The 264,285-nt window shown below is 54.8% G+C and overlaps 67 protein-coding genes across 67 annotated transcripts in view; 29 read left to right on the top strand and 38 right to left on the bottom strand.

The window, feature by feature from the left end:
- Nucleotides 1–536: 536 nt before the first annotated feature.
- BBK36DRAFT_1121813 (hypothetical protein) lies at nt 537–1,214 on the bottom strand (the record flags this gene model as incomplete). Its single annotated transcript, XM_024890870.1, has 1 exon — nt 537–1,214. One exon carries the CDS (start codon nt 1,212–1,214, stop codon nt 537–539), a length of 678 nt encoding a protein of 225 aa, XP_024748637.1.
- A 377-nt stretch (nt 1,215–1,591) lies between these two features.
- BBK36DRAFT_1121963 (prenylated rab acceptor PRA1) lies at nt 1,592–2,186 on the bottom strand (the record flags this gene model as incomplete). Its single annotated transcript, XM_024890889.1, has 2 exons — nt 1,592–1,651; nt 1,716–2,186. 2 exons carry the CDS (start codon nt 2,184–2,186, stop codon nt 1,592–1,594), a joined length of 531 nt encoding a protein of 176 aa, XP_024748638.1.
- A 660-nt stretch (nt 2,187–2,846) lies between these two features.
- On the bottom strand, nt 2,847–3,737 carry BBK36DRAFT_1204876 (hypothetical protein; the record flags this gene model as incomplete). The annotated part of the gene is made up of 7 exons (XM_024897337.1): nt 2,847–2,919; nt 3,016–3,101; nt 3,137–3,186; nt 3,409–3,431; nt 3,490–3,517; nt 3,550–3,640; nt 3,725–3,737. 7 exons carry the CDS (start codon nt 3,735–3,737, stop codon nt 2,890–2,892), a joined length of 321 nt encoding a protein of 106 aa, XP_024748639.1. The 3' UTR covers nt 2,847–2,889.
- Nucleotides 3,738–4,325: 588 nt separating this feature from the next.
- BBK36DRAFT_1135737 (hypothetical protein) lies at nt 4,326–7,036 on the bottom strand. The gene is made up of 4 exons (XM_024892743.1): nt 6,843–7,036; nt 6,729–6,801; nt 4,493–6,706; nt 4,326–4,420 (listed from the first exon to the last, which is right to left on the bottom strand). The coding sequence occupies exon 3, from the start codon at nt 6,631–6,633 to the stop codon at nt 4,504–4,506; it is 2,130 nt and encodes a 709-aa protein (XP_024748640.1). The 5' UTR covers nt 6,634–6,706; nt 6,729–6,801; nt 6,843–7,036; the 3' UTR covers nt 4,326–4,420; nt 4,493–4,503.
- Nucleotides 7,037–7,551: 515 nt separating this feature from the next.
- BBK36DRAFT_1142310 (RNA-binding domain-containing protein) lies at nt 7,552–8,262 on the top strand (the record flags this gene model as incomplete). The annotated part of the gene is made up of 2 exons (XM_024893517.1): nt 7,552–7,852; nt 7,934–8,262. 2 exons carry the CDS (start codon nt 7,552–7,554, stop codon nt 8,260–8,262), a joined length of 630 nt encoding a protein of 209 aa, XP_024748641.1.
- A 593-nt stretch (nt 8,263–8,855) lies between these two features.
- BBK36DRAFT_1121725 (Oxysterol-binding protein) lies at nt 8,856–11,321 on the bottom strand (the record flags this gene model as incomplete). Its single annotated transcript, XM_024890860.1, has 9 exons — nt 8,856–9,041; nt 9,087–9,243; nt 9,301–9,614; nt 9,675–9,924; nt 9,980–10,258; nt 10,311–10,421; nt 10,488–10,593; nt 10,793–10,870; nt 11,264–11,321. The coding sequence occupies 9 exons, from the start codon at nt 11,319–11,321 to the stop codon at nt 8,856–8,858; spliced, it is 1,539 nt and encodes a 512-aa protein (XP_024748642.1).
- A 3,322-nt stretch (nt 11,322–14,643) lies between these two features.
- BBK36DRAFT_1170063 (hypothetical protein) lies at nt 14,644–18,085 on the bottom strand (the record flags this gene model as incomplete). The annotated part of the gene is made up of 3 exons (XM_024895403.1): nt 14,644–14,714; nt 14,818–17,465; nt 17,514–18,085. The coding sequence occupies 3 exons, from the start codon at nt 18,083–18,085 to the stop codon at nt 14,644–14,646; spliced, it is 3,291 nt and encodes a 1,096-aa protein (XP_024748643.1).
- A 3,435-nt stretch (nt 18,086–21,520) lies between these two features.
- On the top strand, nt 21,521–22,834 carry BBK36DRAFT_1170064 (FMN-linked oxidoreductase; the record flags this gene model as incomplete). The annotated part of the gene is made up of 2 exons (XM_024895404.1): nt 21,521–21,662; nt 21,732–22,834. The coding sequence occupies 2 exons, from the start codon at nt 21,521–21,523 to the stop codon at nt 22,832–22,834; spliced, it is 1,245 nt and encodes a 414-aa protein (XP_024748644.1).
- A 473-nt stretch (nt 22,835–23,307) lies between these two features.
- BBK36DRAFT_1204896 (hypothetical protein) lies at nt 23,308–24,222 on the bottom strand (the record flags this gene model as incomplete). Its single annotated transcript, XM_024897338.1, has 3 exons — nt 23,308–23,950; nt 24,026–24,081; nt 24,168–24,222. 3 exons carry the CDS (start codon nt 24,220–24,222, stop codon nt 23,309–23,311), a joined length of 753 nt encoding a protein of 250 aa, XP_024748645.1.
- An 808-nt stretch (nt 24,223–25,030) lies between these two features.
- Nucleotides 25,031–27,415, top strand: BBK36DRAFT_1121933 (zincin; the record flags this gene model as incomplete). The annotated part of the gene is made up of 1 exon (XM_024890885.1): nt 25,031–27,415. One exon carries the CDS (start codon nt 25,031–25,033, stop codon nt 27,413–27,415), a length of 2,385 nt encoding a protein of 794 aa, XP_024748646.1.
- Nucleotides 27,416–28,060: 645 nt separating this feature from the next.
- On the bottom strand, nt 28,061–29,960 carry BBK36DRAFT_1142316 (hypothetical protein; the record flags this gene model as incomplete). The annotated part of the gene is made up of 2 exons (XM_024893518.1): nt 28,061–29,503; nt 29,580–29,960. 2 exons carry the CDS (start codon nt 29,958–29,960, stop codon nt 28,061–28,063), a joined length of 1,824 nt encoding a protein of 607 aa, XP_024748647.1.
- A 4,602-nt stretch (nt 29,961–34,562) lies between these two features.
- Nucleotides 34,563–37,284, bottom strand: BBK36DRAFT_1121741 (DNA helicase; the record flags this gene model as incomplete). Its single annotated transcript, XM_024890862.1, has 6 exons — nt 34,563–34,653; nt 34,745–34,805; nt 35,002–35,161; nt 35,320–36,399; nt 36,457–36,688; nt 36,812–37,284. The coding sequence occupies 6 exons, from the start codon at nt 37,282–37,284 to the stop codon at nt 34,563–34,565; spliced, it is 2,097 nt and encodes a 698-aa protein (XP_024748648.1).
- A 503-nt stretch (nt 37,285–37,787) lies between these two features.
- BBK36DRAFT_1122509 (hypothetical protein) lies at nt 37,788–39,010 on the bottom strand (the record flags this gene model as incomplete). The annotated part of the gene is made up of 3 exons (XM_024890955.1): nt 37,788–38,119; nt 38,235–38,613; nt 38,867–39,010. 3 exons carry the CDS (start codon nt 39,008–39,010, stop codon nt 37,788–37,790), a joined length of 855 nt encoding a protein of 284 aa, XP_024748649.1.
- An 831-nt stretch (nt 39,011–39,841) lies between these two features.
- On the bottom strand, nt 39,842–42,296 carry BBK36DRAFT_1204926 (adenine nucleotide alpha hydrolases-like protein; the record flags this gene model as incomplete). The annotated part of the gene is made up of 2 exons (XM_024897339.1): nt 42,137–42,296; nt 39,842–42,061 (listed from the first exon to the last, which is right to left on the bottom strand). Exons 1-2 carry the CDS (start codon nt 42,287–42,289, stop codon nt 39,842–39,844), a joined length of 2,373 nt encoding a protein of 790 aa, XP_024748650.1. The 5' UTR covers nt 42,290–42,296.
- Nucleotides 42,297–46,284: 3,988 nt separating this feature from the next.
- Nucleotides 46,285–48,036, bottom strand: BBK36DRAFT_1121826 (hypothetical protein; the record flags this gene model as incomplete). The annotated part of the gene is made up of 2 exons (XM_024890871.1): nt 46,285–47,417; nt 47,562–48,036. 2 exons carry the CDS (start codon nt 48,034–48,036, stop codon nt 46,285–46,287), a joined length of 1,608 nt encoding a protein of 535 aa, XP_024748651.1.
- Nucleotides 48,037–64,798: 16,762 nt separating this feature from the next.
- Nucleotides 64,799–65,968, top strand: BBK36DRAFT_1121761 (glycoside hydrolase family 16 protein; the record flags this gene model as incomplete). The annotated part of the gene is made up of 2 exons (XM_024890863.1): nt 64,799–64,868; nt 64,926–65,968. The coding sequence occupies 2 exons, from the start codon at nt 64,799–64,801 to the stop codon at nt 65,966–65,968; spliced, it is 1,113 nt and encodes a 370-aa protein (XP_024748652.1).
- Nucleotides 65,969–67,126: 1,158 nt separating this feature from the next.
- BBK36DRAFT_55743 (hypothetical protein) lies at nt 67,127–70,308 on the bottom strand (the record flags this gene model as incomplete). Its single annotated transcript, XM_024898262.1, has 6 exons — nt 67,127–67,267; nt 67,333–67,782; nt 67,846–68,097; nt 68,164–69,774; nt 69,851–70,068; nt 70,239–70,308. 6 exons carry the CDS (start codon nt 70,306–70,308, stop codon nt 67,127–67,129), a joined length of 2,742 nt encoding a protein of 913 aa, XP_024748653.1.
- A 620-nt stretch (nt 70,309–70,928) lies between these two features.
- Nucleotides 70,929–72,279, top strand: BBK36DRAFT_1135747 (ATP synthase F1 gamma). The gene is made up of 4 exons (XM_024892744.1): nt 70,929–71,040; nt 71,293–71,885; nt 71,941–72,074; nt 72,147–72,279. Exons 1-4 carry the CDS (start codon nt 70,985–70,987, stop codon nt 72,273–72,275), a joined length of 912 nt encoding a protein of 303 aa, XP_024748654.1. The 5' UTR covers nt 70,929–70,984; the 3' UTR covers nt 72,276–72,279.
- A 544-nt stretch (nt 72,280–72,823) lies between these two features.
- Nucleotides 72,824–79,460, bottom strand: BBK36DRAFT_1204958 (Sec1-like protein; the record flags this gene model as incomplete). Its single annotated transcript, XM_024897340.1, has 8 exons — nt 79,339–79,460; nt 79,061–79,256; nt 77,298–78,887; nt 77,129–77,228; nt 76,595–76,633; nt 76,421–76,513; nt 75,962–76,249; nt 72,824–75,788 (listed from the first exon to the last, which is right to left on the bottom strand). Exons 1-8 carry the CDS (start codon nt 79,414–79,416, stop codon nt 72,824–72,826), a joined length of 5,349 nt encoding a protein of 1,782 aa, XP_024748655.1. The 5' UTR covers nt 79,417–79,460.
- Nucleotides 79,461–79,981: 521 nt separating this feature from the next.
- BBK36DRAFT_1135750 (UBC-like protein) lies at nt 79,982–81,257 on the bottom strand. The gene is made up of 5 exons (XM_024892745.1): nt 81,176–81,257; nt 80,966–81,137; nt 80,715–80,868; nt 80,170–80,645; nt 79,982–80,042 (listed from the first exon to the last, which is right to left on the bottom strand). The coding sequence occupies exons 2-4, from the start codon at nt 81,011–81,013 to the stop codon at nt 80,377–80,379; spliced, it is 471 nt and encodes a 156-aa protein (XP_024748656.1). The 5' UTR covers nt 81,014–81,137; nt 81,176–81,257; the 3' UTR covers nt 79,982–80,042; nt 80,170–80,376.
- A 1,589-nt stretch (nt 81,258–82,846) lies between these two features.
- On the bottom strand, nt 82,847–86,688 carry BBK36DRAFT_1204982 (hypothetical protein; the record flags this gene model as incomplete). Its single annotated transcript, XM_024897341.1, has 4 exons — nt 82,847–83,603; nt 83,722–85,009; nt 85,095–85,760; nt 85,878–86,688. Coding segments are annotated over 4 exons (3,522 nt in total), but the record flags the coding sequence as incomplete, so codon positions are not given.
- Nucleotides 86,689–89,857: 3,169 nt separating this feature from the next.
- On the top strand, nt 89,858–91,508 carry BBK36DRAFT_165943 (Calcium/calmodulin dependent protein kinase; the record flags this gene model as incomplete). The annotated part of the gene is made up of 6 exons (XM_024897777.1): nt 89,858–89,864; nt 90,011–90,062; nt 90,133–90,340; nt 90,423–90,579; nt 90,648–91,033; nt 91,116–91,508. The coding sequence occupies 6 exons, from the start codon at nt 89,858–89,860 to the stop codon at nt 91,506–91,508; spliced, it is 1,203 nt and encodes a 400-aa protein (XP_024748658.1).
- A 682-nt stretch (nt 91,509–92,190) lies between these two features.
- BBK36DRAFT_1204990 (hypothetical protein) lies at nt 92,191–93,465 on the bottom strand (the record flags this gene model as incomplete). The annotated part of the gene is made up of 3 exons (XM_024897342.1): nt 93,136–93,465; nt 92,898–93,075; nt 92,191–92,846 (listed from the first exon to the last, which is right to left on the bottom strand). The coding sequence occupies exons 1-3, from the start codon at nt 93,457–93,459 to the stop codon at nt 92,191–92,193; spliced, it is 1,158 nt and encodes a 385-aa protein (XP_024748659.1). The 5' UTR covers nt 93,460–93,465.
- Nucleotides 93,466–96,965: 3,500 nt separating this feature from the next.
- On the bottom strand, nt 96,966–98,963 carry BBK36DRAFT_1135752 (histidyl-tRNA synthetase, class IIa). Its single transcript, XM_024892746.1, has 3 exons — nt 98,735–98,963; nt 97,454–98,654; nt 96,966–97,396 (listed from the first exon to the last, which is right to left on the bottom strand). The coding sequence occupies exons 1-3, from the start codon at nt 98,788–98,790 to the stop codon at nt 97,022–97,024; spliced, it is 1,632 nt and encodes a 543-aa protein (XP_024748660.1). The 5' UTR covers nt 98,791–98,963; the 3' UTR covers nt 96,966–97,021.
- A 1,679-nt stretch (nt 98,964–100,642) lies between these two features.
- Nucleotides 100,643–103,160, top strand: BBK36DRAFT_1122246 (hypothetical protein; the record flags this gene model as incomplete). Its single annotated transcript, XM_024890927.1, has 3 exons — nt 100,643–101,061; nt 101,141–102,836; nt 102,888–103,160. 3 exons carry the CDS (start codon nt 100,643–100,645, stop codon nt 103,158–103,160), a joined length of 2,388 nt encoding a protein of 795 aa, XP_024748661.1.
- A 2,331-nt stretch (nt 103,161–105,491) lies between these two features.
- BBK36DRAFT_1135755 (DnaJ-domain-containing protein) lies at nt 105,492–107,499 on the top strand. The gene is made up of 6 exons (XM_024892747.1): nt 105,492–105,732; nt 105,772–105,829; nt 105,899–105,968; nt 106,036–106,860; nt 106,927–107,423; nt 107,475–107,499. The coding sequence occupies exons 2-5, from the start codon at nt 105,794–105,796 to the stop codon at nt 107,247–107,249; spliced, it is 1,254 nt and encodes a 417-aa protein (XP_024748662.1). The 5' UTR covers nt 105,492–105,732; nt 105,772–105,793; the 3' UTR covers nt 107,250–107,423; nt 107,475–107,499.
- Nucleotides 107,500–107,894: 395 nt separating this feature from the next.
- Nucleotides 107,895–109,760, bottom strand: BBK36DRAFT_55602 (hypothetical protein; the record flags this gene model as incomplete). The annotated part of the gene is made up of 4 exons (XM_024898258.1): nt 107,895–108,315; nt 108,383–109,084; nt 109,174–109,343; nt 109,461–109,760. The coding sequence occupies 4 exons, from the start codon at nt 109,758–109,760 to the stop codon at nt 107,895–107,897; spliced, it is 1,593 nt and encodes a 530-aa protein (XP_024748663.1).
- A 336-nt stretch (nt 109,761–110,096) lies between these two features.
- On the top strand, nt 110,097–111,554 carry BBK36DRAFT_1135757 (hypothetical protein). The gene is made up of 4 exons (XM_024892748.1): nt 110,097–110,157; nt 110,201–110,436; nt 110,512–111,275; nt 111,332–111,554. The coding sequence occupies exons 2-4, from the start codon at nt 110,263–110,265 to the stop codon at nt 111,336–111,338; spliced, it is 945 nt and encodes a 314-aa protein (XP_024748664.1). The 5' UTR covers nt 110,097–110,157; nt 110,201–110,262; the 3' UTR covers nt 111,339–111,554.
- A 284-nt stretch (nt 111,555–111,838) lies between these two features.
- BBK36DRAFT_1160545 (hypothetical protein) lies at nt 111,839–114,908 on the bottom strand (the record flags this gene model as incomplete). Its single annotated transcript, XM_024894301.1, has 2 exons — nt 111,839–114,400; nt 114,489–114,908. 2 exons carry the CDS (start codon nt 114,906–114,908, stop codon nt 111,839–111,841), a joined length of 2,982 nt encoding a protein of 993 aa, XP_024748665.1.
- Nucleotides 114,909–116,557: 1,649 nt separating this feature from the next.
- On the top strand, nt 116,558–119,913 carry BBK36DRAFT_1142336 (glycoside hydrolase family 38 protein; the record flags this gene model as incomplete). The annotated part of the gene is made up of 3 exons (XM_024893519.1): nt 116,558–116,703; nt 116,766–118,506; nt 118,567–119,913. 3 exons carry the CDS (start codon nt 116,558–116,560, stop codon nt 119,911–119,913), a joined length of 3,234 nt encoding a protein of 1,077 aa, XP_024748666.1.
- A 502-nt stretch (nt 119,914–120,415) lies between these two features.
- BBK36DRAFT_1133460 (Pkinase-domain-containing protein) lies at nt 120,416–121,965 on the bottom strand (the record flags this gene model as incomplete). Its single annotated transcript, XM_024892094.1, has 3 exons — nt 120,416–121,000; nt 121,074–121,692; nt 121,846–121,965. 3 exons carry the CDS (start codon nt 121,963–121,965, stop codon nt 120,423–120,425), a joined length of 1,317 nt encoding a protein of 438 aa, XP_024748667.1. The 3' UTR covers nt 120,416–120,422.
- Nucleotides 121,966–122,561: 596 nt separating this feature from the next.
- Nucleotides 122,562–129,518, bottom strand: BBK36DRAFT_1135760 (hypothetical protein). The gene is given in 9 exon segments (XM_024892749.1): nt 122,562–122,616; nt 122,627–122,712; nt 122,787–124,334; nt 124,430–124,829; nt 124,936–124,995; nt 125,032–126,757; nt 127,818–128,301; nt 128,396–129,080; nt 129,230–129,518. The coding sequence occupies 7 exon segments, from the start codon at nt 129,242–129,244 to the stop codon at nt 122,797–122,799; spliced, it is 4,908 nt and encodes a 1,635-aa protein (XP_024748668.1). The 5' UTR covers nt 129,245–129,518; the 3' UTR covers nt 122,562–122,616; nt 122,627–122,712; nt 122,787–122,796.
- Nucleotides 129,519–132,323: 2,805 nt separating this feature from the next.
- On the top strand, nt 132,324–135,986 carry BBK36DRAFT_1205038 (hypothetical protein; the record flags this gene model as incomplete). Its single annotated transcript, XM_024897343.1, has 12 exons — nt 132,324–132,897; nt 132,951–133,228; nt 133,345–133,479; nt 133,536–134,011; nt 134,131–134,157; nt 134,284–134,511; nt 134,570–135,013; nt 135,077–135,304; nt 135,374–135,478; nt 135,580–135,664; nt 135,746–135,851; nt 135,952–135,986. Exons 1-12 carry the CDS (start codon nt 132,363–132,365, stop codon nt 135,984–135,986), a joined length of 2,682 nt encoding a protein of 893 aa, XP_024748669.1. The 5' UTR covers nt 132,324–132,362.
- Nucleotides 135,987–136,470: 484 nt separating this feature from the next.
- BBK36DRAFT_1121557 (hypothetical protein) lies at nt 136,471–139,627 on the bottom strand (the record flags this gene model as incomplete). The annotated part of the gene is made up of 5 exons (XM_024890835.1): nt 136,471–137,950; nt 138,006–138,240; nt 138,522–139,116; nt 139,183–139,412; nt 139,507–139,627. 5 exons carry the CDS (start codon nt 139,625–139,627, stop codon nt 136,471–136,473), a joined length of 2,661 nt encoding a protein of 886 aa, XP_024748670.1.
- Nucleotides 139,628–141,818: 2,191 nt separating this feature from the next.
- BBK36DRAFT_1135763 (hypothetical protein) lies at nt 141,819–143,332 on the bottom strand (the record flags this gene model as incomplete). The annotated part of the gene is made up of 3 exons (XM_024892750.1): nt 141,819–142,002; nt 142,073–142,730; nt 142,811–143,332. Coding segments are annotated over 2 exons (1,162 nt in total), but the record flags the coding sequence as incomplete, so codon positions are not given.
- Nucleotides 143,333–144,175: 843 nt separating this feature from the next.
- On the bottom strand, nt 144,176–144,672 carry BBK36DRAFT_1205059 (hypothetical protein; the record flags this gene model as incomplete). Its single annotated transcript, XM_024897344.1, has 3 exons — nt 144,176–144,317; nt 144,391–144,536; nt 144,609–144,672. The coding sequence occupies 3 exons, from the start codon at nt 144,670–144,672 to the stop codon at nt 144,177–144,179; spliced, it is 351 nt and encodes a 116-aa protein (XP_024748672.1).
- A 4,583-nt stretch (nt 144,673–149,255) lies between these two features.
- Nucleotides 149,256–152,160, top strand: BBK36DRAFT_1205061 (hypothetical protein; the record flags this gene model as incomplete). Its single annotated transcript, XM_024897345.1, has 1 exon — nt 149,256–152,160. The coding sequence occupies exon 1, from the start codon at nt 149,269–149,271 to the stop codon at nt 152,158–152,160; it is 2,892 nt and encodes a 963-aa protein (XP_024748673.1). The 5' UTR covers nt 149,256–149,268.
- A 1,138-nt stretch (nt 152,161–153,298) lies between these two features.
- BBK36DRAFT_1122216 (hypothetical protein) lies at nt 153,299–154,232 on the bottom strand (the record flags this gene model as incomplete). The annotated part of the gene is made up of 2 exons (XM_024890924.1): nt 153,299–153,828; nt 153,920–154,232. The coding sequence occupies 2 exons, from the start codon at nt 154,230–154,232 to the stop codon at nt 153,299–153,301; spliced, it is 843 nt and encodes a 280-aa protein (XP_024748674.1).
- Nucleotides 154,233–155,821: 1,589 nt separating this feature from the next.
- Nucleotides 155,822–156,826, top strand: BBK36DRAFT_1122063 (hypothetical protein; the record flags this gene model as incomplete). Its single annotated transcript, XM_024890901.1, has 1 exon — nt 155,822–156,826. The coding sequence occupies one exon, from the start codon at nt 155,822–155,824 to the stop codon at nt 156,824–156,826; it is 1,005 nt and encodes a 334-aa protein (XP_024748675.1).
- A 151-nt stretch (nt 156,827–156,977) lies between these two features.
- Nucleotides 156,978–158,857, bottom strand: BBK36DRAFT_1170112 (hypothetical protein; the record flags this gene model as incomplete). Its single annotated transcript, XM_024895407.1, has 4 exons — nt 156,978–157,133; nt 157,305–157,750; nt 157,823–158,761; nt 158,818–158,857. The coding sequence occupies 4 exons, from the start codon at nt 158,855–158,857 to the stop codon at nt 156,978–156,980; spliced, it is 1,581 nt and encodes a 526-aa protein (XP_024748676.1).
- A 431-nt stretch (nt 158,858–159,288) lies between these two features.
- BBK36DRAFT_1205073 (hypothetical protein) lies at nt 159,289–161,765 on the top strand (the record flags this gene model as incomplete). Its single annotated transcript, XM_024897346.1, has 9 exons — nt 159,289–159,389; nt 159,448–160,024; nt 160,084–160,128; nt 160,184–160,250; nt 160,306–160,549; nt 160,604–160,706; nt 160,765–160,871; nt 160,939–161,158; nt 161,211–161,765. 9 exons carry the CDS (start codon nt 159,289–159,291, stop codon nt 161,763–161,765), a joined length of 2,019 nt encoding a protein of 672 aa, XP_024748677.1.
- A 751-nt stretch (nt 161,766–162,516) lies between these two features.
- On the bottom strand, nt 162,517–167,172 carry BBK36DRAFT_1135764 (C2 calcium/lipid-binding domain-containing protein; the record flags this gene model as incomplete). Its single annotated transcript, XM_024892751.1, has 3 exons — nt 164,198–167,172; nt 163,558–164,139; nt 162,517–163,487 (listed from the first exon to the last, which is right to left on the bottom strand). Exons 1-3 carry the CDS (start codon nt 166,796–166,798, stop codon nt 162,519–162,521), a joined length of 4,152 nt encoding a protein of 1,383 aa, XP_024748678.1. The 5' UTR covers nt 166,799–167,172.
- A 1,634-nt stretch (nt 167,173–168,806) lies between these two features.
- On the top strand, nt 168,807–172,451 carry BBK36DRAFT_1122064 (ArfGap-domain-containing protein; the record flags this gene model as incomplete). Its single annotated transcript, XM_024890902.1, has 5 exons — nt 168,807–168,870; nt 168,939–169,021; nt 169,139–169,531; nt 169,585–171,068; nt 171,134–172,451. 5 exons carry the CDS (start codon nt 168,807–168,809, stop codon nt 172,449–172,451), a joined length of 3,342 nt encoding a protein of 1,113 aa, XP_024748679.1.
- Nucleotides 172,452–174,613: 2,162 nt separating this feature from the next.
- BBK36DRAFT_1121883 (SMAD/FHA protein kinase) lies at nt 174,614–177,008 on the top strand (the record flags this gene model as incomplete). Its single annotated transcript, XM_024890876.1, has 5 exons — nt 174,614–174,655; nt 174,799–175,363; nt 175,448–176,040; nt 176,121–176,490; nt 176,566–177,008. The coding sequence occupies 5 exons, from the start codon at nt 174,614–174,616 to the stop codon at nt 177,006–177,008; spliced, it is 2,013 nt and encodes a 670-aa protein (XP_024748680.1).
- Nucleotides 177,009–178,058: 1,050 nt separating this feature from the next.
- BBK36DRAFT_1170101 (PCI-domain-containing protein) lies at nt 178,059–179,451 on the top strand (the record flags this gene model as incomplete). Its single annotated transcript, XM_024895405.1, has 2 exons — nt 178,059–178,627; nt 178,722–179,451. The coding sequence occupies 2 exons, from the start codon at nt 178,059–178,061 to the stop codon at nt 179,449–179,451; spliced, it is 1,299 nt and encodes a 432-aa protein (XP_024748681.1).
- A 995-nt stretch (nt 179,452–180,446) lies between these two features.
- Nucleotides 180,447–181,479, top strand: BBK36DRAFT_1170102 (UMP-CMP kinase; the record flags this gene model as incomplete). The annotated part of the gene is made up of 2 exons (XM_024895406.1): nt 180,447–180,681; nt 180,809–181,479. 2 exons carry the CDS (start codon nt 180,447–180,449, stop codon nt 181,477–181,479), a joined length of 906 nt encoding a protein of 301 aa, XP_024748682.1.
- A 1,356-nt stretch (nt 181,480–182,835) lies between these two features.
- Nucleotides 182,836–184,356, top strand: BBK36DRAFT_1142353 (hypothetical protein; the record flags this gene model as incomplete). Its single annotated transcript, XM_024893520.1, has 2 exons — nt 182,836–182,947; nt 183,116–184,356. 2 exons carry the CDS (start codon nt 182,836–182,838, stop codon nt 184,354–184,356), a joined length of 1,353 nt encoding a protein of 450 aa, XP_024748683.1.
- A 7,914-nt stretch (nt 184,357–192,270) lies between these two features.
- On the top strand, nt 192,271–196,740 carry BBK36DRAFT_1133466 (histidine kinase NIK-1; the record flags this gene model as incomplete). Its single annotated transcript, XM_024892095.1, has 5 exons — nt 192,271–193,123; nt 193,424–194,250; nt 194,309–194,575; nt 194,633–196,132; nt 196,195–196,740. 5 exons carry the CDS (start codon nt 192,271–192,273, stop codon nt 196,738–196,740), a joined length of 3,993 nt encoding a protein of 1,330 aa, XP_024748684.1.
- A 1,512-nt stretch (nt 196,741–198,252) lies between these two features.
- On the bottom strand, nt 198,253–199,152 carry BBK36DRAFT_21163 (hypothetical protein; the record flags this gene model as incomplete). The annotated part of the gene is made up of 3 exons (XM_024897911.1): nt 198,253–198,406; nt 198,675–198,733; nt 199,051–199,152. The coding sequence occupies 3 exons, from the start codon at nt 199,150–199,152 to the stop codon at nt 198,253–198,255; spliced, it is 315 nt and encodes a 104-aa protein (XP_024748685.1).
- Nucleotides 199,153–205,810: 6,658 nt separating this feature from the next.
- Nucleotides 205,811–207,702, top strand: BBK36DRAFT_1122166 (hypothetical protein; the record flags this gene model as incomplete). The annotated part of the gene is made up of 7 exons (XM_024890917.1): nt 205,811–205,944; nt 206,005–206,038; nt 206,094–206,273; nt 206,340–206,394; nt 206,469–206,705; nt 206,775–207,458; nt 207,521–207,702. 7 exons carry the CDS (start codon nt 205,811–205,813, stop codon nt 207,700–207,702), a joined length of 1,506 nt encoding a protein of 501 aa, XP_024748686.1.
- Nucleotides 207,703–208,448: 746 nt separating this feature from the next.
- BBK36DRAFT_1205117 (barren) lies at nt 208,449–211,113 on the bottom strand (the record flags this gene model as incomplete). Its single annotated transcript, XM_024897347.1, has 3 exons — nt 208,449–208,769; nt 208,846–210,090; nt 210,157–211,113. 3 exons carry the CDS (start codon nt 211,111–211,113, stop codon nt 208,509–208,511), a joined length of 2,463 nt encoding a protein of 820 aa, XP_024748687.1. The 3' UTR covers nt 208,449–208,508.
- Nucleotides 211,114–212,039: 926 nt separating this feature from the next.
- BBK36DRAFT_1121892 (Ca2+ transporter) lies at nt 212,040–215,122 on the top strand (the record flags this gene model as incomplete). Its single annotated transcript, XM_024890878.1, has 2 exons — nt 212,040–214,720; nt 214,792–215,122. The coding sequence occupies 2 exons, from the start codon at nt 212,040–212,042 to the stop codon at nt 215,120–215,122; spliced, it is 3,012 nt and encodes a 1,003-aa protein (XP_024748688.1).
- Nucleotides 215,123–216,093: 971 nt separating this feature from the next.
- BBK36DRAFT_1122176 (phosphomannomutase) lies at nt 216,094–217,096 on the top strand (the record flags this gene model as incomplete). The annotated part of the gene is made up of 3 exons (XM_024890919.1): nt 216,094–216,189; nt 216,316–216,773; nt 216,844–217,096. The coding sequence occupies 3 exons, from the start codon at nt 216,094–216,096 to the stop codon at nt 217,094–217,096; spliced, it is 807 nt and encodes a 268-aa protein (XP_024748689.1).
- Nucleotides 217,097–217,600: 504 nt separating this feature from the next.
- Nucleotides 217,601–221,381, bottom strand: BBK36DRAFT_55643 (hypothetical protein; the record flags this gene model as incomplete). Its single annotated transcript, XM_024898259.1, has 4 exons — nt 217,601–218,085; nt 218,150–218,838; nt 218,890–220,720; nt 220,853–221,381. The coding sequence occupies 4 exons, from the start codon at nt 221,379–221,381 to the stop codon at nt 217,601–217,603; spliced, it is 3,534 nt and encodes a 1,177-aa protein (XP_024748690.1).
- Nucleotides 221,382–223,882: 2,501 nt separating this feature from the next.
- On the top strand, nt 223,883–226,921 carry BBK36DRAFT_1135770 (DNA mismatch repair protein; the record flags this gene model as incomplete). The annotated part of the gene is made up of 3 exons (XM_024892752.1): nt 223,883–224,003; nt 224,061–226,606; nt 226,719–226,921. 2 exons carry the CDS (start codon nt 223,883–223,885, stop codon nt 226,604–226,606), a joined length of 2,667 nt encoding a protein of 888 aa, XP_024748691.1. The 3' UTR covers nt 226,719–226,921.
- A 526-nt stretch (nt 226,922–227,447) lies between these two features.
- BBK36DRAFT_1121568 (hypothetical protein) lies at nt 227,448–229,428 on the bottom strand (the record flags this gene model as incomplete). Its single annotated transcript, XM_024890836.1, has 6 exons — nt 227,448–227,980; nt 228,072–228,217; nt 228,272–228,320; nt 228,368–228,602; nt 228,659–229,028; nt 229,223–229,428. The coding sequence occupies 6 exons, from the start codon at nt 229,426–229,428 to the stop codon at nt 227,448–227,450; spliced, it is 1,539 nt and encodes a 512-aa protein (XP_024748692.1).
- Nucleotides 229,429–231,299: 1,871 nt separating this feature from the next.
- Nucleotides 231,300–232,345, bottom strand: BBK36DRAFT_1205151 (terpenoid cyclases/Protein prenyltransferase; the record flags this gene model as incomplete). The annotated part of the gene is made up of 2 exons (XM_024897348.1): nt 231,300–231,919; nt 231,982–232,345. 2 exons carry the CDS (start codon nt 232,343–232,345, stop codon nt 231,300–231,302), a joined length of 984 nt encoding a protein of 327 aa, XP_024748693.1.
- A 3,550-nt stretch (nt 232,346–235,895) lies between these two features.
- Nucleotides 235,896–238,433, top strand: BBK36DRAFT_1122644 (hypothetical protein; the record flags this gene model as incomplete). The annotated part of the gene is made up of 3 exons (XM_024890966.1): nt 235,896–236,460; nt 236,777–237,619; nt 237,682–238,433. 3 exons carry the CDS (start codon nt 235,896–235,898, stop codon nt 238,431–238,433), a joined length of 2,160 nt encoding a protein of 719 aa, XP_024748694.1.
- Nucleotides 238,434–239,661: 1,228 nt separating this feature from the next.
- BBK36DRAFT_1207644 (ribosomal biogenesis regulatory protein) lies at nt 239,662–240,268 on the bottom strand (the record flags this gene model as incomplete). Its single annotated transcript, XM_024897425.1, has 1 exon — nt 239,662–240,268. Exon 1 carries the CDS (start codon nt 240,259–240,261, stop codon nt 239,662–239,664), a length of 600 nt encoding a protein of 199 aa, XP_024748695.1. The 5' UTR covers nt 240,262–240,268.
- A 360-nt stretch (nt 240,269–240,628) lies between these two features.
- On the top strand, nt 240,629–242,354 carry BBK36DRAFT_1135773 (mitochondrial ribosomal protein; the record flags this gene model as incomplete). Its single annotated transcript, XM_024892753.1, has 4 exons — nt 240,629–240,720; nt 240,767–240,832; nt 240,885–241,483; nt 241,568–242,354. The coding sequence occupies exons 3-4, from the start codon at nt 240,886–240,888 to the stop codon at nt 242,350–242,352; spliced, it is 1,383 nt and encodes a 460-aa protein (XP_024748696.1). The 5' UTR covers nt 240,629–240,720; nt 240,767–240,832; nt 240,885.
- A 411-nt stretch (nt 242,355–242,765) lies between these two features.
- On the bottom strand, nt 242,766–245,683 carry BBK36DRAFT_1135774 (MCM-domain-containing protein; the record flags this gene model as incomplete). The annotated part of the gene is made up of 6 exons (XM_024892754.1): nt 245,575–245,683; nt 245,442–245,490; nt 245,107–245,366; nt 244,917–245,041; nt 242,924–244,844; nt 242,766–242,846 (listed from the first exon to the last, which is right to left on the bottom strand). Exons 2-6 carry the CDS (start codon nt 245,488–245,490, stop codon nt 242,766–242,768), a joined length of 2,436 nt encoding a protein of 811 aa, XP_024748697.1. The 5' UTR covers nt 245,575–245,683.
- Nucleotides 245,684–246,291: 608 nt separating this feature from the next.
- BBK36DRAFT_1135775 (AAA-domain-containing protein) lies at nt 246,292–250,075 on the top strand (the record flags this gene model as incomplete). Its single annotated transcript, XM_024892755.1, has 2 exons — nt 246,292–246,412; nt 246,499–250,075. Exons 1-2 carry the CDS (start codon nt 246,296–246,298, stop codon nt 250,072–250,074), a joined length of 3,693 nt encoding a protein of 1,230 aa, XP_024748698.1. The 5' UTR covers nt 246,292–246,295.
- A 316-nt stretch (nt 250,076–250,391) lies between these two features.
- BBK36DRAFT_1122015 (carbohydrate phosphatase) lies at nt 250,392–251,468 on the bottom strand (the record flags this gene model as incomplete). The annotated part of the gene is made up of 1 exon (XM_024890894.1): nt 250,392–251,468. One exon carries the CDS (start codon nt 251,466–251,468, stop codon nt 250,392–250,394), a length of 1,077 nt encoding a protein of 358 aa, XP_024748699.1.
- A 1,541-nt stretch (nt 251,469–253,009) lies between these two features.
- BBK36DRAFT_1122459 (hypothetical protein) lies at nt 253,010–258,337 on the bottom strand (the record flags this gene model as incomplete). Its single annotated transcript, XM_024890945.1, has 6 exons — nt 253,010–253,166; nt 253,227–253,617; nt 253,687–257,577; nt 257,635–257,716; nt 257,778–257,807; nt 257,891–258,337. The coding sequence occupies 6 exons, from the start codon at nt 258,335–258,337 to the stop codon at nt 253,010–253,012; spliced, it is 4,998 nt and encodes a 1,665-aa protein (XP_024748700.1).
- Nucleotides 258,338–258,391: 54 nt separating this feature from the next.
- BBK36DRAFT_1160580 (hypothetical protein) lies at nt 258,392–258,812 on the top strand (the record flags this gene model as incomplete). The annotated part of the gene is made up of 2 exons (XM_024894302.1): nt 258,392–258,491; nt 258,562–258,812. The coding sequence occupies 2 exons, from the start codon at nt 258,392–258,394 to the stop codon at nt 258,810–258,812; spliced, it is 351 nt and encodes a 116-aa protein (XP_024748701.1).
- A 2,396-nt stretch (nt 258,813–261,208) lies between these two features.
- BBK36DRAFT_5827 (P-loop containing nucleoside triphosphate hydrolase protein) lies at nt 261,209–262,873 on the top strand (the record flags this gene model as incomplete). The annotated part of the gene is made up of 3 exons (XM_024898302.1): nt 261,209–261,374; nt 261,446–262,776; nt 262,838–262,873. The coding sequence occupies 3 exons, from the start codon at nt 261,209–261,211 to the stop codon at nt 262,871–262,873; spliced, it is 1,533 nt and encodes a 510-aa protein (XP_024748702.1).
- A 606-nt stretch (nt 262,874–263,479) lies between these two features.
- BBK36DRAFT_1135777 (hypothetical protein) overlaps nt 263,480–264,285 on the bottom strand; it is a gene marked incomplete at its 3' end in the record, with an annotated part of 3,205 nt that continues 2,399 nt past the window's right edge. The window contains 4 exon segments of the mRNA XM_024892756.1: nt 263,480–263,557; nt 263,577–263,678; nt 263,700–263,916; nt 263,978–264,285. The exon segment at nt 263,978–264,285 is cut by the window's right edge and continues 448 nt beyond it. Of these exon segments, the coding sequence (XP_024748703.1) occupies nt 263,795–263,916; nt 263,978–264,285 (430 nt within the window).

A 264,285-nucleotide genomic window follows, 5' to 3' on the forward strand; every position in this document is an offset into this window, starting at 1 on the left:
GTAGGACGACGATCGATCGATTATAACAAGTGTAGTTGGGTACCTGGGGGAAAATAGGAAAGAGAAAAAAAAGGGTATATAAATGATATCGCTTCCGCTGGTTAGATGTAGGGAAAACAAGAACAAGACGAAGAAAGAAACGCGAGATCCTGCCGGACGGATGTTTGAAGGTAACGGCAATATTACGGGCTATGGAAATTGGGAGGGAGCAAATAGGTAATGGTAATAAACAACGAGCGAGGCTGGAGATGGGAAGGGAGCTGAGGGCAGGGATTAGATGTCAGTGCATGTCACCCACAGCCGCGGCACGCTGCTTAGTCAGCAGCCTCGGCAGAAGCAGCGGAGATAAGTACATACGTGTACTACCTAGTACTACCTAGTACTCTGTAATATCGAGACTCACGATCCCAGCTTTGGGGAACAGATAAACAGCCTGGTGATATGCTTGCAATGTCAAAAGTCTAGAAACAGATATATTGATTCATCATAAGAATACGAAGAGGCTACATCAAACTTTTGCCATGAAACAGACCGAATCAACGCGCATCGTCCCTCTTCTTCCTCCGCACCCCCGACGACACCCCTGAACTCGTCGTCGTCCTGCTCGACACCGTCTTCCTTGACGACGCAGACTCAGGCTTCTTTCTCGATGCTGACCGCGTGCGAGACGACGCCGGCTCGGGCCCAGTAGGAGACTCGGGCTCCAGCTCGACGACAATCTCCTCCCTGCCCTTGCCGGCACGACTCGATTTCTCTTCTACCAACGCCAGTTCCTCGCTGGTCTCGTCGGAGCTTTGCCTTCTGGAGGATCCCTGTTGGCTCCAGCCGGACGACTCGGGCCTGCCACGGCGCGACATGGAACTCAGGTCAGATTGACCAGAGTTGTGCCGCTTGGGCGCAGAAGAAGTAGAACCACGAGGCCCAGTCGTGAGGTATTGAAAGGGATCTTTCGACGAGTCTTCGTGGATGCTCGATGGCCGAGACGTAGAGCTGCCAGACTTTGGCCGGCGCGAGCTGGAGTGAGGGGGGAAATAGCCCATCTGCGGCGACGCTTCATCGTCTTCCACCGCGTCGCTTCCGGAAGGCTGTCTTGACAAAGAGCCGGAGCCCGAGGCCAGGCGTGAAGAAGAGCTTCCTAATCGACCCAGCTGAGCAAGCGGTATGGCCACGCGTTCCTGGCGCCGCCTGCGGTTCCTGCGCTCCTCCACCTCCATGCGCTTCTGCCTCCGTTCCAGGGCCGCAATTTCCTCCTTGCTGAGCCGCACGTCAGCCCGGCCCTTTGCCTGAGCTTTTTCAATCCGGTAGAGCGCCTTTTGCACCAAGGCCTCCTCGCGTTCATCGACATAACCCTCGCCGTCGTCTGAGTAGTCCTCGTCGTAGCTGTCCCCAGATGAACTGTCATCCTCGTCCTCCGTATCGTAGCGGCGGCGGTCGCGGCGCACAAGGCCGCCTTCCCCAGTCTCCCCATCCTCATCCGATGCCAGTTCCTCCACCCTACCTCCATATTGCGCAGCATCCCCACTTGTCCTCCGCCCGCGCCGCGATGGTCTTCCCCATTGGGGCGCAAATTTGGGAGCTCGCGGCCGACCATTTAGACCGCCTCCCCGGAAAAAGCCTCATCGATAGGCTTGTCCATGAAACTTGCGTGACCCTGGAGGAGCGCGGTTAGCATGGGCAAGGCGGCGGAATGTTGGTCTCGGGATTGGCAAACTTACAAGAATACTCGCGCCGCTCGCCCCAATGAGCCAGAGCAGGGTCGAGAACGGAGAGGAAATAAGACCAATGGGAATGCTGATAACCAACAGACCAGTCCAAAGCTGGGAGGTGGTGGCCTTGAAGGTTCCGATTTCGAGGTCGCGTCCGTCCAGCTTGCTAATGCAGAACATGCCCGACACCACAAAGATGATATCAAAGAGCAGCAGCCAGTTGGTCAGCAGAGCGTAGACGCTGAGCATGAGGAAGACGACGGCATAGTTGCTGGAGAAGTGGCTCAGGTTGTAGTTGACGCGGGACTGGACCTCGCCAAAGTTGGCCGGCTTGGACAGGCGCTTGAAGTCGAAGAACTCGGAGATGGGGCGCAGGTTGGAGAAACGGCCGCTCAGAGGACCCGCGCGCAGGCCCTGGAAGCGTTCTCCCAGGTTGAGGCGGGACGTGATGAGGTCGAGGGGGATCTGGATGCGAGACATTTTGAATGCTGTTCTTTGTCTTGGGGTGTCTGCAACGACGCCGAGTCGATTGTATATATAGAGTATTGTTGTCTAGACGCGTGGGTTCAAGGAGGAATCAGGCAACAGCGACGAGAGATGCCACGGTAAGCCGATAGCGATGGCCTTCCTTGTGCGAAGCACCTGATGGGTAAGATGCAAGGAGAGCTCGAACACGCAGCTAGAAGAATGAAAAGAGGGCCCAATCAGCAAATGGTGCTCCTAGGCAGTACGCGATGCGCATGGGAGGCTCTGGAGTGAAAGCGAGGGCTTGCGCGGCCGGGTACGCAGTCCAGCAGCCGACGAATGCGTCCAGAAGAAGCCAATGCCGCAATCAATCAATCCGATTTGGCGTACAAAATGGCCCTGCTGAAAAGGAGCGAAAGGAGAACATCAAATAATACTATACGTACCGGAGCCAGAAGAAAGCGACACGGATGGACTCGAGCTGTGCAGAAGCGCGAGATTTGGGCAAAAGGAGGAAAAGTTGGTCGATCGCCTTTTCCCGAAATTTTTTGACTGGTGTTTGGTTTATAGTTCGGAAGTTCCTGGATGCGATTATTGCCAGGGGGGTGCGAATTGAGGTACGTGGCAGCTGGAGAAGACGCCCGAGATGATACGAAGCCACTGAGGAGACTGAGGATTTTTGGTGCCTCAGCCACCACCCAGGCCCTTTGTTTCAGGCCTATTTTTGGGCTGGCTTTCCACCTAGTACCTAGAGCATCACATGTCAAGTCAGTCATTGAAGCGTTGATGCTGGAAACACAAGAGAACATCCAGAAGGCTTCCCGTCTTTCGAATTGTCGCTCACGAGCACATCTTCCTCGTCTTCCGCTTCGTCTTCTTGCTTCTTCTTCTTCTTCTTCTTCTTCTTCTTCTTCTTCTCACGCTGTTTCACTGCACAGCTCGCATGTCGCAGTACTTGTACGTACCTGAATGGCCGGGCCCCCGCAACCCCTCCTCAGGAAGCGCAGACCGCCACCTGATGGGACTTGGTCGTCGTTGTCTTCTCTCTCTCTCTCTCCTCCTCAGGTCGGAACCTCTAGGAAAGGAGGGGGAAAAGAAGAAGAAAAAAAAGACTAAAGTTGAGGAGTGAAGAAAAGAAAGGGCAGGAAAAGAGAGAGGAGAGAGAAAAGAAATAAATCGGAAGAAAAGGGAAAAAAAAGAGAAAGAGGAGGGAGCAGGGACACGGACAGTGACTGACCTCAGCCGTGGACAATCGGGCACCTACAGGCGCGCAAGTACCAGACATTATCTTACACAACCTGAACTTCGTTTCGCTTACCTGTAAATCGGCTGCTGCTGCTGCTGCGCTGCGACACTTCATTGACCTCTCCAATATTACCCACTCTGCTGCAGCTCCGGGTCACCGCTCTCTGGCTCGAGCCCGGCGAATGAAATCTCGGACCAGCGGTCCTGCAGCAAATCGACTACTACTACATGTACATAACAAGTGCACTTTGCTAAGACGAGTTACTTTCTGCTGATTGGCAACCTGTGATGGTTGAGAACCTGCTCACGGCTGGTGCTCATCCGGGTTGATGTCTATCTGCATCGGCTACCTAGACTTGTTAGGCCTTGCCCAGTCCTCGGTCCCCGGATCATGTACACCCACGAAGCGATGAGCGCTTCTACAGGGACGGACGCTCTTTGACTTGACTAGCAATACTATGTAATGCTATCGCCATTCATCCGGGCCAGTGGCCCCCCATCACGCACCTCCTGCTCATTAGTATGTACATGCGAACGTGTCGCCAATGCAATGGTGGGAAGCATGAATCCCAGCCAAAGTTCGGGCACCCATCATCAAAAAGCATGAATACCTAATGGAAGAGACGCATCTCATTTGCCTGGCTCATCAATCTCGTTTAATCACCGACTCATGGATGCAGAAATATCTCGTCCAAGCAAACTGCGATAATATAATTTACAGAGACAAATGGTAAATTTTGATTATGTATCGTACATAGGTCGGTCCCCATGTACGCTCCTTTCCCTCCATCCAATCCACGTCATTCTTTATTCGAGGCCATCATCAGCCCGTTCCGAGCCGCACTCGAGTGCTCCAGGAGTTATTATACAACACGTATATTATGCATACAAAAAGTAGAAGAGAGGAAAAAAGGGTAACCCAACGCACACAACCAGTTGATGCTCTCACTATGCCAGACCTGCCGTTCAAAGATGGGGTATATATCGCAAACAAAAGGAAACAGAAAACAAGTGACTGATTTGTAAAACAGACAACTAAAAGAGATAAGAAAAAAAAGGCGTCGTAAACAGGAAAGATCCGGACAGCTCAGACTTCGTAGAAATAGTCCTCGTCCAGTCCTTCTCGGCTGGGCACGATCCCCCCTCCGGGAGGCGCCTCGTCCATCCTCACGTTGAGCAGCCGAATCTTCAGCCCGTATCCGCACACCAGGTTGACCAGCTTGCTCGTCTCCGCCGTGATGGGGGCCTGGTTCAAGATCATCAGCATGCCGTCGAGCCACTCCGAGGCCACGCTATGGCTCGTGGGCCAGAGGGACAGGATGGGCTGTTCCTTTGCGTCTCCGCCAGCGGCCGCATCGGCTGGGTTCACGAAGCTGTATATCGTAATCTTGGTCGTCGACTTGTCTGCACCGCCGGCGAGGTTCTGAATCGTCGCCCCGCTGGCCGTCGTCTTGGAGTCGTCGTTGGACGCAGAGACGTTGGACACCACGGAGCTGATGGTGGTCAGATCAATCTTCTCCGCCAAGCTGTTGAGGCCCGGGTCTTGCGCCATCTGCTTCTCAAAGTCGGTGTAGTGCAAGAAGCGGCGGTTGTGTGATAGCCTGGCGAATCTCCACGGCTTGTTCTCTCCCGTCTCATCCCTCTGTGACGCTGGCCGGTGGAACCAGGCGCCTTGGAGAAGACACCGAACTCTCTGCTCCTTGACAAACTGCAGGGCTTCCTGCTTCAAGACGTCTCGCACCTGGTGAAGATGCTTGCCCCAGGCTTCCTCAAACGACATCTCAAGCAGATCCATCTGCAGCTCCCGAAGCCTGGCTATATCGTATTCGAGTAGGTCGTCCTCCACCTCTGCAATATCGCACGTTCGAGGGCATTGGCCGGCAACCCGCTCGATCAAGATGCGCACCAGCTCCGCCACCTTGTCAAAGTCGTCGGACACGGCACCGGTGGCTTTCCAGATGCGAAAGAAGCTGTGAAGCCCGGCCGAGTGCAGCCGAGGCCACTGCAGAAGCAGGGGCCGAAACACCCTGTCGTAGTCCTTGGTCTCGACTCCCTGGTATCCCTTGGTGTCCTCCATGTCTGCCTTGTCCACATCGAAATGCTCGTAGAGCATCATCGTCACGGCCAAGCTCGCTCGGGCAACGGGGCAGCGCTCATGCATCGGCCTCGAGGCCTGCTCCAGCAGCAGCTTCTGGAACTTGTCCTCGTGTTTGCGCACGTAGTCTGTCAGATCCATCAAGCCGAGATATCCAGCCACGTCAAAGTCCTGCGCGGGGCTCTCCGTCTCGAAGCCAAGTCTCCTCCATTTCTCAGGGCTGTGCTTCCTATCCTGCCTGGTCGCCGTAGTGTCGCCCGATCCTTCTCGTACATGGCCGTTTGTCGTGGATCGATCTGGCGCGCTCGAGAGGTGCAGGCTCTTGAGCGAGCGTCTGTGTTCGGGCCGCTCCAGGTCCACCCGCACGTCTCTCCACTTCCTGATGATGACCTTGGTCAAGTTCTGAAACTCCATGGCAGGGTGCGCCAGGTCCTGCAGCCCGGTGCCCTGCATCAGCTTGTAAACCGCCCTGATCAAGCCGAGGTCCTGCAGCCGCTTCATGAGCTTGGGCCACTCCTCGCCAGCGGCCTTGCCCGTCCCGCCGCTCGCCATGACGCTCTTGGCCGAGAGCGAGTCCCGGATCAGCGCGTTGACCAGCATGAGCGCATTCGCGCAGAGGGCGTGGTCGGCGCTGTTGAGCTGCTGCACGACGACGTCGAAGAACTGCGGGTACACGGCGACGGCAGGCTTCAGCGCCCGGAATCCAAACGCTGCTGCCGCTCCCTGATCGCGGCTCGGAGGCTCGGGGCCGCTCGACTGCGAATGCCCGACCAGGGCGACGAGAATCGACATTGCGCCCCGAAGGATGTTAACCAGGGGGTTCGTGACGATGAGTTCCACCACGCGCTCGACCAATTCGCTGGCCGTCGGGCCCTCGAAGATGTCCCATCCCATGTCGACCTCGAGCAGCCTCGTCAGGCTCTGCAGCGCATACGCCAGCGTGTTGCCGCCGGAGCTCATGATGAGGCGGCGCAGGATGACGAGGCCGCCGGAGGAGATGAAGACGTCGGCGAAGGAGGGATCGTTGATGGACGACTGCAGCTTGAAGACGGCCATCTTACGGGCCGCATCTTCGGGGCTCGCCAAGCGAGAGAGCAGCGCGGGGATGTCTGCCTGGTCCATGGTGCGGATTTCGTGGAGGATATCTGGGGGAGAAGAAGAAGAAGAGGAGGAGGAGGAGGAGGAGGAGGAGGAGGAGGAGGAGGAAGAGAGGCGCCGAGAAGAAGGATCAGAATCACCAAACGCACGAGACTTGGTGATGGTGCGGTGATGATGGATTCATTGCTCTGCTGTTGATAAACGAGTGTATGTCTGAGCTGGGGGAGGATCAGATCAGCGACTCAGGACGGCTGGCTGGTCGAGGACGGTGAAAGGCTCTGGCGAAGCGTCGAGTCGAGTCTCTCCAGCGTCAGGGGATATGATTAAAGGCATGGCCCAATCGAGCCTAGCCCTGTGACGGCTTTCTGCAGGTCCCCCAGCCTAGTGCCACTTGCAGCAAGGCGCGCGTCGGGCGCGTTTCTGCAGCCCTCCGAAAGCGAGAGACGCTGTATTAAGTCGGTGCATGTGTGGATGGTGAGGGATGGGATGCTTGGGTTGGCTGCAGTTGAAGAAACGATTGACATATACTATATAACAGCCTGCATGTGATTGATATTTGTAAGGTAGCTAATACTGTTGGTGATTACAAATATGTATCAGTTGCACGGATCCAGCATTCGATATCCAGGAACAACAGCTCGCATGGAAACTTACTCGTACAGGTATCAATTCTGCGGCTGATTCCAGGTGGGTCGAACAACTTCCACACGCTTCAGCCACGCACGTGACTCAGCCTCGCCTCCATGCTTGTGGCGTAACTCAAGCTGCTTAGTTTAGCCCATGATTCTTTCCAATCCATCCATCCATCGAACCAACAGAAAATCCCCTACTAACCTACTACAAGTTTATATCATCACCAAACAACCGAACATTCATCCATATCAAACAACAAACACAACACACAACTTCACACACACACATACACACGACACACGCACAATCATGGCCAATTTCCTCGCCTCCATCTTCGGCACCGAGCTCGACAAAGTCAACTGCTCCTTCTACTTCAAGATCGGCGCCTGCCGCCACGGCGACCGCTGCTCGCGCAAGCACGTCAAGCCCTCGTACAGCCAGACCATCCTCATGCCCAACCTGTACCAGAACCCGGCCTACGACCCCAAGAACAGGATGAACGCCTCGCAGCTGCAGAACCACTTTGACGCCTTTTACGAGGACATTTGGTGCGAGCTGTGCAAGTACGGCGAGCTCGAGGAGCTCGTCGTCTGCGACAACAACAATGACCGTACGTTTTTTTAACCCTTCTCCCAAGTCCTTTTTCTTTCATGAAAAACAAGCTAAAGCTAACGTGTGAGGAAATAAACAGACCTCATCGGCAACGTCTACGCCCGCTTCAAGTACGAAGACTCCGCCTCCGCCGCCTGCGAGGCCCTCAACAGCCGCTGGTACGCCGCCCGCCCCATCTACTGCGAGCTCTCCCCCGTCACCGACTTCCGCGAGGCCTGCTGCCGGCTCAACTCGGGCGAGGGCTGCGTCCGCGGCGGCTTCTGCAACTTCATCCACCGCAAGAACCCCTCCGAGGAGCTCGACCGCGAGCTCACCCTCAGCACCAAGAAGTGGCTCAAGATGCGCGGCCGCGACGAGCGCAGCGCCAGCAGGTCGCCCACCCCCGAGCCCACCAGGAGGAGGTTCTGATTTTTTTTATTTGAAATGACAAGGTCGAGAGAAGGAGAGAAAGAAAAAGAAAAAAGGAAAAGAAAGGGATCGGGAAGAAAGATTTTACGACGCGTTTTGAATGTTGTTATACTGCATTTATTTGGGATCTAGGGATAATCAGGGACATGTGTGTACTCTTTGCGCTCGAGGTTTGGCGTTCCGGTGGGCGTCCTGTCATATTGTGTGGACTAGAGCAAGGTTAATCTGGAAGTCGTCACAGTCAAAAGAGAAGTTCTACGATTCTTGGCATTGTATCGAGCATTTTACAAAGACAACCAAAAAGATTTGATATGATATAATTGATATAATTGATATGCCAGCCCTCCCGACGTCGCAGTCCCGTCGCATAATGTATGCCCGTGTTGAAACCCAAGAAACCTGCTCCCGCCAATGGAAAATCAAGCACAAATGCGTGATGAAGCGCGCCCATTTATATCGTAGTAGCCTGGCCAGATGTTTTGCGCCGTGATTCTGTCAGGGTATTTCCCTACCCGCCTAGCCAATGATGAACTCCTCAAGACTTTCCTTCGCGCCTCACACAGCCTCCTTTTTCATTTGAGTCACAACCGGTTCTACAGTAGGTCATTACCATCAGCTGGCAAGTCCTTCTTCATATCCTGGGCAAAGTCAATCAAGGGGCCTTCCGCCGGCTTGCCCGTCGCGTGGAGCATGCGCTCGATCTCGTCTGGGGACTTTGCGGCCGGTGTGGGGGTTTCATCGTTTCCACCAAAGTCAATCAGGTTGTCCTGTTCTTTGGGCTTCTCGGCAGCAGGCTCGATGGGCTTTGCGGCCACAGGCTCCACAGGCTTTGCGGCCACAGGCTCGACGGGCTCCTTGGCCGCCTTCGACGAGGATGCTGGTGGCGGAATGGAAGTCTCTTTGTTCAATGTCTGGCCGGCCACGATGGGGTAAATAGCAAGAATCTGCTCCGTCTGCTTCTCGGGAGGTGCTTGAGGATCGCTGTGGGATGTTAGTCGCTTGAAAGAGGTAAGTTAAAGAAGACAGCACCAGACATACATGTTCGCATTGATGATCCACTCCAAGCTCTCTTCGCCTTCCTCCGGCTCTCCAGGCCCGCTCCGGACGGCCCGGAACAGCCGCGGAACCCATTCGATATTCTCCTGGGCCCGGAGGGCAGCCTCCTCGCGCTGCCGGTCTTCGATCTTTGTCTTTTCGTCCGTGGCCAGCTCGTGGTTGCGCTCCTTGACGGCCTTGGCCGTCTTTTCCCACAGTCGCTGGGATTCCCGCTCTTCCTGCTCCGAGATTGGCCGTGAGAGCGGCGGGCTGGGCTTTGCCTTGTGAGCATCGAAGAACATTTCTCGGTGACCCGTCTGCGATTCGCCAACGTCAGCAAAAGTGCGCTCATCTTATGGGGTGAGCAAGCAACTTACTCTCATATCCTTGATGAACATCTCTTCGCTCCACAGACCGGACAGTTCGTACAGTACTTCGCCAGTGCTTTCCCTCTTGATGACACCGCCAATGGCGTTGTAGGTGCCTCCAACCCAGCCTTTTGTCTTGAAGTCGATGTCGGCGGTCAGATCGAGTTCGGGGCACCGGACAAAGCTGTGGTCGCCAAGCTCATACTTCATCTTGCCGAATAGGATTCCTCGCGCATACATGTTGGGCTGTGTCAAGATACTGTGCCAACGTTAGCAGCTAGAACCGCGGCACCAGATCGAACGGGGGTACGGACTATTGCTCTCCCTTGGCCTTGTTGCTGCCCCGGTTCAATATGGAAAGGAAAGCAATGCCTTCCATCAAACTGGCAGCCGAGTTGCCAAGGAATCTACTCCGGGGCTTGAGCGTCCCGTCGATTCGGATGTGGTGATAGGGCGCCATGTAGAAGTAGCTCGACTTGGGAGGGTGATGTGAGGTCTGCTCGGAGATGTAGTAGGCGCGCTTGTTGTCTTCAAGGTCCCAGTAGCAGGAGAAGATTTCGCCCAGGATCGGATTCAGCGGCTTTTTGACTCCCCTAATGCTCGATTAGCCGGATGCATCTCTTTTTGTCGAGAAGAAGCACGTACGGTGGCCGAATGTGCCAGCCGCTCAAGTAAAACTTGACAACAGATACGAATCGCTCGGTGGGATCGTCGATGGTAGGAATGTGCAGCAGCATCTCGGGATGGCACATGAAGCTGCAAGCCGGTCAGCACGGGTGCCAAGGGAGACGGTAGAGGCAAGACGCATTGTCGAATGCATACTTTGTTATCCTCTCGAGCATGCTTCGGGGCTCGAGGATAAAGGTGGGAAGGACGACGCGACTGAGGTCCGCGCCGGGGCGCAGCTGGGAGATGATGTGCGAGAGAACTGCAGCGCTGGTGAGCCTGACAAATTCTGTACTTGTTCCATTTCCTCCATGGTCCTGCCTCTGCTTTCTCTGGTTTGTCTGCGGGCGACGTCGGCGAAGCAGAGCAACCGCAGAGCACGCCGAGCCCAGCCCCCGATGGCAATGGCCATGCCAAGCGTCATCTCCCCTCCCCCGCCATTCTGGTGTTGCGCAGCTTACCATTGCCCTGATCCGGCTCCATCACCGTGGTATCGTCATCGTTGTCGATCTTGCCTTCGTCGACCGAGGATCGGTTGCCTGCGGGTTGTGCAAACCAGTTGGTTAACATGTTGAACGAGCCAGAGCGGTTTTCCGCCAAAGCCAAGGTAGTTGAAAGGTGTAGGTTGCGAGATGCCGAGTCAACGTCTTGAGCTCAGCCAATGTAAGGTAGGCAATAGGGTGTCGGGAAGGGGAGGATGAAGAAGAGTTGGCGTGTTGGGAAGATAGGGCTAGTCTCCCGGATAGGGAAAGGTAAAAAGCTGGAGAAGATGGAAAGGGAAAAAAAAGGGTCTCTTGTCTTTCTCTGCTCTTGTTTTACTCGTCGTCTCGACAGGGACCGGGGATAAGGATAAGAGTAGGTGGAAGAGGAACAAGAAGCCATCCAAGTGTGAAATGACCGCGGCGGAGGGGGGGCGAATGGGCGAAACTCACTGCCAGCCGTCGAGGCTCTGCTCCTCCGGGGGAGAGCTAGCACGGACGAGAGCCCCATGGCCCGAAATTAGAGCAGTAATGAAGGGTAGCTGTTGAGCTCGGGAAAACAACTGCAGGAAAAAATTCCAGAGGCCGGCAGCGCCCCAGTTCAGGTAATAAGAACGAGAAGGGGAATTTTAAGATTGAGCTGAGCAGAGGCCAAGGCTCGGGAGCAGAAGGTATGCTATGGTATGGTATGAGACGCTGTCGCAGGGAGCCGCGGTCTTCAGATTCCAGAAAGGCTATTTGCAGGTCAGGATTAGGCCGAATCGTCACAGTCCGAGAAAGTTATGTCCAGCTTGTATCGTCTGCCGGTTGGTGGTGGGCGCAAAGCAGCAGCTTTTAAGAGGGTGGCGGAGCGGTTAACTATGGAATTCGGGGGGAGACTGACGTAGGTTATGCTGGGGGGGAGCGGGCGTGGACTTTAGAGGTCCGTCGGCGCTGTAGAAACGGCAAGGCGAGTTGAGGCTTTGCAGGTGGGAATGGCGAAGGGGGTGGAATGACTGGGTACATGTATGTATGGCTCCGAATCCGCGGGCCCGGGAGGAGAGCGAGCCTGTGCTGTGCTGTGCTTAGCAAAAGCGAGAAGAGGAGGGAAGCGAGGAGAAATGAGGGTCGAAAAGAGGCGAAGGAAGAGAAAAGAGAGAGAAGAGAAAAGCTACGCCAAGCTACCTAATGTAGGTACTATCTATCTAGGTATTCTATAGCAGAAAACCACGGCAGGGTGCGGTCTGGTCTCAAGGCTCTAGCCATGGAAAGTAATAGCAGCAGCAAGTGCTACAACTACAGATGAGCTGATCAACTGGAGCAACTGCTGGAATTGAATGACGACCCATCCAAGTAGCATTTCTATGGACTGTGCTGTAGGTTGGCCTGCAGCGGGTGTTGGCCAGATCGGAGATTCATTCGTAAGGGTATTCGCAAGTCATTGCACACGCTACCACAAACCACCACCAAGACCACCTGGATTACCATAAAACCGGGTTGAGGCCTCTCTGATGATGCCACAAGGCCAAACAATGGGCGGCAAAAACTTGAAGTTCACAGAGAAGCAAGCAAACTGGGACAAAGGGCCAAGCCACATGTCAATGTCCCACGCCTTGCGGTAAAGGTATCCAGTACCCATCACAAAAACCGCGTCGTCACATGCAAATTACGTACTTTCTACCTGCAGTAACCAACCCCCCGATGACGTTGCCGCTAGAGCTTCGTCACAAGCGCTAGAAGAAAAAAACAAATCAGCTTGCTGGATCTGGGCCGGAGCGAATCGACTCCTTTGTTTCCGGGACACCGATGAGATTTCTTGATTATCTCAGCGCAACGACAATCTAACAGAAGTTGTTTGAAAAGCATTTGTCACGAGCAGTCTATCAAGAGATTGGATGCAATATTACCAGGCAGTACTCCGTATTGCATCTGTTTTCTGGTTGAGTAATTGTTCCTAAGCTGGTGTAATACTAACAGCAACAGCAACTAATGCAGCGCCATACAAGCACAGCTCCCATCCCAGGCCAGATCCAGCATCGTGCCAATATACCGCCCTATCGCTGCATCACCCGCGTCTTCTCAACAAAGACGCAAAACGCAAGGATACTGTACCCTCCTATGCATCAGTAGGACAGCTTATTAGGTAGACAAGAAGAAAACATTACGGAGGGCTACTGCTCTCCATGTTGCTTTCATTTCCCTCTCCCATCGCAACATCAGCAGTACGAAACGATAACAAGCCCATCAGCAGCCAACAGAGCAACATCTTACTGTACGAGCCGCCGTAACAAGAAATGCAATGACCGGAGAGAGCACAATACTATAATCAAATATCCCCTCCCCCAACAAAAAAAAAATCCCGACCCCCATATCCCGACACTCTCCCTCACTCCAAGTCTCTCATCCCATGCTACTGTACAGCACGGTAAACCCTGGTACGTAAGGCTATACAGTAGTCTATAGGAACTAAGGTAGAAGACCTCGGCCACGGAGCCTTCGCCGAGCCGCCGTCCCCAGAAATCCAAAGGCACCACATTCTCGGAGTCGCTATAAACTCCGCCGACTTTCTTCCCATGCAAAAGCTCAAAATTCCAGCCCAAACAAGAAAACACCCCCATCTCCAAAGACTTCCCAACCAAGTAAACCCCCCTTAGATAAAGAGGCCACGCGACCCCAAAGAAGCCCGCGGCTCCCGAAGGCGACATCAACCTCCTACCTATTGGACATTACAAAGATACAGTTTGCCGCCACGGAGCCCTCCATCCAGCTAGACTAGTAGTAGATAGTAGCTCTATCTTTTCAGAATTGGGGAAAGACACCTCGGAAACAAAGGGTACATATGATATGTCTCTGATTTTCTCTTCCCGTTGTTCAAGACGAGGAGGAACGTCAAGGAAATTGCCACCTACGGTTTGTTCCGAGCTGACTATTACTACATCGTGCCTTAGCATCATACGTTTCCGGATGACGGGGATTCCCCCCCTTCAACTGCCGTGCCAGGGAATCTCTTGGACAAGGGCAGATGGAAGTGGCGCTCTCACAAGGAACCGGGACGTTGCTAGATTGCTCATGCAAGTTTGTGGTATTTTAACTGTCACACATGGAAATCCTGATATGGCATCTCATCTGTTCCCATTATTCTAGTTTTGCCCGTATCCTCTTCGTGAAAAGGCATCCAGATCTCAACAAGAAAAGAGACAAAACTCGACAAAGAAAACCCATCTCTAGATATACACAACATCCTGAAAACATCATGGCTAGATCTATGCCGCATTTCAACACAACGTGCCATAGGAGAAACGGCCAGGAGGGGTGTAAAAAGGGGTGGGTTCGGGGTTGCGGGGGTTTGTGATTTGTTCTCGAGGCGCTCTCCGCCAATGCTTTGCAAGACAAGAAAAAGAGTTACATCCATCGCTAAATCCGACTTTGCTTTTTTATATCAGATCATGCTCTCGCCCTTCCCTTTCCTTCATCTTGGGTATTTTCATATATGCTTGCCCTTCCTCCCCGGAGCGACGGGCCGCTTTGCTTTGCCGGTAGATAACCTGTCCCTGGCCAACGGCTTCTTTTTTTCCTTGTACTTTTCTTTCTGCGTCTCACCCTCGTGGCTCCTTGTGTGTGGCTTACTCGGCCCCCTGCTCCGCCCTTTCGGCCTCCTTACAGGCTTTGATCACGATGTCGACAATCCACTCCAAACTCCTGTACGCCAGCGAGCATGGTTAATCACATGCCGCTCTGCTGGACTGCAGTCCCCAGACCGCATCTTTGGCAGCTGCGGCACGGCCACTGCTCATGCACATCATTATCGACAAATGGGAGTTTCCATGTACGTATCCGCATCAACGGCTGTCCCTTCATTTCATTCGTGAGATTCTCGAGGAACCTTTGATGGGGGCTGGAAGGACTTGAGCAAGACGGTCTCGGTCTGTCACATTGTCAGCAACTACTCAAGCGCACATTCTACAAAAAGATACAGAGAAAGGAGAAGAAGAGAAAAAAAGGAGAGAGATTCTGCGCAGAGAGCGTACCTTCTTCGTTCTCAAACATGATGGAGATATCGTCGTGCTCGCCCGGTAGGTCCGGAAGATCCAGGCAGACAAAGGCCATGTCGTCGTAGTCGCCGTCCTTGTCGGCTGGCAGCCGCGGTAGCGGAAATTTAGCATCGACGAAGCGAATACCCGACTTGCTGCCTCTGTGGAAGGCCTCGTAGAGATCGGTGCCCTTGAGCACGAAATTCATGCAGTGCCCGTGGCTAAAGTCTTCAAAGAATGCCAGGAGCTGCAGCTGTTTGTCCTCCTGCTTAATGACCTGGATTCTGGTGTATCCCGCCTCCCACTTCTTGTGAATGGGCACAACCATGCGGCGCCGCGCAATGGCGAACGTGACCGCCAGCGCGTCGAAGATGACCTCGAAGCCAAAGACTGCGTATTGGAAGGCGTGGAGGTCCTTGAGGTTGTTGAACTCGATGGACCGGATCGTCTGATTCAGCCGGATGAGCTGCAGCGAGTCGTACATGTTCCGCGGCACGTCCTTGCCCACTTGCGACTCGGCAATGGCAATCGTCACGTCCTGCTGCGGCTGGCGCAAGAGCTTGAGCACCTTGGCATTGCTGACCTCCAGGCGCATCCGCAGCTCACCGGGCTCGACGTTGATCCTGTCGGTGATGGTGCCGTACTGATGCTCCAGGATGATCCTCAGCCTGTCTGCGAGCACGGTGGGGGCCGCATCCCCCTCGGCGCCGTACTCGTCATTGACAACCCTGCCTGCCTTCCACTGCAGCCGGCTGAAAGGCGCCATGCCAAGCGGCTCGCGAAGGCTTTGGGCGATGGTGACGGAGGAGACCGGCACGTCCGTAAAGACCTTCTCGCCAGGCTCAATGGACGTCCCGGTAAGCAGCGAGTGGAAGCGAGCGCGTTCCTTTTCGTCGCCAAACACCATGACCATGCGGCCCTTTTGCCGGCCATTCTCAAACTTGACTGAAAAGGCGGGCAGGTCTCCTTCGGCCCTGAAGAAGCCAAACTGCACCGGCAGCGGTGGGGGGTAGGTGTGAGACACTCCGCACGCCGTCCTCGTCTTTGGTCCTGTGACGACTGCAATGCGGAAGCCGGTATGCCAGCATCGCTGTCCCTGCGGTCCGTTGTCCTTGCGGAGCTTTTCAAAGAGGGCTACGTCGCAAGAACTGATGGGTTCCTTGGGAAACGCCCGGGAGTTGGGGTCCGCATCCAGGTACTGGAATGATCGGAGCGTGTTTCGAAACACGACCTGCTCGTCGGGTCGCGGTTGGAGCGTCTGCTGGAGCTTCGCGGCGTAGTCGTACATGTTGTAAAGCATTCTGTAGTCGCTCTGCGTCAGCTGCACGGCCAGTTTGAAGCCGCGGGGCAGGCGCAGGTCAAAGGAAGAGGTCTCGGGCCTCCAGCGGATGTCCTCCCAGCTGGGCCCGCCTTTGCTCGTCCGATCTTGGATCGGCAGCTGGATGTTGCCGTCCTGGCTCGAAAGCACAAAGATGAGTCCGTTCTGCTTGGTGGGCCGGACCAGAGACAGCATGCAAGGGAAGCGCAGCGACTTGTTCTCTCTGCCTTGCTCCATGAGGAACACCTCGGCCGGCAATCTGCCGTAGCAAAACGTCTCGGCCGTGTCGCCGACCGGGAAGGCATCCAGCAGCTCGAGGTAGGTCATGGGGTGCTGCATTGCCGTCAGACCACCGCCCCAGTTGCCCGTCAGCAGAGCGATCATGTCCTGGCTCAGGGGAGGATATTCCACCCAGATGGACTTGTCAATGGTCTGCGGCAGCACGGCGTCTTCGGGTGGCAGGATTTGATTTCGCTTCATCGAGACCGCCAGCTTCGTCAGGGCCGTCACCACGCTTTTGGCTACGTCAGCGACCTCGGGGTCGGGATCCAGTCCTTGAGATTCAATCAGGTCGGGTAGGACTTCCTGGCAGAGCCAGTACGACTTGGCCAGATTGGAGTGCGCCTGTTGCCGGTCCAGCTCGAGCTGCATCTGCGACTGGGGAGAAGTAGGTCGGTCGCGAATAGCGGCCTCGAGGCCCATCCTACCCTTGAGAAACCACCAGAGGCTTCCTCGCGCAAGCTGCGACTGGGAGCAAGATGAGAGGGTTCGTACTTGCTCAGCATGCAGCCGAAACAGCGCAAACAGGTGCCTGCTCCTGGCGACAAAGGTCTTGAGAGCCTCAGAGCCGGCCACAGCGTCGGTGACTCGCACCGAGAGCGCTCTCGAGGCCATGGACGGGATAGCGCGAGGCGGGGGGTCGCTCTGGGAGCTGCCGCTTGGGCGCCGGGAATTGTTGTCACGCAGCGACGTTTGCGCAGTCTGATTGCTCGGCGACGGGTAGTTGCCAGAGCTCGTAGATATGGAGGTAACCGGGCTGTAGTCGGCAGTCGGCCTGGCCTGGGCTTCGGGAGACGTAGGCTCTGGAGAATCGTTTAGCTCGCGGGATGGGGGCAGCTTCCTCTCGCCCCAGTCGTGCTCGGAAGCAGCGCTGGCGGTGCGGGCAGCCTTGGCAAAGGCCCTTCCCTCGGCCAGCGCCATCTGCGCCTGGTGAATCTCGATGAAGGACTTTCTGTTCTCATCAGTGTTGTTGTTGCTCGACACTCCCAAGAAGCCAGAAGACTGGTTCCTGCCAGGGTTCTGTGGCTCCAGCTGGGATGAATTGGCCCTCGTCTTTGGCAGGGGCCTGGGCTCGGGGTCAGGGCTGTAGAGGGACGAGTAGCCGGTCTGCGTTCGGGAGATGGGCTTGGGTACGAAGTCGTCCTGCGAGGAGGACAGGTCGCTGTTGGAGTAGGAGGGCAAGCTCGGGGACGGCCTGGGCCGGGCCTGAGGCGGTGTCGGCGGGGGAGGCTGCTTGCGCTCCTTCTTCCTTTTCGATATCTCCATGGTAGGCATCTCGGACTCGTCACCGCCCTCGCCAATGACTTCGATGCATGTTTCGTCGAACCTGACTGTGAGTCCGCGTCTGCTCGGCCGTGGGCTTCGCCGTGGGGATCGGACATCGTTGCCGCCGCCTGCAGCTTGGGAGCGATTCTGCTGCGCCTGGGGGAAGCGAGGGATGCTGGTGTCGAGCTTGGGCAGCGACAGCGAGACCTGGGGCGACTGCGACGGCGGCGGATGCGAGATGCTGAGGGTGTCGATCGAGCTGTGCAGAAAGGCGTCGACGGATGCGGCGTTGGCGCCGTCGTCGACCTTGCGGTCCTTGCCAAACAGCTTGCCCATCAAGCGGCCGCGCTTCTTCCTGGAGTCGCCCTCCTCGGCGGTGACGAACGACTGCGTGCTCTCCATTGCTGGCTGCGTGTGCCGGCTGGCGATGCCCTGAGAGAAGCTGTGTTTCTTTCAGCCACCGGTTCCTGTTGTCTCTTTGCTTTTGTCTGTCTGCCTGTCTGCCTGTCTGCCTGTCTCTCTCTCTTTCTCTCTCTGTCTCCTGGAAATCCTGGGCGCACTTGGTGAGGCGGCTGGCCTACCCCCCCGTCACCGGCTCGGAAAATACACTGGCGGCGACGAGTCTGACTCCCCGTGCGCGACCAGGTGCCTGCGGCTAGCGGTGCTCAATGCTTGATTAAGGTATCCTGCTTAAGCGGACGACGAAGCTGCAGAGCGACGGTGGTTGTTGTTGTTTTTTCCCTGGCTGGCTGCCAGCATATGCAGAAGAGGTGCAGGCCTGCCCGCTTGGCATGGGGCGGGAATGTGGTGTAGATTTGGTGTGATTGCTGTGCCAGCTCGCCTTTTGGGACAAGCAAGGACGGCACAGGCGAGTGATGGACGACGGTAAGGCAAGGTATGTACATGTACTGCCCACCAGCCCTTTTTGTTTGTCCACAGGGAATGAAAAGGACAGCACGGCTCCAGTAATGCTGTGGGAGAGGACCGAACAGGCAATGCACAGCAGCTGGCAGCAGCAGATTATTGGGATTTACTGCCGCAGCCGCAGGCGATGTCGTCACGAGGGAAGCCAATTGGACTTGATCGGCGTCTCCAGGGAATGACAAGGAAGTTTCAGAGCGTTCAAGACGGCTAGACCACGGCGCTGCAGCCCACAGCCCTTGGGAGATGGAGACCCTTATCACGGCATGGGCCCAGGGGTGCAGCAGCTCCATGTGCAGCTTCATCAGGCCGTCTTGGGGACTGCCGTAAATACAAGCGGCTCTCGCAGCTCCAGCTATACGGCTCTGATACTGTCCATCGTACTACTGCCTAGTAATAGAGCTTAAACAAAGGGTGCTCGTATCCAGCTCTGAAGCTCCATCTCCACCAATCTCCATCATCTCTCCAGTACGAGTCCAGCATCTCAGCACTCAGCAGAGCCTCGAGCTGGGCTGTGCCTCCATCTTGCAACTTCTGCTCTTCCCCCCCCTCATCCCCTCCCTCCTCGCAAGCGCCACGCCATCGAACCCACCACCAGATCATCGTCGTCTGTGCTACCAGACCTCTGCAATCTCTCGTACCGCTACAACGCACCGCTAGACGACATTGATACGTACGCTATGAAGAGCCCTTTCTCCTGCTCCCAAGTGCCTGTGACCCCGGCGACCAGACCAGTGACCTCTTCCCCCACCCTCCAGCCCCTGAAGTCTCGGGGGCTAGAGTGGATCGAGCCCAGGCCCAGCCCACAGGCGGCGCGCCTAATTCGCTCCTAGTGGGAGCCCGTTGTGCCTGGGGGGGCTGCTTTTTGTACCTGGAACCTCTGCGAAATGACTGGAGTTGGCTTGACCACCAACAGAGGGCATCGTTTCTGTTGCAGTCGATCTGTCGCGTTTTGCTGCTGAGGCAATGAATCCGATCCTATCACGTCGCACACACACCGACACCTACCCGCGTAGCACAATCTTTATGTGTGCGCGTTCCCTCTCTCTCTCTCTCCCCCTCTTTCTCTCCAAGTGCTATTACTGACGTTGGACCTCCCCTAAAGTCCCCTGCGCGCCAGACGCCGCAAAGGTTCAATGCTGGGGAGCCGGGATGCCTCAATAGGGAACGGATCCCTGAAACTTAACGCCTTGACCCTCCTACTTTGCAACCTCAAACCGCGTGTTGGAAGGATGGCGTTCTGCATGGGATAACAAAGTACCTGCTACTCCATCGCTTGAAGGCTTGATATCACCACAATGTTACCTTGAGACTTCTCTCGACGCTGTTATTCCCTGGCTTTCCTCTCTCCCCTTGAAATGAACCAGGCACTTTCATTTTAGACTAGTACAACCTTTTGCATGAGGCTTCTGTTCGCATAGATACTACTAGTCACCCACAAAGGGCAGCTAGGAATGAGCCGAGATATTCGCTCTGATTGCACAGCTCCAATGTTTCGAAGGCCTGAATCAAACCATGGCAACCATCGAATACTAGCGGGTTTGTCGATAGTAGTACATGTAGTTTAGTAGTTGCGCTCCAGGGCGCTCGCTCCCCACGGGAGAGAGTGAGACAAGACCAAACCAACAAGACAAATTCATTGGATGTAGTAGTAACAGATATTAGTACTTCGTAATACAGCCCTCTTCATCCACAGCGGGCGGCAACTGGGAGCGAATCAAGCAACATCATCTTCATCTACGAGCAAACACGAGAAAATCGCACCACCCCCCTCCTCCACCAACCAAGTACCCGGTGACAAGGACAAGAGAAAGGCCTTGGAATTCTTTGTGCGCTGCATCATCCGCCTTCGTAAAACGCGGCTTGAACGTCTGGGACTAGAGCAACGCCTCGTCGGCAGCCACAGGTCCCCTTTGGTCCCCTAAATGTGACAAAAATAGACGCAGCCTCGCATGCCATCACGAACAAAAGTCAAAAGTGCGAGGCACGTAACGCCTCGTATACTACCTAGTACTCCCGTATGCACCCCGTAATCGACTCCGAATAAACATCGTATTCTCGTCGGGAATATGCTTGAAATAGAATTTCTGCAGCCTCGTTTCTTGTTTGTCCGATCCCAGCCTTGAGCCCACTCCACCCAATTGCCCTCCGTGCCTGATTGTAGTATTATTGCTTCTTGCTCCTTTCCTCCTCGACTCTTCACATGCGTTTGAAACAAAAGAGTCAACGTCGCTGCCTTGTCTCCCTCCCTACACCATCTCACTCAGCCTGCAGCAAATCTACCTGCAAGCCCCGCCCCAATCAACGAGTCTGCGTCTGCTACCTCAGGTACTACTAGTTAGATTGACTGTCACGCGACCTCAATTTCTCCTAATATTGCAGGCCTTATCAAGGGCAATTTAGCCAAATATTCTTCAGCCCATGGCCTGCCCTTTTCTGCGAGCCAACTCCCGTAGCCCTGTCTATCTGCTGCGGCTCAAGATTAAGTGCATTCCCTTCGTTGCTGCGTGGTGATTTACGCATTCCAGGGCATCTCAATGCTTGCAAGAAAAAACCTAGCATTCTCGGTCTCTGGCGCTTCTTCCCCCATCCCCACACAATATTGTCTCGTACAGGCACATCAGGCCCAGGTGGCTGAAAGGCGATACACGCGATGCGCAGAGTGAAAGAGTCGAGGCGGAACAAGAGTTTCAGGACTTTCGGCCCCGAATTTCGGATCCACCTCGGAGAAGCGCCCCAGTTTTCAATTACTGGGGTACGCCGCTATCGATAAGAGATACCGCCGATAAGCGCTAGTTTCAATTTCATTCGCGACGGCATCCCACCTTTCTGCTCGCACTCTCGTCATTCAACCAGCTAAAAGAGGCATGTAGCGTCTTGCGCCAGAGGGGCATGTTCAGGCTGCTGCAGAGAATCATGGCTTCCGAGGTCAAGATGGTCCCGATTCCTCGCCGAGGCGTCGACTACCGCGGCAAGGTGGTGCTTGCGCCAATGGTTCGCTCGGGAGAACTTCCCTCTCGGCTGGTGGCGCTCAAGTATGGCGCTGACCTCGTGTGGGGTGAGTAGACAGAGAAAAACCTTCAGGAGAATATTGGACGGTGTTTCTAACAATATCGAAACTTTCCAGGCCCCGAAACGGTTGATCGAGCCATCATCGGAACCACGAGGCGGTACAACGAAGCCACACAGACGGTCGAGTGGTTCCGAGTAGCCTCTCACGGCCAGAAAGAGCCGCCGCCGGACGCAAAGGAGAACATCATCTACGCAACGCACCCAGAGAAGGAGAAGAACAAGCTCATTTTCCAGATTGGAACGTCGGACCCGGATCGTGCGCTCGAGGCCGCAAGGCTGGTCGCGGCAGATGTTGCCGGCATAGACGTCAACGCCGGCTGCCCGAAGCCCTTTAGCACAAGCGGCGGCATGGGCGCTGCGCTGCTGCGGACTCCGGACAAGCTGTGCGCCATCCTGGAAAATCTGGTCAAAAACATCACTCCGGAGTTCGAAATCGGCATCAGCGTCAAGATCCGCATCCTCGAAACGCCGGCCGAGACCGAGGCCCTCGTTAGAAGACTCGTCGCCACGGGTATTACGGGACTCACGGTCCATTGCCGAACGACACCGATGCGGCCCCGTGAGCGTGCCATCCGTGGCCAGCTTCGCATGATTGCAGACATTTGCCGCGAAGCTGGCGTGGCCTGCCTGATGAATGGCGATGTGGAATCCAAGGACGAAGGGTTGAAGCTGGCAAAGGAGTTTGGCGCGGACGGTGCCATGATCGCCACGGCTGCTGAGAAGAATCCCAGCTGCTTCAGGACCGAGGCGGAGGGCGGCCTTGCCCCCTGGGAGGAAGTCGTCAAGGAGTACGTCAAGGCGGCCATGGACGTCGAGAACCGGTTCGGCAACACGAAGTATCTCCTTGCGCAGATGGTCCCTGGGAAGGCTGGGCTCCACCAGCCCTTGACCCAGAGCAAGAGCTACACGGATGTCTGCCGGATGCTGGGCTACGAAGAGTTCCTGGAGCAGGCCCGAGAAGCAGACGTCAGGCGGGGACTCGATAAGCCGCCGGTGAAACAGTCAAAAAAGGGTAAATCCAATGCTGCCGCACTGGCTGCCGGTGGACAGATGGGACAGGCGAGGGCTAAATCACAGCAGAAAAGGGCGCTGTCTGAGCGAGCACCAGCTCCAGCACAGGCCGAATCCGAACCAGTGCCTATCACTTCTGTCGGGTGAAGCGAGGGAAATAGTTGAACAGGAAAAAAAAAGGGTGGAATAAAAGATATATCACTAACGGAGTTTGAGAGGTCTCGAAAAGGGAGGCAGCTTTTGAGATTTCAACGCAGCATGAGGGATGTCCTGCGCTTGGCGTCCCACCACACATATTAGACAATTGGTATAGTATTAGCAGCTATTTAGAGCGTGGACGAGATATTTGTTTATATAAATGAGAGCTGAAGAACATGAATTATATGATAAGGTACCTGTATATTGCACATATCTCATGCAGGCCTCGGCCTCTCTTTTCTCTGTCTTTTTTCAGTATTTGCCTCGACCATTTTTATAGCTCTCGTAAGAACACAATGGAATAAGTAGAACATGTTATAAAGGAAAAATCTCTATGTATGGTACAGTCGCTTTTTTGTTTAAGAACAACGCATATGTCTTTTTCAACCTTTCCCACAACTCCTCTCCCCCCCTTGAATTCTTTTATTTCCCCTGCGCAACCCAGTTCTCGACCGCCTCCCGCACATTCGTCACCTTGTCGTCAACATACTGCACGCCCACGTCCTTGTGGACTTTGGCGAAGTGGATGCCCCTCTGGATGCCCTCGCGCAGCTTGATGTGGGACTCGGCCACGGCGGGGAACTTTTGCTCGTACTTCCACGCCAGGTCGGACACGTTGCGCATGGTGATGGGCAGGACGGTCCAGCCGGCGCCGACGCCGAGGGCGAAGGGCACGGTGGCGCGCAGGACGACGTTGCGGTTGCGGGTCACGATGCTGCCGGCCATGGCGGCGACGAGGACGTAGATGGCGCCGGGCATGAGCTTCTCGCCGCTCTCACGGGGGGGCGCCAGGGAGGCGATTGTGCGGGTGAAGGACTGCTCGAGGTCAAAGGCCGAGTCCATGGTCTGGTTGACCTTGTCCTCGGCGGCGACGGCGACGTCGTACAGGAACAGGCGCGCGCGGCCAATCTGCACCGCCAGGCGGTCCGTCGGGGTCGGGGTGTGCTCGTGGTCGGCGTGGTCGGCGTGGTCGTCGGTGGTGGGCTTGCTGGGGAGGATGGCCGGTAGTGAGGGCGCGGCGGGCTGGGGAGAGAAGGGCTCGGCTTCATCGTAGATGGGCTTTCTCTGCTCCGTTTGTTTCCCGGTAAGAAAGCTGTAGAGCTACAAGGAGAGGTGAAGACGAGGGGAACCGTGACGAACCTTGGGACCCTCGGCAAAGACGACGGCCGGCGAAAAAGCAATTCCACCCAGGGCGGCTGCGGCCAGCGGCGCAAAGGAGCGCTGTTGCAAGATTCGAAAGACTCAATTAGCTGAAGCTCGCCGTATTACCGAGCAGGAGGACGGTGTATGGATCTGGGAACTCTGCCTACCCGCTGCAGGAGCACTCTCGCGGCCATGATGCAGGCGAATTGGGTGAGAGCAAAGCCGGCTCAAGGAAGCAATGGGAGATTCGATGATGTTATTTTTTTGAAAAGGCTCATGTTCATTGCTTTGCTGGGATCCCGCACTATTCCGACCGAGGCGGCGCGGGAGAAAATCCGGCCCCGGCGGGCTTTAGCTGCTGTGCTGGATTGCCGGATTGGGGAGGTTTCCTGCTGGTCAGTCTGATAAACATTCACATGTCCGGTAGAGGCCTTCAACTCGACCTCATTCAGGGGCCACCTTTTTGATGAAGATTGTGTAAAGTCCAATGAAGACTACCTTATCTATAACCATGCTGAAGTGCGGTGGTAAGAACGGAAATTGCTGAGACGGACAATGGACTTCAAGGAGCGCGAGGCTTTTCGTGCCTGTAAGTGAAAGAGCCTCTCTTGTAGAAACCTAACAATGAGGGGCTTCGATGGTGCAAAAAGAGGACAAAGAATATCCCATGTCAATATCAACAAGTACATTAAATAATTCCATCCATACAGCTAGAACTACACAGGTCTCTCTTCACTGTAGAGCTCGTCCACGCACTCAGGCCTGATGCTGTCTGTGTTACTTGCTGCTCATCGGCTTTCGGCATCTCGCGGGTAATTGTTCGAGGTACCATCTCACAGCTCCGAACTTCGGTTCACACTTGATTTTTTTCTGCCTCGTTATCACTCCTCCGAATGCAGCTGCCTGTACGCCGCACATGATACCCATGAGCCACCTGGAGAGGACGTCCAGTTCTCCGCATGCCGCCAGTCTCTTCCTCTTCCTCTGCAGCCAACACCAGCAATGCTCAACTCCGGGGGTTCCCGCCTCCGGGTCTGCACCCGATGCTGCCGCCGCGTGAGCAAGGCCAGGCCGGGCCACGTTCGATGGGAGTCAACCGCTGCCGCCGCCGTCAATGATGCCGCTGCTGCTCCAGTATCAGACTCTGCCAAGCTCCCGACCGACCACTTCACAAGCTCTCGACACGACGATGCCCTTCTCCGCGAGCTGTTCGACGCCCCGTCCAGCCGGCCGTTTGCCAGCTTCAGCCTCAAGAAGAGCCAAGGCCTGTTCAAGAACCGCTACCTGACCAGCCCGGATGGGTTCCTCGTCTTCGCGCAGAAGAGCCTGCAGAGGGCGACGCGCATCGTCCACCGGATGCTCGCCGCTTCGACGACTCGCGAGTACCAGCGCCTGATCCGGGACCTCGACCGGCTGAGCGATTTGCTGTGCCGCGTCCTCGACATGTCCGACTTTGTGCGTATGACGCACCCAGACGTGCGCTTCCAGCAGGCCGCGGCCGATGCCTGGTCCATGGTGTACCAGTACATGAACCAGCTCAATACCATGACGGGGCTGAGCGACCAGCTGGGCGAGGCCATGTCCCGGCCCGAGGTCACCTCGACCTGGTCCGAGGAGGAGAGGACCGTGGCCGAGCTGCTCAAGCTCGACTTCATGAAGTCCGCCGTCAACCTGCCCAAGACGGCCCGCGACAGGTTCGTCGAGCTGTCGTCACGCATCAGTGATGTCGGCTCGGCGTTTGTCCAGGGCATGGAGCCGGAGCGCAAGGAGGTGACGCTGCCGGCTCATCGCTTCTATGGCTTGTATCCCGGGCTCGCCGCGCAGCTCAAGATCCGGTCCAACATCACCATCCCCACCACCGGCTCCGAGGCTGCCGCCGCCCTGCAGAGCGTCTATGACGAGGAGACCCGGAAGGAAATCTATCTCGCCCAGCGGACAGCATCCAGCCGGACCATTAGGCTCCTGGAGACAATGCTCAAGCTCCGAGCGGAGCTGGCCAACCTCGCCGGCTTCGAGAGCCACGGGCACATGGCGCTCAAGGACCGCATGATGGCCAAGTCGCCAGCTTCAGTCATGCAGTTCCTGCTTGCCTTGAGACACCACAACGCCCCCATTATCCAGCAGGAGCTGAACGAGCTGACGCAGAAAAAGCGCGAGAGGCTGGCCATGCAGGACGCCACTCTGCAGGCCTGGGACAGGGACTTTTACATGGAGAAGATCCGGGCCGAGATGCGGTCGCGGGTTCGGTTTGACGACCACTTGACGGCCTACTTCTCCGTCGGCACCGTCATCCAGGGCCTGTCACGTCTCTTCGATCGTCTCTACGGCATCCGTCTGGTCCCGCGCGAGACGCTGCCGGGCGAGACCTGGCATCCCGACGTCAAGCGGCTCGACGTCGTGTCTGACAACGGCGGCCAAGTAGCCGTTCTGTACTGCGATCTCTTTTATCGGCCACAAAAATCTCCCAACCCGGCGCACTTCACCGTCCGGTGCTCCCGCGAGATTCTGCCGGAGGAGGTCGAGGAGGTTGGCGCCGACCTCAACGGCCCCGACATGCCGGCGTTTGAATCCGCCGAGCAGGCCGCCAACGACGGCATGGAGACGTCCTCGCAAGACGGCAGCCTGAAGCAGCTGCCCACCATCGCTCTCGTATGCGATTTCCCCAAGAACGACAACGCCCGGGAACCCGCGCTGCTGTCGCTGTACTCGGTCGAGACGCTCTTCCACGAGATGGGCCACGCCATCCACTCCATCCTCGCCCGCACCTCGTTCCAGAACGTCTCGGGCACGCGCTGCGCCACCGACTTCGCCGAGCTGCCGTCGACGCTGATGGAGCACTTCGCCGTCGACCGCACCGTGCTGTCCCTCTTCGCGCGCCACTGGAAGACGGACAAGCCGCTGCCGTACGACCTCGTCGCCGAGCGCATGCGCGTGTCCAAGCGCTTCGAGGGCATCGACACGGAGCACCAGATCCTCCTCGCCATGGTCGACCAGGCCTACCACGCGCCCGACGTCGCCGACCCCTCCTTCGACTCGACCGCCACCTTCCACGACATCCAGCGCCGCTACGCCCACGGGCCGCACGACCCGCCCCAGACCCGCTGGCAGGGCTTCTTCGGCCACCTGCACAGCTACGGGAGCACCTACTACAGCTACCTCTTCGACCGCGTCCTCGCCGAGCGCGTCTGGCGCGTCGTCTTCCGCGCCGGCCAGGACGGCGCCGCCGTCGGGCGCGAGAACGGGGAGCGCCTCAAGGAGAGGCTGCTCAAGTGGGGGGGCGGCCGCGATCCATGGACCTGTCTTGCCGATACGCTCGAGGACGAGCGCCTTGCCCCTGGAAACGAAAAGTCGATGGCCTTGGTTGGTAGCTGGGGGATTAGGGGGTGAGGGGCTTTGCAGTCGTGCCTGGACGCCGAACTGTTTGAGATTCAGTCGAGGGCTTCGCATGGGAGAGGTAAAAAGAAGGTAGAAGCTCAAGACTTGAGATGAGCTCATAGGCAGGCATTCTTGATAGTATTCTCTTTCTGGCGTTCAAAGGCAAGATAGAATCTCAACCCGACATGACATGGTATACCGTACCATTAACATCGACATGTCAACTAGGTACAGTGGGCTGTAGTTGTACACCCCCCTTTATCATAGAAACTTCAGCGTGTAAAGTCAACACATGCCTTCAGAGTTTGATTTTTCTTCTATTTTTTCGAGGCATCCTCTCTAGCATATCGTCTGGATATGTTCTATAGCTAGCCCTCTCTTGTCTTTTGTCAAGCCTTGGTACCGGAAACCCAAGTCCTCTTGCCCAGAAGTCACCATTGTCCACTCCACCAGCGCCTCACAACCGACAGATGGTATGAACAAAAAGAAAAGCTTCAGACGATGTTACAACATCGTATGAATGGGGTATAATACACAAGCAATACAACGCTAGTAATTGCCGAAAGTCATCAAATGCCGCTCCTCCTTCTTTCTTCCTTCTTCTTTTATGGTGGTCTTTGTGTTTGCTTCCGTCACGAGCCAGATGCACTGCTTCATCTAGACTGTCTGCGGTAAGGCTTGCTGGGACGCCGGACATCCCATGTCACCAAGCATGGTCAGCTTGGAGAGCGACATTGTCGTATTGGGCCGGCTCAAAGATGCATCTGCTTCCTCTCTGTAGTGGGCCGTGTTGTGGCTCTCATCGTTTAACGTAGCAAACGATTCTGGGTACTCTCTGTCGCCGGGTTCAGTGCCAATGCCAGAATCTTCGTTACGAATCCTCTTATCGCTCATGCCGAGATTCTTGGCATCCGCAAAGTCGAGAACCGATGTTTGCCCAGCTTCAGCTTGCGTTGAGGCGGCGGGCAAGTTCCTGGAGAGACGGCTAACTTGTCGGCTGAGCTCCCTCACCTGCGCTTCCAATGCTATTCGAGCAGCTCGATCGCTCTCCATTGTTGTCAAGATTGTATTGTAGGTCTCATGATCCATGATAAATGATCCGGAAGGCACCGATTTCGCATGGGTAGGGAGACTAGACGCAAGGGCCGTTCGCTCCGGGGAAGCAAAGGCCGAGTGCTTCGTGGTTTGCTGGCTTGCTGATCGCGCATAGATGGGTACCTCGCCAAAAGACAGCCTGGATGTGCCAGAAAACTGAGCGGAGGAATGAGAAGAGGGCCGACCTGCTGTTGGAAAGGTGGACGACCATGCAGGCATGGGAGGTGCCAGTCGTTCGGAGCCATCGTCTCCCAAGCCAGTAAGGGGAGTTCCTTGGCGAGCATGCGTCAGAATGCCTTCTACCAGGCTGAGACGGTTCTCGACCTGGTTAATCCGGGTCTCGAGGCCAACAGCGTCCGTGATCTTCATGCTCGCTCCGCCGGCAAACTCCGTCATGTAAGGCATGTTGCTAAATTCGAACGGTTTTGCGGGGGAATCGATTTCATCCTGCAGTCCGTCATCAGACTTGGCCTCCTCGTCTGATCTGTCGCTGATAAAGGTGGCACCATCCTCGCCACCTGGTCCCGTCGAGGATATAGGGGACGTGGGATCCTCGTAGCTTTCCCGCCATCCGCGAGGAAACTCGTCGCTGCGGCGGCGTGTGATGCTTGGGGTTGGAGTAGTTTCGATCAAAGGGATAAAAGACAAGCTCCTGGACCGACGCTTCAGGCCTGTGGTGAGGGCGCGGCCAATTTCCTCCGGGTCATGGCTCTCGTCAACCAGCCTGCTGCCCCAATCCTGGGTGCTAGCAGGGCGTGGAGTCAATCCCGTCGTCGGCTTCACCCAGCGTGAACTGGCCGGATGGGCATCACTGCCAGTTCCCGCTCGCCTCCTCTGGTGGCCGCTGTAATCTGCGTTGACGGAGCTGCGCGCACTCTGGATGGCCATTACATCTTCGGGACCAACAGAATGAGATCGCAACGCTCGGTCATATTCAGAAATAGGCAGGGATTCGGACACATTGGGAGGCGGGCTCTGGACAGGAGCAGGGCTGCTCGAATGAGCCTGTTTTACTAGCATCAGTATACGGCCCGCGGCGGATTGCTTATAATTTAATTCGGCGGACTCTGGATGCACTTACATTGTAATGCTGATCCGACAAATCCTCCTCCGAGCCAACAGAGGCCAGTCCAGTCATAGGCCGAGCAGCCTTCTTTCGTCCAAATATCTTGCTGAATGCAGTTCGCAGAACTGATTTGGATCGCATGGGCGTTAAAGAAATGCGACGGCGGGCAAACTCCCCTGACGGCCGAGAGATCTCCATCGAGGCTTTCGTGGTGTTGGCGTGCTGCGGCATATGTCCGGGGAATCCAGTTTCCTGTTGTCGAATGGACAGCTCCTTATCCAGCGCTTCTGTAATAGGAATTGGGCTTGAGATCTGGGCTCGAGCTATCCTAGGAGCGGTCGGAGAGCGAACTTTGGGCATGTTGTTGACGGCGGCGGCGCTTGATGACCGGGGCATGTCTTGTGGAGAGAGTGGTGATGTAGATGATCGGTGCATCCTTTATTTTCGAAGATGCTAAGAAGAATGACATTCAAGGAAAAGAAGAAGAAAAAGGAAAGAAAGACAAAGGAGAGAAGGAATGGCGTGAGTTGATCTTTTTTTGGAATGGAAGAATAAAAGAAAGTTGAATGAGTGTCGACAGTCCTTTGGGTGAGGAAGCACGGATGATGGTGACAGGGTTCAACGGCTGCAGGCAACCATGGACCCCCAGAGTTTGTTTTTTCTGGCTTTCTCTGAATCCGTTCGCCTAGAACGGAACCCTCGGACCAGGTGGTTAAAAAAGCTTCGAGTTCCTGATCTTCTGTTCATGTACTTGACAGGTTTGGCGACGGTGAGGCTGGCTGATCACATCGGGGCAAGCAGAGGCCGTTGTCAGTCCTCGGTTGTCAGATCGTCTAATCTCGAATAACAGGCGATGGCGCTGTGATCAGAGAGAACTTGGCCCAGGCGTTTGTCGAAGCGTTCCTGGGGGGGCGTGCCAACCGCGGGGCGGGAAGAAGCAGCAGCAGGCAGCGAATCATAAAGAGGAAATATCACAGTCGAAACGAGAGACACGAAATACCGTCAATGCGATGTGGCCAAACGGCGCCGGACCACTCGCTATAAGAAAGTTGCAAAGTTGAGGTAACACGAGGCGGTTTCTCTGGAGCAGCAGAAGCAGCAGCGATGAGATCGATTGCTCGCGGCCACGGCCGGGGCGAGTGAGTTCCTTTGTGTAATAGGCCTTGGGAAGACGGAGGATGAAACACGATGGCGCCCTGGCCGTATTTTAACGGAACCCCCCCAGATGGCCCCGAGCTGCAGCCAAGCTAGCGAGGGATTGGGATCGAGGCAGCCGAGGTGCATAGCTTGAAACGCCCAGGAAGGGCAGGTCAGAAACGCCGCTATTCGTCGTGGAAGAGCCACTCGAGATATGAAAGCGTATGGAGTACGGAGTACCGGTGTCAGGATGGCCGCTCTGGTTCCTTGACGGAGGACTGGGGTGACAATTCCGCTCCAGGGCCCGTACAGATTGCTGGCAGTATCTTGTGTACCCAGCCCCGAAGGACAACGCAATACGGAAGTTGCTGGGAACGCTGGCGCTGTTTGTAATACATGGCTCCAACGTACGTACTTTACGGAGTACGGAGCACACGCACAAACGAGAGTCGCGTGCGTGGAAATACGGCTCTCACCGGAGTTCAAGGATGATAAAGCAGCGATCCCCAAGCACCCCTCCCCCTCTGCCGTACAGTAGACTGTGCATTTGTGCTTCGACGGAACAGCCGAGCGGCACAGAACCTTCTCGTACACGTACGAGTGCAGGCGCAGCAGGCGAATCAATGGCCGGCAAGCGTTGCCTTTCCACGGCCGAGACCATACGACTGCATATCGATGACGACGGGTGAGTTCTCGTCGACTGGCCGACTTGTCATGGCCGCAGCAGCTCCAGGTCGCAGCGACTCGCGATGCTCTGTACGTGCATTTCGCCCAGCAGGGCTCTCCGCCAAGAGATGCCGGCCACGTTCTCTCGCAGGGGAGGGTCTATGGGGCTCGGGATTGGACCGCACTCCGACCACGAAGAAAGGGGGCTTTCGGCGGGTGCAGATTCGGTGCGGAGCCTGGAGCGGCGATACTTCGTATGGTGGTGACCTGTACTCGTAATACCAAATATTTCATACAAGCGCCGGTCGGTCAAATGCCAGGAATCCTTGCTCTAGCCCAACAACAAACTGTACGAGCAGTATCAGTGCTTGTAAAAGCATGTAGGAAGTACTACTCGTAATCGTAAGCGACGAGATATGATGCCCGGTTTCCAATAGACAGCGCTGGCGGTCCGTCAGTACTCTGTACGAAGCAGCAACAAGGTCTGGTGTCAACTGGGGCGAAACAGCTGTTCCAGCATGTTGTAGCTATTAGTTCGCTCAGTAGTTACAGGGACTAGTCATGCGGCTGAAGCCGACGGGACCGCATTTATTTGAGAGCCTATTGATTTCTCGAGGCTAATGACGACGCTGCCAGTGGTGTTGCCTGCGTTGTGGCTTGTCAAAGATTAAGAGACCGGGAATCGGGAGAATCGAGACGACCGCCATCATGCCCGTTCTGTAGAGTACTGACAGGCGAGAGATGAGGTCAATGAGGGGAAATGAAGATGAGAGGCGAGGATCAGCGAGGCTCGTGTCGGCGGTTCGACAACGGCGTCGAGGTGAGTATTTTGGGCAGAATGAGGCATTCTGTGCTGTAACCTTCAAGTTCCGTGCAGCTGCCTTATTACAAGTATCTCCATCGATTTCTGCCTGAGGTCTGAATCAGATATCTGCCATCGCCACGGAAGGCGCGTGCCATCACAGAGTCTGCACCTGCTGAAACCTCTCACGGCAACCGCGACCTTGGCCTGAGGGGATTACAAATCGGCGCACAGGATTTTCGTATGAAGCAGAAGCCGGTCCCTGAATGCCTTCACATCTTCCAAACTCTGCCATCAACTTCACCTCCGTCTTTCCTTATTACCACCAGGCTGCTAATCCAAGTTGAGCATCCTGCTACACGTATCACAAACGGAGAGTTACCTGCGCATGCTCTGTAACTCCACTGCTGTACGAAGTACATTGTGTGATGACCTGCTTGTACTGTATGCAATCAGCCATACTCGGCCCTACAGCCTACAGGTATGATGACTACCGCCAACTGCAGGTGACTTCGGGCCTACAGGTTGGTTACTGGGCAGTCTGCAGTCTCGAATCTACAATCTGCAGTCTGCCTGCTAACTCCGCGCTGCCAACAGGTCCTACTGCTACCTCCGGACAGCGGACAGCGAGACACAGCAGACGTCGGGTGTTAATCAAAGCAAGCCAACTCGCAAATTTGCCGCCAGGGTTATGTGACAACTGACAAAATGAACCGCGCTACCGTGCCAGATGCATGCCCTAGCTGCCAGACGGGCGTCTATCCATCCTTTGATGCTCTGGCCCAAGCGGCACCAGAAACATTGGCCCTCTTTGAGCTTGGTATGCAGCCATTGGAGCAACTTTGCGTTCGAGACTCCTGTTCAGAAGGGATCTTTCCGAGAGACCAGAGAAACCAACAACAGGATCAAAGGGACCAAAGGGACCAAAGGGACCGGAGACTACCCAGGGAAGACGAAGACCCCTGGTCTGACCCCATGCATGGCGCAAATCTAAAGAGAGTGGTGGGATTGGATTGGACTCTTCCTAGTTTGGCGGTTCCAGACAGACAACTCAGCAAATGCTTGGCATCGCATCATGCCCCCGGCGCCGTTTTCTCTCAGCCACTCTTCATTTCGTTTCCTCATTGCTTTTCATCGTTTTTTTCTTCACCAGGAATTCCTTTTTTCTTCCCCTCGTCTTGTCTACTCGCCGTTTCCTCCGGTCATGCGACCATCCGAGCCGGGTGCCCTTAATCGACTTAGCACTATGCAAAGCATAAAGGCGCGAGTACTGGCGCCCAGCCCTGTTGCACTGGTTGCGTTGTCCAATCGTTTCAGACCGTCTTGGAGATCCGGGCCAGGGGCCGGTTGATGCGTGGTGGTTCATGCGCAGATCCGCGTCCCTTGGAGCTTCTTTTCTAGAAGGAATGCAAGGGAGAGGGCCGTGCCCTTCCCACCGACCACGCGGCGGCCATGTTCTGATTAGTGGCTAGTAGTACTAGTATGTAGTAGTTTGAGATGGCGACGTGAAGCTTTGTTGACATGTCCGTCACAGTTGCTGGCAAACGCCACCAACCCTCTCGTCATTGCCGCTCTTATTACCGTCGTCGCTCCGTTTGACATCGACGGGCCGGCAGGGCTGTTTCTGCCCGTGCTTCGAGGATACCGCTGCCAGCCCACACACCGTGTTACACCAGCGTTCGGAGTAGTTTGCGCGCGATTCTTGAGAAATTGATTGCCAGCAGACGCTATAAGTCATCACTAAAGCACCAACTCGCTCATGTGTGACTGCCGAGAGGCCCTGACCGGCTCCCCTGGTATGGCATCTCGGTACCATAAACACATCTGCTGGCCGGCACCACCTCCAGAGGCATCCGAACCTTGCTCGACATGAGCTTCGGAGGACGGGGGATGGCCGCCCAAACCGTCATTCGCGCCGCTGGCTGCCGTCGTAGCAACGGTCGCGCACGGTTACACAGAGGCCCGGATGTTCGGATGAAAATTACCTACCCAGGTGCTCTGAAGCAGTCCCAAGTTTTGACAAGCAAACAGCACAAGCCCCCAGAAACCCGTCGGAAACACTGCCCCGTCGTATCGCAAGCAAAATGAGCCACGTGGAAATAACTCTCATTTAAACCCATATACACACGTAACCGCCGCGCCGGTCGTCTAATGTGACTCAGTCCAATACCTAGTAATTGCCATTTCGATATATTGGCAGAGCTTTTCCTCTGTACTTGAGAGGAGTATTGAGACTGCTCAGCTGAATACAGGCCGAACCACGGACTTAGTACGCGGAACGGAGTAGTACTCATAAAGAGTTGTGGTTCCGCGGACTGTCGAGAGCTTCATTTCCTGTCCCTATTTGCGTATCTTTTCGCAAACGGGTATAAGAAATAGTATAGCTCTTCGCTTCACTCTCGGTTAACCTCTGCAACATCAGGATACCGAAGATCAGCGTGTTCTTCCAGAAACTCCATCCACTTTTTCAAGAATTTGCTTCCCCTGAAAAAAAAAAGAAAGAAAAGGTCGTCAGCATATCTCTTCTTCTTCTTTTCATCTCGTAAAGCGGCAGGCCCTAACGGCAAGGACTCACTTCTTGACCGTCTCGGAGTCTCCAATGACGATTAACGATCGTTTAGGACGAGTCATGGCGACTGCAAGCATGATTAGCATCGAGATCCTTGGCCCTTTCACTGCCTCCCTCCTCCCCCCGTGCCTCGTCTATTGCTCGGGGTATCCCAATAACCCGGAATACGGACGTGAAAGGGTTTGGGAGGGGAAGAAGGTAAATGGAATGATAGGCGAAGAAGAACGGTAGACCGCCTTCTTTACGCGAGGCCTTTGACCTACCGTTAAGTCGCCTTTTCTCGCCCAGGAAGCCCACTTCGCCATCGGGGTTGCTGCGCACGAGGCTCACAATCACAGCCTCCTTCTCGCGCCCCTGAAAGCCATCTACACTGCCGAGTTCAATGCCGGGGAACTTTTCCTTGAGCGAGGCGAGCGCAGCAAGCTATAGTTGTGTTCCTCTCTCGCCAGTCAGCAACAGCTCTTTTCCGATCAGTCGTATTCTCCTGATACTCCTCCATCTATCGAACTTCGTAAAGAGAGAGGAAAAAGGGGAGATTTGGAATTTCAAAGTAAGCCTCCAAGGGTAAACGTAAAACGAACCTGTGCATTATAGGGGGTGACGACGGCGATGTCCTCGGGTCGAACGCCGGCTTCGACGAGCTGCTTCACGTGCAAGCGCACCAGCGCCGCCTCCATCTCGTTGCTCTTGCTCTCCCCGTGCAGGCTGCCCCTTTTCGGATTCTCCTTGTCGTCGTCCTCGTTGCGCTCCGGGAAGTCGCCTCCCTGGGTATCGATGAAGACGACGGGCTCCGTCGTGTCCTCGTTGCTCTCGACGTCGTAGTCCAGGTCCTTGAGCAGTCGCGCTTTTACCGCGTCGGCCGCTACGAGCTGCGAGTCGTAGAGTTCGTCCGACGGGAACCGCATGATCTTTTCGTGCATCCTGTATTGCGTCGTGAGCATGCGCTTGATGGACGGCCCGTGGAGTGCCAGGAGCCGGTCAAAGAGCGTCGTCTCGAGGGTCATGCCCTTGATGACCGGCGCTGCTGCTGCTGCTGCCGCATCACCACCACCTGCGCCTCCTTTGCTCTTCGCTGCTTTGGCCTTTGAGTTGAGAGACTTGATTGTCGGCGGCAGCTGCAGGTGGTCTCCGGCACAGACGGCCTTCTTCGCCGACAGCAGGGGAACCCAGCACTGCGCCTCCAGCGCTTGGCTCGCCTCGTCGATGATGACCACGTCGAACTCTTCGTTTCGCAGCTGAAAGCCCCCCGCCCCGTGAAGCGTTGCGAGAACGACCTTGCTGCCGCCGACGAGATTGCTGACGCAGCGCCTCTCCCTTTCGCGGTACTCCTTGCGTAGCTCTTTCAAGTCGTTGTAGATGGCTTTCCGCTCCTTGCCGCTCTTGGTCTTCTTGATCGACGCCTGCTTCGCGTCCATCTCGGCGCGGACGTCTTTGACTATCGCCCCCGCCTCGGATGTCTGTGTGAGAACGTCGAGGGAGTGGTTGAGAACGGACGGCAGAAGCCGAGCAGGATGACCCAAGCGAAGGATGGGCACTTTGTGAGGAGCGAGCCGTTCCACAATGTTGTCGACGGAAATGTTGGACGGGCCGCAGACGAGTATTCTCTGATTCCGCTTGATCATTTGCAGAATCAGCTCTATCAGCGTATGGGTCTTGCCTGTCTGATCTCACTCAGCCCAATGATCGAGGTGGTTTGTTGTAAGATGACGAGCCCTTACCCCAGGAGGTCCATGAATGAGAGCCACCTCTCGAGAAGCCAGTGCAAACCGAATGGCATCCTTTTGCGAGTCATTCAGCGTAGGATCGATCCACTCAATGTTTCCCGCCTCGTCACTCGCAGCCAAGTCCTTTGGCACCGGCGAAGGACTCGACAGCCCAAACAGCACCCTGATGAAGCTCGAGTACTCTGCCTCTCCCATCTTCTGCAGCTTCTCCATCGTCTGGTTCATGCTACCAACTTCGAGTCAGCTTGTTCATCCCTTTCATCCCCCTTTTTTCCCCCACCAGATTTGCCTCGGCCTCCTCATCTCATGGATGACGACCTGTGTGTTTGTGCGTTGTATGTTTCCCTACCGTCGATATGTAACCTCATCCGCCAACTTGACCATCCAGACCCTCCCCGAAAACGAAACCTCATCCTTGCCCTCATCCAGCGCAACGCTCACCGCCGCCCTCTGCACCCTCGTCACCACCCCTCGCGCGCCCTTCCTCTCGAGCTCCTTCACCTCCCTCTTCTTGGCGCTGCCCGCCGGCTGCTCCGCCACCAGCACAATGTCGCCCGTCCGGATCCCGTGCTCCGGCAGCTCCCCCGTGCTCGACGTCGCGCCGTCCGGGCCCAGCTCCAGCACCGTCTTGCCGCCCAGCCCCGTCCTCTGCGACGAGACGGTCAGGTTGGTCATGGCCAGGCCGGCGCGCTGGAGGCCCGTGGGGCTGTGGTTGGAGATGAGGCTGCTCGTTTCCTGGATCTCGCTTTGCAGCTCCTGGTCCAGCAGGGCGAGCTGGGTTGCCGCGAAGGAGGGGACGTCTATTGGTTCCCTGGGCGACATCGTTGAGATCGCCGTTGGAGGGAGTGTGTGTGTGTGGCTCAGAATGAGATGTGGTGGTTTGTTGATGACGAAAAGCAAACAAACAACCCCACCATATGAGAGCTACATATGTCATACGCCAACTATTAATATGCCGATTCTGATCGATAAGCCAAACATCGCATCGTGGCAATTCTGCCATACGAGAACGCACAGGCTTTGATATCACTCAATTGATGAGACGCAGCCTATAAGATCTCTGATCGTCTCGGTTTCTCTATCTAAAGTCGTCCCTAAGTATTGCCGAATTTCCGCTGTCCATGCGAACGAGGACCAGACCCCAATATCTGCCTACCCTGAAAAGGTCCAATATCCTCAAAGTCCGTCCAAGGATCGTTGAAACGCCCAAACCATTTTCAATCATACAATGGCCCAGCTCCGATGCATTCCCATCCAACAATTAATAGCCCACAGGGCTAAAAGACCAAACGCCGGTGACCCTCCGTCCATCGCTCAACTCAATGCTACCGTATAACAATAACCACCACCAAGGACAAGATCATGAGCGCCAACGCCACCAATGACATGATGATGATGGTCCCTCGGCTGGCCGGAAACTTGCCCTGAAGAATCCATTCCTGGGCGTGAAAATATCTCCTGCAGCCGAGGAGCAAAGTCACGATGCTGATGCCGAGGAATGTCGCACCCAATGGCCGCCCCATCTTCTGTAGCTTCGTGTGGTCGAATTCGGTGGTGGAGGCCGAGCCGCTGGTTTGGAGGCGGAACAGCTGCGTCACGGCGACGCCAATGGACGCAAAGGCGAGAGATGTTCGTAGCCATGCGAGAAATGTGCGCTCTAGGAGAGAATTGAGCAAGTCAGCCAATTGATGCCTCCCCGAGACACGCAACCCGGCTCCCCACACACGCCAAAAGGCACGGGGTGCTGTGACACGGTGAGGCATGGGACATACCGAGGGCCAGGTGATCTCTGGCCACGCTCCCCTTGTTCTCCAGCTCGAGACTGTGAAACTTGCGAAAGGTCTGTTTCGCCCATGACGCTTTTGACTTTGGCTTTGAGGGCGCCTCTGTATCCCCCGAGCCCGAGGCTCCGTTTCGCCGCCGCAGGGACTGGTTCTCGCTCCGTGGATGGCTCTCAACTCTCCTTGCCGTTGCCGTATCGTTGTACGAGACTCTCCTGGGCCGGGGCGCATCGCCGGTGTCGCCGTTGTGTATCGTCTGGTAGCCCTGCGTTCCGGAGGCTCCATCGTCGGCGGAGCGGTTGTGGGAGGAGCTCTTCTGGAGGAGGCTCAAGGACGCGGGATCCATGGTTTCTGCCCGTTGTAAACCCGTCTGCGTCATCGTCATGATTGCTGTTAGCGACGATTTTTTTTTTCTTCTTCTTCCCTTTTCCTCTTCCACGGTGGTTGGAGTGATTGGCGAGCAGTGCAGTCTTTATTGTGCCTGATCCCAAGACACCTCCAGAACCTTTAAACACCAAGAAAATAGGTGGTGACTGGAGCCGACAAGACAGGGAAGCACGCACAGCAATATACCGGCCTTCAAGCACAAGCTGTCAACCGCGCGGAGAGTGGCCGCGTCTCACCTCAAGAATGTCATTAATCCGAGTGTCTGTCGACCGACGGCGCTGCAGTTCAGCCTTCGACAGCGTCCGCTTTGGCAATGCCACCGAGGAAGCGGAAGCAGAAGCATCGGCCTCGTTGGTCTGAGAGGGAGGTCGAGAGCCCATGGTCACGACTCGACCAGGGGTGCACGTCTCACTTGACTACCTGCACGTCAGTACTGCAACCCAGCGCCGGCACAAGCACAAAGCTCCCAGCACAAGACCAGCACTTGTGGGGGCGCAGAGCGGCGCGGTCAAGACTAAGGCTTGGTTGCGTGATTGTAGGTCAGAGTGGCGGCAACGAGCCAAAAGGTGGCGGAAGAGGGAAGCATTGCGTCGATGCCGCAGGAGAGGGACAGGAAAGGAAGGGTTCATATTCAATCGAGCAACTCGGCCTCCGCGTTTGATTTAATAGCAGCTAGTCCAGTTCGTCCAACAAGCCAGAGCCGTTCGTGAGTGGCCACTTTTCATCTCCGGCAGCTACAAGAGCGAGATCCGCAGCGCCGCGATCCAGCCGCTGTTGCGTCATTGAACAGCTTCTTGAACGACGACAGCGAGCTGGCTTTGAAACTGATACTCATATCATCACTGGTAACCTGCGATCTCAGCTGTTGGCTCCAGCCTTGCCTTCCATGCGTCCGCCGTCATCGTGATGCTGCATTGTGTATCACTGCTTCTCCGTGGCTCAAACCGGACAAATACCAACATCATTGGACGAAAGAGAGAAGCCAGAGTCTCAGTAAAGAGGTCACAAGGAGCCATTAGTGTTGCCCAGATATCCAGATAAAGATTGATCTATATCTTGGCCGGCAGATCGTCTGACAGTTCGTGGGGCCACGGTATGGTCACGGTCATCGGCTCGTCGGGGATCTCGGCGCCATGCCTCACTGGAGACTCGAGCAAGCATCAAGAGCCATTGGCGGCGCAATCATTGAGTATCTCTCCTTTTTCTTTCGTCTAATCTTCCAGCTGCAGCCCAAGAGTTGTCTTGTACATTGCAACGCATTTTATCCTCTCTCCCCTGGCGGACCAGATCGAATGGCACGGAACCGTCGCAAAAGGCACCGACGGCCCAGCATCGCCGACTTCCGGCCACAGGGCTGTCACACTGTTGACCTCTACATAGGCCAGGTGAGGGGTTGCATTCGACGTTGGAGGGGCCAGCCCGAGGGCCCGAACTGAGCCTGTGTATGCGGCGGCCAGTTCTTGTTGCAAAGCGTCCCAACCGACGATGTTGTGGTCAACTGATGAGACTCGAGCGAGAGTTGTGTACACCAGCGTAGCTTTAGATGTGCGGACAAACACGTGCCAAGCCCTCCAGCAAGACGACGTGGTCTCTGAGTGATAGACAATCTCTACACTGCTCTCTTCGATTTGCGACAGGCCAACATGGGCATGCCACTCTACCGTAGCCTGTCGAGGAAGCTCTTCCACTTCAGCGGCGAAGAAAGGGGGAATGCACGACTGCGGTTCGTTTTGCTGTTTCAGAGTGAAAATTGACCAGTCGGGCAGTCGTGCGCGGACTTTCTGTTGATCGCTCGCCAGAGTCATGTGTTGATAGTTGTATTTGAGGTCCCAGATATCCACGTCGTTCGCGTCGTCGTCGTCATCTTCCGGCGATCCATGGGCCAGTTTCCACGCAAGGCCTGATGCCGTAGCGTTGCGCTTCATCTCAGCAGGCGATGACGACTTGGAAAAGTAGGCCACGCCGCTGGTCCAAAGTTGAACTTTCATCTCTAGCCCAATTCGCCAGAGATGCTGCAAGGAAAGCACAATCTGCATTCCGAGATTGGTGTCTGATGGAGGCGGCAAAGTCATTGAGAAAGGTATTAGAGGAATTTGGCCGGCAATATATACGGCTCGCAGACCGGTTTTCTCTGTTCGTGCTGATATGGCAACATCAATAGCTTGACTGTACGGGCCAATATTTGCCGGCGCCCAGTATGAACGGGACTGAACATGAAGCCCATTCCTGGAAGCGTTGACCACTGATTTCGGGATCGTCAAGAACACTATGACATTGTACCCCGGTGGAAGTAAATCGCCGCATGAAATGGTGACTCGCGATGGTGGATTTGGCCTTGTGAAGAGCTTGCCATACTCTTTGTTGATCTTTGGAAAGTCTGCCATGTCGCGAAGGATGATGGTGGTGTTGGTGATTTGAGCCGCATCGAGAGATGAGGAGAAAAGGAGCCCCTCGATCTGGCTAACGACAGACTGCATTTCCGCTTCAATCGAAGTGCGATCTGTAGAAGGACCGGCCAGAACAGACCATCGCAGGAACTCATCATCCCCTTCCAGTGTCGAAGAAAGTGTACTTCCCAAAATCCTTGGTTTTGAAGCTCCTGAGGTTTCCTTCTCGTTATGCTCAGTCGGCCTTGTGCTTAGCACCGTATCCAAGATGGTCTGAAACCTGGGATCCAGCAAATCAGGAACCCTGATGGATGATTCCGGGGTCGCGGTATCATCGGCGTCTGTGTCTTTGTCTCGAAGCTGGGCTCCCCGGAGCATCAACCAGGTCGAGCCTCCGCCTTCGTTGACAACTCGTCGCCCTTCTTCAGGGACCGATATCTTCTTCCTGAACAACCAAGATGGCCCATCCACGACGAGCGTCTCGAACTCGCCTCCCTCACCCAGTGCGGCACCCTCAGCAGCACCGAACTTTCTCAGAGCGCTCTTGACTCGATTCACTCCCTCGATGCTTGACACTCGCTCCCACAGATGGCCTTCGTTAAGTCCTGCACTTGCCACTTTTATAATCCGAGCATCAAGTCCAGCTGCAGCCATATCACGCAGCAACTGAGCATCATCTATAGCCTCATTTGCTGGGGAGGGTAGCACAGGATACTTCCAGAGATATGCCAGAGGGGTGAGGCTGAGTCTCAGCGCAACCGATTCAACTCTTGTCCGCTGATAAGTCGACAAGATGGCCCCAGAGCAGAGAGCGTTGGCCTCTGGGTGACGAGCCTTGACGGCCTTGAGCAGCAGCAGCATGGATTCCGTCTCTTCGGCCTTTTCTGAAGCGTCTTTCTGCTCCTGGGAGGTATAATCATAATCCCGTTCGTGATGCAGCGCCCCGCCACGGATAGGCTGTCGATAGAGGGGCAGGCCAGTTGCTGCCGCATACAGCGGAATCACCTCGTGTCCAACGGTCTGATACATGAAGCTGTTGAGATCCTCCTCGATGGCGTTTCCAATTTCAGCAGCCGCAGACGCTGGCACTGGCTGCTCCGCCGGGTCGATGAACTGAACATCTTCTGCATGGCTGTTCGCGCCGTCAGCTGCTGGGAACAGGTTCGCTAGGGCCACGATGCGATGCCCGTGGCGGATGCAGTGCAGCAGGTTGAAGAAGCTGTCTTTGCCTCCCGAGATGAGGGCAATGACATTTAGTGATTCAGACGACATCTTTTTGACAAGACCTCGCCTGTATTATTCCCGGGCATGAAGCGATGTTGGAGTTGCTGGAGAACGAAGAGCATCTTGCTTCTCACGTGCATTTTCTGCGCTTTCCCAATTGATTTTTTTCTCCAAACCCACAGCCTCCCAAATTTACAACTCTACACTAACACGGCCTTTTCTACTTTACCCAGCAACAGCTTCCTCTTTCGTGAGCATCTCAGCAATCCTCATCAGTCATCGTCACGATAAGTCTGTCACCAGTACGACGAAATCTCTGTTGTTTTCGCCCTCAGTTTCCAACCCGGTGCGGAGTGCTGTATCATACCTTACCTTATCATGTAAACCAACTACATACTATCGCACGATAATGTCCCGCTAATAACCGCAACGCCCAAACCACCACGAAACCCCAAGATAAGGCCATATGCGCTATTTCTCCTTAGCAAGAAGCCATCAAGGTCGACTCTCTTCAGCTCTGCTCAGCTCGGGCAGATAATTTTTAGCAGATACACCAAAGAATCGAATCCTACCACGTTGGGCAAACTAACGACACATCTTCCGTCATGAAGTGGGATTTCCCTCCGCACGAAGCTACGATAGTGATGGCGATCTCCCTCACTTGACGACGACCCTGAGCCGCCGTCGGCGTTAGTCAACGCTGGCCAGGAAGACGGCAGATTGCTATCGGAGCACGTGCGCTGCTAGCAGGAGCCTTCCATCAAGCTGTATTACTCGCGTTGCTGTTGCTACGAGGCACCGAGTCAGGCACGGCCATAAGAAACCGCCCTGTGCTACGGCCTTAGCCTTCTGTGGGGGGACCGACTATCTATGTATTCATCGATTGCTTCAGAACCCCCAGGCGATGCTAGCATTACTGCTTCATGCTAGTGAATAGCTCGGAGAGCTAGCACTTGTTCGAGAAGTGCTCCGTACAGCACGAATGATGCCAGTATGGAGCCTTGGACAATTGGTGCTTATGGTCCTCGCCGGGAGAGAAGAGGCTGGGCAATCTCACGATTGATATCTTCTGTACCGGCCGAATCTGCTAACGATGGAAACGCCCGCAGAGAACAATCGTCGAAGGATTTGTTCCATAGCAGGGCTCCGCCGAGGAGGGTCGACTCCAGGCACCTCCAGTTTCTTCAGCAAGATCCGAGCACACTCCGAACTCCGTGTCCCTCTGCTGGCTATGGAGCCAATACGGAGCACGTGCTCCAAGTCTCCTGCTGGTCAAGACGCAGACATCGTTACCTTTTTTCGCTTGGCAGGCCCGGTACCACGGTCCAGGACCCCGAAACTCCCCTTCCCTCACCATGTTACGAGCACCACCACCACCACCACCACCACCACCACCACCACCACCGCACCCCATTGAGCCAGCTCGCCGTCAAGTTAATTAACTACAACTACTGAAAATAAGTTGCTTCGCCTCTCATTAATTTGCCGCCACCGTGGAACGCCACCGGGGAATTGGGATTTCGTCACGGCCATCATGGCCAAGCTTTCGCCTGTCTAATTTTGGCGTAGGCCATCTTGGGCTCTCTCTTCATTTCCACCCTTCCGGAGAACCACCCCACGACCAAGTTCGAAGGGGCTCCCTCCCAGCTTGGGCTAGTCCAGAGACCGTTCGGTACTCGTACGAGGTACACGTCCGGAATGGCCTGTATCTCGTACTTCTCTCGTTCGACCAGGGGGGTGCCGGTCAAGGATCCCCTCCCAGGCTACGGAGCAGGGCGTTCCGGGTTTCCTAGAGAGTGACCCTGGGCCAGGCACGTTCCCTCTTCAACGGACCAGACGGGCCATACCCGGGCCCCGGATAGATTGCGCGAGAGATTAGCTCCATCGCAAGATAATGGAGTCGTTGTTCGCGCCAAAAACTTGTTGCCTGCGCTGCTTGATGCTACGCCGAGGTGAGTGAAAGGGCCTTTGCTAGCGTTATGCTACCTCGACGAGCAAGCCCATCCTGGAAGGGAAAGAGAACACTACTCGTACGGTTATGTGACAACTCACTTTCTGCCAGAAACGCAGGTAGCGTCCCCGCGCAATGAATCAAGCCCCAAAGGAGACTTCTTGACTTTATCCCTCCCCCCAATGCCTGTTACCTACCTTGCCTACTTGCTTGTTTGCCTGTCAGGGCCCCCCGGAAGCGAGGTCCCAAAACCGAACTGCAGGAAAATAACCCCTTGACCGGCATGTTCGTTCTCCCCTTCCCCTACCCTTCAAGGAACAGCGAACAAATGGGAACCAGAGGAACATCCCCACATGTATAGAAACCGCCATGGAAGGCAGAGAAATGTGAGCTGAAGTCTACGCCTCACCTAGAGCAAACCTGGTTCTCATATTTCTTGACCACCACCACACCCCCGGGCCCCCTCCCCTCCAGGTACCTTGCAAGGGTTGCGATTGTGTCCTACTCGTACTACCAGCTTCCCATCCCCCAAATCCCCACTCACCACCGGTGAACCCTTCCATGAGGCCCTTCCATGAGTGTTCTTCCGCCCATTCCATTGCCGCTGTCTTTTTTTTTTTATTCCCACCGTCGCGGCGGAACAAGGGAACAATGTCAGAAAGTTGTCAAGCCTGTCAAACCGAATTCTAAACGCCCCCTTGGTGGGTGTAAACCCTCCCCCCCCCCCCCCCTTATTGCCTACCTACCTACCTAATGCCTCATTCACCTTGCGGATTTGGAGACTTTCAGTCTTCGGGTGGTCGGGTAAAAGGCTCGAGAGCGTAACTCTTGACCGAGTATCACTATGCGTTTCTAGTCGTTAGTTGTTACTTAGTTGTTAGTGATTGTATGCTGCAAGGCATCTTAGTATCTGTCTGTCTCTGAGGAGGGAAGGGGCCAAGAAACACTCCTGTAAGAACGTTATCTGCGTTTTACCCCAGCAAAAGGCACACATGTCTTCCCGTCTTGTCACATCAATCACATTGAGGCAAAAACAGGCCGTATATGCATCAAACATCACAATCACAACCGTAGTCACATTTTGTGTCACAGATCAATCACAGTCACATCTTCAGCGGAGAGATACCATTGGAATTGTTAGTTCGAAAGTTGATTTCGATTGCATGTTTGTTCTATCGTTGTCTATGTATTGTAGTTCCTGTATCTATATACCCAAGTCTAATGCCCATCTTCTCACATTCAAAACATGAAAACACTTCACTGGCCAGAAGGCAAACAATTGTCACCATCTCCAAGACACAAGTTCAGTAGTAGAATATTTGGCAACAGTGTTTTTTCTTATTGAGTTGGCATAGCGTCAAGTTAAACTTCTAACAAAATGTGACCCGCACACTGCCGAAACCCATTTGCTCCCCCGCGAGAGTGAGCAGCAACAAAGCCAGATTTGCTTCGTGCTAAAAGAAAAAAAGCGAAAAAAGGAAACCAACCCTCCCACGGTGAGATGGGCGGTGGCGATCCTCCCACTGGCCTTGGATGCTTCCCATGTGTTTCCTCTCTATGATTCAGTTATTCCTGCCATGGCAAAACGACCTTTCCAGCCATCGCTCGCGATGGATTGTTAGACACAAGCGTGTGTAACAATGAAGGGGCAAGCCAAACTGATTGAGCATGCCGTCGTTGTAATATGCCAGATATAAAACAAAAAGAAATCTAAATTGTCCGCCATGCGCGCCCGGAAAAACAAAAAAACAAACAAATCATGTCCGAAAAATCCTCTTCCGAGTTCGAGCCATTGTCGAACTTTTTGTCGTGATGCAAAAGTAAGAGAAGACATCAGGAGCAGTCGTCCTGATATGATATAAAAAGAATATCATCAGTATGATGTTGCAAAGTCGATACAAGAACTGAAAGGTTTGAAAATGCAATCATAACCGCTTGAGCTTTTTCCCTGTATAGTGTGTGGTGGTGGTCCCCCTCTAGCAAAGTGTATTTGTGTGGAAATAGGGCTTGCGCCGAAGCGAAGCGAGAAGTGTCAAAATTGTAAAATCGTGTCAGGCGTATAGAGAGAGAGAGAGAGAGAGATGGGAGTCATTTAATCGGAGCGCTTGCGCTTCTTCTTGCCCTGGTCGCCCTCTTCTGAGGAGAGCTCGCTGGCGCTTCCGGGGATCTCGGAGGCAATCTGGAAGAGGACCTTGCCATAGGTACTGTAGTCGTCACCCACGGGCCCAGCCATCATGCTGGCATCGTAGGCAGGCACCTCGGAAGACTCCTCAATGAGGTTCATGACAATGGCGCCGCCAGAGTGGGTGCGGGCGTGCTGAGCCAGGTTGTCGCTGCGAGAGAACTTCTTGCCGCACTCGTTGCACTCAAAGGGCTTCTCCTGGGTGTGCAGGGAGCGGTAGTGACGCTTGAGGTGCTCCTGGCGACGGAAGCGGCGGTTGCAGAGGTCGCAGACAAAGGTCTTGGAGGGATCCTCGGTCAGCGACTGCTTGCGACCGCGGCGGTTGGTGGGGGCGGGCATGGAGGAAGAGGGCTCGTCAGAGGCGGAGGAGGCATTGGAGTCGGAGGCAGCAGAGGCGGCCTCGGTGGCACCAGCCTGGTCGTTGCCAGACTGGGAGCCGCCGGCAGCAGAGTTCATGACGGGCTTGGCCTCCTTGCGGTCCTTCTTCTGTCTCTTGTCCTGGTGGACGTCGGAGAAGTCGACGGACGAGGTCGGGCTGGGCAGGGAGGGGAAGTGGAAGGCCTCGTCGTCGAAGCTCAGGTCCTCGTCGCCAATGAAGCTGCCGTGGCCCAGGGAGACGACCGAGGAGCCGGTGCAGGCGCGGGGGCGGGAAATGTCCACGGGGTTGATCTCGCCGAGGTTGACGAGGCTGCTGAAGTCGGCTTCCGACTCGAGATCGGAAAAGTCCTCAAAGGTCGGCAGGCCGCTGGGCAGCGCAGGGTTGAAGTCAAAGGAGGGCTGGGCAGCGGTGGCGGGCAGCGGCTCGCCCTTGATGTCGTCGGCCAGCAGGGTAAACTCCGGGGCCAGGGTGGGGTTGGAGCCAACAGAGACGGTCAGGTTGCGGGGATCGCAGAAGTCAACATCGTGCTCCGACGTGACGGAGCGCGCGTAGGGAGTTGGCGAGGGAGACAGAGACGGGCACGAAGCTGTGGTGGAGAGCATGTCGCTCGGGCTCGAGGTAAGCGAAGGCACCTTGCCGGAGCTGGCCTGGGACTGGAGATACACTGCCCAAAGCGGATTAGCCTGCGTCCCGCCCCAGTATTCATCTAAGCGGACTGTCCACCGTGTATCACTTGTGACAATCTACGGATAGAAGGGTCCAAGGAACATTCGACTGCGGAAATTAAAACGCAAAGGGACACACTTACCAGGCGACAGGGGTGGAGAGGCGATGCTGGCCCAGTCCAGGACGAGGCTCTCGGTGGCGTCGATGCTGTCCTTGATGGCCATGCCCTCGAGGCCGGAGAACATGGGGTTCATGGGCGTCTGCAGCATGTCGCAGGCCTTGGGGCTGCCGACGGTGCTGCCCGAGGCCGACAGAGGCGGCGTGGAGGGGAAGTAGGGGTTGTCGCCAAACTCCGTGTCCAGCAGCATGGGCTTGCGCGAGGACAGAGGGGGTGTGCTTGTGGGAGTCATGACTGAAGGGCCGTTGCTGTACAGGGTCGGGGGCTGTGAGCAGGACGAGTTGGGGCGCGAGTACATGGGCGTGGGCGGCAGCGAGGGCATCATCTGGTAGGCGGCCATCTGTTGTGCGAAGATGACTTGTCGAGGGGACATCTTGTGCTCGTGGTTGTAGAAGTAGAACGCCTGCTGTCCCATGGGTTGAGACATCATGCCGTCCATTGCTTGCTTCTGTCCAGCCAATGCATAAGTCAGCTCTTGAACTCTTTTCCTCTTGTTTGTTCTGGCTGTCTAACCTGTTGTGTTTGCGATGGCTTCCGAAGGGGTAAATTTAGATATTAAGCGTTATTGGTTTGTATAGTAGTAATCCGTATTATACAGTGTTGTAAGAAGAGGCAACGTAAAGAGCGGTTCTTCGTGAGAGGTCGTCTTCGGCTCCGGTGAAAGAATGGATGGCGGTCTTTGGTAGGTTGGTAGGAGAGACCGAGGAGGAAGAGGCTGTTTGCGATGGGTGGTATTGCGCAGACAGAGATGGACAGAGATGAGGAGGGTTGTTGCGAGTAAAAGAAGGGAAGGATTCTCGAAGAAATATATCGAGTTTCCGATAGAGACGAGGTCGCAAAAAGAAGGGAGAATCGAGGGCGTTAAGAACAAAGATATACAAGCTCAAGGATGCCGATCATATGGATGAGCCTCTGGTCAACGGCGGGGGGCCGTGGCAGGATAAGTAGGCAACGGCCAGGACGGGTTGAAGCCAGCGGCCAGCCCAAGCAGCGCACCGAGATCATCGACGAGCCAAATCGACCGATAGGCAGAGCCCACAGCGGTGGGAACGCTACCAAGGTGCGCTCCAACGCTCCGTCGCCTCCACGCAGGCCCTGGTCCCTCTCGAGCCCTGCCCAAAGCCCACTGTCCACTTGTCTCACTCGACGCTGGACCCGGCCAGTGAGCCAGGATGCGTTGCGCGGACATGACGGGACAGGCTCCCCCCCTGGCCCCTGTCGTCCGTGAGGTGTCTGGGGCGAGTCGGGTGGTGTGCGAGCCGGGGTTGTCGCGCCGGGGGGGTGCGAACCTTGAGAGGACCCAACTTGGAGGAAGCTTGCAAGGGTTGCCTTGCTAGTGAGGACCAGCACCAGCTGCCCATCCTGGTCGAGCCCATCTGTCGAGGCCGTGGAGGCGGTACGTACCTAGTGCCGGGCTAAGGTAGCGGCCAGCCTACAGTACGAGTACAGCAACAAAGAAGAGGTGAAGGCCTGGGAAAGATATGGACAAGGGTGCGGTTGACGGGGGATTGGGATTCATTGACTGACTGACTGACCACCCGGGGAGGCAAGTTGACTGACTTCAGTCGAGTCGAGTTGTTCGCTGGCTGGCGGGTGGATACAAATCATACAATTGTACAATGCCGGTGGGCCGGGAACCAAGTAGCACGACAGCGACGACGACGACGACGACGGGCCTGGGATCATAACACAGGTTCTACTAATGCGCTCTCGTATGTGCAGAGTGCAGACAGATGGACATTGATGATACAGCTTTGTGCTTGGGTGCTCTAATCAAGTACGAGTGAGAAGTCTGTAGCTGGCGTTGGTTGGCGCGATCAAAAGCCAGAGCTATATGCCAATCTCATGCCTCGTACAGATTCCTCGTGGGCATCCGGCAAGTCTAACGCCGTCACATCGTAAAATGAATGGATGTACGAAGCCCTCGAGCAGCACCAACATAACGGTACTAAATGGTAGATCGAGTCGAGTCCCCCCAACTCCTTCGTACCCGTGCCATCCTCCAGCCGTCATTCGCCTGTGGCCATTGGGCGTTTGTGCCGCGATGGCTTTGACTGGTCCCGGGTTTGAGTCAAAACCCGCGGGCGAGGTGCGAGCATGGCGCAGCCACCCATTCTAATTCTGGGCTGTGGGCGTATGATTGCACACATCTCCATTACGAGCCGTAATATACGAAGTGCATCCGGGCCATTAGACCGGATTTGCAGCCCTGACAGCCGTACGTACGTAGTTGCAAGTAGTATGTATTACAGCTCGACTGCCGTTGTAGGCGTCACAGAGAAACAGCTTGAAGCAAATCTGGCATGGCATCCCAAGCAAGCAGACGTAGATAACTACCTTACATACATACACATACATGCTCCGTACCTACACACACGACGCCTCCAGCCTCTCGGATGCACCGCGACTGGCACAGCGCAGCGCCTTGCTCCCTCCACCGGGCTTGGCTTGGGGGGAAAACGAGAAGCCACTGGCTGGGAGCCGAGCCAATTGCTGGAGCTGGTTTTTTGATGCGGTTTTAGCTTGTCTATCCGTTTGTTTTGGACATGATTCACTCGTAATGGCTTGTTGTCGCGCGCATAGTAGATTGAATCTGCTATCACACCGGAGAGGGAGGGGAGTGAGGGGAGTCTATGTATGTACTAGGAAAGAGAGCGTAAGAGATAGAGACAGAGAGGCACGCACAGTCACGCAGGCAGGCAGAGAGCCTTCTCCCCCCAATGCTCAAAGCCGCCATCGAATCCCAAAAGCAGTGGCCAAACGAAGACCCATGATGGATGCCTCGCGAATGACATCTGCACGGCGCCTCAGCCGCTGATTGGGCCACCAACGGCGCCCAAGAGAGACGCTGCAGCTGCCATCCCATCAACTTGTTGCCAGTGTGCTCTCTTCAACATCGAAAGGCTATATGCCAATTCCTGGCCCCCATGGCGTTCGTCCAAGTTTGCTCTCGTCCCATTCGGGGGGGCCCTCTTGATGCTACTGTATGTACGCACACCTTCGGAGGAGGGGGAGGGAAGGGCCACCTATGAGAAGCGCAACATCAGCACTTCGTCAACTGACGGCGGTGCACCCCAACCTCCAAGCGTGCGTCTGTGGTGATGATTGCGCCGGCGCCATCCCGCTGCTAGAGCCACCCACTAACTGGTACTATCACCACCACCACCATCCACTAACAACGCTGGGCCGCTGTTTAGGTACGTTCCACCAGAGCAACTTCAAGAGAGAGAGAAAAAACCCTCGCTGTTTGGGTATTCTATGTACTCGACGATGACACTTCTCTCTTTCGAGCTTCCAAAGCTCGGTGCGCGCCATTTTCTCCATTGTGCCGGCCACTCACGGGCGGGCACGGGCACACCAAAGAGGCGCGTCACAAGCCCTGCAGAATGCCGTGTGGTGATGGGACACTTTTGTTTCTTTTCGTTCGATTCGATGTGCTACATGTACTGCACTCAACACTACCTATATAGTACCTACCACTCGGTTTAATCTACTCGCCGCAGCATCACAGAGAGAGAAAAAGTTTTTCTTGGAGGGGGGATGCAGCTTGCACAAGAAAAGCCGCCCGTCTCAGCTCTGCACACTGACGCACTCTTTTGGCTGTGCACAGCCCATTGGACCTCGAAGTCGTCACACCCACAGCCAGCTTGATAGAAAGCTGAGGAAAATAAACAGTGAGAATGAAAAAGCATGATGGTGATCAAACCCCACCGACTGCAAGGCACATGATGGTATCCTGCTGCCCAGGCGATGCGCTCAGCCATACATCAAATGATCACCAAAAAATCATCACTCGCTGCCCGGCCCGTCCAACCAGTCCATCTAGTATTTAGCACCAGTGGTTGTAAGTCATTCGATCAGCCCAAAAGTTGAAACCAGCCGTCGTCACTAGAGCCAGCAAGGTGGGAAAATCTCCCGCCTTGAGGAGGCAAAAAAGACAACGTCAAAACCCGGGTGCCAGATTGGCCCCGGGCCTGGGGTGGGCGGAGACGAAGAGCCGGAGGGAGCTGATGTGCTCTCTGGTTTGTTTGGCCAAGTTGCCGCCCAGGGCTGTTTGATGGTGTGTTTGTCAGGTCAGAAGCATCAAATCAGCGCCTCGGCGGGCGTGTGTGCGTGTTTGTGTGCTCTTCTGGGCCACTAACACGCACTTGCCTTTGTGTAGTCGTCACACAGGGCAGGGCGTATGAGACTTGCGATATCCAATCTCGTAGCCGTATCGTATCACGGCGCAAGGCATCTTGGTTGGAGTTGATCTTACTGGTACGGAGCAGTGGTGATAGTGGTGATGGTACCTACCTTTCCTAGTCCCAAGGTAGCCAGCGGTACCGCTCTTCTTTCTGACTTCGAACTTCGTACATAGTCTACAGGCTCAACCCATCTGCGGTCTGACAGACAGACGGTGGTCATCATCATCGACAACTGCCCGGGCACAGCTCAGGCTCTGGTTCCAACTGGATCTGACATATGAGCCGGTTGCCAGAACCAGGCCTAGCGCGTCGATCACAATCCAAGAGGAGCCGGCTGCATGAAGTGGATTATTTTTATGCTCCCAGTGTCACCTCGTACAAGAATAGCCCGTCCCCACCCGTGCTGGTGAGGAATGGGCTCTTTTTTCGTCATCAGTTTCATAGTCGGCTCGTATGTGCTCCGTAACGGCTTATGCATGGAGACGCTTTTTTGCTTGTGTCAACCCCAAGTCCTCAGCGGTGCTGCGCGCTAGTACTAGCCGGGACGGTAGTAGCCCACGACCAGAACTGGTCTCGGGAGAGGCGCACACACAAGAGCAAATACGAAACACAAGGACGAGACAGAGACGAAGAGAGAGAATTTGACAGTCCAGTATGTAGATAATACTAGAGAGTAATGCATTACGTATCTACGATGTCTTGCTCTCTCGAGCACAAAAATACGAGAGGCGAAAAGAAAAGCAAAATAAGAGTGAGAAAAAGAAAGGACTTGAAGCGGCAGAAGCCACGGCGGCAGTGGCAAACCACCATCCCGCGGGCGAAATGAGACGCATCCCCCGCCAGCAAAATCCAATAAGCCCGTATTTGCTTTTTTCTGTCCTCTCTTTTCTCTTCTCGCGTTCGATACTTTTTCTCTTTTCTTTTTTTTTTCTCGTCTGTTGTCTTGTCTCCTCATTGCATGGAATAGACAATCCCCATGTCCTACCAGCCCCCGGTCCGCAAGCCGTGCTGTGATGTGCTGTCATATTCCTTGCCTTGCCAGCCCAGCTTCCTGAGTTCTGTCGTGTGTATGCATACCGCCTCGACCAAACAAAGTCCGGTGAAGCCTCTTTTGCTTCCAAGTTGCCTCTTCCAGGACGCCCAACGTAGAAGCGCGCTCGCTATCGCCTTGGTGGCCCCGCGCGTTCCCGCATAATGCCCCAATGAGGCTTCAGGGCCACCCATCGCCTGGGCTGAGAATCGAGCCACGGCCGTCGACGGTGGCTTCTCCGGCCCGCCAGGCTACTGGAGAGCGCTACTGCTTCTTCTCCGTACGGAGCAGCCCAGCTTTCCCACTTTCTCTCCCCACGCCCGGTTCGGTGCCTTTTCCCGCGGTCCCTCGAGTCGAGTCGGGAGGGAAAACCGCCAGTTTCACCATGGCCATCAGGGTAGTCGAGGGCGAGTCAGTGTCGTAGGCGCCCAAGTCAGTCAGTGCCTTAGCAGCTGCATGTGGTCGGTCGACGCTTCGCTTCTCGCTTCCCACCTGATGTGCTGTACAAAGGACCAGCACCTAGGCACCTACTAGACCTGTACTGTATGTGGTACTCTGTATGCGACAAGCAGGTGCGGCAAAGAGTGGAATTCCACATCATAAGGCGGGTGTCATCTTGGGCGATATGGGGCCCCTCTCAAACGGTAGGCGGTAGCATCGTCCATGTCATGTAATACTGTACCGTGTGTTGTCCACCATCTACACGAGCAATGCCTCGCCTTGCCTTGCCGTGATGACTGGCCGAAAGAGACCATCTTACGCCGGCCGCATGGGATGCGGTTGTATTACAACTAGTACCTGTGATAGAGAATTAGGTAGCTGGAGGTCATACCCTTGCACGTGCTTGCGTGGAAAAACGCAGCCCCCAGGGCTTCGAAGGAAGGAACTTTGATAGAAACAGCTGTCACCGCAATTACAGCAAAGTGTGCGCTGCTGGGATGGACGCCTCTCCGCTTTTTCTTTTTTTCTTTTTCTACGGTGTGCCTTAAGCGAGGCCTGGTAAGCGTCCGATAGGCTGCTGGGCGCAGGCCACCTTATTCCCCCGTATTATTGCCAGAACAACAGACATGGATGCATGCCGCCACCAAAATGTGTCGACGTCTTTTAACGGTGTGTTGCAGGGACGGCTGAGAAGGCCGTTCAACGGCGACGACTTGAACCCTTCTCTCTCGTCTCTGGTCCATTCGGGCCATGTTGCGCTAGTTCAGGCGCCGTACCGGCCATTGGGGCTGTCCGTCTGCATTATCACCACGGTGCCATTGGATAGCTCGCGTGTTAATAGTGTCTCTTGTTGGAAGGACGACGTGCGCTCGTTGAAGTAGATACAAGACCAGTGCGTTGCATGTACTACCTTACCTTACTGCTGCTGTTATCGAGCAGCCAAGATCGTGCTAGACTCTTGATGCTAACCGATAGACCATAGTGGTGCCGACGGCGCATTTGCTTTGCCTTGGAAGGGACCACTGGACTGTACGAATGGGGCAAGAAGAAGAATGTCTCGAGAGGCGATGGTACCCCAGGAAAGCCCAGCAATTTGGATCGGACATTTACCGACTACTTTCGTAGTATGTATACAGCCTCGGAATCGGATATGGAATCTTTGTTATCGGCGAAACGCAACATTGCAAAGAACGTGCGCCTCGTTGACAGTAGCAATACCTGTAGCATCCAATTCCATATCATTTGCCCAAGCCTGTGACATATACCGGGTAAGCAACATAGCAACGGCCCAGCATGTGATGCCCTATCAGGCGTGAGTCGTCAGCATCCTGCGTGCGGTGTGTGATGTGACGGCCAGGCTCGTCCGCATGTGGAGGGTTTCATCCAGCTCTTGGGTGGCCCGAATGGGGACAGAGCAATCTTGTGCCTGCACCGTCCGTCGATGATCACACACGCGATGCAAGCATTGGCTGCCACCGTCGCTAATGTAAACGGACTTATGCCAGATGCTGGGCCGGTGGCAGCGGTCCTATTGGCTGCCGTCCAATCTGAAACCCTAGCGCTGCATAACGAGTCGGGAATGGCATTGCATGAACAAAGTGCACGGACCCTTGAACCATGGAAACGCGGCGTTTGTACTTGTACGAGTACTTGTACTACAGGGTCAGAGATGGCGACAGGGATGATGCTCTTTGGTCTCTTTGGTTTACATACCTTACTCTTCGGCTTCGTCTGGTCTCTATTCCTCACGACGTCGGTCGTGTCTTATCGATTGGTACAGAGTACATACATACCTACCTACCTATTCGATGTTCCCATCTTCGATTGCACAGCACCTGCAACTTTCGGACGCCGTCTACGTACGCACACGTAACCTTGAGCCCTTGGAAAACGGCGGGCCCGGCCATAAGGTGGCTGTACTAATACGAAGTCCCATTGATTCATATTGAGTGCCATGTTCTGATTTTTCATTCTCTCTCGTTCACCGATAAACCGGATTTGAGCGACTGCCCCGGCAGAACCCTCTGATTGTTGCAGGAGCTTGCAATATGGGATGATCGTCCATGTACCATCAGACGTTTGATGTGACGGGCACGTGCTGACGAAACGAGATAGTGAAGAACACCTGGGGAAGACGGGCCAAAACGCAAGCTGCTGGCCGTCAAGCCGCCCATTCTAGCCGCAACGGGAACGCGCGTCAAACGATCAGGCACGACAAGTCGACGGATCGTCCCAAGCGTTGGTCGAGTCGAGCCACTATCGCTCGTCCGTCGTTGCGCCGCGAGCTCTCTAGAGCCTCTGGAAGCAGCTGCTAACGCCCAAGACGGAGCTAGACCCCGTGGTGCTTAAATTAAAGAAACATTGATGGCGACGCCCCGCCCCGTACCGACATTGTGCCGATAACGGTGCCCCGACGCCAACAGCCATCTCGGCCGACCGAGCTATTGAGTGAAGACCGACCGCCAGCAGCAGGACCATGTGTGTTGTGTGTGTGTGTGGATATGGATTGCTTGTATGGAGTAGGTGCTAAGTAGGTGCTAAGTAGATGCTTGAGTACCTAGTGAGACTGATATCAGCGGTCCAAGTGCCTACTCGTACATAGAAGCACGACCAAGACAGAGTCAAAGATGCAGAAGCAGCAGCACTTGACCGCCAACCCGGGGCCGTTAGTCGCGGCATCTCTCAAGCATTGGACTTCCCTTTTCATACACATCACATTTGCTTGTGCAGAGGTTCCACGGAATGAATCCAGCATAGCAGCCCGCGCATGCATAAGTAACTCGCCGTCGTGAGTGGCCAGCGGCCCCCACCAACCGCTTCTCGCCATCAATCACCATCCATCACGGCCTGGACCCCTGCACCGAGAGACCGCCACTGCAGACGTAGCAGTAGCAGCCATGCAGGAACATGAACCAATGCGGCCACTGGAGCCCGCTGTATGCAGGTACCGGCCACAGCTTCTCAGGGCTCGTTCCGCCTTGGAACATGGCCGGGATTCAGGGCCACCCCCCAGCTAGCTGCTGGCCGACGGGTAGCTGCCACATCACCCTCGCATCCAACCGCTGCCGCAGTCCACCAGAATCGAGGGCTTCTGGCGGTATAGAGTACATGCTCGTACGTGGGCTGCAGGCCTGCTAGCAGTCGGGCTACTGGGCACTTGTGCATGCACGCTGCATCACCCACGACCCCCGGCCTCCGACCAGGCCAAATCGAAGCAAAGCAGCCCGAGCCAACGAGCGACTCTCTCCATCAGTCTCTCCACTCATCCTCAGCAGGCAAAACTTGGTCAGCTCATCGCCTTGCCCTTCACAGCACAGCACCAGAGACGCCGCTGCAGCCAGCCAAGCACCTCCGCACACTCGAGCTTCAAAGCGAATAGCCTAATTGGCAGAATAGCTCGCCCCGGGTAGGCAGGCGAGGCAGGGTGATTCGCAAGGTCTGGTGGTGATTGCACAAGTGCCTGCACGACGCTCCCACTTCGCAACAACTGGCCCACCGATATACTCGTCCGCCGGCCACCGACTGTTTCGTTTGTTTCTGAGCCTTGTCCGTCTCTTTCCTTCCGGCCGCGCTCGGCTCCAGATCAATACCGCTCGTCCATACCGCCGTGCGCTCAGTCCACAGCCGACACCGCCAGTATCCAGGATGGCGGTGCTTGACAGGCCGCACGGGAAAAAGCTTCTTTTGCCTCCCTCGCCAAACGAGCTCGCGGAACCGGCAGCGCCCACCGCCTGAGAGAGGATTTCGGCAGCACCCTTGCTAGCTGGGGCGAGCGCTCTCTGGCATCTGCAAACGATAGATCGCACTACTGAGCACACGGGCTCGAGGCAGCCCAGAAGAAGAGCCAGGGTGTGCCAGCGCAGCTGCTGCACATCCTGCTGGCAGACCGTCTTCTTGACTCGAACAGCGACCCTGGCAGCCTGTGGCGCTGGTCACTGGTTTTCGGATGCCTGCGACAGCGTGCCCCGGACTCGAGCGAGAGCCCACGACTTCCTGTCGATGTTCTAAATAGACATGGGGGGTGTTGCTTGCTTGCCAAAAGACAACGGTAAGTGCTGCGGCTGCCGGTAGCAATCGAGAGCCTCAATGGTCCGGTGGTCAACCTCGTCAACGACAGCCGACTTCTCGCCACCAACGCTCTGGTTCGACCGCTTCCATGGCGCTCACGGTAGCATTGGCTGCTGAATACGAAGTACTTGGGGTGATACCAGCACAATATCTGCCCACTCACCTGACGTGAGGCGGTTTGGGAGATGCAGCCGTTCTGCATGTTATGTCCTGACTACAGTGCATTGTTCTTTTCGCCGTTGCTCATTGCGCTGCTCGTGGGGACTGTCTCATGATATCATTTAGCCAAATTAACCTCTCAGAAACTTGCTCTTTTGCGTCGAGCCAACGACACGAGAGAAAACAGGCACTTGCACACAGCACTGATAGTCTACGAAGATCCCAACCTTGACAGGAGAAGAGGCGGCGGCGGCCATGGCCAACGGCAACTAACATGGTCGGTGAATCGAGATAACTTTACTGTATGGCATCCATGTGCTCCATCTGCCTCCATACTACGGACCGCTGCATGAGAATCTGCTTCGGAGCAACTGGGCATGTCTCAAATCGACAACGGAGGTCGGAGTTGGCAGCCGCAGATGCGCTCTCGACAGCGACAGAGGCAGACAGAGAATGAAGCCGTTTTGCCACCGCCTTTTACACCGTCGAATTCTTACAAGGGACGATGTCAAGTGACTTTGACGGATGCGGACGAGTCAGGACCTAATCTCACAGATCAGGGCGACCAGGGCCCTGGCGGGCAGACCTCTGCACAATGCGCAAGGACTAGCAACGGCCCGGATTCGCAGCCGTGTGGCCAGCATCTCGCTTTGATACCATAGAGGCCTGGCGGACCGGGATTGCTGGGCCCTTGCCACCGGACCCTAGCGGTCTACCCGCTCCCCGGATTTCTGCTTGGCGGCCAATTTGTCTCGAGGTCCACCAGGCAGAACAAGGCCAGTCTTCTCTCATTCTTCGGTTCCCCTCCTCACGGTCGACGACGGCGGGACACGGAGCGGCGGCTGGTGATTGGTACGAAAGTAGACGTCCTACGCTCTACGACGTACCTATGAGCAAACAGTACCGATGCTCTGCAACCAACATCTCTTGCTGCTGCCCAAAGAGGACCTTTCAATTCTCACAATGCTACCATAATCGCCGTCATCTTCACGAGAAGCGGCATGTCCCTCTTACGGTTAGCCTTGACGCTACTGTACATTACTTGTGCGTTGGGCGATTGATTCATGGCTTTTGCCAATCCGTTTCCGCCACTTGCGATATGTTTCAGCATGCTTCATCTTGACAGACCGCATTGCTGTGTTTCCTCACAGGCATATCGACACTTCATGCCGGCCCTGCGGATCCATCTCTTGGGCGGGAAAAGGGCTCAATGCTTCGGTTGTTCGCTGCCTATGGCCGACCCGCTACCAGGCCCATGGTACATTCGCTGTGCCATGTTAAGAGGCCCGGTGGGGAGGCATTTGCTGGCAAAAGCTAGCCAGGGCATCCCCATGGCTAGCGCAGGTACGACTTATCCATGAAGGGCTTGGGCAGAACCAATTGGGCATTCCGCAACCCAAGCCCATGGAGCTTCTGGAAGGTTTCATGGCCCACCAGTCGAGCTTCCATTCTGCCAATGTTTCCGGGTTTTCGACCTTGCAATGCCAGGCCCTCGACACTGGAACCGAAGGTCCCGCGAGGTGGTGCTTGTACAGCGGTATGGCGTATCCATTTCTGTATCCATGCCCGGCCTCAATCTCGCGCCTGCCTTCGTCGGCGATTCCAGAAAAGCGCAGGCAAGGGTTCCGGCGCTGCAACGGCGGCGAGGAAAGCCTGTTGGCGACTCCAGACAACGGGCCATGCCGCGGCAATGGAATGGCGCCAGATAGGACAGCCGCTATCGGTGTGTACTTGGGCGGCCAACTCGCGGGTATTGGGTAGTGCCCATGGTTGGTATTCGCTGGCACAGGCGCCCCATGCCTCTGCCGGCAGTCGTTCGATGCTACCCTATCGACGTTCGGTAGTACATGCGCAGAGTCTCAGCACCTCTCGCGATGTCGTACACCGCACCGCAGCCACGGAGTACTCCGTGTCGTCGGTTGGCAACACGGCGGGCGCCACTGCTTTCTACGGAAGACGAAGATGCTCGCCACGAGCTTCATGGCGTGCGAGCATCTACATACTAGCTCGAGCACTAGGGACGCGATCAGACGGTTGGGGCCGCCGGCTGCAAAGCGCGGGATGCGGTCTGTGAGCGAGCGGCAAATTGGAGAGTGAGGACGGCAAGACGGGCATCAGGCAGGAGTGTTCATGCACGGGCGATCGATGGCTCGGGCTACTATTGCTACGTACTGCGGGTGACGGGCTGCTGAAGTCACATGCTAATACCAGGTCCTAGATCACTGCTGTACGTCGGACCATGTAGGTACTCGTACGAAGTCTCGGTCCTGGAGACCAAAGTCCAGTTACTACGTTATATTACATTACTCATGTTGTAAGTGGCGGACCGCAGTGTTTCACCTGTAGTCGTTCTCCTCTGTTTTTCTCTTAATCAATCTGGGTTCGAAAATAGAAACAAGTCAGGTAATAACGTCAATACCGGGCGAATGACTCTAATCCACTCTGCCTATGTCAATCAATATTCTATTTTCGCAATTATGACTCGGGCCCGGTATTGTGGAAATTAGTAGAAAGACCTGAGAAGCTGCGATGTCACCGGTGGATCTCTCGATATTGAGGCTGATGCATACGAAGCTTCGTCTCCATGCCACTTCGTTCAGGTCCTGCGAAACATGATGAATGAAGCCAGCAGCTAACGGCCTGGTACTTCTCCAGAATTAACTTGCCAACAATATCGCTCCGGAACACATGGAGATGAGAGAATACCGGCCCCAGACTGCCATTTCTCGCCTGGTCCCAGTGGCTGAGCTTTTTCGTGTGTGGGCTTATTCTCATTTCACAACGACAACGCCGGCGGCAGCGCAGCCGAGTGGTTCCAGCTGAAGCTTGGGAAATGGGAAAGCTGGGAAAAGCCTCATTCAATGGCCAATGGAACGGGCAGTGCACGAGTCTCTGGGTGCCCTTTTCCCGGGAGAGAACTTGTCACTAACAAGATTTTTCCCTCGTGGGACAATTACCGGTGGCCGTTGGATTATTTTCTGGCACGGACGTTGGAATAACAAGCACGGGCCGGCCTGCGGAAGACTTTGACGGGATCCGGTTGGCGGGCTGGACTTCCGCGGTGTGTTGTGTGAGTGAGTGTGTGTGGTGATGATGGGTGTCATTACAGCTGGGAAGTCTTCTCGCCACTCGAACGCGTTTGCACTTGGGAGCGTAACGGCTCACTTCTCTTTCTCCCAAGATGATATCTGACCATCCTACATGATGGTGGTTCGCGTGTTCGGCTAACAAGCGTGAACCATTCGGGAGCCAGTGTAAGTCACCTACGATACATATGATGCACAAGCATTTTTTGCTTTTTATTTTGCCTTCCTTCTGCCCTTTGGCTGTTTCAGCAAAGACACCAAGTGATACGCGCGTCAACTTCTGCCAGAGGAAGATCCGACATGTCAACTATCATGGCGTGTGATTTTTTTTCCACATCCATACAAATGGCGTGTCAGTCCACCACCAACAACCTCAATATAAACAGCTGAAACAAATGCCCCGAAGCTAAAGCAAAGCCAAGGAACCGCATCTTTTTGCTCTCTCTCTCTCTCACTTCTGACTTGTGACAAATCTCCCCCATCCCTTCACAGAAGCGTCAAGTACAATATCATTTCCCCGGCTTCTTTTCCTTTCTTTTTTCTTTCCTCTCTCTCTCTCTCCCTTCCCTCTTTTTATTTTTAGTTAGTGTCAAGTTTTCTCATACAGTGGCGTTATGCTTCTGGCGCAGCTTTCGTGTCTTTCCCGTCATCCCGCCCCAGCGGGACGTCGGCGCCACATCAACTTGGCGCAAAATCACAAGTTTAAGTGGACAGATGAAATGTTTGCGAACTTTTGGACCAATCTTTGGCGTTTTGCCCGCAGCAATGACGGTCTGTAGTTGATATCTCATTTCATTTTTTTTTTTTTTTTCCTGTGGTTAGTATCTAGCTTCAACTACTGTCGGGTGTTGTTCTTGGATGCTACGGCACTAGTTTTGACTTACATATGGGGTTACATGCAGTTTTGCGTCTATCTAGTACGAGTGCGTATTGTATCTCTTTTTCTTTTCTGTTTGCTGTTTCATTTTACGACTCGGCTCACGCGGTAATGATGGGGGAAGCACCGAGGGTTTGATATTGCTTCGCGCACGCCCACGGACGGGCTATCGTCTGTCAAATCGTTCCGATGCGAGACTTTGCGTCTATTCACGGCGTGGTCTGAGTCTATCTGAGGTTTGGGGGATCTAAAGGCAAGAAAAAAAGGAAAAAGAGAAAAGCTCAGACATCTAATTGTTGCTGTTCAAGACACGGGCAAGACAGTCCCAAGGCCGGGTAACACTTGTTGATTCACGCGGTTTGAGAAGGTCTCACTCAGTCCGTTTGACGAGTACTACAGTAATATCTTGACCTTGATCCCACCATTGCGTGGCCCTCTGCTCTTTACATGGAACAAGCACTAACAGAGAGAACACACAGGCAGAATTCCTAGCGGCTAGAACTCGCTGTTGGAAGCTCTTGTGACGCTATGGAGTACATACGCAGCGCCCATTGCCCGTTGAGCGTGTCATCATCACTGTGCAACATCATGCATGAGACCAGTGGCATTCTCACCACCGTTGGCCTTTGGAGGGGTTAGAAACGAACGAGATGGAGGGGTCACAGATCAACATCACCGCCATGTACATGCATGTTCTGCACGCTTTGGCGCTGGCACCTGATAATGTGGGCAGCCTTCCGTGCGTCTGACGATGTAACAGCTCTTTGTCTACTTCTTCTTTCTCTTTTTTTTTTTCTCTCCGTCCCTTGACTTGCTGCTTACGGGTCAGGCTGAATGGTCAGTTGATTCGTGAACCAAAAGCCCGCACTTGCATTTGGAAGTGTTCTTGCCACCTCGAAGTTGAGGGAAGGCCATCGCCAATGGTCGGTTGGGCCTACATTCCTGCAAAGGACTTGCGTACATGCAACGTGCATGATTACAGTCAATGCTTTTCTGTTTCGGCGCGGGACAGTCAGTGAGCGGCACTACTGGATGGGGAAACTCTGATCTGTTGCTCATTCTGTCCGGCTTGCAACACGCAAACAGGTCTGTTCTGGTTGGTCGAGACCCGAATCAAAAAGATGGGAAATTGTTGCTTTTTCTGCATCGACTGGTATGCAGTACTGTCGTACCAACCGCCTAACGGTTCAATGAATGAGGTCCCTTGATCAACCGCTGACATGATTTGACACGGTTATCACGACGTCGAGTGGCTCTTCTCTGGTTAATGGGACGACCTGTGTCTTTGCCTCATGAGAATAAGCCCATGGTAAAACCGAGAGATATTCTGATATTGTCCCGGCGTTTGACCAATGACACTGCCGTCGGTCCAATTGGTGATGTGGGAATTCGTGCCCTAAGGGAGGAGGGGTTCTGGGGCTTGGGCAGCGCAGCGGAGACGAGACAGTTGTCTCCCTACATGCGAAGCCGTGCCCGTGAACTTGGTCATTGTCTCAATATTCCCAGTGCGCTGCCGTCCAGTTCGTGCCCCAGACCGGCGGCAGGCTCGAGACGCTGTGTCCTTGGGGCTGCAAGGGCCCGTTCCCTGCATCCGGGTGTGAGGCCGCGGGGTGTGTGCCTCGTGCGTGTGCCCGTGCCGGCTCTGCTGGCGTTGACGGTGGCGCCGGCGTCGTATGTCAAGCATTGTGATCTTGGTGGCCGCTGTCGGATCTAGAGGAAGCAATTCCTAGTGCCCGCCGCTGGCACACCATTCCCACACATGCGAGCAAGCCGTCCTGGCACTTGGTGACGGCGTCCCAGAGCTGCACACGTCACGAACGGGGCGGGTGGACGTCTCCAGGCGAGGCCCAGGGCCCGTTCGGAGCACCTTGGCTGCTGTCAAGTGCGAATAGCGCCGCGTCCAGGACTCGCCAAGGGCCGTCGGGCTACTGCGACTGGTAAACGGCACAATGGGACGGGCCTTCACCGCATGTCCCGCTCGACGCTGCCGGCGGCTGCCTCCACCTCCGGCGGCCACGTCAGAAGCCCAATGGGACATGATCACGTCCCGCAGCCTCGTGCGTGGTTACGCAGTAGTCCTCGTAGGGCAGGCCGGAAGGCCGGCGGGCTGCGCTCACCGAGTTGTTACGCTCTTTCGGCGCCGGGGCCCGCTTTTAGGCCTTCGAGCAGCGCTGGCCAATCGGCTCGCGGCTGGCGGGGCCGGCCGTGCTACTGCGCCAGGTCCCAACCACCCGCTTTAACGCTGCTGGGTACTTTGGCCATTTTGTGCGCGCCAGCTGCCAACTCACGCCCTCACCAGCGGCACGTTGACCGCCAAAAGCGAGCGCTTCGTGGGGATGCAGAAGAAGAGGAAGACGAAGAGAGGACAGGCGACTGACAGCGCGCTAACACCGATGCTTGCATATGCATTATGCGAAGAATGAGGAAAAGTGTGAAAGAGAGAAGAGAAAATGAAAATAAAAAATCAAAACAGAATTATTTTCAAATACTACTAAATTAACCGCAAGGAAAGAAGCAAAGCTGAATGAGAGAGGGCGGTGGGGTCACTGATGCGAGGGAGTAACTGCCCGACCGCACCTGCCAGTGTGTGTGTGTCTCTGCTATTATTATTATTCAGGTACTTGCGAAAGGCGAGAGGCGGAAGGAGAGACGAAGAAGAGGAGGGAAGATGCCAGAGAACACGAAAGACGGCAGCTGCCATCCGTAAGAGGTGTTCTTCTCGTACTCCTGCTACGCGCCTGCCTTGGCAGAATGGCCTCGATGACGAAAACGAGCACAATTGGCAACTCGAGTGGCTGGGAAGGTGCAGAGCCCCCGCTTATAACCAGCCATTTGCTCGGAGCCTGCGCCTTTGCACCTTTCTGGCTCCCTCTTGCAAAAATCCTCCATTTTGAACGAGTATTCGCTGTATCACTGCAGTATCTCTTATCCTCTCCAGTTGTCCCTCCCTCTATCGGACGTTGGAATGCTGAGAGTATAGCCTAAAGCGGCTTCAAGTCACGGGCATCCCTTGCGTCCTTTTCCGATCACTTGCCGCTGCCTTTGCGGTGTTAATTTGGCTAAATAAAGGTCGAGCCAGCTACTGCAGGTGATAGCAGCAACACCAAACTTGAGCTCCAACGCCCTCTCAGGCCGTCTCGCAGAGTTGCGTCCAATATCACATTGGAGTCTCTCCTTGCGTGGCGCTAGGATTGGCCTTTTGCCGCACCGGCTGCAAGAAGCTGCATACTATCACTTGCAGCAACCCGTTCCTCTCCCTCACATCTCTCTTTCTTGGTTGCTCACATCCCGTCACTCTCTTGCTGCTTCTCCTTGCAGCCATGAGACGTGTGGCGAGCATCGCCCGCGCGGCTATGGCTGCACTGGCGTTGCCCAGAGCTGTTCTGGCGCAGACCTGGAGCCAGTGTAACCCGCTAACATCCTGTAAGTTGATCTGTCGCCTGTTGCTCTGACTTGGAATTCGCTGGCTAACTGCAACAGCGGGATGTCCTGCGGACCAGGCACTGGGCATGACTATCAATGTGGACTTTACCAAGGGCGCCGTCAACTCCTTTGTTGCTTCTGGCTCGCCAACGTATGACAGCAACGGCGTCTCATTTACCGTGGCCCGCAGTGGTGACGCTCCACAGCTCGCATCCGTGTTTTACATCATGTTTGGCCGAGTTGAAGTCACGATGAAGGCGGCCCCTGGAGCGGGCATAGTCTCGTCATTGGTGTTGCAGTCCGATGATCTCGATGAGATCGATCTGGAATGGCTCGGTGCTGAGCCTGACCAGGTCCAGTCCAACTACTTTGGCAAGGGCCAGACGACGACGTACAACCGCGGACAGTTTCACAGCGTCTCGGGTACCCAGTCAGACTGGATCAAGTACACCATAGACTGGACCCAGGACAGAATCATCTGGTCGGCGGGCGACTCTGTGCTGCGCACTCTGACCCCAGATACTGCTGAGGCGAATCAGTACCCGCAGACTCCGATGCAGATCAAGTTTGGTTCCTGGTCTGGTGGTGATCCAAGCACCAATGCTCCTGGCACCGTGAAATGGGCCATGGGGCCGACTGATTACAGCAAGGGGCCCTTTAGCATGATGGTCCAGAGCATCACCGTCTCGGATTACTCGACTGGCAAGCAGTATGTCTATGGCGACACCTCTGGCTCGTGGCAGTCGATTCAAGCCGTGGGTGGCCAGGTCAACGGCAACAGCGGCAACACCAACAACGACAATACTCCCACAGTTACGGCTAGTAATGCCGCCGGCAGCAGCCCGACGATCGTCCTGTCTATTCCCCTTGGTGGCCTTGCCACGGATAAAAGCCCGGCTACAGCCACACAGACTGGCTGGCCGTGGGTTGCAGGCGCCACCCCGACGTCTGGAACCATACCCAGCGGTTGGCATATGAACCCCGACGGCAAGATTGCGCGCAACGCTGGGGCAGCGTCGGACGTGCCTGTGCAGACGCTGTTGGTGATTTTGACGAGCCACTTGATGATTGGTGCGTTGGCCTTTGCCGCAAGGATATAATGAGTTTACGAGCAAGCGGAATATGGGTTTACCTGGTTGATGTGTAATGAGCAATCGGAGTGTATATACTGGAAGGGCGATTTTCCTCCTGGGGGTTTTCAACTGGACAAGGAAGCAAGAGATATGTGCTCCACACGGGGTCTGCATTTATTCACGGCGTTGCATCGCATCATGACTTTTGGATACTTATATAGATGACATGAGCAAGGGAAGAACGGCACCATATCGTCATGAGGTGGTTGTATATATATACTCTCTCTATATGGATATACTACTCGATGTTTCTAGAAGGCCATCAAGCCGCCAGACCGATATCCGATGTAGACTTGTGCCTGGGGTCACAGTATTGGCAACTCTCGACATATCAAGATATTCTCAAGGTTGCGAATTTTGCAAACAAGGAACATCCATGACGTTCACATACTCATACATGTGAAAGCAAACAAAAGGTTCAATTAAACGCTACGGCATGGGGGCTGGCGACCCCGAAGGAAAAAAGAAAAGCAAAAAGTTCCAAGCCCTCAGTCTCGCTGGCTATACGAATTCTCGAGATCCTCGAGATCGCTCCCAACCCATCGCGCCAAAACGTCCTGAACTTTCTTGTCTCTCTCTCTCTCCATAGCCCTGTAGTTTTTTCTCTGTTCCTCTGATGTTTCTGTCTTTCTGACCTTGTTTAAACCCCTTTCTTTCCACCCCCCCCTCTAGCATTTCACTACTTTCGTCAAACATACATCGTCCCGAACCACCGTTGAAAAAGAAAAAAGCATCTTGGTAAAGCCTCCCTTTCCCCTCCCTCCCCCCATTTTTCGATGTGTGCGTCCATGATCCATGATTCGCCGTCCAGTCTAACTCCATCGTACAATGTGTTCATGGAGCCGTGATGAATAAAAGAAAAAAGCAGAATTAACAACTTGCAAGTGTCGTCTTGTTGCGCCGCGTCTACCTGATATGGGCCGTATTCTGAGGTGGAAGAGTACCACCTTAATGTGACATGTATATATCTCTTGAGAGAGAGAAAGGAAAAGTGCGGGGAAAAAAAAAGCCAAAATGCATCAAGGGATTCAGTAAGGGGCAAAGGAAAAGAACAACTTTTGGCGAAGAGAAGCGCAATGCGAATCTCTCGCTTTTTGCATCTGTTCTGGGAGCAGAGTCTGGCTTTTAGAATTCCCAGTCGTCTGCGTCCTCGACAGACTTGATGGCCCATCGGAACTTGTCTCGGAGAGTCTTGGAGAAGAACTTCTCAATAGGAACGTCAAACTTCTTCGAAAACACTACCGTCAGACGAGGGTCGATGTAGTTCTGCGGCCATATGGTTAGTATTCGTGTGTTTGCTGCGGCAATAGCAGTGCTGAGCGGATACTTACGATCTTTGACGTGCTCAGGGCAACCTCCTTGTTGCCGTCGCGGTCTTCGGCCTGCGTCTCCAGGATCCTGATGCGCTCGTCAATCTTGTCAATGGAAGCCAAGAGTTTCTCCACGCTCGCTCCCCTGCCCTCAGCCTCGACCTTGCCTGTCTTGTTCTCCTTCTTGAATTTGGCCTCGAGTTCCTTGACGGCCTGAAGGCGCTCTTTAAGTTCCTTTTCAGGGAGAGGTCGCTCCTTGTTGGCCTTGAGCTTCTCGTTGTCCTTCTCGAACTTCTTCGTGATCTTGGTGCGCTGTTCCTCAATCAAGAACTGCTGATGCTCCTTGATCCACTCGTCATCGAGATCTTCATCCTTCTCGAACCAAGCCGCACCCTTCTTCTTCTTCTGGGTTGGGTCAAGGTCGAGAATCATCTTCTTGGTCCGCCATCTCTGATACCTGAGGCCCTTGATCTGATGAAAGAGTCAGCGTTGCTCTCGCTTGATTCGCTTCTTTGGAAGAAGAAGAATACTTACTCGATCTCCAAGCTTCTGCATCTGCTGCTCGTGAGATGCCCCGACAGTCCGCTTGTGGTTACAGAGAATGGCCACCTTGCGGTTGCAGTCATTGTAAAGCTTCACCTTCTCTGCAATGGTGCCCCGAGAGCGCGGATCTTTTCCAAGTTCCTTGAGCAGCTCGGACATGGTGTAGGACGCGTTGTAGGTACGGAAGACCTTGGCAGTCAGTCCGGGCATGTAGCTGTTGAGATGCTTGTTCAGTTGAGACGTCTGATAAATAATTAGGTTAGCATTCAGTACCACTAAGGGGGCAAACGAAGTCATCTCGTAGCTTACGTTGAGGCGATCAAAGAGGTCATCGCCGTCCGTCTTGGGAGCCTTCTTGAACAGCTTGAGGTTCTTGAAGACCTGCGGATCAACACGTGCCGTTTCGTTGTACCTAATACTGTCTTTACCCAGGAAGTCGAATGTGACTTGGTCTGGAGGCTGCAAGGAGATGTGCTCGTATTTCAGCGAGCAGCAGCCAACGGTATCTGCCTCGTTTTCCGTGTCCTTCTCGTTTCCAGCTCTGAGAGCAAGCTTGTCGATCAAGTACATGGCGGTTGCCCTCTGACGGTCCGCCATAACCTCACTCTTGAGATCCTTGGTGTAGTCACGGCGGATCTTGTCAATGTGCTTTTTGAGCTCCCGAGCCTTCTCAAACTTCTTGAAGTCACTCTGTCCCTTCACATCGCTAGCAGCTCCAAGCATGACGTACTTGTAGGCACCGTTGATGTTCTCCTGCCACATGGCAAGCCATGTGGCCTTCTGATCATGCTGGACAGCCTTCCACTTGTGTCCCGCTGGCGGAGTGGGAACCTTGGCCCCCTTGCCGATGTTGATGGTGATCTGCTCCGGCTGAACTCGCGCCTTGACTTTGCCAGTCTTGGGATGCTCGCCTCGACCACGGAATAAGCTGGGCGGCTCCACTCGGAAGTTGCCAACTTTTTGCTTCCTTCCGTCCCACATACAATAGAGATAGGGAGCCTCGAGCTTGTCTTTCTCAGCCTTGAGAGCTGCTTTCTCCTCCTTGGTCATGTTTTTCTTGGCCTCGGTCTTCGCCGCCCAATACTCATAGATTTTGGAGAAGTCGCACTTGTCCAGGCTCTTGATGTCGACTTTGTTGCCCTTGCCGTCCTTCGCGCCGCCTGACTTCTTGATGTATTCGGAGAAATCGGCAAAGAAGTTCTTGCGGAAGGTAGGATTCTCAAGATGATGGCTAGACGCGGGCGTCATCATGGCTACCCAAAAGGTGGCGACCTCTTCTGCCTCGGGTGCGAGGGTGACGGGCTGGCCATCGTAGTACATCTTGACGTGCTTCGGGAGAGGCTCGTATTCCGGCGCGAACAAGACTCCGTTGTGCTCAAGGGTGGTCCACTTGATGCTGTCGTCCTCCTTCTTTGGCGCATTCCACCACTCAAACTCGTCGTCATCCGCCTCCTCGCTGGGCTCCTTGGATTTGGCCTTCTTGGTATCCTTGGCGTCCTTTGCGGGAGTGGCCTTCTTTCCCTTGGCCGGAGCAGTGACTGATCTTGACTTCTTGGAGATGGGAGCATCGGAGTCAGACTCGTCCTTCTTCACTCCGGTGGACTTCCTCTTTGAAGCTGTGCCATTTGACTGCCGCTTTTTGGCTGCGATGGGTAGATCGTCATCCGATTCGTCCTTGACGGCCTTCTTCGGTGTCGGCTTGGCCTTGGATTCCTTGGCACGGATAGCTTTGGCCTCCTTATCAGCCTTCTTTTCAATGTCGGCCTTCTTCTTCGCGAGCTTAACGCCCAGAGGTTGCTCATCGTCAGAGGTCTCGGGCAGCGCCGTCTCCTTGTAAGAGGGAGGCAGCTTCTGCGACCTGGCCTTGACCATGGGCTCGTCATCCGAGTCGGAGTCCGGTTTGGATCGCTGTCGTTTCGCCTACACGCCGACATCGTTAGCTGACCGTGCGACCTACGTCTTCGTTGTCGTCGTGGTGAGGAAGGGCATCACCTACCAAGGGCTCGCCTTCGCTTTCCGATTCCTCCTTGTAGGATTTGGTCAGAGAGCCTCGGGATTTGCGCTTAGCTCCGTTGGTAGCCGGCGAATCCAGATCCATCTCGCCATTTTCGACAGGTCCGTTACGGATGGACAGCCCGGCCATCCCAGAGCCCTTGGCGGGGACGGACTTGTCGAGGGCGATGTCATCGGCGCGAGATATCTTGGAGGACGACACTAGAGTTGATGCCTGCGATTAGCCCAAGTGCCAATGCTTACACTGCGCGCGATTGGACATGGATCGATGCGTCTCCCGTAAGCGCTGGCGCAGTCGCGTGTACTGGGGATAACCCTGGGGCCGGGAAACCCAAAGAAACGAATAGAAGCAAAGCCAACATGTCAAAAACTCGAGGAGGACTTACGACGGCCGTTTGGCCTGGCGAGAGGCCGGTCGTCGTCTGAGCTGTCGGACGCCATGGTTTGCAGCGAGGACCAGCTGGCACTCGGCGGACGCAAGGCTCTGCAAGAGGCGCGAGCGACGAAGGGAATGCGAGAGCCGCGATTGGCAAGCGAGAAGCCGAGGGAGAGTCGGCAGAACAGAGGGGAGAACAGGTCTGCGAGAGTCAGAGCAGGCTGGCGAGAAGTGAACCTCGACAGCCCCGGGGCGAAGCAAAGACCTGAGGGACGCAGAAGAGCTGGGCGGGAAAAGAGAGGCAGAGAGAAGGAATCGCCTCGTGTTTTCGGCTTCTCTTGAAAAAGCCTTATGCATCTAAGTAGTCGTCTACAGCGCCTGCGTCTTCAGATGGGATACAGCGATAGTGGACAGACCCACCCGACTATCGCTCTACCGGGGGACTCATCGCGATTGGCGGCTTAACACTTTTGCGAGCGAAGCGCTGCCAGCGGCGTTAGTGCAAGGGCGAGGCTGCCATCACCCACCAGCTCAAGTGGCAGCAGCGAGGGTACGGAGGTACAAGGCCAGCTGCGGAACCCGTGCTTTCCCGTCGATTTGCCGGCAAAACGAGCAAAACTGGAATCAATCGCTCACCACCTCCGAAGCTGCATCCCCACGAACAATCCCCGTCCCCTTCAATTGAATCAATTGGGTCTGCGCCGGCCAGAGGGCTTAGTTTGACTGTCCACACCTGCCAGAATGTTGTCAAGGGCTGCCCGACCGGCTCTGCGCGCCGCTGCTGCAGCTCCCTCCCGGTGAGTTTTTCGCTCTCGTTTTCTGCCCACTTTGGCAATCTATAAGAATTTGTTATAGCCGCGGGACCCAAGGCTTGCGCGATCCGTGGGCTGCCTCGACGACAGCCAGCGTGGGGATGGACAGGGGAACACACGATGAACATGGAGAAAGAGAGCGAATGAGAGAGGACAGAGCACGAGACGAGGAGGAGGAGGGATCATACAACAAAGCGTCATTATCGTGTACATGGAAAACTAACATGGTTTGCTCAGAGCTGCCGCCGCTGGCCCCAGCACCGCCGCCACCTATGCGACGCTCCGTGAGATCGAGACCCGTCTCAAGTCCATCCGCAACATCGAGAAGATCACAAACACCATGAAGGTCGTCGCCTCCACCAAGCTCACCCGCGCGACCCGCAGCATGAACGACTCCCGCAAGTACGGCGAGGCGTCCAACGAGGTCTTCAAGTCCGCCGAGACCGCGGCCGCCGAGGCCGAGGAGAAGAAGTCGCTCATCATCGTCTGCTCCTCCGACAAGGGCCTCTGCGGCGGCATCCACTCCGGCCTCAGCCGCACCATCCGCCGCATGTACGCCGAGGAGGGCGCCGGCTTCGACCTCGTCATCATCGGCGAGAAGTGCAAGGCCCAGCTGCAGCGCACCAACGGCAAGGAGATCCAGCTCACCTTTGCCGGCGTCGGCAAGGACATCCCCACCTTCGCCGATGCCCAGGCCATCGCCGACCAGATCGTCCTGCTGCCCAACGAGTACACCGACGTCAAGATCCTGTACAACAAGTTCATCAACGCCACCAGCTACGAGCCCAGCTTCATTGAGGCATTTTCCGAGGAGGCCATTGCTCAGTCCCGTATGTCAACGCTCTCAAGGCTGCTGCTTTCTACCTTGTTACTAACACTGCATAGCCAACATCTCCGCCTTTGAGGTCGAGGATGAGTCCCTTGGCAACCTGCGCGAGTACAGCCTTGCCAACTCCATCTACTGGGCTCTTGCCGAGGGCCACGCCTGCGAGCAGTCTGCCCGACGAAACGCCATGGAGGTAAGCTTTCAGAACCACTCCTTTTTCCTCACTGCTTTTTTTTTCCGGCGATGCTAACTGAAAATCCCGCAGAACGCCTCCAAGAACGCCGGTGAGATGATTGGCAAGTACCAGATCCTGTACAACCGCACCCGACAGGCTGTCATTACCGGAGAGCTGGTCGAGATTATCACCGGTGCCATTGCCTCTGAAGAAATGTAAAAAAGAGAAAAATAGTATACATAAACTTTCTTACTTTTTCTCTCTTCTTTACATACCTTCTTCTTTTTTGTACTTGGTAGAAAGCAGAGCTACATCTTAAAAAAAAAGAGCTGGCGTGCCGGAGAATCAAAAAAGAAATTCCATCCTTTGTAATAACAAAGCTTAGAGGTTTGCCCAGCGCGGTGTCTATCCCAGTCGAGTGTATCAAACCACAGTCAAAGTTGTATCAAACCCACAGATAAATTTCCTTAGTAGACCCAGAAACGTCATGAGTTGAGGCACACGAAGTCTCCGAATCAAGATGAAGAAATTCAATGATTTGATCACGAATACTAGTTATGATATGTACGGGATAATACCTCGCCTACAGCCACGGCAACCATTTTTCCCCCATCCACTTTTTGTATCAACGGGTTTTTTTTTCTACACATCCTGCGGGACCTCAACATCCAAACGCCACGATATATACAGCTTTCAAACAAGTGCACAGAAACAACAGGAGACGGACGATATGACACACAGAAACCCAGCCGCAAAAGGTCTGCACTTCATGTATCCACGTCGGTATCTCCGCCCTCGACATAACTCACATTCTTGGCCCTCCGCTTCTGCGCCGCCGTCGACGCATCATCCTCCGGCCCCTCCTCCGGGCCCGGCAAGCTGGGATGCTCCTCTTCGTACGCGGCGCGGAGGGCCATGGCCTGGCGATCCCACTTCTCCGCCAGCGCATTGTACTCTTGCATGGCTTCGAGATAGCGCTTCTTCTGCTCGGCGACCTGTTCTTCGTACGGCTTCTTTTGCTCCGGCGTGGCTTCTTTCCACATGCGGGACGTCATGATGCGGACTTCGTTGGGTATCGACCGGCTCCTGCCGGGCTTGCGGCTCTCCTCGCATCGCTTCTTTGCGGCCTCGAAGTGAGCCTTGCTGAAGAGGATGTAGGCGCTGCCGGCCACCTTGTTCGGGCGAAGGGGCCGCTCGCCAATCTTGGAGAGGACGTGCTCCCAGACCTCGATCTCGTATGCCTCTAAGCGCGCCTGCCGGGGATCCTTGGCTGCCTCCTTACGTTTATGCAGCAAAAGCGAGTCCCTCGGGAGCACAAGAGGCGTCGGCACCTCGATCGGACCGATCATTGACTCCAGGACCTCGGATGCGGCTCGCAGTCCCGACAAATAGGCGCCGTGAACGGTGGCCGGGTGCGTGCCGATGGTATGCTCTCCCGCGAAAAAGAGGTTGCCTGCAGGCTGGGCCATGACGTTGTAGTCGTCTGGCTGCATATCAGGGGCAGCTGAAGAGTAGCTGCCTCGGGCAAACCGATCGGACCCCCATCTGGTAACCACCGTTTCTATGGGGTAAGGGACGTCTTTGCCAAAGACGCTCCTCAGAATATCTGTGGCTTCGGCGACTAGGCTGTCGTTGCTCGTATGCTCCGTATCAAAGCCAGCGTCTCCGGCCATCAGTGCGATGAGGCAGGGTAGACCCGTGGTGTTGGTGACGTTGAACCACTGGAAGAAGCGTCCACGGTTCGTGCTGTAATCTTGCTGGGATGTGCTATGCCGGTTGGGCGCATCCCTGAGCACACCAAAGATGTGTCTGTCTGAATCCCAAAACACCCTGTCATACAGCAAGACCACCTTGTTGAGGATGCCGAATCCCAGTCGGAGAACTGCATCCGCCTTTTCGGAAGGCAGCGGCGGCTCAAACTGAATCGTGCCCTGCTTGAGGACACCAAGAGGTATGGTGCAGACGACAGCATCTGCTTCCACTACTGTGCCGTCTTCGCTCTCTATGCTGGCGGGGCCGTCAAAGCCTTCGCCGTGGTAGGTGATTCTCTGCACGGCAAACTTGGTCTTCACCTCGAGTGGCGACGGACATTGGAGCAGGCCACGGGCAACGCTCTGATATCCTCCGACGACCATTGTGTGGGGACCCTCCCATTCGTTGCCTGCATCAATGTCCCAGAGGCCGAGACTCAGATTGTGCAAGTTGGTAGCATTGCTGTACTCTAGATTGGCAATGTGCCAGTTGATCAACCGGTGGTCTTGCGCATTCAGGTCGACGATATTCTTGTACTGCGTAATGGTGTAGTCCAAGACAGACCCCAGTGTTGACCCTTCCAAAGTGGTGGCTTGGGTCAAATCCAGGTTTCCCTTGTCTGCCGCCCCTGCTTTGACGTTCCAGCCCATCAACTTGGCCTTTTCTGATGCCTTGATGGTCCCAGGGACTCCGGGCTCGTTGTGGACTCGGCCCGTCAGCTTGTCTGAGGAGACCGGAACCATGTTCACGGTCTCGGGTACGTTCTGCTGGGACACTGAAGGGGCATCGGGTAGCGCAGCGGTGGCCTCTTCAGCTTGTATAATGGTCTTGGAGCCATCTCCAAGGCTATCCCGCCCCTCGTCGAGCAGGTCACGGTTGCCTTCAATCACCTTGGAGGGCTGGTACTTGTACTTGAACTCGCTGACGCGATCTAGACAGTCATTGTAGAGCTTCTCAACCAGGAGATCCCTTACTGGGTCTACCGGTTTGCCATTGCTGTCATAGATTGTGGTATCGGCAGTAAGGGCGTGGTATGGAATGCCCAGTTGTCCACGAACGATCACATTCAGCGGGTTCCCGCGATCAAAGCCCGTGATGATCATGCCACCCATCTCGGCGGTGTGTCTCTTGCCCCTGAACTCGGGGTCAACCGTGGCAGGCCTTGTCTTGAACTCGCGGGAGTATACTCTGCCGCCAACGCGACCTCTACCTTCAAGAATGACCACCTTTGGGGGCTCCTCTCCTCTTGAATAGAAATGGCCGGCATGCTGCTTGAAGAGACCATCAAGCTGCCTGGCGCAAGACAAACCCGAGATGCCTGCTCCGATGATAGCGATAGTCTTGCGCTTCTTTGTAGGAGGCTCGTTCTTGAAGTCAGCCTGGGGCTCAGGCAGCTGTACGCAGCCATAGTTTATATATCCACGACGGACCAGCCAGTCGTAGCATACGCTCGCGGCATCAAACCAGCGAGCATTAGCACACCCGACCGCCTCTTGCCGTGTTACGCCGACCGACGGCTGCTTCATCCATATGCGCAGTATGCCGTTTCGGATGTTTAGGTATGTCGTGACTTGGGAGTGGGATATGTGATGCCGTAGAAAGTGATATTCTTCGGGATGTAGGGCGTAAGGGTTGAGCCGCGATGACTCGGCGGCAGCGATGCACTCGCTGGCATATTGGTAGGATGGAATGTCTGTCGGGATAGATGACTTCGGCCGAACATTGAAGGTCAAGCGTTCGATATCATGGCGGTAGGATGAGGAGGCCGAAAAAGTTTGTGTGACCCCACCGATCTGTGGGCGGCTAGGTATCTCCGTCTCGACGGGCGTTGTGGCTTTACTAGAGACAATTGAAGGAGAGGATAAGACGTCTGAAAGGTCTGACAAGGAAGAGTGCGACGAAGTAAACGACTCAGCAATGGCGTCTTCTGGAGGATCGGCTGGTAATGGGGCATCATCGCCGTGCTGAAGTTTCTCATCACTGTCCGGATGATGAAAAGAGCAATTGATTAGAATAAACATGAACAATTGAGTTGGAGAGGAAGAAGGGACAAGGATGATTTCGAAGAAGAAGACAAAATATACTTTCCCACAACATGCAACAACTTTCTTCTTCTTCTCAAGTGGGTGGCGGTGCGTTGGGCATAGACTCACTCCGTGTCAAGATGCATGCCGGAAGACTCTTCCGTGTCATGGTTCGACAGGCCGCTGCTCAACTCCATATCTTCCGTCCACACGACAATCTCTTGGGCCACCTCCGACGACTCATCCGACGAGCCCCGCCCAGACACCTGGCGAGAGCTCACGAAGCTGCTGGGCGACGCCGGCACCTGGCTCTGGCTCTTGGCGACGGACTCCGCCGCTAGGCTGGATATCGACGAGAAAGAGTCCGTGTCTTGCGTGGGCGAGAAACTCGGCCCAATCGGCACTTCCTTTTCTAGGCTCAGATGGCTCTCGACAACAGTTGCCATGGCGAATGGTCTGTTCCGGCCCAAGCACCTGCTCTGACAGCGGCCGGGAGATTTGGTCGATGTCGATATATGAGAGACTGCGGATGTCGGGATGGAAAGACGGGATCATCGACTGGGACACTCGGCAGTATGAGAACCATACAGCATGACGCTGGGCAGACGCATCATATGATGAAGGTATCTGCCATGAGAACCTCCTCCTGTCTTCGTCGGGTTTGTCAGCCAAGGGGTCCGTCTTGCTCTCACTCGCGGTGTATATTATACCTGAACCCAGGAATTGTTGTAAGCGGAAACGATAAGTCGTTTGGAGGTTCACTGGCTCAGGAGCGTATCTAGCGGAGCAGAGGCTACAGGGCTGCGATGCAACTGCAGGACGGGCCGAGGTCAATGATTCTCGGGCTGCTGAACAGGTCTTCAAGCGGGACGGGACCGACTTCAACGCTGCCGCGGATTGTATTTTACTCCAAGGAAGGGCCAATGAGCAGGAAATAATAGAGCCATCAGCTCATCGCGGCCCCTCAAGAACGCTGAATTCAGGGAATAGGCACGGTCACGTGAGCAACAACAGTCCAATCGCGATGCTCGCTGCTGTGGGGCGCGCTCTCTACTGGAAGTCATCCGCCGGCATCTCGCGACGATGAACTTGAGACCACTTTGGCATCAGCGACGAGGCAGCCCGATTGAGAAGTAAGAGGAGAAGAGGAAGATCGCAGTCATATCAAATGTTGCTCAAGATGCTCTCATGCCCCGCCAACGACAGTTTAGACCCTCGCCGAACCAGTACGCCGCCAAACTCCAAAACATCGTATTTCGACTCCGATAGCCGTTCGCCTAAGGGCTGTTGGGCAACGCCGGCTCCTTGCGCGCGAACGCTTCTTTCTCGATTGCCGCGTCCATCATCCTGTTTCCGCTGATTATAGAAGTCGCGCATATGACGATCTTCCTCCGACCTAGAACGGATATACATGTTAGCCGTGAGTGCTGACCGGTCTCATACCACACCTTTGATTGTTGCTTACTCTCTTCCTGCTTCGCGATAAATCTCAACGCGGCAATCTCCGTGAACGTGACGCCTCCGACAAAGACGACAAAGACTGTCTGCTTCTGCCCGCTGCCGGACAAGAGGGCCCTTGCTTTGACGGCCTTGTCCTCGCCCTTTTGAAGCTCATAGAAAGTCTGCCCTCGAACGTGCTTGACGGCTTCGTCGAATCCATGCCAGCCTTGTGTGCCTGCCCCAGGGGCAATGCCGCTGGCATTCGCTGCGCCATTACCCTTCGTTATAGACAACAGGTACTGCTTCTGGAGAATGCATTGTACAAGTCGGATGGAGAGAGGGGCATAGCCGCTGTACACGTACGCGATGTCGTTGGGATCGTCCTCCTGCACTTCGTCGACAATCAGGCGCAGCTGCTTCCGTAGATACGTGTAGTTGGTTTTGGTCCCGTCAGCGCCGGAACTCGCCGTCATTGGTATCATTCCCGCAAGTGGGGACGAGCGTGATAGAAACAGCTGCAGCTTCTCCAGGTTATTGAGCGTGAGAAGGTGCTGGTAGCCGTAGCCTTGAAGTATGAGCCGCTTGAACTGCTCCAAATCCTTGGGCTTTATCCCCCCGGATATGCACGAGTATATGCAAAGCAGCCGAAGAGTCTCTCGTAGGGGAGCCTCCCTGGCTATCAGCTCTTCGATGCCGTCGAATTGCGACGACGGATCGGCACCGGCCGCGAGATTCTGCTGGACCTCCAAAAGGCCCTTGAACAGATCAGTCCGCGTGTGTTTGATGATTTCCTCCGCGAGACCCGTGTGTATCCTTGCGCTCTGGTGCTCTTGCTGGTAGCCGGGCAGCTGGCTCACGAATTCCTTCAGCTCGGCAATCGTCTTGGTCTTGTGCTTGCTCTCGTAGTCGGACTGAACCTTTTGCAGGCGCCTGGCGACCTTGTTGAGAAGCCCACCGACGATGGCAAAGTTGGCGTTTCGCAATTGCTCGTATAGTTTATCGCTCGAGTCGAGCTGAACCGTCCGCTTTCTGCTCTGCGATGTAGCCGTGGAGGACTGCGCTGGAGCTCCCACAATGGTCGTGTCGACCTTGGCCTGATTATTCTGAATCTCAAAAATCTCATCAATGAGCCCCTCATATGTCAGCTGTGTGAGCAGCGGGGTGACAAAGTCAACCTCGCGATCGATGATGATGACGCTCTCGTTGGTGGTGCTGGGGGTGAGCGCCGTCTTGACATCGCTTCCGTCCTCACCAGCCAGCCGTTCTTGGCGCATGCGCACGAGGAGGTCTGCTACGCGCTTCGCATTGTCGCCTTTGCCAATGATCCTGGGGAACAGGCCATGATTCTGCTGCACCTCCATGAGCGCCTTGGCCATGAGGAAGTTGGGGGTGATGTCTTTGGACAAGTAGAGGTCCTTGAAGGAGTCCTCCAGCTCGAGCGATAAAACGTCATCTTCCAGAGGGAAGAAGAGCAGCGGCAGCTCCGATATGTTGATGTCGCCGAGAACGCCGGCTTCCTCGAGTAATTGGTCGGACACGAGCGTGCGCCGGGGCACCCAGAATATGTGAAAGTCATGCGTCGTCTGGCTCTCCCGCTGTATTCGTTTGATCTGGGCTGGAGGGGTAAACTTGCGTCAGCTCACTCAGCCTCCAGACAAAGAGGACTACGTCTCTGCCGACGAGCAGCTTTGATTCGAGTCTACATGTAAATCAAGAGCAGCGCCCGGCAAAGCTAATGAGAGCTGGACATGCCCTCGTATCGCAAGCGCATTGTGATTCGCGTCTTACCTGCTATGGCTTCCGCATGCCGCCCGCACTCTCCTCTGGCGACAAAGACGACGTTGCGCTGGCTCGCATCCACATTGTTGTTCTCGAGGATGAAGAACTTGTCGACGCCGTACTCCTGCAGCGTGGCAACCTTGACGATGGTGCCGATGGGGCCGACCAGGCTGCGGTCGAAGACGAGGTTCTTCTTGCCGCGGACCTACGAAGAAGCTGTGTGTTTAGCAAGCCAGCCAGGCTCTCGAGGCTGAGGGGCCGTGAGAGGGACAGTGAGCCTTACTTACACCCTCGAGCAGGTAGAGCAGGTCCTTGCGCGCTTTGCCCCGGACCTGCTCGGTGCTGAATTCCGCGCGCGGCGCCATGATTGTGCAAGGCGGGGAGCGGGTTGAGGCAGCTCGGGAGCTCAGTTTCTAGTGGCAGGTCGCAGGAGGCGCGAGGTTAGGTCAGGTTGTATGGAACTGTGCCGGAGCTCAAGCAATCAAGGTGCCCCAAGACAACACCCCTGGCCAGGGCGGTGAAGCGCCTGCGGGGAGCCCCGCAGCCTTCCATTGCGGCAGCGAGCAGCTGATTGAGTGAAGTTTAGTGACTGCAACACGCCCTGCAGTCACTAACGGCTGCCCGTGGACCACTAGAGCTGGCGGGTTAGTGGCCTGGCCGGTGGTTGGCAGACGATAAGCCGAGGGACGACGTCATATATGTTGCATCGGTTGGGCGTTGTGTTGGATGGAGAACCAGTCATGCCACTTCTGAGATTTCCTCCCATGAAACGTTTGCCGCAGAGGAAAGGCAGATTTTATATCGAAATATTACTACTGACGACGAGGTATACACAAGGAATATCATAGCATGAAAAAATGCAATTCTATGAAACTTCGCATATTCCTGTTTGCGTCCGTCAAAGGTTGGATAAAAGTTTACATACAGAGGCTTCCCCTCGCCAGCCTCTGCCCCCAAGTTGCGCCGCTGTGCATGCGCCTAAATGCCCTCGCCGCCGATTTTGCGTGAGGCGTCACTTTTGACTTGGCAATCACGATAGACTACTCCTCGATAGCTTCTGGAAGAAATGAACAGAACAACAGAAGAGAGAGAAAACATCGCTTATAGCCTCAGGAATCATCAGCAGGATATGACCCTGTGATCAGCCGTACCAGATGCAAGGTCCCGTGCCCCAGTGAGTGATTGCGTCAAGACAAGATATAGACGCAGAAACAGTGAAAACGCCAGATGAGCCTTCGCGGCCGCTAAATCAATGCAAGAGTCCTCCAAGAAGAAAGCCAAAAACATCCCGAGAGAGCCGCGTTATCCATGGCTGAGGAGTGGTACTACACAGTATTATCGTGATAGAGAAACTCAATGTCTCGGGGTCGCTGCTTGTTCCCCCGCACAAACTCTTCGTCGCCGGGCGGTCGCTCGTTCTTGGTGTTGCTCGTCAGCATGCTCTGTATGCTCATGCAGACGCTCTCGGCGCTCTGGACGGGGCTCCAGCCTTGGTTCCCCAGCAGGTCGAGACATATTATTCCGTTCGAGTAGATGTGCGGGTGGATGGGGATAGGGCGGCTCGGTCTGTCTACAAAGGTGACTTCGGGGGGTTCTTGAGAATCATGGCTGTTAGTCGACGGCGATGCTGCTGAGGGCTGACAGATGGGAGGCTTCCGCCTACCTATGGGATAAGTGTCGGAAAAGACGAATTTCAGGCGGAAGATGTTGCCGTCGTAGATGGGGTTGCTATCCAGGACGCGGATGTCGAAAAGCCACTCTTTGAGGTCGCTGGCCTCCACGAGCTCGATGCCAGGCGGCAGCCCGAACTTTTCTATCTGCGAGCGTTGTCAGCGCTTCAAGGTCGTCGATATAAGCCTCCCCCAGCAAGCGACGAAGACGAGAGAATCGAGACGAAGTCGAAGGGCTACCGACCTTCTGGCGCTCCTTGGCCACTCGCTTCGTTCGCATGCCCGTGGCCATTTTGTGGTTTTGTCTGCTGCAAGAAGAAGTCTGTTAAGAGGCGTGAATCGTGAGTCGACGTCCGCTTGAGTTGGGTGGAAAAAGCAAAAGTATTAATGTCTGCTCCAAGTTGCGAGTAGTACCAACAGAGATGTGTAGAGACGGCTCGTGGATGGTGGTTTAAATGCGTCGGAAGGGTCTTGAGGCGGCAGTTGCGGGTGTGGCGCTGGTGCAGGCGCAGCAGCACTCCAGCCGGTCTCCCTGTTAGTAGTATCAAATCAGACGGCGATGCGCAGCTGCCTGCAGCCTTCCAGGTCGTGTCACTGGGCGCTTGAACCCGCCGGCGTCTTTTCAATGTCGCAGTGAATGATTCAGGTCAAGTCACATGTGTTGCAAGTTGGCTTAAGGTAGGTATGTTGGTATGCTGGCCTTGTTGGGCAACTTGATACCCTACACGGCTGTGCTACAGCGGCGATTCCCGTGCAGCCATTCAGAGCCCGACCCGACGACTAAAGGGGCCCGTATTGACTTTTCTCCTTGCCCAAGGCATCACGGCGTTAGTATATACCTTACGGAGTATTTGGGCGCCTTTTGTTGTCGGCTATTGTCCAGTGATGGCTTACGTGGGGAGCTGCACCGCGAGTAAGCGCTTGTCGATGCATGCGTCTCATGCATATCCGTCGACTCGAGGGGCTTGTAATTCTGGATACTACTCTACGACTAAGACCACCGCTACTTACATATATACCTACTACTAGCAGAGGACGGACTTTGATCGCCTGGTCATCAAGAAGGAGCACAGTCTGGGTATTCAGGTAGCTATTTCGTGAATGTAGGCTTACAGGCATTACATACAATTCCTCTCTTACACACAAGTCCTCCACATCATCGAAGGGGCCGCCCAGTCACCCATATATCAGTCTTCCCATATTCCTCTAGTTCAGCATCCATATCAAAATGCCCGAGGAAATCAGTCTCCCATCTCCCCATCCACCCCTTGACAACAATCACATCTTGCTTGCTGGCAAAAACCAAAGCCTTCTCCGGACCGAGCACGCACACGACCGAGCCCAGTATGCTCACCCACTCCGGGGGAATGAAGAAATGCCGCCTGACTTCCATGGTCAGGTGAAACGTATCCAAGTCCACGGTGCTGATCCACCTCTCTTTGTGAAGGAACACGAGGGTAGAGTCCATGACGGAAATGATGTCGCCCAGTACGCAGCTCAATGCTTGTAAGCCGCGTCTTGGAACGACTTCGACTGCTTGTTCACCACCAGCGAGAAAGCCGTTTGTGTCCCAACAGTTCATGCGAATTCCCGTCAACGGATCAGCCAGCTTCTCCACAAACACACGATCGCTGCTGAGGTACGATGCGTTTGTAACGTACTCTGGCTCGGGAAGCCTTCCGTCTCTACACAGGCTCAGCGTTCCCTCCGAGGCTCGTCCAAAATCGCGCCAGTAGAAGACGTGGCTCCGTGAATCTTCCAGAATGATGAACCTATCATCCATCAAGGGGAATTGCACCGCTCGCCGTAAGTTTGCTGAGCTCCTGGGCACCCGCAGACTCTCCAGCTTCTCCTTGGACGGCAGACTCCAAAGCTCAGACGTGGACAGTGTGATGATGAGCAATCTGTCTTTAGATGGACTCAACAGCATCTGTTCGACGAGATTGCCGCAACTTACTCTGAGTATGATCTTAGCACTTCCCCACTCGTTTTGCTCACGGGTAGGTTCAGCAAACACCACGAAGCCATCTTCATCCCCTGTAATGATCAAGTCTCCCTCCGAGGCCTGGACCACGACAAGGCTGGTTATTGCGCACTTATGCTCTTGGTGAAGACGTGCAATCCGTGACCCATCTAGAGCAGAGGAGGCCATGACTTCTCCAGACTGTGTACCACAGATCATGACACGGCCGTCATCAGAGAGAGCCATGACAGCAATGGAAGCTTTATGAGAACGTGAACCTATTGCTGCCCGAAAGTCGCCAGTTGCTGCATCTTCGTGCATCTGGCCTTCCTGCAGCTCAAGCATAGGGAATTCCCATATGCGGCTCTGACGACTGTGGGCACCAAGAATGCGTTTGCCCTGGCTGGCAACCACGAGCGGCGTGATGGGTATTCCAGGATGATCAACTTGGCATACAAGGTCGAGGCTGACGGCATCCGAGATCTGGACCTTGTATATCTCAAGTGTGAAGGCAGTTTCTTCCGTACCCACAACGGCATGCCTCCCATCCGCGGTCCACGACACATGGTTTGCGCACATGTCGGGCTTGTAATATATCTGGCAGATCGTGCTGGTATCGAAAATAGCGAGCCCGCCACCTGTGTAGCAAGCTGCGAGAAGATGTGTTTCAGGGCTGGGATTGAAAGAGAACTCCTTGACAAGTCTTCCCTCAGGTGTTTTCAAGACGCCTTGAACCGATAGCTCATCGATATGAAGGAGATAGATGTCTCCACTGCTGTAAAAGGCGACGCCGAATCGCTGCGGACAAGCCTCGTCAAATCTGGCTTCGCATGCATATGATGACGGGAGAGGCACTTCCATAGAGGTGCTGTCAAACGTGCCCCATTGAAGTGTCTCCAACTCCTTCGTTTCGAGATTCCTACGGCATTGTGAGAAAAGGAGCACAAGTCAGACTCAAGAATGGTGAAGCTACTCACCTTTGTTCCATCACACCGGACGATGAAACGGTGATGAAATGGTTCAGGCCGAAAGTGAACGACAGAACTGGGCCGCAGTCAAAGGTATGTCTGAGCGTCCCTGTCTTGGTTTCCCAAATGGCAGCTTGGCCGAAGCCAGTAGCAGCAAGATATTTGTCGTCACAGCCAAAGCCAATCAGCTTCAGCTGAGAGTTCAGAAACTTGACCTCGATGGTGCTTTGAAGCAAGGCCATGTCGTAAACGGTGATATAACCGGTAGATAAACCAATGGCAGCATGGTGCCGCCCACACGCAACCACTTCCACCATTGCCTCATGCTCGATGCACATGAGACACTCGTTCCATCTTTGTTCTCGCGGCCCAGATACCGTCAGTTCTACGTCTCCAGAGGAAGCAGCGTGACGATATATCAATGACTGAGTAGGGCAGAAAGGGGGCACAAGGTGGTGGATTGCTGCAGGGCTCTTGAGCAACGGCTCTCGAAAGTTCAGCACGACCCGTGAGATGTCTGAGGTCCAGCCCTTGAGACGTGCTATATCGTCGTCCGACCATACTGCCTCTTCTTTGCCGCGCTCTGCATAGCTTTCCAAGTTGATGACTGACTGAACGGCAACCTCAAGCTTGCGCCTTTGAGCCAAGCTCTCAATCCAATGAAGAACCCATTCATCCAAGAATCGAGAGACGACACCCGGGGACAGAGGCTCTCCCGCATTCGACTTTGCCAAGTGTTGCGAGAAGCACTCTGATGCGTACCAGAGAAACGAGATTTCGGTTCGTTGAGTAGAACGGTCGACTGCTAGGTATTTCGCCAAGTATGCCAAGCAGAGTGCTGCAAGATGTCCGTGGTCTTTCGTTGGTGTTATAGCAAACTGCGAATTTAGATCTGCCCGGCAGAGGAATTGTCTCGCTGTATCGTGAACCAGGTGCAATTGGCGTCTCTGGTCTATCATAATGAATTGGCCGCATGCAGAAACAGCGGCATGAAGCATATTCTGCGGCAAAGCTCGAATATCCATCTGTACCGCGCCCCGGAGCTCCTCGATCGTCATCGGTCGTTGTGCCAGAGTTATCCATGTAAGGATGGACTTTGCCAGTTTAGCTCGACGCTTGTCTTTCTCAATGGAGTGTAAGATTCTGGCGTACATTTCGTGCAGGTCACTTGGGACTTCCTCTAGGATAGCCTCAATGTCCTCATCCGTGAATGCCGTTTCGAGCTCCTTGAGGACCAGGCGGATCCAGACAAACGAGCCGTTGGATTTCTCGACAATTCGAGAGACCAAATCATCGCCGGTTTCCAAGTGGTTGAGCTGCTTGAGCCTTGCTTTGACGACGGACCGCATGTCGGACGCTTTTGGTGATGGACTCCGTGGTTAGCATTCGACTCAGCTTGATAGGGGATAATGTGTTTCATGGCCCATAGAAGGGCATCTCACCGGTATGTTCTGTACCAACCATCCGTATTGCAACTCTCTGGCCTAATGAAAGCATGCCCTCTTGTATCTCCGGCGTATGTTGGCTGGCAATCAATACACGGACATGTTGAGGAAGCTGTTCAAAGAATTGGTAAATGTCGGAAGCCCCCGAGCACTCGTCCAGTCCATCAATGATCCAGAAATGAGTCAGTGGCGACTTGATATTGAATATGGCCTCTTGGAACAGCTTCCTCCAGATGAGCTTGTCTGTTTGGCCCTCCCAAGAAACGCCTCCTTCCTGAAGCCGAACGATGGCCCTCCGAACCTGTGCATCTTGCAATCCCATCTGGAAAGCAATACTCAGGAGAAGGGTGGAAAGATCGCGCATCTCTCCCTTTCCTCGCTTGATGAAGAAGTAGCTGCACCGTGTAGGCTCACTCTGCTGGTACATGTAGTCTACGACACGACTGCACATGATTGACTTTCCTGCGCCCATTCCGGCCACAAGCCAGTAGATGGGCGGTGATTCGGGGTCAAAGAGCGTCCAGTTGCGGAAGCCAGGATCTTGTACAATCCAGTCACAGGTCTCGGGATGCCTGGCTTCGCGATGCATGATCAGTTCGTCTTCAAATGAATCGTCGACTCCCAAGTAAGGACCCAGTCTAGCTTTGGCGACCATTTTAGGGGCTGTAACGAAGGAATTGAAGTCAGCCACATGTCGCGCTCTCAACAATTGAAGTGTTCAAGACAGCCAGATTTTTGCATCGACATCAAAGGGGGTGCTTGATCGGGTGGGTGTCTTACAATTGGACTTGATCATCTCGACCGCACTCAACAGTGCGTTGCGCAGCTTCCTGTAGTTATGATCAGATTGATACTTGAACTTGCAAATAGTGCGGTGGTCCGCATCCATCAACGACACGCTCTCGTTGTCGAACCCGAGAGTGGCAGAGTGCTTGTCAACAACGAGAATGTTTGAGTAGTCGGACATTGGCAGAGACTCAAAGAAGGACCATAGACGGAGATCCGAGGCGTATTGGTGGAACGCTTCGTTCACCTCTAGCACGGGCCCCGAGTTGGCTACTAGGTCCTTGACGTATGGCTTGGAGACTCCCGTCACTAACAGCAAGTTCCGCAGGACTTTGCCCAGCTCGGAGCCCCGATGAGGCGTCGCAAGGAAGAACATGGAGTGGAATCTGCTCGCGAGGTCCGCGCAAGTAGGATCCTGCCGGGCTAAGATGTACGCCTTCTTGGCCACGCAGCCGCCCATGCTATGCCCGACCAGCACGATGCCGGCGTCGCTCCGCTTGATGAGCTGATGGTTCATCATCTCCCCAAGTAGGGACTGAGCAAAATCATGGACGGACAATATGCTGGGCGTCCGCTCCCTCCAATCAGCCTCGTAGCCAAAGGTATGGATTCGGACGTGCTCGAATTCGGCATCGGCTGGTAGCCAATCCCGCGGCCAGCAGCTTGGAGGAGCTGAGCCGGAGGAGGAACCGCACCATGTCTTGATCGAGCCTCCTCCCAGGCCATGAATAAAGATCATTTCCGCTATCACGATCCCGTCTGGGGGCTCATACAGCGTGCTCAATCCCAGGGATCCTTTGCTCTTCTTAGGTTTCGGTGTTTCTTCAACTGTCGATGCTTTGCGGCGCCTTGAAGGCAGGGAAAAGGTCCCGCTTGGTTTTGAGAGAATGCCGCTTAGCCATGACGGTTTGAGTTGAGCAGTTTTGGACCTCGGGACCTATGATAATCGCTCTGATGCATTAGTGAAAATGTACATGTAGAGCTGAGATCTTTGATTGGATAATATCATATGTAGATTTGAGAATATGAGACGAGAGCGTCTGTGCAGAAGCTGTCCGTTCCTCACCTTGGATATACTTGAAGTGGTGTTGGAGGCTGGAGTACCGGCTCCAGCACTAGAGAGCTCGGTGTACATGGCGGCCTGTGGGTGCATATGGCTCATCGTTGCTTCATGAACTCTGTCGTTATAGGGTGTAAATTTCGACTAATATCACAACAGATGGCGACGGGGAAATCTCGAACGTGAACAGAAAAATAAGATTGAATCGAACTTCTAAACGATTTAGAGGAGAAGAAACATAGATGCAAAGTTCGATCGGTTTCATTTTCGTCGCTCCGTGGCACTCTCTGTGTAACCGCCTCCTGCTGCAGACATGGTCCATATAAAATAGCCTGAGCGGCTATTGCACCAATATACTCTCAGCACCGATGCGAGACAGAACCAACCGCATAATCTCAGTAGGGATGCTTCGAATCCTTTCAGAACTGAGCCTATACCGGGACGACACAGAATGCAAATGGAGACTCGATTCTAGCTAATGATGTTGCTGCGCTCTGTATGTCGACCTTTATCTTCCTACTTGCCGAGACAGAGCCAATACGTGCAGCTATATGGGACAAGCACGACCTCCTGCGAAGTTCATGGATTCAGAGCATTATTCTACCTCTAGTAGTGATGTTAACGAAAAAAAAAGGATTTTACAATCTTATATGTGAACAAAATAGAGAAAAGAAGAAGAGCTTGGTGGAAACTGTTAGTTCTTCTTTTCACTGCTTCCCATATCCCACTCCAGAAGATTGTTGTCAGCTGTCCCCAAAAAAGCCATCCATGCACCTACCTAACTCTGAAGAAACGGCAAGGATGCCCGCGTCTCTCGACTCGCGAGCCAGTGATAGTATGACAAGGCAGAATTGCGAAACGCCTCGCAATACCCTCTTCTTCAGGCTGTGGATAAGACCTGCAGAATACGTGTAATCAGAGACACAGCGTACTCGGTGATCTAACCGCGATATGCTAAATAATCAAGGACGGCATCCGGTAGCACTGCAGATAATATTATTGCATCTTAGAAGAAGTAGCTGCATGTAGGGCTGAGGCGCCTGAATGAATACGGGGGAATGGCAGAGTACAGCTGACGCTTGAGCAAAACGGAGCAGTAGACCAAGCATCGTGATGCTGTCGTGGAGGCGCGGGGATGAGAACAAATGGCACCGGAAGGCATACTCATCAACAGACTGCTTCGACTCCGCAAGCGTCTTCATTACACAGCGTACTCAGTAAGCATGAATTGAATCCACTCGTCTCAAGTTTTGATGATAAACGCACTGCCCCGTTGCCTCACCGGTGAGGCAGCCGAAAGGCATCTAAACCGCAACCCTAACCCAGCAGCAGCAGCAGCAGCAGCAGCAGCAGCATCACATCGAATCCCACGGGAAAAATCCATCCGACGAAAAAGCACGCGGCCCGCCGTGAGGCCGCTCGCTATTGCCGTCCTGCTCTAGCGACTCATATGAATAAGCCGCGATATGCCCTCACAAAATCAGCCCTAGAAACGGCCTTGCTTGCTGATGAGACATCGCGAACGCGCCTTTGGATGAATCGGTGACGGCACACCCGCAATGGACATGCCGAAGAGGCGGCGGAGGCCGCCTATCTACCGTGCTGTCACATCTCACGGCCTAGGTGGGTGCCAAACCCGGCCGGCAGCAGATTGCACCGGGCTTTGTGTGCTGCTGGTTGGCCGCCTCGAGACCGGCTTTTTGGGCTTTGGGACTCTGGTGCCTCTGGGCCTGATGCCACTTTAGCTAAGCCACGGCCGAGCGAGTGCAACATCTTGGGCTGTGTTTTGCCGTCTGGGTTGTCGGGAGCATGGTGACGCTTTTGCTTCGTGCAATGTGAAGGCATTTTCTGTCCATGGGACCAGTAAGTAGCAGTATGGCTGGACTGTTGTTTCACATCTCAATGCCACGAAAAGGAGCCGCGAGACGAAGAGTAATTGTCCGTCCCTGGCGAGTTGTGCCCCTGTATCGCGATAGTAGTCACTCTGTAACCTTATACATTGGGTGGCCTTTGGCGTGTGGGGGTTGACGGTTTGCTCGAGAAAAGAAGCCCAACAGAGCACTTACACAGTTGCCGGGTACTGCTTTAATACTTCAGCCCATCTTTGTCCCTACCTTAGTAGTCTGGCATATTTAGTTCCGTCCAATATTGTTGCAAGAACCTCTCCACTTGCAGTTGCAGTAGCAACGCACCGAACTGAAGCCTCGACTGCTCGTCCAGTCAATCGGTAACTGTAGAGATTGACAGACAGGCCAGTTGAGCTCGTGCCCTTTGGCACTCAATAGGGGCGCCCCTCCCGCGGCGCTTCTACCCACCAGCCATGTCAGAGTACGAGCTCGAGTACCTGAGCAGTACCTGGTATTGGTGTACGAGCCGCCTCGACGGCCTCACCCCCAGCCCAGGCTCTCGATATCAACCCACATGCAAAATAGCCTTACCTGCTGGCTGGCCGCGGATCGCCCACCCACCCTTTTCCCTCCCATGCTTCTTCTCCACCATGTATCCCTATGTACAGAGCTAGTGCCCCTATGGCTGACGGCTGGTCTCCATTCGACTTGATGTTAGTAGCGCCTGTGCCCAGTAGGAGAGGGACCTGATGAGGGGCTGCGTCGAGGGACTCCCAAGGAGTATTTTGCATCAGAGGCCGTATTTATTCTCAGCTCAGCCGCTGTACTGTAGCTCCTTCAGCTCTGCCTCGTCCCCGTCGCCCGCTGTCCTTGTCGCTCCTCCTTTCCTTTCCTTTGCCTCTCCTCTCCGGCTGCCTCTTGCCGCTGCTTCTCTGGTTCTTGAAATTGGACAGATCCCTTGGTAGGACAGCTCTCAGGGCGTCTTGCTGGCTTGGACTGTGCTCGAACCGCAACCCTTGGCTTGAATCCCGCTTCTCGTGTTTCCAGATACCCCGCCAGACTTCAGGATGAGTTGTAAGTCGCATGCAATTCCTCACACCGCCGCCAGTGGAAGAGGCGGAGGGCTCGCCCCATGCGCCAGAATGTGCTGTGACGGGCTCTCAGTTATTAGCGGATCGTGGAATGGACAGTTGCTAACGAAGTGCCGTCTCCGTGTGCAGTCGCTGGCATGCTGAACCGCCTCCATGGCCAACCCGAGAGCTATGAGAAAAAGTACGATACCAAGCCTCCGACAGCACCGACATTGGGCTCAACATTAACGGATCGATTATTATAATTACAGATCAAAGTACAGGTTCGGACGAACCCTCGGCGCTGGCACATACGGTGTCGTGCGCGAGGCCGATGGCCCTACCGGCAAGGTGGCCATCAAGATCATCCTGAAGAAGAGCGTCAAGGGCAACGAGCAGATGGTGTACGACGAGCTGAACCTCCTTCAGCGGCTGAAGCATCCTCACATTGTCAAGTTCGTCGACTGGTTTGAGTCGAGAGTACGTTTCCTGCCTTTTTGTGGGCGAACAAGGATAGGCCGAGGCAAAAGAGTTGGGACTAACACTTCTGGCGGGCATATAGGACAAGTTTTACATCGTCACCCAGCTCGCCACTGGTGGTGAGTTGTTCGACCGAATCTGCGACCAGGGAAAATTCACCGAAAAGGACGCCTCTCAGACCATCAAGCAGGTCTTGGACGCCGTGAAATACCTACACCAGAACAATGTTGTTCACCGAGGTGAGTTGGGCAACCCTAACCCCGATGCTGATGCCATCGACGCAGGAGCTGACTGAGCACGCGCGTAGATCTGAAGCCAGAGAACCTCATCTACGTAACACAGGACCCAGACTCCGATTTGGTATTGGCCGATTTTGGTATTGCCAAGACGCTGGACAGCAAAGACGAGACGTTGAAGACAATGGCCGGCTCCTTTGGCTACGCAGCTCCCGAAGTCATGGCCAAGCAGGGCCACGGAAAGCCGGTGGACATGTGGTCTCTCGGTGTCATCACTTACACCCTCCTCTGCGGCTACTCTCCCTTCCGCAGCGAGAACCTCCAGGATCTGCTTGACGAGTGCACCAGGGGGTCCGTCATCTTCCATGAGAGGTATTGGAAAGATGTCAGCGCGGATGCCAAAGACTTCATCAACTGTCTCATCGTTCCCGACCCCAACAGCAGATGGACAGCAGAGGTAAGCTAGGAGCTCTCCACCATCTTACCAATCACGAAAACAACGCTCGCGACAAAGCTCTAACGAATATGCGAAACTACAGCAAGCACTCGGCCACATCTGGCTCAGTGGTAAGAACGCCACCGACCACGACCTGCTGCCCGAACTGCGCAAGGCTCGCGAAGCCCGCGCGAAGCTCAAGCACGCCATCCTGGCCGTCAGCCTCCGGAAACGAATCGCCGCCCTTCAAGACGTCGAATCCGACTCCGACAGCGACGAGATGGCCGCTGCCGAGGAGGCCATTCCCGGACAGCCTCCCGCCAACTCGTCCAAGACGAACGTGCTGCGCGAAAAGGTCAAGGACGGTTCTCTTTTCCGCTCCGTGGCCCTGGCTGCTATCAGAGACCATGCCGCCAAGAAGGAGGCTGAGATCACGGATGAGGATCTGGCCAAGCAAGCCAACAGGAAGAGCTTCAACAGTGAAACTCGACCCTGAGCAGACAAGCATCATTTGTTGGTGTGCTTTACTGTTTTTCTTCCCTCCAGTTTTGCCTGATTTTGTTCAGTTACCTGGTCGGATTCCCCGATGATTGGATATCTGTACCGCTCAGTCATTCGCAACGCAGAAAAAGAGGATAAAAAATGGTTCGAGGATGGGTGACTCTTTTTTTTTTTATGGTCGAGAGCAAGAGAAGGATCTGGGCTTGAATGGGATCAATATCGGTCTGAGATTCGTTCGCGGTCAACAAACAATATTCCCTTAGTTGTGCAGCATTGCCTAGTAACATTTCCTGATAGTATCTACTTTTATATCCTTTTACTATATCAAGAAGCCAAAGGCTGCTTTAGAGAAGTGACTCTTTGTCCTACTTTTGTCTCCAGATTTGTTCAATCTGCAAATCCTTGCCATTTCCCCATGATCGCCGGAACAGCAAGCACATGCAGCCCATTCGCAATGTCTATAGATGCCCCCTTTCGCCTGAGCTCCAAAAGCACTAATATACAGCAAAAGCCAGACAGCCCGAGCGAAACAAGACCATATCCAATCAAACAGTACAAGCAATGCAAAGTCCAATCAATAAATGACAGCAGAACACCGATTTTCTATGCGATAGTACTTTTGTTTCTTCTTTTCTTTTACACTTTTTACACTTGAGTTGTTTAATTTCTTAAACATCTCAATTGATATCGGCCAAGGCACTCTCTCGAAGAGCCTCGTACTTGCGGAAGTCGAACCGCTGTCGCTTCCAGCCGTTGGCCCTCAGCCGCTCGATCCGCGTCTGCAGCTCCAGAGCACGCATTTCCTCGTTCAAGAGAGGCGTAGACTTGGAGTTCTCTGCGGCGGCAATGTCGCGCTCCAACCATTCCAGGTGAGAGGCGATCTGCCGCTGCAGACCCGAAAGCACGGTGCAGTAGTGGTGGACGGAGCGGGCATGGAGAAAGCTGTCCGCAGCTGTGGGAGTATCATAATACTTTTCGTCGTCTTGGACGACGCTGAACTCGGAGTTCGTAGGAGAAGGGAGTGGGAACTGCGACCTCCCGGAGCCGAACCGGAGAGGCTGCGAGTAGAGGGCCGGAGGTTCCGGCGTGGGCACGCGAACGCCCCAGTCGTCGTCGAATCCGAGAGTAGGGGAGTCTGGACGCACGATGGGTTCATAGCTGGACTCGTAGGATGGCTCGGGAGATGGCTCATAAGACGGCACGTCACAGAAAGCGACGCGCTTCTTCGGCTTGGTTCGGCCGTAGGGGCTCTTCAAACAGCTATCCAGAGAGCTGATTGACAGCGAGGGTGATGAGATTCTAGTAGAGACCGTGGAGATTGAGGCGTCTGAGCCTAAAGGAGTGTGCAGGCTAGACGTTGGAGAGAGGGAGCGAGATGAGGGACGTCGCTTAGCGGCTTCATCCTCTCTGCTGAGACGAGCGGCAATGCGATAGTGATCGCGGGCTTGGTAGAGGAGCTTTGAGCGGTACGGAGAGTTTGGTTGGAGCGAGCGGACCTGCATTTCGAGTGCAGAAGCTGCGTAAAAGCGAATGTAGATGAGGCATGCTGTCTCCGGCTTGTTCTATGGTTTGTTTGTTAGTTGACTTGTAACAGAGACTACATGCTCCGCGATATATCTTACCGAGTCGTTGATACCCTCAAGAAATTCGTGGCATCGAACGGAACATTGACGGTATTTTCGGTTGACAAAATCTCTCTTAACATCGCCCAACGCCCTCTTCCATTGCTCAGGTGTCGAAGGGATCGGTTTAGGGGCGATGATAGGCGCGGGAATTGTTCGCTCTCGCGCTGTTCGCCTAGGCACCTCGTTTGTTCGCGGTCCGGATGGCGTCGGTCCCCAAGAGGTATGGCTAGGTGTGTAACTGGATTTCTCTTCCGAGGTAGTGAATGTGATTTTTGAAGCTGGAATGAGCGTGCTCATGCGAAGGGGGATGAGGCCCGGCATCTTGTGATTGAGTTTCGAAGGCTGATTAAGGTAGGCCCGACTTGTAGAAGGAAAACGTCGCCACGTCGGATATCCAAGAGAATGTCGAAAGTTGGTTGTGATGCTCCGTTCGTGGGATTGTGTCGTTGTAGAAGCGTCGTCGAGATAGGGGAAACGAGTAGGTAGGTACCCGAGGCGTGTTGGTATTCCTTACACAGATTGGATATAAACCGAAGACTTAGGAGAGGAGGCAGAGAGCGTGGCGTGAATCAAGAGTAGTATGTATTCACGGAAAAGAAAAACCACTCGAGTCGGCGCGAGTGATTAAGGGAATTCGTGATATATCAAGAGGCAGGAAAGGGAAGAAATGAGTGGCACAATGCAAGACAGCAGAGATGGAAAGCGGGCAGAAACGCGATTTCGAAAAAAACCGGTCCGTCAAGGGAGGGAGAGACTGGAGACGGGACTCTTTAAGAAGGAGTGGTTTGCACAATGATTGTGTAACTGGCGATAACAGTCGAGTACGTGACGAAGGGAGGAAAAAAGAAAAAACAAGAGAGGAAGAAGCTCGGGCTCAACTGAGACTGGCAGATGCAACACAGAGACCTGCCGGCATCCCGGGGTCCCTCAGAGGGTTCAGCGACCCGCCACCTCGGGAAGATGATATTTCTTTCTTCTTGTTCCTTTTTCCTGCTTATTTTGTCCTGTGTCTTGGCCTCTCTTCCTTCCAATTGGCGCAGCATCGATGTTCCCCGCTAGAGGTCCATGTTGTGCCCTCTTGATGCTGTTGCGCCGAGTGTTTGCTGTGCGGTTGTTGATGCCGCGGTCTTCTTGCTCCCACTACACCGTCACAGCACCGTCACAATAGAGACCCAGGAGCCTGGTGAGAACCCCGTTCGAGAGGCGCCAGTGGGAGCAGATGCGCGGCCCAGGTTGTACTGCTAAGGTTAGCACCCGGACGCTCCCCTGGTCGAGTTCCCCCTATCCCCCTTGCACGCTCACCTTGCCAGCATAATCTGATGCCAGCCTGCTGCGGTAGCCGTACCGGTTGGCCGTTCTGGCAGGCTACTGGGCGCCACGCTAACGGACCCCTGCCCCTGATCCCGCTTCCCCGGGCCCTTGCTTGCGAGGAATTGTGGCTCCTGCGGGAATGAGCTGCTGCGGTGAAATGATGAAATATTGGAAAAGGAAACGAAGCCTGCTGCCGACCGTGATGAGGCTGCTGTTCGCTTGGATATCATTTCACAGTTGAGTCAGTGCATTGAAGCTGAGAGGTAGTGGTAGGTTGCGATAGTAGCAGTTAATTTTGGAAGTCGAAGTCCCGTGACAAACGTGGCATGCACCTGCGAAATCGAACTGTGCAGGCGTGCTCGCGCTCGTGCCTTCTGGGATTGGAATCGAGCAAGCGATTTTGTGCAGGTACAATGGAGCCCTGCGTCAGAACCAAGGCAGGAACAGCTTGACTGCCGCGCTAATCCCCAACGGCGCAGCACTGATGAAACAGACAATCCCACACTGAAGCAGCAGGAACGACCAAGCCGTGTCTCTCGCTTTTTGGCAGTTTTTGTGGAATGCGCGCGTATGCACGGAAAAGTCATCGGGTCACGCTTCTGTCCCTCCATCGTCGTGCATGTTCTTCGTCCTTCATACTGACTTTCGCAAACATTCCATCCCGAACCCCAGCTCGCAAGAACACACTAAACTGGACAGACGCCCATGATACGATTTCAACAGCAAACAGACCCGAACAAAGGCCCAACGTGTCCGCCCACAGACTCGCCGTTTTGACGTCCAACTGCTTGCGGCCAAGCCAAACGTCAACGGGCGACTAGAAGAATAGAAAAGGCGCGGAAGCCAGAGACCCGTCCGTGGATCGCGTCCCAAAAGTCACCGGCCGCCGGATCCCTGCACCTCAAGAGCCGAGAACTTGGAGGTGCCACTTGGTCAGGCAAATCAGGTACTCGTGAGACAAGGGAGCTTGAAAAATACGCCACCAGTCTTTCTTTTTCGCGTTTCTTGCCTGTGCGAGTATCGTTTACAGCTCGTACGAAATCTTCCATACACTGCCTTCCGAGCCACGGCCTGTCCGAGAGTCAGGCCTCCTAAGATCCGTATTACGAATGGCTTCCATTGCCTAGAAAGCCATGCTCGTCAGTCATTCGATTCTGTTCGCTCTTTGGTCCCTATTGGAATGTTGAGTTGCTGCAGCATGGCCGTCTGTGCTTCCTCTCGCGTTTGGTGAGCACGGTGTTGTGCTTCGTATTCATCTTACTATCAGGTGTCGACTTCCGGGGCTCCAGACGACTACTGCATTTGTTACGAAGAAGTCCTTTGGCTCGGTGTCACCGTATACAAGCGGTAGGCCTTTTCAAATTTTCCACTTCTGCGCAACCATCGTCCCACCAACAACGATGTGTTTACATTAATCATTACTCTCGGGACGGCAGATGAGATGCTTGTACTACGTGCAAAACTCGACTCCCCACCGGTGCTCATTAGCACCTCACAGCATTGGGATCAGCACTTATCGTGATGAACCACATCTGCGGAGACCCCAAGATTTTTCTTGCTCCGTCCAAGATTAAACGCTGGTAAAACGTGGCGTTGAAGTGGGATCAATCACGAAACAGGCCTCGGGGTTATTGTCCGTCGAGAGCTTGTTAGATTACAATCTGTCATGCTTCGTTACTTGGGTGCCCTGTGCCGCCAGATGATTGAGCCCGCACATGCAATGCATCACCTTGCAGGGGAACTTCTCGACTGCATGCATTGCCTGTTCGTACTACTCGTGCCGTAGCATCGAGGCACGGTGATGGTGATTTGGTCACAGCATGAGTCCATGTGATGGCATGCACCCACTGAGCTGCAGACATACTACTACTACTACATGTACGAAGGAGCCAATGCTCATCTGTCTCTGTGTCCGTCCTGCTTTCTGGCAGATCATACTCCACCTCTGGGAAGAGCCACAGTTGCACTGCTGCTTCTCTACCTTGCTTGTAAGCCGTCATCTGCGAGATAGCATGCTGAGATGCTCTTTTCCTATCGACCAACTGCAGATCGAGGATCATGTTGGATCGGATTCAATCGTATCTCTCCAACGAAGGTAAATACGTTACATAACATGGCCAACTAAATGGGCAACCAACAGCACTGTAGATGGAAAACAAGCCGATCGGATACTAGATTGGTTCTTTGTTCGTCTTCCATCCCCGTTTACACCACGGAAAATCCTACATAGGTCGGCCCTGTCGGTATAATCTCTCACGTCGATTCGAGTCGGTAGGCAGCGAGAAACATCTGTTGCCGAAGATATCACCTCAATTGCCGTGTCGACATCAAGAACGCTATGATAGACTACATACAAACACCAAGCGTCCGACAATCCCTCGATACCATCTTAAATCCGGTCCTGCGGCCGACGTGATCCCGTACGAAGAACAAGCAAGGCATCTTGTTCCCTGCCAGGCCCCCTGCAACGATCCTCACCTTGCAGCACTCCACATTATGCCGTCTAGATTTATTGGCCAAATTGCGGCGTTGCACGCGGCCAGCCTTTTTAATTCATCTTGGTCAAGATCATCTATGAAGCCGGGGTCTCGGTAGCATCCGTCGCTGGGGTTTCTTCCGCCTTGGGAGCCTCCACCACCTCCGCTGCCTTAGCCGCCTGCTCGCCCTTGACACCGCCCACAACCTTGAGGCCCTCGGCCTGTATCGTGATGCTCTCCAGCTCTCGCTTGCGCTGTATCCGGTACTTGAGCTCGTCCGCCATGCGCGTCATGTCCACCAACACGCCCTCCTTCTCGGGGTGTCCATCCTTGAGGCCCATCTCCTTGATCTTGACTTTGCCCTGAGCCAACTCATCTTCACCGATGAAGATGGCAAAAGGAACGCTGTTGACCTCGGCAGCCTTGAACTGAGCCTGCATCTTTGGCTTCGTCTTGTAAAGGAACTCCGCCTGTAGACCTTTTGTTAGCCTCGGTCAAGTGTCACTGATGAACAGAGGAAATCTCACCTTGATGCCAGCGTTCCACAGCTTTGAGCAAATCTCCAGGCGCTCCTTGACCAGTCCCTTTCCTCCAAAAGCCATAACATAGACATCGACCTCGTTGCCTCGCACCTGGTCGACTGACTTGTCCGCTGCCATGCGGGCCTTGGTGATGGAGAAGATACGGTCGACGCCGAATGAGATGCCGACGCAGGGAATCTGGTTCTTGCCAGAGAACATGCCAACGAGGTTGTCGTATCGACCGCCAGCGGCCACACTTCCAACACCGATGGTGGGGTCATCAGACCGGTCCTCGTCGTCTCCTTTGCCCTTGGACTTCTTCTTGGATGCTTTTGCGGCATCCTCCGATCCAGGAGTTGCCTCGGGGGCAGAGCCCTCGGTAACGACTTCGTAGATGAGTCCGGTGTAGTAGTCCAAGCCGCGAGCCAGGCCAAGATCAAACGAAACCCTGTCCAGAGCATCAAAGGCCTCGAGATACTCGAAAAGGAGAGCAACATCCTCAATGCCTTGCTTCATGGACTCGTTTGCCGACAGCTTCTCATCGTTGCGCAGCTTGTCGAGCAAATCGTGGCGTCCCCTCAGAACAACCCACTCTCCAATGCGGTCTGCGACATCCTCGGCGAGACCCTTCTCCTCGGTCATCTCTTTCCTGACGTCCGCCCATGGCAGCTTGTCGAGCTTGTCAACTGCGGAGGAGATGGTTCTGATCTTGTCCTCGGGGACACCGCAAACCTGGAAGATACCGTCGAGGATTTTGCGGTGGTTGAGCTTGATAGTGTAAGCGCCGTTCCAGCCCAGACCCTCAAAGACTTCCGTGATGATGCGGATGACTTCGGCGTCGGGCAACATGGCATCGTAGTTGCCGGCAATGTCGAAATCGCACTGGTAAAACTCTCGCATCCTGCCCTTGGTCATGGCAGGCTGGTCTCGGCGGTAGACCTTGGCGATGTGGTAGCGCTTGATGTTCTGGATGTCCTTGTTCATCGCCAGGAAACGGGCGAAGGGGACCGTCAGGTCGTATCGCAGCGAGCAAAGCTCACCGCCCTGGTCGGCGAGGTCGTAGATGAGCTTGCTGTCCTCGCCATATTTACCGGCCAGGATCTCCTTGAGCTCGAAGACGGGAGTGTCGATGGTGACTCCGCCGTGGCGCTTGAAGACTTCGGTGATGGTGCTGAAGATCTTGTCTCGGATGACCATGTCCTTGCCACTCCCGTGGGGTGAGTAAGCTTGCAGTTCATTTGCGATCCGCCGTCATCTCGCGATGCCGCGGAGAGAAAAAGTCACAACTTACAATCTTTGGTGCCCTTGGCGGTCTTGAGCTCGAACCTTGTCTTGGGAGCCATTTCGACGGGCGGCGTCTGTGAGTGATAGGAGGGGATTCTGAGGTAGAAGGGAGTCGCAATTCTGGGTCTTTGTAGTTGCGACAGTGGTCGAAGGGGTCGGAGAGACCTGATTGTAGCCAAAACAATCTTCATCCGAGGGATGGAGGGGGAAAATCTAAGCCTGGAGTTGTGGCAGGAGTCATCGGCGCTGTTTGCATGGTGGTGGCTCGACAAGGCGGGGCAGGCAAGGCGGAATTTTGTTATCGATAAGGGACGTGTAAACAGTCACCACTAAGTGGATGAAGCTGCGTGGAATGCGTCATGCATCAACACGGAGTGGCCTTTGATGGTGGTATTTTCAAGGCTGATTTGTCTTATCAGTTGGGTCCGGAACAGGGGCAGAAGAGGCATCTCTCAACGAAAGTGCCGTCATTTCAGTCACGCCCTCCCTCGGTCTCCCGCGTTTGCATATGTGACTCTACATGTCAGTCATAGCTGCATGAGCGAGGCTGGATCAGCCGTCTATTCAGGGTAAGTAATGGAAAATGCAGGGAAGCGGTCCTCCCTCGCGATTATATTCTTCGACTCCTGCTATCTAGTTTCTTCAGTGATGTGAGGTAAATACCATCCAACCTAGAGCTTTCTCGTTATCGAATAAGGGCATCCCCTGCGTACTCAAAACCCTTCTATTGGGCCCCTCGTCGACGCCCAAGGGCACCTCATTGCTCCCTATCAACTACCGCCTGGTGCTACCCAAGACTTGTGACAACGCTGGAAGAAAGTCTGTGCCATTCCCTCTGTCTGTTGCCTTTCGTCTCCGCCATCTCCAGGAGTTGGGCAGTGTAATTCAAACATGGCAAAACATTACACATGCACGCTGTTTCTGGGGGTTCAGTTGCCTGCGTCAAAGGCGTATCTGGTCCGAGTTGTAAGTCGAGCTTTCATACTTCTCTGGCAACACCCCCGATTGAAGGTCTAATGAACAAACTAAGCTTGCGCAACCAACTACCAGGCAACAGTCACAGTTATGGCAACCATGTAGGTAGTTGTCAATAGTCAAGAATTCCATGGCTGTGGCCTGGCTGTGATTAATCGACAGCCAACGGAGGGTGTGCCCCTTTTGACTGATGCCGCACGGAACGGTGCCTGAGAGCATCGACTGTGGAGCGCCACCACGGCCTGAACAGCACCTCTCCAGATCAATTGGCTGCAGGCTTCTGCTCACTGCGCCCCTCATCAGCGCATCGCAATATCAGGGTGCATGTAAACAATCCATCGAAATTGATCTGACCTGTGCTGCTGCTGCGCCGTCCATCTGCTGTCACATCTTCCATCCTGACTCCTTCTTCGTTGCCTTCCTTTCCTTTCCTCTGCCTTCCACTTCCACTACGTTGTGCAGAGCCTGGCGTTCCTGCAACCTGAATCTGCGAGTCCTCACATCGGCTTTCTTCTATTCGCTTCCAGTACCTGCATCTTCTTAGCCCTCAGCTGTCATTTATTGGCACTTCCGCTTCTGGACCCCCCAGCCAAGGTACGAAAAGATACCTATACCTGAGCCTTCGGCTGTCGTAGCCTGGCTCATCTTCATTTCCTCCCTGGTCGCGGGCCAGACCGTCAAGCAGCGCACGAACAGCAGTCACGGTAGCTGCTGCTGCACATACCAAAGAGGTAATACGAGACCTCAGCTAGAAGGGATCGAGAAATTGGACGAGGGGGGTTCCCCCTTTTGACCCTCCAAGCCTGCGCAGAGCAGCCACAGCCGCAGCACGAGTACTCTCGGGTACCTGGCCGCAGCACCACGGAGCGCTGCCACTACCGGTATCCACAGGGTCAATCTGCTGCTACCCAAGGTGGCCCAGTAATTTTCGCCGGCATGTCTACGACAACCACCTCCACCCAGCCGGCCAGGTCCAACTTCTCGCGATCGCTGCGCCGGCCCTCCAACACTGCGTCGACACCGGACCTGGCATCCCTCTACTCCCAGTCGAAGCTGCTGCGCAAGACGTCGCTGGCCGCCCTGACTCCGAGCTCTCTCGCCAGCATCCCCGATGTCAGCGAGAGCTACGCCATCGACTCTGTTCTGAACGAGGTCCCCGAAACCACCAGTCCCGTCGCTCCTGAGACCCCGACCGCCATGGAGCTGTCCGTCGGCGACGCTGTGAACGTGCCCGGGGGCATGGCCGGCACTGTCCGCTTTGTCGGTACCGTGGCTGGCAAGAAGGGCACATTTGTCGGCGTCGAGCTGGATAGTGAATTCGCCTCCAGGGGCAAGAATAACGGCGACGTTGATGGGTAAGGAGAACCAGCCGCCGGCACCGCCTGTCGCATACAGAGTCAACCGCTAACGATTCTTGCCCGTCTGGGCTCACAGCGTCTCCTACTTCACGACGAACACCGCGGGTGCTGGCATCTTCGTCCCGGTGGCCAAGGCCCTCCGAAGGTCTTCCGGCCCGTCTCCCATGACTCCCACGCCCAGTTCGAGTGGTCTGAAGCTCCACAAGAGCAATTCAGTCAGTCTGACGCCTCCGACATCAGGCATTTCAAAGTTCAGCGCCTCCGTAGGACCCGGCACCCAGGCACCGAGTCCCCAAGGCAAGAAGCCGCGAGCTTCGCTCTCCCGGCCCGACTCACCGCAGCGGCGCACGGCCATGTCTCCGGCTCCACGACCGTCGATTTCGGCACCAGCAGTGAGGGCCCCTTCAAGATTGGCAAGTCCAACGGGTAAATTTACGCAGAGTGTGCGCGGGATTGCCGGGCACATGGGTGATCCGAACAAGAAGGTGGAGCGGCGGCCCAGCTTTGGAGGGCCTCGCAGTACTTCTTCTCTGGGCCCCGAACCGCTCTTCGACGAAGAGCCGGGGCCGATAGCGACACCACCGCTACCGACGAAGAGCAACACGAGCCTGGGATCGCTTTCGCTGCGTCCACCGTCCCGGGCGACTACTGTTAATGACGAGGAGATTGAGCGACTACGAACCCAGCTGGAAGAACGAGATCGACAGCTTAGAGAGCAAGCCGCCACCTTGGCTGAGATGGAGAGCAGCCTGACTGAACTTCAGACTCTGATAGAGCACCCCGACGGACCACCTAGACGGAGCAGCCTAGACGATAAAGATGCAACCCAGCTTCGCCATATGCTCCGAGAAAAGAATGACAAGATTGCCATGCTCGTCGCAGAATTCGATGCACATCGAGCAGATTTCCGGAGCACCATTGACACACTGGAGATGGCCAGCACAGAAACGGAGCGGGTGTACGAGAGGCGTATTGAGGAGCTGATGGCGGATATCCGGGAGCTTGAGTCGAGAAACTTGGACGTCGACTCCGTAGCGACGCAGCTGAAGCAGCTCGAGGAGCTGGTCCAAGAGCTCGAGGAAGGACTGGAAGATGCCCGTCGTGGTGAAGCCGAGGCCCGTGGAGAGGCCGAGTTCTTGCGAGGCGAGGTAGAGAGGACCCGATCTGAGCTCCGACGAGAAAAGGAAAAGGTCATTCCCCACAACTTGGCGGCCATGAACGGCGACAGCTCATTAGCCAAGGCCCTGGAGCAGAAAGAGGATGAGATTCGAGGGCTCAAGGCCATTATTCACTCCCTCAGCCGGGACTCGATTCCCGGTGCCGAGGTCCATGCGCCCAGGCAGCGCCCTGGCTCATTGATTGCCGAAAAGGATGCCATCGAGAATAAGATTGCCCGAGACAACCTGGAAAGGCAGGTCGCCGAGCTGCAGCAGATGCTGAAGGAGAAGAGTCATCGGGAGGAGGAGTTGCAGCACGAAGTCGAGTTTTTGCGCTCAAGCAGCATCAACAAGAGCCGCGACTCGGCTCCCATCCGGCGATCTTCGGTTAGGGACTCTCGGGACACCATCATCTCCATGCGATCCCAGCCACGGTCGCCTGAGCCGTCACACAAGCGTGTGAGCACCCTTGACACGATGCACGAGAGCGACACCTACTCGACCGCCACCGAAAGTAGCACTCTTTGGTGCGAGATTTGCGAGACGGGTGGTCATGACATCCTGACATGCACAAACATGTTTGGCAACGACAGTGCCAAGAACTCTAAGCCCAAGGTTGACGACCACATCGAAGAGGAGCCAGAAGAAGACGAGGACGAAGAGGAGAAGGAAAAGGCGCGGAGAGAGGCCGCCGCCCATGAGGACCTGAAGCCTCTTACGCCCACGGGCGAGGAGATTCACCACCCAGCTGTCTTGACGCCCGGCCTGCCCAAGGAGGAGCCGGCCTCCGTTCCGGCCGTCAGGGTCACTCCCAACCCCATGGAGTCAGGGCCTGTGGCTGGCAAAGAGAGTGGCGTCCTGGACCTTGAGAAGTGGTGTGCGATCTGCGAGCGAGATGGTCACGACAGCGTGGACTGCCCCTTTGAGGACGCATTCTAAGGCGCTGTTCAATTCGAATGTGTGACGGTTCTACACGAGCCGAGCGGGAAAGGGGAGGTTAAAGCAGAACTCGATAGACGGCGGGCATTTTAGTATGCAGAAGGCATTCACGACTCTGACGTTTCTGTGTATTATAATGGCTGCATTTTGTATTCGAGACGGAGCATTCGATTTCTGGGTTTGCTTTCTTTTCTTTCTCTATGGCTTGGGCACCCTTTTCCTTCGTATGATACCTCCACAGCCTCTTCTTTGCGGCCTTTGTTTTCCGGCTGCAGAGTGTACATTCACCATGTCTTTCTTTCAGAGAGCCTTTAGATATTATACGGGCATGCTTCTTTTTTTGGTCAAGAATAGCAATGAAGTACACATATAATCCATTCTACGGGTGTCGCAGACTCTGTGACCTCCATATTGTTTGCTTGTGGGAATTACGTCGACGCAAGTGGCTTGCATGCTTATAGAAGTGTATTTTGTCTTCAAGGCACCAGGCCCAGATTTGCGAAGATTACAATGAGCACAGTCCTACTACTTCCCTTTGTACGATCCTACTTACGGATTCGTATCCAAGATGAGCACGAGGTGCCACAAAATGCTTGGGAAAACATTTGTGCACAAAGAAAGGCCTAGTGTTGGCCGCTGGGTAACACAAAGGATGCCTCCAAAGCCAAGGGAATCCCTCCCACGCGCCCCCAACAAGCCCCCCAAAGTCTAGGAAGGCTGTAAAAAAGGCGGCCGTTCAACTGCGAATCTCAACTTCAGCTCAGCTCAGCCCGGCCTTTGAGAGACCTTGCCGTCTCCGGTCATCATTCTGTGGCGGTGTCGGTCAGCCAGCCAGCCCGCAACGAACTTTCGCTTTCGCTTTTTTGTCCCGTCCATCCATTTCCTTTTACAATTATCGGAAGCAGCTGGTAAGCGTTGCATTAGCAGCGGCTGGCTAGTCTGTTTCCCGCGCTGAGCGAGATCGGTGATTTGTTGGATGAGATTCTGGTGAGAACAAAAGCGACAATAGGGGACTTGGGGACGCTTTTGTTCTTGTGCAGCAGGGGGAAGATCCTTGTCTGCCAGCTGGTTTCTATTTCGCTCGTTTGTTGCTGGTGCTGTCACTGCATGTAGACTATGGGGGAGGTTGTGCGTGTGTGTGTGCTGTCAAGGTGATATTAGTGCAAACAGTGGTCGAAAGAGGGAATACGTGCGAGTCATTCGCAGGCATTACTACCTATCTTACTTATAAACAATGGCAATAATCAATATCAATCGAAAAGCCCGGTGGCTGGATCGAAATCGAAGGTTTGGGAGGTGCGGAGAGTGGGAGGGGGAACAGGTACAGGTACGGCTGCGGGTACAGGCACGGAGATGCAGCGCCCAATGCGGAGTACCTGGCCGGTACCCTGAGATGTGAGATGGAGAACGAGATCAGTGGCATCGGAAAGTTTATTGGAGAGGCAGGAAAAGTCTCGCCCATGTACAGCTACCAATAGCAGCCTCGTCATCTCTTCGATCGGATTCCAAGGGATTACCAGCGTCTTCGCCGGAGCTGCGGAGTACCGTTTGGTACTGTACCTCCCGCGATTGCCTCTTGTCCAGGTTCTGTGGCCGGTGGCCGATTCACCACGCTCGCGTTACGGCTGATATGACATGACATACCTTATTGATATCACGGCGGTAGCGACGCAAACACCGTCTACGCAGAGAAATCGGCGGCATCTGCGGTGAGACGGCAAACGGAGCGACGCACGAATAACTGCAGGACGACGCATCACCAATCGAACAACACATGGCTGCAGTTGCAGTTGCTTCCATCGAGAGGTACAGTGACAAGCAGGTACGCGGCGGGACCCGCTGGCAGCCCGCCGAAGCACGCTTTTTGCGTTATCGCGCACCGCCACACCATCGACTTTCTTCGATACACTTCCATGAGGCGCACCAGCCTTGAGACCCTTGCAGCCGCCCTTTTAATCCTCCCAAGGCGCTTGTAGCACCTTGTTCTGCCCTTTGCTGCGACCAGACCAAGGCTCTTCCCTTGACCGGAACACTCCTCTCTTCGTTTTCTCTCAAAAGGATCAGCATTTCCTGCTCAGTCACACACCAGACCGACAGAACTGCGTTTTTGATTGTCGCAAACTGAACTTCGGCTGCTCGACCGAACCAGAACACCAAGATACTACATACAGACAGAGAGAGAGCCATCAGAAATCAGAAATCGTCAACCCGCAAATTTCTCAGGATAGCCCCACTGTTTCCCTCTCAGCGGCTTCTTGGGCACGCTATCTTTTTTTCTGCTGGGCTATTACTCAGGTACGGTAAAACCCATAATATACGCCGTTTATCATCAGCCTCTGCCCCTCGGCGCAACCACTGGCAGCACTTCCGTCTTCTTCTACGCCATCACCGCCCAAAGGCTTTTGAGTATACTTCCCTCGTCTTCGCATTAGAGATCTGCTCGTTTCGCTGCCTAGAAGTTTCCACGGGCGCTCGGTTGCTACGGCTCCGTCTCTTTGTTAACTCTGACTAATACCTCTTTCACAGAGCCCTCTTTATTAGCAGCGATCTCATCGACCGCCTATTGTCTTTTTCATTGAACATTTTTGGCCCAAGATAAAGATTTACTTTCCGATACGCTATAGTTCGACATCATGGTGAAGGAAACGAAGCTCTACGACACCCTGGGTGTATGTATTGGCCCTGCAACGCTCCCACCGCTCCCACCTGGACGACAAGACTAACATGCTGGACGCTAGGTCTCTCCCACAGCTACAGAGCAGGAGTTGAAGAAGGCATACAAGATCGGTGCTCTGAAACACCATCCTGGTACGATATTACCTTGCTAGCCACCCACTGGAATAGCGATCGAATCTTACTAACACGCAGCTTCTAGACAAGAACGCCCACAACCCCGCTGCCGAAGAGAAGTTCAAGGAAATCTCGCACGCCTACGAGATCCTTTCCGATCCCCAGAAGCGACAGATCTACGATCAATATGGTGAAGCAGGTCTCGAGGGCGGTGCTGGGGGTGGTGGTGGCATGGCTGCTGAGGATCTGTTTGCTCAGTTCTTCGGCGGCGGTGGCTTCGGCGGTATGGGAGGCATGTTCGGCGGTATGCAGAACCGTGGCCCGCCTAAGGCTCGCACCATTCACCACACCCACAAGGTCTCTCTTGAGGACATCTACCGAGGCAAGATCTCCAAGCTTGCGCTGCAGCGTTCCATCATCTGCCCCAAGTGCGACGGTCTCGGAGGCAAGGAGGGTGCCGTCAAGAAGTGCACAGGCTGCAATGGTGCTGGTATGAAGACCATGATGCGCCAGATGGGCCCCATGATCCAGCGCTTCCAGACTGTCTGCCCCGACTGCAACGGCGAAGGTGAAATCATCAAGGACAAGGACCGCTGCAAGCAGTGCAACGGCAAGAAGACAACGGTTGACCGAAAGGTTCTCCACGTCCACGTCGACAGGGGTGTTCGCAGCGGCACCAAGGTCGAGTTCCGTGGTGAGGGTGACCAGGCTCCCGGTGTCGAGGCCGGTGACGTCGTTTTCGAGATTGAGCAGAAGCCTCACCCGCGCTTCACTCGTAAGGAGGACGACCTCCTCTACCGATGCGAAATCGAGCTGGTCACTGCCCTTGCAGGTGGCACCATCTTCATTGAGCACCTGGATGAGCGATGGCTCAGTGTCGAGATTCTGCCCGGCGAGGCTATTGCGCCTGGTAAGCTTCCCTTTCCCACAATTTATTTTCGTGCCAATTGAGCATGCAGCTAACAGACGCTCTCAGACTCGGTCAAGATGATTCGCGGCCAGGGCATGCCCTCGTACAGACACCACGACTACGGTAACCTTTACATCCGCTTCGATGTCAAGTTCCCCGAGAAGAACTGGACGGATGATCCCGCTGCTTTCGAGGCCCTTCGCAAGCTCCTCCCGCCCCCTACATCACAGATCGTCCCCCCTGCTGAGGCTATGACGGAGCCTGCTGATTTGGAAGACTTGGATACCAAGGCTCAGTCCAAGGTCTTCGGAGACCCCAACTCTATGGGCGAAGATGAAGACGAAGATGGCCACCCTGGCGGCGAGCGCGTCCAGTGCGCCTCGCAGTAAGAGAGAGTCAAGTATTTCGCTATATATACCTTACTTGGGGCCAAGAGACAGAAGAAGAAGAAGAAGGAAGAAGATTTAGGGGAAAGGGGATCATGGATGCGCGCTGACGCCAGCGGCATTGAGTCGTTACGATGCCCTCTTTCCAGAGGCAGCAAATACCTGCGGCAAGCAGAATGAGTGCTGCTTGATTTCATCATTGGACTGACAAACCATGTCTGTCCAGTCTCCGCTGCAAGCACATGGTTTTTTCTCTTCTTCCCCGGAATCATTGATACCGTCTTGAGGAGGAATGGGTTCTCCCTTTGCTGGAATTAAAAAAAAAAGGCTAGGGCATCTGGAAAGGCGATGGAAGCGCAATGGGATGATGATAGCGGGCATGTCCATCTTGCCGACCAATTTATGGACTGGGTGCTTTTTGGACTGCATGACTTAGGTTGGAGGGCGTTTGGGGCATAGACGATTTTGATGAGCTCTTTTAAGTTGCTGCAGGCTTAGACTATGAATACGATGATATCAAGCGAATGCTGTTTGTTCTTGGGAGTTTGTGTATCCGTTTTATGGCTATTGTGTTTGGGCTCATGATGTAAGTACCTGGGTACAGAGCTATGGATGACCGAATATCAGACGCATTTAGTTCAGATGAAACTACTGCTCACCGTCACCGGTATCTGCGGCTGCCTCGCTATCTGCATTTCCATGCGGTGCTTCCGAACCCCCTTCTTCATCCGGACCCGTGACCACCTTTCGCAGGCTTTCAACAGTGTACAGGAGCCCCCGGACGTCCTCTTCAGTGAGCTCCGGCTCGCTCGCCTCCACCTCCTGGTCCTTGAACGAGGTCTCGACGTCCACGGCGAGCCTGCCGTTGTTCATGGTCAGGCGGAATGCGTGGAGGCTCTGCGCCTGGGTTTCCGCGTCGGGATCGATGGCGGCGATGACAGTCGGGGGAGAGGCGTTGTCGTCGTTGGGGGAGATTGTGAGGGAGAGGGGTTTGCCGGGGAGTTGTATGATGCCTGGGTAGTGGAGTTCGTTGGATTGGTTGAGATTCCAGGAGAAGATTGCTTTGATGCTGTAGTGTGTTTATTAGCCATTTTCCCACTTGATATTGATAATCTCCTGATGAGGGGGATGCTTACTCTTCGCAGATGGCCAGAATGTATGTGAGGGGTCCGTCTGCAGAGGGGTAGAGCAGAGTATATAGGCCCGACACGGCGACGGTTGCGGTCTCAGGGGCGATTTCCCGCGCGAGAGACAGGATGCTTGATTTATAGAGTTGCTTCCCGGCGACCCAGTCCCAGACGAAGATGTCTTCGTCGCCGCCTCCGGAGATGAGGACGTCTGGCTTGGATGGGGGGATGACCATCTCGCTGACAAACTCCTTGTGGCCAAAGCAAAAACCCTCGATGATGTGCGCGTGGGGAATATAGCGGGATACGCGGATGTGCTCATCTCTGTCGGCCGTGAGGATGTATCGGCGGCCCTGGCCCTGCTGCTCGCCGAGGATGAGGGCGGTCAGCATGGAGACGTGTCCCAGCAGCAGGTTTAGCTCGAAATCGGGGCCTCCAGAGTTGGCGGCCTTGGATTCGGCGGCGAGCTCGGCCTGCTTGATCTGGTTGAGCAGGGCGAGGCGGTTGCCCTTGGAGTGGACGGTGAGCGGGGTGGCAGTGGGCTTGAAGGCCTTCTTCGAGGGGAGCGGCAGAGAGGAAAGCGATGCTGCGGACTTGGAGCCGTCTTCTGGGATGAGCAGAGGGATGGCGTAGACGTCGCCGAACTTGTCGCCGCTGATGATTTGGTTGTCTGGGCCGATGGCGACTGCGCTTGGTCGCTTGGGCATTGTCCTATATATATGATATGTCTTAGCTTTGGGTGTGCTTCTCGGGGAGGGTAGCTGGGATGATGAATCAGGATGAATGTTGTGTGTCCGTACCTTTTGCTGAGCTGCTTCAATTGGCCATTTCCGTCATGCTCAAACACCCAAATGACCTTGTCGTGCCCGGTGATGGCCACCAGATGGCTGCCGTCCGGCGTACTCGTCAGATGAGTGACCACCGGCCGGTCAGGCACACGCGCAAAGCGGGATTTGCCGCTGTCAACAACCTCCTTGCCCGCCTTGCCCTTGCCCTTCTTTCCTCTACCATCGACATGGCCAGCCTGCTGAGGCTTTTCACTTTGAGTTGTCGTGGCCGTGGGAGTTGATGCTGATGCTGCTTCGACTTGAGCGCTCACTGAAGGGTTCTTCTCACTGTCGCCGCCATCCAGCCTTTGCCGCTTGGCAGGCGGGCCCTCGCTTTCAGTCGCCGGAGTGCTATCGGCCTCGGCCGTGAGAGCAGCAGCAGCAGCTTCCGCTTTGGCGTCATTAATGGCCTGGATCGACTGGGCGACTTTGTCGACGTCGGGGTGCTTCCATGATGAGATGTGGCTGCCGTCTGTGAGACTGAAGGTGTGTATTGCGCCTCCGCGGGCGGCGAAGAGGATCTGTCCTTGGACGTGGACTCTGTTATACGGAATCTTCATTTTCTCTAAAGTGCTCGAAATGAGAGTTTCTCATGAGATACGGAGACCTGAGTAAGGGGAAAGTTGAATTGGACCTTGAAAGAAGGGCGTCGCTATGGTCTCAAGCGCATATCGCAACTTTTTTTTCCACCAAGGCTGCTCTGAGAGAGGAAAAAGAGGTACATCCCGCTTGTACCTTCACCAAGCTCACGGAAGCTTGCTGACTCATGCCAGGGATTGCGAAAAGAGGTACGTACCTCACTCTTCCCATCTCTGACGACAAATGAAAGAAATCGAGCTCTTCTTCTCTCTCACCGCTTACCCGAATCAGGCTAGCAGAGCGCATGCCCTAGCCGCTTCGACACACATTTTCCCACTGGCCGCAAAATCCGACAAAATCGGCTCGCCTCTTCTCTTTTTCCCTTTTTCGCGATCCTTCCAACGACCTCGAGTCAAATCAAAATTCCCATACTCTAGGATATCCTTTTGCCCTTAAATAACCTGCCTTCAGAAATAAGAAGATATGGGGGGCAAATCAGCGAACAAGGCCGGCTACTTCGACAAGCTCAAGGGCTTGCTCCAAGACTACAAGTCCATCTTCATTGTCGAGATTGACAATGTCTCGTCTCAGCAGATGCACGAGATCCGACACTCCCTTCGTGGTAAGGGAGTTGTCCTGATGGGCAAGAACACCATGGTAAGGCAATCCCTGAAGGAGAAGCGAGCAGACATTGGAAAGCAAGCAGATTCTAATGTTGAATAATTTTATTAGGTTCGCCGAGCTCTCAGGACCTTCCTCGTCGACACTCCCGAGTACGAGCGCATCCTGCCCTTCGTCAAGGGCAACGTCGGCTTCGTCTTCACCAACGGCGACCTCAAGGAGATCCGTGACCAGCTGCTCGCCAACCGTGTCGCTGCTCCCGCCCGTGCCGGTGCTGTCGCCCCCGTCGACGTGTGGGTTCCCGCTGGAAACACCGGCATGGAGCCTGGCAAGACCTCCTTCTTCCAGGCTCTCGGTGTCCCCACCAAGATCGCCCGTGGTACCATTGAAATCACCACCGATCTGAAGCTCATTGACGCTGGCAACAAGGTCGGCCCCTCCGAGGCCTCGCTGCTCAACCTGCTCAACATCTCCCCCTTCACCTACGGTATGGGTATCGCTCAGGTCTACGACCAGGGCCAGACCTTCCCTCCCTCCATCCTCGACATTGGCGAGGAGCAGCTCCTCAAGGCTCTGTCCACCGCCATCACCACCGTCGCCACCATCTCCTTGGCCATCAACTTCCCCACCCTGCCCTCCGTCATGCACTCTCTTGTCAACTCCTACAAGAAGGTCCTGGCTGTTGCCGTTGAGACCGAGATCAGCTGGCCCGAGATTGAGCAGCTCAAGGACCGCATCGCCAACCCCGAGGCCTACGCCGCTGCTGCTCCCGCTGCCGCCGCCGGTGGCGCTGCCGCTGCCACTGAGGCTGCCCCCGCTGAGGAGAAGAAGGACGAGTCCGAGGAGGAGGATGAGGAGGGCTTCGGCGGTCTCTTGTACGTGCCACCCTTTGCGTCGTCTCAGTGGAATCTAATGCTAACATGCTCAATAGCGACTAAACAATCAATATCGATAACGGGTCGGCTTTCAGGGTTAATTCGGTTTGTTTTACGGTTTATGGATCTAAATCTATGGGTGCATAGGTCATTGGTTGGTCAGATGAGGACCAATGCGATGCTTGCATGAGACACGGAAAGAACAATGAAAGTTGCAAGTCAACGATTGAAAGAAATGATTTGAACGGGTCAACTTGTGCATGTCGGCTTGTGATGATGATGCTGGTTTGATAACCTCTCATTCACAAAAGGTTAGTCTTCCCCTCTTTGCTTTTCAAATCCTCCTTTCAACCTGCCCTTTGAATGATTATAAATTTATTCATGAGCTTTTTAACCCTGAATCTCCTGATGAAAACAAATATTCAACAACACCTTATGACTCAAGCCATCTGTTTCATTATCTCGTGCACTCTTTTCATAACATGATCAAATGGCTAACGTACAAAAAGATTCCACAGGATTCGCTCAAGAGAGTTCATGATAAATGTGATTCCGCCCATATCCTATGCAGCATCCTGCGACTCGCCACCCCCAGCCTCGCTATCCTTTGCCTCTGCGGCCTCCAATACCTTCCTCGCAACGTCAATCGCATGTTGCGGTAACCCTGCCAAGCGTGCCACTTTCAGAGCGTGACTCTGCCGGTTGACGCCTGGTCGTAGTTTATGAATGTAGACAAAGCTTCCATCTTCGCGCTCCTCCACGTCAGTGCAGTACGTCCGGACGGACCCAGTCTGCGGCTGGCAGAAGCCCTCGGCGGCCGCCATGTCGGCTACGTCGTGGAAATGCGTCGCAAAGAGCGTTCGGCATTGATTGATGGTCACCAGATGGTGTAAGCAGGCAAACGATATCGCCGTGCCGTCTTCGGGTGTCGTTCCCCGACCTATCTCATCCATGATGACAAAGGATCGTGGCGTGGCCTGCCGTAGAATCTGGGCCGTCTCAAGCATTTCGACCATGAAGGTGCTCTGGTCATGGAACAAGTTGTCAGCCGAGCCCACGCGACTGAATATCGCGTCGACAATGCCTAGTTCAGCATACGACGCAGGGACGTAGCATCCAATCTGGGCCAATATCGTAATCAGCGCGTTTTGGCGAAGGAATGTGCTCTTGCCAGCCATATTCGGTCCAGTAATCAGCCAAATGAGGCCGTCTGGAGGTGGCCCAATGACGCAGTCGTTGTCGACAAACCGACGCCCCTGCGCATAGAGAGCGCCCTCCACCGTCGGATGCCGGCCAGCGATAATGACATGCGTTCTTGAATCGTTCAACTTGGGGCGGACGAGCTTCTGCTCAACGGCGAGCGTTGCAAACGACGTCGCAATGTCAATTTCGTCCAGCACGGCGGCAATGCGCCGCAGCTTGATCACGTTCTTGGCGACATGTTCCCTCAGGGCTTGGAAGACACGCTGCTCCTCGCGCCGGATGCGAAGTTTTGCTTGGTCAAGATGCAGGCCGAGGGTGGTCCATTCGGGGACCTGGAAAGTTTTCGTGCTGCGGCTCGAAGAGACGGTCTTAATCTCGGCGAGGTTCTTAGCGTCTTTCCCCCTGATGTGGGCGACGTGACCTATGCCCGCTGCCCACTTGAGCGTCAAGCTTGATGCCCCAAAGCGCTCGCGAAGGGCCTCTCCCAGATTGGTCTTGTCTTCTAGCAGTGACGCGAGCTCGTCGTGGAGCTTTTGGAGCTCCTTGCTCGCAGCTGGTCTCATGATCCATGGCTCGTTATCCTCACCGTAGACCTCTCGGACACTGGTTGCCTTCTTCTTCTTCCCCTTGAGCAAAGCCGCGGCGTCCTCTTGGGTGCCTTCTGAAGTGATAACATCTTGGGCTAGAGCCACGATTCCTTCTACCTCGGATGCCGCTGCTACCTGTTGCTGAGCAATCCCTTCCTCGTCGATAGACTCTTGAATCCGGTGTGCGAGCTTGAGAGGTTCTTCGAGGTCGATTCGAGACACTAGTGCAGCAAGACAGTCTGGTGAGGATGATGTATGATCCTTCTGTGCTTCCTCTTTCAGCAAAGTAGTGATTTCCTCGGTTGCGCGAATGGTGTTTGCTATACCGAGTAAATCATCCGGGCTACCTCGTCCGTGCAGAAACCTTGTAAGCAGTCTGTGGCAATCATGGCTTCGTCGTAACAAAACAATCAAGGAGTCCTTCAGATCCTTCGCTTCAATGAAGCGAGCAACAAGATCTTGTCGAGCTTCAATCACAGCTAGAGATGTGGATGGAGAGCCGAGCCATTCGTTGAGCAATCGAGCGCCGCTCTTGGTGACCGTGCGGCGTATCGCATGAAGAAGACTGCCGCGGAAGAAGCCATCGCGGATAGTCTGCTTGATCTCAAGCGCTCTTAAACTGTTCTTGTCGATGGTCATGGTATGCATGTTTTCGTAGCGAATTGGTGGTTGAAGCTTCATGCTCAGGTCTTGCAACGAATTCCTGACATAGTTCAGCACCAAGCCACCCGCGACGACCTCATGCTCTGTGAAAGTCTCGCGTGAGGCTTTCGGAATATCTGATTCAAGGAACGGTTCCCAGTCATTGACGCTTGCCAGACTCTCATGGGGGGAAAATGAGATGAGATGCCGATCGTCTGCGAGCATGGAGAAAATGTCATGATCTTTCTGAAGCTCGAATGTTTGTTCAAGGACGACTTCTCGTGGGGCGATGCGGGACAAGATGGAAGGTAGAGATGACAGTGTTGTGGACTGAGTGAAGAACTGTCCAGTAGAGAGATCAAGCCATGCTAAGCCTATTGGCGTAGAGCCTGTGCATGCCGCATCTGAGGTCTGGGGAGACGAGGAGGCTGCTGATTGCGTGGTTCCAGCAGCAGCGCCCTGAGAGATGTGAATTGCCATGATGTAACTGTTGACATAGGGATCCATGAAGTCCTCATCAATGAGAGTCCCCGGAGTGAAGATTCTGGTAACTCGACGATCATGCATGAGGCCTCCGGACTTGACCTTTTCGGAAGCATCGTTGGGAAACTCTTCCGCCAAGGCGACGTGTCGATTCAAATCGTACACCAGCATTTTCAAAAATTTGTTCAGGTGGAGGAAAGGGAATCCAGCCTTTGAGAGTTCTTGTTAGCATGAGTTGAACTCAACCAAGAGATAGGCAGAAACAGTAAAGGAGGAGGGGGAAAGGGGTCGGCCTCACCATGGGCACGTTTTCGCGACTCGTCTTCTTGGAAGCCAGCTTCAGACCGAGCAGCGGCGCATACTCTTCAGCGTGCTCGAAATAGAGCTCATAGAAGCCTCCCACTCTTGTGAGCAGAACACAGCCCTCAAACTTGTCCATGTTCTGGCGCGCCTGGAGCACAACGGTGGGATACGGCGGTAACTGTTGCTCTTCGATTGAGAGAGGCTCTGCAGCAACCTTTCCCTGCGGCAAGTCGGAGAGTTTGACGGTTGTTCTCGATCGCCTCACGGCGGCTTGAAGCAGAGGAGTTGTGGTGAGACGTCGAACCGAGGCGCCTCCTGAATAACGACATCGTAGCTGGAAAGCTGCTGGAGCTGTAGCTGATGAGCTATGGAGGGGCCGAGGCCAGAAGCCACGAGCCGCATGCTTTCGAAACATTGTGACTCATTTGGCGGGATCACCTCTTCCCCTTGATGAAGCCTTTTGGAGCTCGTGAGATTGTAGGCATCGACTTTGTGAGCATGGCGAGAGGGGATTGAAGTAGGAGGTTTCATCCTCACATTTTTTTCATGTCGAGGGCCGTGAATTCGGCCCCACCGCAGGCTGAGGCGGATCGGTGCCTGAAGCGCTGTTGGAAGCGCCGCGTCGGGAGAGATTGGAGTAAATTTAGCAGTCTGTCGGCGGCAAACGAATGGGCTGCATTAGTATTCCCATGGAGTTGTTGCAGCACATTGTTGGTTGTTGGTTGAAAGGTTGATGATACGCTGTATGGTATCCCAGGTTGGCTGGTATCAAGTGCCCAGTGTTGAGTCTAATAAGCCAGGTACCTGCTAAGTATACCGTAAGGTAGGGCAGATATCTTGGACACTGCTTAGGTACCGTGATTGATGTTTTGGTGTTCTGATAGTACTTGATCGGTACCTACTTCGTGCATGCACTCGGTATCGGTGCTTGCTTCAATTCAAGCGGAAGGAGCTGGTTGGGCAGCTGCAAGAGGGTTATGCTCTCCTTCCCGCATAAGCACATGTACCTTAGGTAATTTCTCTAAGCCTCCCTCTGCTGCGTCTTGAGGTACCAACTTTCTTTTCTTCCTCTCCATCATCTTCATCCACGCTCCCTCTCTAGCATCTTCATATCTGGTGGCATCAACAGCCTCGGGCCCTCGCCTCTTGTCTGCTACCGCTTACCTTGTCAAGCACTTCATCCGAGAGCCCGGACTCGGCTGCCGGCCATCCTTGCTCCTTGTCTCACCTTTGCCTTGGATCGATCTTGTTATGGACAGAGTCCGGTGATAGCTGGTTTGCCTCGGGTATTCCGTATGTTCAGAGACATTCATGGTTCGGTTGACTCGGCTACGAGTTGTGTCTTCAAAGCATCTTCTCACCTACCTGATAGTATCAATACTTTGGCCCTCTTCATCACTACTGCTTACCTGAACCTTGTCCCTATTCTGTTCAATTTTGAATATCTTCTTTCATCCCTTGTTGCTGTTTGCAGTCTTGCTCTTGACACTGTTGGCTATTCCTCAATTGACGAAAACAACACCACAAGCATGAGGTGCGTACCACAAGCAACTGCACCTTTGCCACCAGAAGAGGAACATCATTCCACCCATGAGCGAGACCCCTGAGAGAGGCTGGGACTCGCGTCCAAGCTCCCCCGCACGGCGCCTGTTTTCCGCTCTTTAGCGCCCCCGAGGGTTGTTACATCGCCTGGGAAACGGGACACTGTGAAGCGGTGACCCCCCACTCCCCACAGCAGTGACAGTCTCCCCCAGAGCTTACTATTATATCATACTGAAGCTGGCGCGTGTCGGACCTTTTCCCTCTCTCTTTCCCACCTCACTCTTGAAGAATCAACCTCCAGGAGCTCGCTTTTGGATCTTCAGGCCACTGCTTTGTCTCAGCTCGCTAATTGAGCTTGGCAGTTCCAACGACGGCTTGATTAACCACCACCTCCTCGTCTCCTCCGATTGTCCCCAGCACTCGCTCTCTCCAGACAATCTTCAGCCTCTGCCCGGCAAGCTGCGGCGACTCTCCAATCGATCAGCACCACCGGCTCCAGGACATCTTCCCGAAGTTGCGACAATGGGTGGCGGCAGCGAAATTAGGAGCAATGTCTCCTACCCTGTCTTTGCGCAGCGGCCTGTCGGCGTTCCTAAAACTAGCATTCTCAAGGGCCGTATCGAACCGTTCTACAAATCAGGGCAATATGAGAAAGTAAATCTGCTAGCGTACGTCTTCTGTTGAGCTCCCTCTTCTGTGTCCAGCGTCGGCGTGCTAACTTGAGGAATAGCAATCTTTACAATGCCAGGTACTCAGGCAAGCCCCATGTGCACCTCTCTGTCTGGAGCGCTCCCGGACAAGAACGGCCGACCTTTGAGCATGCGGTTTCACAACAGTTCAAAGAAACCCACACCGGAGCTTCCTTCGGACCTTCGTGGTCGACTCACTGGTTCAGAGTCGTCCTAACTATACCCTCGGCCATCGCTGACGAAGAGCTCCTTGAACTCCAGTGGGACGCAAACAACGAGGGCCTGGTCTGGACCGAGGATGGTATGCCACTCCAAGGTCTGACTGGTGGAGGAGAGAGAATCGAATGGGTGATTCCGCGCTCGTTCCGCGACGGCAAGCCGCACACCATTTACATCGAGATGGCTTGTAACGGAATGTTCGGAAACGCGCCAAATGGGAAATCCAGCATTATGCCGCCCGATCCTAATCGCTACTTCAGCCTATCCAAGGCCGACATTGTCGCCGTTAATGTTCCTGCTCGCGGTCTATACTTTGACATGTGGGAGATTGGTGATGCCGCCCGAGAACTTCCTGAGAATTCAGCCGAGCAGGGGCGGGCGTTGACGGTTGCCATGAAGATCATCGACACTTTCGAAGTGAATAACCAGGAGTCCATCCTCGAGTGTCGTAAACTGGCTCAACAGATCATTGGCCCCGATGTCGACTCTCATCGAGTGTACGAAGTAGGCCCAGAGCCCGTTGTTTTTGGTATCGGCCACTGCCACATTGACTCCTGCTGGCTGTGGCCTTTTGCGGAGACAAGACGCAAAGTAGCTCGGTCTTGGTCGAGTCAATGTGATCTAATGGACCGCTACCCAGAAGCTCATTTTGCTTGTTCCCAGGCTCAGCAGTTCAAATGGCTGAAGCAGCTCTATCCCAAGGCCTTCGATCGCGTAAGGCGAAAGGTGAGCGAGGGCCAGTTCCATCCCATCGGTGGCAGCTGGGTCGAACACGATACCAATATGCCTGGCGGCGAGTCGCTTGTGCGTCAATTCTTCTATGGCCAGCGATTCTTCGAGGCGGAGTTTGGGGCGCGCTGCCGCACCTTTTGGCTTCCTGACACATTTGGATACTCGAGTCAGCTGCCTCAACTCTGTCGTCTGGCAGGCATGGACCGCTTCATGACACAGAAGCTCAGCTGGAACAACATCAACAATTTCCCCCACACGACCTTTATGTGGGTGAGCCCTGACGGAAGCCAAGTCATTTGCCACATGCCTCCGTCGGAGACGTACACTGCTGAAGCCGATTTTGGAGATCTGAAGCGCAGTGTTACTCAACACAAGACTCTTCGTGTTGACAATACGTCCCTGTTGGTGTATGGCAAGGGTGACGGAGGTGGCGGCCCAACCTGGCAACACCTGGAGAAGCTTCGACGCATTGCAGGAATCAGCAACACTATTGGTGCCATTCCCAAACTGAAGCTTGGCCTCAGCGTCGACGATTTCTTTGACCAACTCGCTCCAAAAGCCAACGAGCTTCCTACATGGTATGGCGAGCTGTACTTCGAGCTCCACCGAGGCACCTACACGACGCAGGCAAACAACAAGTATTACAACCGCAAGGCCGAAGTCTTGCTGCGAGATCTTGAACAGCTTGCAACGTTTGCTTCTCTGAACAATAAAGCATACAAATACCCTACCGAACAGATTGACAACTTGTGGGAGGGCGTGCTTTTATGCCAGTTCCACGACTGTCTCCCTGGGAGCTCGATTGAAATGTGCTACGATGACTCTGACAAGGTGAGAAAAAGGCCCTTTGATCCTATGCACCGATTGATCTATATGCTAAACTCTCCATAGATATACAAGGAAACGTTTGAGACTGGTCATCAGCTTCTTGAAGACATTTACAAGGCTTTGGGCGCCAGTAAGTTGCAGACCGACGGTTACGAGTCGGTCGTTCTCAACACCCTACCTTGGCATCGCAAGGAGCTTGTTGAGGTGTCGGATACAGAGGTCGGCGTTGCTTGCGGACAAGGGCCGCTCCTTGCTCTCCGTACCTTTAAGTTGCAAGAAGACAAGCCTGCAGTTTCGCTAGAGCGGCGGGGCAGTCAGTTCATCTTGGAGAACGACGACCTCCGAGTTGTTGTCGAAGGTGGCTGTATCACTTCGCTATATGACCGAGTCAACGGTCGCGAAACGATTGAGAAGGGTGGCAAGGCCAACAAGTTTGTCATTTTTGACGATATTCCTCTCTTCTGGGAAGCCTGGGATGTTGAGGTCTATCATCTGGAGACCCGCCGAGAGCTCAGCTACGGCGAAACGAACGTCCATGAGGTCAAACCTCACCGCGTTACTCTTGCTACGGAGATTAAAATCAGCAAGCATAGCTCCATCAAGTCCTACATCACTCTGTCAGCAGCCCTCAAGGGTCAGCCGTCATGGGTTGAGTGCAAGGCAGAAGTGGACTGGCACGAGAACTCCAAGTTCCTCAAGGTAGAGTTCCCCGTAGACATAGTCAATACGGAGGCTTCGTATGAGTCGGCATACAGCATCACCAAGAGGCCAACTCACTACAACACGAGCTGGGACATGGCCAAGTTCGAGGTGTGCTGCCACAGGTTTGCCGATCTATCGGAGCACAACTACGGAGTATCCATCCTCAACGACAGCAAGTACGGATTTGCTACAGCCGGCAAGCTCATGCGCCTATCTCTGCTCCGATCCCCCAAGGCCCCTGATGAGCACGCGGATATGGGCCGCCACTCGATCCGGTGGGCCATACTTCCTCACAAGGGCAGTCTTTCGTCGACGACGGTCAAGGCAGGGTATGCCTTCAACAACCCTCTCAAGGTGTTGTCGGCACCCAAATTGGCGATTGATACCTTGAGCAGCGCTCCCATCCAGCTGATCCAGTCGGATGAGTCTGCCTCCATTATCTTGGACACGATCAAGCGAGGCCATGATGACGAGGACGTCAGCCGCCGCGAAGGCCACCGCGTCAACACGGGGCAGAGCGTCATCATTCGCCTGTACGAATCCTTGGGTGGGCGCAGCCGAGCGACGATCAAAAGCGAGTATCCGGTGAAGCGCGTCACCAAGGTCAACATTCTGGAGGATGAGATCGAGCAAGTCTTGCTGCAGGATGGCAAGTTTGACATTACTCTCCGACCGTTTGAGGTGGCAACATACAAGCTGCAGCTGTAGGACGAGCTGGACGCCTCCTGTATTTGCCCTGGCCCTAGTGTTTTCATAAAGCTGGAAGACGAGGAAGATTTGAGTGGCGCTGGTCTGGTATGATGTAAACATGTGACGATGCTGGAACGGAAGAGCAGGTGATTTCATAGGGTACTCTGATGAGCTGCTGCTTTGGCTATCACAAACCCTTTCTGTTAGTCGTTATGAGGCAATAATAACTCCTTTGCGGGAGATTTTCCATGAATCGTCTCCGTTGGCGTTTCTCTAGATCGATCTGCTTCCCTAAATTGAGCAGGCACTTTATTCAGCCCACGGTAACGCCAACGCCGATTGTATCAAAGCAGTGATATGAACAGGTCATGATGACGGTAGACAGAGTTCCTCCAGCAGTGAGAAGAGAAAAGACGCAAACAGTACGCGCAGGCTCACATTGCATCATATTCCATATGCCCAAAGAAACAAAAGTAAACAAGCAAAGAGAACCAAACCCCCCCCAAAGTAAAAACAGCATATCAACGTCATGATGTAAAGTCGCCCTCGGGCAGCTCGTCAATGACCTGCTCCACCATGGTGATGAGTTCGTTAATGTCCGGCCGCTCAGCGGGCTCGACCTTGAGACAGGCGCGGACGAGGTTCCGGATGGGCTCGCTGATGGACACGTCCCCTCCGGACGACGACCCGCCGGCACCGGCGTCGCCCGCGCTGGCCTTGGCCTTGGCGGCCTGGATGGTATTTGTGCGCTTGGGGGCGCCGCCGCCGCCGGGGCTCTCGTCGGGGAAGCGCCAGTCGCCGCCGAGGACGCAGAGGCTGAGGGTGCCGCCGGTCTCGTCGGAGCGCAGCTCAAAGGGGGATTTCCCGACGAGGCAGGCGTAGAGGGTGCAGCCGAGGGACCAGATGTCCGTCTTGGTGTCGATGACGGAGCCGGTGCGGACGTCGAAGAGCTCCGGGGCGCGGTAGGGCATGGTGGAGTGCTCGGCGGCCTGGTCCTGGATCTGGAGGGCGAGGGACTGGGAGGTGACGGGGATGGGGGAGGGGGCGACGGAGCCGAGGTCCATGAGGATGGGGATGGAGCCGGAGTCGTCGATCATGATGTTGCCTGTCAAATGGATAATGTTAGCTTCTCTTGTGTCTTGTGTTGTTGCGGAGATAAGGAATGGGGTTGGGTTTACCTGGCTTGATGTCGCGGTGCGCATAGGACTTGATCTTGCCGCCGGACTCGCCCTCGAGACGGCTGCCCTGCTCCATCAGCGGCCTCTCCTGCTCGCCCTGCTCCTGCTCCTCGGTGCGCTTCCCCCGGGTGCCCATCTTGCGCCCGCTCCGCGATCCGGCGCCGCCGCTTGTCGCCGCCGCCGCAGTTGTGTCATCATGGTCGTGGTCCTGGTCCTCCTCGCGGCCCATCTGCATGCGCTCCGCGGGCGCGGGCTGATACTCGTGCATGGCGCGCAGGGCCTTGCACACGCCCAGGAAGAGCATCATGAGGTGCCGCTCGGGGAAGCGGCCGTGGTTGACGAGATTGGCGTTGATCATGTCCTGAAGGTTGCCGCGGCGGTAGTACGGCAGCAGGACGTAGACGGTCTTGCCGGCGTCGGAGCTGCCGCCGCGGTCGGTCGCGACGCAGTGGTCGTAGGCGGAGATGATGGTCGGGACGTGGTCGAAGAGGCGGTAGGCGTCGACCTCGCGCATGGCCTGCTGGACGGACTCGGCGCCGAAGGGGCAGCGGATCTTTTTGAGGGCGAAGAGCTCGTGCGTGGACGTGTCTTCGACGAGGTAGACGTAGGAGAAGCCGCCCTGTGTGTTTCGAAGATTGTGTGTGTTAGCTGCAAGGTGTAGGTGTAGGTAGGTATGTCGGATGAGAGTGAAGAGAGCGGGAGAGAGAGGAGGGATTGAGGTTGTTGTGCGTATGTGTGTGTGTGCTGTGTGTTTGTGTGTCGTCTTGCGCACCTCGCCGAGCAGCCGCTGGATCTTGAAGCTCCGGCTGTTGATCTTGAGCGTGGGCGACCCCGGGAAGCAATTCAGGCAATTGCCAAAGGAATAGAACAAGTCTGCTAGAATCTGCGCCATGATGTGCAAGCCGGGCCTCTCCAATCGGCGATGTGTCGTTGGTCTGCTGTAGAAACCGTGGAAGTGAAGAGAGCGAAAACAAAAGAGAGAGTGAAGCGTTGGAGTGGTTGGAGAACAGCTACTCTCTCTGAGATGATGGTGGTGTTGGTGTGTCAGCCAATCGAGGTGCGAACGTGTTTAAAGTGCTGCTAAAAATAAAGTGGTGAGGTACCCTGAGCTTTTGGGAGGGACTCAGCCCCACTAAGCATCATCAGGGTCAAGTCAGCCTCGTCCGTCGGAGGGATGATGGAAGTGACAATACTAGCTGTGAGGAGGGAGACGATGAGAAACTGGATACTTGGAGAGAATTCAGTACAGGATGAAGTGAGGTTCTATCAGCTGCAGCGAGGGCAGTCCATCACATCACTGGTCCCCTCAGTGCTCATGCTTCGTACATTATGTTGCTACATACCCAACATACAAGACCCTTTCCAACAGCACAACACACCATTATTCGCTATTCCTAAACCATGATTTGCACACGGGGCAACCGTCTATCATACGGCTAAAATCATCGTCGAGTCAAGACAACTCACAAGGTATTCCCCCCTATACGCCCATATCTATACAGCATTCGCTTTTCGAACCTGTATTAGCAGTAGCAGTGCTCTTCTTTTATCATCCTCATCCGTTGCACCCGATGCTCTTCAAAACGAAAGAGAGTAAGCAAAACAGAGCTGGTAAAAGGCAATGAAACAGTGGTTATCAATCAAAACAAACCAACAAATAATTTCTCAACTCTCAAATCTCGCAACTCATACAATACTGTTTGTATTTCAACGAACCAACGTCTCAAGAAAGTAAGTTGCGGAGAGAAGGATTCGTGCTCGCGCCGGTAGCCGGCCTGCTTTCTGGAGGCCGCGATGCCATTGGCGTGGACGATGAGGGCGCCTCATGCGCAGGCGGCGGTGGAGGTGGCGGCCCATTCCTCAGCAAGGGAGGGCTTGCATGCGTGGGTGGTGGTGGATACGATCTCTGAGGATGTAAACCATGCGAAAATGCGTCCGTTCGCGGCGGCGGCGGTGGCGGCGGCGGTTGAGCCCCGTTGTTCATGAGGTGAGCCGGGGGATGAACGGGACCCCCGTGGCCAGAGTGGCCCACTCCGCCGTGGTAAGGGGGAGGAACATATGGAGCGGGAGCAGTCGGCCCGCTCATGCGCCGAGGCGACGGCGGAAGCCCATTTGCATACGAGTGCCCGTGTGGATGGCCGCCAGGCATTGTTGGCCCAGTCATGGCAGGCGGCCGGAGAGCAGAAAGATTCGACATCGGAGGCGGCGGGGGTGGAGCGCTGTGCAGCAGGGGAGGCGGGGGGCCTCCGTTGATATGTCGAGGAGGAGGTGGAGAGTTGTGCTGGCTACCCGGACGATGCGGCGCCCAGTCGCTATAAGCTGTTGGTCTGGCCGGCGGTAACGGCGCCGGCGGATACGCATGTGTCACCGGAGGCGGGCGATGTCCTGCCACTTGAGCAGGCGCATGTATCGGCGCCGGTATGGTGGGAGGGGTCGACACGGGTGGCATGGCATGCGAGCTCGGCGGCTGAGGCCACGAAAGAGGATGGCTGGCATGGCGTCCGTCGCGATAATCGACTAGGGGGGCCGGCGGCGTGGCACCTCTCAGGGGAGGCACTGGCGTCGTCATGATGGCCTCCATCGGCTGAGGACGCGGTAGTTCGGTCGGCGCGGGCGGCGGAGGCGACGGGCCCGGTAGCAAAGTCAGGCGCGGACTGCGAGGAGCCTTTCGCAATTTATGGCATTTGTGACACTGGAACCTCCGCTGCTCAACAAACTTCTGTGCTTCCGACCCAATGGTCCCGTGGTGACCGTTGGTGAGCTTCCGCTCTTGCGAGGTGTTAATCGGCCACCATCTCAGGGTGACGTCTATGCCGCATGTGATGCACACCTTTTCTCCGGGGTGCTGTGCATTGGATCCAGCATCAACCACCTCGCCGTTGCGCGGTTGTGCCCAGCTGCCGTTGGGCGCCGTCGTTGTGGATGCTCTGCGGTTTCCTGTCTGGATCGGAGCTCCGGACAGCTTCGCCGCTGCCGCCATCAAGGTGGCCTTGCGAACGGTTCCTGTCAGGGTGAGGTCGGCCTGCTTGAAGTTCTGGACGTAGAGCTGAAGGGCGTTTAGTCCGGACTCGTTGACAATATCGTGGATCCGATGGACGACAGTCTTGGTGGGCAGGTGGTCTTTGCACCACAGCAGTGCAGACATGGTCCCGCTCTCGCCATTGACCGTAACAATGTTGAACTGATCCCTCCGCGAGCTTTTGACGGGGGTGATGTCAAACCCGAGAACGTGGCCTTTCTGCCGAGCGCATTCGACGTGATCTGTTCTTATTAGTCTCCGAGCTCACTCGACATACAGCTCGCCTCACGTGGGAGAGTCGAAAGAAAAGGAAAGAAAAGAAAAAAGGGCAGCTTACAAGGTGCGCGGCAATGATGGCAGGGCACACAGGCTCCGCCTTGCTGGTTACAGGCCTGGCAGATCTCGTCATATCTGGATCTCGGGATGGAAGGGATGCCTTCGGAGGGTTCCAGTGCCTTGGCGTTGCCAAACTTGACTTCAGGGGTCCAGACCGCGCAAGTGACATGAACCCAGTTGTTGTCCGCGGTGCGCTTGAGCGGCTCGCGAGGGTTCACGGGGCGGTTCATGTCTTCTTGCTTCTTGCGATAGAACTCGGCAGCCTTGCGGGCCTGCTGGACTTCGAGTTTTTCTCGCTCTCGGTCCTTCTCGGACATCTTCTTCTTATGATGAGTGAGCTTCGGCAGCTCCACAAAGTCATGCTCGGTGTGCTCGACAGGGCACAAGACACATTTATATTGCTTTTCACCTTGTCAGTCACTGGCTGATGTACGGTTCAGGGGAAGAGGGAGGAGGGAGGGTACTGGTGAAGGCGGAAAGAGGGGGGATGGTGTTGATGTGACTTACAATAGAAACTTGCGGTGCCTTGTCATTCGCACACATGTCGCATATCCATTTGCCTTGCACCTTGTGATCGATAACACCGTAGCAGTTGCGATGAACAGTCATGCGGCACTCTCGACACGATAGGTGCTGGTCTCCCATCGGCTCCATCTGGCTGCAGATGGCACAAGGAAGGGTTCGCGGCTTTGGCATCTCGGGGGCGGCGGGCGGCTCCACAACTGCTTTCTCCTTCTTCTTAGTCGGCGCAGCGCTGGGAGTGCTACCGCTTTCGGACGGGGTTGCCTCCGCCTCCTTATCGGCAGAAGACTTGAGCTTCTTTCGAGGAGGCTCCTGCGTTTCGCTGGGCTGCGGCGCGGCCTTGGAAGGTGTCGGGGCTCGTTCAGGCGTCATATAGCCCAGTTCTTGTGCGAGCTGCAGCTCCTTGAGGAGCTCTTCGTCCTGCTTGCGTTTCCATGCGCGGCCACCGGCCTGGGCAACCTTCTTGGCCACCTCTTCGATCACCTCGTATCGAATGGCATAACGGCGCCATAGTTCGGCGCAGCGTCGGCACAAGGCAACAACGTATTGATTCCCAGCCTTGTCCTTGCCGGAGCCCTTTTGACCCTGCTCATTGACCAGTCCAGGCAGCGGATTCGGTGCTCGTCTCCATTGTCGGTCGTTGGTGGTATTGCAGAACTGGCAGATAAAGCTCCGCTTCTTCTGTGCCGCCTTGTCCGCGTCGAATGCCGAGTCGTCGTCGTCGTGCGCCACGTCGTCGGCGAGCTTGGAAGCGGCGGCGTCTTCGCGTTTGGCCTGCTTCTTCCCTTTTCTGCCGGGGAAGCTGCCCCAGACTTGCGCTCCTCGCTCGGTTTTCTTCCAGACATAGTAATGTCGAACAATTTCTCCCGGCGGCTTGGTTTTGACGTGCTTCATGACGAGATGCAGTTCGGAACCAAACTTTGAGACACCCTCTTCAAACTTCTTCGCTTCTGCGGGAGTGAAGCTGGGTTCTTTGAACTCGGACCTGGGCTTTTTAACAAGCGTAGAAAGGGCCTTGGACGGATCATAGTCCTCTCGAAACAGAGTTTCCACTGCCACATCGCGCAGGTTCGTAGAACGCTCGGGGAGGTCCAGCTGTTTGGCCTTGCTCATGGCATCGGCAACGTAGTCGTTGATCTTCTCGACGGGCGGCTCACCCGCAGGCGGCGGCTTCCACAGCAACGTCGCCGTGCAGTTGGGATCATTCTCGTCCAAGTCTTCGCCGCGAGCGACGTATCCGGGTGGCTGATCCTGGACCCACTTCGGCCGCGAGACACGACGAGCCCTTTCGGCCTCCTGTTGCTCCCTGAGCAGCTTCTGATCCTTTTTGCTGCCCTTCTTGAACTCCAGAGGCTTGACATACTGCACGGGCTGGCCAGGCCAAGGCCCGACAGTTGCCTGGTTCCTTGGGCCAATGCGGGTGCCTGCGCGCGGGTAAATGCGGTCATCGTAATCCAGCGCATCCTCCGGCTTGCAATGCATGCCGAGATAACGCCACGGCCAGAGGCTAGCCTGGTAAATCTGCTCCGCGGTACCCTGGTGAGGCGCATCGTCGTCGGCGGGGCTTGTCCTGTTGGTCTCGACGCCATGAACATCGTCCTCGTCGTCGTCCAGAGGCTCGTCGTCGTTGAGGTCTGCGGTATCAACCGTGTTAGGGGTATGGCGGGCCTCCAGTTTGCGCTCCTGAGCACGACTGCACGCAGCGCAAGACCAAGCGAAGCCACGTGAGGGTTTTTTGAGCAGCGGCGGCTTGACGCAGTTCATATGGTATGTGTGTAGACATACTGCGCAGTCAACCGAGTCATTGCTTTATTTGGAAAAAATGTTAGCCGAGGTCAAGTCAAGCCGGTTGGAATAGGCCGGGAACAAGAACGGAAAAAATAGAGAGGCAGTGGATAACAGATGATGGGTAAAGCTGGTAAGGAGGGAAATGAATCAAGTGATGAATGCATCTTCAGGATGCGATGCGTTGTGTGTCCCCGTTTGATGGGCGCTATAAGCAGGTGTAGTGTGTAGGCAAGTAGATAGTCGATGTGCCCAGCTCTGGAGCCGATACGCGATGCACGATGCCTGGAGCGGTGACATCCGACAGAGCCTAAACGGCTACCGGAACACGGCTCTGCTGCTGCTGCTGCTGCTGCCTCTGCTGCCTCTGATGCCCGCTGATGCCACTCGACAAGTCTTGGGGCGCAGGACAGATCACAGCAGTCATCCATCCGCCTCGCTGGCTGGCTGGCTGGTACAACGCAGCACCTGAGCAAGCAGACGGCCAGTGGTCCGACCAAGGCCAGCAAATTGCATGCACATGCACGCACGGCAAAGACAGGGAGGGGGGGAGAAAGGCGGAGACGATGGAATGGGAGGGGGGTGGGCGTCCGTTGGCCCTGATGGAGGTACCGGGTACCAAGTACCTGAAGATAGACGACGCCAGAAAAGGGCTGCTCCCTCAAAGAGGGCTAGGGAAGGGGTGTTGGTGATCATGTACCGTGTACCGTGTACTCCGTGCCGTTCTTGGTACCCAGCGTCTGCTCTGCGCTGCCCTGGTCGGGTAGGTACTTGGCCGTCGTGCCAATAGGGGCCGGGCTCCCCAGGTACCAGTCGACAGGACCAGGGACGTGCCGGTAGAGGCCGGCACGCGCTGGTTGGCAGTAGAGGCCGGCACGCGCTGGTTGGCAGTTGAGGCCCGCAGCTGGAGACACAAAGCAGAGAGAGGCATCCATCGGGCAGAGACAAGGACAGGAACAGGGACGAGACAAGTGACAGGCCAAACAAAGCAGAAAAGGGCAGAAAAAGAAAGGAAAGGCAAAGAAATAAACCGGCCCTAGGCCGGAACGAGCGCCATGTAGGGTCGTGTCGACAATACGTACCTTGCACAGTAGCCACTGCATCTCTTGCAGAGCTTAACGGCGCTAGTCAGCTCCTTGCCACGCCCCTGCTCGACTAGCACGTATTTCCAGCGCTCGTCCAGCACCTTCTTGACCTTTTCGGGCACGTTGACAATGAGCCGGGTGGGAATCAGATCGTAGTTCTTCTGGATGTACCTGTCGTACAGCTTCTCGAACCAGAAGCTGTCGGGCTGCCGACGGTACTCGTCCATGCTCTCGATCTCCAGCCGATGCTTGATCTGGCACTTGCCGCGCAGGGCCGTCAAGGGGCTGATGTCTGAGTGCATGCTGGCAAAGACCATCCGCGTGTCGCTGGCCTTGCGCCCAATGTCCTTGGGGCGATAGAACCAATTGATGCGCACCGCGTCCACCGGCCGGGCGGCGTCGTTGCCCGCGTGCATGAACTCCATGATGCGCCCCAGATAGTAGGGTTCTCCTGGGGGCTCGCACACGAGATAGACGTGATCTGCCCAGATTGTCTGTTAGCCCGGCCTCGCCGCGAGGGTTTGGAAATTGCCTTCGCATAGGCTCGAGGTGGATCCCCCGGCCGTGCTACCTACCATTCGCCTCCAGCACCGTGCCGTCGTCGGCCACCATGCGACCATTGTCCGGCATGCCTTTGCACGTCTCGAAAGTGAGCATGTTGGACTCGGCCCACGTCAAGCCCTGAAGTTGGTTCTGAGCCGCGAGGGCGTTCTTCTTGGCCGCCGAAGACGTGGCCGGCGGCGTTGCGGCCGCCGAGGTGGCAGCGGACGCTGTTGCCGTGCCGCCGTTCTGGTTCGCGGCCGCCTTGCGTTTCCGCGAGGCCTGCGACGTGCCCGATCCTGACGCGGCCTGTGATGCGTGGATGGTGCCGCCGGATTTTGCGTCCTGGGAGCCGTTCTGGCTGGGGCCGGCCTTGGAGTCGTCCGCGGCGGCGGCGGCAGCAGCAGCAGCGCTGGCGTTTTTGCGTGAGCTGCCGTTGGTGCGAGGCGCCTCGCCATTGCTGGCGCCGTTCACCTGCCGCGACGACTTCTTGCCGGCGTCGCTGTCTTTCTTGTCAGGGTAGTGATCATACATGTCCATCTCAATGTCCTTGTCCTCGGCATAGTTGGGGCGAGAACTGGCCGTCCTGTTGCGGGAGCGAGTCCCGTACGGCATGGCCACGTCAATGACGGCCTCTTTTTCTGCTGCGCCTGAGCTGGGCGACGTCTTGGCCATTGGCTCCGACGCCGGGTTTGCTTCAGGCTCGGCAGACTTGGAGTCCTGTCGTGGGTGTCAGAGCAACGGGCGACGACGGGTCAAAAAAGGAATATTCAACATATACACCAGCACAGAACTGGGAATAATAAAAAAGCGACGTGCCAGATGCAGGCGTGTAAGAGTGTCCGGCATGTTGTAACAGAAAGACTCACGTTTGGTTGCACCATATTGGCGGCAGATTAGCAGCGTGGCCGTGAAACGAGGCAAATCAAGGTGGTGAAGGCATGCCCGTCTGATGTGAGTGTCCAGACCGGGTGGGAATCGAACGGAGAGCGATGAGCAACGGCTCAGGAAAAGTCGAGAGCCGCGGGCGATGGTAAATTGCAAAGGGCCTGTCACTGCAGAGAGGCCACGGGCCGGCGAGTCGGGACAATGAAATACGCGGTAGGGAGGAGGAAACGACGTGAAGACGACGGCCGGGCCAGGTTGGATGAGATTGAGGAGGAAAAAAGAGTGAGTAGTGCCAGTTGAGACTGAAGAATCCAGTACCTACATGTATGGGCGCCGCCGTTCAAGTTAACAGGGGGGCCGCACACCAAGTGGATTGTGTCCCTGCTAGGTCCAGGTGGGCTGTACCGGCGCAGGTCGCGCGGCGGTCGCCCCTAACAGCCGGGGGCCTCGCTTGCCGCGCGCAGGCGCCTGGCTGAGGCTGATGGCCGATGGCAGCAACTTTATATCTACTCCGGGGTACTTGGGCCACCCATGAGCAAGTCCCGCATCTGTTTTTCCACAGAGGTTCATCAGAAATTCCTCCACCGACGACACACTGATTCTGTGCCTTTCCTCTCGGTACCCGGGGACTGCGAAGCACTCGCACGCGGCCAGGAGAAGCAAGCTGAGCCCGTCAGGGAGGCAGCGTTTGATTGCAGCCGCCGCTCAGTTTTACAATGCGTCTGATGGCCGGTGCTTTACCGTCGTTGCGAGGCGGGATCCAGTTGATAAGTGCTTGTAGTCTCGGTGGCGCTCTAAGGTGGTCATGGTAAACCTTGCTTGTGCCCTTGAGCGATCCGTACCTCTGCTCTCTACCTACCTTACGCATACGACCTACCGACCCTCACTACAAAGTATGTAATCTACCTTACTTGGTGGCAGTAAGACTGGTCTGCGCGATGAGGGGCGAAGGAATTGTGTAAGCACGCCTCATCAACGTGTATCTACTTGCTCGCTCGCTTGCTTGCTTTCGCTTTTCGATTTCCGGGGAGGATGCCTAGATGGGCCACTCCACCCAGCTATCAAGAGTGTGTCAGGGCGAGAGGTAGACGGAGCAGGTCATGGCTGGTTGTTGGGGAGTTGAATAGCTGAGAAGGTCATTCGAATCGACACTGACACGTCTGCCTTTCCTCGTCCGGTCGCCCCCCTCATAGTAGGAACTCCGGGCATAATGCGAGGATGATGCGGGCTTCCAGCCGCCTTCTTCGGACGTCCCAGCAGCACCCAGCAGCATTCTTTGGCGCCCTCGTCCGGCCCCTTCACTCTCTGCTCGTCTTTCTCCTGATGACGTACCCGACCATGCATGTGTTACTCTCGCAGGCCATTGTTTGCTGTCGCGTTTGGCACCTGGCCACCGCAAGTAAGTACTTGTAAGACGGCGACGACTGAAGCACAAGACCGTGGCATCGAGGCAAAACAGCGTCAGGACAAGCAGCATCGCAGCCGCGGGGGGGAATTGGCGGCGTGTTCGACAGAGCGAGCCCTTGCAGTTGGCATGCGCGCCATGCCGGTAAGGATATTTGGGGGGGTACAGGAGTATGTACAAGCGCAGGAGGTACATGCGTGTCTATGCGCCAGGTACATGCGCCTCGATTTGACGACTCCGTTTTCTACGCGTTCAGTGCAATGTACTCGTACATGCTCTCTGCATCTGTATCGGCATCGATATATGCATCTCTACCTTACTAGTCGAGTCGACAATTGCATGCACCGGCGACAAGTGCTGTAGCCAGCAGTGAGTAGTATCTAGAATTGCCATGTGCCAGGGCAGCTCTTTTTGGAGATTTGCCGCATCTGCCTCGTCCTTGTTAGTAGCGCATCCGGAACCTGGTGGCTACGACGTCACAGGTCGGTCGGTCGGATAAGACGAATGGAAAAGGTGATGTGATTTTTTCAGTCGGTCGGGTTCACGGCTCTAAAACAACAAAGAACCCGCCGGATCGGCTGTGTGGGGCTGCAGAGCGCCACCATGGACAGGAGCCCGGGGCAGAGAGTTTCGAGGCGTGATGGCGTCAAATGCTAAAGTCAGAGCCAGTTTTTGGCCTGTGGGAGCCGACCTGAAGAGGTATGGGGGCAACAGCTCGTTTTCTGCTCCTCGTCAGCGTCAATTCGACATTTCCTCGCATCCAACAGCGAAGGCGGCTGCTGTCTGCTAGGCAGCGTCTCGCAGGGGAGGCCGGAGCAAGGCAGGCTCCCCTCTGCAGATTCGTCACCCCAGCCCAAATCACGTTACCGCGCACCGAAAAGCAAGCGGGAGATGCCGGCGTCAGAAGCCCTAGATGTTGGGCGGTGGTTTCAACTTTGTGGCCGAGTGAGCAAAAGCAGTGCAGTGTCCAGGCCTCGATGCCCCTTCGTCGATTCATGCAGGTTGTTGTGCGAAGTAACGCCGGATGGTTTCTGGAAGGGGGAATTGAGCTGGCCAATGACAGGCCGCGGGGCACTGCAAATCGGGTGTGTTTGTTGCACTCGCGCTGTTAGTAGCAGTACTTTGTACCTCGTAGGGTAGCGGTAGCGGTAGCACGCCTGTTTAGGCACGCCAACGTCAAGTGACGGGCCATGAGGCGCAGGGCTGGAGTGGCTGTGGAAGAAGAAGAATATGTGCTAGGAGAAGGGGGCGTAGAGTAAGATGAGTGTTCAAATGGACGAGGTCGTTGTTTTGATGTGGCTCAAAGACACATGCCTGATACTACTACCACATCTGTATCAAGTGGAAGAGATCCTTGCTTCACACAACGGTTAGTGCAGAGGTACAGACTCAAATGGAACAGAGCGGTGGCGCTATCGAGATTCGCCCAGCCACGTGATCTCGCGTGTCGGAAACCCACTGCGAATCACTGCCGAGATGCGCATCTGCCTAACAAACGCGCTTCCCCACCAACCACACGATGCTCACGCATCCCAGAGAATACTCGTACAATGCTTGCTGACTGATGCACTCTTCGCTCTTTGCGTCTTCTTCTTGTCTTCTTCTTGTTTTCTTTCTTTCTTCTTGTTCCTTCTCTCTTCCTCACCATTTGCGTGTCTAGATGACTTCTTCTCCTCCGTAGGTGCTTTGCCGCCTGCTTCTCCGCAGTCATGGAGAGCATGAGGGGCATCTTACACAAGACGAGTGTCCAGGAAGCCCAAGAGCGGCAGGCAGCAGCTTTCGGACCGCCGTCGGTGGCTGGGCAGAAGAGGGACTGGTCAACCAGCCTCGACGATGCAGACACGAGAGCCTCGCCATTTGCATCTGCATCTGGCTCTGGTTTCGCTCCCGCTTCAGCTTCCCAAGGCTCCGTCCGCTTCCAAAAGGCTCTCTATCTTCCCCAGACTCCAGCTAGACTTTCTGCCAGCAAGATTGTCACGTTCAATGCATCCGAAGATCCTTCCGAATATACTCAGCGGCGTGTATATGCCGCCACGCCGTCCTCTTCCATAGATCCCGAGCTCAATCTTGCTCATCCAGTATATAATCTGCCGCCGCAACTTGTCCATAACTTTGCTTCCCTTGGCATCAAGCAAATATACCCATGGCAGAAGAGCTGCCTCAAGGGACCCGGCTTGCTTACAGGTGCTAAGAACTTGGTTTATTGTGCTCCCACCGGTGGGGGAAAGTCGCTAGTTGCTGATTGTGAGCCGTCTTGTCGTATCCGTACCACTGTCATGGTGCTGATGTTTGTCCAGTGCTCATGCTTAAGAGGATCATCGAAGAACCCGAGTCCAAAGCACTCCTTATCCTCCCCTATGTTGCTCTTGTGCAAGAAAAAGTTCGCTGGCTTCGTACCGTCGTCCAGGGTCTCGCCCCCAATATTGATCCTGAAGCGCTGGAGAAGCAAAAGGCCAACAGCATCTGGCGGCTTCGTCCAGACCACGATTCTCTCAAGGTTGTCGGCTTCTTTGGTGGCGGCAAGATCAGGTCCACTTGGCAGGACTTTGATATCGGCATATGCACTCTAGAAAAGGTCTGCCTCGCTTGATCCAGCCCGGTCCATTGCATGTCGTCTTATCTAATAGCCTTTGAATACTTCAGGCGAATATGCTTATCAATACCGCCATCGAAGACGGATCTATATCTCAGCTACGAGCCGTAGTCCTCGATGAGCTTCACATGATTGATGACGACCACCGTGGATACCTTCTAGAGCTGATCGCGACCAAACTTCTGAGCTTGGAGCAGCCCATTCAAATTGTTGGCATGAGCGCCACTCTACCCGTATGTCCGCCCTATTAGCTAAACTGCTCCCCCTGCTGTGTCTGATTGTTTTATAGAATGCGAATCTGGTAGCTCAGTGGCTCAACGCACATTCTTATGAAACGAGATATAGGCCAATACCGATCGAAGAACACTTGGTTTGCGAAGGAAAAGTCTACCATATCGGCACCAACGGCGCTACGGCACAAAAACAGGTAAAAGTCGATGAGATATCAAAAGGTCAGGTTGAGCCTACCAGGCAAATTGGAGCATCTGACCACAAAGAATTCCGCGACCCGGTCCTGAATGCCGTGGTATCTCTGGCCTACGAGACCGCCATGATGGGCTACGGCTCGTTGATTTTTGCCGGTAGCCGAAGCATCTGCGAGTCCGATGCACGTCTAATCAGTCAAGTGATGCCTCAGCCGCATGAGCTAGACAGCGTAACCATGGACAAGCGGATGGATCTCCTCAGCGAGCTGCGCAGTCTCAGTACAGGGGCTGATCCTGTATTGGAGGAAACCGTCCTGTCCGGCGTCGCATTCCATCGTACGTCCCTCCCCTGCTGGCGGCGAAATTGCGGATGCTAACTATGGTTTTCAGATGTGTGTACAGCGTTTCCCTTCAAAGGAAGCAAAATACTGACTGCCTCGGACAGGCCGGCTTAACGAGCGAGGAGAGAGATCTCATTGCCGAGGCGTATGATGCCGGCACACTCCTAGTGTGCGTGGCCACTTGCAGTCTGGCGGCTGGTATCAATCTGTGCGCATCCCTTCAAGAACCGTTATGGCGGCAAGTCCAGCTCGACTAATCTCGACCCACCAGGCCTGCTCGAAGGGTGATCTTGCATAATGCAAGGATGGGTCGCGAGTATGTCGGCCCTTCCATGCTACGGCAGATGAGAGGCCGCGCCGGGAGGCAAGGCAAATCACCCGTGGGCGAAACATATCTGTGCTGTCGCCAAGACGACCTGGAGCAGGTCTTAGATCTCATGTATGCGGATATCCCGGAGATTGCCAGCTGTCTCAACACCGAAAACAAGCGGGTGCAACGGTGAGACAATGTTTCAATCCCCTCGACAAGCGCGGCATTCGCTGACACAGGAGCAAAGGGCCATTCTGGAGGTGATTTCCGTTCGCTTGGCGAATAGCCACGACTCCCTTATGGACTACTTTTCGAAATCCCTCATCAGCTATACCCACGATCAAGAGTTTGTGGAAAGCTGTCTCAAGTCGGGGCTGGAGGAGATACACGACCTGGGCTTAATTGTGAACGACTCTTATTCGAGTTTCACGGCTACGCAGCTAGGCAGAGCCATAGTTGCCTCTTCTGTTGACCCCTATGATGGAGTCTTCATACACGCCGAGCTTACAAAGACGCTCAAGGCGTTTGTGATGGATGGCGAGATGCACATTCTCTACGTCTTCACGCCGGTTCAGGATTTCGGCATAACCGTTAACTGGCAAGTATTTCGCAACGAGATGGACGCTTTGGATGAAAGCGGGCTTCGAGTCCTTCGTTTCCTGGGGATCAAACCGACAGAAGTGCTGAAACTGTGAGAATCAACCTTCACGAGTTCTCTTTCCTGTGTCAAACTTTGCTAACAGACACGGGGAAGCGCCCGGGGCGTTCCTCTTAAGGAGACTTCGCCTGAGGAGAAGGAGTTGGCGCGCGTGTATCGTCGGTTCTATCTTGCCCTCCAGCTACGAGATCTGTGCAATGAGATGCCCATACATGTGGTCGCTCGAAAGTACGACTCGCCTCGGGGCTCTGTTCAGACGCTTGCACAGACCTGTCAGGGCTTTGCGGCCGGCATGATCAAATTTTGCGAGCACATGGGATGGGGGTAAGGGGGCCTACAGGCCTTTGTTCATTCCTCAATTTCACTTATGGACTAACTGACTCCGGAATGTAGCGTCATGGCTGCTGCGCTGGAGCACTTTTCAGACAGGCTCATGGCCGGCGCGAGGACGGATCTCCTGGCCCTTGCCAAGATTCCCTTCATCAAGAGCCGAACAGCGTATGTCTTTTTCTCTCTTTTCTCCTCTTTCTCATTTGCCCCTTACGAAGGTCCATTCATTCACACAGCCATGAATATATGCTGACTTCACTTTTGACAAGTCGCGTCTTCTGGGAAAACGGATACCGCACCGTCGGCGCCATTGCAAATGCCGACCCCAAGGAATTGGCCCTCGTCCTGATGCAGGTTTGTTTTGCAATCAAGTTCCCATCACCTCCCAAGTTCTCTTCCCTGTTTTCGTTAATACTGACTGGGGGTCTCCCATAGGCTCAGCCAAATAAGCTGCGAATCAAGGGGAAGGCCGATGAGAGATTTGAAGAGAAGCTGCTTGCCAAGGCGAATGTCATTTCAGCTTCTGCGAACCGATTATGGCGTAAGTCTACTACTATTATCATGAGATTTCATTTTTAATGGGGGGGCAGACTCGCCCTTTCTATGGTTTTATTCCAGGTTAACTAATTATCTATCTCCAGAGGTCCAACTACAGGCGGAAATGGCCGAAGAATAGATTTACACGGAAGGTTGCGCTGTGTGGTTTAATTCAAGGGGTTAAATTTTAGGGACACATTTGAATCATGACCGAGAAGCTCATTGATACACTGGTTCTGCGCCATCGTCTGGGCTTCTAGAGGAAGACATATTTGCTTGTTTCTAGCATATACATAAGCAAGCTACCAAAGACCTTGCATCATGAAAAGGGGCCTTCTAACCCCCCCGTTCTGAAAGAATACTCCGATAACTCATACCAATTCCCAAGTCTTGAATCCCTCAGACCCAGTGTGGCTGCTCTGCAACACCCCCAAAACGAGGTAAAAATCTGCAAGGTATTTCTGGAAAAGAACCCCCCCTCCATCAACGGTACCCAAGCTTGCCAAGAATAGAAATCAAGTCCTCGCTTGCGCAACTAACAAGAATAATAACCTTCGACATCTCCCATTTCTCTCCGTGTGTGTCTCTAGTTTCATCCACCTCCGTCGCGCAGCCCTCATCCTCTAATCAGCCAGAACGTTCCTCAACATGACCAAGAAATTCTCCTTGAGCTTGTGAACCTCTGAAATCGGCGGCTTCACCGGCTCCCCCGCCGACCGTCTCAGGCGATCCCGCTTCTTAGCCCGCCTCTGCCGCTCAGCATCTATCGGGTCCAGGTCGTCCTCCTCCTCCGCCTCCGTCTCCGACCCGTCGTCGTACGCCAGGTCCTCCAGGTCCTCGTCGTTGAGCCCGAAGTCCGCCGAGCTGAACCCCGTCGGCATCATGTCGCTCCCGGGCTGGCCCTCGGCGGCCATCTTCTGCTGCGTCTTGTCGCTGTGCCACTTCTTCCTTGCCTCTTGCCAGGCGATCAGGGCATCGATTTCCTGAATCGCCTTTTCCTTGTCGATGATGCCGCTGCTGACGCCGCCCTCGAACAAGGCATTGACATTCAGCGTGCCGTTCTTGGGGCCTCTACGCAGGAACTCGAGGATGCCTTCTATCCACTCCATAAGCTGAGTAAAGAGACCGTTGTCGTGCGTATGTATCTCGTGCACGAACTTGTAAAAGTTGTGCTCGTGCCTCGCGCACAAATCGATAAACGCTTGCACAGTCTGGTTCGGATCCGCGGATGCATCATCCTCCCTGCACTTCTCCACCACCTTGATCATGTCGTCGATGAAGACGGCAAAGTCGGTGACGCTGTTGTACACGTTGGCCGACTTGTACACCCGCACGAGGGGCTCGTAGAAGATGGTGAACAGGTCTCTCAAGAGCTGCAGCGTGACAGGCTCCTCAATCAGTTGTAGCAGCATGCTCTTATCTCTGTATCGCGTGCAAAGCTTGAGGAGCTGTTTGAGGTACGAGAAGAGCTGGGCTCCCTGCTTCAACTCCTCGTCAATGTTCTCAACAGCGTTGTTGAAGGCGACGTATGCGTTGAACAATCGCTGAATCTGCTCGCCAGACAATTCGGGCTCGATCAAGTCCGACCTCAGTATCACCACTATGATGTCGAGGTCTTCCTCTTCGGCCTGGCGACGGATTTCCTGCTTAATGTCTTCGGGGGCATTTGTGTACTTTTTGATCTTCTCGGTGAAGACGGGATCGCCAACCTTGGCGTCCAGGGCGTCAATGGATCTCTGAAAGCTTCGAATGCCATCGTGCAGTGCTAATGAAAACATTCTCTGCATAAGAGAGCGGGTTCCAAAAGGCTGGGCGAGAAAGACGTCCAGAATACCCGACATGACTGCTGCAGGGTTCGCGATTCGGATGACGTTTTTGACGACGGAATACGGAATCAGGGAGTGGATGCGCTTCGCTTGGGCAAACAAGTCGGCAGAGTTGTCCTCGGCCAGGAAAAGATGGTATATGACGGCAGCGATTTCAATCCTCAGCCACTCGGCAAATTTGCGATACTGAATGCTGAGATCGCCAATTGTCTCTTTTTCTTTAATCTCCTTGAACAGCAGTGTGAGGCCGCTTCGTTCAACAATGTCCCGCCGAAACCTAAGAGATTTCTGTCAGAAAATTCGAGCAGGTGGGAAAAGCCAGAGAGACTCACGATTCCATATACTCATCCAGCTCAGCAGCGCGCCTCCGAGCAATCTCGTAAAACTCCTTCTGCTCCTCCATGCGCTTCTCGTCGAGTGCCTTGCGCCTCGAGATGTCTTCCACATCCTCGTCTGTCGGCGTGATGGGATCGCCACTTAGGAAGTCCGACATGGCCTTGGTGTTCGCAACTTGAGGGTTGTGGAGAAGAGATCGTAGGAAAGCACGGAGTGAGACTCTTTGGTTCTCTCGCCAAAGGACAATCTACAGGTTCATATCAGCCTTGACCACTTTCTTGGGATCTCAGAGTGGGTAGATGCTAACCTCCTTTTTCGTGTCAGGGGTCGCCGCTCCAGAGCTTGCTTGGCCGTCGACTGATACCCGGGGCGAAGCTATCTTCTTTGAGCGACTAGATTTCCTTGACCTTATTGATCCATGACCATGTGTAGCTACCGCACCAGTCAGTTGACGATTCCTCCGAGCTTGCTTTTTCTTTTGAGGGCACCGTTCCCGGTTGGATACTCACCACCCTTGGGGGACAGCAGCCCTCCTGAGGCGCTCAAGTTCTGCGACATTCTCGTTCTCCGAGTGGACATGGAAGACACAGATGAGGCATCAGAGTCGTCTCCTGCGCCGGAAAAAGACGGTAGCAGCCCGCTCATTCTGGTGTCAGACTTGTTCTTCTTTGGCAGCGCAGGCAACACCCTCCCAGGCAGCTCAGCGCGCAGTCTTCGGTGCAATCTGGCAAAGTCGCCATACCGTCGACCAACAAAGTGTTCCAGCTCGCCCTTTCGCTTGATGCGGAGGATGAACTCTGCGTGCTTGTGATACCTGATGTTGCGCTTGACAGAGGTAACGCGAACACCGGCGACATTGACGTCCCAGCCGTTGATGTAGTTCCCTTCAGGAAGCGTGTTCATGACGCCCCTGTCGATGGCGTTGCTGTCCACGATTTCGATTTCCGAAAACTTGATGCGCTCTTCGAACCCGGACGAGGTGGGGATACCCGAGACCATCATGAGCTCGACCAGCTTCTGCGCCTTGATGGCCAGCTTCCGGCGCTTCGTTTCTTCCAGACGGTCTTCGGACGAGGAAATCTGCTTCGTGGCAAACGACTCGAGAAACTGCCCTGTGCGCGTCAGCGTCAAACGAACCCCCCGCCGGAGAGATGATGCCAGCGTTTAACGTACGACTTGGAGCTTGTCCTGCCAAAACTCCTTCTCCCTGGCCTTGTCCAGGAAGGGGAAGTCGCGAACATGGTGGACGAAGATGTATCGCAGGATCGGCAGCTCGGACTCTTGGGGAGGGACTTCGCCCTGCTCAGACTTGAACGGCGCGCCGAAGCGCTGCAGAGCCGTCGGCGAGTTGAGCTCGCTGATCTCCCACTTGACCTGGTCGGATATGAGCTCCCTCTTCAGGTCTGTGAATGTGCGGCGCTTTAGTTAGCTCTGGATCTAGCTGTAGGGAGAGAACAAGTTCCAAATCAACTCATCAAGAAGGGGAGTAGAACGCACAGTGCTCCTGTTTGCCCGTCAGCGCATTGCTTGACGTCGGCGCCGTGTCTGAGCCATTGGCGCGAATCGGCAGCGTAACAGCAGCGCCGCCATCGGGCACTTGCTGTTCGGCGACTGTCATGGCCAGCGAAATTGAATCCGGCAACAAAGCCAAAGAGGCAGATCCCAGAAAAGAGAGGAATTCCGAATGAACTGCAGGTCTCAGAAGTCAGACAGACAGACAGACAGACAGCAAGTTGGCTCAGCCCGTCGTCAGCTCCAGCGCTTTTGGATGATGGAGGGAAATCGGCTGAATCTCCTTGGCGGGGTAAATAGCGTACAGTAGTTGGTCGCTATAGGTAGTATGGAATGTACGAAGCAAGGCAGCCTGCAGTATGTAGTAAGCTGTGCTCGTACTATAGCAGCAGAACCTCCTCGATGAAGAATTGCGATTTTCGATGACGCGGGGACGACTGAGGAGGCGCAGTTTCTCGTCTAGTCAAGTTCTCGCTCACGCAACGAAGACGACAGCAGAAATCAAGAGGGTGACGCGGGAGCACGAAAATGGCCGACTGCGGGTATAAGAAGGATGATGATGGGAAAAAGAGAGAAGAGGAAAATACATCATAATCACAGGATGACCAAGAACTATCGCGTCCGCAGCCCTGCTCCGCCCCATATTATATCACTGCCCAGGCATGTAGTGCTACCAACCTGCAGAGTACATTACTTGATCAATACAGGCATTACAGCGCTCAAAAATGCTTCCCGAACTGCTGCAGGTTTGTTCTGTTCCGGTAGGACAGAATCTGCCCCCAGTCGCAGAACATGGCATGACGTTGGACTGCAGCATCCAAGCCACCGGGTGCAGTCAGCTCTTTTCTCGCTCTGGCTCTTTTTGCTGCAGTTCGTTCGGCAACTCTCCAGCCGCAAAGCCGACCGACTGCCGAAAGGGAATAAGGAATCAGTCCATCCATGCAGAGGCGTGATTCCACGGGGCCTGCAGGCCATTCTCTATCTATCATGAAGCGAAGAAGAAGGGAGGTGAGAAGCCGGGAAAAGACCCGTGCCTTCAGTATGACATCACCGCCAGGTCGAGCGAGATATTAGAACCAGTACATAGACCAGTTCCAATCGCCTACTACCTACGAAGTAATAGCGCAGAGATACCTAGCGTGATCTTTCCCGTGCAATTTCCACGAAAGGGATTGTCTTCAGACATGCAGGAAGTTGAAGTTATAGATGGGTTTCTGCTCCCAAACTCTCATCTTCCTGTTGATCCCGGGTAGCTTGATCCGAACATGCAGGAGCACACTGATCATGTCAAGCTTCTCGAGATGCCAATTCAACGAACCATCCAATGATAAAATAGCCGCTCCGCCCCCAAGATCCTTCCCCAGCCACGCATTTCGCCGGTCAAATTACCGTCTACTAAACCGGGAGACATGCCGAGAAAAGCCAACGTCGGCCAACACACACTGGATTGAGCCCAGAGACATTCCCAGCCACTTTGTCTTAGCAATAGGCGCTTACAATCAATTGCAGTACGTACTGCTTCGTAACTGGAGATACGTTCCCAACGAGACAAAGACCAGAAAGACAAGGCTCTCAATCAACGTGCGCAGCCAGATTCATTTCCCTTGTCACATTTTAGACAATGTAGAAGGCGAACTTCGCAACTCATCTCAGATCAAGTCAAAACGAAGTGGTTCTGATATCACAGCCGTCAGAGCCATTCCACTGTCTTCTCTTACAAGATAAATATATTCTGTTCCCAGCTTGAAAGGCTGCAGCAGTTAAATTACAAAGTGGTATCAAATGCCTTCTATAACCGACAACCAACCATAAATCCCAGACACACAAAGCAAATACCCTCATGCGCTTCGCAATTACACCCTCTCCACACGATTCTCATCTTCTGAGACCGCCGACTCTTCTCCTGCCCCAATGACCCATCGTAGTGTCTCCATACCGAGCCGATCGGCATGGCTTCTGCAATTGGGATGTTCCTGATCTATTCTCCAGAAAACGGCAGATCTTCCAATTCCCCAAGATGGACCAGGGAAGTAGGCAGGCACATCAAAGATCCGCAGTTGTATCCAAAACAGCCTTCCTCGCGTGCCAAACAACCAGATAAATCTCGCTCTTTGTTCGGAAACCAACCCCAGATACAGCAGCAAACATCCGCACGCGCCAAGCAATTTGGCCGAGGAATAACGCGCACGTCGTCCGAGTTCGAAATCTGGAATGCTTGGCTGCTTCGTCCTCCACTCCACTGTGGCAGTGAAGCCGACGCAGGGTTGCAAGGCGTACGTGTTGCGAACCAAAAGCAGTGCTACAAGCCCGTCTCCGCATAATGCCACCGTGACCAGCAGCTGGGCCAAGCTTGCTCGGTGACGCCGAGGACTGGTCTCGTGCCTAAGCGGTTCCTGTCCCGAGCTATTGACTGCAAATCCGATTGGCGCTGTCGAATCCGGTGCTGCGTAACAGACGCGCATGTGAGGCTGCGGCCGTTCTGCGGCTTGGCAGGCAGACCTCAGTCTTGTTGCGCTCCATACAGTGTTGACAGGTTTGTGTTGATGATTCGCCGTCGCCGCAGGCCCGGTCATAGCTCGTCAAATATCCGCAGCGGCTCGTCGTCAGCTGGTGGTACTTCCCAAGCCCGTGTCACCTCCGCCCCGTCGCCGTTGCTGTTTGCCGCAAGGTCCTGCTCGGGGCCTTTGGAATCGGGCGTGGTGTTTCTCCACGAGCCGCGAGACCCTATCGAGTCGCCCTGTGTAGCACCTCTGTAGCTGAAGGACATGAACAGAATACCGATGATGCAGACAACGGTCAACAGAGCCGCCCAGGTGATTCTCAACCGCTTGCGCGTCTTCTCCCGCCATGCCCTGTCGGCGCGCTCCCAGCCCTCGATTTGTTTGCGCACCACATCCACTCGCGCGGCCAGCTTGTCGGCGGTCTGCCTTCCTAGGTGTATGCGATTCTGCAGAGTCTCGATCGTGGACTGTTGTGATTCGAAATGCCCGATATTCCGTAGCTGGTTTGTAACGTCCGTCTCGAGCTCTTGCGTAGCCATATCGAATCCCATCTGGAGGTCGCACGACGCCTGCGCCAGGTCCTTGAGGGCCTTGACCATGACCTGCAGACTGCTCGTTTTCTCAAGCAAGGCATAGTGCGTCTGGTCTAGCTGTTGCGCCGTTTCGGCGGAGAAGTTGCTGAGCTCCGCGAGGGATTGTCGCAGCTCGCTGAAGACTCGCAGTTAGCACAGAACAGCTTGGAATAGTGGTTCTTGCTTTCTCCAGCATCTCTTGGGAGGGCTCCTTACTCGGTGCCAGACGAGGCCTTGTCCTTTGCCCTGTCGCCCTGCAGCTTGTCCTTCGCCTTGTTCTTCTCTCTGTCCTTGTCCTCCTTGCCGATCCGCGAAAAGTCGAGCTTGTCATCGCCATCCTTGGGTATCAGCAAGCTGGCGCGCCGGCTGTGATTCGGGCTGATGATGGGCGTCACGGCCCCCGAGCGCGGCACGTCCACTGAGCGCCGCATCCTGTGCGTCTGTATGCGATCGAGCGTCTGCACCCGATCGAGAGGCTGTCCCTGGCGCTGAGTCTGCTGCAGTGTCGTCGCCGTCGGTGTCTCGTCATCGTCCGCCCTGCCCCGGCGCGCCCTGTCGCCCATGAAGTCCGTCAGCGACCGCTGGACACGGTGCCGCCCAGGCCTGGCTGGGGCTGACGGAGGGTCGGGCAGCACGTTCTGGGTCGGCATTGCCGCTGGTTGGGCCGTGGCGACGGTGAGAGGGGCCCCCTTTTCCATGCGAGCATCGTGCATGCATTGGATCGGGATTTGGTCCATAGAGAAGCGGGATGTGAAGAGAGCTTGGGTGGTAGGGAAAGAACAAGTGGGGCCTCGGCCAGCAGCAAGCGAGTGACGACAAGACTTTGATGAAGTTCACATGCCATCAAGCGCATGATGGACTGGGTATTCAGTGTCAAGCAATAAGGTTCAGGGCAATTTTGAGTCGTCGTGTCGCTTTGCACATGTAACAAATAAGTATTGATATTTCTAGCAAAGCTTATTTTTTTGCTCTGGACATTGTTTCGGTAAACCTGTTTTGAGATATTGAACCAATTGTGCTCCCAACTCCGTGCAAATGCAACCCCCCCCCAGATACTGAAAACTGACAAAACCACCCCATAAGTGGACATAAGAGCAGCAAGACGCAAGATGCAGGTACGTTGACACCAAGACTGCATGTTCCCCCAGTGATAGAGCTTGGTTATCCTGAAAGCCCTGGTGCAGTTCGAAGAATCCCAGTCACCTCTCCGCTTATTCCAGTAACCCGAAACCAAATACCGAATCGTTCCGGGATGAAACTGTTGATGCAGAGTCCTTCAAGCACAGCCCCCCAAGAGCTGCTAGCAGTCCCATTTTGTTGCAGACTAAGAAGAAGATCCAAGTTCAGATTACTGCGAGCAGCCGTCGAGGTACGATGGCGGTGAAGAGACTGTCGCCATAACCCCCGTCCGACTGCATGCAGCTCCCATGGTCGTCCACGTCCGGATACCGAAGTGTGCATCTCTTGCAAGCATCAAGATTCCGCTGCGGGCTTTGCCGATAGTAGTAATATTCTCGTACTCGTCGCAGGACCGTCATACTTTCAATCCCAATGTCGTTCTTCGGTGCGGGCGTCGCTCGGCTCATGAGTTCAAGAGCTTGTTTCGCTTCTCCTTGCGCTTCAATCTCTCCACTCGCTTGCGGTGCATCTTCTCGGCCATCTTTTCGTATCGCTCCCTCTCTTCCTTCTTTGCTCGCCTGTCCTTGATTGCTTGGATTCGTCTCTGTGATTATCTGTGAGCAGGAGAATTGCTGAAACGAATCGCATTTGTCCAAAGCGCAAAAGCACAAACGTACCTGGCGCTCTTCCTCCTTCTCCTGCTTCATCTCCTTCTCCTTTGCCTTCACCTGTGCCATCAAGGCACGCTCCTTTTGTCTCTGCTCATAAGAGGACAGACCGGCAGTCGGGCGAAAAGCCTTCTTCGGCGCATGCCATTGCATTCCTGTTAAACTCCGTGTCAGTAAGAAGCCGGTGGTGATTGAATGAAGCACCAGGTTGGGGAAAACGCGCGTACCGTTTTTGCGCATGCCAAGCGGCTTCGTTGGCTTCGCAACGGGCTTCTCTGCTGCGGCCTCCATTGTGAATGACTGGTCTCGTATGATCCCTGGTTGACTGGAGATCGATCAAGCGGCAGTAATTCGAGCTGCGTTTCTTCTCTCCGCTGGATGAAGCCAATTTTTTTCTCGAACTTTTTTTTTGCCAATCAACTGCAGATGCGGGGCCAAGGCGGTGAGCGCTGACAAGGCGCTTCTCCACTTCCAAAGGGGGATCTTGATTTGTACCTGACAGGTCCGGCAACCTGATGGAAGGCACTGGACGGGGCTTGTAGGCGCTGTAGTGGCCGTCCTCCAGGCTCAATTACAGCGGGCTCGGGGTACCTACGGGTATGTACGATCTTGCCATTCTGCAGCTGGCCAACGGCAATCTCCCTCCTGTCACGTCCGGGTGGTTACACAGCATCAACGCCAGGACACATGCCCGGCGCTCGAGCATCAGATACCGCTACCCATTCCGATTCTGCTCGCACCGTGGCAGCCTCGTCCGGCCAGCCCGTGCCGATTCTTCTGTATGTACAGCTCATACCGATCACCGTTTCTCTACTCGGGCACAACTTTCACAAAGCTGAAGCCCCGGCGGCGGTTCCGGTTCCACCCTTCAGTCCCCAAGGCCGTGCCGTCCATTCACACACTGACAACGCAGACATGAACGGGAGCCGGCCCCGGTATTCGTGTTGCGCTGCAGATGCAGGGGCTGTCCGTAATATTTTCCGTTCTTATTCTTCTCGAAGACGAAGATCGAAGGGAAGGACTGCTCTGCGCGTTGTCACCAAGTGCATACGGCATTGATGAACATTGCTTCTAGTTGATTCCCCTGTCAGAGACGACGACAATGCTTCGAAATAAGCTGATATCATGCGTTGCTCCTACAGTGTGTGTTGAGGTTACCGCTTCGGCAGGAGGAGAGGTACATAACACGCCCGCACACGGAGTCTCCTCGATACCTACCACCCAGCAGGCGTGAAGCGAGTGAAGCGAGTGATGCGGGCTGAAGAGGGCGATCCTACCCAGAAATTATCTCGTTTGCCAGCAAAACCAGCGTCATAGAGAAGTAGGTGATAAAAGGGGGGGGGGGGATTCAGCAGCCGTAGCCTCGCTGCTTGCAGGTGATTCTCGTTGCAGTACGAGCACAAAGAAAGAGACAACCGACCTCGAAGATGGCAACGTGCAAATAGCATGGCCTGAGCGTTGTCTATTTTTAATTTGCCTTGTTTCAGGCTCCGAGTTAATCTTCAAACATCGGCTGGGCGATCGGTGGACTCTTTAATCTGTTCCCAACATAAAACGGGAAAAAGGGCTTTGTGCCACGTAGTCCCTTGCCGCTCACGATATTAGGAGAGGCTGGGACTGATTGCATGGGGACAAGGAAGCACACCAAGTACTCTTTACATATACGAGATAGTATGTACAGCACACCCCGTCAATGCAGGTACAAAAAGCATCAAGACGGAGCCCCTTGGCCCGTCCTCGTTCAATCGCCGGTTGTCATGTCATCCGTACATGCGCACTGCGCTTCTAGCGGGCATCTCGAAGTCGTTGCCCTGGAGAATGCCTGGGATTGGCGGCTGACTGCCCAGTAAAGTATTACATATTCCAAACCTGCATCCAGAAGCCACGCATCGACACCTCCATGATGACGGAGAGTTGGTAGTATGTACATACCTTCTGTCTCCCTGCTGCGAAGAGACGTTCGGCCGATGATACGGGGCCCCTGGACAACAAAGAGGTGGATCCCTCCACGGGGGCCTCCCGCCATTCAAGGGCAGTGGTTTTGGGCCCTTTGCCGGCAAATTGCCATGATACTTGTAAGAACACGGTTTCTTATGCTCGGCCCAGCAGGGCTAAATTGTCCGTCAGCCTGCATAGCCTGTACGTATCAGATGAGACACCATCCGTCAAGTACGAAAAATATTCCGTAGCCTGGGAAAAGGAAGGGCCAAACGTTCATTCAAGTGCTCATTGGCACGGAGCACACGGTAGACATCACGAACTGGACTAATACACGTAGCGTGCTAGCACTTGGCAGCCGTTGACAGGAGCAAGGCTATGAAACACGAAAAAGGGCCGGCGGCCCGTTGACGTCTTGCTAGTACAGGCAGTAGCACGAAAAGCAAAGAGGATGAGAGGGAAATAAGCCAATACGAGTACATATTGTACCGAAATCTGTCTCTCAAAGGAATCAGAAACGAACAGGTAAAGACACTCAGGCTAGCTGCAAGATGGAAGGGTTTGCCGATGCGAGCTGAGCCGCGAGCTAAGATTGTCCCAATACCAAGCAAATGTCGATTGCGGCCTCGGATAGGCCCAGGAACGACAGCCTTTGATTGTCGACTGCAACTTGCACCCAACTGTGGCTAGAGTTGCTCTCTGCACATCTCCTTTGGGGCCTCCCCATGACCCCTGTCAGGCGGAGCCTGGTGTGCATACTACTTGTATATTGTGCCGCATGAATCTACGGACACAAAGTGTGTCCCAAGTACTCACATGTACTCGTATCCAAGTAAGGTAGGGCAGAGAGGTAAGGCAAGGCAAGGCAAGACTCTTGTGTCTCCGTCTTGCGTCAAGAAGGTCGATTGCCGACGGAGCTCGTGACCGAGAGGAATCGTCCAGAGTCGAGGATTGCCCTGCCCTTCCCTTCCCGTCTGTCAGCCCCAGCTGATGGACCTCCAAGGCAAGGGCGCGAGAGAAAAGGGAAGGTCATCGAGATGTAGTGGGCGCTTCTCCGCATGCACTGTATTGAATGTACTTGGCGCTCGCCTGGATTCGCATGTTGGCCCATTGTTTCACACCTCTTATTGACGGTCCACGGTCACGAGGGGAGCATCGAGCAGGGCGGGCGAGGGATAATAGCGACGGCGATGTGCGATTGTGCCCTCTTCGTCAGACTTCGTATGCATCCTTGGATCGATAGTGTGCTGGATCTGTACTAGATAGCCGCCTGCGAGGCCTTGGCTACAGCTGCAAGCTGATGGCAATAGGAAGGCGACGCTCTACCGTTGGATTCGCTTGTCTTCATTTCTTCTGTCGCTGCGACGCTGAATCTGTTGGATGCGCGTGTTTCCTGCCCAAGTCGTCAGAGATAATACGACGTCGGGACGAGGGGCCGCTGATTCTACCTCCACTCGCAGCGGCGGCTCTCTATCTGATCTCGTTGCCCTGGGCATCGGTCGGGGGTTGTAGGAGTTTGCCAAGTAAGATGCAGCGAAGAGAGAGATGATTCTGACACAAAGTCAAAGTACAGGTACAAGATAGCAGAACAGACCATAGCCGAACACACAACGGGACAGGCAGGCAAGACAGGCAGGCAAGACAAGGACTGCCCGCCGGACAGCACTCGCGAAAGGGCTGACAAGGGACGGGTCAATTGAGAGAGATCAATCAATCAATCCTCGCCCAGTCGGCGGCTGAGGATGCAGATGCACCTGCTGCACGCCTGCGTTAGCGGATAAGATCACCTGCTATTCTGACCTGTAAGGTGCAGTGCCTGTTGTCCTTCGCGTGTCCTCCCATCTGCAGCAGACAAGGTACGCGCACTGTGCTCTCGGCAAAGCGCAGGCCCTGTAGCACTACCTGTAGCGCTGCTGTAGCGCCGTGCTGCAAGGCTTGGACACTGTGTGGGCGCGCCGAGCGGCTAGTGGGCGTTCTTCTAAAATCGGGGCTTCTAGCGCAGTGGCAAACGCGGCCGATACTTTGCTGCGGGCGGAGACCTGCCCGTAAACCCCAAGTATCGCTACCTCGCCGTTCCTGGCATGCTCGTCTGTTAGCGCCAGCCCGCGTGCATGTACCCAGTACGCGCAGGGTACGCGGCCGCAGGGGTGGTTGCGCTGCTTTCGGGATGGCGAAGGCGCGCAGGCCGCATGTCGCTGTGGGGACCGCGAGGTAAGGTGCTTGTACCTTGCACAAACAGGCACGGCGGGCAGGGATCCGGGCCTCTTGTCGGCAGGTACCTGCTGGGCCGTACCTCTGGGTAGCGCCCCCCATATTCTCTCCAAGACTCTTCTTCTCCTCTCTCCAGCTTTTCTTTCTTTCTATCCCATTCCTATTCTCTATTCTCCATCCGCGCCATCGAAACTTTAACCACCTTTGGTGCAATTCCAGCTACGCTGCTCGCCTCGAGTTGCTGCTGGTTTTGGCCGTCCGCTCATTTCCCCCGATTTTTGATCTTGATCTTCTCCAGCATTGCATTTTACCCTTTCTTCTTCATCCAGTTGTTCTATTCTCTTCACATCTTTTATCGCGCCTCATTTCCGCACCATTCGAAGCCGCCGTTGATACGCTGGTACGCATCGCCAAACGCTTTGCTCGACGCAGCGTCCGTCTGTGAAGTCGACCGCTTATCGTGCCTCTTTTGATCTATAGACTCGGATTTCATCGACTTTGTCTGCTTCGGCCTGTTTTATATCGCCGCCATCTGTACTTTTTTCAGACAACGAGGAGAGCAAGCAACGCAACCAAGCCACAATCGACCGAGAAAAAATTAAATCACACACAAAAAAAAACGTCATCAGTCATCGGTCACCAGTCAGCAATCACCATAGCACACTCGTCGCCCTCTCTATGGTCCATCACTCAATCTAGTCACTCATCCATGTTCATGCCATATTCCGGCCGGAAGCAATGATGGCAACCGCACTCTACACCCCCGAGCGAGCAGCCGTTGCTCCGCCTGTCCACAACATGGAGGGGGCTGTCGACTATCTTGCTTCCTTGGACGACGCGACTACCGCCTCTCTCGCCCGAGGCTCTGCGTCCCATCATGGCGCACTGCCTCCTCCCAACCCTCAATTCGCGTTTCCCGCAGCGCCACCCACACCGTCACACGATTCGATCGCCAAGCGGAGGCGACCCATGTCCGCCGTCGAGATGCACCGGCCCCTTAGCATAGCCGTGGATGGCTCTCGACACGCGGCGCTGCCGGCATTCAGCTTCAATCCGGGCGCCTCCCTCCCTCCGGATCCTCGCGCTTTTCTCAGTCCGCCTCATTCTCCAAACTCCGCCAAGCAAAACCAAAACCCCGGGTCTGCGGCCAATCGTCCAATGGGCCATGGCCACCGAAGGGGCGGCAGCGAGTTTGTCGGCGGTCGTCTTCGCGAAGGGAGCACGATTGCCGTCATGAGCACTAGCCCGCCAAAGAATGAGTTTGACTTGAAGGCGCCTGCTCTACAGCCACCGCGCAGAGGACATCGCCGAGGCATGTCTGCCACTATTCCGGCAACCGACCTCCCCATGCTCTTTGCGCCGCCAGCCATCGGCTCTCTGCCTCAGGGAAACAGTGCTCCGAGTAGCCCAACGATCATGGGCCGGAAAGAGGAGCTGCCTAACATTGGCTTCCAATTTCCCTTGCCGGAGCCCGTGCAATCCGGAAAAGATGACAGGGCCGCAGGCAGTTCCAAAGCGCCTCTCCTGGCACCCGACGAGGCCTGGAAGATGGGCAAGCCCATGATGCGGTCAAAGGTTGGATTTTCGGATACTCTGGAATTCATTCCTCGGCCGCTGTCACTCGTATCCAATGACACGTCGAGCACTATTACCGCGCGGCCGGGCCATTCGGTCTCTGGCAGCGTATCCTCCGTCATCTCGGTTACTTCCAACGGTGGTCGAGATGGCTCCGCTCCCCTTTCGCGGACAGCGAGTGAGCCCCAGGAGTCAAGACCCAGCACAGCAGGCGCTATTTTGGAACGCACCGCAGAGCTGCAAATTACCGAGGAGCCGCCTATGTCTCCCCGCCGCCGAAACTCGATCCCTACCCTTCTCAACATCGCCGACGCTGACGCTACAGAGTCAAACGTGTCTACCCCCAGCAAACCTGCCAAACGCTGGTCCTTCTTTGGCCTAGATGCCTTCGCTTCTGGGTCTCCCGTCAAGAGGCGACCAAGCTCTTCCAGCTCTTCCGATTGCGCCCCTCGCCCTGTGGATGGTATTTCATGCTCTGACCGTGGGTCGGAGTCTTCACTAGATACTTCAGAAGCCCCTCCATCGAAGCACAAGAAGGGAAGCAAAAAGGGTGATAAGAAGAAGAAGAAGAGCAAGAAAGAAAAGAAGGAGGAGAAGAAGGAGAAGAAGAAGGAGGAGGAGAAGAAGGCCAAGGGCTGGGCTGGCTCCATCCTGCCCTTAAAGAGTCACAAGAAGCGTGGCAAATCAAGCGCAGTTCGACCACCGACGCCCCCAGCATCCGTGTCCCATCCTGACGACGAAGAAGAGGATGAAACCGTAATGGACATCCGGGAACCTTCATTTGAACCGCCCACGATCAGCATCACGGAATCGCCACCCTTGCCTGAGCCTTCCGAGCCACCGAAGCGGCATTCAGAAGAGGTCTCTTCTCCCATGATTGACCTGGACGCCGCTCTTGGTCCTTTCAACACTCCCTTGTCTTATAACCCCGAGTGGGAGGCTGCTCAACGCGCTGCAGGCACTCCGGGCAGCAGGAGGCGCCTTCACAGCGCTCAAGGATTGAAGGGCTTCAGTGGTCCAGGCATGCATTATCACCGACGTGCCGAGTCGGCCCCTGATCTTCCTCCTTTCGATTTCCGCTCCTCTATGCACCGGTTCGGCAGCAGCTCCACCATGGCTGACGTGTTTGAGGAGGATGAAGAGGATGACGACTGCAAAGGCCTTGCCAGGACCAGACTCGAAACCAGCGAGGAGACCAGTGAAGAATCCGACGGCGAGACGACACCTCCCGCTGTGATGCCTGTTTCAAAAGACTCCTTTGGCGGCCCCAGCGACAAGGCGCTGGGCAAAATGCGCCGCCGAAGCGCTGGCGTGATGGACAGAGAATCGTTCAGCTCGCAAGCAGCCCGGGCTGATGCTTTCAAGGCCTCACTTCAGGATGAAACCATCGCCGAAGAGTTCTCGATGCCTATTTTCAGGGCCCCTACATTCCAAGGCCGCAGGGACTCCGTCGACTCAGGAGCGCCCTCGGCCCCATCTCCGCGACAGCTCCCTACCACTGTCGACATGCCAGTGGATGATCAGCCTCTCGTTCTCCCCAGTGCTGGCATCTCACCGCTCAGCCCTTACTCGGCTAGCTATGCTTCGTCCCCCCATCCCTCTCCACGAACGCCAATGTCGATTGACGCCCAGCGCATCTCCACGGCTCCTTCGTCCGTCACTGACGACAGCTTCCACTCTCTGCTCATGGGAGAGCCGGGACCGGAAGTGAGGATCTCGATGGATTACGATATTCCGTCTATCGCGTCAAGCACCTCTGCCGTGACCCGTGACAGCACCTTTATTCCCGCACCACGACCGCGTCAACCTCTTGCTCGTGATCAGCGTCCAGTGTCCATGTCGGCTCCCTTTGGGCGCAGACGATCGAGCTTGGCCAGCCTCAGCCGTCTCATTAGCAGTTCCCACGGCGAGAGGAGCAAGCTCTCTATGGAGGTCACCCTGGATAATGAGCCCGAGTCGAAAAAGTCCAAGAGCAAAAGCAAGAGGCTGAGTCGGATGATGCAGTTTTGGAAACCGAATAAAGACGATAAAGACAATAAAGACAAGGCCACCTGAACTTTGCTAAGGAGAGGAGAAAGGCACGAAGAATCACAAAGCAAGTCTTACCGATGACGGAGACTCTGCTTTGACGAACTTATATGTATTCTATGTAGCGCATGCTTTCCAAAAAAAAACCTTTTTTTTTCGCCTACTTCGCCTCATGGATACTGGATCTCCTGAAACCTCGCCGCCGTGTGCTCGCCAGTTGTTTATTGCTCATTGAACAACCATTGGCCTGTGTCCGTGACAGGGACTGAGACTCGATCTTTTCTCTTTCTGCAGACCTGCGAAGATGACCACAATCACTTGGGAGTCTCTTGCAGTAAGCCGCATGAGTCAACAGGACGATGAGGGATTGGCGTTTAACGACAAGCACGAAGATTGTCTTTGTTGCACGACAAATTCGATGAGTTATTTTCTTCTTGTTTTCGATTCATTTTGCTTTGTTTTCGTCCCTTTGTCTTGGATGGTCGGTAGACCGGATGGCGGCAGGGGCTTTCGGACGGCTTGGGGAGGTTTTATATTTCGACGAATTATGTCGACTTTTCTGAAATTTTTTTTTTCTTTTTCCCTTTTCTAGCGATCTATCTGGATCGTGGATGATTCCATCTAGAGGGTCGCTGGTGGTTACGTTGCAGGACATCAAGGTTTCATAGATGGCCGGTTCTACTTTTGACATGAGGTTGCCGATTTGGCTGCGGATACGGAGTAGAGTTGCTTTATTACAGTCAGGGGAGAGATGCGTAGCGGATTCAGCTATGTAGCGGAATTGAAATGCTCGATTGAGCACACTTTATAAAGAAACAAGAAACGTTCACAGATGCGACTTCATGGATGGATGATCAAGTAGATGCCGGGCATGATGTAGGCAGTTGTAATCTTGGATTTAATGGTGCGTAGCAGATATGGAGGGAAATGTAGATGTTCGAATATCTGCCCAGTAGGTATATAATATATGCAAGCAGCTCGCTTTGCCTTCATACAAAAATAGTCATAAGCCGTAACACATCATAAGCTAATGAAAGGTAGAAGAGAAGAAGAGGGGGAGTAAAAGAGAAGGAGAAGAAGAAGGTCGTATCCAGTCGTGTAAAGCATCAGGCGTCTTCAAACGCCCACCACACTCATCTCATCTCGTAGCACATCATGACCGTTTTCATGAAAACATCTTGGACACTCCCTTGCGAATGCCATCCATAAAGCCGCCCTCACGCTCCCGATCATCATAATAAGTAGTAGCCCTGCGCTCCCACCGCACATCACCGCTCCGCCCCCGCTCAACACGAGTCGCCCCGCGAGCATACGCATGGCCATTCTTCGCAAGCGCAGAACCAGCACCGCCAGCGCCAGCAGCATACGCAGCAGCGCTGCCGCTGGCGTTACCGTGGTGCCCGTACTCGCCCGCCATGCGCACGGCGTCGCCCACGGCGCTAAAGGGGTCGCCGGTGGCGGCGCGCTTGGCGACGCCGAGCATGCGCTCGAGGGCGGGCGGGATGCGCAGGCCGAAGCGGGCGAGCAGGGCGGTCAGGGCGCCGCCGGTGACGAGGGGCAGGATGACGAGGAAGAAGACCTTCCAGGGGTGGCGCTTGGCGTAGTGCTGCAGGTCGCGGAGGAGGCGCTTGAGCTGCTTGATGCAGCGCTGGACGAAGCCCTCGCGGGGGGAGCGTTTGTAGTACGACGGGCGGCCTGTTTTTGCTTCCCTGTTAGTTTTACCCAGTCTCTCTCTCTCTCTCTCTTCCTCTGGTGACGATGATTGATGAGGGGGAAGAAAACGTACTGCTTCCGAAGAAGCTGGAGCGGCTGTGGTTGCCGCCCACGCCAAAGAAGGAGCCTCGGGAGCCGGTGCTCCTGCGATGGCCATGACCGCCGCCGCCTTCGCTAAAGAAGCCGCGGGTGCGCGAGCGAGAGCGAGACCTGGAGCGGTCGCGGTCGCGGGACCGGTCCCGAGAGCGCGATCGCGAGGGCGAGTGGGAGTAGGAGCGGCGCTTCTTGTGGCGGCGGGTGCTGCCGCTCGCGTGGTGGTGCCGAGAGGCGCGGCCGTTTTGGCTGACGGCGTCGCCAAACGATTCGAGGAGGCTTGAGGAGCCCATGGCTATTGCGATTCAGAGAGCGTCTCTTTCCTTTGTTTCTGTTTCTTTGCTGACGGCTTTGTGAGGGTGTTGCCGGCGGGGATGTTTAATTGAGGGGTTGGCGCATCGGTGATGAGGCAAGCGATGGACGGTGCGTTGTAGTCGTGGTTGTTGTGGTTTGAGAATGAAGGATGGAGATGTTTTTGTTCTTTCTGAGAAGGAAGCAGTGCCTTGCTGGGGTACACGAAGGTCTACTTCAGGCAAGCTTGAAGCAAGGTACCAGCTGAATACGATATGCAGAGTGCCGCTTATTGCAGACAGCCCCCAACCAGCGCGACTAAAACCCCAACCACTGAAAAGAGACGCAACTTTCGAGTATCGGTGATACAAAAGTACACGTAAAAGCAGTTGAAAAAGTTAAGCACAAAAGTTATTACCTGTAAAGAGAGGAAATAGACAGACTGGGTTCTGCTGAGTGTTTACTGTGGACAGTCAAGCAGTCAAACAGCTTTGCTTCTGTGTAACTACCTTACGGCTGCTGGTGGTAGCTGAAGCGTAAGATAAGGTCGTGTTGGCGGCGCCTTTTCCCTGTTTTTTTCTTCGCCTTCTACTATACATGTATGGAGTCTTGACCCCATTCCACCTGTGCTGCTAATGGAGCATCTTGCTTGCGACATGCGCGCAGCGAGGCGGGATGCAGGCTGCAGCAATGAGCTGCAGTGCAGTTGCAGCCGAGAGCTTCCGGGCAGAATCAGGTACAGTACTCCAGAATACAGTACAGATGTTACAAGATGCTGCAACGCGATACGATGAGAAAGTGGACTTGGGTGCTCCAGCAGACCCGTTAAGCAGGGCCGTTTCGTGGAAGCGCCCTGGCCGCCGTTAAATGCGGTGGCTGGGGCTGGTTAGTACAAGTAATGGTGGGAGGAGCCGCAATTTCATCGCAAGTCAGTATTGTCTCGCGGTCGTCTGTTCTCTGGCCACAGTGAGAACTGGGTCGATGGACCATACGGAGTACAGAGAGCGTCGAGATGGTATGAGCACTTTTTCTGTGTCAAACGTCAACACGAGCTGATGAGTTCTGGCTCGTCCCTGAAACACACAAGGACCAAGGATTGGGGGCATGCGAACACACACAAGGTGGCGCAGCAGATTGATTGTCGCTCGGTAAGGTAGGGAGAGAGCTAAGCTATCAAGAGGTGCCAGTGAGAAAGTAGCATTGTGTGTCTGCAGATCTCAATAGTAGGTAGTAAATGATATGGATGGATTCATATACGAAGTAGAGATACCTTGGACTGGAGATGGACAGCTTCGAGGTGAAGGGATATGTACATGTAATATGGCTACCGTGATGATACAGCTTGGAGTTGAAGGCTCCTGCGCCACACTTGTCTACGCCACACCCCGGACTTCAACGTCAAAGCCCATTCACTGCACTGACGGCACTCACTTGAGAAGGACATACCGCTTCATAGAAATCCTTCATCAGCAAATCATCTGCTGCTTCAACTCTCTCTCAATTAAGCTACTTATATCTGTTTGATACAGCCATCAAGGACGAAGAGAGATTTCACACGACAGCAGGTCAACATCTCACAACCCCAGCCAAAATGTCCGCCGACGACGATGAAGACGACTACATGAACATGACCTTCCAAGACGCTCCCCCCACAACAGAAACCTCCGTCCAGCGCGCCGAACGCCTCAAGCGAGAATCCCGCGCCCGCGGCATCATCAAATCCAAGGCACAGCTCGCACAGGAAGAAGCCGCCGCGAGAGAGAAAGCCCTGGCAACGTCCCTGCTCGAGGATGCGCGCGCCAAGAAGAGCAAGGGCCTTGCCATGATGGCCAAGATGGGCTTCAAGGGGGGCGGTCTGGGGAAGAAGACGGAAGACGGGCAGGGCTCGGGCAAGGCGGAGCCTATCAAGATCAGCATCAAGGATGATCGTGGCGGTATTGGAATGGAGAGTGAGAAGAAGAGGAAGCTCCAGGAAGCTGCTGAAGAGCGGGAGATTAAGAGCGTAAAGATTGATCCGCTGGAGTATCGCGAGAGGATGCGGGAGGAAAGGGAAAATGCGAGGCTGGAAGCACAACTGCGTGCTGCGCAGCGTACGGCAGAGAGGCTGGACGAAGAAAAGACCAGCACAGAGCTGAGCCAGAACCCTCTTCTTCTCCCTCCTCCTTCTGCTTCTTCGGGAGAGGAAGCTTCAAAGTCAAAGTCAAAGCCCAAGACAACGTCGTCTCGGCCACTCAAGTCTGTTCCCGTAATTTACCGCGGCTTGGTTCGTCATCGCGAGGAAAAGGAGCTCGAGCGACGCAAGAAGCATGAGCTGGAGCAGTCCCTTTCACGGCTGCCGACATATGAGAATAGCGAAGAGGAGGATGACGACGATAAGATGGCTTTGGGCAAGGACGTCAACTTTTCTATTGCGGAGGATTTGGACGAAGAAGACGAAGAGCTGGAGGAGTTCAATGCTCTCGATCTTGGCACGAGACTGGCTCGTCTTGTCATGTACCTGCGAGAAAGACATCGGTATTGTTTCTGGTGCAAGATGGCGTATCCGGATGCTGAAATGGATGGCTGTCCTGGTATTACAGAGGAGGATCACGATTGAAAGAATAAATGGACCCAAATCCATCTACGCTCTGAGCCATCATTTGCCGCTGTCTTCTCTAAAACCTAAGGTAGGACCCTGTTGTATTGTCTGTAGACTGCGCAGGTATCATTTGGCAAATCCCTCTGGATTCTGCAACTGGAAACTTGCATCAATCATCAACCTCTTTGAAGTCATAGTAAGACCGGCCAGTAATACCCGGTGAACGCCTCGAGTCGGCGGCAGCACCCCGACCTTCCAATCTCATATGGGCCGAGTCTTCCTGAACAACCTCCACGTCCCGTTCGACACCCTTTCCTCGGAATTCCTTTCCATGAAATTCCTTTCCATGAAATTCCTTTCCATGAAATTCGTTTCCATAAGATTCCTTTGCTTGAGCCGCCTTGTCCTGGGCTCCCTTTCCTTCAAAGCTCTTTCCTAGGACAACCTTTCCTTGGACTTCCTTCCCTTGAACTTCGTTCTCTTGGATTTTTTGCACTTCCTTTTGTTGTAGTATCACTTGAGATCGGCAAAGAACCATGCTGTGCTCAAAATGCTCCCCATCCGCATTACCAATCTTTACCAGACCCGGAGCTTCGATGAACTTGACGAAGGCGTCATCTATGTCGCCAAGAACAGAATCCATCTTTGTCCGGTCATAAGGGGCATTATTGTCTCCGATCCACTGCACCTGAAAGATTGCTTTTGACTTCATCATAATGGCATGAAGGTCCACTGCGTCTGCAGTCAGTCTCTTCAACTCTTCTTTGAAATTGTCCATCTTCTGGCCTGGTATAATACAACGGAGGTTCCTGCCAATTCCGTTGACATGTGCGTCTAAAGCCTCTGCGTTGAGGTGAAGCTCTTCACTGAGATCTGCGACTGCTCTGGACTTGATCTGACTGATGATACTGAAGTATCGGGTGTCTTCGGCGACGTCATTATCTGTTTGAAAGGATTTGTGTTAGTACTAGTTACTGTGCTATTTCCCGGGGACAGCATCATGGGGATGTTTACGCTTTCCAGACAAAAAATTCGTCAAATGATTGCCTATTCCTCCTTGCCAAATGCCCTTCTTCCCCAAGAACGCAGCTGAAATTATGCATCTCCAAATCCCTTGTCGGAGAATACTTGTTCGTAGTTTCAAAACGCTGTCTGAAGGGGAAAGCGGGTGCCCTTTCGCTAGCAATTCGAGAAAACCCTTCTCTTGGGCAAATCTCTCAGTCAAATACTGAGAGACTAGGTTGCGGATATTGAAAGACAGCGTTTTCCATCTCTCCGTGATATCCGAATCTGACACTTTGACGTATTTACCAGAGTCCCGCTTTGCTTCCTCAAGGAGAACTGAAGCCGTAACCCTCCATTTGCTTGATTCCTCTTTTAGTATATCGATTTGACGGCTTTGATATGCTTCGTGATCCTCGTAATCTTGTATTTCTCTTTGTGCTTGTCCAAGCTGCTGCTCCAAAGATGTGACTTTTGCGTGCAGATCTTGGGCTTCGGACCTGGCCGCGTCCAGTTCCTGCAACTTGGAGCCGAATTTCTCCGACAATCCACGGATATCCTTCTCGAACTTCTTGAGTTCAGCGTTGGCTGAGGACTTTCTGCCGCGTTTGGTAGGCTTTCGAAGCTCGCCTTCGTCATCGTTACAGGTTCTCTTCCTGGACGGTACAGCTGGCGGGCAACTTTGCTTCTGCGGTCCTGAATCCATTGATTCCTCCTTAGCTGCTTGAGAACGCGTCTTTCGAAAGTTCCCCATAGTTATAGTGTTTGTCTTCTTTGGTGAGTCATCTTCTTCAACGTATGCCAGTTCATCCTTTTCACCAATGGTCGAAGTGACTCCAGCATCCGTTTCACTATCCTCAGCATAACTGATTTGTTCCCCTCCTCTGGACCGAAGAAATGGGCCTCCGACCAGTTGGGCGTCGATTTCTCTTTGCGTGGCCTCCTCAGTATCTGCTAGACAGTTAGTTCTGGCAATCAAAAAAATGGTAGAACTGGGAGCATGTTACCGCCTCTGTCGTCAGAATTCTGGACGACGCCTGTCGACATCGTGGCCTGAAACACGAGAAGAGCTGACTTGGTTTTGCCCAAGTCAGCTAACCGCGACAGTAGGGGAAGATGAAACTTGAAGAGATAGGGGAAAGGACAGAAGAGAAAGTGAAGAAGGAAAGGGAGAGGAAAGAGATCCAGGTGTGTTTGGCAGAATTATTCACGTGTTGCACCGCCTTTGCTCTGCCAGATATCTGAGGTATCTATCCGCCAGCTGCCAGAGCAAGTGAATCACCCGCGCTCACTTTCATCTCACCTCATTCTGTTTCCCTCCTTGACTTCTTTTCCTGATTCATCTTCTTCTTTTGCGGAGTTCGAAACGCTTGACTGGATGCCCGCTTCTGCCATATTCTGACCAGCCCGCCCCCCTTCAACTGCGCATCTGCACTCCACTCTTTAATCCTCTGATACTGCCCAGAATCCCTTTGGCCATGCCTCGACCCACGCGGAGTCGGAGAGGCGCTGGAAGAGGAACACGGCAGCTCCATGCAGGGGATCCTACGATTGTCATAGGCATAGATTTCGGAACCACGTAAGCTCACTGCTCGCTTCACCATCGTGATGTAGTATCAGTCGCTGACTCTGCATAGGTTTTCAGGCGTGGCATGGGCCAGATCAACCCGACCAGACCAAGTCGACATTATAACGAGCTGGAAGTCCAACTTCAACTTCAACAGTGACAAGGAAAAGGTCTCAACCTCAATCTCCTACACCGAGCAGGACCAACCACCTCTTTGGGGCTACGCCGCTCCTATCGGAGAATCCACTCTCCAGTGGTTCAAGCTCTGTCTTTTGGATGAAGAAGATATCCCACAGTACCTGCGAGAGTCGACACACCTCCAAAGTGCCAAGTCATCTTTGGATGAGCAGGGTACTCATGCCGTTGATGTCATCAGCGATTTTCTGCGGGAGCTATGGAAGTATAGCCTCAGCTGCGTTGAGCGAGCTGAAGGCGCTTCCATGATGGAGCTCTCTGCATTCAGAGTCATTGTTACTCTTCCAGCCATTTGGCCTGCATATGCTCAGTTTCGCATGAAAGAGGCTATTGAAAAAGCCGGCATTCTAGAGCCTCGAGGTCTTTATGACACCACTCTGGAGTTCATTTCTGAGCCGGAGGCTGCAGCTCTGGCTTCTCTGAAAGACATGTCTGACAGAGCAGATATGAAAGTAAGGGAGCATCATGGTGACGGCCAGTTTTTGCATTACTGACAAGTTGCCGTTCATAGGTTGGCGACCACTTTGTTGTTTGTGACGCCGGTGGAGGCACTGTTGTACGTCAACTCCCGGTCAACCTCTACATTCTGAGATTGCTCACATAATGTACAGGATGTCATTACATATACCGTCATCAACCAAACCCCGATGAAAGTACAAGAAAGCGTCAGAGGCGATGGTAGGACATACATGCTTTCTGTCATTCGGACAAAACAGCTAACGCCTATCTACAGGAAAGCTTTGCGGTGCTACCTTTGTGGACGAGCGGTTTCGAACCCTCCTAAAGAGCAAGATGGCTTGGACCACTTGGGAACAACTTGGAGAAGATGGAATAGCCCGTCTTATAAACAATGAGTGGGAAAACGGCATAAAGCCACAATTCTGCAATGACGGTCGGAACTGGACTATACAGATCCCCATCACCTCGCGAAAGAGGGATCACGACCAGTACAGCTGTCCAGAGATCGACGTCAGCAAGTAAGGACTTTTGTCGCAATGGAGTCTGAGGAATATTGCTGACTGAACAAATAGTCAAGAGGTTGTTGAAGTATTCAGCCCGATAATGGGTCAGGTCGTGGAACTCGTGGCAACACAAATCCAAGAAGTCCAAAAACGCTACAGGAAGAAGCCCAAGGTATGAACTGCACCTGCATTTCATCACTGAAAAATCAATACTCACTTTCATACTACAGTTCATTATCTTGGTGGGTGGCTTCGGGCGCTGTCGCCATTTGTATACCTGCCTGAAGGATGGCCTGAAGGGCCAGGTTGAGATTTTGCAGAGCTCAGGAGCACGACCGTAAGTACTTACCGTCAAACCAGACTGGAATGGAACTGACTTCTCCCTCCTTTTCTTCGTGCAACAGTTGGACAGCAGTCTGTCGAGGTGCGGCCATCCGGGGGCTCGAAAAATCCGACAACACAGAAGAGTCGGCAATTCGTTCGAGGATTGCGAGAGCGAGCTATGGGACTATATGCAACGTGACGCCCTGGACTGAGGGGGAGCATGATGCTCGAGACAAAGAATGGTGCCCCATCGCACGTGCCTACATCGCCGCTGACCAGGCTTCCTGGTTTCTGCGCATTGTGAGTCACTACATATACCCGTTTAAACAGGAGAATACTAACAGTTATCAAGGGCGATACAATGGAAGTGGGTAAATCTATCGAACTGGGGTTCCATCAAGATTTCGATCAACCGGCCGACAACATTACTACGTGTCTTATCTACTCCAACGCCCTCAACCCATCCCAAAGATGCGACGAGACGGTCAAGGAACTCTGCCAAGTACGCTGGGCTCGAGTCCCCGATTACGAAAGTCTGCCTTCGTGGAAAAACTCAAAGGGCCAGCGGGTGAAGCGTCTTGACTACATCATCAAGATGACGTCGAACGGCGTGTCCCTGGACTTTGAGTTTTCCCATGAGGGCAGAATCGTGGCATCAAAGAACGTCGTCGTCGACTACAGCGAGAGCGGGGCAGCGGCCCGCCGCTCTGCTACCATCGCGGATGATGACGCTGTTAGCCTCGCTGATGGCGATGATAGCGGCACCTATGTTCCCTCTGGACATGAAGGGGCGGGAACCTCCAGCCGCCTGGACGGCATCTGGCCAAGTGAAGTTGTGGAACGTGTGAACCAAATCTGGGGAAGCCAAACTTGGGATGAACATGCGGCCCGGGTTGAAGGATCGTAAAGGAGATTGACGTTGCCCGAAGATTCGGCGATGGGTACGGCGAGAGGGATGTATTCTTCCCAAGCAAGCTTGGCGGATGATTGTGGTTCGACATGGACATACATACTTCAGCTCGACGACGGTCACATATTGCGCTTTGGAAACGTTGGGCAAAATCCCCGGAGGAGGACTGCATAGGGGTAGAAGGGACTAGGAGAGCTCGAAGAGCTGGCCATGGATATATATGGCGACAAGACAACATCTAGCTGATGGCGATCATATGACGCTCTATTAGAGAGTAAAGGACTTGAATCGAATCTCCGAACGAATTTAGCTAGGATATATAGGAGATACGAGCGATACAATCTTTATCACACTCAACACGCACGCAGATTGATGATATGTCTTCGCTCTGCTCGCAATGTCTCCTCCATCAATCTCAAGAAAGACTCCTCAACATGTGTCGTAAAAAAAAATAAAAATAAAAAAATATCAAACCATCTCAATCCATAATGACCTCGATATATACCTACACTCTCATAAGGGTATCTGAATGAGGCCGAAAATTCCCGCCGGGCCACAATCAATAAAACACTAAAAGACAAGGCAAACAGGAGCAAAATTGATGGAGCTGCTTTCGTCATAAGATCTCCCCCCTTCTCTTCTCCCCCCTGCTTCTCGTCACGCTTCTCAGCCAAATTCAACACTCTGCTTTCTCCTTCTCCCCCCCTTTGTCTGCGCTCTCTTTCTTCTCTTCGTCGTCGCATTCTAGCTTCATCGCCTGTTGGGCAAAAGACTGTTCCGTCCAAACGGCGCCCCCTGGAAAGGCGGACCAGAGTTCCACCCCTGGTTGACGCTGTTCCTGACAATCAGCGCCGCTGCCGCCGTCGCGGCCTGCCGCTCCTTTTGCCGCTGCCGCTCCTTGAGGTAGTTCGCCGCCTCGGGGCGCATGCGCAGGATTCGTAAGATCATATCGTCACTGGCATCGGCCTGCGCCTCGCGTCGCTTCGCCTCCTTGGCCTTGCGCATCGTGCCCAGATTGCGGCTCATCATGATGCTCTTGCCGCGCCGGATGGTGCCCATGCTCGCGAACGAGCCGGCGCCGCCCAGGGACGCCCCCAGACTGGACGGCACTGCGAGCCTGTTGCCGCTCTGCTGGCTCTGCGGTTGGTTCTGCTGCTGCAAGGCTTGCTGAGCGCGTTGTGCCGAGGCCGCAGCCATGCGCTCCGACTCCCGGATGAGATTGTTGGTGTCTTCAAAGTAGAAAAAGTTCAGTGAGGCCAATTCGTGCCACTTAGGGGATTTGAGCACCTCGGCTGGAACTCCGAGCTGCTCGCCCGAGTGCTCGTCTTTGGCATTGAAGAAGTTGAACAGCATGTCCAGCCAGTGGTACACAATGTCGAGCTCCCTGCGTGTGAGAGGCTTCTGGGTCGACGGCTTCTCTGACAGTGGCGGCACCAGAAGGTTCTCAATCGTCATGAGTACATCTTTCCACAGACGAGTCATGACAGCAATCATTGTGGCGTCTGTTAGAGTCATCTTCATGATGGCAAAGTTGTCGTCAAAGTATGCAAACAGATTGGTGAGAGCGCTCTCAATCTGCGCCTGAGTAGGCGCTGTTGAAGGGGCAGCCGCGGAAGTTCTCTTCTTCCATAGACTCGTAATCGAAGCTCCCACGCCCCCAGATCCCAAAAGGTTCCGCAACGTCTCCAGTGACAGCGTTTCGTTGATTTGAACAGTAAGCTAGACGCATGTGAGCCAAGCTGCACTTCTGTAATATCATGAAGGAGAAAAAACGATTGCCATAACGTACCTTGTCCGTAATCTTTCGAACCATGTCTCTCTCCGTGCGCTTCAGATGGCGGAAAGCTTTTCCAAAGTGGAACACAATGTCGTCGCGCTCTCCCTCCATGCTCACTCTGATCAGGAGACGGCCTTGTGAATCCAGGTCCAGCCAGAATTCACGGGGGAGATAGTCGCCAAAGTGGTTGGGATCCAGCTTGAGTGAGGTCCGCCCGACGTAGTCGTGGTCACCAAAAGTATCGTAATCCCATATCGTAGCAATGACGTTGACTGGGCCTTGCACGGTGATGTCAAAAGACTCATCCCAGCGAGGGTTCAGACTTCGGTGAACGATACGCGTCTTATGGAGTCGTTTCTGATACTCATCGCCAAAGACTACGTACGGATCGCTGTAGCCTGATGGATCGCAAGCTTTGATGTCCTCAGCCTCCACTACCTTGATAGTGAAGGTGTACTTGTTTGGCTTTCGAGTCTTCTTCTTGACCCCGTCTTTCTTCTCCAACAGAGCCGCACATGCTTCGACGTTCATAGTCTTTTCCAGCTTGTCCAGCTCCTGCATCGCGTACTCAATATTGTTGAGCTTGACAAAGGACTAGGTGACACACCAGGTTAGCATTGTGTTGAAAAAGGAGCCGGTCCGAGAACATTACCTCCGGGAAGAACTGGAATGGTTCCGCCTTGTCCTTGTTGTTCCATGCGTCTTTGGCAAACTGCATCCACTTCTCCTGGGTAGACTGGGTTTGTGCAGCAAGCTCCTGCGCAGATGGACGATCCATTTCCTTTGCAAACTGCTGGTCGACGGTCTCACAGTAACGGCCAATGCCCGCGGAAAAGCTCCTCGCCAGCGCGGTCATAAATCTGGCATGATGCTCTGGGTTGCCCCATTCCAGCTTGTAAACCTGGTCTACTGTCTGGTTGAAGAGCATGAACATGTCAATGACGGACACACTATGTCGCTGCGCGTCTCCGGGAATCTGATCCGGGCTCTCTGTTCTAACTTGAAACTTGTCTTGCTTAATTGCCTGGTCCACGAAATCCGTCATTCGGGCCTCGGCCGACGCCAGCCAGCGCCACACGAAGTCGACGAGCAAGTCTTCAATGTTGAAGCCGAAGGGCTCCTTGGGGAGGAATTCCTCATGAATCCCGCGGATTTCTTTCAGCTCCTTGTAGAGATCAAAGCCGTCCTGGATCTCAATTTCCTGGCCACTCTCACCAGCTGACTGCATGATGATTTGGACAATGGCGCTTGCATCTTGCTCAAACTTGGGGAATACTTCATACACTAGAATGCTTAATGGATCGACCCCCATGATTGTGGAAGACTTTTTGTAACGCTTTCGGATCCGGTCGCACACCTTGGTTACAGCCTTGCCAAGCTGGACGACGTGAGCAAACTCCCACTCTTCTTTCTGCTCCGGTATCTGCTTCTGCATAATGTCATGGTAGACTGCCGTGGCCTTTTGAGCCAGGCGCTCAGACAGAAGCTGCCTGAACTCGTCCATGACTTCTGCCCGGGGAGAAAAGGTTGGGTCTTGACCAATGTGGTTTTCCAAGAGAAACATGACAGGCCCGATATTCGGCGGCTTGACGTCGTAGCACCCTTCGAGAAGATCAAAGAGTTCCTGAAGTAACGCGTCATGGAGAATGTGAAGAGTGTGCTGGTAAGCGGCAAAATCATGCATCGTCCATCGGCTTGGGTCGAAGTCGGTCAGGGGCGCGTTGTACGCGTGTATATGGGGTGGCTTCTTGAGCTCTTGCGAGGGAGACTTGATCATGTCGAAAACAGCATCGAGGTCCTCGGGGGCAATCTCCTTCTCGAGAAACTGATTGGCAGCTGCTTCCAGGAGAACGATGAGTCTCGTGAACTGCGGGATGCGCCACCGCACACAGAGCTCGGTCAGCAGCTCCATGGACTTGTGCGACAGCGGCTGGTAGTCCATGTTGGGGTCAGCGTGGATCTGATCAAACAGCATGGCCTGCTGAAGAATGTGTTTGTAGTAGGCTCTCGGGTTAGGGGGGGTAAACGTATATATCGCTTCATCTACGGTTCTGATACTGTTTGATTCACCAATGGCCAGAGAGCTTAGGCTTATGGAGGGATCAAAGGCAGAGGACGGGGAAGTCGGATCGGATATCACACGGCTGAGGTCAGCATATGCTTGATCATCTCCGTACAACGACGTCGGTCGACTCGGCAGCGACTTGTCGAGGGGACCACTCTTGGTTTTGGCCAGCTCCGGTTTAGCGGTCAAGATGTCCATCATCATCTGCGAGAGATGAGTCGCCTCGTGTTTCTTCCACTCCTGAAAGCCATCTTCGACGTCAAAATCGTGACTGCTCAACGTACCGGGCATGTTGGCGTTGAGTCTCGTCTGGTAGGATTTGAGGTCCTTGAGCGCGGCCTCTTCTGTCCACACCTGACGCTTGGCGTTGATCTCGGCCTGGACCTCCGAATGGCTCATGCCGTATATGCTTGCGACAATCTGCACCATGGGCATATCCTTGACCTCGTAGCTCAGCGGCACAATCACCTCGATGGTAGTACCAGCGCCAGCGGTGCCATTGCTGACAAGATCCTGGTCGTTTCTCAGGAGCTTCGTCTCCAGGTCTTTGAGCCGGGCCATCAGCTCAGGTCGGTCTCGGTCGTGGCCTTGGTCTCTCATAACACTGGCGGCAAGTCTCACGAACATGGCCAGGTGGCGGTCAGGGAGCAGCTTCCACGAGTCGGATTCGTCGTCCGGTGTCTTTCCCTTCTGGGCAGCTTTCGTGGCCGCAGAGTAGAAGATGAGGACCAAGGGCTCAAACTTCCTCTCCTTTTCGATTGTCTTGCGAAATGCCTTCTCGGAGAAGGCCGTATACGCCTCGGCAAAGCTTCTCTTGACAGCAGCATCGCTGTAGCCCGGCAGAGCCTCGCTGCCCCTCAGCACGCCGCCAACGCGGTCCAGCAGAGCGGCAGCGAAGTTGTGCGGCAGCTTGATGCTGGTCGACGTGCCCGAGACAAAGTCCTGCACCAGCTGTCCGACGCTGGTGTGTGCCCGCGTAGGCACCTTTGGGGCCGGGACATATTGCTTTCGTTTGGCTTTGGGTTGCAATAGGTAGTGCAGATAGGCGGTTCGCAGCGCAAAGCTCCGGGCCTCGTCGGGGTCGACAGGATGCTGCGCGGTCGACTGTGGCCGCGGCCGGCCCGTGTCTCTGCTGCTGGTGCTGCCGTGTTGAGGCTGATACGACTGGCGGTGCGACGCTGACGACATTGCGACGTCCTCAGCAGGCAGAGTGATGCCCAAGCCCACGGAGGATGCTAAGCCTCATAGCCCGGGCTGAAGCTAGGGGAGGATCGAGCAGGCAGCCGGAGTCGAGAGGCGGCCAGTGGGCGATAGTATCGGGGGGCCAGAATAGGGTCAGCAGAGGGCGGGAATGGCTCTGCAGCAGGGCCCGTATAAGATGTGCAGGAGAGGCGTGAGGATGAGGAGGTGGACGGTCAAGAGTGTTGCAACTCTGGTCAAAAGAAGATGGATGGCGGCTGTGGAGAAAATGACATCTGCTGATGCTGGTGGCACGGCGTTTAGGCGCTGTGGAAGGGTGCAGAGGCCCCTGACGACGTCAAGCGCAGTGAAGCTGCAGCGCCACTGCATGCGCAACTGGAACCAGGAACCGGGGGCTTGCACTGGGTTCAACCGCCGGGCAGATCCATTGATGATATTATTGCGATTGGCACGATGGAGCATCTGCCGTTGATTCAATCATTTCAACACCTGGGCTCTATCTATTCTAGGGACCAATGTCGATGTGTGTTGGTCCGACGCGAGTCTTCACTCGACCCTGCCCGCACCGCACTCAGCCTTGGGGCTTGGGGGAGAAATACGAGACGACAAGAATAAAGACCGTTGCTCGTTGTCATTGGAGAGGAGACCCCGCTTGGGAGGGGGTTTAATTTCATCGAGGTTATCGCGATAGTCGTACGAATTATATCCATGTAGTAGTGCAGTGCAGCCACCACGGGTTACCCAGGTAGGCATCACGGTTCATGTTGGTGCACCACAGACGGGTTCGCCCAACGAACGCATGCAGCGTGATGCTCCATTACGCGGACATTGGCCTCCAAGCCTCGTCACGGACTATTTTTACCTTGAGTTTCCCTCGACTTCCAGGCATGCTGCACGTGGCGGCATACGTAGCTTTCCAGAGATCTTGCCACCATTGTCTTGAAGATATCTGAGCTACCCATTGCGACTAGTACTGTCTTTTATTAGTGACGATGCCGAGGTTTCACCCACAAGCGCCTCCAAGGCTCCAGGTGGCCAACGCTGTATGACGTTGAACACTCGCGAGGCTGTCTTCACTCATGGTGAAGATAGGATACCATCGTCAGTATAGCACATGACTGTCAATTCAATAGCAAGTAAAGTTGATGGTCTAACTTGCGGCTCTCAGTTATCTAGTATCATCACCCGACCGCTGTTGTTCGTGTCTTGATACATATACTTGTAGGTGAACCTTGTATGCACAATCCATCTTGGCAGCAGCTGTCATCCAGGCACACACTCCCGCATTATCGATAGCAACTGAATCCCGTTCACGATGCAAACAAAAACCCCCCAGCCCGACCCTGACGCAAGCCCTTTCGTACTTGTACTGCTTCATGCCGGCTGTTCTCATCAGCCAGGCTCAGCCTTTCTGAAAGAGGCAGTCTCTCGCTCCACGAAGCGGCTAAACAGGCAAAAGCTGTCTACCTGGAACAGCACGCCTCCTGGGAGTGGGCTGGTGCTTTGCTGCCAAGTGGGTACATCCGATGCGCTTCGTACCGCTGGCGCAGGGCCCGTCCAGCACCTTTTGCGCTGAAGCCACAGGCGCTACAAGCCCCAAACCTTGTCCCGCCAGCTGCTAGTGGGCGCGTGTGACTGGCGGGCACATGCGCCGCGGTCTGGCTTCAAATGTTCACAACCGCCTTCTCGTCTCTTCTGCCCTCTCCATCTGCAACCTCCATATTATCCTCCTCCCCGGCTCTGCTTGCGGCCTGCCTCTGTCCCTGCCCCGGGCTCGTCTCTTCCTCTCCGCCACAGCTGCACTACGACCGCATCTATTCGCTCTCATCACTTATTCCCAGCATTTCTTGCGGCCTGTGCGATCGGTTCTGGCCTCCAGATGACGATCCGCCTCCCGCCTCGAGCCCCGCGCCATCTTCCCTTTGCCAGCTCGCTCGCCTCTCAATATCGCCATTGCCCAGCTCCCGCCGCTGGCTTCCGCTGAGTTTCCTTCGCCATGGGCATTGTCAGTAGCAGGCCCGATGACGGGGCAGCTCTGTACCTCAGAGACCAGAATCGCCGTGCGTAGCTGCTCCCTGGCCGCATCTGCGACAGTTTGCATGTCAAAAGTGCTGACCTCGACCTGCAGTGAGCATCACCTCGATCGTGGTCACCAACCCGCGGAAGCGCACCTCGATTCACATCACGCCGAACGCCTTTCCGGCCACCAGAGTGAGCGCCGCGCGACCTCCCGGCGACAGCAACCCCATAGAGTTTGTCCAGGTGAGACCGTCGCAGCCGCTTTTGTTTATCCCGCTTCTCATGCTAACCTCCTGGCGGGGGCTGTAGGACCCGGAGTCCTCCAACAACAATGGACTTCCCAACTTTTTGCTCAAGCTGAGTGGCGACGACGAGCTCATATTCACCTTTGCATTTGTCATTCGCCAGACCACACAGCCTGCGCTACCAAGCTCGTCGAATCCCGATGGGCAGAAGACCACGACGACCGACACCAACATCTCTGGCCTCACCTTTGTCTACGCTTCTACCTCGAAGGAAGTCGAGAACCTAGTCACGCGCGAATTCCACGCCGACCCCAACTTGCACAAGAATGACAATGTGGCTCTTGTTGGGGACTATTCAACCAGTGGATCACCCGCCGTCTCCTTTGAGTGGACGTGGAAATGGAAAGCTCCAAGGAGCCAAGAGGACAAAGGCGGCGGCTGGAGAAACTCTTGCAGCGTTTGTCGCACACTGCCTGTTTCATCCGAATTTTGAAGCTGACTCTCTCAAAGTTTGTCGAGTACGATTCGCGCGCTCACCGGCTGCACACTCTTGCTGCCTTTTCGTATTGGGTTTCAAGTATGCTCAGCCAGCCGATAGCATTCCGGAACCGCAGTGTCACCGATGTTCCTATTGCTGACAAACCAGTCCCAGGCTCGTACACGACACCGACCCAGCCCAACTCGCCCTCGGCACCCTTCCTCCTGTCTTCACCTCCCAAGATCCGAATTGCTTCAGCTCAGTCTGTGGACTCTCGATTGGCTGCAGAGGTTGAGGAGCAGCCGCTCTCTCCCTTGTACGCTCCCGGGGAGGCGTCCCTCCCCCCTATTCCGGCGTCGAAAGAACCTGTCAAGGTGGATGTACAATGCGTTCCCAGGCCGGCCGAAGACGTTGCTGTGGCCGATGATGGTCCCGTCTTCCGCGCCACGCTGAAAGCACTTGAGCAGAAGACCGGAAATCTGCGCGCGCAGATGAAAAAGGTGCTCAAGAGAGCAGACCAGGTTTATACCTCGCAGACGGAGGCCAACGAGGCCTTTGTCGCTTTCGTGGAGGCCTTGCGCGAGACCTCAACGACGAATGCCAACGCCGTCCAACCTGCGTTGGAGCACTACTTCGACAAGATTGCTCGAGAGATCCTAGCCTACGAGCGCCAAAATACCGCCAACCTCCAGAAGATCATCATCGAACCCATCACCAAGTTATACCAGTTCGATATCAAGCAGGCCGAGAGCAAGAAGCGAGACTTTGAAGAAGAGAGCAAGGACTACTATGCTTATGTGTCGCGATACCTCGGCCAGCGCCAAGATTCGGTCAAGGCTAAGAAGCTTGCCGAAAGCGATTCCAAGTATCAGACCAAGCGGCGAAACTTCGAGCTCAAGCGCTTCGACTACTCAAGCTTTGTACAAGACCTCCACGGTGGTCGCAAAGACCAGGAAGTATTGTCCCACCTTACAAAGTACGCTGACGCACAGGCGGGTGCGTTCTTATCCACTGCGCAGAAGATTGAGGCCCTTCGCCCGCAGCTTGTAGCCTTGGCGAACGAGGTTCAGGAGGCGGACAAAGAGTACCAATACCAGCGAAGGGAGCGCGAGGAGAAGCGACGCCAACTAGAGAAGAGCAACATGCCGTATATGGAACCAGAGCAAAGCAGCCTCAGTAGCGCCGCGCCCATTATAGCAAACTCGAACAACAGCACAGCCCATACCTCGGACACCGAGTTGGGAAGGGCAGAGAGCACTGGCTCTCAGCTCAAGCCTTCAAACTCGAGCGGTGCCGTGCAAACGACAGCAGCTGCTTCTATGCCCGTGGATATCGGGCTCTCGTCGAACATCGGCAGCCCGAGCCAAAACTCAAAGTTCAAAGGCTTCCGTGATCTCGAGGACCAGGGTAGCCTACAATCAAACTCATCACAGAGAAAGGAAGGCCTTTTATGGGCTCTGAACCGGCCGGGAGGACATGTTGACCCTCGCAACCTCAACAAGCAGGGGTGGCACAAGTAAGTCTTACAACAGCCTCTCTGTTGACTGACGCTTTGGGCATGCCCACTAACGCGGCGCACAGATTTTGGATCGTCCTTGATCAGGGTAAACTCTCAGAATACAGCAATTGGAAGCAGAGGTTGGATCTTCACATGGACCCCATTGACCTGCGCATGGCTTCCGTCCGCGAAGCCAGAAATGCCGAGCGGCGATTTTGTTTCGAGGTCATCACGCCCAACTTCAAGCGTGTGTACCAGGCAACGTCCGAAGAAGATATGAACAGCTGGATCTTGTCCATCAACAATGCTCTGCAGAGCGCCGTCGAGGGCCGAGCGTACCAGGGGCGGCAGGGGGCTTCAAGAGACTCTGACTCTTCTCTTAAGAGGGACATTGGCTCCGTTCTCACCGGTAAAGTCCAGTCTATCCATGGCTCGCACCATGGGCATCACTCCAACGCAAATAGCGGAATTCCGTTCCGCAGAACAACAGTTGGCGCTCGGCCCAGCCCAGTGCGGACGCCGAGTTCGAGTTACGATGAGCACCCGGACAAGCTATTGCAGACACTGCGCGAGCACGACCAGGGGAACTGCTATTGCGCCGACTGTGGATCAGATGTCAAGGTCGAGTGGGTGTCGATCAACTTGGGTATTATTCTTTGCATCGAATGCGGTGGCATCCATCGCTCCTTGGGGACGCACGTCAGCAAGATACGCTCCCTCACCTTGGATATCAAGTCCTTCACTGTCGATATTGTCGAAATGCTCCTGCTCATCGGTAACCGAGTGTCCAACATGGTTTGGGAAGCCAAACTCGACCAGTCCCAGAAATTGGGGCCCCAAGCCAACCGCGAGCAGCGTCTGAGATACATCACTGCCAAATACGTGGAACGCGCGTTCGTCGATCCCATTTCGCCTACTCTTTCACGATACGCCACAGCCGACGAAACATTGCTGGCCGCCATAAAGAAGAACGAGATCCAGCAGGTGCTCTACGCCTTGGCCCTCGGAGCAAACCCAAATGTTGTGGACAAGATGAGAGGGACACACGCCGTGTGGTTGGCACTTGCGGCCGCTGACCCGGCCTCACCATCTCCCATCCCCGGACAGACGTCGGCGGACTCTGACAGCAAGCCGGTACCTTTCCCCGTGGCAGAGCTGCTGACCCAAAACGGCGCGGAGATCCCATCGTCACTTCCTGCGTTCCCGCTTGGACGATGGGCGCAGCAGTATTTCGAGCAAAAGAGAGGAAAGGGATTCTCCATCGGCGGCGATTCAGTGCCGTCGCTACCTACTAGCAGCAGCAGCTCGGCCGACCGGCTCCTGAAAGACAAGGACGGTCGCCTTCAGAAGCGAGTGAGCGCAGGGGGGAGGCTGGCAAGGTCGCCCATCCCGGAAAAATAGGAGCCCAAATTCTGGGATCGATTGGCGGGATTCACGCTATGCTATCAGATGTACGACGCGCATTGGCTCCGCAGCTTCGGGTGAGCCACTGATTCACGGCTCTCGCACATGTACGTTTTGCTATTGACGAGGGACGTTCTTATGATTATTCTCATCAAGCTTTTTTTCTTTTCAAACGGGGGAGGCGGGCTGTTGCAGTGCGCGCGATGCGGTGGATTGGGCTGACCTGGCCTGGCGTTATTGGAGCAGTGGCTTGACGACTTGGGATGAGAGCCCGTTATACAATGAATTACTACAGCCGACAGAGTTACGATGGAACATATTCGACATTGGCTTTCAAGTGTTTGGAGAAATCCGGCGAGAGGGCCACGAGGAGGTAATATTGGAAAGTATACTTGAGCTGGGTAGTAGGAAAACTAGTGATTAATGATTAATGGAAACGTGAGATGGGGTTTTGGGGGGGTTTTATTGGCTTCAATAGTTGCGACTGGACAAAGACAGATACAGAGATAGATGGCAGACGACTTGAAGTTTAGGTAGATGCTATACTTTATGCTGCATCAGCATCTTGAGGTATCGGATAATGAGATGAGGGCGAGATTCTCGACTACACTGCGGCTGTTCACATGGAAATAGGAGTACTACCTTGGTAATAACCGGTGGCAATATGACTGTGGCTGTATCGTCCATGTTGTTCGAAATCAAGTTCATGGCAGTTCTACAACATTCCGAGCATGCTGCCTGGATATACATTGGCATGGGTAAAGGCGAGGCGTGACCTAAGCAGTTCTGTCGATGACGGCATGTGCCCCGTTATCGTGACTGGACCCTGGGCCCTTGAAACCCTTCAGTTTACGTGCTGAAGGTAACCAGCTGTACTTGCGAGGAACTGCAGGTTGAAAAGGCCACACGATAAACGGTCAGGCAACTATAGCCTCAATTTTCACACATACCTACATGGTACGCTCTAAGAAACCAGAGAGAGAATGTCTAGGAACTACTAGGTAGCAGTACCTATCAGGTACCGTCCCGTAGCTTTCCAGTCAACGAACAGAAGAGGAGGGGCTGTGTGAGTCCTGCAGGTGACGGCACTGGACTGGCCCGACAAAGTGGGCAGAGCTAAGGCGACATCACCTGCAGCAAAGGAGACCAGGCCAGGCAGCCTTGCAGGGCGATTAGACGGACGTAGTGTTAGGTTAGAGGAATAGGTGTGAGGTACATGAAGCTACGGGCAGGACGATGCAGGTGAGTATCGCGGGAGGTCAGTGTGTTCATACCTAGCTTGACGGAATTCTGCTATGTCGAGTAAGAGAGAGATCAGGTATCACGATGAATCTTAGTATTCGGCACATAGAGCTTTTGGGTAGGAGGGAGACGGGAGTTGTCCCCAGCTTCAGCCACCATGGCAGAGCTCTTTGGTGGCGTAGCTCAGACACCGGACTGCTCTCCCATGACTTGGGTGTAAGTCAGCTGGCCGGGGCACGCACGGAGCCGTGAATGGGGCGAAAGGGAGCTTGGAAAGTCACACCGAGCAGCAGCTGGAACTCATGGTATGTGCATTATAGCTCTTGGCCAGGGGAGATGCTGTCCGTGGTATAGCTGCTGTATCCAACGTGAACATTTCACCTGAAAGCTGTATTTGCGTGAGATGAGCCTCAGACATGCAGGATAACAGTCTCGCACGGTGACAGTTTAAGGTTCCTCATAAGCAACGAGGTTGCATTTGATCGTCCTCCCAGGCACCACTGCCAAAACGGACGACAAGCTGTAACCAAGACAGTACAGCAAGAGTGCGCCTCCTCTGCCGTCTCTGCCGTTCCTTTCCGACGTTTCGCCCCGTGGGATCTTGTACCCGCAGGTACCGCCGCGTCTCGGCCACAAGCAGCAGACAAGACAGCATGTGCTGACGGTGACTCGGAGGTGTGCCGTACTTTCGTACCTTGTAGCGGGTCCAGTGACGCTAACTGCTGGGCCGACGAACCAGGCCTCTCTCCACCTTCTCGCCTGGATTTATTATTCACGGCCAAAGGTATAGTAGGCAGCATCGCCCGTCCAGTCACTCTTCTCGCCGCCCGTGAATCCCCTTGTCAGCGCTCGCCTGAGGAACCATCTGAAGCCGACTCATTCAGGGGCTTCTCCCGATCAGCGCTCCCGGACGGACCATGGCGCACCGCACGGAAAAGAGCCAATTGAAGCGGCCTCGCGTACGTTAACTCGTCCACTTCTGGGGGCGTCCCGTCTCTCGCTCGAGGGCGCCCGATGATTCCCGTTCCAGCGGGTGGACGGATGGCAAATCCACCGAGCTTCGCGATCCATTGGCAGCCTCGCTGACTCGTTTCTCTCACAGGGCTCGCTGCCAGAAGAAGGCACCGACAACAAGAAGCCTCGCCGGTCCGACCGCCTGGCCCAGGTCGATCCCGACAAGACGCCCGTGTCGCGCGAGCATCATCTGCCGTCTCCCGTCACAAACAACGCCACCGAGGGCTCGACCGAGCTGCCCAAGGAGCACACCGCGACGCCCCCCGTCGCCACGGCCGATGAGCTGACGCCCCGAAAGACGCTCGAAGGGCAGAGCCAGAGCCAGGCGCTGTCATCGCCGCCGCAGGACACTCAGCCGCTGAGTCAGTTCATCGACCGGCATCCGGCACTGTCTGACGACGTTGTTGACGAGCTGAAGGAGGGCGTCTGGGGCTATCTGGTGCCCCTCGATCCCAAGTACGGCGACAAGCCTCTGGTGCTGAAGAAACGCGTCGCATGCCCCATTCCCAATGATGTTGAAGCTGTTGCGGATGGCAAGGAGAAGAGCAAGAGCAAGGATTCAAAGCCCGTCAAGGATGAAGAGACGTATGAGAAGACCAAAGTGAAGGGTGTTGCAGCTGGTGGATATCTCATCGGCCGTCACGCCGAGTGTGGTAAGATATTCCTGGGAAGATGTCATGTCCGGCTGCTTTGAAACTTATAACCAAGATCGGGAAATGCTAATGACAGGTCGACAGATGTGGTCGTCAGCGAAGGAGTCGTCTCCAACCGACATTGCCTTATCTTCGCAGAAAACGTTGGGACGGATACCGTAGCGGTTGTCGAGGATGTCTCGAGCAACGGAACGTACGTCAACGAGGCCCTCGTGGGGCGCAACCAGCGTCGCGAGCTGCAGGATCAGGACGAGATCGCCGTTCACGGCAAAGCAAGATTTGTCTTCAGATACCCCCAGAGCCGGCAGACGAGCGCGTTTTCACAACAGTACACGCTCTTGGACAAGCTCGGCAAGGGCCATTTCGCAGAGGTCTATCTGTGCGTAGAGAAGTCGACCGGCAAGCGATATGCCGTCAAGATCTTCACCCAGCATCCCGGCAAGGACAACAGGTCCAAGACGGAAGGCCTGCAGCAGGAAATTGGCGTTCTCATGGGCGTCAGCCACCCCAACGTGCTCTGTCTCAAGGATACCTTTACCGAGCGCGACCACGTCTACTTGGTCCTCGAGCTGGCACCGGAAGGCGAGTTGTTTAACTACATTGTTCGGAAGCAGAAGTTGAGCGAGGATGAGACGAGAAAGCTTTTCCGCCAGCTCTTCCAAGGCGTCAAGTATCTGGTAAGGCCCCCACTGTTTTTCAGCATTGTCTCCTTACTGTCTCCTTGTCACTGTTCCGCGTCTAACATTTCTTTCTGTAGCATGATCGTAACATCGTACACCGAGATATCAAGCCAGAGAACATCCTCCTTGTGGATCAGGAATTGCATGTCAAGCTGGCCGATTTCGGACTGGCAAAGATTATAGGAGAAGAATCCTTCACAACGACGCTCTGCGGGACTCCCAGCTATGTCGCCCCCGAAATTCTAGCCGATGGAAAGCATCGGAAATACACCAAGGCCGTCGACATCTGGTCGCTCGGCGTTGTGCTGTACATTTGCCTCTGCGGTTTCCCGCCCTTTTCCGATGAGCTCTATTCGCGAGATTTTCCTTTTACGCTCTCCCAGCAAATCAAGAGCGGACGCTTCGATTATCCATCGCCGTACTGGGACTCGGTTGGTGATCCAGCCCGTAAGTTTGCGTCGCTTCCAGCTTCCGTCTATGCTTCTCCAACATTTGCAGCCGGTGGCTAACTGTCATGTCTAGTCGACTTGATTGATTCCATGTTAATCGTGGACCCGGAGCGTCGATTCACGATCGACCAGTGCCTGAGACATCCATGGCTTAACGCCAACGCACCGGCTGTGAATGATAGCACCGGGGGGCTGGTTGATGGCATTGGGGGACTGGAGGTCAACCGCCGAGCTCCTGTTCGGGAAAGAACACTACTGGCGTCGCTCAATTCCGTTTCTGTCGCTGCTGAGATAGACGGCGGAAACAAGGGAACTCCCATCAAGGTGTTTTCTAAGAACAAACACAAAGCGAATGTTCCCCACGAAGCCGGCCCGGCTCACCACCGAGCGCCTGAGGAATTCATGGAGATGGGCGGCAAGGGAGACCAGCAGCTGTTTGACGATGACACTGGGAGCATCTACCCTTCGGCCGACATCGCTAAGAAGAAGGAAGCGGAGAAACCAAACGGCAAATAAACGAAATGACGACTTTTCAACTGGCAACAGCCGGCTTTCCATCTGCTCGACTTGGTTGTTTTCAGTCAACCGTCAGAGTTCTTTGCATGTATATATAGAATTGGCGAGTCGGTTGGTATGGCAGATCTGGGCCCGGGACCTGTTTTTTGTTTCTTTGCTTTCATCATCTCTCTCCAATCTCCCTCACTACATTTCCTTGAGCCCTTTGCGCTTTCCATTCCCCTGCTTTTATGCTGTCTTTTTTCTTTCTTTTGTTGGGATATCTGCGGACTACATGAACTTGTTTAGGGGGGCTTCGCCAGGAGACCAGTTGCCTCCTCTAGGCCTTGGGAAGGGTTCTTTCTGGTCGCTTGGGCTAGGGAAGATTTGCTCTGTCGAGGCACTTAGTATCTCTAATAGCGGTCAATTACAATAACAGTAACGACACTTGTTGAAGGTAACTCTGGATGAGGAATTCAGGTTGAATAAGGCATGTCCAGTTACTTGGAATAACATCCCTTCGGTGAAGACGGTTACATAAGCTCATCACCATCGCGTTGATGCTGCACGTGCCGTGTCACATGGCCGCACCAGTGCAGCGTCACCGCCCTCGCTTAGCTCCCACACTTTGAGAGCGGCAGAAAAATCGGCGGGGTGGGCATCTGGCCGATTGGAGATTGACCACAGAGAAAGGAGGGAGGAGAGGCGGCGGGACCCCACCACAGGGCTATTCAGGCGCCGACCCTGCCAAAGAAAGCCAAACGCTCAACTTCAGCAGATTTTGCGGTTCCTCTGCCACGCCCAACGGCCCTGCATCCACGCCCCCGCTTGCCTCTCCTCCTCGACCCGGAACCGACAGTCCCAGCAGTCGATCGCAGGATCACCAAAGCCGAGATTCTGAGCATCTTGGTGTTCAGTCAACCGAGAAGCGGGACGAGTCGAGACGAAGCGAGACATAAACGGACCCGCGAGAATCGACTTTGACGATTTTTTTCTCCGGCATTTAGACGGAGAATTTGGAGGAACGACGAAGCCAAGACTCTAAAAAAAATCGAGAAAAACCGAGACAAAATGCCGGGCGTCACATCCACCGAGCCGCAGCCGCAGCTGCTATTCGTCGATGGCTCATTCGAGGATCTCGCGCGCGAGATGGCCGACTACCTCAAGGCGGAGGAGGCGAAGCAGCTCCTGAGCGGCGACAAGGAGGCGGACAAGGAGGAGGTGCTGTCAAAGCTGGTCGCGGCGTCGAGCGCCCTCAGCACGGTGCCGGAGAAGGAGTTCACCGCGGCGTCCAACCTGATGATCCACCTGGCCATGCAGTCGTCCGACCCCAAGAAGCTGCTGCCCACGCTGTGCGCGAACCTGTCCAAGCCGCTCATCGGCTCGCCCGTCCACGGCGCGGGCCTGGCGCTCAACGCGCTCGTCACCGTCTTCAACCTGCTCGAGCCCAACGACCCCGTGCGGGCGCGAGTTTTCCAGCAGATTCTCAAGTTCCTCAAGGCCCATGGCATGTTTGACGGCCTGCGGGGCTACCTGGACAAGTTGCCGGAATGGATCGAGTCATGGGGAACGGATGCCGCGATGGCGAGGAAGATTTACGAGGATGTTGCTGAGGTCGCCCTCGAGTCTGGAGTAGAAAAGTAAGAGCTCAAGACGCCAACAAGGCGGGGGCTTTATGTCTCGGCAATAGGTCAAAATGTTCATGGTATACTAACGGGCAAACTCTTTCTTTAGCACCGCCTACGAGTTCATCCTGAAGGCCCTCCGAACTTTCGACGGCGAGGAAATCACCTCCGAAGACGCCCAGAGGCTGTCTCTCCGCGCCCTCAAGATGGCCATTTCCTCCAACACCCACTACCTCTTCCAGGACCTTCGCGCCATCCCCAGCGTGCAGGCTCTCAGCGACTCTCACCCCGTCTACTCCCAGCTCCTCGACATCTTTGCCGAGCAGGACCTCGAGGACTACAACGACTTCAACGACGAGCACAAGGGCTGGATCGAGGAGCAGAAGCTGGACGGCGAGAAGCTGCACCGCAAGATGAGGCTCCTGACCTTTGCCAGCCTGGCCGCCGCCACCCCCAGCCGCGAGGTCGAGTATGCCAAGATCACCAAGGCGCTTCAGATTCCCCAGGAGGACATTGAGATTTGGGCCATTGACGTCATCCGAGCCGGCCTCGTCGAGGGCAAGCTGTCACAGCAGCGCCAAATGTTCCTTGTCCACAAGGTCACCTACCGCGTCTTTGGACAGAAGCAGTACCAGGAGCTGGCCACCCGTGTCGACCACTGGCGATCAACCCTGCAGAACGTCCTGGGCGTTTTGCAGCAGGAGCAGGCTAACGCAAAGGCTGCCAAGCTGCGCGAGGCTCAGGAGCTGGAGCGCAAGCTGGCCAACGCCAACGTTGGAGGCCAAGAGGGCGGACGACGAAGACAGCCGCAGCGCGAGAGGACAGATAACGACGACTAAAGTTGTTGATTGGAACTGAATCGAACAATAAGATACGGCCAGGGCTTTTTCCAACGGGGACGAGCTTCAACTACGGAGAAAGGCAAACTTTGAAAAGGGACTGGGAGAGTTTCTGGCACGGGAGGGAGATATTTGATCGTTTGTGTTAATAGTACATCGCTGGGAATCCGATATCACGAGCCGGAGGATATTGCGAATGGCGTAGCCGGTTTAGCATATGATGTTTTTGTTAGACTTTCCTAGTTTTTTACGAGTCTAGGAGGGGAAAAGCTATCGGTAAAATAGAATCCGAAAAAAAACACTTGAAAAGAGAAGGCATCGGAGTGCTTGGTGAATTGGTGTACTTGGTTGAAGGTGACCAGACGGCTATACAAGGACGAACAACAGCCTTTTCGCCTGAGCTTCTCTAGACATGGGCTCGATATCCAGAGGATATCTGACACCGAAATATCTTGCCCTACGGGGAGGATTGTGCAGATCGGCGTCCCATTCGTACATGATCAATGCGAGGCTATTAATATGCCAAGTTAATATGACGATAGTAAGGAGTTGATACAGCCCATTTCCCCCTGAGCGCATCACGTGATGTCGCGTCCTCGCATTTTGGAGGGGTCCCAAGTCGTCGATGCCTCGATTCTATCCATTTGCATAGACTCCCCTACTGTTCTTCTTGGGCATTGTAATACACCCGCATATACACAGCCGTCTTCCTGCTTCTCGGGTGTTCAATTGGCTTTTCCGCTTCTCCTTTCTTCTTCATTCTCTTCTTCCTCTCCTTTAATAGCTAATCTCCATTTGCGAGACACCACTTGACTTCATTCTCTTGATCCTTTCGCAGGCTTCATTCCCACCTTTGGACATCGCACCAGCTGCTGGCAATCAGCCCACCAGGACAACTCTTTTGGCCCTACTCCGGATCCGACCACCTCCAATCAGAATCACAAGGACAGCCCATTAAACCCCCCTCCTCGGAAAACGAACCAATGGCCTCCCGCATGTCGACCTCGTTGCGCCTCGCCAACCGCACCTTGGGCAGGTCCGTCTCCACACGCGCAACATCGTGCTCGTCACCGCTTTGCAGGCCTCGCATCTTCCAACAACAGCGCTTCTACTCCCCGGAGCCTCCTCGCAACACCGGCAGCGGCGACAGCATCAAGTTCTGGCCGTTTCTTGCGCTTATCGGACTGGGTACGGCGGCTTATATTCAACTGGCAAACACTCGAGTCAAAAGTGAGTGATGGTAGTTCCATGAGCCACGGATTCCGGAGCACAACATGCGCGTGCATTTGATGGAATGGATCGATTGAATGAATGAAATTGCTAACGAATTTGCTTTCTTTTTTTTGCCTACGTGAAGATAAGGAGATGCCTCCGACGAACGAACTCCCCGCGCCCGCTGCGCAGCTTTCTCAGACCAAGCCCGTCTTCGACCCTGCTGACGTGACTGTCGTCTTTGTGCTCGGCGGCCCCGGTGCCGGCAAGGGCACGCAGTGCGCTCGTCTGGTGGCCGAGCAGGGCTTCACGCATCTCTCCGCCGGCGACCTCCTGCGCGAGGAGCAGAACCGACCGGGCTCCCAGTTCGGCCAGCTGATCAAGGACTACATCAAGGACGGCCTGATCGTGCCCATGGAGGTGACGATCAAGCTGCTCGAGAACGCCATGACCGAGGCGCTGCGCCAGAAGGGCACCACCAAGGGCCGCTTCCTGATCGACGGCTTCCCGCGCAAGATGGACCAGGCGCACAAGTTCGAGGAGGCCGTCTGCCCCGCCAAGCTGGTCCTGTTCTTCGACTGCCCCGAGAAGGTGATGGAGGAGCGCCTGCTGGAGCGCGGCAAGACGAGCGGCCGGACGGACGACAATGCCGAGAGCATTCGCAAGCGCTTCCGCACCTTTGTCGAGACGAGCATGCCTGTTGTGAACTACTACGAGAGCCAGGGCAAGGTCATCAAGGTTGATGCCACGCCCGCTCCCGAGGATGTGTTTAAGACGACGAACAAGCTTCTCACGGAGAAGCTGTCTTCTGCTTAGACGTTCCGCTGGGTTTCATTTCTGACCATGGGTTGCGAGATGCGGGTACCAGATCTGAAGAATGAGGGGGAGGGGAAGAGAGGGGTTTTTCTGCAGGGGTGGTGACGATGATGGGAGTTTCTTAGAAATGGATGGTGTTTTCTGGCTGGGAGACGGATCAAGACGGCGCTTGTCTGTCGTATATAGAATTGCGGGTGGGACAGAAACGAGATAGAAATGAGTGGGATTCTTGTACAATACTGAGGCCAGTCGATGGCTTTCTACATCATATATTACTTTCATGGCTGGTAGCTATAGATATGAGGTCATGTCCACCTCGTCAAATATTGTTAGCAGAGCATACCTAAGTAGTGAGAGCAATGTTTACCTGCCTCCTCATATCTACGACGGTGTATTTCTTCCAGCGCACATTTCCTTTGGTGTGCTTCAAGCAAAAGCAAGGCAAAAGGTAAGGCATTAACCTACAGCCAGGAAACGGTAGACCTCCCGCTTCCCGCAACGGTTACACAAAGAAGACGGCACAGAAAACGCCGACAAGGCAGACTCACCCATCAAAACTGCGAGAACAACCAAAACCCCCCCGGCGACAAAGCTCACGACCTGGTTGGTGCGAGTTGCGTTAAAGGATGTTCAGCTCTTGCGCATGTGTGTCGAATCACGACAGGGTGCGAAGCGCTTTGATGCGTTCAGCCCCCAAAGCTCGGGCACTATTCCGCACCCAGTCTTGCCAGTACAAGTTTTACTTGTACTGCTCCGCCTGAAGAATGCGTGATGGTCAGCTGATGGAATCAAGATTTCCGTCGATGAAGCATACACACGGTATGTCCTGGGCATATTGATATCCGTGTGTATGCTGTAAATAGACACGAACCTTGACTATGGAGTTCCAGTTGTATAAAGGCAGATAGACAGTTGAGAGCTGTCACCTCACTATCGAAGCGCTATAAGTGGCTCAAAATTGCATTGATCCCCCCCCAGCGGCAGCTACGATTTTAGTACAGCGCCAGCTGGAGAGCTGTCAAAAACCTAACCAACCTCCCGCGTTTAGGTTGAAAGCGCTACTTTCGAAGCTCTCTTCAGCTTCGACTTTTCCCACGTGGAGGCCACCTGAACGGCAGTGGTCAAAAAGGGCTGCTTGTGTACCTGACCATCTTTCTATCTGTTACCAGTTTTGTCATTTTCCACTGTCTTTTTGTCTCTTGGGAATTCTCCTTTTTTCTGTTTCTGCGGTGGTGCGGGGAGAACAGCTTTTTGGAGTCAGCTCAGCCCTAGGCAAGGCCGAGCTGAAACTGCTTGTCGACTATTACTATATCCATCCTCTTCCCGTCTTGCCCTCGAACCTCATTCACATGCGCCATGGCAACAACGGCGACGCCCTCGAGCAATCGCTACCAGAACGTCTACCCCGGGACGCCGTCATCTGAGAAGCGGAGGCTCAAGGGGCTTTGGTATAGGAACGAGTGGTGGTGTATGTTTCTCTCTCCGTTGTCGTTGCTTCTCTCTCACACCCTTCGCCACACCGCCCCTCAACCTCACTTCCAACCTCATACATACATACAACTCTCCTCCCCTCCCCGTTCAAAAGGGAACAAACACGGGGGCCATGATCGCATACTCACCTAACTTGACAACGCAGGCAACTGCTCGCCGCGTGCAAGAGCCGTCGCGCGCAACGTCACCAGCAACACCCCCAACAAGGGCAAAGGCTTCTGGGTCTGCCGCCTCCCTCCCAGCGAAGGCTGCGGCTTCTTCCTCTTCTTCGAGGAGGCGAGGCTGCGCGAGATCAGCCTCTCCGGCGAGGCCCCTCCCGACACCCCGTCCCGGGCGGGGCCCTCCCTGACGCAGACGCGGCTCACGGACATTGGGTTCCAGGTCCTCGGCAGGCGGCGCGGCAGCGATCCCGGCCTCCTTTCGCAGACGGAGGCCGGGGACGACGGCGCGGGGCGTGCTGCTGCCGAGCCCATGAGTTCGTCGCAGCCGGAGGCGGAGAGGAGGGATACTGAGGGGAGGGATGCCAAGGGGAAGGGGAGGGCTGTTGATCGGGGCTATGAGCCTCTTACTCCTGGGACCAGCGGTGGATTGAAGCGCAAGTTTGAAGATGCCTTTGACGATGACGACGACGAGTTGAACTCGGATGACGAGCGGCAGCTTGCCGCTATGACGGATAGGAGCGTCGAGAAGTTCCTCCGCGAACAGGCCTACAACATTCATGGTGCCCCGGCAGACGGCCAAGAGGAGATTCTCGCCAGTTCGTCCCAGCCCGTTGCTCGCAAACTCTTCCCCCAGGCACAGCATAGCGCCGCTGCCGAGGGCGAAGAGGACGTCCTTGCCACTTCGTCCAAGCCCGTCGCGCGTACGCTCTTCCCCCAGGCACAGGGTAGCACTGCTAAGCGCACGAAAACTGTGTCTTTCGAAGAGCCGGAGCCCCCTACGCCCAGCAGGACGCCTCACGTCAGGGGCTCTCAGTCGTCGCAGGCCGAGAGCTCGTCGCAGACTTCGCCTCCGAGCAGCATGGACAATGGTCCCACGTTTTCTTCGTCGATTATGACGGCGACTCAGCGGAACGAGGATGACGACGACGAACATGGTGGCGGCCACGACGACGTTACGGAGCAAGTCATGGGTCTCCTCCAGACGCAGCAGTCCATTGAGCCCTCCGTTTTGGAATCCGTCCGCAAGATCCTCCAGACGTCTGCCCGACGCACCAAGGGGATTGCCATGGGCCGGGATTCTGCTCGTGCGGCTGTGAACGAGAAGAAGACCAAGATTGCGCGGTTGCAGGAGCGGATCGTGGCGTTGGAGAATAAGGAGCAGGTGTTGAACAGCCAGATTACGCATATCAAGGCCAGCTTGATGAAGATGTACGAGGATAACTGATTGTTGTCTGGTTCTGTGTGTCTTCTTTCTGTTTGGATGTACTGGAATCTGGGTTTGCTCTTTCTGGGCTTTGTGTTATTTTCATGCGGCATGTTGGATTTGAGCGGAGCCATTTTGTTGAAGTATGTCGAGGAACTTTCGATTCTTTTCAGCAACACATGAAGTTGACATGGTGTTGCCTTTTTTTTGCAAGGTCTTCGAGCGGGCGTGTGTTTGCATTCTGTCACATGTTGGCGTAGCATGGCACTTGTTGCAGGTTGGTTCATATGTTCTCTTCTTGGGGTGGACATTTTCGTTCCTGAGGCATTCTTAACTTTTCTTCCGAGGACAGCTAGCAATACGAATTTGACATGAAGATCGAGTACCACTTCCACATCTCTTTCCATGATGCAGCACGAGCTACTAGGGTAGGGGTCCAGGAAACCATCGGCCACTTCTCTCATCACTGTTACCGAGCCATTCAAGATGAACCTCGGAACAAAGTGAATCGCATCTCTCCCCAATATCCATCCTCGAATGCCCGGAACCCACACCGATTCTCTCACTTGGACTACCGTGCAGTTCCCAAGGCCCAAGATCCCGACGCAGGTCCAAGGGCCGGAAAGAAAACAAACGCCGCTTACCACATACAAAATACGAGTTATCGTGGCAGACTGACGGTGTTTTTTCTTTTTCACCCTGTTGGAAGCTTACGACAGGGGGAGCAAAGGGGGGAGAAAGCATGAAGCCAGAACCCAGTACTTTGCCTGGGCAAGAATACTTGTATATCTGCACATGAGACTATTGGGGCGGTTAGGCCGAATGGGAGGGCGTTCCGGTTGCCGGTTCAAGCCCTTGGGGGAAGTGCCGTAGCGATGGTGTTTAGGCGTGGTGACGGCAGCTTCTTTTTGTGATGCCTGCTTCTTAGAGGATTATCTAGGCTAGTATGGTGTTTGTTGAGTAGAAGCGGAAGCGATGTTATATCGTCCTGAGATGGCTCATCGCGTAGTTTCTAGATCCCAGAATGTCGCTCTCCATGGGAAACGGATTCCGTGCCTGAGCATCACACGGCAAACCCAACCCAGAAACAAGGACTCTCAACAACACACACCCAATAGTAGAACGCCTTTACATCCTTTCGTATATACGATACGTCCTACCCGTCCAAAACTGCAAAATGGCTAATAGCAAACAAACCCCTGAGCAAAAGGTCATCATCATTCGCCATAGGAAACCCCGAAACCCGGCCTCGATGGTTGGATGGCTGCCCATTGGGCTGCTGCTGCTGCTACACCACACACTTCTTGCGCAAAAGCCGTTGCCTGTTCTGTGAGTTCGTCGACGAACAAGAAACTTGCAGGGTGTGTGTGTGCCGTTCCATTGAGACCAGGGTGTTTTTCTCACCGAGTCGGTGGGATGGCCGACTTTGCCTCGATACTACTTTACTTTTTACTTGGGTGGCTTGTGGTGCAAAACGTGCGGACGGGGCTGCCTTTTTGGCATGGATGGCTTTTTTTGGGGGGCGCTGGTTGTTTTGGTCGTTGTCTCAAAGGGGACATGTCAGTATTCTCCTTTGTTCACTATAGCGATGGGAGCCCGTCCTTTGGGTTACACGAGGGGATGAAGGCGTCTGCTTAGGTAGTTGGTGTGTGTGTTACTGCTTTATACTACTAATGTAGGTGAGAGAATGTGAGATGTGTTGAGAGAGACTTGAGGACAAGGGGGGGAATATGCATGTGAGGAGAGAGAGGCAAAGAAGGTCTTGGCGAGTGGCGGGTTTCACGATTAGATTGGACGATATCGCAGTCACATTTTCTCTTCTCCCTTGCCTACCTACGTTTTCGGTTTTCCTTCCTTTTCACTTGGACGTCTATTGGAACCAGGGACGGGCATTGGTGCAATACTACTATACCAGTAGTTGCACCGTCCTTTGGGTCATGCGGAACGTTGCGTCTCTACTAGGCCTCCGTAGTAATAGTTTCTCGCCTGCTCCCGGCCAGGCCGTTTTATGATAAGACGAACTGCAAAACAGGTATTCTCACTCACATCAGGAAAGGAAAAAAAAAAAGAAAAAGAAAAAGACACCGCCTTCACCGGTGATTTTGCCCCGAGGGAAAAAAAAAAAAAAAAAAAAAAGGAAAGGTTCAAAGTACTGCGCAAGTAGACGGGAATTCGATGACCAGGGGGGTGAATAAGTAAGGAAGACGATAACATTTTCCTTTCTTTTTTGTCCCTATCCGAAGAGGAAAGTTGACGGGGAAAAATACTGATAACACAACACGCACACACGCAGAGGGAGACAAAAGGGCAGCAAATACCTACCCCTGTCCAGGCGGGGGATGGCAGTTGGTGGCGTCTTTTCTGGCATTGACGTATCCTTTCTTGGTGGCCTTGTCCTTGCTTCGGGCTCTTCGTTTTGGGCGTTAGCCTTGGGGGGACAAGGGGTGCAAGGGCAGCATGCGCTGCTGTACATGCGGGAGAGGGCACATGAAGAGCGGCGGAAGAAGTACTCCGGCTTCATTCGACAACTTGAACTTGGCTCGGGGGTGACAATATGTAAGTATTACTTCTCATAGCTTATTAGAGGAGGCTCGGGAAGTCAGGTAGGTTCCCAGTAGGTAATAATGATGAATACTAAATGGGCTTCGATGTTGATATTCATCACAGGGGGGTTCTCGAGGCAGCCCTTCAACCTTTTTGCTTTCTTTCATCGTCTTCTTTGGAATCGGGAACCCGCATTGATCAGCGCTGGCCGTCTGGGGGGGCCGGAAAGAGGGCTGGCAGTCATTTGCTTAGGGTCTATGTGAAACACGGGCGGATGAGTTGAGTTGCTTGCGTTTGGTGGTGATCGACGGGGTTTGCTATTTCGCAGGGCAAGGGAGGGTTTTTTTCTTTTTTTGCTTTGGTTTTGTTATTACAATAGGCATATCATCTTTCATCAGTCAGCACGTTTATGAACCCTTTCCATTTCGCCGCGGGCTTGGCAATGGCGAACAAGGACCCACGACACGTGAGAAGTGGTTGACCGTTACGAGTAAGGAACATGCTTCTTCGACTGGGATTTTGTAGGCATTTTGAAGAGAATGCTGGAGGGGAATCCGGTTTTCGGGCCTGATGGTTCGGGTCTGGAACTCTCCTGCTGCTACCCTGCAGACCGCCTTGCAAAGTCCACTAGAGGCAGAAAAAGAATCAAGCAGGAAAAGGAAGCAGGGCAAGTTGGAGAGTGAGCAGCAGCAGCAGGAGAAGAGAGAAAGCGGCCTGTCAAAGCCCTGTCATCCCCATCAAATCAAATGCGCGCTATTCCTCATTCATCCACCTCAAGTCCCTGCGATTCAATGTGAAAAGAAAAAAGGCAAGGGGAGAAAAAAGAGAAATATCGAGACGAAGACAAGAGCACCCACATAGTATCGTGCTTTCTCACACAAATCAAGGGTCTTATTTCCTTCTCCGCTGCAGCCGCTATTGCTCCTTATTAGGTACTGTTGCGACAAAAGCCGTATAAGGTGCCCACTAAGGTAGATTTGCACCTGGCCGCCGGTGACGTCTGTGGCTTGTGCGCTGGGTGTGGATTCTCCACACGAGGTGTTACGCTACGAAATACAGAGGGAGTGCTGAGCAACTGAGATCCGTATTCTGTTTGCTGGAGGCAAGACTTCGTTTCATTCACATGTAGGTATGTTCTTAAAGAGTGACAGCTGGTAGTAGGAAAGCAAAGTCTTCCATGATGGAATGTGAGGGGAGACGCATCATCTTGGGCAACTCATGGCGTTGACGGCGTTGAAGATCTTGCATTGAAACGGCTAGAAGCAGGCTCGGGTAATAAACGACGATGGCGAGGAGGGAGCCATAATAAGGTAGGTACAAAGAGGAGATGACTTTGAACAGAGGGAATCACAAGGACTCGCACTGGATAGCATAAGGTAGGTACATGTAGTCTACTCTTCTCAACCCAACTGGTGATGGTGCAAATCACCTCTCGATAAGTTAGCACACAAGCCTATGGGATGCTTCAGCTATAAGGGATCTGCTGCTGCCTCACGAGCGTCTTGGTGCGTTCCCAAACAGCCTCTTCCCTGAAGATCGGAGCCCATCTCCAGCCTAGGACTCTGTTAGGCGTACAGCCACAAAAGTCGGGGAGACAAGGCCTCGAGTCCGGGGGGGCGCTTCTCAAAACAATGCCAGGATGGATACACAGAAAAGCATGTCTGTATTCGTGCTCGTGCGAGTAACTTTGCAGGTAGTATTATCCGCGCTTGCGATTGCGGCCCGCGGGCAATCTTTAGGCAGCTGCACACACAATCTCGGCCTTATTGAAAGACATTCGTACCTCTAATGGCTCCCTGCCTTACCTAGACCTTGTATTTCGTAGCTCGAGCATGTCACAGAGTTCCCTAAGCGGCATCGTCAAATGTCCGTCACCAACGTTTGAAGCAAGCCTCACGTAAGAACGAAAACAGAAAGAGGCAGCTTCAAGGCCAAAGCTTCGTCTGTCTACATTGCCAATACAAGCAAGGGGATCGCACGGCAAACCGCCTCCAACGGCTGACGAGGCCCCCCTCCCCTCACGCCAAAAATACGAGCCTCGTGCCTCCGACGTCGAAGGAGCGGCGAAAAAGGAAAGCTCGCGGGCATTAGACCCGTGCCATGGCGTCTACCGTGGCGCCTGATTAGCAGGCCCAAGTTCCGTGGCCGGTTGGGCTGAAGCAAGGGAGGGAGAGACCTGCTGCAAGCAAGAAGAGGAGATGGATGGGATCCAATGCTTCTCAATGGCAAATCTGGGAACTCTGGACGTGTAGATGTATGTATGTATGTACGTACTTCCGCAGCTACGGTGCGAGTGACACACACCGTCTGTATGTACGGGCGGCTGAAGGGGATCCAAGGATCTTATCCGACAGCTTTCAAGTTGTTGTCGGGGTTTTGTTTTCTTTTCGCCTTGGATTTATTTTCCCCCTTCTTTTTTTTTTTTTTTTCGCTGCAAAATCTCCAGCGGGGGTGCGACGTGAGCCGCCGTCCCTCACAAACCCATGCACACCGGCATGCTAGTCCGGGTGGCAAATTGGAGCAGCCAAATGGAAGACGACAAGAAGCAAAAAAAAGGAGAAGAGAGGCGTGCAATCCCATGAAACAGAAACAGAAACCCATGGCAAACCAGATATTTCTTGAAGTTGTTGCAGGCGGCGTTGATGTACATACAAGCACGTACCTCCGCAGTCGCATCGCATGCACGGATGCCGGACCACCATTCAAAGTGTGCATGGGACTCTAACCGCCACCTACCGAGGCGGCGTATCAGGCTCGATGGAAACTCGCTCGCTCGCCTGAGAGGAAAGATCCTTTTTTTCTTTTTTTCTTTTTTTTGCGGGCTTATACCTGCCAGCTCCGACTCAGGTAGCAGTTTACTAGACAAGTAAGATCATGCAAGCTCCAGTTCGGTATTCCCACGGTGAGAAGCACGAAAAAGCAGCTTGCGAGTCTGGCCTCTGTCCAGGCCGGGCAGGACCACCAGCTCAGCGACTCGCTAGCACCGACTCGTCGTAGCAAAAGGGCTTTTCTCCCCCTGTCTGGCTAGTCTAGACTCTCAGTAGTGCTGCTGTCTTGTCAAGGCCTTGGACAAAAGCGGTTGGAGTGTGTTTTCTCGCTCCAAATGCCTCCCCGCCTCTTTGCTTCGTTCGCCTTTGCCGGGACATGCTGCCTGTAGTTGTATGTATGGCCGAGTACTTGTACTTTCATCCCGTACTGTCCACCTATGCTTACACCGACGGACGGACCTACAGAGAGATCAGACCATGTGCGTGCTGTGCTGTGCTGTATCTTTCTTTAGGTGCTTGGGTAGTAGCGTTTCCGTCTCATCTGGTAGTTGTACGCAAATCAAGAGCTGCAGCGTGCGATCTGGGCTGCCGTGCCCTGCACTCCATCTTGCCCTCCTGATCTGCATCTGTTCATTTTCCCTTCATTCTTCTCCCGTCCGCTGCCCTGATGTCAGAAGAGGGAAGCGGCTGAGAAAAAAAGCAAGGAAGAAGAGACGACATGGAATCCACGTGCCGGCGAGGTCAAACGGCCAGGATCACAAACCCACTGCATAACAGCAGGCCGTCATGTTGGGGCATGTAGAACAACGGGGGGTTTTTTTTTTCAGTATCAACCTGCAACACGCATGAGTCCATCCTTGCAGGAGCTTCATCCTAGACACAGAGCCTCGTGCTGGGGATTTGAACCAGTTGCCCGCACTACTACTTGTAAATGATTGCCCAGGTACGAGTTGGTGCTCGAGGCGGCCTGTCTGATGATACAGGTCATCTCCATGCAAGGGAAAGCCACCCCAAAGCAGCCACACGGCTCCTGTGCCGCGGATGGTGCCTCGAGGTATTCTCCAGGTATCGCAGTACCCGATCGCTTCGGTTCTCGTGCGTAATAACACTGCTGCTACTGCTACTGCTATGTGCTCGTACGGGTGCTCACAACAGCTTGTCGAGTGCAGCTTGTGCGACGTCAAGTCCTTGGAGCTCGTAGAGACCAGCTACCGTATGCTGCGGCTCTGCTGCACAGAGCACCGCCCCGTATCTGTCAGGTGCGCGCTGCCCTCTCAGGGTTCTCAGACCGGCTCAGGGTCCTCTCCCGCCAAACCTCCATCCGTCACCCCAGACCTCCAGCGAAGCAGATTAGCAACAGATCCGTCGTCTCAGTCCCAGCGCACTTGAGCTGCACAGACAGGCCGATCGCTGTAGGCCTTTGTCGCCCAGCAGCCGCCTCACGGCCATGTCCCAGCACCGCTAACCCGGACGGGCACAGCAGGGCGTCTCCGGTTGGTCAGGCCCGGGTACCTCGTACTTCCCCGCCATTTGCCCTCCCTTCAAGTTCTCGCAAGCACCAACACAAAACGGCACAGCTCACGCGCAGCCGCCCTGTTAGTGGCGGTCGCCCACGTTCCAGCGCCATTACGACAGGACCCTACCGCTAGAGAAGCCCAGCGCCTCCCGCCGCTGCTGTGCCAGCCACAGGTACAGGTACACGTGCGGTACCTGCGCGCCGGGCTCTGGGCTCACGCTTCGGCGAATACTGTACCTCTGCCACTGCAGTGGTACCTCGCTCCAAGTCCTCCTCTTCCCACCCGTCCCTCCCCTGTCCGCCCAGATCTAGTCTTCCTCCTCCATCTCTCTCACCTCGAGGACCATTTTGCACTGGGCGGTGGTGCAGCCCGAACAACACTCTGCAATCTCCTAACGTTAGTATTTCCTGCAACAATCAACTCCTGCAAAACCCCCCCCTTTGCACGCTCATGCCCGCCTACTATCCTGTGCCCTCGCCGCCTCTTCCGTGATCGCTTTCCCTGGCATCGCCGCGACACGCTCAACCGGACCGGCAGAGAGAGAGGCAGAGGTGTGCCCTCTTGCGCTTGTTCTTGTTCTTGTTCTTGTCCCTGTCCCCTGCTGCTGCGCTCCGCCCCCCCTGCTCTACTTGCTTTTCTGTTGTCCACCTACCTACATCTGCTTCTCGCCATCTCTCTCTCTCTCCGTCGAAAAAAAAAAAAAAATCACTGCTCTGCAAAAAGCCTCTCCTTTGCTCTCATCGCTCCATCGAATGACTCTGGCACTACCGCCTCTTGTGCCCTTGATTCATTGCTTACCCGACCGAAAACTACCAGATCCCGGCGCCTTGATCTCGTCCTCGCCCGCCGAGTTGCCGCTGTTCCCCGCCGTCGACGACCAAGAGAGCAGGGCCTCTTCCTCCTAGAGATTTTAACAAATCTTCGACTCTTTCTTCTTTATCCTAATCTCGACAATACTATCATCTTCTTCGTCTTGAACCTCCTCTTCTCCTCATTGTATTCTTCCATCTTCGCCACCCTTGCTCCTCTCCGCCCGCCGCTTCGCAGCCTCCTCCGCGATATTACCTCTCTCTCTCCCCTCTCTGGGGAACCCCCCAGCGCCCGGCATGATCGAAGATACGGCAGCACTCGCTGCTGCCGCAGAGCTCATCGCCTCCCTGGCCTGCGACCCTGCGTCTGCATCTGCCTCTTCCTCGTTGATAGGGCCCGGCTCCAGCATCAAGCTACCAGGCCGTGAGAACCCTGCAAAACGGACCCTGGAGATTGAGCTTGAGAAGCTCGCCCTACGCATTTCTCAACTGGAGAGCAGAGCGTCCGCCTCGGCCAACACGTCCGTCTTCCCGGAGACGCCCAACGAAGTCAATGATACCCTCTTCAACGATGATGTTGACCCTGCTGTCAACGGCCGGCCCCCTGTGGCCCCCCAGCCACGGTTGTCCCAGGCTCATCAAGGTAGCTTGGACAGTCCGATTTTTGTATCCCGCCAGCTGACCAAGGAAGCGCTGCAAGGACTGCGCGATCATGTTGACGACCAGTCCAAGCTCCTAGACAGCCAACGCCAGGAACTTGCTGGCGTTAACGCCCAATTATTAGAACAGAAGCAGCTTCAAGAGCGTGCCCTGGCCATGCTCGAGCAGGAGCGGGTAGCCACGCTCGAGCGAGAGCTGTGGAAGCATCAGAAAGCCAACGAGGCCTTCCAAAAGGCCCTCCGAGAGATTGGCGAAATTGTCACGGCCGTGGCCCGCGGTGACCTGACCATGAAGGTCCGCATGAACTCCGTCGAAATGGACCCCGAAATCACAACCTTCAAGCGTACCATCAACGCCATGATGGACCAGCTGCAGACCTTTGCCAGCGAGGTGTCCCGCGTCGCCCGAGAGGTCGGAACCGAGGGTCTGCTCGGCGGCCAAGCCCGAATTGGTGGTGTAGACGGCGTGTGGAAAGAGTTGACAGACAATGGTATGGCCCCATCTTCCTATCTCTGCTCCTCCTACCTATCCCGATGTCCTTTAGTCGGACTTTGGCTGGGTTGTCTGTATATGTTGCGATGGTCGTGTTCAAGAAGCTGACAGTGACTCCTTTCTATAGTCAACATAATGGCCCAGAATCTCACAGACCAAGGTATGCAAACGATACTCCTTCCCTTTTCGCCGCTCCCCTCCTCTTTTCCCACCTCGATTGTCCTTCAACGGCTCGCGGGTCGAAATACATGATCGACCCTCCAAAATTGCATGTGCTTTGATCTAACATGACTCCTAGTGCGAGAAATTGCCTCCGTCACAACAGCCGTCGCTCACGGCGATCTGACCAAGAAGATTGAGCGACCAGCAAAGGGAGAAATCCTGCAGCTCCAGCAGACTATCAACACCATGGTGGACCAACTCCGAACGTTTGCATCAGAAGTCACGCGCGTAGCAAGAGACGTCGGAACCGAAGGCATACTGGGTGGACAAGCTGACGTTGGCGGCGTCAAGGGCATGTGGAATGATCTGACTGTCAACGTCAATGCCATGGCCAACAATTTGACGACCCAAGTGCGCGACATTATCAAGGTCACCACAGCCGTCGCCAAGGGAGACCTCACGCAGAAAGTCCAGGCCGAATGCCGGGGAGAGATGTTCAAGCTCAAGTCCACCATCAACTCCATGGTTGACCAGCTGCAGCAGTTTGCTCGCGAAGTCACCAAGATTGCCAGAGAAGTCGGAACGGAGGGTCGCCTGGGTGGCCAGGCCACGGTCCACGATGTTGAGGGCACATGGAGAGATCTTACCGAGAATGTCAACGGCATGGCCATGAACCTGACGACACAGGTGCGAGAGATTGCCAAGGTCACCACCGCCGTGGCCCGGGGCGATCTTACCAAGAAGATTGGCGTCGAGGTCAAGGGAGAGATGATGGAGCTGAAGAACACCATCAATCAGATGGTGGACCGCCTGGGCACGTTCGCCGTGGAAGTGAGCAAAGTGGCCCGAGAGGTCGGTACGGATGGTACGCTTGGTGGCCAGGCCCAGGTGGCAAATGTTGAGGGCAAGTGGAAGGACCTGACCGAGAACGTCAACACCATGGCCTCGAACCTCACCGTACAGGTATGTCTCGTCATCTTTTCTTCTGGCGACGCATTCGCAGTAGCTGACTTTGATGCAGGTGCGGAGTATTTCGGCTGTTACGCAAGCAATTGCCAACGGAGACATGAGCCAGACAATTGATGTGGAGGCAAGGGGTGAGATAAAGGTGCTGAAAGAGACCATCAATAACATGGTCTCGCGTCTGTCCAGCTTCTGCTACGAAGTCCAACGAGTCGCCAAAGATGTCGGTGTCGACGGCAAGATGGGGGCCCAAGCCGACGTGGCGGGACTCAATGGACGCTGGAAAGAAATTACCACTGATGTCAACACCATGGCCAGCAACTTGGTAAGCAATCCTCCATCTCCAGCCGGAAAGCTCTTGAAGTGCTAACTCTTGCCGTAGACTACTCAAGTGCGCGCCTTCTCTGATATCACTAACCTGGCCACCGACGGGGACTTCACCAAGCTTGTCGACGTGGAGGCCTCCGGCGAGATGGACGAGCTCAAGAAAAAGATTAACCAGATGATATCAAATCTCAGAGACAGTATCCAGAGGAACACACAGGCCAGAGAGGCTGCCGAATTAGCCAACAAGACCAAGTCCGAATTCCTCGCAAACATGTCGCACGAGATTCGAACTCCGATGAACGGTATCATCGGCATGACGCAGCTCACCCTGGACACCGACCTGACCCAATACCAACGAGAAATGCTCAACATTGTCAACGACCTTGCCAACAGCCTCTTGACCATCATTGACGATATTCTGGATCTGTCAAAGATTGAAGCTAGGCGAATGGTGATTGAAGAGATCCCGTATACGTTGCGAGGAACCGTCTTCAACGCACTAAAGACCCTTGCGGTCAAGGCCAACGAGAAGTTCCTTGATCTTACCTATAAGGTAGACAGCTCCGTGCCTGACTATGTCATCGGAGACTCCTTCCGTCTGAGGCAGATCATCCTGAACCTCGTCGGCAACGCCATCAAGTTCACCGAGCACGGCGAAGTCAGCTTGACCATCCAGGAGCAGGAAGACAAGCGGCATGTCGGACCGGGCGAGTATGCCATCGAGTTCATCGTCGAAGATACCGGAATCGGCATTGCTAAGGACAAGCTCAATCTCATCTTCGACACCTTCCAACAGGCAGATGGCTCAATGACTCGCAAGTTTGGTGGCACCGGTCTCGGCTTGTCCATCTCGAAGCGATTCGTCAACCTCATGGGCGGAGACCTCTGGGTGAACAGCGAGGTGGGCAAGGGAAGCGAGTTCCACTTCACCTGCCGCGTGAAGCTGGCCGACGTGCACGCCGAAAGCGTCCAGCAGCAGCTGAAGCCGTACCGCGGCCACCAGGTTCTCTTCGTCGACAAGTCCCAGTCGAACGCCGCCACGCACATTGGAGAAATGCTCGAAGAGATTGGCCTGCACCCCGTCGTCGTCAATTCCGAGAAGAGCTCGGCTCTCACTCGCCTGAAGGAAGGCGGCGCTCTGCCGTACGACGCCATCATCGTTGACTCAATTGATACTGCTAGGAGATTGAGAGCGGTAGATGACTTTAAGTACCTTCCTATTGTCTTGCTGGCTCCAGTGGTTCACGTCAGCCTCAAGTCGTGTCTGGACCTGGGCATCACGTCCTACATGACGATGCCCTGCAAGCTGATCGACTTGAGCAACGGCATGATCCCCGCCCTCGAGAACAGGGCCACGCCGTCTCTTGCAGACGTTACCAAGTCCTTTGAGATTCTCCTTGCGGAAGACAATACTGTCAACCAGAAACTGGCCGTGAAAATTCTCGAAAAGTACCACCATGTTGTCACCGTCGTGGGCAATGGCTGGGAGGCTGTCGAGGCTGTGAAGCAGAAGAAGTTTGATGTGATTCTCATGGACGTGCAGATGCCCATCATGGTGAGTGGACATACTAACCCCAACTTGACTCTCTGCCTTATGGAGCTAACTCTTTTCGACAGGGAGGATTCGAGGCCACTGGCAAGATCCGCGAATACGAACGAGGCATGGGAACGCACAGGACCCCCATCATCGCCCTCACGGCGCACGCCATGATGGGCGATCGCGAAAAGTGCATCCAAGCCCAGATGGACGAATATCTGTCCAAGCCGCTGCAGCAAAACCAGCTCATCCAGACCATTCTCAAGTGTGCCACCCTGGGAGGTGCGCTGCTCGAGAAGAACCGTGAGCGAGAGCTGGCGTTGCAGGCAGAGGCCAAGGCGTCTGGACGCATAGACGGCGAAAGGGGCATGCTGCGCCCAGGCCTCGAGGGCCGCTCCTTCACCACCAGGGAGCCCATGACGAAGAGCAGGCCCTCGCTCACCAAGGCGACCAGCAAGGCGCTGGAAGAGGCGCGAAACGCAGCAGCAGCAAATGCTGGCCTGAGATTTACGGAAATCACCGGCTTCAGCGCTGAGTTAATGGAAGAGCTGGACAATATGGAGGAGGAGGATTCTTTCTCAAAAGCGCGCGAAGAACTTGCCGACCGACGAAGCCTCTCGAGTTGAAAGAGCGCATGACGCTGCTTTGCATCGGCACCGTCAACGATGGGGTCGCGGCACTCGATACCAGTTCGAGAGCGTCCCATCGAGTCTGCGGTTCTGCCGCTTGACATGAACTTATGACCATGCGAGTTTTTCATACTTCCCTGGGCTATGTTTGACGACAAAGTATACCCTATCTGCATCTCCACCCAGGGAAAAGAAGGGAGGGCCATGCATCACGCCCTACGCGCACGCGCTGCTGCTCTAGCAGGGAAGGCCACATCATCGTTTGCGAGTCTCCGTGCTGCTCACGTCGGACCTCCAGCGCTCTTCTCATTTGGCCATGGTGTTCTTCCGCATCACTGCTGTTCTGGGGTGTTGTCCATTTTACTCTTCCCCCTTTTCAATCTTCAACCTGGCGAATACGGTGTTGCTATCATCTTGGACGAGAAAAAAAGACGCAACGGTCTTGTCCCTTTTGCCTTTGGTTCAGTATTAAATTCCCTAATTTCTCTATGGCTCTCCTCTTTCTTTTGGTGTACTGTATTTGATGGTATCTGTTCGTCTCAGTTTGCTCTCCTGTCGTTTGTTTCAATTTTATATTTGCATGGACTTTCATCTCTTATCAGTATCGGATCAAGGAGGGGGGGCTCGCTGGCTTATTGCAGTAGCAATAGTATGGAAGTGCGTTTATGGAAACTACCTGGACGAAATGGCATAGCGAAAGAGATTGGTCTTTCCCATCATTTGGTGCGGGGGGCAAGGGATGGCTGTGGACTTTGCATGTTTTCCCTTTCCCCTCCTTCTTTTCCTTATATGATTCACTCGAGAAATGCAAGCTGCCTTTTCCACAGAGATCGTTGATGGCATGGTGGATTTGAGACTGAAAGACTGGAGAAGAAGATGTACATGGATAAAGAAGGGGTGGTGGTGTGGCGGTCTTGAAATTGGAGACATGGGATGCAACGAACGTGGATAGGAGAAAAGAGTGCTTGCTTTTTCGTTTCAGGTTCTTTGATTGCCCTGTTCTATCATGTCTTGTCTGATGGTGCTTGTCTGATGGTGCTTGTCTGATGGTGCTTGTCTGATGGTGCTTGTCTGATGGTGCTTGTCTGATGGGCATGTCTGATGGTGCTTGTCTGATGGTGCTTGTCTGATGGTGCTTGTCTGATGGTGCTTGTCTGATGTTGATGGTGAAGCCTCTGCCGGTGATCTGGAATGACGGTTGATGTTCGATGCAACTTGATTCGATGTATGCCTGCTTGACTGTAGTTCACGGTATGAATGTTTACCCTTTGTCGATTTAGAATTCAGTCCGTCCATCTAGAAAGTCGTCTGAACTGTGATTAAGTCTATACGTATTCGCCGTGGACCCCCCTCGACAAGGTCTCTGAAGTCTATACGTAGTCTCCGTGACAAGCCCCTTAACGAAGCCTGCGGAAGAAGTCACCGAACAAGCAACGCATAAAAGTTATGATAAGAAAGGGCAAAAAGGAGGCACGAGGAACGCCGAGTTTTTCTTCTTCTTTTCTTTCTTCACTTCTTCTCCTCCTCCTCACCCGTCTTTAGTGTACTGCTCTTTACGCCCTTCTTCTCGTCTTCGAGGGGTTCAAACGCGGCGAGGAGGGCGTCGAGTTTAGATTCGAGGTTGGTGAGATTTGCTTCCATTGCTGTGGCGGCTTGTTCGCCTCTTTATCAAGAAGGGTGAGCTTTTATCTTCTTTACTAAAGTGATTGAGGTGGGAATGAGATAGGATGGAAAGGGGGGGGGGGGTTTGATGGTGGTCAGATGGGGAAAGATTGCGTAGTATGAGAGAGAAGAACGTGACTTGTTAGAGAAAGAATAAAGGAGCACTTGGAGGATTATGATGGATAGTGCAAAGAAGGGGTGGGGGGGAGATATGTGTAGGTTTGGTGAGGACTGGTGGACGGGGGAGATGGAAGGTATCGCATCTTTACCTAGCGAGATCTCTGAGTGCCTGGATGATATGTATCTGGTTAGCCATGAGCTTATAAGGCTGATGCACATGTTTCTTATATGTAAAAGCGACTCCTCTCTGCTCTTGTATAATGCAAATGATATGAAGAACGAAGATGCTCAGAACGCCGGACACACGCCAAATCTATCACAAAGCTGAGATGTCGAAAAGAAAGGGAGAAACAGGGGGAAAAAAGGCCGATGAGACAGCAACTACAACGAGCACCGATACACCAAAAGATGGAGGAGGCACATGAACACTCGCAGCACCCAAAGTTTGTAGAAGAAACGATGAAGAACAGGGACTTCAAGCAGTTCGGTATCGTTGTTTCTAGAATGAACGGGCAACACACATACCTGAGCGAGATCAACCTCAGGAGCACCAGAAGCACCAGCACCAGCCTCGTGCTGCTGTTGAGTCGACGAGGCCCCCGATGGACTGTCCGATGACGCAGCCATAGTTGTCGTTTCTGCCGCTTCCTATATATCTCAAGGGATGGGGCTGCTGTTCGACTCCTATCTTGCCAAACCAACAAAGGCTCCGTTAATGTTGCAAGTGTTAAAATGAAGATGGCGAATAGTAAAGAGGTATCAAAAGGTCAAAGAGGTGTTTCGTGCTGGCAAGGCTGGGCAATCAACCGCCTTCTTTACCTTCAATTGTTCCCTCCCAAAAGGCCAACGAAACGGAGTGCAGATGTTCCCTCCGTACTGGCAGTCATCTCACGTGATAGCGCGCCTTTGTACTGTATAGTACCCATTGAACCTTAAGGTACCCATGGGAATCTTTGCTGGTAAGACCCCGACTTGGAGGAATTCAACATCTACACTTTTGATCATGTTCTGGGTACTATATCACGAGGAAAATAAAAAAGAATCGCATCTTGGTTCGACATTTCGCTCTTCTCGATCCAGGGATTATTAGTACCTGCTCGTACGCGAAAAGTGTGTACATACCTTGTATGTACCTATCAGGCACCTTAACAACGATCTGTACACCAACCTAGACCTGAGTACCTTACCCAACACCTTGTCTCTCCTATTCTTAGTTGAATGGACCTTACAGCTCGGATGCTGCACGCTGTTATCTACTTTCGTCCAGCCAGTTGATATCAAAGACCGCATCGACGGGCAGAACACTCACCGGTCACACATCACATCCCCAAGCCCATGCCCGTAAGGTAGTTTTCCATCCAAAGCCCAGCCAGGAACGCCTTCCTTACATATGCACACAAAGTGCCATGTAAAACAACCAAAGGTGGTCGTATACCCATGTCCCCCGGTAGCAACCCAACCCCAGCAGGGATCAAGTCGCAGTTAAATCAGGCACACTCACACTCAAGATACACCTCGGCTTCCTTCAGCTCTTGCGCCCAACCGCCGATGAAAGCTTGTCCTAAAACCGGAGGGGCGGCTTGCAGACGGAAGCCCGTTCCGCAGCATGGATGGTTGAGAAAAGTACAGCTTCCCCCGGGCATCCTGCTAGTGCTGTACATGTATGTAGCAGTAGTTTGGGGTTGGGTAGTTCCAAGTAGTATGTAGGAGTGCTGTACAGTAGCGGTTGAGACTTGCTGCTCTCCTGCAGGCTGCTTGCCTCGGTGTGCCTGTGCAGCATCAATGTATGTCTTGTATGTCTTGTCTTGTCCTGCCTCTTTCAAAGGCCAAGCATCAGACTAAAATTAGCAGGGCAGTTGAGCTCGGCACATGTATCACATTGATACATACGATAACTCCTCCAGACAAACCCAGTACGTGCCATCGTGTGTCGATCAACTGGATGGCGACTCCGTTCCCTCACCAGAGCGGGCTTCTGTCAGTTTCCTGCCCCCCCTCAAGCTCCCCCAAGGCCCCCCCTTTCGCGGCTGCAAGTGGTCGACGCGCATGTATGAACCACCAGCTCGAGTAAGTTTCCCAAGCTTTTGCCTTGCCGAAGCCACCCCTGGAAAGTCGAATCACCGCATCACCTGCAGGCTCCTTGCGTGGACCACACGCATCGCGGGTACTGGGCCACATCTCGTACGATGAAGCCCGCGCTGATTGAAGCGTTTTCTTTCTCTCCGTTCGTTGTTATCCTCCTAGTAGTAGGTATCCTTCCTCACGCGGGTGGCTTTTGTTGGGCATACTATGTGCCAGCTCTCGTCCACGTCCCCTAGCCCACACAAGTCTGCTTAGCCTCGACGACTATGTAATGAAAACGCCGCTGGCCACCCTGTCCTGCCGCTTGTGATACTTCGAAAATACGCCCCCCTTCCCACCCCTTCCCTCCCCAATGCATGCGGGTTCGACGGGGTCTAGATCCTTAAAAACCCGCAGCCGGCCGCCATTGGCCGAATGAACGACATAGTCGAAGCTGAAATGGCCGACCCTCATGCAGCTTCTCATCAACTTACCCATACAAGGATGTCAGAGAAGGAGTTCGAGCGTAGATGAGCGAGGCATGAATGTCCAGAATGTCGCAATCCAAGGAGAGCATCATCAACTGAAACTCAGATTCGCACCAGCCCTTGGCCCACGGACGGAGGAAAACACCGCACAGAAGGATGGGGGGATGCTGATCGTAGCTTCGCCAGTAATCCGTGCTCGTACTGTACCAAGGACGTACCCCTTAACAGAGGACTGGATTTGACAGCCAATGCTGAATCGAGACACGGTCCGTCTTGGTAGCATTTTGACATCATGGTTCGAACGAAACCACTTTCTAATCTTTTTCTCACTGGCCCTGGAGCTGGCTCCGATGTGGAGCACCGGGCTTTGCTCCAACTGACAAGATGGCTCCCAGATCCCGGAGTGACTCGTCCTCGACACAAGCCAACGCCAGTACAGAATCTGACAGAGATAAACCCCCGACTTCAGTTTTGGAACCAGCACATGGCTGCCCGCTGATCGAAACCCGGCCGTCCTGGATCTCCACGCGCCTCGAGAATCGAAAAAGCCAAGATGGCCGGCCGAGCGACCCTATTCAGACGGGGGAAAGCCAAGGAGGGGAACCAGTTGGATGGGATCGAGATCTCCCAATTTTTGGTCCTATTTCATCAACGGGATTGTCCACATTCGTAAAGTGCGGGCCTTGGAAAATGGGTCGCACTGCGAGGTTTGAGTGGGCTGGCCCGGCCCTTGTTTCTTCTTCTTCTTTCTTCTCTCATGGTGGTGGAGAGGGAGCTCTCTCTTTTTTTCCATTCTTTCTCTTCTCTCCCCCCTGCTGCAGTGAGGCGACCTGTCATCCATTCGTGTCTCGTTTGTGCGGGAGACGCTGCTTTTGACGTGGTTGCAAAATGCCCGTCACGCTTCCCCTCCAATTGTGAGCGCAATCTTTGAATGACGCCTCGCAGCGTACAAGCATCGCCATCTCGATAGCAAACAATAAGCACCAGCTCATATTGCACTGAGCGACGTCCAATGGCCGCGCCGTTTCAGGTGGCTGGAAAAAAAAGACGAAAGGCACGTATCGCTGCCCCATTTGGCAAACCGCCCCCGACAAGCTGCTTTTCTGTCTTGGGCGGATGTACGAGATGAGACACTGCCGGCGACCGTTTCCTTTCCTTTTTTCTCACCTTTCCCTCTCGGTCCTCCTGTGGCCCGTGCCAATCTTCTTGTCTCGCGAAAGCATCGTTTTGTCGACCCGGGGTCTGTCCCCAAATTCGCCTTCCTTGGCTTCACATCACCATCCCATCTTCTCCTCGCCCGCTCCAAACCGTCCGCTGTTCGACAAAGAAGCAACGGGCTGTGCAGCAAAACAGGACCTTGAGCTCCGCGCACGTCAATGAAGCAAAAGCTGCGGCGCAAAGTAAGGAGGAAAAGATGAGTGTCTGACCTCCTCCTCGTCCTCTCCCGTCCAGACAGGCATAGTGGCGTGACCCCAAGCCGATTCCCAGGCGTCGACCTCGATTCCCAGCAAGCCCCCATGATTAAGTCGCTCGTAGTGCCGGCATGGGGAGGGGACCCAAAGTTCCAAAGGAGATTCACCTCCGGGCCGTCCATGTTTGTGACGTAGCGCCCAACTGCGGCTGTGATAGGCCGGCTCTTCGACCTTTCTTGTCGCTTTTCTTCTTTTTTTTTTTTTGCCTCCCAACCGACTCGCCCGCTCTCACTTCTCACCCGGTGCCTGGCCCCATCCCTCTTTTTCCCTTGCATAGGCCCATCCACTGGCCTGAAGCCACGAGCCCAGAAGCTTGAATGGGATCGAGATCGCTGCCCTCTCCGGACCAATGCTGTGACCCCGACGACAGCCAGTCGCCCGAAATCGTCTGGCTTGTGCTCTAAGAAGCGGAGGGCGACTTAACCTTGCCCTTGTTAGCGGAGCTAGTCGAGCTCCCCCAGCTGTCTGAACCATGTCGATGCGACTTCTCGCTCGTTGCTAGGCATTCTGCTGCAGCAACCAGCACCGTTTCCCTCCAAGCCCTCCTCCTTCTGCCCCCTATTCCCGCCTTCCAAGAGCACAAGTACGAGTAAGCACAGGTACGGTTTCCGTCTCAGCTAATCATAAGCAGTGGCGGCTGAAGAAGCACCCCCAAGGCCCGTAGAGCTTCTTCCCATGGGGCGTATCCTTGGGACGTTCAGCACCCACGATCCCGAACCGAGTCCCAAAGAGGCCAAAGAGGCTTGATACCTGCGAACCCCTGCCTCGAAAACTCATCCGTTAGCTCTTTTTTTTTTCAGCTCTGCTCGTCACTCTTCACTTCGCCCGTTATTGCATGCTGTCAACAGTTCATGGGGCCGTTCGCGTAGCATGTACGGCCAAGGGGAATCCGGTGCTGGACTTACCATGCAACTGCACTTGACCGTTTGTGCTACCTACGTATGTACAGCCCACCGTTTGGACAACCACCCCGTCTGCTGATTCTTGCCATGGGGCGGCAGGCTATTACACGTGGCAGATCTTCTTTTTTCGTGGCGTCGCCCGTTGCACTTGTTACCACCTAGCCGTATGAGTAACTTCATCTGAAGCACGAGAAACGGAGCATTTCGTAGCCAGTTTCAGGCGGAATTCCCTGCGGTGGATCCGTCCTGCTTGACCAAGGAAGGGCTCCAAGCCTCCGTCATGTTTCTGTAATCTTGTAATCTAACGACGGCTGACTTTCGCTCCCTACTCAGGCTCGTATTGTGTTGTACTTGTAAGTTGTGGCGGCCTGTGCGTGTAAGGGACTCCCCACGACGGCATCCTAAACCAAGGCAATCTTGATCTTTAGAGAGACAAAGACGGTGATGCGTTGAGGTTTCCCAGATCTTGATAAGAAGCCAAGCGTCTCGGCCCTATTCACATTAATTACGGGCTTCCAGCTAATAAGAGCCCATCTGACATCTCGTGTGGGTTACATCATCGTCATCTTTCTTCCTCACCTTGCACATACAATACCGTAGTAGCATGTGAGAACCAAAACAACACAAGCAATTGCTCTCACACCTATTACCTTGTCCAAGAGCGTTCGTACATCGAAAGCCTTTCGGTGTCCGCCCAGTTATCAGGGCTGTTAGTCACAGCACACATCACGGCGTTGTGGTCCCGTCCCGTTGGTCTGCCTGCCGTATTAGCTCGTGGAGTCCGTCCAAGCTTCCAGGTCCGATCCCTCACTTCGCTGCCGATTTCCCCTAGCCATCCGTTTTGTGGTCCTGGATCAAATCGAACGAGAACGCTCCCCTTCCATCACCGTGTCGTCGGTGTCCAGACGGCCTGGGTAAAAGTACAGGCCGGGTTTCTCTGATGTGATAGCGACACGCCTACCCTTGCCATGCCCTACCCATCTTGCCCCCAGTAATCCCTCCCTCCCATTCCCTTTCTCTTGTCATCCCAAAACCCCGTGCTGTTTCCCATCTTTCGCATGAGGCGGCCAGTACCTTTTCTCCTTCTCGGTTTCCTTTTCCCCCATAACAATCTCGTCCCCCCAAAACCGGATCTCTTTGCCTACACCCCCCATTTGCTCAACTACCCTAGCCAAGCTCGATAACGTTCCGTTAAAATCTGGGTCCCAGAGGTGCTAGAAGGAGACAGAGAAGGAGGGAGAAAAAGGGTACATCAGACATACAGTGCCGCGGGGCGTGTTGAAACCTTGCCATTCCGTTCAAAGAGATGCTGACAGGCAGTGTCCGTCATAGCACCACCGAAACCTACCAACCAGTCCCATGTATCTGTCTCTGCCGTGAGAGAGTGTCCGGCATGGTTGTGTCCTTTCCATCCCGAGAAACGTCCAATCTCGATTCCCGTACTTCGTACCTCGCTGCCTTCTCCGCTGACGCCTTCCTGGAAAATTCATTGGCCATTCGCAGTCGCCTCGACTGCACCATCTCAAGGCTGATAGACCGTGATCAATTCTGGTTTTCGGTCTCCAGGAGAAGCTCAGAAACCCCTGAGGCCTTAATTTTCTCTTCTGCGCCAAGTATTATCTGGGCCAGCAACTCCAGTGTCTCGTACATACAGTACGCTTGACAACCCTGCTGCTGCAGATCGAGATGCTCGATTTTGCCAAAGAAGGTGGCGAAGCTTGTTTGATATAGGCTCGCTTAGTTTTCGCCTTTTCTTCCTGATATCAAATCTCCCAAATTGCACGTTCGTGACCAGTCAAGGGCGTGCTAGGTTCGAGTTTGTTCATCAGACAAAACAGTCCCATGTCCTCGACGAGCATTAGCCCATTGCTTGACCATATTGACCAGAAGTTCCATCTTCATCACTCAGCTCATTGTCCCGGCTGGTTGGAATTGAGGCATCGATCTTGGACTGATCGATGAACGAATCGTTTGTCCATTGGGCAACTGTTACATTCTCTCCATCCAGGCCGTTGATGGTAGAAATCTGCTGTGCCACGAAGAGCCGCTTCCCGTCGTTTGCGAAATCACGACGCGCCACCACGCCCAGGTGTTTCCCCTCCTTGGAGAAAGCCGCAGATCGACGCCGTACGCCATAGTAAAGGCCGCTTCAACAGAGGTCGTCGGCCACCGTCCAGAGAAAGGGCTAGGTTGGGCAAGCAAGCCCGTGCCCGTATTCTTCCCCGGTTGCGAGAAGTTCCGCCCTCGACCTCGGTAAACGGCTATACACATCATCAATTCGTCGGTTTCGAAAAGACGTGGTTGTATCAACCTCGCCTTGCATCCCGGCTCCTCAGCTGCACACTTTGATAACCAGCCCAAAATGCCGTCAAATCAAGCGAGCAGAGAGCTGGAGGAGATCTTCAAGGAGCTCGGCATCTCGCAGTATCTCAGCGCCTTTGTTGAGCATGGCTTCGACACTTGGGATACCATCCTCGATATTCAAGAGTCTGATCTGTGGGTAGATTGCCATGGTAGCGTGTGGTGTGGTCTCGGCAAGGCTAACTAGAATTTCAGCGATGCTTTGGGAGTCAAGCTCGGTCACAGGCGGGTATGTATCAAGTTGCAAAGGCCGTCAGGAAAGTACTAACCGCAGACAACCTCAGAAACTTCAAAGACGAATAGCCAACGCCAGGGGAATCGACCCCAGTATCTCATTATCGTCGGTACAGGCTGCCTTCGACGATGAAAAGCATGACGGGTCTCATAGGAAAAGAGAAGCCCCCTGCCACACTGGCAGTGGCGGAAACAGCACCGCCAAACGCAAATACCGCCGACACCCCAAGGTATATCTCAACCGGTCGAAGAGCCTCCCCTGGCAAGCTTGCGTATGCTAATATCCTTAATTCTAGCCCGACGAAAACGCACCCCCACGCCCCATGAGCGCCTATGTGCTCTTTTCAAACAGTGAGTTCCAACATTGTTGCGCCCTTGCCTTTGTGTTGGCAAATAGAGAATCTTTGGCTGATCCCTCGAGGTAGAGCTCAGGGAGGACTTGAAGAAAGATCCCTCTCTCTCTTTCGTAGCAATAGCCAAGCTCGTAGGGGGCAATTGGCAAAACCTCCCGTTGCAAGAGAGAGAGTATTATGAAGCACAGGCGAGAGCGGATAAGGAGCGCTACTACCGAGAGATGGCGCTCTACAAGCAGACTCCGCAATATCACGAGTACATGAAGTATCTCCAAGACTTCAACGAGAAGCAAGCCAAACTCAAGCGAGGTCTGTGATGACTCATGATTAGTACCGGTCCTTTGGGGTGGAACTGGAGCTGACCTGTTGTCGACTTAGACCAAGAGACTGCGAAACGAACAGCCATGCGCGGCTCGACCTCCACAGCGAGTGGTAGCGGAAGTAGCAGCGAGAGAATGCGTGAAAGCGAATCTCGCGAGCCCCCTAGCCTTCGACATAACAGCTCGACCTCGATGCACTCTCCTTCAGGAACTCATCATACCACGACGGGCTCTAGGTCATATCCAGGGCTATCGCAACCGAATGGCGACATACCCCCACAGAGCGAAGCGCACCCTCGGCGGCGATACTCAGCAGGAAGGGAGAGGGAACACCCAGCGGACACGCCGCAGCAAGTTTTGCCATCAGTCCTCGATTTGTTGGCTGATAGACAAGGTCAACCGAGCGCCCCAGCGGCTAACAACTCCGGACCCATGCATGGACTGGCGTCAGCTGACCATGGCAGACGGTCCATATCCCAAGGAACACCCTCGTGGCCAGTCGACTCAAGGCCGCCGCCCCTACATCACGAGCCGTCTTCTGCTGGCAGCAGTATACCGACGGCATCGTCAAGCAGCTTGAGTAGTAGATTGAGCGCAGGCCACATGCCAATCCATGCACTTTTATCGGATGAAGGCCAACCACAGCGAATAGACGAGACGCCCTCGTATACGTCCTACTATGTTGCCAGTCCGATTGAGCAAAAGAGGCCGTCCTTGGAATATCAGGGGCCCAAGGGATATGGTACAAAAAACTCTCGAGATGCCTAAGCCTTGGAGAAACGCAGCTAACATGAGGTGCTGAAGGCTTGCAGACCGCTTCTTCGGCTTTTCAGAATATGAGATTCGAGGAAACAAGCAACGGTGATGTGCTGATGACTCCAGCAAACGAACCGCCGCCTCCCTCTCCTATGAGCGTTAACGGGCTTGATGGGGTGAACGCTCTGTTAAAAGCCGGCGAAATTGTTGGCCAGCCGCGCCAAATCTAGTCCTTCTTTTGGTCGAATCAACTAGTGTCGAAGAAACTGGCAGACTCGCAGCGGTCTGCCGCTGAGGACCACGTGCTTAGTTGGCCGTGGTCATCGCATGGAGCTGTTACAGAGAAGGCAAAGAACTTGCCCAGTCGCCTTTGTTCTGCCCTTGGCAGACGTCTTGCTCATCCTCGGAATTCCGTTCAGATACCCCACGGGCTGCTTCATGATAGGAAGCTGGTGTTGGTGGAAAGAAAAAAGATCGAATATGGCTATAACGACATCATTAGTACACGGTTGAGCTGTGGATTGTAGAGGCGATACTCATCCATGGCCTTTCCTTTTGTTTTCCCTTTCTCCCTCCCGCTTCTTTTCCTGCTTTTCGCTTCCTCTTCCCCCCCTCATATCTCCTGCTCTTTTCTTCTTCATTCTTCATGTCGTTTGTGTATTAAGAGACGGGATGGCATTTGGACAGGCGTTGATATGGGTTGATTCAAGTCTTGAGGTCATCAGAGGTTCAGACACGAGGTAGTAGGGAAGGTACAATCATGTGAGGCAGGAGCTTTCACTGCTTATACTAGTACAGCGCCTACCCCAACAGTAAGGCAAAAAGGCAGCCTTACCTTGTCTCCTGATAAGACACCTATTAGGTACTTTACGCAGGTATCCCATCATCGTCTTTGCTCTTTTGCTGCATCTTCAAGACCTGGCAATGCGGAGGAAAGTTGGGCACCGATAACAAAAAGGGGCGGCAACCAGGAAAGTCATTCATCATATAACTCATTAGAAGCTGTGAGCCATCGTCTTTGAGGTAACTGCCAAATCTACACGGCGCCTTCTGTGATCTCCGCCGTCCAGTCTCTTCGAATCTCCAGCTCATTCAGTCCCTCCGTATTCTCAATCACAAGCCCCTTTTCGTTGGCCAGATGCAGCAGGCAGATGAAGCAATATGAGGTGGAGATATCCGCCATGACAGGCTTGGGGTACACCGATTGCAGCGAATTCATCACCTCGGTGAACTTGAGCGTAGGCTCCTCCCCTGAGCTTGGCGGCGACGATATCCGCCCGGGGGAGGCTGACAGCGGCTGCTCGGCAGGTTTCTGTGTGATCTAGTGGTTAGCAAACTGGTGGATAAAGGAGCTCAGATGACAAAGTACATACCTCCAACTCTTCCAGGCCCTTCCAAAGGTTCTCCTTGAGGCGGCGCACGTCCACCTTCTTGGCGACCCTGGCATACTGGACGTATTCGGGACGCACACGGCGTGTTTGGGTGATGAGTGTCGTGCCAAAGGCGCCCATGGTATTCATGGTCTCTCCGTTCAGCAAGGCCGTCATTCCAATGCCTTCTGTCATGCCCACATCCCCCTCAGCTCCAGGTGACAGATGCTCTCGGGCGTCTGAAAACTCGAGGTCATCGTCGTCTGCGTCATCCCCGCCTGGGAACGGCAGACCATCATCCTGGAAGAAGTCGGCGTCGTAATCGCCATCAACCAGGGCAGCATCCTCTGGGGCCTTCTGCTGTGCCCAAAACGCCTCGTCCAGTTCTCCTGCCGGTTGGCGATTGTTGTCCTGGGCGCCGTGGCCTTGGCCACCCGTGCGTGCACCAAATCCTGCCCGCCTCTGAGCCAGGCGTGACTTGGGCTTGAGGAAGAGGTTCAGCAAGACTTTTGAGGTGAAATGCTTATCGTCAGGAAGCAGATTTCGAGATTTTGACTTCCAGTCCTTCTTGGGCATACAGACCGCCGAGTTGCTGGTGGCTTGAGTGTAGATGACGTCGGACTGACTGGCACTCAGAGGCGCATTGAAATCAATCTCAAAAGGCTCCTTCTCTTTGCGCTTCTTCGTCTCTCCGGCTGGTTTGTTAGTGTCTTTGATCTTGCGAATCCTCCAGTGCTCAGCACTGGCCCAGTTCTTCTGTAACGCCTGGTCGAAAAAGCTCAATATGTCCTGATGCACCTTGTCTGCATTCTGTGAGTTGCCCATGGACACGATATATTCGCCGTTTTCATCAAAGCCCTCTCCATCTCCGTCTCCGCCTTCACCACCATCTAGACCGGCGTCATACACACGCATCTGAGGCTCGAGAGCAGCCTCACGAGCCCAGGCCTCACCACCCTCACCGAAAGCGACGTCACCGGTGGCATCAAAGTTGCCTAGGCCCAGGTCGTCGTCATCAAAGCCGGCTGGTGCATCTTCGTCGATAAACATGCCAGACTTATCACCCCGAGCGCCGAAGCTCTTGTCCTTGTCCTGCTCTCTCCAGTCTTCCGGAGCCTTGAGGAAGGGGATGTCCATGGAGCCGGAGGGATCTCCCAGTTCAAAACTCTTCAGTGACGGGCAGATATCGAGTTCGTCTAGCAGACTCAGATCAGGGAAGAATCGTTGGGCGAGAGCTGCAACGTCGATCTTTACGTCGTCGGTGGCATCAACATCGGCGTTGGCGTTAGCGTCGGCGTCGGCATCCATATCGACATCCACATCCATCATCTCCTGATCTCCGTCTTCATCGTGATGGTGAGCCCTGTCCTTCTCCAGCTGACTCTGCACGTTTTCTTCGTCGTCTTCCTCGTTTCCATCTTCATCCAGCTGTCCCTCTCTCTTCTTGTCGTCCGCATCACCAGCATCATCGCTGCTGTCGAAGACAATGCGGCCCTGGGAGTCAATCATGAGATGATTGAGCAGTAGACCCTTGGCACCTCCCTCGTCGAAGTCGGCGGAGGCCTTTTTGAAAAGGGGATCGACGGCAAATTCGAGTTCGAATTTCTTGAGCTGTAGGGAGGCAAACGATGGCGCTAGTGTTGCTTCAGACGACCTCTGTACCTTCTTCTTCGTCTTCTTCTTGACGTTGCCATTTTCGTCAACCTCTTCCTCACTCTCTTCGCCTTCGGCAGCCCCGTCTTCGGCATCGCGATCTTTCTTCTTGTTGTTGCTGTCTGCGAGACCGCTCAGCAGCTTGCCCGTCTCGGTTGCGACGCTGTCGATTCGATTTGTGTAGATCTTGACACAGCCATCCAGCGTGCAACTCGCTTTCTGAAAGTTGACACCGTCGCCTTCCTTGAGCAGGGACATGTCGTGGAAGTAGTCGATGAGGGCAAAGTTCCACGAGTTGGTGGCGTTGATCTTGTTGTCGGTGGCCATCTTCATCCACTCCTCAAAGTTGGCCAGAAGGGGAACACGCTTCATAGGCGTCACCGATACTCCTCCGACCATGATGGGGTCCTCGTCGTCCACCAACCCCCTGCCCCCCCTAGGCGTGCCATTATAGGGGCTTTGCGAAGCATTGTCGAGATCTTCCAGTCGCGCTATGCTCTTGCGCGGGGTGGCCGCCCTCTTGATCTCGTTTATCTGCTTTTCTTGAAGAGCTTTCCTATTGTTCATCCGCTGGCCCTTTTCTTGCGCATCGTCGTTGAGGGGGATCCTGTCGTGCATTGTTCGCATCAGTAAGTGCTGTCGTGAGGGGGGTTTGTTTGGGCTTCGTGATGCTCACTTGATGGGCGAGTTGTACGGCGAGGACGCTGACGACGGCTTGACGCCACCGGCGCGTGGCACCTGAGCAACTCGAGGCATTGCGGTAAACGGCCCTTTTGCGTGCCGGACGTATAGGGTTTGTTCTTGGGTATGCGAGGCAAAGCCTCTGCCGCGTGTCGACTCTGTCCTTGATTTTTGTTTACTGTTGACTTTCTAGGTAAACACGAAACGGGTAACACTCCGCACCAGCCACACTTGTGTGCCGCACCCCTCTGTTAGGAGCCAACCAGATTGCGAGAGTGGGAAAGCCACTTGCGCCACGCGCCACGCTTGGCTGAGATTGAGGTACCGCTTCAGGATGGAGAAAGGTACAGAAAAGTACCTGAGAGCGAGCAACTCGGTCAGAACTCAATGGGACAATGTTGCCACTGGCGTGGGCTACATCTGTGTGTATTGGTTATCGCGATGCTTGCCTAGCTCTGAATACCTTATGGAAAAAAGAGGGAAGAAAGGAATTACGGAATCACGGCATTAGGTACGTGGAAGAGGGTGGCCTTGCAGCTAAAGGTCATTCACGCACCTCCAAGTTCCATCTGCAGGCAAACGCCGTACTGGCGCCTGTACCTTGCGGGTACCTTATCAGCCACAATCAAGGCTGCCACGCGAGCCCGCTTATCTTCCCCGGAGCTCAGAAAAAGGTCCCACGCACAGCCACAATTGCCTAACGTAATCGGGCTTCTGGGGCGCATCGTCGTCATTCCACTCTCATATCGCAGCAGCCCACAACCGATGAGACGCTCGTGCTCGTCCATTATCAAGGCCAGAGCCCTCAACTCTCCTCGAGCAACTCCCTCGACGCAGGCCTGCGACATGTCGATGCGACCAGCATGCGGACAACAAACGCCAGACGGGGCCGTTTGAGCTCCCGGCCTTTCTACACCACGGTCCTGCTGATGTCGGTGTTGGCCGCGTACTCTTTCTGGGCAACAACGTCACAAAGACAGCATCATCACCAATACTTGGAACAGAGCCACGATGGCTTGGAGCTGCTCAGACGCTCCAAGAACAAGCACGAGTGTCGCCAGGTGCACACTGCCAAAGACAAGTGCGCCTTTGTCCTGGCTTACTGCGCCGATGAGAATGCCGGACTTGTTCCCTACCTCCAGCTCTACTATTGCAAGCTGGGCAAAGCGCAGCCCGTTGCCTTTGTCCTGCTGGTATCGTGGTTGGGGCTCTTGTTTACCACGATCGGCATCGCGGCGAGCGACTTCTTCAGCGTCAACCTTAGCACGATTGCGACCATCCTGGGCCTGAGCGAAAGTCTTGCCGGCGTCACGTTCCTCGCCTTTGGCAATGGCTCCCCCGATGTCTTCAGCACCTTTGCAGCCATGAGGTCCAACAGCGCGAGCATGGCTGTCGGCGAGCTCATCGGCGCTGCCTGCTTCATCACGGGCGTCGTGGCGGGTTCCATGGCGCTGGTCCGAGAATTTCGAGTGGACCGTCGGACTTATGCCAGGGATATATGCTTCTTCATCGTTGCGGTCGCCTTTACTATGGGGTTCTTGGCCGACGGATCGCTGCGATTTTGGGAGTGTTGCGCCATGATTGGATATTACCTTCTCTACGTCGTCACTGTTGTTGGATGGCATTGGTATACAACAAGGAGGAAGCGTTTGCTGCGCAGAGAAGGAGAGGCACGCAGCCACTTCTACGGACTGACTGGTCACAGCGGCGATGAGCTGGCTGGCGAGCCCTACCGAGACGAGCCCGACGAAGTGAGCCAAGAGCCAGAGAGACATGCGCCAAGCACAATTGGGGATAGCATCCTTTCGGCGCTGGAGCGCGGCCCGATCATCGAGGTTGATGGTCAGGCAGCTGAGACGCCCATGAGCGAGGACAGCGGAGAACCGGACGAAGACCATGAACGAATGGTTGCGGCGGAGGTGACACGAAGCATGCGAATCCTGCGTCCTCAGGGGAAGCGGCGAAACACAATCACGCCGATTCGACCCAGTCTGATAGGAGCATTGGAGTTCAGGTCTGCCCTGGCACATTTGCAGCGGGAGAGCAACCTTCAGCTCTCACCTATCCCAGCCAGGAGCTATTCCGAAAATCACGTCTACAGAGGGCGGAGAGGTAGCACGAGCGCCCTCTCTGAGATAGTACCTGCCATGCAACGACATGCTTCAACCTATGACGCCACAACCGCCAGCGGGAGAGAGAGAGCCAGGTCGCACGGAACTGCGCCAGTCTCGTCATCTGTACCCGACGACCTGCTGATTTCTGTGCAAGACGATTCTGATTCCAGCCTGGCTCCCCCATACGACGGTGCTGGCAGCCAAAGGACGGCGAGCCCTGCACCATCGTACCAGATCGACGGCAAACTGGCCCCCCCTCCTATCGACATGATAGGGGCTGCCGCTGGTAGTCATCATCTGCAACCGATCACGGAAACCCCCACGCCTCGTCTTCAGCTGCAGATACCGAGTCGACGCGGCAGCCTCAGTAGTACAACATCGCCCGTCTTGCCGTTTCCTCAGTATAGTGACTCCCCTATGCCCATGTCGCCAAATACGCAGCCGGAGCAGGTTGGATTCAGCGCGCTACCGCCTTCCGCTACCGTACGTGAGAGCCCATTCGCCGCTCTGAACAGTACGGAGGCTGCCTCGCGGCCGGTTCGATGGTGGCCATACTCGTTTCTCCCCGCACCGCACGTTCTCCTTGCTACCCTATTCCCGACATTGCAAGGGTGGAAAGAAAAGGCATTGTGGGATAAGCTCATCAGCGTCATATCGGTACCAAGCATCTTTCTTTTGGTCATAACGCTCCCGGTTGTTGAGTCAGAGACGTCCGGGGACTTTGAGTCTATGGACGATGGCGTTTCCTACCATTCCGGTCATCATGGGATTGGACACACAGCTCCGCCCATATCGATTCAGCCAGGCGAGATCGAACCCGAGAATGAATGGGAGCGTTTCCGGAGATACTCGATGCAACGCCGAAATAGCGATGCCATGACTGGAAGTATTCGAACACCGCTTCTGGAACTGCCGAATGAGGACGCTGTGGGTGTATCTCCTCGGACCCATGAGCCTGGCGCGCCCAAGCCCCTATCCGAAGTTCGATCTATTAGCCAAGGAAGCCAGGAGAAGCTGGGATGGAACCGCTGGCTTGTCTGCCTCCAGTTCTTCACCGGGCCCCTTTTCGTCGTCTTCATTGTCTGGGCAAACCTCTCGGAAGAGTGGGAGGACCCCAAGGGCACGCTGGTGCGCATGATTCTGTGGACGCTTCTTGGGTCGCTGATTCTGCTGGCGGCCTTGCTTATGCTTACTTCGGAGCAGAAGCGACCTGACAGCCACTTTTTGTTCTGCTTCTTGGGATTCGTCATCAGCATTGCCTGGATATCGACTGTGGCGGGCGAGGTTGTGGGTGTTTTGAAAGCGTTTGGCGTTGTCTTGGGTATCTCCGAGGCTTTGCTTGGCCTCACCATCTTTGCGGCCGGCAACAGTGTGGGTGATCTGGTAGCTGATATCACGGTGGCTCGACTTGGGTACCCCGTCATGGCATTGTAAGTTGCAACAAGTTCACCTCTTCTTTCTCCCTCTGCTTCCTGTTGCTGACTGAGATTGTTTGCTACAGGTCTGCCTGCTTTGGAGGGCCAATGCTCAACATCCTGCTTGGCATTGGCGTGGGCGGTGTATTAATGATGGTTGAAGACGCAAACCGCCATAAGCACAAGCATCCCGGGGATGATTACGCGTACCAGCCGTATCGGATTCAGATCGGGGGCACCCTGATGATTTCGTCCATCACGCTGCTCGTGATCCTCGTCGGGCTGCTGATAGCCGTGCCTCTGAACAAGTGGATTTTAAGTCGCAGAATCGGCTGGGCACTGATCGCCATCTGGTCAGCCAGCACGATTGCCAACGTGGTTGTTGAAGTCACGGGTGCGCTTGGGGATTTTGATTGATCAACGCGAGGAAGGAGTGTTTACGAAGTATTGCTAGGCATATATTGTTATGCGTGTACGAGGTTACGACGTTTGGGAGAATGACGCCACGGACGGGGATATGGACTTGATGCATCATTGCGAGCATAAGCTTTGAAGCATCTCTACTTGAAGTACGGTTCTTTGAATCACTGTTTTTTGTTTTGATGGAAGCAGCTGACTACATATATGGAATAGCGATTTGAATAGTTTAGATACCAGCAGCAACATATATAGTGCTATTGAAAGTATGCCACTGCCACATGCAATCAATCTTGTAGTCAATCTTGATGCTTGATCTGTATGCGCTCGCAAACCTCTGGTGTTAAGGATTGGATTCTAGGGTGACGCAGATTCAACTTGGAGTTGCATCGACTCGTCATCCCATTTACTCCAGACAGAGGCTGTGTATGCCCTTCATTTCTAAAACAACACCTGATCAATTGATCCATGGACGTCTTTGCCAATGAATGACTGCCCAGTATCCTATTCTCTCTCGGTCTTTGAAAAATTACTGAAACGTGGCTCGTATGCTGAAATTAGTGGCTCATCACCACATGTCATTTCATTTCATTTCTAAGTAGGGTCCTCTCAGTCACACTCGATGCACTGCCCCCCTGTGAGGTTCCAGCCCAGTGGAAAGATCGCCTGTAAATACAGTTAGCACAGGGGACACAGGCAGCGCATCCAATAGCGCCTGCGCACTAACACGAGCTGTGGCCAATGGGAGTATGCATTTTGTCTTGACCGCCCGGCGATTCTGACCCCTCAGGTGCAACATCCCACTTGTAACCTTCACGAACTTCTGGACAACTTGAGTCTTGTTGTCTTTTTCTTCCAGATTTACATATATCCCCCCCCCCCCCCCTCCTCTCTTCTCTCTCCAATTAGCCTTGTTGCCTCTGTCCATCTCTTTATACTTGTCACTTCATAATCAGCTTCAATTGCCCGCCATGTCTGTCCCGACTTACCCCCCTCTGGAGGAGCGTCCCCTCAAGGACACCATCTGCCTCTTCGACGTCGACGGCACCTTGACTCCTGCTCGTCTTGTAAGCCAAGCCCTCCCAACTCTCGCCGATGGGTGATTCCCATCTTCTGTTTCCCCCTTGTTCTCCCAATCGTGTCCATCTCCCTTGAATCCCATCCCTCACTAACACATGGCTCTAACCCATCAGGACGCCTCCCCCGAAATCCTCGCCCTCCTGCAGTCCCTCCGCCAAAAGTGCGCCATCGGCTTCGTCGGCGGCTCCGACCTCGTCAAGCAGGAGGAGCAGCTCGGCAAGCCCGCCGGCGCCCCCGTCACCTCCCTCTTCGACTTCTGCTTCGCCGAGAACGGCCTGACGGCGTACAAGCTCGGCCAGCCCCTCGCCTCCAACAGCTTCATCCGCTGGATCGGCGAGCCCCAGTACAAGGAGCTCGTCAACTTCTGCCTGCACTACATCGCCGACCTCGACATCCCCGTCAAGAGGGGCACCTTTGTCGAGTTCCGCAACGGCATGATCAACGTCAGCCCCGTCGGCAGGAACGCCAGCACCCAGGAGCGCAACGACTTCGAGGCCTTTGACAAGGAGGCCAAGGTCAGGCACAAGTTTGTCGCCGCCCTCAAGGAGAAGTTTGGACACCTCGGTCTCACGTACGTTCTTCCTTTTAAGACATCTGCCCCCTTCCCTGGTACAAAGCTCCCAGCTAACATGTCGTTTCAGCTTCTCCATCGGCGGCCAAATCTCCTTCGACGTCTTCCCCAACGGCTGGGACAAGACCTACTGCCTGCAGCACCTCGAGAACGAGGCCAAGAAGCCCGACGGCATCACCTACAAGAACATCCACTTCTTCGGCGACAAGACCTTTGAGGGCGGCAACGACTGGGAGATCTACAGCGACCCCCGGACCATTGGCCACTCTGTCAAGGGCCCCGAGGATACCATGCGCATTCTGAAGGAGCTCTTCGACCTCTGAACATTTTCTTCTTTTTCGTCTTTGTTTTTGGCTTCTTCGTAAAATGGGGGAGAGACAATACGCACGTTTGGCGAGAGGGGGGGTCGGAGCGATCATTTTCCGCGAAAGATAGGACAGGCGCCTCCACGATGGTGCCACCGGATTCCAATCTAGATATATACCAACAATACCAAAGATGCACATACAAATTTACACCAATTCCTTTTCTATTCAAGGGCGCATCAATCTCTCTTGCTTCCTTTCCAACAGCGAAACTACCAGTAGCATCACGCACATGCTCAAAACCAATACTAACTACAAGAAAATAGCAGCTTTCGTTCATCTTTATATATGTACAGAATCATGAGAATAAATGGCAACAAGATGTTTCTCACCCTCTCTCGGTAACAAACTGCATAGCCAACCATCTTTCCCCCCTCTTTCTTTCTTTCTTTCTTTCTTTCTTTCTTTCTTTTCCCTCTCCTTACTCATCACACGCAACCAGAAAAGCATTGAGACCCCCCTTTACCTTCCATACTCGAGGTGAGGAATAATCACAGGCCCATACTTGGTCGTAGCCGTATAAGCACCATCCCCCTGCACCACAAAGTCCACCGCAAGACTCAACCGCGACAGGCCCTGCTGCTGGCTGCTGTGGATACTGGGGTTGGGGCTGAACGGCGCCTGGCTCTGCGCCATGACGGCGTCGTGGTCGTACGCAACGAAGGCCACGTAGTTCCTGCGGCCCATGAGCTTCTTGAGCTCCCTCGTCGCGCCGCTGGCATCGGTGTGGAAGATCTCCATCATGTCCTCTTTGGTGTCGGACACCTCGTGCGTGGACTTCTGCCCGTTCTGCGGCACGTAGAGCATCTTGTTGTTGTGGAGCAGCTTCAAGACGTAGGAGCTCTGAGGCGCGGACACGATGGGCGAGGTGATGATCTGGTACATTGTCTTGTGGTCGCCGGGGTGTGTTGGGTCGTGCACAAGCCCAGCTCCTGCACAGTTGACATCTGCAGATTTACGAGTTAGCCCCAGGATACATCGGCGGGCAGAAACGAGGAAGGGGGAACCTACCTCCGGACAAGAATGTCATGCGGATACCCTTCTGCTGTGAGATGCCTTGCAGAGTGCGGATAAAGTACGTCCGCTCGAGATCTTTGGAGTCATGTGTCCACATGTCCTTGAGCACCTCCTGGATGTCCAGCTCACCAAACTGGTTGAGGACGTTGCCCATGAGCCCAGATTTGCCAACAGCCTTCTTGACTTGGTTGAAGCCTTGTGCCACCACCTCCTTGCCGCCCACAACGCCGGCGACGGAACTTGTGACCTTGCCCAGGATGTTGTATGTCGTGTTGACGGCCTTCTTTCCCGCGGCAACCGTGTTGGCCAAGCTCTCCACGGTGTCCAGTCTGGGATATATCAGGGGAACCGCTACCATCCAGATAACATGCTGTACGCTGGGTGGTAGAGTCGCAACCTTTGGGAAGATGCCCTGATACGTAGGCCCGGCCATCACACGAGCCTGAGTTCGTTCCGATCGGCAGTCCAGTCCGACAACGGTCACTGCCGGGCCAAGATACTTGACGAAATGCCACCCAGTACCCGTGATGGTAAAGATGTCATGGTCAGTGCTGACATTGCGCATCATTTCAACCGTAGTATGATGCTGGAACAACAGGTACATGTCCATTGCGATACGACCTGTGTTCTTGAAGATGGCAGACGACTGCATATAGTCAGGGTACGAGCCGAATCCATCAAAGCTATTAGACTGTCAGCGACGTAAAACACACAGGCTCCAATCTTGCACTTACATGTCATGGTCGTCAATCTGCAGAATGTGAGGAATCTGAGCAAAAGCCTCCCGCAGATAAGGCTGGTCGAAGTGGCTCGTGTAGTAATGGAAGTAGGCATGGCTGACATCCTCCTCGTGGTGAGCAGTCCACTGAGTGTTTCTCTTGTTGTCTCTGCCGCTCATTGCGAGCCATTGCTTCATCAGTGGCACCTCCCTCCATAGCCGGTCGCCATAGATCTGATCACCCAAGCCGAGCTGTACGTGGAAGCCGCCACATTCTACATTCTTCTGGAGGACATCTTTCCACATGAAACCAACGCCGCCCAGCTTGGAGCGTTCGTTTTGGGACGTGCTGACGGCGAAGTCGTTACCAGAATGAGCAATGAATCGCCAGCCAGTCTCATGCCTTCCAGCAACAATAAACTCGTAGCGGGTACAGCCAAGGTGGGACGTAACCGCATAAGTCCATCGGTCAGTGGCTTCTCCCATTTCGATGTCAATCTCGTACTTGAAAAAGGTCCAACGCTGATGGACGTGGATTGCATGAGGGATCAGCTGCTTGGGGTTTGGCGAAAGATCCATGCTCTGGTGTAAGTGGATGGTGGGTGGCTGAGGCGCATCGGTGACGATGAGAATGCTGCCGAACCAGTGTCCGGTCTCGATGTTCATGTTGACGTATTTCAAGTAAGGGCCAAAGTAGACTCCGTTCGTCGGCTGGATCCTGTACATATCCACACCGGCGCTCGGTGGTGGCCCAGTGAAGCCAACGGTCGGGGCTTGTGAGGCCGCAACGCTCATGATGCTCTCAGCGTATCCTGGCGTGTGCGGAGGGAACATGGGGGAGGCCATGGGTGTTTTGCCAAACATGGGGGAAGCCAAGGGGTTACCGTATGTCGAGGCTGTAGGCGAAAGAGGGGCTTGCTCATGTTGGATAGGATTTGGGCCCTTTGGAAACTCCCACTGCGTCGCCTGCGTCGCCAGATGGATGTAGTAGTACTGGCCCGAATTCTGATCAAGATGGGCAATCCATCCCTCGGGCAAGGGGGGAGGCGAGACCGGACCGGCTGCTGCGAGATTTGGAGGCACAGTAACCTGAGCATGCTGAATAACTGGCTCAGGCCTGGGATCGTTTGCAAACGCAGGATGGCCCTGGTTATGGGGAGCTGCAGAGCTCAGGCCCGCAGCAGCAGCGGCGGTGGCTGCCGCCGTAGCCGCGGCCACCACAGCTTCTTTGGCTGGCGGCGCCGAGGTGGACGCAGAAGCTTGGGAGGATGGAACAGCGGCGGGTGTGGCAGCAGGGGCAGGTGTTTGGTTGGCTTGCTGCGGCCGCTGTTTCTCATTGGGATAGGAGGCTCGCCCGCTGGGGTTCACGCTCGAGTAAGCTGGCGGAGGAGAGCTTGTGGACAAGCGCTGGAAATCTTGCTCCAGGACACTGATTTGAGGCGGAGCGTTGCCCTGGGCCTGAGCTGGGTGTTGCTGAGGAGGAGGGCTGCTGACTGGCTGCTGAGGCGGAGGATACGAGACCGCGTTCATGCCCTGGTATACAGTTGGAGGGCCCGACGGGGCCTGATCTGGAGATTCTGTAGGTGTCCAGGGTCGCTGAGGTTGGGGCTGCTGGTTGTTATATTGTGCCAGCCTCTGCGCGGCCGCGGCGCCCTGGACCTGGGCGGCTTGGAGACTGGTGAGGGTTGCTGTGCCCGGGATGCCCGAAGCCGCATACCGAGCCTCGATGCCGCCTCCCGGCACGCTTCCGGGTCCTACGATGGGAGTCTCCGGAGGAGGCGGCGAGCCGCGGCTGGCTCTAGTAGTCGAGTTCGATGCCGTAGAAGCAAATCGATTGACACCGGAATCTGCCGCGGCCAGATGCTCAGCCTGGGGAATCTTGGGGGGTTGCTGCGGCGCCTGGTGCTCGTTGGATTGGGGCTGCTGATACTGCTGGTACTGCTGCGGTTGTTGGTATGGCTGAGGCTGCGGTGGTGTACTGCTCGACGGCCCGGCTGAAGCCGCTCCCGGAGGCGGGTAGTACGTCTTTTGGTAGGTCGGGTAGTTGGTTGTCGAAGCGGCAGGCTTGTCTTGCAACGGCCTCGCAAAGAGGCCATAATCGGCGTCAGGACTGGACGGAGAGTGGATGGGCTTGGGCGCGGCACCCCGCCTCTCAGCCAGACCTGGCTTCTTCTCGGCGCCAACATTGGTGTCCAGCCTCGGGCTCGTATCGTTGTAGGCAGCGTCGTTGTAGGCAGCGCCGTAGGGTTTGGGGGCAGTCGGCTTGGGAACAGTCGGCTTGTGGATGTCGTCGTCATCTGGGAACGGCAAAGGCGCGGCAGAGCTCGACGCCCCGGGAGGCAGCGGGAAGGTTGGTCTGTTGGAGGAGGTCGAAGACACGCGAGAGTAAGGCTCGGGGCTCTGAGGCTTGAAGATGCGCAACGGCTCGACCGTCGGGCTGTCGCAGTCTTCCGGCGCAGGCTTGCTCAGGAACAGCTCCGAGTCCGGGATGCCACGGCTGCGCTCCATATTGATTCGACCGCGAGAAGAGACTCTATTCGATGTGAAACAGACAGCCAACCTGTCAGAGAATGTGCGCAAGGAGTTGGATCAAGTATGGGTGAGGTGAAGGTGCTTACTCGTATAGAGGTGAAGACGGCGGCAGGGGAAGCCAAGACTAGAGCGCTCTACAAGGAGTCGTCGAACGCTCTGGTAGCCGCTGCAGGGCCGAAAAGAAAGCAAAGCAATCAAGGACCGTGACGACGAGAGGAAATCAGTCGACTATCGTCAGGCTGCTCGTTTGTTTGGGCGCTCTGTACTGCTGCTCTGCCTCGTCGGTATCTCCTTAGCAGTTGTGGCGGCACAGAAGCTGGTGGCGGGGTTGACGCTCTACGTACCTGGTACTAACCCCTCTAGCTTCGAGCTGGCGGTTCTCCAATGACGGACGGGTCGCAGAACTGGCCGCACGGCCCGCTGCAACAGAAGCTGGGCTTGTATGTAAGTGAGATGCCGCGATGGGAGACGGCAGGGAGATGAGGGCTGGAGGACGTCGGTTGGTTCGTGATGGAGGAGAGAAACAGGTCGCAACTGACAAGAAAAAGAGAAACTATGGTAGGAGAGGAACGTCGGCGCCAAAATGGACGGCTTAATTATTGCAGAGCCTACCTTGTTGTGAGACCTTTGGTTTTGCTGCCCAAGTCAAGTCAAATGCCACTCCGAGTCTTCACATGGCCAGGACGGACCCCAAGAGGTACCCATGTAGGACCTGTCACCGCTGCTAAACTACTCGCAACAAGGCGGTACTGTTTGGTACCGTCCGTTACCTACTAGTGCCTCCATCCGCAACACCAGAGTAGCTCCGCGAACAAAGATCATCAGCCATGCCAGACCAGAACAGGGGCCGGCGGCAACCAGAACCTCACGCCCGCTCTGGTGCCATGGCTGGAGTCGTGCTCCAGAGACTAGGGGCCAGTGGCGGCGTGTCGACAGCCTGGAACGCCGCCTGATTGGCTGCGCAGCGCCGTTTCGGCAGCCCTGTAAGCGCCGACGTGAGCAGGGCCCCAGATTCCCAGAATCGTGCGAATGGGCCTATGGCGCGTTCAGTGGAAGCGCTGGCATCGTGAGGCCAAGAACTCGCAAAGGCCTCGTCTAGGTCGAATTGCGCGTCCCTGAGATTGCGGGCTCAGGGGCTGTGCTCTGTCTGCTTTTTCGGGATGCTCTTCCATCCCGCATCGGGCAGAGAACCAGCATCAACCATGGCCCGGTGGATACAGGTGGGATGTGCAGCGCTTTGAGCGTTACTCCGAGCTTCTGTATGATTCCTACTACTACGGAAAAAGATCTGTATTACAGGAATCGGCTGTAGCATCAAGCGATCCGCGGCCGGCATGAGTCGTCATCGCGGCATCTCTCTGCCGCTGGATAGTATGAGGATTTTGTCTGATGGCCGTGCTTAGAGACAAAACCAGCATACTGCTAGTATTTGAAAGCTATAGCCGAGGTTTTGATGTCGATTTGAGAGGCCACCATGCTTTGAGATCTGCCGTGGAAGCTTCTGTATCACACAAGGAATATTTGGTCATGATCATGACATGAACCGTCACCAAATCTCTTTGTTGTCAAACTTGATGCTCTGAAGAAGAATACCTTACCTGGAGGCATGATTTTGTCTGATGGAACTGGCTGATAAGATAAGAGGTCCCTGACGTCGATACTTCCTAAACAGGCAGAATATGGGGCCTTACAAACGCGCAACTGCACCTGCTGGACGCGTTGAGAGGTTCACGCTGCCTCACCCGCCAAACCGTTATCGCATGTTGTCTCTTGTCATACAAAATTTCCGGAGCAACACGGCGAATCTCGTACATGGCAAAGGGTGACTGGACTCTTGCACTGCCCTCAGTCTCGCCATGGCGCCTCTTTCGAAAGCTCCAGAGAAGAAGCAAAAGTCGCTGACGGCCTTTTTCACGCCCAAGGCCGTCAATGGCACCGCTTCGTCCTCCCAGCCCGCAGTGCCTTCGTCGCCAACCCCTGTGCAAGAGTCGGATTTGCCGTCAAGGAAGCGACCGCTCGAGAAGGAGAGCGATAAGGCCAATGGAACAGCCGAGGAAGCGGCAAAGAGAGCAAAAGGCGACGATGGTTCAGTCGATGGCGAAAGCTCCTTTTTCCGCAAAGACCCGTCCGCCACTGCAGTGGCCAGCAATCGAAGCCCGACTTCCGCACGAGCACAGCGCTACCGCTACGACGAGTCGAACTCACAAGGAGACATTGGCAACGACAGCGATGATGCAGAGGCCAGGAGGCGGAATGAGGAGCTGCACAGGAAATTTGTCAAGAAACTGGGCCATCCCGATGCTTTGTCTTGGGGCTTAAAAGCACAGGACAGCGGTATCGCTGGCGACGACGAAGATGCTGATGCAGATCCGGAGGAGGAGGAAGCCCCGGTTGCATCCAAAGCAAAGAAGAAGGGAGCGAAAACGGGAAAGCTCACTCCGATGGAGATCCAGTTCTTGGACATCAAGCGGAAGCACATGGACACGATCCTCATTGTCGAGGTTGGCTACAAGTTTCGATTCTTTGGTGAGGATGCCCGAGTGGCTGCCAAGGAGCTGGGCATCGTGTGCATACCAGGTAAAATGCGTTATGATGAGCGTATGTACCTCCATCCTTACCAGCCTCCGTGCAACGAGCTTCACTGACTCGTACCAGATCCTTCGGAAGCTCACTTGGATCGATTCGCGTCGGCCAGCATTCCGGTCCACAGGTTGCCCGTTCACGCGAAGCGCCTCGTTGCTGCCGGCCACAAAGTCGGAGTTGTACGCCAAATCGAGACAGCGGCCCTGAAGAAGGCTGGCGACAACAGAAACGCCCCGTTTGTCCGCAAGCTCACGAATCTCTACACAAAGGGGACGTACGTGGACGAGAATGGAGAGCTGGACAGCCAGGACGCTTCCGCCCCATCAGGCGGCTATCTGCTCTGTATCACCGAAACAGCATCCAAAGGCGCCGGCACCGATGAAAACGTCAATGTCGGTATTCTCGCTGTCCAGCCCGCCACTGGCGATATCATCTACGATAACTTTGAAGACGGTTTCATGCGGAGCGAGATCGAGACAAGGCTGTTGCACATATCGCCTTGCGAGTTCCTCATCGTAGGAGACATCACCAAGGGGACCGACAAGCTGATACAGCACCTGTCGGGCAGCAGCACCAATGTGTTTGGCGATCGTGCCCGCGTTGAGCGTGTGCCCAAGAGCAAGACCATGGCCGCCGAGGCATATTCGCATGTGACACAGTTCTACGCCGACCAAGTGAAGGAGGCGTCGGATAATGAGACTGCGAGCGCCCTGCTCGACAAGGTGCTAAAGCTCCCCGAAGCCATCACCATCTGTCTGTCTGCCATGATCACCCACCTGCAAGAGTACGGGCTGCAGCACATCTTTGGCCTTACAAAGTACTTCCAGAGCTTCAGCACCCGATCCCACATGCTGATCAACGGCACGACGCTGGAGAGCCTCGAAGTCTACCGCAATTCCACCGATCACTCGCCAAAGGGCAGCCTTTTCTGGGCTGTCGACAAGACGCTCACCCGTTTTGGCCAACGTCTCCTGCGGAAATGGGTCGGCCGCCCATTGCTCGACAGAGAGCGGCTGGACGAGCGCCTCGCCGCGGTTCAGGAGCTTCTCGACAAGCAAAACACATCGCCCGTCGACGACTTGGAACGACTCCTCACAACCACCAAGGCTGACCTCGAGCGCAGTCTCATCCGAATCTACTACGGCAAGTGTACGAGGCCAGAGCTTCTGGCCGTGCTTCAGACGTTACAAAAGATTGCCAGTCACTACTCGTCCATCAAATCAGCCTCCGACGTGCCCTTTGACTCACCACTCATCGTCAACGCCATCACTACGCTACCCCAGATCCTGGATTCGGTCGTCTCCTATCTCGATCGCATCAATGCATATGCCGCCAAGAAGGACGACAAGTATGGCTTCTTCCGAGAAGAATATCACACCGAAGAGATTCAGGACCACCAGTTGGGCATCGCCCACGTCGAGCACGAACTCGACCAGCAACGCGCCGTCGCCGCTCAGAAGATCAAAGCGAAAAGCGTCGAATACGTCACCGTCGCGGGCATCGAGTATCTCATCGCCGTCCCCAACAAGGACATCAAGAACGTCCCCGCCTCCTGGAGCAAGATCTCCGGCACCAAGGCCCTCTCGCGCTTCCACACCCCCGAGGTCATCCGCCTCATCACCGAGCGCGACCAGCACCGGGAGGCCCTCGCCGCAGCCTGCGACAAGGCCTTCAAGGACTTCCTCGCCTCCATCGCGTCCGAGTACCAGCCCCTCCGGGACGCCATCTCCGCCCTCGCCACCCTCGACTGCCTCCTCTCCCTCGCCAAGGTCGCCGCCCAGCCGGGCTACACCAAGCCGACCTTTTTGCCCGCCACCAGCGAGCCCTCCATCTCCATCTCCCAAGGCCGCCACCCCATGGCCGAGCACATGCTCGAAGGCAGCTACATCCCCTTCAGCACCACCCTCTCTCACCCCTCCGCCCTGGCGCACCTCATCACCGGCCCCAACATGGGCGGCAAGTCCTCCTTCGTCCGCGCCGTCGCCCTCATCGTCCTCCTCTCCCAGATCGGCTCCTTCGTCCCCGCCGACGCCCTCGAGCTCACCCTCTGCGACGCCATCCACACCCGCGCCGGCGCCAGGGACAACCTCTTCGCCGGCGAGTCCACCTTCATGGTCGAGGTCTCCGAGACGGCCCGCATCCTCCGCTCCGCCACCCCCCGCAGCCTCGTCATCCTCGACGAGCTCGGCCGCGGCACCAGCACCCACGACGGCGCCGCCATCGCCCAGGCCGTCCTGCACCACGTCGTCACCGAGACCAGGTGCCTCACCCTCTTCATCACCCACTACCAGAACCTCGCCCGCATCGCCGATGGCCTGCCCGGCGTCACAAACGTCCACATGAAGTTCAACGCGGACAAGGGGCCTGATGGCGAGGAGGAAATCACCTTCCTCTACGAAGTGGGAGAGGGCATAGCCCATCGCTCGTACGGGCTCAACGTCGCCCGCTTGGCCCGCATCCCCAAAAAGGTCCTAGACGTCGCCGCAGAAAAATCAAGGCAGCTTGAAAACGAAATGAGGTGGCGACGGTTGCAAGGTGCGTATCGAACGCTTGCTCATGTCCTGGAATCCGACCCGGATCAGCTGGACAATCTGGTATCATCCATCGAACAGCTATAGGCATTAGATTGCTCATATGGGGTTTCAGGGAGCATACCTTTGTCTTCTCTTTTCTTTTCTATATTGGGTTTGGCGATATTGGCCCGGGCATTTACGTTGCACTCGTGTATAAGAAGCGGAAGACTGCTGTATTTATCATGTCTATGTACCAATATGGAATCATACGAACCCCAAGATTGCTTTGCCACGGCCTTATCTATATTCAGCCTCTCAACAGACAAAATAAGCTGGCCAACAGGGCTGTCCTCTTCAAATCGATTACTGCTATCGGTAAACGCGTCCCATATAAACCCAATTTTAGAAATGAGCGTAGAATCGCCACGGATCAACTGAAAATAAAATCACCAAACACCCAGCCTTGAGCCCACAGTTGTCGTGGTTCAAGGTGACTGGGAGACCTCTTCGCCACCATATCATAAGCGCACCGTTGAATCCCAGGCAGTCGACCGAACGCGATGTTTTCCCCAAGGCTGCCCATGACCCATGATTCAATCTCGACTGATTGTTCATGACGAATTGTTTTGTCATCGCCGTATTCAGGCATATCCCCGCAGACTTCGCATGCCCAGAGAGATATTGCTTGTTAAACCTCTAATGATATATTAGCGGACATGATACAACAAGGCGCTCGATGGTTAGCTCACCTTGTTAAAGCAGATCCCCGATACCTCCTTTAAGCGCCTCGAAAGATCAGTCAAGAGTAAAATTAAACCGGAAAAGAAAAATATGAAAAGAAAAAAGATGCGCCGGTAGCTTTCTTGTAAGTATCCCATAGAGACCCATGCAGAGAGAAAGCGGGTATCGCATGAACGATTTATCTGTTGACCACGTAAAGGAAACATTAGAGATCCAGTTCATCGTGTTGAAGATCCTCGTGGATCTCGATGCCGTTATCAGAACCTTGCGATTCCCAGATGCCATGTACAGGGAAACGTGACTCCTTTTCGTCGTCAATGTTGGCATCGTCGAGAACGTCGCAAAGCTGTGGCTCGGATTTGACGCCGGCGACTGACTGGCTTTGACGCATCGGGTGAGAGGTATCTGGATTACGGTTTATCGATGTGAATCCCAGAGGAGACAGGCTTGCTGCAGGACCCGACTGGCCGCATGATCCAAGGAAGAGGCGATCCTGCGAGAACAAGGGATTGGTACCTGGTATATCGAGGAACTGGTTTGCTACCGTGCTTCCCTCGCCAGCACTGGTATGCGAATAGTCATCGTACTTTTGCTGGGCGTTGTGGCCTGAGGAAAGGCGAAAATGATCATGGCCAAGAGCGTTGAAGTGGTTATTCGCAGCAAATGGAAATCGCGGGGTGTTATTATAGATCGACGTCCCATCCAAGGCATAGGATAAATCCTGGTGACTGAAAGGGCCTGATGGAAGCCTTGTTCAGTACTCAGTGATTGAATCGGGGTATCAGTTGCTGCTTACCTAGACCAACATGTCCGTTCATGCTGAGGAAACCTTGTTCTTGGCCTCTGCCTCTCTGGAGGTCTCGCGCCGAAAATCCTCGGTCAGGAATATCTCTGGATGTGGGCGTTGGGGACGCCAGATTCGAGTGCACAATCGGATTCAACTGGTGCAGCCCCATTCGTCTGCGTAAATCAAAGCTAGGATTTATCATTCAGTAAGGATTTCGATCATGGTTCGGTTCCAGATATTACCTTGGCTCCCTTTGAGATGCATTGGACATGGAACGTCCATCATATCCGCCTATATCGAGTCAGTGCTATTCCTTCGAGCAGCACAAGCGTGCGTACCGGTAAGCTCATCATCATCCCGAAAGATGTCATGAGAACGCTTGTACTGTCCGAGAGTAGGCGTGATATCAGAGCTTGGAGTTCGACTGTATGCTAGGAGAGGCTTGGAACTCTTTTCTTGGCCAGCGTTGTTGCGGGTGAGACGGCGATTACCTCCCCGAGGAATGTTGGCAGAGATTTCTGCGAGCGGCTCTCCACGCTTTCGGCGAGGCTTCAATGTTTTCTTGGGCGGTGTCTGGTCGATGATGTTAGCGATTTGTCCTGAAAGGAGCTGATGGTCTGGTTACAAACCGCCTCCTCTTGGTCCGGCACTGGCGAAGAGCTGTCATAGACATCCTTGACCCTTTCCACCTCAAACTCAGCCGTCATAACGACTTGGGTGGGCTCAATTCCCTCTGACGTTCTTCTCATCTTCTCAATGACCGACTTGGGCTTTCTTTGGTTGCGAGTGCGTTTCATATCCTCATTTGCCAGATCCATTTTGCCCATGCCTGGCCATATCTGGCCCTTCAGCGACATCATATCGACTGATCCGAAAAAGTTGTCTTGAACCTCGTCGTCATGATGAACTGGGAAGAATCCCGGAAACATGGGAAAATCGGGAGTGAAATCTTCACGTTCATTCTTCACGGCCGTGTCAGATTCGACTCGCTTCATTTTCCTCTTGGGCTGCTGCTATCCAATCAGCGCGCTGGTGGAAACTTGCATGAACAATGGTAAATACATACCTTTGAAGCTACGAGGGCTGCAACTCCTCTAGCCCGTTTGTTTCTCGCGGCCTCTTTCAGCTGCTTCGCCTTCATGCGCTCAACAAGCAGGCGCTCAATGCCATTGTCCTTGTACCACTGCTCGTACTGCTGGAGAGCAACAGAGGCCGAAACGTCTTGATGAGCCTTCAGCTTTGTCTGAGTTTCATGATGGAGATGGCCTTTGGAGGCGATGTGCGTGAGCAAGTGGGACACATCGGAGAATCGCGGCGACTCGGGGCAAACGGTGCAAAGCAAAGGAATCTGCTTGCTACCGGAACCAGTCGAGGTGCCTGTGTTGACCACTGATGCCATCTCCTGCTCCAGAAATAGTCAGTCATGGTGCTTGAGTCGAAATGAGACTCACCCTATACAGGGCCAAGAATCATATTTCTGTAGCTGCAGCTTGTCTGTCTGCACCCATGGGAGCACTATCGCGAAGTCTGACCTGATCATGACCCAGAGGGCCAGGCTGATTGCACGAAGTGATCTCGGGGCAGGAAAGCAGCAGCAGTAACAATAGCAGCAAGCACAAGACGGGAAGAAAAAGAGAGACGAAGGCCGTGGGCCTTGATGTTGACCCAAAAGCAAAGAAGCAATGGTGGAGAGTGACGTGATTCAGAAAAGAGCAACTGGGTACGTGGAGACTGGGTGGTACGAGAGGGAGGACGCAGTTGTGTCGAGAGAGCAGAGCAAGTCTCATACAGGATAAGACAGGAGAGCAGGTTGGTCTGAGTATAGGTTGGTCGGTAAGGTAGAGGAAGCTAGATAAGGAAGAGGTAGGAGGTAGGAGGACAGATGTTAGGGTAGGAGAGGTGTAGAAGTAACGGCGAAGTTGTTATTGCGTCTTACCACAAAATGATGGCCGTTCATCCTGTCTGCAGTTCCAATTGGCCCGGTCACTGCCAGCTGATGAGGCGGTGGCACTCCAGGAGTGGCTGCCCACTGAGGCAGTTCAGGGGCGGCAGGAGTCTCTGGTGCGAGCTCGTTTCCGTCCCAAGTGAGGACAGAGTGACTGAGTCGAGGAGGCAGATCCGGCAGTCGTTTGAAAGGAATTGGGAAGTAGGAAGAGTCCATGATTCTGCTGCTTTTGAAGGCGCGACCCAAAATGCTCTGGGCGGTGATGGGTGGCAGTAGATGGATTCAAGCGGTGTCTGGGAAGGAACCTTGATGAACCAGAGGCTCCGAGGCAATCAGGACGCAAAGACGCTGCTTCTCGTTTCTTTGAAAGGTGAAGAGAAGAGAAGAGCATATTTGTCCGATCAGCTTCAGTTTCCATTCGATGTCAGGAAGGAAGAAGCACGAGGGGGTTAGCCCTCCTGAGGCAGCAGAAAGAATGACCATCGTGCCTTCCCTCTTTTCAGAGCGCGCTGATAGCTGTGTCTAACGATATCGAGAACGATGGCATCATAGTAGAGTCAGTCTTAACCGGAGGAGGCAATAGAGAGTTATGGATAATGTTCACTTTCAGCACTCAATCATTTTTTATAGTGGTTTCACTGGAGATGTTAAGCTTCCTCTCTACTCTCTCCCCTCACCTTTGGAGGTTCAGATGAACATCAAAATGTGCACATGTGCTCCTCACACGTCAGAGTCTTCACAGCCGACAAAGTGCACAATGCCCGTGAGCCTCCGATGGTTGTTTGGGTACTGGATTTCTGCCGCTTCGCAGCATGTCTGTTTATGCCGATGTTAGCTGTGGTGACTCGACAAACTACTTCTCATGATAGTCTAGGAATGCAATTGAGGAATTTCTCATGCTGTAGCGCAATAGATTGGACAGCGGAATACTCTAGACGTCAGAAAGAATTGCCGTGGCATCACAGACTCTTCAATCGCGCGCTTGCACAGGATTAATAACGTCGCCTGGGCGGGTTTTTTCCAACGTCTGTTATCGACCGCTTCCAGGGTAAACCTTAGCCACATCCCACTGCAAACGAACGCCAACGCGAAAGGGATATTGATACCTTACTCGACACAGAAGTAGAAATGAGACTTACGCAAGACTTCTTATGAGTTCTTCGTATCTTTCTTATATTCCTACATATTTCTCATCCAGCTTACACAACATCATTAGCTTCAAGTCATTAGGCATCAAAGTGGTGATACGGCGTAGCTACCAGAGGCAGACAGATATAGAGCAAGATTGTAGCATGTGTGCCATAATCTATCATCTGTCTTTATGCTCATTCTCCCAGGATCCTCGCCACGATTCTTTTGGGCATGCAGTATCTCGGGTCCACAGGCTCCATGCCAGGGTAGCCAAGTAAGCTCAGCCCTGCGGTGCCAAAGCACGTGTGCCAGACGTCCACCATGTTGCCCGGCGCATCGGAGAAGCCGCCGTTGTCGGGATCTTGGCAGGCCAAGATGAAGTTGATGAGGGCCTGCTTGTCGATCCAGTGGACACGACTAATGATTTCGAGACTGCTCAACACCCACCAACTGTAGCAGACGTCTTCCTTCTTCTCTGGCCGGCCGTTGAGCCCACCTCCAGGGAGTTGCCTCTCGCTCAACCAGCGGCCGAGCTTCTCGTGCTCTACAAGATCAAGGCGTCCCGCGATGGCGAGAGCCGCGACGCAGGTGAAAATCTGTGCAGCGTGGGACTCCGCTCCGGGCTTCGCTCCGTAGCCGCCGTCGAAATTTGAGCAAGCGACGATATGTGAAACAGCCTTGTCGACGTCAACCAGGGACAGGAGGCCCAAGAGTGACAAAGCGTTGAGGGCACCGTATAGGAATCTTGTGTCCTCTTCACCCCACTCGTCGCCAAAGAAGCTTCCGCTTTCGGGATTTTGAAGGTCCGCTATGACTGTAGAGGGTGTTAGAATGCGAGCGGTCCTTGATTTGGCAGAGATGCCCGTCAATACCTACATTTGCCAACTGCCGCCTTTCCCTTGCCTCGCGCTTCTAGCTCGTCGAAGCCATCAACCATGGCGAGAATCTGCACGGCACTTACCGTGGAGAGCATGTGGGCATCGTGCCCCGGGGCAGCCCCGAATCCGCCATTGTCGTGCTGACAAGAGAGCACAAAATCGATGGTATCCTTGCGCGGCAGAGCCTCAGGGTGACGGAGAAAATGGAGAGCACATAGGCCCCAGTAGGCACCGTTTAGCCGTAGGTGCTCCGTCATCCAGTAGTCCAGCTCATCGGTTTTGGTGTCCAAGCTCAGAACATATTTCACGTGGGCATCGGTGGCAAGTTTCAGACCCTCGGCGTCTCCAGGTGCCCGGGCCATGGTGATGTGTTGTGGGAGCTGTTGCTTGTTATATCAACATGCAGTATCAGAATGTGGCTTCAGTGGCATGTGGTGAGCTGCTGGTGAGAGGTGACGTTGAGATCGCTTATGTAATCAGCATGTCCAAGGAACGGCAACGCTTGGATTTACTGCATGATCTCGTCTACCCCGTAATATCAGGGGATGCTTAACGACTTGCTATGCCATGATAGTTCTCGCTAGAAAGGGGGTCATTTGTTGGGCTCTATTCTTATCATCTTTTATATTTTGAGGCATGAATCTTCCTACCTGGCACTGAGGCAGATGCTATTTTTGAGGTCTTGCTTACTTCGTATGTTGATACTGCACCGTCGTGGCTGCTACCGGCCCCTCCTTGGAGCGTCCCTGGGCCGGCACTCGATAAAGAGCTTTTTGCGAAAGAGGAGTTTGAATGGAGTCGGGGTAACGAACACTACCGAGATTGCCATCATAGTCGGCAATGCCTGGGAAAAAGCAATCAACGGCTGATCGAGTGGCTGTGCGTTTGATGAGGGAGGTCCGTAGGGAGCTGCCTCGTAACAGCGATTGCTGGATACCTCACTCCGTATTGCGGCGGAAGGGAAAGACGGCGGCGCAGTACATACGAGGTCTCCCTCGCTCCCTTCCGCATTGCTAACATGCCGCCTCATATTCCTTTCGTATTGCGCATGAAGTTGCAGACACCTTGAATATCTCCGTAGAGGAGGCACTCTAACTTGCAGTCTCAACGGCCCGATGCCGCTTGATTTCAAATGCGACGTGTTCGCTATATGTATGTGCCATAGAGGCAGCGCCGGATAATTGCATCGCACATCTGGATGGGCTGCGATGGGGTGCGTTATTGAGGCTGCTAATGCGGAGGGCGCATCGACAGTTGCCCAATGGCGGCGCTGTTTGCTGGGCGCTGAAGAGTCACATGGACAATTGCGTGCAGGCGGAAGAGAGCAGAATGATGCGGCATTGCAGACGTTAGTATGATGTTGCACGTTATGCGTGAGTAGGTAGGACATACAATGTCCTCTCATGCATGGCCAGCTGTCTTCCAGTAGTAGTCCGATATTAATAGTGACAATACCTCAGGTGAATCAGGGCAGAGATGCTCCGTAGATGTGTCGATCGAATATGCAATCGCTGGTTCGCCATGGCTCGTGCTGCTGGCCGAATTGGGATGAACCCGCGTGCGCCGTACTGTATGTACAATGGATGCTCGGTGGGTGGTGGGAATGGATGACCAACACCTGGGACTTTCTCCAATGTACGAAGCGCGGAAGATTTGCATCCAGGGGTTTGAGACTCCGTACCTGAGTGTCCACTGCAGTGATGAGTGGGCAGGCTCTCCGTGCTGGGTGGGCTCTCTCTTGAATCAGAAACGATTGAAGGGCCTCTTCGTCTCTTTCAAGATGGATTTACTATTGGCAATAGCAGCGGCCTATGTTAGTTAGTACCTTATCTCGACAAATGCGCAAACAATCCTACCCGGTCTTGCCCAGAGAAACAAGAAACAAATGCAATCCTTCTCATCCCATGGATTGGCCCTGCAAGGAGGCGCCGAGCTGGCGATTGAGTATTTGCTGTCTTGATGCTCATGGCCCTGCACCAAGGGAGATGCCCAGTTGCATCAGAAGAGCCACAGTTGGCTTGTATCGAGTACGTGGCCGCCCGTCCAGCTTTGTTTCTGCACATCGTGCGACTCCAACTTCTTCTTGGTATGCTGACTGCGTGCCCTGCGCCCCCCCGGAGTGGAGGAGACAACTGCCAGGAGGCCCAATCACAGCGCCGGGAACCCCTGAAAGAGCGGTTCTCTTCCCGGGGGCCACCGAGGCGTTTCAGATGCGATGGCGCGTGTTGCGAACAAAAAGAGAGATAGTACGGAGTATTAGAGAAGAGGAGCAGAAGAAAAAAAATCATCAAAGAAAAGAGCAGACCACGGGACGAATGCTTGTAGTGACTCATGATGCTGGTAGGTTCTGCTATCGTCTTGAGACTTGTTCAACGCGCGTCACATGATGCTCAGCAGTTCTTTGTCGCCATACGAATGCTTGATGCTATGCCCCGTACTCTGTACATGTGCCTGACGCCAACGGCGGTTCCCTGTACCTGTTCCTCGTCCCTCCACTCGCTGGCGTCCATCCTGACGGCACTAACGCGAACCAGGTACCCCAAACGGGATGGAGCCATTGATGTTCTTAGGGCATGGGATGGATCTGCCTGTTGGGGGTCGTACTTGTACTTGCAGCAATTTGCATGAAGCAGCACCTGGCATGGCAGGGCATGAGAAGACGGGCAGATTGAAGGACAATGGCCTCGAGCAGTCGAAGGAGGCAGGAGACATTGGACGGAATGCGGGATAATAGTAACGTTCTTGCTACCCGAGACACTGTCTATTTACCAAGGCTCCGGCTCAGGAAATACGCGTGTTTTGATGTATGTCTTTTCCGCCATTGCTACCTACAGCTTTGATATGATCCCCAAGGTACCTACGAGTGAGTAGGTAGGTAGTACCTTGACATTTCGAGTCCACCAGACGTTCCCAACGGAGTAGCGGGCGGTAGCGCTATCAGAGTCTAGCACGCATTCGACGCCTGGATTCGTTGCATGTCGCCAACAAGCGGCAAAGAATCCATATTCCTGTTAGAGGCTGCTTCTAAAGAGCCCTTGAGGATCTAGAGACCGGTTCTAGGCCAGGGTCCAAGGGCATTATCCGCGAACGTAAGGTGCTCGAGTGCAGTTTGCTGCTTTTTTTCTCTCTCTTTTGCCGACGTCCATCCATGGCCTGTCGATGCTGATCCGTACCTGTACATGCCTGGATTGTACGTACGTGAGGTACGCATGCGCACCCACAGACCCGACCTCTCGCTAGGGACTCTCGCACCAGCCTTGAATTTGCATCGTCTCCTCTCTTATACACAAACTACGCTGTTTGCATAGATACGAAGACTGACGCGGGTCCGGCGGCGTCGTCTTCTCACTCTTTCACGCTCGTTGTGATTCTGATCCTCATTCCAATACTCTCTGGCCCTCATCCCCATCATCCTCCTCCTCCTCCATCCTCCATCACCTCATCTATCGTCCACCGCCCGATACCGTCGCTCGCATCCGCTGTTTTGCTCCGTACTTGCACGCCCCTCCCTCACTCACTCCCTTCTCCACGACGCCGGCTAGCCAGGCCGATGCCACGGGCAATCCATCGTTCGTCTCGTCTGGTCCACCCCCCACTGGCCTGCCCCTTTGCCCTCTCCAACAAGTTGAGGCACAGCTGAGGCACAAGAGTCCCCTCAGGCTCCCTCAGGACCGCGCTCCCCCCTCCTTCGCACCCTCTCCTGACACTCCGAGCCTTGCTGCAGCGCCGTGCGCGCCCTGGAGTCTGACCGTCGTCTCCTATCCGTGTCCCCAAGGCTCTGGCCATAGCGCCGCGTGCAAACCAACCCCGACAGGCCCCCTGACAGAGGGCTGCAGAGCTGCAAACCTCCTGCGCCAGACCAAACCGCCATTGCGCAGCCTTCTCGACACTCTGCAGCCGGGGCTTGCCAAGATGGGACGTACAACTAAGCCCACCCTCCAGCCGCTGATTCTGGCGGACAGCAGCGCTCTCGACGACCCGCAGGCGTCTGCTGAGTCTGCGTCGCAAGCCGCCTCGTCGCCCGTTGAATCCAATCCCAACGCCAAATCGCCCCGATCACAGCGATCCTCGCCCTTTCCCATCAGCAAGTTTGCCGTCCACAGAAACCGGCCGGCTCGCACAGGCACGTCGCCAACCCTCCAGCCACAGCCGCCGCGACCTGCGACCAGCACCGGACCGACAGACGAGGCCAGTCGCCAGCAGCAGCACCAGCAGCTGCAGATGCGCCGTGCCCAGGCCCGCGATGACTCGGAGCTGCTGCAGCCCTCAAGGTCGACCTTGGATCCTCCCTCAGCCGGAATGCCTGCCCATGGCCTGCGCCACGTCGTGCCGGACGGCGCCAAGTCGTCAAAGTCGAGCTTTTTCCAGTTCAACAAGCCGCCCAAGACTCCTGGCATTCCGCATAACCAGCAACATCTCGAGGCGCGAAACCAGCCGACATCACGAGCAGACGACAAGGGGGAACAGAATCACAGAGGTAAGGCTACATTGGCACAGAGAAAAACCTGCGCATCGAAGCCGGAGAAGCTGGGAGAACGAGCACGGAAAGATTTGGTTTGTTGCACTGCGAAAGCAATTCGAGGTGCGCGCTAGCAGGCCACCCATTTGGTTTCACCTTGTTTCTGTGCGCACCTCATTCTTTTGCTCGTGACGAGTCCCAAGGAAAAAGAAAGGGAAAAATAAGAGTAAATGAGAAGAATGAAACAGAAGGAAAAAGCAGGCTAAAGGGAAAAAAGAGACAAGACCCCGTCCGAGAACCTTTGTGGCTGACCTATTGTCCTTGTTATTCCTAGACCCGATCAGCACCGACGACAGCCAGCCGAAGTCTATTCCTTCTCAACCTTCACGCTCTGACCTCTCCGTTTCATCTTCTGGCGACGCCGACACAACCACGCCTTTGCCTTCCATCAGAAAGAACAAGTCCAAGTCGTTTGCGCTTCTGGGTCGCAGCAAGTCGGTTCGCGACAAAGAAGCCGGCCGCCTCAAGCTTGCCGTCGCGCCAGTTCCACTGCCATCAGCAGCTACCTCGAGTAACCACGCGCTTCCCGAGGAAACATCTACCAGCACCGATACTGTCGCTGCCGCCGCCGCGGCTGATGCAGCTGCCACGAACGCTCAAACCCCCATATTGTCACAGGATCGGGCGTTGAGAGACCACGGGATGAATTCGACTCCTCGGAATCGGGCAGAGGACCGAAGCGCCGGTGCTGCTGCTTGTAATAGCAAGGATAATGGGCGAGAGAAGGAGCAGAAGGCTCATTCATCGACACGCGAAACCGGTGCATCAGCATTTCTCAGCGGGCTGAGATTCACGTCCACCAGGGCTGCCGACCTGATCAGCAAGGGACTCTTCGGAAAGAGCACGCGAAGCAGCAGTACAACGGATAAGGAGCCCGTAATTGACGATGAGCATTACGAGCTGAAAGTCATCAACCTGCCCCTGGTTGAGCAAACGCGAATGACCCGAATCTCGAAGCGCCTGGAGGACTCGAGGGACAAGACAGAGTTCTGGATGCCTGCGTTTCCATGGAGAGCCATCGACTATCTGAACTATAAGGGGACAGAGGTGGAAGGTCTCTACCGTGTGCCTGGAAGCGGACCTCAGGTCAAGAAGTGGCAGAGAAAGTTTGACGAACGTACGTTTCTTCGGCACCTTGTTCTTTTTCTTCTTCAGATGGCTAACGTTGGCTGTGTGCAGAATACGACGTCAACCTTTTTGAGCAGAACGACCTCTATGATATCAACATTGTTGGTTCCATGCTCAAGGCTTGGCTTCGCGAACTGCCCGACGAGCTCTTCCCGAAAGCGGCTCAGGAGCGGATTGCTCGCGAATGCCACGGCGCTGAAAAGGTCCCGCAGCTTCTCATCGACGAACTCTCGAACCTATCCCCATTCAACTATTACCTTTTGTTTGCCATCACATGCCATCTCAGCCTTCTTCTCGCTCACTCGGACAAGAACAAAATGGACTTCCGGAACCTCTGCATCTGTTTCCAGCCCTGCATGAAAATCGACGCCTTCTGCTTCAAGTTTCTGGTGTGCGATTGGAGAGACTGCTGGAGGGGCTGCAAGAACGAGCCCAAGTTTATCGAGGAGGAGTACCGCCTGTTTGACCAGCCGCCGCCGCGTGGCCTAGCCGATGTACAGCTCCCTTCGCAGAGCGAGGTCACTGAGGCGGAAAGGCCGGCCACATCTCATCACAGCAAGCCATCGATCCAGGAGTCGAGCGAGCAGGCGGAGACGATGACCAAGCCCCAGCTCCAGCTCTCAAGATCCAGCAACAGCCTTTCATCCCGGAACTCTACCGCTTCGACGGCCCTTAGTGAGGACAAGGAGGAGCACGAGGATGACGACAGGGACATGTTCGGCTTCTCTCATACTCAGGCTACAGGATCTCGCGACCTGCGGCCCTTGTCTCCTATCCAGCCTCTATCGCCTCTTGGCTTCTAAGCATAGAAGTCGAGGCCAGGGCGTACAAAGCCAACTACACACACACACACACACACAAGAAAAACAAAAAAGAACCCTTTTTTTCGGCAAAGATACCCAGCAGTTATCATCGGCGCCGATTCATGACATGACGCCGTTTATGACTTGTTTTTGTTTCGTCTCTTCGGACCTTAGCGCATCTCCTATATACTAGAGCTTCCAGTCTGACAACGACCGGAACTTCCCCTCTACTTTCAGGTCCTCTCTACCTTGAGCTTTTCCCAGCCCCGAGGAGAACACGAGAAGCGAAGAAGATGAATGAGAGAAGAGAGACATTATAAAGGAGGAGCTTTGAGAGGCTGACTGGCCTCTCTACACCACCACGGTCTCTCCCTGTTTCATATGCGTCATCTGTCTCATTGCATTTTCGGTCTGGGTTCGCTCTATTTTCCTTTATTCCTACATCAACGTCGCGACGACCGTTTCCCGAATTTGTCTCTTTCCATTTCTAAATTGCAGATCGTTGCGCCCATCGACACGAATCCAGATTTTCCTTTTTTTCCTTTCCTACTATCTAAGGACTCAAAACGCGGAATATCGATTTTGGCCGAGAGACTCGGGCCTATTCCCTTTGTTAGGCGTCAAGCAGCATGGAGGGGAGGCTAGCCACTGCGTCGGAGGCTATTTGTGCGCCTCTATTACTATTTTGATTTCGTTCTCTCTCTCTCTCTCTCTATAAAGTCAGTTCTAGGTGAAAATGGCCATAGAAGGCGTCAAAGTGTACGAATAAAGCAAGGTGGTGACACAATAAGAAGCAGTGAGCCACTCATTTGAGTGAGGGCTGGGAATGATTTCATTCTTGTCTTTTTTCTTTGGCGGTATAAAACCATGGAGGAACGGTAGAGCATGGGAAAAGGGAGAAGAAGAGAGAATTAAGGAGAACAGTGTTGCCCATGCTAGCTTTTGAGGTTCTTCGGAACATCTAACATCTATACAAAATTGTGAAAGTCGAGTGATCCTGTCCTCGCCCGCCACCAAGCAGTTAGGTATTGATCGAGTAAAAATTATCTTGATCCTTGAATGCAATCCTCTCCTCCGACGAAAACACCCGACACCTGGAACGCCGTAGCCATGCCCGCAACTCATGGTACATGGATAAAGAAGCCCTAAACAAGAAGAAAAACCGAGAGGATATCCGCCAGTCCGAATCTTTTCAATGTGTGAGCCAGTGAGTGCCCCTTCCGTCCCATCAGATCTTCTTGCCCATCTTTCCCGCGGCATCGCGCTCGTTCTTGCGCATCTTCCTCTCGTTGCGGCGAAGGTTCTCCCTGCGCTCTCTCCGGCCATCGCCCCTGATGCTGGTGCCCTCCTTGCGCTCGGCCTCCTTCTTGGGATCGACCTCGACGAGCCAGTCGTCCTCGCCCTTCTTGTTGAGCGCCTTGTAGCCCCACTTGCGCTTCCACTCGCCCGACTCCTCGTCAAAGGCGAGGTTCTTGCGCTGCTCCCTGGTCTTGGGCTTGATGCCCTTCTTGGCGGCGAAGCGCTCCCACTTGGTCGGGGGCTTGGGCTGGGGCACGGGCTTCTCGCGCGGCAGGCGGGTGGCGGGCGCGGGCAGGGTGAGGAGGACGCCCTCGGAGGTGGACTGGAGGGGGCAGGTGGTGAGGAGCTGGTTGATGAGGGACTGGGCGCCGTCGCGGGCGAGCTGGGCGAGGGAGGCGTCGATGGCGGAGCGGTCGAGGGACACGGGGTTGGGGTCCTCGGCGAGGAGGAGGCCGAGGTCGAAGGTGTAGGGGGTCGGCTTCTCGACGACGACGGGGAGCTTTGGCTTGTTGGAGATGGAGACGGCCATTTTTGCGTTTTATGTTATTGTTTGTTTTTCTTTGGCTCGATTCAGATGGGTAATTGGTTGTGTAATTATCTGCTCGGTGAATTGAGAGACGTCAAAGTGGAAAATGACGATGGTAATGTCGAGTCGCAGATTGTATGTATGGTGTTGACGGCTTGTCGTCGATTTTCTCAACTTTTTTTTTTTTGGCCTGATAAGAAATTGTTGCGATAAAGCCTTACTTTCGCATCGGATCAGCGGTGGCTGCAATTTTCCGGGGCTTTGCTGGAGTTGAACTGCGACGGCGCTAGATCTTCAAACACAAGGTACATGACCTGCTATGTATCTCTTAGCGCAACATTTGCGCCAAGAGGTACGAGATCGGTAGCCCCTCCACAGGTACACATGCGACTTTGAGATTTTTGGCTCAATTGGAAGCAAAACCTCCAATCCGACGACCTTCACGAAAAATTAACGTGGGGGGAGGAATTGCAATCGCAAGATTCAACAACGCTTGCCGCTTTTTTTGGCCTCAATGCGGTGACGACACAACGACTGATTGAAAACGACGACATAATACGAGAGGGTCTCGCAACCTCCTCTTTTCTTTTCTCGACTTGACCCCCTCGAGGAAAACTCCCACCCATCATGGCCTCCATATCGCTACGGAGCCTCGTGAGGCCCTCCATCCCAGTTGCGCCTCGCATCCAGCCCATCATCGCCGCGGCCTTCTCCTCCACCAGCCTCCTCTCCGCCGCCGCTCCGCCCGCCATCAAGAGCCGCAAGGACCTCCCGAAGAAGACGAAGAAGACGTACAAGAAGAAGCAGAACATTGTGCCCGTCAAGAAGCCCGGCCCGGGCGAGCGCAAGGCCTTCCGCAAGCGGATCCAGCTGAGCAACAACAGCGCGCTGCCGGTGGCCGGGCTCGACGCGCTGGAGGCGCAGACCATGAGCCGGGCGGAGAGCGCCGGCAGGATGTACGCGGTGCCGGACGAGGTCGTGGACCAGCTGAGGGCGCTGGAGGCGTTCAAGGCGACGCAGACGTGGAACCTGTTCCGGAAGCCGCACGTGCTCGTCCGCAAGGAGACGGTCGAGCTGATGGGCAGGCTGGAGGCTTCGGTGGAGAAGAAGGAGGCGTTCAAGTGCGTGCTCACGGGGAGCCGGCTTTCGGGCAAGAGCTTGATGCTGTTGCAGGCCATGTCGTATGCGCTGCTGAACGAGTGGGTGGTGATTCACATCCCGGAGGGTAAGTATATCAAACTCTCTACAACGGAGTCTGCTGTTGTGTGTGTGAAAGGCTAGTTTGCTGACTTTGCTTGATATTATTCAGGTCAAGATCTTACCAACGGCAACACAGAGTACTCTCCCGTCCCTGACACGGAGCCCATGCAGTTCACCCAGCCCGTCTACTGCCTGAAGCTGCTCCAGAACATCTACAAGGCCAACAGGGCCGTGCTGGAGAAGACGCTCCTGAAGAAGGACTGGTCCCGCCTGTCGGCGACGCTCAAGCCGGGCTCCTCCACGCTGGCCGACCTCGCCCTCAGCGCAAAGGAGAGCGAGTTCGCCTGGCCCACGCTGTCGGCGCTGTGGACGGAGCTGACGCAGGAGGGCCAGCCCCCCGTGCTCTTGGCCCTCGACGGCCTCGCCCACATCAACAAGGTCAGCGCGTACCGCGACCCGGCCTTCAACCCCGTGCACGCGCACGAGCTGCTCCTCGTGCGCACCTTTGTCGACGCGCTGTCCGGCAAGACGGCGCTCCCCAACGGCGGCGCCGTGATCGCCGCCACGTCGGAGAACAACACTCACTACCACCCCTCGCAGGAGCTCGCCCTGTCGCAGCTGGAGGCCGGCCAGGCGGGCAAGCCGGTGCCGAAGCCTGATCCCTATGAGCGCAAGTACGACGACAGGGTGTACGACGCGCTCAAGAACAGCACCGTGATGCGTCTCGAGGGCGTGTCCAAGGACGAGGCGAGGGTGTTGATGGAGTACTGGGGCGCGAGCGGGATGCTGCGCAGCGTGCTTGATTCGAGGGTCGTGGCGGAGAAGTGGGCTTTGGGAGGGCATGGCATTGTGGGCGAGATGGAGAGGGCTTCGCTCATGACGATGAGGATGTGAGGGTTTGAGAAAAAAGGGGGGTATTGGACGATTCAATGATATTGGGCTGGAAGTAAAAAGGGGGGTAAAGACGTTGTATGAATATGTATTATATATAAATGATGTACCACCATTAGAATCTCATTGGTTCTGTCAGTACATGTTGTTAACGGCTCTTCTCCTCGGATGTTTCTAGTCATTGATTTGCAGTAGTTCCGTCGGCCCAGGAGGATCATTTGACTTCTTTTCATTTAGTCTCTTACAAGATCTAACCGCAAGTTCTACAAAGTGCACTCTCATCTTTCCCTCTTTACAACCCTTTGAAGCAATCAGGGTTTCCAAGAACATGATTTAAACGCCAAACCATTCTGCAATAAACAGAGTCCATAAATTGTTGTCGACCAGACCATCCAACCTCAAGCATATAGCTCTCTTTACTCTTCCATGCTGTCTTCTCTGTCGTCGTCCGCGGTGACAAAGACGAGCCTCGAGCCGCCGCCAGCAGTTTGCCATACCTAAGGGGGGGAAACATAATGTTAGAACCTGTGCTGAAGAAGAGGTGTGTCATAATGATGATGAAACAGATACTCACATCCAAAGTGGTGTACTCTTCCAGGGCGTTGAGCCACTGGTCCTCTGTGAAGCCCTTGGCAATCACCCGCTCCTTGACCTTCCTCATGCTCAGCTCAACGCCCAGCTCATCGTCCTCGTCCGCATCGTCCGGACGGCAAGCGCCCGAGTCGGCCAAGGCCTTGACGAGGTTGTAGATCCTGCTGCTGGCGTTGAGGCCGCGCCGAGGGCCGCCGGCGTCCGTGTTCAAACTCTCTTTGCTGGCTTCGACGAGCCGCAGGGCCTCGTCCACATCGTCCTGGGTGACCTGGTTGCTGAACCGGAGACGGGCGAGGGCCTGGGCCAGACGGACCACGCCCAGCAGGGTACGCGGCGTGGTGTGTGTAAACTGCTTGCCCTTCTTCTCCGCTCGCTGCTGCTGGTCTCGCAGACGGACGTACGTCTTGATCATGTACTCGGAGACGGACTCGGGGACGACTGGTCGATATGTTCGAGCCTGGGCGACGTAGGATCGCACCTCATGGGGAGAGAAGACGACATTGTCGGTGCCCAGATCGGGGTGTCGGTTGTTCATGTGGACGTAGGTAACGTGCTTGGCGAGCTGTTCGTCTGTGTCTCGGGTGGGGGTATCGAGGAGCAGGAAAAGGATATCGAAACGAGACAGGAGAGCGGCGGGGAGGTTGATGTTTTCAACGGGCGAAATGCGAGGGTTGTATCGGCCATAGACAGGGTTAGCGGCTGCCAGGATCGAAGTCCGGGCGTTGAGACTCGTTGAGATGCCGGCCTTGGAGATGGAAATGGTCTGCTGTTCCATGACTTCGTGGATGGCTGTGCGGTCGTTTTCGTCCATCTTGTCGAACTCGTCGATGCAGCAAATGCCATTGTCAGCAAGCACAAGCGCACCGCCCTCCAGAACCATCTCGTCCGTGACCGGGTCTCGCATGACGGCGGCAGTGAGACCGACGCCACTGCTTCCACGGCCCGAAGTATAGACACCACGAGGGGCCACTTTGGAGATGTACTTGAGCATCTGGGACTTGGCAACACCGGGATCACCCATCAGGCAGATGTTGATGTCGCCACGAATCTTCATACCGTCGCCCATCTCTTTGGTGACACCGCCAATGAGGAGCAGCAGAAGAGCCTTCTTGACATCGAGGTGGCCAAAGATTTCAGGGGCAATGGACTTGGCGAGCAGCTCGTAGACTTGGCCAGACTGTCGGTATCTGTCGATTCTTCGGACGAGCTGAGGGTCGACAATCATTTCGCTGTAAGCCTTCTTGTGTTGGTGGATATGGTGAGCCTCGAGGTATGTGTCAGTCAGCAGACCGGCCCTGATGGCCTTGAAGCCGGTGTAGGGCGTGGGCAAGAAGATGCCCGAGATGTCTACCACGTCACCGGGGTTGACTTTTCGAACAAGGCTGCCAAAGCAGTGGACCGTGAGAGATCGAGGGATCTGTCCAATGGGGACTTGCTCAGCCAGCTCCTGCACCTTGACCTCCTGGAAGGGCAAGAACTTGGACGCTCTGGATGAGGGATGCAGCTGGCCCTTGGCCTGGTTCTTCTTGCAATCGGACGAGGGGCACATGGTCAGGGGGCCGTACTGCTTGTCGGCGATGGGCTGGAAGATTTCGCAGCCGCAGCGGTCGCAAGTGTATGCGCTGACCTGCACAATGGGCTTGACGTCGGAAACACGCGTGGCAATGGCTCGGACGGTGATGAGGTGGCCAAGGTGCTCGCCGCGAACATGTCGCACGGCCAGGGCTTTTGAGGCACCGTCCTCGATCGCTGTCCGAGGCTTGAAGACGAGCGTGTATCGACGGGTCAGCTCAGCCGGGAACTTGTCCTCGAGGATGGTGGGATCTCTGTCTGCCAGTACGTCGAGCTCTCGATTCCTGGCCTGCCGCCGGGCCATCAGCACGTCTAGAACGTCGTCTTTGAAGCTAGATTCATTCCGCGTTAGCAAGTCTTCCTCTCTTTTTTTCTCCCAATCTGCAGCGGGGAGTCAGCCGTACTTGACCTCTTCGCTGGGCTGAGGCATGACGTTGTCTATAGCCCTGGACATGATCTCGACGTAGTGCTTTGTGTTCATCTCAATGGAATCCACGAGCTGCATTGACTCGTCTGTTTGCGACTCCCACTGCCAGCAGTCAGCACCCTGGCGCACCATCGCACATGGTTCGCCCGTGTCCAGCTCCCACTCACAGTAGCCAGGTCGTCCAGATCGACGGCGAACTCGTCAATCTTACGGTCTGCCAGCAGCTGCAGCATGTCGCTGTACTTGTGCTGGGGCGTTTTCCTCTTGGCGCGCTCCTGCTGGCGGCGCTGGCGAGTCTGGTCGTCCTCGTCCATGAGATCGTCCTCGTCGCTGAGGTCATCTTCGTCGATTGTGATGTTGCCGAGGGCGGTGGTGAGGGTGTGCTCGGGCGAGGTCTTGAAGTCCTTGAGGAAGGATTCGAACGCAGCTGCACATGGAGGTCAGTCAGTACAAGCTCTCTCGTTCACTCTCACGCCCAGTCAACAAACAAGAGGAAACCTACACTGCTGCGTCTCGTAATTGACCGGCGCTTTGAACTCGCGGAGCGCCATTGTGCGTGATGATGCCCGAATGCCAAATGCCGGGACACAGAGAGAGAATTGGGGCTCGTCGGGTGCAGTAGAGAAGAGCGAAGCCGCAGCAAAAACAAGACGAGCAGCTACGATGCGATGCGATGCACAAATTGGTGGGCTGGGAAACCAAACTTGCAGGGATGCAGATGCGTGCGTTAGTCAGGAGGAATTGCAGAGCTCGTCGAAAATGCTTGAGCCTGACGCGAGACGGACGCGCGACGCGTCAAAAGCCAATTAAGCGGTACGTACTCCGTACATACTGGGACACAGCCACGGGCAGCTCCTGCATCAGCCACAGCACAGGGGCGACACCAGCCACGGCTGTCAAGGAGATGAAGCTGAACTCGGACATCACGGAGTACATGTACTACTACCTACTAAGCAAGGATCCAGCATTTCTTGCAGCTGTTGGAGTAGCTGTCAGTACCTACGTTCCTGAAATCACTGCTCCTGACTGGATTTACTACTGATATCTGAGACCCAACTCGTCTACTGCCTTCTTCTACTAAGGTAAGGTCTTCCTGTAGCATCACCATGTCCTGCCGGTAACCTCCCAGCTGTACCTGCAGGTACCCCAGCCTCGGCTCAAATCAGCACATCCCGCATGTACCTCTGGGTAGCTCCGGCCTGTCGGCACGTGAGCCTTGCCTCGGCTCAAGCTCCAGTCACCAGCAACGCGGAATGGCTTCGCCGTGACTTGCAGCCGCAACTGGGAGCCTCTCCTTGCGACAGGCTGTGATCGTGTTCCAGCAAGGACGCAGTTCTTTTGCAATTCCACAAAGCCATGGCGCCCAGACGAAATGCGCAGTCCACCGCTGCGGAGCTGTCTCTGGTGCATCTCAAGAACTGTCTCGTCAACCTCCCTGCTTCGCTGGTCAACTTGCTGGTCAATGTCAACACTGTACGTCACTCCTTTCCACCAGCTCAATGCCGTTGGCCCCCGATGGCTCTGCCTGACACAACTAACCCTCTTCCGTTTCTTCGCAGCCCGCCCAGAATGTCGTCGTCGAGCTCACATACCGACCGTCTCCCTCCAGCGCGCAGGCCGGCGGAGCGTCCAAGGAGCAGTCCGTCTTTGTAGGATGGACGGGAATGCCGAGCAAGAGAAGGGCCGCGCAGCTGGTCGGGCAGGATGGGCTGGCCAGCTCGCGCGGCGGCTCATCGCGCAATCAGGAGGTCCAGCTGGTCGAGATCGACGCGACGTTTGCAACCACGCTCGGCTTGACGGACGGCGAAAAGGTCATGGCCACGGTTCACGTCGACCCTCCGCTGGCTCACACCATCAACATCGAGCCGCTGACGCCCGAGGACTGGGAGATTATCGAGCTGCACGCGACGTTCCTCGAGCTCAACCTGCAGTCGCAGATACGCGCGCTTCCCAACCCGGCATACGTCCCTGCCGGCGGCGCTCCGGTCCCGGCACATCCATTGACGCTGCATCTGTCCCCGACTTCGACGGCCGTCATCAAGATCACGTCCCTCGAGCCCGCGCCAGCAGCCGACGTGGCGTTTGTCAAGCTTTCGCCCAACGCCGAAGTCATTGTCGCGCCGAAAACGAGAGCCAAAGCGTCGCAGAGCAGCGGTGACCACCGAAGCGTTGCGAGCACGTCAAAGTCCAAGCGGAGCGGAGCCAGCACCATTCGGAGACGAAGCGCCAGGGAGGAGAAGCGGCCGTCTCTGCTGCTCCGCGCCATTGATCGGGCGGCCTGTAACGAGTGGTTCGACGAGGGCATCGCGGAGCCCGGTCTCTGTGTCTGGGTGGACCGTGACTATGTCCTGACCAACGAGTTCAGGGGTGTCAACTATGTCGTGGTGGATGTTCTCAAGCCGGCGGGACTGCAGAAACCACAACCCGAGGACGCAGCTGCGGCGGCGGCGAGTAACGCCTCGTCCAAGATTGTCGCGAAGCTGAAGCCGTGGGACGATCCGCCCAATGGTCAGGCTGCGGCGCTGTCAGCGCCCTTGTGTGCAGCGCTCGGCTGTACGGGCATTGTTGGAGGAATTGTCAAGATCCAGGCTGCGCCTCAGCCTCTCCCTCGAGGAGCAGTTCAGCAGATCAAAGTGTTTCCCTTTGCGGCTGGTTCCAAGGTGGGCGAGGGCTTGAGATTTGGCATTGAGACGAAGGCGGAAAAGGAGGAGTCTACGAAGCGATTCAAACACATTTACTCTGGGCCCAAGGGATCCGAGGGGCTCCTACAAGGACCGATCACTGACGGTCTTGTTGTTGATCTGTACGACGGGCTGGAGGCTCCGCAGGGATGGGAAGGCGGAATCATCAAGTTTGAGTACAGCTCAGATGTCGCATCACAGGAGCAGAACAAAGACGCGGCGCTCTGGATGGCCGGCGTGGATGCGAAGGTCCCCATTGACTTCCAGCAGCCAGTACCACGACCCCCTTGGATCTCCGAGACGGACATATTCGAGTTGCAGCCATCACACGATTCACTGCTCGTTGGCATCGACGCGCTGCTCGCCAATCTGCAGTCGCATCTCGCTCACATGTCGTCCGTCCTGCTGACCGGCACAAAGGGCTCCGGCAAGACGGCCGTGGCCAGATATCTTGCCAGCCGGCTGCGCGAAGAGGCTCTCTTCTATACAATCTACTTCTCGTGCCGCAAGTTGGTAACGGACGAGGCGAGGATATCCACCATCAAGGAAACACTTAACCGCATATTCATGCTGGCCAGCTGGGGCGCAAGGCTGGGCGGCAAAGCGCTTGTTGTGCTTGATGACTTGGACAAGCTCAGCCCGGTAGAGACGGAGCTCCAGGTCGGCAACGACAACGGCCGAAGCCGCCAGGTGAGTGAAACCATCCGCTCTGTTGTGCGGCAGTACTGCAGCAAGGACAGCGGCGTCACACTGTTGGCGACGGCAGAGGGCAAGGACACGCTCAACAGCGTCGTCGTCAGCGGCCACGTCGTCCGCGAGATCATCGAGCTCAAGGCCCCAGATAAGGATGGCCGGCGCAAGATTATGGAGGCCATTGTGAGGCAGAATGCGGTCGCTCAGGATGAGGCTTCGGGGTCGCCGGGCGATGGCAGCCGACCAGTCACCGCGAACGGCACAGAGAACTCTGAAGAAGCGAGCGACTGGCTTCACGGCAACGACTCGATGCCCAACGGCCACGACGACGGCGCTTCCGGCAAGACGGGCGGCTTCATACTGGATCAGGACCTCGACTTCCTTGACATTGCCGGCCAGACAGATGGCTATCTGCCTGGTGACTTGACGGTTCTCATCTCCAGAGCAAGAAACGAAGCCATCATCCGATCCATCAACCTGACACCCGATGACACCATCGGAGCAGTGCGTCTCAGCCGCGCAGATTTCGACAAGGCCATCAAGGGGTTCACGCCGGCGTCACTGCGCAACGTATCCCTGCAGAGCTCGACAACGACTTTCAAGTCCATCGGCGGTCTGCAGGAGACACGACAAGTCCTCCTCGAGACGCTGCAGTACCCCACAAAGTACGCGCCCATCTTCTCGCAGTGCCCCCTGCGCCTACGATCCGGCCTTCTCCTGTACGGGTTCCCCGGCTGCGGAAAGACGCTCCTGGCCAGCGCCGTCGCGGGAGAGTGCGGGCTCAACTTCATCAGCGTCAAGGGCCCCGAGATCCTCAACAAGTACATCGGTGCGTCCGAGAAGAGCGTGCGCGACCTCTTCGACCGGGCCTCGGCGGCGAAGCCCTGCGTGCTCTTCTTTGACGAGTTCGATTCCATCGCGCCAAAACGTGGGCACGACTCCACGGGTGTAACAGACCGTGTAGTGAACCAGCTGCTCACGCAGATGGACGGTGCCGAGGGCCTCTCGGGGGTGTACGTCCTGGCGGCCACGTCGCGGCCCGACCTCATCGATCCGGCGCTGCTGCGTCCTGGCAGATTGGACAAGTCGCTGCTGTGCGATCTGCCGTCGCTGGAGGACCGTGTGGACATTATCAAGGCGATGCTGCAAAAGGTCCGGCTGTCGAGCGAGTTGACGGAATCAGACGAGGCGCTGACGTCGATTGCGCTCAAGACGGAGGGATATTCGGGTGCGGATCTGCAGGCGCTCGTGTCCAATGCCCAGCTCGAGGCCATTCACGACGTCTTGGGCGACATCCACAACACGAGCAGCTCGGCGTCTGCGTCTCGGCGCGGAAAGGACGGCAAGGGTGCGTCCACGACGAGCTTCACGCAGTTCCGCTACGGCGTGGACGAGGAGGCAGCAGCTCCAGAAGCGGTGGCCAAGAGTCGCTCCGCGGCACTCGTCGAGAACGCCGCCATCCTGTCCAAGCTGGAGCAGATCAAGGTGGCGCGCCGCAAAGCCAAGGAGGCCCGCCGAGGCGGTGGCGGTGGTGGTGACGCGGAGGGCAAGGAGGCGGCGGCGGCGGCGGCAGACCAGCGGGAGGTCGTGGTGGGCTGGTCTCACCTGACCAAGGCGCTGGAGAGCACGCGGGCGAGTATCGGCAAGGACGAGAAGGCGCGGCTGCAGAAGATTTATCACGAGTTTGTGGTGGGACGGAGTGGGCAGATGAAGGATGGGCAGGGGAGTATGGAGATTGGGGGGAGGAGTAGCTTGATGTGAGATTTCAGGGGAGAGTTGAAGAGGAGGAGAAGGAGACGAGATGAACAAAGAGAGAAGTTCTAAATAGTTGCTGCGTGTGTATATAGAATATATGGCTCGAAAGGGGGTGAGTTTGAACGTCCCCAGGTTGGCATTAGAATAATGGAGGCAGATAGATCATAATAACTGGTATATATAACAAAAGTAATCACACAGATGATAGACAGCAGTCTGCTATGAAAGCAACACGATCAAGCCAACATCTAGGCATCGAATCTTGTCCCTGCCCTTCCTCCTAAACCCTCTTGTCCCCTCGACAATAGTAGCTTGCTCCCAACTCAAGCACCGCCACCACCACCCCCCTGAATCACAGGATCCCTCTCAATCCACTCCCTCACCAACCGCAGAAGCTCGCCGTGAACGCCCTCCGGCGCCGCCACAAGCCCCCAGTTCCCCGCCAGCGTCCGGCCCCTGCCAAAGTCCATCTCGCGGCCCTCGAGGTCCGTCACCTTGCCGCCCATCTCCGCGTACAGCAGCTGCGAGCCGGCGTGGTCCCAGACGCACGCCTTCGAGGGAGCTCCCCTGGCGCCCACGGGGACGCGCATCATGACGTGGTGCCCGCTGCTGCCGTCGCCGCCGCCGAGCATCAGCGCCGCGTACCGCACGTGCGACGACCACAGGTCCGCGCCGGGAAAGGGCATCGCGCCGACCTGCCGGGCGATGCCCTCGGCGATGTCGAGGCGCGAGGACCTGCTGGCGAGGCAGTCCACGAAGCGCAGGTCCGCGAGGCTGGCCGGCGTCGGAAGGCGGGCGAGCTTCCTGGCCGGGCCGAGGCGGTGCTGCTGCTGCTGCTCGGCCGACAGCTTGCGGTACTCTGCGCCCTGGCCGCGGACGCAGGACAGCATGACGCCGCAGCCGTGCTCGTCGACGCTCGTCTCGGCCACGACGCCGCCGCCGCCGTCGTCGAGGCTGAGGTTCGGATAGCACACCACGCTGAGCACCTCGCGGCCGTCCTCGACCAGCGCCAGCGCCACGGCGTACTGCTGGCCCTTGAGGAACGTGGCCGTCCCGTCCACGGGATCCATGATCCAGAACCGGCCCTGCGGTCCCGGCCGCCCGCGCCCCGCGAGGTCCAGCAGCTCCAGCATCTCCTCCAGCGACTCCGGAGCCGGCAGGCTCGCCATCGTCACGTCCTCCTCGTCCCCGTCGGCGCCGACGGACTCCTCCTCCGAGTGCTTGCCACTACGAAAGCCGCCGCTGCGTAGCGCCTCCTCCCTCACGAGCCCGTACACGGCGTCGGCCAGCTGCCGGTCGCTGCGCAGCGCCTCGGCGTCTTCCTCGCCCACGAAGCCGTCGTGCGGGAAGCTGCCGCGCAGGGCGGCCATGAGGAGGGCCTGGGCACCAAAGTCGGCCATTGTGACGGGCGTGGCGTCGTGCTTGGGGATTTCGGTGGCGGCGGAGATGACGCGCCGCGTGAGAAGGGCGGCGCGCAGGACGGCGAGCTCGGCGATGTGCTTGATGGAGGCCAGGGGGGGAGGAGGAGGCGGAGGCATGGTTAGAGGAGGAGGTGGTTCGTGTGTGAGTATATGTATGTATGTGTGTAGGTGTTGAGAGGGTGAGTTGAATGAGGACGGATAAGAGATGTAAGGTATATATATAGATACTTATATGGGGGTACGAGGGATATAAGAGGCTGGCAGTATTGGAATACGATGCTAAAGTGAATAAGTATTTCACAACACAGACAAACACAGAAGCGGGAGGAAAGGTAGAAGGCCAGAACGTCAAGATGCTCCTTGAACAGGACCAGAAAATGCATCGACTTAGTAATGCCCAAGTCCCTCTAAGGGGGGATGCAACCTGAAATCTCACATCTATCCTGAAAACCTTACGACTAATATAAACTGGAAGAAAGCAATGCATTCTATGTCAGTATGTCATTCAATTCGTTCTATATTTATTCAAAGACCTGTTGGACTTGTTGGACTGCGTTGCTGACTCTGAGAGCATCTCACTGTCTTGACTTGTGGAACTCAACCACATAATACACCGAGCCAACCATCAGCACGGCAGGATTCACAACATGCAACGGCTTCTTATTTTCACTCCTTTTCATATTCATCGACTACCTAGCCCAAGGTATCTAGTACGACCTGCTTGCTAGCAGTACTTCTCTCGCTGCCTCAGACTGGACTAGGAGCTCGCCCATGCCTTGGCTCAGTAAAAACAACAACAACAACAGTGACCAACCAGCCTTGACCGTCAACCTTTGTCCAGCCCATCCCCTCTAATTACTATCCGGGCAACAAGACAAAAGGGAAAAGCAAAAGTCCCCCACAGTATGAAGGAATAAAGAGAAACAAGGGGACGTATAGCCGCTCATATTACACTCGTAGAAAAAGGCAATGCAAACCAACCGTCTCCTCAACCCCCCTCCCTCCGCAACCGAAGAAGAAAAGTATGGTGTGAACCGTACCGCCGTCTGACGACAATGGAAGCCCCTTGCCATCAAGAGTGGATAAAAACACAGACAAGAAGGAAAAAAAAGAAAAAATGAACAGAGAAGCAAATCGAGGCAAGCCCTCTCTCCCCCACCGGTACCTCCTTTTCAAACAGAATAGGAAACATTCTCATAATCAACTCGGCATACAGCAGACCGGCGATGAGGTGTCAAAGGTCTCTGTCAAGCCGGCCTGCCGGGCATGATCAAACTTCGCAACGCGAAGTCTCCTTTTCTCTTCCTCTCTCTCTCTCTCTCTCTCTTTCATGCAAAATCGGGTATGTTTGTTGCAGCCAAAGTCTTTGGTGACTGAACCATAAGCCACCTATTACCAAACGCCAGACGATGCAAATAAATGTCAGGTTCTTTTGTTTATAAACTCGTCGCGGAACAGATCTAGACGTCAAGGAACCCCTGGACTTTTTTCTGTTTCATTTTTGTTTCAGTGGTTCATCATCACCGAACAGGGTGTGTGCCGTTGAGCTTTGTGGCACCAGAGTCTTGCTTTTTCTCCTTGTTGCGGGCGTGGAGTGTGCGATACATGGAGCTCAATCTCTCGCCAGTGACGCTCTGAGTGGTGTCGTCCACGGGCCAAAGAGCTGCCAAGAAGTCCCTGCAGATTTCAAATGTCAGTACATGGAGAAAAAAAGCCGCAACTCAAGAGGCTGCTTACCAAAAGTTCTTCTTCAGGCCATCATCCGCTATAGTTGCCGGCAGCTTCTCATCAAGAAACGACCCGATGGCTACCAGCTCAGTGCCAAAGATGGATGCCCGCTCCTTGCTCGACCTAACGTTATCCTTGGTCGTAGACAAGATCTTCTCAAAGTTCTCCCTCACTGGCTTCAAGAGGAACCAAATCATGGCATCATTGTCCTTGGCCCTTTGATCCTTGTCGTCGCCAATGCGTCGCAGCTCGTCCAGCCTTCGCAGTGCCTTGACTCGGCGCTCGTCCAAGGGCCGGCTTGCGTGGTTACGGTCACGGTCCCGGTCTCGGTCAGAGCGGTGATGATCCCGATCGCGTTCCCGGTGGTGGTCGCGGTGGTGGTCGCGATCGCGATCTCGCTCTCGCTCGCGATCTCGGTCGCGGTCACGGTCACGAAGATGATCCCGGTCGCGGTCGCGGTCGCGATCACGTTCCCGGTCACGCTCTCTATCGCGGTCCCGATCACGGCGGTCGTCGCGACGATCATCCCGCCGGTAATCATCTCGGCGGTCGTCTCGGCGGTCGTCCCGTCGATAATCGTCACGGCGATAGTCGTCGCGGCGATATCTGTCAGCGCGGCGGTCGTCATCTTCTCGGTGCCGCCGCTTCTCGACCCGGCTGTCGCGATGCTCGTCCCCAGTCTTGCTAGCACGACGCGGGTCCTCAGACCGTCGATGCTTGGGGCTGCGAGCGTCTTCGTGAGACGCAGGCTTGCGCTTGAAGTCAAGCCTCGCCAGTCCGCCCTCCTCTGCGGGGTTGCGGGAATGCTGTTCGGACGAGCCTCGATCCTTTTCACGCTCTCGTTGTCTCTTAAGACCTGTGGAGGCCGTGGCCGAGTTGCTGCTGCGGTTGCCATTGACCGCGTGGGGCTTCTTGTTGTTGCGGTGGTGGTTTTCCACCGCCTTCTGAACCGACCGATCATTTGAGTGCTTGGACTGCAGCACGGAAAGGAGATATTCCGACCTGCGCACAAGATGAACGGCGCCGGGAGCTTTGAGCTTGTCGTTGCCTTTGGACCTCTCCTCTTTCTTGCCCACTCGGTGCTCTTCCAGGAAGAGCTTATCCTGCATCTCCAGCTCGGGATCGTCGCGGATCTGGGCCCAGGCGCCGAACCCGTGCTTGTCGATGCCGACGAGGAGCATGGCATCTTCCTTCGCTCCCCAGGGGCAGCTATAGTTGGCGGCTTTGGTGGCGTCGGGCACCCGGAAATTCTTCCAATCTGCATGGCTTTGAATCACCTGGCGGAGAAGCTGCAGCTGCTTGGGCCGTTCGATGGCCGTCTCGGCATTGACCTTTTTCAACTCGCCAAAGTCGATCAGAACAGCCTTCTTGTCCTTCTTCGTCAACGTCTTGCCCATCTTCTTCTCCTCTTCGGCCAGCTTGGCGCTGTTTTCGTCCACGGCCTGCTGAGCAGCCTTGATGAAGTCGTCCAGGACCGACTTGACATACTCGGGATCTCTCTCCCCAAGCTTGGCCTCTTGGATGATGTCGGCGCTGCGATCTTCCATGGAACCGAACCGGAAGTAGGCCTTGATCAGGTTGCGCTGTTCCTTATCGTTCAAGGGGCGCTTGGGATCCCGCAAAAAGGCGCGCTGCTCTTCCTCTTCCTGCTGCTGCTCTCTCTGGCGCTTCTTGAGGCGGTCTGCGCGATCCGTCTCCTTGGTGCGACTCTTCATCGTCGCCTTTCGGGGCGCGCTTTCGGCTGCAACCTTTGCGAGATAGTCCTCGTGCTGCTTCTTCTCCTCTTCCGCCTTGATCTCGGCGAGTTTCTCTGCGGGGATGATCTGGTCCCAGTCGAGGTTGATGTCATCTACTTTGACGTCGGTGATTTGCATGAAGTTATCCCAGTCAATGCCACCGCTGCTCAGGTTGATCTTGTCGTCAACCTTGGTCTTTGTGATTTCGGCATTCTCCAGGATGGAGTCAATGTCGAGCTGCTCCAGTCGCTGCTGGTTGCCGCTCTGTTCAAACATCTTAGAGGACCGCATCTTCAGCACCATCTGGATATCCTCCGAGGTGGAAGGGCCGTCAATCTTGAGGCCCTTCTTGTTGAGTTCCTCTTTGAACTTGGCTTTTCCATCATCGGTCACACCAGCCTGGATGGTCAGGTATTCCAGAAGAAGCTTGTTGCGAGCACGCTCCAGAACCTCTTCCTCCACCGTTTCTTTCGAAACAAGTCGGTAGATGTTGACCGGCCGCTTCTGTCCGATGCGGTGAGCTCGGGCCATGGCCTGCAGATCTGCTTGGGGGTTCCAGTCGGAATCAAAGATGATGACGGTGTCCGCAGTCATCAAGTTGATGCCGAGACCGCCCGCACGAGTGGAGAGCAAGAAACAGAAGTCTTCGCTGTCTTCGGCATTGAAATGATTGATGGCCATGCGTCGCGGGCCAGCTGCGATGGTGCCGTCGAGTCGCTGGAACTTGTAGCCCCTAAGGGAGAGGTAGTCGCCGAGAATGTCCAGCATCTTGACCATCTGGCTGAAGATCAAGACTCGGTGTCCATCCTTTTTCAGCTTGGACAGAAGTTGATCAATCAACATCATCTTGCCACTGCTTGCAATCAAGCCCTTGATTTGATCCTCGCGACGTGTGCTGCCAGCCAGAACCCTCTCCTCTGCTCCAGGGAACATGTAGGGGTGGTTGCTGACCTTCTTCAGCTCCATCATGATGTTGAGAAGTGAGTTCTTGTGGCCGTTGGTGGCATCGCACAGAGCGGCGTAGTTTCTGGTAAGGATGTTCTTGTAGTATTCCAGCTGCACGTCCGACAGCTCGACTCTGATAATCTTCTCCGTCTTGGGCGGCAAGTCGGACTCGACAGTTTCCTTTGTACGTCGCAAGATATACGGAGCAATGGAGCGATGAAGCTCTTGCAGCTTCTCTTGGGCGTCGGCAGCGGAGAGAGAGTCCAGGTCCTCGTCAATACTCACTTTGCCAGGGTTCAAAAAGTCGAGAAGGGCAGAGAGCTCGGCCAGGTTGTTCTGGATGGGAGTGCCGGTAATGAGAATCTTGCAGGGAATGCCAAACCCCAGCAGGCGCTGGTATAGCTGAGATTCGCTATTCTTGAGACGATGCGCCTCATCGACGGCCAAGACCTGCCACTTGATGGACTGGAGGAACTGCCAGTCCTGCAGAATGAACTCGTAGGAGGTGACCAGAACGTTGAACTTGGGCTTCTTGGGGTTGCCGTTGACCAAGAGTTCATTCTCGCGGATGATGCTTCGAGCATCCTCCGGTCCGAGGTAGACCACGTAGTTGATGTCCGGAGACCAGTTGTTGAATGTGTCACACCAAGCAGGAATGACGCTGAGCGGAGCAACGACAAGAGAGGGCCCTTCCTGGCGCCTGGCGTTGCGCAGCCAGCTGAGGAACGACACCGTCTGCACCGTCTTGCCGAGACCCATTTCATCGGCAAGGATGACATTGTTGCCGCGGGTCCAGTTCAGGCAGAGGAAGTTGAGGCCCTTCAACTGAAACTCACGAAGCTCGCCGCCGACGATAAAATCGGGCTGCTTCTCTAGCTTGGTCATCTTGGACCGGGTGTCGAGGTTCGTCTCCCTCTTGTCCGACTGCCAATTTCTTGAGGATCGGTCGATGAACTGGTCAATCTTGTCTTGGAACTGGGCGCTGATGTCCGATGCGGCCTCCCAGGTGCACTCTTCGTAGGTAAGACCCTTCCACTTGACATAGTACTCGTCGTCGTCCTCTCCGTCTCGCACGGCGACAACCCGCTCAACCTTTGTGTAGTCTTCAAGAGCCTCTTCATCTCGGTCGCGATCGAGGAAAAACTGCTCCTTTGTCTCGGGAGGAATATCATCCCCAAATCGAATGTCAAGCTCCTGGTCGACAAACTTTCTGAAGTAGTTCTCAACCTTGCGAAAGCCACGGACATTGCGAAGAGTCTCCAGTAACTCCCATGTATCATGCAGATGGGACTTGCCCTGCCACTTAATGAAATATTCAAAGTCGTTGCGAGTCGAATCGTAGGTAAGCTCGTGCCCATCCCTGAGCCTATGCTTGACAACTTTCTCGATGTAGGGCGAGTTGTCGACATAGTCGGTGGTGTAGTAGGAGGCGGCAAGCTCCGCATCTTCTTCGTCTTCATCTTCGAAGTCGCTCTCGTGGTAACCGCCCTCTGCGACTTGTTGCGCCGCACGGCGGTTTGACCACCGCTTCTCGGCAAGAGCCAAGGCTGGTTGTCTCTCGCGTTGCTGCCTGGCCTTCTTCCGTTGGCTCTTTGCGCGGGCGCCCCCATATGTATCGGCGTCATCCGAGTCGGAATCGTTGGCCGAGGGTGGCAGTACTGGCGTTCCCCTTTTCGAGGCTACAATCCGGTGCGGTCAGTTCAGCGTCCAGTACAAGCAGAAACGTCAAGACTCACATGTGTGGGAGCTTCCAACGCGGCGGCGCTTGTTCTGGCGACGACTTGTCGGCGCAACATCTGATTCTGATTCCGAGATGATCTACTATCATTAGCACACAATGCGACAAGACAGGACCATTCAAGAGGGACAAATAGCATACCATTGATTTGCGCTGCTCTCGGGGACGAGTCTGGAATGAGGAGACGAGGTCAGTAATCGACATCACAAATCGACGAGAGCGGGGAACGGCATCGGTGTGAAGAGGGGCCATACACTTCTCCGAAGACCATACAACTCGGGATTGGCCTTCATGTATTCGTCCTCGACGGGAGCCTTGCGCTTGGCTGCTCGGTTTGAGTCTGAAGAGCTGGCACGGCCGGCTGTGACATCGTCTTCGTCTTCGTTTTCGTCCTCTTCGTCATTGGCCTGTTGAGAAGGCGAGGTGGCTTGCATATCGAAGTCGCCATCGTCCGACGCGTCAGCTACACTCGAGGCTTCACTTTCTGACATGTGATGATCGACATCTGCATGATTGGTAGCCTCGTCGTTTGACGCTTCGGGTTCGGAGGGAGACGGGTGTTCAGAGGGGCTGTTGGGGGCTTCCAGGCCTTCGGAGATGTCGCTTTCGTTCCCCTGCTGGTCGGCGGCGGCTGAGAAAGTCATGGAGTCGTCCGGCGACAGATTCTCATTCGAGGGGTCCCCCTCGCTGGGAGAGGACATGGTGATGATATCCGCGAAGATGGAAGTCCTAGAGAGCCGACGGCAGTTAGCACCATGGCATTGAGGTTACGCGTCCGCCCCGATGAAGAGGCGGTGAGACAAGAGTTCGGCGACTCGCGACCAGGAGCCAGAGAAGCAGCACTGCGCCGGAATCGTGATGCCATGCGAATTCAAGGCCGCCCTCGTGTGTAAGTGCTCGCAAGGCTGACAGACGCTGGGACAAGCAATTGGGGGCCTGGCCACCGCCTGGGAGCCCGTCTGGGGGCCCAGGAAGCATCGGCATCACCGGCAGCGGGCAATCCCATCAAAACAAACGTCGCCCGGGCTGGATCCAGGCCCCGAGGAGCCGGTCGACGGACGCGTCCGGGTCGAGGCGTGGCTGGATCAGCGGGCAAAGACGCAGGGCAACAGGGCTGCGGGCGGCAACAGCGAGTGCAAAGGAGACGACAGCGACTCACCAGCGATCATTCGATGACCCGCGGCACCTCAGGGAGTGACAGGAGGCCACAGGCTCGTTTGGGCGAGTCTGGCGATGCTCCGGGGGGCGGAAGGGCGACGAGGGCTGAGGTGTCGAGAGACGGCCGGAGGTGACAAAAATGCGCTGGTGGAGAGAGGCAGGAAAGAATTGGAGGCAACGGGGCGGAGGGCCGAAGGCTCGGCCGGCGTGTTTGTACCCAAGCCAAGCCCTGTTGGGGCGGTTTGGCGCTCTGCTGACTGCTGAAGCCGCTAACAGACCGCTGCAAGTCACGTGCCTCCCGCTGTTCGACCTGCGAACCTTGAACTCCTGGTGCTGCGGTGCTCGTCGGCAGAGGATGAAAAGGTAACGAGTGGAAGGAAACGATGCGAAAATCCGCGGATTGATTGATTGTTGATTTCTCTTTCCTCGAGACGAAGCTGCTTGGGTTGTTCTTTTCTTGAGATGATTAAACAACGTACCTGGGGGGTCGCGGTACCTTATTTATAGGCCAGAAGGAGGAGAGGTGATGAAAGTGAGAGTTGAAGTATGAATGGCTATCTGCAGTGATATTGTCGTCGATGGCAATGTGAACGACAATTGAATCGACAGTATATCGTATTAATTGTCGTGTATTGTTTCGGAAGGTGAAGAGAATGTGGGTATAAAAGTACGAGGGATGGCATATATGCTCTCAGTGGGCTGTGGAAGACGACTGGCTTCCAAGTGAGAAAAAGTGAGCTGGCAATGAGAAGTTGACGAAGCACGCTGCTCAAGTTGTCGGAAAATGGAAGGTGAGAGGAAAATGAAGTGAACGCACAGATGGAGGAAGAAGACCAGATATTATACCACACGAAAAGCCACAATGAACCCGTTCGATCTTAGACTAATCGCCCTGAACTTTACTTGCCTGGCCTTACCCTGAGCATTGCAAAAACTCAAAACCTTGGGTATTCACCAAAAAGAGAGCAAGCGAGCTATCTTGAGTTAAATAGAATTCGAATGCTTCGAGCATGTTTTGTCGTAAAGACAGCAAGAGAAAGAAGAACCGTAACTGAATGGGTATATGCATACAGTGACTCGGAATGGAGGATACCTCCCTACCCAGAAGCCACGGATGCGAATGACACTCTGGTCTCGTTTGAAAAAATATTCGACATACGATGTCAAAGACGTTCATATTCTTTCTCACGATGTAATTGATCAGGTTCTGCCATAGGTAGCATACGACTTGAACCCTTGCCTTGGCCATTGTCATACGAGCGCATACTGAGGGGTCATTAGTATTGGCAATTGACGCCTTGCACCAATCTGATTAAATTGAGCTATACAGGTACTTCCATATCATTTGTTGGGTACAGTCATTCTGGATGTTAGTATCAGACAATTCTGTATCATGTGTTCCACTTGCGGAAAGGGGGCAATACATAAGGACTGAGAACATCAAGCTAAGGTACACACAGCAGTGAAGCTATTCGCAGATGCTCTCGCGCGGCTGCTTTCCCTTGCGCTTATTCATCTCCGAGTCCCTCTTTTTCCCACCATCGTGGTTGGGTGCCTGGTAGCGACACCCATCCGACAAGGTCCCCAGCCCGCTAAACTCGCAGCCGCGGTACATCTCCCCAGTGCCGCAGCTAACAGCCCGCCCAGCTGCCCCCGGTTGCCCTGCCCCGCCATTCACAGCGCGCGAAAAATTGATGACCACACATCTTGGTGCTTTTTCTGCTGCAAGAGCTAAAACCGCCCACTTCTGCCGTGGATTCTGATTTTTCTCTCTTGTTTTGAACCTCTCTCGCGTCATCGCCTCGTTGCAGATCCTCCTCAACAGGATCTTTGCTTCTCACGAGAGCCGTCGCTGCCCTAGACGAAGAGACACCGACAAGCAGACCAGGCAGACGGACTGATTGCCAGCCTCCATCATGGCGGACAAGCTCACTCGGTATGTACCCGCGGCAAGATGCAGACAGCTCATCGGGCTGCTATGCGGTGGACGGGTTGGCACGATCGAGCTGTTGCTGACTTGTGGTTTCTTTCTAGTATCGCCATTGTCAACACCGACAAAGTAAGTTCGCCTCGTCTTCGAAAAGAGACACGCTCCCATCCTGCGCACCCCGCCAACCACCCCGCCATCAACCCGGGCTTGCTGACCCCTGGCCCCCTCGAAATAGTGTCGTCCTCGCAAGTGTCGTCAGGAGTGTAAGAAGTCGTGCCCTGTGGTTCGCAGTGGCAAGCTCTGTATCGAGGTGACTCCCGAGTCTCGCCTCGCCTTCATCTCCGAGTCGCTGTGTATCGGTTGCGGTATCTGCCCCAAGAAGTGTCCCTTCGACGCCATTACCATCATCAACCTGCCCACCAACCTCGAGAGCCAGGTCACCCACCGCTATGGCCCCAACAGCTTCAAGCTCCATCGCCTGCCGATGCCGCGACCCGGCCAGGTGCTTGGTCTTGTTGGAACCAACGGTATTGGCAAGAGTACCGCGTTGAAGATTCTTAGCGGAAAGCTCAAGCCCAACTTGGGCCGCCACGACAACCCCCCTGACTGGGAGGACGTCATCAAGTACTTCCGTGGCTCTGAGCTCCAGAGTAAGTGACAAAGCAGCCCACCACAGGGTAAGCCCTGTTGCTTTTGGCCAGGATATCTAACGCCGGTATAGACTACTTCACCAAGCTGCTGGAGGATGACCTCAAGGCTGTTGTCAAGCCCCAGTATGTGGACCAGATCCCCAAGGCTGTCCGCGGCCCGGAGAAGAGCGTCAAGAAGCTTCTCGAGAGCCGCCACTCGCTCGGAAACATCGACCAAGTGACCAGCGTCCTGGAGCTGGACCACATCATGGACCGAGACATTACCCTGCTCTCTGGTGGTGAGCTTCAGCGTTTCGCCATTGGTACCGTCTGCGTCCAGAAGGCCGATGTCTACATGTTTGACGAGCCCTCTTCGTATCTCGATGTCAAGCAGCGTCTGAGTGCCGCCAAGATGATCCGTTCGCTGCTCCGTGACGATGACTACGTCATTGTCGTTGAGCACGATCTGTCTGTCCTCGACTACCTCTCCGATTACGTCTGCGTTCTCTACGGTCAGCCCGCCATCTACGGTGTCGTCACTCTGCCTCACTCTGTTCGTGAAGGTATCAACATCTTCCTGGACGGTCACATCCCCACGGAGAACTTGCGATTCCGTGACGAGTCCCTCACCTTCCGTCTTGCTGAGGCTACCGATGACTTTGCCATTGACAAGTCTCGTGCCTTCCAGTACCCCAGCATGGAGAAGACCCTCGGCAACTTCCGACTTCGCATCGATGCCGGAGAATTCACCGATTCCGAGATCATTGTCATGATGGGAGAGAACGGAACTGGCAAGACCACCTTCTGCCGTCTGCTTGCTGGTGCCCTTAAGCCCGATAGCAAGCGCTCCGTCCCGGACATGAAGATCAGCATGAAGCCCCAGACTATTACCCCCAAGTTCGAGGGTACCGTTCGCCAGCTGTTCTTCAAGAAGATCAAGCAGGCCTTCCTGTCTCCCCAGTTCCAGACTGATGTTGTCAAGCCCCTCAAGCTCGACGACTTCATTGACCAGGAAGTCAAGAACCTCTCCGGTGGTGAATTGCAGCGTGTTGCCATTGTCCTTGCCCTGGGTATGCCTGCGGATATCTACCTCATTGACGAGCCTTCTGCCTACCTCGACTCCGAGCAGCGTATCATTGCCTCCCGCGTCATCAAGCGCTTCATCATGCACTCTAAGAAGACCGCTTTCGTCGTCGAGCACGACTTCATCATGGCCACCTACCTTGCCGATCGTGTCATTGTCTTTGACGGCAAGCCCGGTATCGACGCCCACGCCAACAGGCCCGAGTCGCTCCTCACTGGCTGCAACACCTTCTTGAAGAACCTGGACGTCACTTTCCGTCGTGACCCGACCAACTACCGTCCCCGTATCAACAAGTTAGGCTCTCAGCTTGACCAGGAACAGAAGCTGAGCGGCAACTTCGTAAGTTACTTTGTTTATACCTGCTCCCAGTTCTTGATGCTAACATTTTCCGATTCTCTAGTTCTTCTTGGAGGAGAAGCCCGAGGAGACTGCTTGAAAAGGGCAGCCCTGATCAGCACCACCAACGTCAGCAGCGTGACGCATTTCCAGACAGTAGTGGCATTCGTTCTTCTGCTTCGCATGTAAATGCAATTCGCGGAGACGGAGGCGGCCACGAAGTTGGAACCCTGATGGACGGCGTCAGCGAGGACGACGACCCAGATGAGTAACGTTGGCGACGGCAGCCTATCCCCTGTTGTCTGGTCCTGCGGGAAAAAAACAGCAGCAAGAGAGCTCTTGAGTAGAGTCACACATTCCGCAGATGGAGGGACAATGGATCAAGCAGGATGACTGCCGTCGGGTTTCCTACCTCGCGGGAAACTTCTTCCAAGACCGTAGAGTTGTCGAAAAGTTACAGATGAAAATAAACTTGATTTGGTTCGTTACGGAATGGGTTCTCATGATTGCATAATTGTGACGTGCTGGTGTCCTTGAAGAGGATGTTCTTCCCAAATAATCGAAATGAAGATGTGCAAGACAGACATGTGTAAACATCACAGCTACCCATGAAGAATGAAGTGGAGTGAAATGTGTCTTTATTTAAACAAGGTGCTTGTATCATAACTCAAACAAGACTCCAACAAGATGGATGTTAGAAAGCAAAACGAAGCTATCCTCGTGAAACAGAAGCCTGTCCTGACTGACTACGACGTCCAGAAAAGAGTCATACGCGTGAAAAAAAAGCTACACCGCGTGAACAAGCTACACCATTTTCCTTGATCTTGTTCTCCCTTCCCGATGTTTTTTTCTCTTCTTCCCTTATGCCCCTGGCTGTTGTGGCCTTGGTCCTTGGGTCCTTGATCCTTGGATGTTGGGTTCTGTTGTTTTACGATCCAGTGGGGTTTGACAAATTTGGGCAAAAGAAACATAAGCTTACTCGCCAGACAGTGGAAAGTGTGAGGCTGGGGTCGACTACTCCTCAATTTCGCCCTCTTCGCTACCGCTGCGGACATCCTTGGCTGGCTCTGGTGTTCTGTTGCGTGGTGGTTGACGTCCTTCACGAGGGGGGGTACGCTCACGTGATCGGTCTCTTCTGAGTCTCTGTGTCATGTGTGAGTAGGATGAATACGGGTAATGATGATCATGTTTCGGTTACACATACCTTTGAATCTCGCGAATCTTGGCGAGCATAGTCGTCTTCCTCTTCGGGACGACGACGGCGCGGAGCCGCCGGACGCTCATCGCCATACGGGAGCTCATCGTACGAACTTCGATCAGCGCGGCGGCGGTAGAGCCTCTCTCGATCGTCTTCCCGATCCCTGCGCTCGCGGTCATAGAAGGCATCGTCATCGCGCCTGGAGCGAGGGGCACGGTCCAGGTCTCGATCTCGGTCGCGTTCACGATCGCGCTCGCGGCGTGGCGGCGGCGGCGAAAGACGACCACGGTCAGTTGCTAGAAGGTTCTCTGCCA

This window comes from Trichoderma citrinoviride (assembly GCF_003025115.1).
Source record: "Trichoderma citrinoviride strain TUCIM 6016 unplaced genomic scaffold BBK36scaffold_9, whole genome shotgun sequence".
NCBI classification, from domain to species: domain Eukaryota; kingdom Fungi; phylum Ascomycota; class Sordariomycetes; order Hypocreales; family Hypocreaceae; genus Trichoderma; species Trichoderma citrinoviride.

Excerpts from the sequence above, each read along its gene's own strand:
- BBK36DRAFT_1135737 (XM_024892743.1), bottom strand. The coding sequence starts at position 6,633 with ATGGACCAGGCAGACATCCCCGCGCTGCTCTCTCGCTTGGCGAGCCCC.
- BBK36DRAFT_1135747 (XM_024892744.1), top strand. The coding sequence starts at position 70,985 with ATGTTGTCAAGGGCTGCCCGACCGGCTCTGCGCGCCGCTGCTGCAGCT. Across the intron at positions 71,041-71,292 it reads GCTGCTGCAGCTCCCTCCCG|AGCTGCCGCCGCTGGCCCCA; the intron begins GTGAGTTTTTCG and ends TGGTTTGCTCAG. Across the intron at positions 72,075-72,146 it reads CCCGACGAAACGCCATGGAG|AACGCCTCCAAGAACGCCGG; the intron begins GTAAGCTTTCAG and ends AAAATCCCGCAG.
- BBK36DRAFT_1135750 (XM_024892745.1), bottom strand. The coding sequence starts at position 81,013 with ATGGCCACGGGCATGCGAACGAAGCGAGTGGCCAAGGAGCGCCAGAAG. Across the intron at positions 80,869-80,965 it reads TGGCCAAGGAGCGCCAGAAG|ATAGAAAAGTTCGGGCTGCC; the intron begins GTCGGTAGCCCT and ends CAACGCTCGCAG. Across the intron at positions 80,646-80,714 it reads TTCCGACACTTATCCCATAG|AACCCCCCGAAGTCACCTTT; the intron begins GTAGGCGGAAGC and ends ATGATTCTCAAG.
- BBK36DRAFT_1135752 (XM_024892746.1), bottom strand. The coding sequence starts at position 98,790 with ATGGCTCCCAAGACAAGGTTCGAGCTCAAGACCGCCAAGGGCACCAAA. Across the intron at positions 98,655-98,734 it reads AAGGGCACCAAAGATTGTAA|TGGCAAGGACATGGTCATCC; the intron begins GTTGTGACTTTT and ends ACCCCACGGGAG. Across the intron at positions 97,397-97,453 it reads TGTGGAACGCTGGCATCAAG|GCGGAGTTCCTTTACAAGAC; the intron begins GTGAGATTTCCT and ends AAAGGTCTACAG.
- BBK36DRAFT_1135755 (XM_024892747.1), top strand. The coding sequence starts at position 105,794 with ATGGTGAAGGAAACGAAGCTCTACGACACCCTGGGT. Across the intron at positions 105,830-105,898 it reads AGCTCTACGACACCCTGGGT|GTCTCTCCCACAGCTACAGA; the intron begins GTATGTATTGGC and ends GCTGGACGCTAG. Across the intron at positions 105,969-106,035 it reads TGCTCTGAAACACCATCCTG|ACAAGAACGCCCACAACCCC; the intron begins GTACGATATTAC and ends CGCAGCTTCTAG.
- BBK36DRAFT_1135757 (XM_024892748.1), top strand. The coding sequence starts at position 110,263 with ATGGGGGGCAAATCAGCGAACAAGGCCGGCTACTTCGACAAGCTCAAG. Across the intron at positions 110,437-110,511 it reads TGATGGGCAAGAACACCATG|GTTCGCCGAGCTCTCAGGAC; the intron begins GTAAGGCAATCC and ends TAATTTTATTAG.
- BBK36DRAFT_1135760 (XM_024892749.1), bottom strand. Across the intron at positions 124,996-125,031 it reads GTCGAGAGTGCCGCATGACT|GTGCAAGGCAAATGGATATG; the intron begins GTTCATCGCAAC and ends ATCGATCACAAG. Across the intron at positions 124,830-124,935 it reads AGGCACCGCAAGTTTCTATT|CAATATAAATGTGTCTTGTG; the intron begins GTAAGTCACATC and ends CAAGGTGAAAAG.